Source organism: Drosophila elegans, unplaced genomic scaffold (genome assembly GCF_018152505.1).
Source record: "Drosophila elegans isolate 14027-0461.03 unplaced genomic scaffold, ASM1815250v1 contig_183, whole genome shotgun sequence".
In the NCBI taxonomy this organism is placed as follows: domain Eukaryota; kingdom Metazoa; phylum Arthropoda; class Insecta; order Diptera; family Drosophilidae; genus Drosophila; species Drosophila elegans.
Genome location: NW_024545550.1, coordinates 366225 through 626232, shown reverse-complemented (window position 1 = coordinate 626232; position 260008 = coordinate 366225). Strand labels below are relative to the sequence as shown.

Below are 260008 nucleotides of genomic sequence, written 5' to 3'. Positions count from 1 at the left end.
TTCGGTACCTTGACTGAATTTTATTTGGTTTTGTTTTAGTTTTACTTTATTTTTTACTTTATGAATTAGGTTTTAGGTTTACGGTTTGATCTCGCTTTACCACTCTGCGTGTGCCTTTGTCTAGTTTTATGTGATCTGTGTTTCGAGGTCGGATCAGATCAGATCGGATCGTATCGTATAGGATCGGATTCAACTTCCTAGACTGACTGGTTCCGCACGATTTCTAGATGGCTACTGCAGTGACCGACGCTTGGAACTCAACTGGGCCATGCTCGTCCGAAAAGCACTATCGATGCCTGGACGCCGCTGTCCGCGTAGCGCCGACTTCGACGTCGGCACTATCAATATCAACTATATACATATATAGCTATGGCCATGCCTGCGGCCAGGTTTTCGTTTTGTTGTGCGTGTTCAGGTTGTTGCGCTCGTATGTTAATCGCCAGCGGGTCTCGCGGGTCGCCAAGCCAATTGTTGTTGCTGGCGCTGAGTGACCAGAAGGAACATACAAGTGAGCCCCACTAATTCGAACAGAAAAACGGTCGAATTAAACAGGGAAACAGGGAAATCTCTGGACATAAAAATATTTTTTTATTAAGGTAACAAAATATGACGACAAGTATTGTACGTCAGGCTTTAGTGATATTTCTGTTAAGTGAGTATGCTCATTACATATAGAGAATAAGTTTTTCTGTTTACTTTTTTTTTTCTGAACACTGGACTTTGTCACAAAAATTTTATGTGACACAGTATAAATATTTTCCCATGGCTAAACTTTTTTTTATTAAAGCAGCTCTAATGACGGAATTAATTGCATTTGTAATATAAAATAATTCAAATAGAAATTTTAAATACTTCTACCCTTGCTACAAGGCCTTTGGATTGTTTAAAATATTTGGCAAGGTTATCTGATTTCTTAAACTATTTTAAAATGTTTTTGTCACAAATTTTAAGAGATCTGTTCCCACAAGCAAAGTGGGTTTAATTTAGGGTCATTAATGGTAGCATCCATCTTAGGAAAGTTCCACTGTTAAGTTGTTGTTCCTAACGGTCTGCAGTTGATAAACCGAGATAAGAGCGTTATGTCGATATCGATCAGCTGTTGGCAACAAGTTGTATTTTCTTCTCGCTCTCTCTCTCTCTCTCTCTTAACTGTATCTGTGGAATGGTGGGCGTTGTTTTCAATGTCAAGGTCGCTGGTGTTATTTTTACTATTGTTGCTTTTGCTGCGCCAAATGGATTTAATCTGAAAGTTGACCCATCCGCTGACGGTAATGCACTTTTACGTAGGAAACAACAAAAACGGCACAACAACCATAATTTCTCAATTTGCTGCCGTAAGTGGGAAGCGATGCTGATTAGGGTTAAATGAGCGAAAACGCCAGAAATTGATTAGCGCGATGCACTTGAATACGAATTATTAACGAATTCAGTCCGCTGCCACGAGCAGAACACGCGAATCCCGCTGATTTGTTTTCATTTTTTCCTGTACCGTTTACACCCGGCATCAGCAGAGGTTTTTTAAAAGTCATAAAAGAAATTCCCGACGCGTCGCCAGCTTTAATCTCAGATAGGCGAGCGCCTGAAAAATCTTCCGATTTTGGCATTGGCCTTGGCGACCGATTATGATTAATACTTAACGGTCCCGAATTCTTGAATCTTTCACGGGATCTTATCGCACGGAAATTTTTTTTTGTATTTTTGTATTTTGGTTTTTGGTTTTCGATTTTTGTTTGAATTATTCATGTTTGGCGCTTGACCAGAGAAAACCCGTCTACTGATATCACCTCCAAATAATAATAGAACCGAAAGTCGGTCTCGTGTGAAACGCCTGATTTCGATAGGCTTATCTTTGGGATTTGTACACAGAACTACAATAACTTTGTGCGTGATGGAATTAATATGTAAACATTCGTTTATATTAAAAAAAAAAAATTATTTGTGTATATTTAAAAAAATAAATTCTTTATTTTAATTTTAACTACCCCTGATATGAATAAAAATCTATTTAATTTTAAAACTTTTTATAAATACGTTCCACAACGGTGTTTTACTGTCCGTGTATAGTTCCGAGTTTTATTTAGATTTCTCAGCGAAATACTGCGAGATTTGTGACCGCCCCGAATTTTACTCTTCTGTTTTCTAATCAGTTTTCTCAAGAGATTCAGATTCCTTCAATAATTATCCTCAGTGTAGAGATGCATAATCTCCAATTTGATTCTTATTAGGTAATTGAAGCCGGCTGACACACACTGACAAAATATGCTGCTCGCTCGCCCACACTCATACACATACACACGTCACGGGCATCGCGCGATGTGTAAAATCCAATAGGAATCAAGGTCAGTAACGAGTGAGAGAGAGGCACAGCGAGAAAGAGAGCAAAAAAAGGGGCGAGCATATTGCAGATGAAAGAAATGGAAATTATGCTGCCCAATTGCACTTTGATTGAAATCCGCACTTTAGCCAGCGAATTCAAATGATAAACAAACGCGGGTCCCGATCTATGGCTATGCTGCGGGGTTATTCACCTCGCGCTCATTTGCATATGCGCATACATTTCCGAAATCGAAATCGGGCTGTAATTACCCGTTTAGCGCTTAGATTACCGCACTTACTCTTCTCCATCGCACTGCGCTTCGCACGTTTCTTTCTGTTGGCAATTTTGTTGTGTGTAACTGTTCTTTTCCGGGTGCAAAACTGTCTCCTCTCGGATTTTGGGGCTTTGACTCCCCGACTTGTGAATTATTCGCGATTCCCAGACGGACGTGTGGCACCACTGATAAGTTATCAAGTTGTGATCGACCGCCTCTGCTGTGTTTTGTTATTTTTTGCCTGGTTTTTTATTCGTATTTCACGCGTAACTCGGACCACTCGACCAGTGAGACCGTTTCCCCTGAAATACTAGAAAAAATACCGGCCAGGTAATGAACAGCTGTTCGGCGCGTGATGACCAACCCTCGTCGGCCAGGGCTGCAAAAGCAGAACAGATTTTTCGGCGCGTGCATTTTATAAACAACATTTTCGGCAAATAACCAGATTTTGCAGAATGTTTGACGTGGAACCCATAATTGCCGACCACAAGGATGTGATACATGATGTGGTATTTGACTACTACGGCCGCCGGATGGCCACCTGCTCCAGCGATCAGACTGTGAAGGTATACATTGACGAATTCTTTGGCGATAAACAACCTTTGTGATCCGGAATTTCTTCGTTTTGCAGATCTGGGACGAGGACGGGCAGGGAAAGTGGAACGTCACCAGCAGCTGGAAGGCCCACTCCGGCTCCATTTGGCGCGTGTCCTGGGCGCATCCGGAATTTGGCCAGGTTGTGGCCACCTGCTCGTTCGATCGCACCGCCTCCGTTTGGGAGGAGGTCATTGGTGAGAAGGTATCATCTACCAATGCACCCACACGGCGCTGGACTCGTCGCACCACCCTGGTGGATTCGCGGACCAGCGTCACGGATGTGGAGTTCGCGCCCAAATATCTGGGCCTCCTGCTGGCCACCGCCTCCGCCGACGGCATCATCCGCATCTACGAGGCACCCGACATCATGAACCTCTCGCAGTGGCCCGTGCAGCACGAGATCGCCAACAAGCTTCCGCTGAGCTGTCTCTCCTGGAACACATCCACCTACATGGTCACCCAATTGCTGGCGGTGAGTTAACGTATGCCTCCCAGAGGTCACTACAGAATTATCATTAAATCGATAGAGTTCTATGAATAAATGATAAATTTAAATTCGTAACCTTGCAGATAACATAAAAAATCTCAAAAATTAATGTGTATTGCTTAAAAAATGTTTCACACTTAAGAGAATTTAAAAATAATATCGCCAAAATGAAGATCAAATAGTACTTTACTTTATAGTACAACTTTTTAAGATATGTTTTGGGATACAATTGTTTTTATGATCTCAAAAAAGAAAGCTATATAAAATTCTATATATTTCTGATTTTTAATATGATTTATTTTTCAGGCGGGCAGTGATGAGGCGGCCACGCCCACAGGCAAGGTGTTTTTGTTCGCCTACAGCGAAAATGCCCGAAAGTGCGTGAAAATCGAGACTGTTAATGACATAACCGACCCGGTCACGGATGTGGCCTTCGCGCCCAACGCTGGCCGCACTTTCCACATGCTGGCCGTGGCCAGTAAGGATCTCTACATCGTTAACCTGCGAGGAGTGACGTAAGATCAGCGAGCATTGAAGAAAAGAGCCCATAATCATTTTACTTATTTTAGGGACGCTACTGGCATCTCGAAGCTGGACATTCAGACCATCAAATTCAGCGAGCACAATTGCCCCGTGTGGCGCGTCTGCTGGAACATGCTGGCCACCATGCTGATCTCCACGGGCGACGACGGCTGCGTGCGTCTGTGGCGGATGAACTACAACAGGCAGTGGCGCTGTGCCGCCGTGCTGAAGGCGGAGGGCAGTGGACCCACATATGAGCCTGCCCCGCCCACCCCGACGCTGGCCACCACCGCCTCGGCCACGGCCAAGTTTTACAAGAAGGGCACCATCGGCAACCAGGTGCCGTGGCACTGATCTTGTACTTAATCTTTAGAGTCCCGAATAAATTCCTAAGCTGAAACTCATTTGGTTTCTTTCAATATGGGTAGGCACTCTCGAGATTTTTTTGCCCGATTCTAGCCATTTAATAAGAATTACTTACAATTTAATTCATAATCTTAGTTTAATCATGTTTGTTTTTAAATAGTTTGCTTCGAAAATAATAGTGAAATAAAATTGTTCAGATTTTAAAATTGATAAAGAAGGATTTTGTAAACGTTGTGCACCTTCGATTGAAGCTCTTTTTAGATAATTTTGTTTTTGTGTGTCGACAAGATTCTACTTATTAAGTAATTCACTTTATTTTTTTTGAAAACTCGATATTTAAACTACCGTAGTAGGCATGAAATACCTGTCAATCAATTGAATCTATTTAAAAGGTATTTCTACCGATATTTCTGTTGAATTTGGTGGAGGATAAAACTTGTTATTAGAACAGTGTTTGAACACCTCGGTGTTTTTCTAAATTACTTAATAAAGAACATGTGTTGGCGGTAATGTTTGCTTTGATGCCACTTACGCCTCGGAATTAGAGCCGGCATTCTGATAAATCCGATGAGAAGCCTTTTAGTCCACATTGTTCTATAGATCGCGCTCCCTTGGGGCATTTTCACATTACATCACAGAAATATGAGAATCTCTCAGTGCTCCAAATTTAGCAGAGACTAACAGAAAAACGAGGGCTATTGCTTAAACTTAAACGTTTGCCGGCAAACTGAATCAATTATTGATTTGGGACAACTTCCCCGCTCGGCGGCAAATCAAAACAAAATTTAAGTTCACATGACAAACAAGAGCGAGCACTAAAATAATAATAGTAAGAAATGCTCTATCTAGCGACAAATGTGTGTGTGTGTAAATGAGAACGACAGATCTGATGTGCTAGCTATTTTTAAAGTAGGTGAGATAGTGAGTTGGAAACCCAGGGAAAATAAGAAAAACGCATTTTCAAGTTCAGTGGTTGCATTCAAATCAAATGCTTTTATTAACTCTTATTTATGGGTTATGTATGTATGTTCGATTAACCCCTCACACGGGCGAATCAATGGAACATAAAATCCTTTTTAAGTGCTTTTCTATTCCATCCACACACATGTGCATAAATTAAATATTACACACAACAAGTGCCCACAGCAAGGTTTTTATTATGTTTAACACGAAAAACCATTCAGAAATGTCGCGAAATATTCCACTTAATTGACTCGAACCGCAATAAAAATAGGAATCATTTCACTTTCGATGACACCACAAACAATTATAATGATATGCAACCACCCCACGACGGGTATTTGGGTATTCGGGCATTTGGGTATTCGGGTACTCCTGATCCTGTTGCTCTGCTGGTAATCCAAGGAATAAAATCCCGCCCGACCAGCTCGATGGTTTTTGTAGTCACTGTCACTGTCGGTGGATAGAATATAGAACCACCCCGCATCGATATCAGAAATGCGAAGTACCCCCTCCTGTCCCAGATCCGAATGATTGTCTCTAATTGGAAGTTTTGACGTGTGTATTATGTTAAAGGCGATGGTGTTGACGCCGATCTCGGTCGTCGAACCACCCTTATAGCGTACATACCATACATACAAACGTATGCGTATAGGAATAGGAATAGTAAGCCCTGGTGGGTGGTGGTTTGCCCATCGCGTGGGAAGTCAAAGCTCAGGGGTCTCTCACATAGCTTGGCAAACATTTATATGTGTTTAACCGGCAAAAATAAATTAATGCGCAAAAGATTGTTTCTTGTGTTTTATTTCGGGGGTGATTCAGTTTATTCCCACATTCGAAAGACAGCAATTTCGGTTGCCCGGTTTCAATGTAATTTTGGTTTCAAGTGTTTTTTTTTTTTTTTTTGGTGTGGGCTAGTGGATTTAATTGAAAATAGGGAAATTATATTAAATTAAATTAAATTGTTCGTTTCGCAGTCCTATGGGATCTAAGGCATATTGCTATACAATTTTCATTAACTGTGGGAATTTTATTGCTAGGACATAGATTTTCAATCCTTAAAATATAGAACATGAGAACAAAAAGTTTGTATATAGAAAGGGTTTTTAGTGCTAACTTCAATTTGTGATTATTAAGAACTATAAGTAATCAATAATCAATAAATATTAGTAAACGATTCTTACAAGAAAGTAAAAATCATATCAAGTATTAAAAAACAAAGGCCAAATATTTCAAATTGTATTTTAACAAGCAATTTTTGATTTCCTTTATTGAAATTTCATATTATCATATCCAACATTAAAAAACCTGAGCCAAATATATAAAATCGTATTTTAACAAGCAATTTTTGATTTCCTTTATTGAAATTTCTTTGCCATCTTAACAATTTGAACTTGATTACAATTTGTCTTTAAATTAATATTGAGCAAGAATAAATACCAAACACGTTTAAAAGCCTTGCAAATGATCTGGCTCTGGATCAAACCCAAACTCAACAACATGTTGAGTCCCTAGATACATATTTGGCCTACAAAAGCACCCCAAACTAAACTAATATGACAGCGGATATTATAATATTTTAACCCTGCTACCTTAACGAAGCAGTTTCCCTTTCGAGGCTTATTTTCTGGTGTGCTTAAAAGATCCTTTCCTGTTTTTCTCGAAAATTTCCCGTTTATCGTGCGGTTGTCGGGTTCAGTGTTCGGTGTTCGGGGTTGCGACCCCCAGCACCTTGCTAAAACCGCTTTCTAATTACGGGCGGCGAATGTGCAGCCGGCTTAACTAACCGCCGCGGATTGGGCGCTCACGTGCTAAGTAGTTAGTTGCTCAGACATTCATTCATATGCGTATGCAAATTTTATGAACCGTTGACCCCTCGTTACAAACAGGCTGACCAGCGGTCAGCGGTCCGCGATCTAACGAGCACAGTGGCAGCTTATTGGGTGCGGATTATATACAGTTCAATGGGTTTATTTTTTTTTTTTTAAATACTCAAACTATTGACAATTTTTGGACATACAGTACAAAAAAAATATGAATTGAATTTCAAAAAATGGTCCTTGAATGTTTTTGGAAGTGGGGCCATCACTTATCGTCCGGTCGAAGGTATCCGAAGCGCAGACGGGCCTGTTCGTACAAAACAAAGGTGATGATGGTGTTGGGACTGACTCGCATCAGGGCCGGAATGAAGCCGCGATAGAAGGCCAGCGGCCCCTGTCTGGCAATGCTCATAAAGGCCGCCCCAATCCCGGAGAACTCGCCCGGCTTGGCGTTCATAAAGGTGGTCTTTAGCACATCCAGTGGCTGCGTTATCAGCGTGGCAATGCAGCCAGCTATCGTCGAGGTGGCAAAGTGCAGCGGCACGCCATCGGCTGCTCCTGTCGCCGACTTGAGCACCTGCTTCACCTGGTCGTAGGTCGCATTCGTACCGATCGTCAGCACGACGGACCTCGAAACGGCTGGCACTGTGCCTCGGAATAGACTGGACAAGCCCTCCTCTTTGTAAATGCGGTAGAGGCCATCAAAGACGTGCTTGTAGCTGAGGAATTAGTTCGGATGCAAAGTGATCGCCATTTTTGTTTAAAAACATGTTGTCTACCTAAATGGAGTGAGTGCAATTTTTTAAAGCCTTCTTTAAATTATTGTTGAAAACTAGGTTGCTAATTTAAGCCAATACTAACTAAACAGACTGAAAACCGGACTGATAATCGGATGATAATCGGACAATTAAAAGGACGATTAAACGGACGCATAAACGGACGCATAAACGGACGCATAAACGGACGCATAAACGGACGCATAAACGGACGCATAAACGGACGCATAAGCTTACCGATATTGCTCACTTTATATAAAAACAAACCTTATAAAATACTCACTTACGTCTGCTCTCCGGCGGCAACTTGCTATCGTTCTGCAGTCGCACGGTGACCACATCCCCGGGAACGCCCACAATCCCGCCGATGATTCCGGCATAGACGGCTAGGACCATCTTGGCACCCAAGTTTCCGGCGTCGACGTAATTCTTACCAGCTTCGTACAGGGCAAAGCGGGTGCTGGTGTAGGTGAGCTGACGGAACCAGGAAGCCGTGATGCCATTGTAAAAGCCCAAAACGCCATTCTGTTTGTAGATGTTTCCGACGATCTCGGCCACCGACTTCTTTTCCTTCACCAGCTGCGTCTGCAGCTGCACCTTGACCAGATCCAGCGGATGGGTGGTGGTTACTGCGATCGCCGCGCAAACGCCGCCGGACCACCAGCGCGGCAGGCGTCTCGAGTCTCCCATGATTTTTTTTGTTTTTTTTTATTAAAATTTTTATTTTAATTTACAGCAAATTAAATTTTAACGAATTTAAAATTTTTAACAAAATGATAAGCTGGGAACTGACAAGTAACACAAATATATACTCGAAATGACCTTTGATTTTCACCTTTAAAAAAACTTCTCAAGTAGCAAGGTTTTTAAAATTTACTATTTGATTGAATTGCAATAATTTAGTAGTTGGAATTATTAACTCGAGTCATGTTAGAAAAGCCATCGAGAGACATTTTGGATATTTAATTTTATAATTATAACTCAAAAATCTGTAGCATAGTGAAATCATAAATAATCTCTTCTTTATTCACTTGTGTATGACCGTGAATTCTTCAGCTTAAAGAGTTCTTTTCAAGCTCTAGCTCGAACTAATTTTAAACACAGTTCTATACATTATAGGCACAAGCAGTTATCAACCTGACTTCTAAACATTTTATGATACCTTTTACTCTTGTTAACCCTGTTTAATAAAATTGCTCGATGTATTATTACTTATACAGAAATGCGTTTATTTACAATAGACTCACAAAAGGTTCATAAAACTAATGTTAAAGAATAAATTAAATGCAAATGCTTAGGGTAGGTAATCTCACTGCATGGTTTGCGAAACTTAAGACTATCACACTTGTTTTCCTCTGACTAGAGATCCTGTCCTGATTTCCCATCTCACTGTTCACGGCATATCCGACTAGTAGGCCATCTCGGCGCCCCAGGGTCGATAGGGTTTGGCTCCGTTGGGCGTGGCATATTGCAGGACGCTGGAATTGTTGTAGTCCTGACCCCCGCTCCCTGGATACTGAGGAGCGGCACTGTAGCTGAGACCCTCGGAACCCACGGCCGCTGGACGATTGCTGTTGGTCAGCTCGATATAGGTGGGTATCTGCTGTTGCTCGGGATGCACAACGCTGTGATCGTGGGTATAGTGTTGCTGTTGTGGCGATTGAGGTGTTGTTTGGCTCCTTTGCTGTTGCTGTTGGTGTTGTTGTTGCTGCTGGTGCTGCTGTTGTTGCTGCTGTTGTTGCTGTTGCTGCTGCTGCTGTTGCTGCTGTTGCTGTTGCTGCTGTTGGTTGCTGCTTTCGGAGTGAAGATCATGGGTGGGCAGAGATTCACCTCCACTTGTCCGGGAGACACTGGTCCTTCCGCCAAGTTGCTGTGCCTGCTGCGAGGGTGAAGCACTCAGTGTGGGATAACTGGAGACATAAGCACCCGGATTCGCACCCGCCGCATAGCTCTGATAGGGAGTCGCTGCACAGTTCGGCTGATAGCCAGAGGAACTCGGAGTGGCTGTTGGCCAGCCGGCGGGACTAGCGCAACTCTTGGCCGACAACTCGCGCTGCTGCACAAAGTACTGCAGGTGGGACATGAGGCGCAGGCGCAGCGGATCCTGGATGTCCATGCCCTCGATGGTGACCAGGTAGCGGGCCACCTCGGCGGCGCACTCGCGGAACCCGATGATGTGGTAGTCCATGGCCACGCGCTGCGGGTCATAGCTCAGCGAGTCGAGAGCTGCAAGGAGACGGAGAAAGTCAATAAGCTGTCTAATCCTTACTCGAGGAAACAATTAAAATAGCTGTTCCCACGCAACATGCACGAGGAACAGAGCAACCCCCGTGTCCTCGTACGGGATGACTGGTGAGGTGGCCATCAGGGGGTGGTAGCTTTGCCACTAGCAGCGTGGGAAGCCCCGAGAATCGAGATTCACTTGGGCGTTAGGGTGGTAATAGTGGTGGTGGTGGTGGTGGTAGTGGTGGTGCTGCTTTGTTTACGGCAATCATAACTTTCCCACAACACGACTCTGTTCGGGACAACAGGTCAGGATTGTTTACCCAGATTTGTGATAATTTGCCGCATATTGTATTTAATCTTGTGACTCAATTGCTTCCCACAGCGAGTATTTCGCTTAGGGATTTTAGTTGCACTTTGGACTTTCCCATGGTACTGTTTATTCTAATAACTCATTATGATAAAACGATTAAATTGGCAAAAATGATTTAAAATGGTCTAAGTAAGTATTCTTTATACTTTTCATATTCTGGTATTTTTAATCTGTCCTAATGTAGTACTGTAATGTATATTTAATCCCATATTTAAACCCAACTAGGAAATTGAAACTTACTTTTCGATTGCAAGTTCTTCAGATGTTCCACGGTCAGCTGAAGGATCTCTGCCTTCTCCAGCTTGGCGGATCCCTGCTTCTCGTAGGCGGAGGGCACCAGGCGTTTCAGCTCCGTCAACGAGGAGTTGATTCGATCCCTGCGCTTCTTCTCGATCACTCCGCGACGCTTCTTGCGGCTCATCAGTTGGCAGCTGCCCGGTTCACTGGGCGATATTCTAAGAGGTAAATGAAGTAAAGGTTTCGGATTTAGTATGTGGATTTTAAGGAAATTATTTGTCCTAGCACCCTAAACTTTAACCCTATCTTTGGAATTGTTTAAACTTATTTAAGCACACTCCTCTTAACAGTAGATTTGAATTTCTCAAACTCGATTTTATCATTAAACTGTCTGTCTTAAAGATGCAAGCGAATTATACATGTTATTAATATTATGTTTTATAGTTCATTACTTTTTATAATGCTAGAAAGCCTCATAGTTTGGCTAATAAGGAATTTAAGTTAATAATTTACCAGTCAAGGAAACTGATCAGAACATGTCGTTTCATAAAACAAAGTACAGATACGTTTTACAAGAACAAGAATTATTTTTTAAAAATAGTTTGCATCAATTTCTTTTTATTAGTTTAGTTTGCGATAGATTAGTTTGTTTATTCTGATTCACCAAATGTATTATATTTGTATATGATGTAGCACACACACGAAACACTCTTTTTTATCAAGACTTAAAGCACATTTTAAGATGTTGATCTTTCACAAAACTGTGTAACTAAGAGATAACCCCTTTTTTAGCAAATCACGTATACGCACTGTTCTTTGGAGGACTCCTCGGAGTAGAGATCGTCGCAGTCGCTCTCGGAGAGCGTCCGCTTGAGGCTGCCGTGTCCGTGGCTATGACTCTGGCCGTGTCCGTGACTGTGGTTGCTGTGGGCGCTGTGGTGGCTCTGCGGCGGCGGCACCCAGTGGCTCTGGCTGGGCGTGCCACCCACGGTGGTGGTGCCGCCAACCGGCATGACCACTCCGGGTCCGGCGGCATAGCCCCAATGATGCAGCGACGGCGCGTTCACGTGCATGTTGTGATCCATTGTGTGCTCGTTTGTTTGCTACTGTTTATTTGCTGCTCCTGCGCACTTGACACTGTAGCTGTAGTGCTGATGTTGCTGGGCGAGTGTTGCGTGTTGCTAGTTGAACTGGCAGCAAGTTGCAAGTTGCTAGAGACAAAGTGCTGGACCGGGCTAGCGGAGCTAGTTTGAGCACGTGACTTATCGTGTGCGCGAACGGCGTTCGACTGATTCTGCAGCACACGTCGAGCGGACGACCTGCCCTCCGCTGCCGCCGCTCAACCCCTTTTTACCGCCGGCGGCAGCCGTCCAATAAGATGCAGCAGCAACCACCCCCTTGGCAACGCGTGCTGGCCGGGATTGCCTGCCTGCCTGCCTGCCTGCCAGGATTGGGGTAGGAAATGTGTGCCGAGCCGGGCGGCGATCACTGCCAAGTGAGCAAGTGAGTAAGTGTGAGTAAGAGAGCAAGGGAGTGTATGTGTGTGTGTGCGACAGGGAGCGGCAATCCAAATAAGCAAGCCCTGTTGTCTGTCATCGATTTCGATTGTATCGCCGCCTTGCATCTGATACAGCGACTCCAGCAGCATCTGTAACATGGCCACTAATCGTCGGCGCCGTGGGCGACAAACTGGCGACGTCCGCCGCCCACTTGTTCGCCGACTGGAGCGGCTGCAGCGGGCCATGGAGAACGAGAACGGGAACGAGAACGGGAACGGGAACTCAAACTGGAGCACGCGCCGGTCGTGTGGCATCGCGTGGCGCCGGAAAAGCCCCAACAAGTGCAACGGACGCCGTTGACCTTTATCTTGGCATTGGGCCGTATGCCGGTTGGCCCACACATTTCTAGGTCAGTGTTGGCTCAAGGTTGCGGCATCAGGAATCCGGAACGGGAACAGCGGCAGGAGCACGAGCGGGAGCCGAGATAACAGCGACTGCGGCAGCAGGTGACAGAAGTTGACCTAGAAATTGCCTGAGGTAAAATCGATTTGTTGGCCGATTAGCCTTTTTGGAGCTCAAATTTGGGCATCTTATCAGCTTGTCTTTCTTTTCTAGACGAAAAAATTTTAGTTTTAGAAAAATTGATTATAAATTTTAAGTTTGTTAAAAAAATTAAATTTTAAACATAGTACTAAAAAGTTTAACGTGGACTAGTGAATAAGTCGGAGTATGTATTTTGTTAAAAGGAAAATGGTGAATTTAAACGTTAGATTCTTAAATAAATTCCATAGTTTTTCACATTGTTATTAATCGTTTATCTCAAAAAGTATTTCTCTCTGGTTTTATTTAACGAAGCTGTTCTTGTACGTTTCAAAGGTTCGGACTTTGAGTTCATTTTGAAAAACTTAGATATAATCTGCGCTTTGTTGCTTTATTTTGTTGCATCATAAAGGACTCTCCAAGAAGTAAAGGCATTGCTAAATAGGTTCGGCGACGACAGAACCCAAGGTATGCAGTCCATTAAACATATGATCCAAACTGATTTTAAACTTGATATCCGATTGGGAAAGATTAATATTAAAAGCTTATACCAACTGATGCTGAACAGAATTGTATTATATTCTATAAATACATTGCAGGGTCTCCTTAACTGCACTACAAATTTCATGTCAAAATAAGTAAGTCTAGCTTAGAAAAAAACCATTGTAGCTTTGGTAAAAAATCATAGATGATAACTTTTTATATAGTCTCCTAAAATCAATATATATATATATATATATATATATATATATATATATTGTAAACACAGCTCTCTAAAGACTCTGTTCTGCAAGATATTGATAAAAAATAGTTTCATGTTGGTACCGTTGGTAGAAAAAAAATAAAAGTAACTTAGATTTGGTGTAGAGTCCTTGTTTTTATCGTTGAGATCTCCTATTTATATGATCAAGAGAATTGAGATTTAACAAGTGAGATGAAGATTTTTTTATAAGTAACTATTAAAATGATCTAACTTTTGTAGATCTCCACAAAACATTTTTAAAGGTTATATTAATTTTTTTTTAAATATTTTTACTTCCTGCCTACCTACACGCCAACGTGGAATACATTTAGAGCTTTGAGATAGATATTTTCAGTTTATGTTTATAACTGAAATTGTGTTTTCTTTTTAAGATATTATACCCTTGCAGAGGGTATTATAATTTCAGTCAGAAGTTTGCAACGCAGTGAAGGAGACATCTCCGACCCTATAAAGTATATATATTCTTGATCAGCATCACTAGGCGAGTCGATCTAGCCATGTCCGTCTGTCCGTCTGTCCGTCTGTCCGTCTGTCCGTCTGTCCGTCTGTCCGTCCGTTTATATGCAAACTAGTCTCTCAGTTTTAAAGCTATCTGCATGAAACTTTCCCAAAAGTTGTCTTTCTATTGCAGGTAGTATATAAGTCGGAACGAGCCGGATCGGACGACTATAGCATATAGCTCCCATAGGAACAATCAGAGAAATAAATGAAAAAAAATTATAACTTTTCTGTTTTTTAATTTTTTGTTTAGTTCTTTCACATATAGCAATGGTTATATATTTCAGAATTATGGTTTAAATTTCATCAAAATCGGACGACTATAGCATATAGCCCCCATAGGAACAATCGGAAAAATAATTGAAAAAAAATTATAACTTTGCTGTTTTTTAATTTTTGTTTTGTTCTTCGACATAAAGCAATGGTTAAATATTTCAGAATTATGGTAAAAATTTCATCAAAATCGGACGACTATAGCATATAGCTCCCATAGGAACAATCGGAAAAATAAATGAAAAAAAATTATAACTTTTCCGTTTTTAAATTTTTTGTTTAGTTCTTCGACATTTAGTAATGGTTAAATATTTTCGATTTACGGTTTAAATTTCATCAAAATCGGACGACTATATCATACAGCTCCCATACAAATAATAAAAATATATAAAAGAACAATCAAATAAGTAAGCTGCAAATCGTCATAGCTTCAATGTTTTTAAACATATACGCAAGTAAATCATAATTTTAATGTTTTCAAAAATATTTAATTCTTGCGATAGCTGCAAGGGTATATGAACTTCGGCTTGCCGAAGTTTGCTTTCTTTCTTGTTTATAATCTAAAACAGGTCCACAACCTTAAGAATCATATATTTAATTTCATAGCAATAAAGCTATTCGCCGAAACCGAAAGTTTTACATTAGATTTGTCATGGATCTTAATTATTATTATAACATTATTATCTTACAACCTGATAAATATAATATATAACAAAATAAACTTATTTTTCTTTCCCTTTAATTCCAAGAAACAAATTGCAACATTTTTTCCATTTTCTCGATTAACTTTGATTGTTGCGGCGTAAGCTTTATAATAATGGCATGCCATATCAGTTTCAAAAATGAACACAAAAATCGAAAATTATAAAAAGTGCTTTTAATATGATTCGGCATGCTGTCGCTCAGGTTTCAACTGTGGCAAACAGCAAAGTGGAAATGCCTAATGGCCAATGCCAGTGCCAATGCCAGTGGTAGTGGTAGTGCCAGCGTGGGACAAACTCTGGAACTCGGAAATCGCCGGAACCCACCCCTAATCAAGTGGATGGATAGTGCAGGGCAATAGCCATGGAGCAATACATATAGCCGCATTGCCACACCACCGACGGACTGAAATCGCGACCGTGGCTCGTGGGAAAGCCAAAGGTCTACGGATTCTCACGAGCGGCCAGCACGTGCGGGTCGTGCGCCGGCATGGATCGATGGAGAGGGGGTGGCGTCAAACTGACTCCCTTCCTTGAACAAAACAAAAGGCCATTCTGGAGTGCATTACTCAAGGTATGGAGCCAAAGGAGCGCCGCACACACATACACACTTTATTGTTAATGGTTATTCTCAAAAGCAACTTTCTATAATGAAAATTGCGGTCTACCGACTCAACTACTCAAATACTCGAATACATATTATGTATATATATATGTAGGTAATTCTCACAAGACTGGTTAACATGCTCAATCGCTGGACGCAAAGTGGAGGTCACGGAGCCGTTGAATTCCCACGTATTCCCGCGAGGATTCAGAAGCTCCTAAGGCAAAGATTACAGTTGTTCCCGGCTGCGGCCGCCGAGTCGTGTCGGTGCAGCTCCAGGCTCAGGGGTTCCGTGTCGTCCACCCAGGTCTCCAGGGTGCAGGAGCTGGACTGGTGGCTGGACTTTTGCGACTGCGACAGGGATCTGGTGACGGCCGCCGCCTGACGCCACCTGGCATCGAAGTCCTCCCAACGATCGCAGGTGTCGTCGTCGAGGGAGTTGCCATTGATGTCCCACTTGACGATGGGAAAGTCATCGTGCGGCGGCTCCATAATGACCACGTTGTGGTAGTTGCCCTCGAACTTGGAGCCCAGACTAATGCTGCAGGGATGATAGCGACTAGCCGGGGCAATCCTCTGCTGCTGCAATTGTTTCCTAGGTGTTGCTATAGTCTGCTGCTGCTGCTGTTGCTGCTGTTGTTGCTTCTGCTGCTGCTCCTCCAGCTGTTGCCGTTGCTGCTCCTGCTGCTCCTCCAGCTGCAAGTCCAGACTTGAGTTGGAGGGTGTGTGCCGTAGGTAGCGAACATTCTCCTTGTAGTTCACCCGCTCGAACTCAATGCTGGGCAGGGTGGCCAACACCTCGTAGCTGCCGTAGCTCATCAAGTACTTGGTCCGCAGATCGTGCTTGCCATCCTGCGGCGGCTCCTCCACTTCCCTGGCCAAATCCAAGGACGGATTTGTGCATTCACTCAGCTGCAACTCCTCGTAGATGGCCTCTGTGGCCGGGGGACAATTACTGTTCACATCCAGTTCGAGATGCCGCTGCAGGTTCACCTCCACCTCCACCTCATCGTCCCCATCCCCATCCTCCTCGTCCAGGCGCTGAACGAATAGTTGCTTTGAAGTCGATATCTTGCGCAGGAACTGCAAACAACACAAATCGATAATGGGGATAAACTTAGCGCGAACGGTCAACGCGGCGTATGATTAACGTGCCAAAAGCACGGGTTTGTGAACTTTACTGTTTGTGTTTATTCGCGGTGGGCGGCATCGATTTTTTATTGATTACCCAGTGGCCACAGCCAACCACCCACACCCACCCAGCCAGACTAACCTTCAGACAGGACTTCTTGGTGCGCCTCAGCAAATGCGACATGCTGACTTGGTGTCTTTGTGTCGCCGCCGATTATTCCTCCCAAATTGAACGGTGCAATTACAGTGGCTATTGTTGCCCTTCCATCGGAGTTGTGGCACTGAGCCGGGGCATGTGCCTCATCGCTGCTGCTGCTGCTGCTACTGCCGCCCGTTGGCCTATCCAAACAAAACTGAACAAGGAAGCGCCGTCTCGAACACTCGCAGGTGGCGCAAGGACTTCCCATGCCGCACGAGTTGCCACATGACTCATGGCAGCGGCACGAGTGCACCGAAAAAAAACCAAATGGATCTTGATGCTGGGCACCAAAACTAACGCAATTTGTCACTTTTATTTTTAAGTGTCTGCTGTCTTTTTTTCACCGCTTTGTTGCCAACTAAGTGGGCAAAAGTAAAAAGACGATTAAGAGTAATTTGAGACATTTTTAAAAACAAATCTCAGTAGTTCTATTTTTTGTCCGTCCTTGGTGCGGATATTTTCAAAATTAAATTCTTAAATACTTAACAATACTATTTTGTAATCTTTTCTCAAACTTGGGCTTACTTCAATAAAAAGTAGTCTAAATATGTAGATACAAGTTCACCATGACTATTAATATATATTTAAATGAAGTAAATTTGTATTTTTAAATCAGCTAATTAGAGTGGTTATGTTTATAAAAATAAATCCAATATTTAAATTAACTTCCAATTGTGGATCGGTGTTTCAATAAAATAGAATTGCATCAAGAATATGTAAAATTATTTAGAACTCAGAGATTTAAATTAATTATTTTGAAATATTTACAATGTTTAAATTATTTTACAAAAGCTTCAATCGTTCGATATTGACATTTTAAAACTAAAAAAATAATATTTTTGAATCACACTGTTTTTTTCGTTAGCACAAATAAATATAATATGTAACAAAGTTGCGTTACACATTATGAGAAACAATTAATGCATATTTGTTGGCAAAGTGGTATGCCATTTCTTACTGTGTACTGGGGAGCAGTGCAAGTGCCAGTGAGAGCCTCTGTTGGCACAGGCGCAGTTTAATCCAGGCGCACAGATTGGGAATCTCAAGTGGGTAGCCCCTAATGCGGTAATGGCCCGGCATTCGAGTCCACTCCCCACTTCCCCCTCCCCCCTTCCCTTATCCCTTACCCCCCGCAGATCCCATGAAACGAAGGCCCTCGAATCACCGGTCAAGTGCCTGGGGCGCTAAGCGCTACTGTGGGGCAAAGGTGAGTCCTGCTCCCTGATTATTATTGTTCGTGTGGCTGTGGAGGGCGCCAACTTGGCGCTGACATCCATGGCAAGTTTATTATGAAACTATTTCTGGAGAGGGTTGCCGCTAAACTTGCGGGAGGTGGTCATACAACTATGGCACAATATATAGTATTTACCACGCAATTTATGTTATAAATAGTGTGTCAATGCCATGAATATTCATGTGGAAGCAATTTGTTCTATAATTCCTTTCAATAGAAATTAAACGCATGTTGATAATAACACTTTTTTAGTATTTAGAACTTGGCAAGTAACGTGTAATTTTTGGCTTTATAGTTAAATCATTAGTTCAATAATTTTTACAAGCAAATTGGCAAATTATTTTAACAATTATTTAACTAAAGAAATATTTAAGAAAAAACATTACAGTATTAATGTTATACAACCACCAAATAATTGATTTTTTTGTTACTTGCCAATTTTTTTGTTTAATTATATTTATTTACTTTCAGTTGAAAAGGGGTAATATGTGTATTGGAATGTTATCGTTTAATATAATAAAACACTCTTAGTTTAGTATTTAAATCTCAAAATTAAACTAACTCAAGTTGCTTTATATTTCATTCTAAAAGAGAGCGAGTGAGATTTTGACTTATCAGCAGTCTGGTTTGAATTTATATTCAAAACAAAGTCGTCCAGACTTAAAATGATAACGAAACGTATTAAAAAGACAGACACAACGTGGAAAAAACTGATTGATAATATAAATTTCCTCTTTACGTTTGCTGAAATGTGACTCTGATTTGATGTAACGATTTCTAACGGGCTTAATATTTAGAAAACCTTAGTTTTTCAAAAATAATTAGATAGATTTGAGTTTATTTTCCCCCTAAGCCATAATATATCTTGATTTCAAATCAAATGCTTTGGGAACTCCTGGGTCTGACGACTGAACTAATGACATTTACATGTAAATTTCCAGCAAATTAACCAAATGATTTAAATGCATTTAGTTGTACGGAAATAGGGCGAAACCAGTTTTACAATTCAGCATGCTTAAAAGTGTCGGGGTTTTCGTATTCAGTATTTTTTGTGGGCACTTTTCAGCCTGTCGTCGATTTGTCACATCACTCAAAGTGAGGAGTGCTCGCTGCGGCTTCGGGTTAGCTTTGAAATCGAATTCGAAACTGAAAAACTGAAGGCGAGTGAATGATGACACTCGCAGCAAATTGCAATCAAATCACAATGATTCGGATATATTCGATTCCTTGCATTTTCGAGCATGACAAGATCCTTTTTTCGGCCATCGCTCAATACGCTTGTCTGTGGTTTTTGACAGTTATCATTCTGCGGATTCCAACTCTTATTTTTTTTTGTTGGTTATAACATCTTCGCCGAAGGCCAAAGGGTGTGCGATAAAAATATTGATGAGCCTAACCAATTAAAGGTTGATTGATAGCAGGACACTACATCGCAGGCTGTCGATGAAGAGCGGCAATTGCCAATATCGATTACAAAAGTTTGATTTTAATTTTTAATTGCCCGTTTGGACGCAGTCGAGGGGTGGCAGCTAAATTGGCCAGGACAACAGACCACAGCAACCCTCCCTGCCGACACGCACACTTCTATTATTATTACTTTTATTATTGTCATTGCCGTGCAATTTTCTAGGGGTGTGTGTAGGGGTTTGATGCGATTACGATTTCAAAGGCGGTGTGAAGTGCGGCATGTCCGCGGGGCAAGTGTCGATTATGCACGACTTGATGGCCACTCCGGCAATTGCTCCGGTTCAAAATTTACATTTTATTAGTTTTACATGCTCGTGCAGCCGCACAAGGGCATTAAAATTATTTACGATGCCAAATATTGTTGGTTGTAAATTACGCATACTGGCAAATATTCATTCGATTCAAGGGGCGACGGGGTAACGGCTCAGTCTCAATCGCTTGACCTTTTGCCGCTAATTAGAGCCTCATTGTTGTTGCCAGCTGAGGAACACTTTCGGTGCGTGCTCTCCTAAATGTTTCGCAAGTCTGTTGCGATTCGGACACAAGTCGTTGACTGATAACAATTGTATACAATATATATATATTGAGGGATTAGCTGGAGGGACTGGAGTGCCATAGTCAGTTGCGAGTAGTGCGAGATGCCGAGCGGTACCCCAGAAATTCAATACTACGACGGGGACGAGCTCAACATCCGCCGGGTGATCGAGCAGTCCGATCTGCAGGCTCTGGACCAGGCCCTCAACATCTGCGACCTGTCCAGTGTGGAGCGGAAGCACCGCCTTTGGCAGCAGCTCCTGCCCCGGATAAAGCCCTACTACGCCGTCAAGTGCAATGACGATCCCGTGGTGGTCCAGCTGCTGGCCGAGTTAGGAGCTGGATTCGACTGCGCCTCTAAAAATGAACTCAAACTGGTGGGTCGTCTCCTATAGAAAGATGTCACATTACACAGAGTCTTTTGCCATCTCAAAAAAAAAATTTTTACAAGTTTCAAGGTTTAGTAGAAAGAGTACATAGAAAGGTTGAATGAATTCAGTGATTGAGCATATGTGATTAAAGTGAGAGACGAGATAATGTATTAGCACTACAACTTTTTGTTACTTAAGAGCAGAAATTGTAATCACTTATAGTAATAAAATAAGCTATTGATTGTACAGAGACCGTAGACTTACCTAGCAACAGACAGTCTTGTGTCATTAAATCGAAAACGGAACCTTACTTTGTCAAGCCGAAGTTTAATACCATTATAGTTACCCTCTGTTCTTGTCATCTACTAAAATTGTATAACCAGCCAAGAATGAAAATGAACAACAGATAATATTAAAGTATTAGTAATAATTCAATACTAAATAATATTACTCATATATTTCTTAAGGCCTTATTTTTAAACCGCATAAGATTTATTTTGATACTTTTGTGGTATTAGTTAAATACCCATCTTATTGAAATATTTGTCATACCCAATAGTTTAAAATTCACTATGACCATTTATTTTAAGTGCTGTCAAGTAACCTCATTCTTAAAACATTATACTTATTCCTTATTCTGTGGATGCGTAAATTAACAATAATAATATAATTTGTAACTTTAAAGGTCTTAGGCTTTGATGTGTCACCAGAGCGCATTATCTTTGCCAATCCCTGTCGACCCGTCAGCCATTTGGAGTACGCCAGGGACAACCAAGTGGCCAATGGCACCGTCGACAATGAGTTTGAGGTGTACAAGCTGCACAAGCACTATGCCAACTCCAAGTAAGTTTTGGCCAATCTAAGCTTTTAGTAGTACACATGCTGATCTACTTCTCAATGCCAGCCTAATTGTGAGATTCAAAAGCGAGGCCAAGGAGGCGCAGTGTCCGCTGGGCGACAAGTTTGGCTGCGATGCGGATGTGGATGCCGCTGCCCTAATGCTGCTGGCCAAATCCTTGGATCTGAAGGTGACCGGCACCAGTTTCCATGTGGGTTCCGGTTGCAGCGAGCTGGAGGCCTACGACCGGGCCATCAAGAAGGCAAAAAATCTCTTCAAATACGGCGGCCTGCTGGGCTATGACATGGACTTTTTGGACATTGGAGGCGGTTTTCCCGGCAGCGATGACGAAAAGTTTGCAAGGGTAAGTGGAGAAAAACTCAGTTGTCAACGCAATGGTACAAAGAAAACTCTTTGACAGATAGCCGAAAGTGTCAAAACCTCGGTGAAGCGACACTTCCCCGATGAACGTGTCCAAATAATTGCCGAACCAGGACGTTTCTTTGTGGCGGCTGCTTACACATTGGTCTGCAAGATTCATGCCAAGCGGGAGGTTCGCAATGAGTCTGGAAAACTGGACACCGTGATGTACTACCTTAATGACGGCGTCTATGGATCTTTCAACTGCATTCTGTACGACCATCAAGTGGTGACTGCTGAGCACTATCTAGTAAGTATTATTATAAACATTATTTTTCAGAAGGTGTTTTAAACTTACATTCGGTACATTTAATGAGATAGTTGTTCAATTATGTTTTTAAATGGAAAGCAGTATTGTAGCACTGCTAGTTAAATACCTACATCCAAAAAAGAATTTTCATAGAAAATAAAATATTGTTACAAGAATTTTAAACTATTCATATTTCTTAATAAGATGAGTATTAAACTGATACCTTAAAAGTACTGAAACAACACTTAGGCGGCTTAAAATAAGGCTTTACTCTAAAGTTTTCGTCTCGACGGTTTAGAAAAAAACTTAGAAGAATAGAGGTTATATTTATTTGTATTGAATTAAAACCTATACTTTAATACTGTCTGTTTTTAATTATCATATATCAAAACTAAATTTTTGTTTTTTTTTTTTGGGTGTTCAATAGATTTTATTTCTTTGGAAAATCAGTGTTTAGCCGGTTATTTAAAAATACACCACTAAGCATTAACACTACTAAAGTAAACACTAAAATAAATTTTTAACTCCAAAACACTTGCGTTTAGGGCATTATTTAACAAAAAATAAATAAACTTAAAACTATCTTTCAGGATGAAGCGGATGCCTTGCCCCATTTGAAGTCATTAATTTGGGGACCCAGTTGTGACGCTTTTGATAAGGTGGGCAAACATTTGGTCTTTGTTCCAGCTATATTAAGACACGTTTTTCTTACCCCTTAGATATCAGAGAATTTGTTCTTGCCCAACATGAACCGAGGCGATCTTTTGGGATTTCGCAACATGGGAGCCTACACAATGCCCATTGCCAGTCCATTCAATGGATTTGAGGTCCCCAAGACTCTGTACTTCCGGGCAATATGACTAAACCATTTGTTAAAAGCTATCAAATCAACACTGGCTTGCACTTGTTATCAACAAAAATTATTTTCTTGTTTGATTTTAAGTTTTTTCATATTAAAATGTGTGCTAGAGATTTTTTTGCTACAAAACCAGGAAGTAAAAATAAATATTATTTACAAATCAAAATTGACAACACTTGAAATATTTTTTAAAATTTATTTTAGGGGGTGGTGCAAAACTTTAAATCAACTTTCCCGAAAACGTCGCCTTTAAAACCCTTTTACGTCTGAATCTTTACGAAGTTGTTAGATCCCAGGATACGAAGTCCGTTTGTATAGGCTGTTGAAGAAATATAAATATTATAACCAAACATTACCTCGAGTTAGTAGGCAAATAAACTATACCATTAAAAATATATGTTTTGATTTAAGCGTAAAATTCAACTCGCAATTTGTGTGTACTTTAAAGCTAATTAATTTATCTAACATTTACAATTATTTCACTCAACAAACCTAGCGGAGTAGATGAGTATCCGACCTATTTAAAGATACTATACATTTAGGATCTTGCACAAAACACAACGTAAAAGTATGCAATATGTTGTGATGAATACAGTTTGACTATAATAGAGGATGACCTTTTATTTTGTTTGTGTGCCAAACCATGACTTTGTAAATTTCGAACTGATAAGAATTATGAGTTGAAGATCACTCTATCTCAAAGCGGTCAGTTGCAATCTGTGCGAGATGGCGAGCAGTGTCCCCGAAATCCACTTCTACGAGAACGAGCTCAACATCCGTCGGGTGATTGAGCAGTTTGATTTGCAGAACTTGGACCCGGCCCTCAACATCTGCGATCTTTCCAGCTTGGAGCGAAAACTTCGCCTCTGGCAGAAACTGCTGCCCAGGATTAAGCCCCACTACGCCGTCAAGTGCAATGACGACCCGGTTGTGGTCAAGTTTCTGGCGGATCTTGGTACTGGATTTGACTGCGCCTCCAAAAACGAACTCAAATTGGTGGGTTTTCTTCGAGAGTTGTATTTTAACGTTAGCAAATAGAGAAAGCTGCCATAAGTTTTTGTAAATTAAAATATACATTAAAATCTTTTCTTAGAGATCATAAAAAACTATCATGGAATACATAATCATTTGAGTTTCATCAAATCATCATCAAAAAGCTTTAGAAAGCAAATTAATTTTTTAAAACATAATCCTAGCAATTTTCTTATATTGTCATTTTTTTATAATAATTTTGAAATATTAATTTATTTATTTGTCCTGTAACTTCTTTGAGATATAAAGATCATTGAGAATTATTATAAACTCTTTTACTTTTAAAGGTCCTTGGCTTAGGCGTTTCACCTGAGCGTATTATCTTCGCACATCCTTGTCGTCCAGTCAGCCACTTGAAGTACGCCAAGGAGCAGATGGTGGTCAATGGCACGGTGGACAATGAGTACGAGGTTTACAAGCTCCATAAGCACTATCCCAACTCCAAGTAAGTCTCAAGTAAGTCAATCTAAGCTTTGGTAGTAAGATGATGTGTTTCTCGGTTTTAGTCTGATTTTAAGATTCAAAAGCGCGGCCAAGGAGGCACTGTGCCCCTTGACTGACAAGTATGGATGCGATGCGGAGACGGATGCCGCTGCCCTACTGCTCCTGGCCAAGGCCTTGGATCTGAAGGTTACTGGCACTAGTTTCCATGTGGGTTCCGGATGCAGCGAGGTGGAGGCCTACGACCGGGCCATCGAAAGGGCCGAGAACATCTTCAAGTGCGGCGAGCTTATTGGTCATGACATGGATTTAATGGACATTGGCGGTGGCTTTCCCGGCACCGATGATGCACTGTTCGAGAATGTGAGTTGCAAAACTCCGACTTTTAATAGATTCCTTAAATATTCATATATTTGTATATTTTTTATAGATTGCTGACGCTGTAAACACCTCGGTGCAGCTCCGTTTCCCCGATGAACGTGTCCAAATAATTGCCGAACCAGGACGTTTCTTTGTGGAGACTGCTTACACATTGATCTGTAAGATCCATGCCAAGCGGGAGGTCCGAAATAGAGCTGGGAAATCTGATACATTAATGTATTATATAAATGCTGGCATTTTCGGAGCCTTTGCCGACTATTTTTACTACCCTGAGGAGGTGAACCCAGAAATTTACCTGGTAAGATATGGATTTACTTTCTATTGCAGTTTAAAGATATATTTTTCCATCAGTTCTCTTTATGAACTGCATAATATTATTTTGTTGAATTTCTTAATTCTTTATTAACAAAACAGATGCATTAAGCATGTATTTTTAAAATCTTAAATAGTTATTTATTTTCCGATGGGTCCCGTAATATATACTTCCTTCAATACAAAGAAGAATTTTGGTAAAGTATACAAAATCACAAATATTTTTCTTCAGGATGAACTAAACAATAATATACAAAAGAACCATTTACATCTTAAAACAAGAGAGAACGCTATAGTCTAGCCAACAAACTTCAAACTAAGTATTTTCCCTACAAAACAATTAAAGCTTAGGTGGCGCCATCTGTCGAACTGCATAGACAACACTAGAAGCTACCCCTACCCCCCGCATACAGCGCCTGAGCAGCGGCAGAGGGGCGACAGAGGCGCGGCAAAGGGGCGGCAGAGGCTCGGCAGTGGGCTTCAAAACAGAACAACTCGTTTTGAAAATTTTTATGTCTACCGATAGAGTGGGCGTGGCTCCTTTTTGAAAAAAGTGTTGCGCTGCGTAGCAACTACTTTCTAATAGTTTATGAGATTTCGGAGTTCATACAGGCGGACAGACAGACCAACAAGGCTAGATGGACTCGGCTTCTGAACTGATCAAGAATATATATATCTTTTATGGTCGGAAACGCTACCTGTTACATGCTTTTCAACGAATAGAATATACTCTTTTAATCTACGAGTAATGGGTATAATAAACAATAAAAAACAATCGACGTAGATTATTGTACGGATTTAGTAAGAATCAATAAGTGTGCGCAATTGTCAGTAACTGAGGTCGTATGTTAATCTGTTCATGTTCTTATATGATTTTAATTTGAAATTGAGGTTCCTAATACACTATTGTACCTTTCATTAGTCACGCCATTGAAGGGTATTTTATAAACTACATGTTTTCTGGGAAAGAATTTATATTTATTTTGTTTATGTTCTTTAAATTATGGTTTGCAAAGTCTCTTTTTGGATTATGTGTAATTTAAATCTCGTTGTTGTTGTTTTAATATTATTTAATTTGAATAAAACAAATTGTAACTTTTACAGGAAGACGCTGAAACCTTGCCAAAGTTTAAGTCTGTACTTTGGGGGCCCAGCTGCGATTCCCTGGATAAGGTGAATTATTTATTTAAGCTAATCAATATCATGCAATGTTCTACGTATTCCTTAGATATCCGGGGAATTTCTTTTGCCCAATTTGAACTGTGGCGATCTTTTAGGATTTCGCAATATGGGAGCCTACAAAATGCCCATTGCCAGTCCTTTCAATGGATTTGAAGTACCTGAGACCAAGTTCTTTCGGAAAAAGTGAATTAACCACATTTCAGCGAAAAAAAAAGTTTGCTGTTACCAATTAAATTAAATTTTCAAATTTATATATGTGTTTATATATCAATTTTATATATCAAGAGAATAAAAAATGCTACTTATTTTATAATTTTATCCGAATGTTTGAATAAAAAAGACTTTTAAGTGGATTTTTAGAAAACTGTTGGTTGTTTAACACATGTTAAATAATTATCAATGGTTTTTTTTTAACTTAAGCTAGATAGTTACGATTAACCATGTCCTGAAGCACGGTTCATAAATGTTGTGTCAGCAGATAAATGCACCCTTGTGTGTTTTGGGCATTTTAAAAAATAAACGCCAAGGCAAATTCATGTTGAGCTTCATTTAAAGACTAAAATATTTTTGATAGACGAGGCACTCGACTATTATGATCCTTCTTGTCTTTCACTAAATTACTATTTACGTTATTTATTCTGCCAAATATAGCTGCTTACCTGTTCAATGTGCCCCAACCATGTCAAAAATAGTAATAATCATTTAGTTAGATCACACAATTAATAATTTTAAATTAATTAGAATGATTCAGCCGCTCTGTCAAATATGGTTTTACCGATAAGAACTATAAGTAGGGCTAGACGGGGCAAGATCTTCTCCAATCAGTTGCAAACTGTGTGAGATGGCGAGCGGTGTCCCAGAAATCCACTTCTACGAGCACGGGCTCAACATCCGCCGAGTGATCGAGCAGTCCAATTTGCAGGATCTGGACCAGGCCCTCAACATCTGCGATCTGTCCAGTCTGGAGCAAAAATTCAGCCTCTGGCAGAAACTGCTGCCCAGGATTAAGCCACACTACGCCGTCAAGTGCAACGACGATCCTGTGGTGGTCAAATTTCTGGCGGATCTTGGTACTGGATTCGACTGCGCCTCCAAAAACGAACTTAGGCTGGTGAGAATGTGTGAACGTTTGAACAAAAAGAGATATTTTCACTGCAATTAACCCTGGTTATTTGTTTAATTGATTAATTGATTTTACAATCAAGAAAATAAAAATATATCTTATTTCGATGTATTAATTTGTTTTTTTTTTTAACGATGTTGCTTTTGTAGGTTCTTGGCTTAGGCGTTTCACCTGAGCGTATTATCTTTGCACATCCTTGTCGTCCAGTCAGCCACTTGGAGTACGCCAAGGAGCAGATGGTGGTCAATGGCACGGTGGACAATGAGTACGAGGTTTACAAGCTCCATAAGCACTATCCAAACTCCAAGTAAGTCCCACCCAATATAAGCTTTGGTAGTACGATGATGTGTTTCTCGATTTTAGTCTAATTGTAAGATTCAAAAGCGAGGCCAAGGAGGCACTGCATTTTTTGGGCGAAAAGTTTGGATGCAATGTGAAGGCGGATGCCGCTGCCCTACTGCTCCTGGCCAAGGCCTTGGATCTGAAGGTTACTGGCACTAGTTTCCATGTAGGTTCCGGATGCAGCGAGGTGGAGGCCTACGACCGGGCCATCGAAAAAGCCGAGAACATCTTCAAGTTCGGCGAGCTTATTGGTCATGACATGGACTTATTGGACATTGGCGGTGGCTTTCCCGGCACCGATGATGCACTGTTCGAGAATGTGAGTTGCAAGATGTTGGCTTTTAAGGAATTTATTCAAATATTTGTATATTTTTATAGATTGCTGACGCTGTAAACACCTCGCTGCAGCTCCGTTTCCCCGATGAGCGGGTCCAAATAATTGCCGAACCAGGACGTTTCTTTGTGGAGGCTGCTTACACTTTGATCTGTAAGATCCATGCCAAGCGGGAGGTCCGAAATAAAGCTGGGAAGTTGGACACATTAATGTATTTCATAAATGACGGCATCTACGGGTTCCTGGCCTGCACTTTCTACACCTCCGTAGTTGTGACTCCTGAAGTTTTCCTGGTAAGAATTAGCATCGATACCCAGTATTTTGCAATTTTTCAAGCAGTATTGAAATCATTTATCCAGGTTGGAGCCAATACCATGCCAAAGTTCAAGTCTGTGATTTGGGGACCCAGTTGCGATGCCCAGGATAGGGTGAGCTTGTTATTTGATTGTAGTTGCGATGAACATCAGTTAATGTTTCCCTTTAGATTTCGGAGGAGCAGCACTTGCCCAACATGAATCGAGGTGATCTCATAGTGTTTCGCAACATGGGTGCCTACGCAAAGACCATGGCCAAGCCCTTCAATGGATTTGAAGTTCCGGTAACACTGTTTTTTCGGGCCAAATAGTAATAAAAGACAAACTTGCTTGCATTTGTAACCAACATGGATTCTTTATTACTTAGATTCTCAGAGTGTTTCCCGTTTGGGAAACTGTTGCTCACATGGAGAGCATTATGCAGGCCCAGCTTTCGATGGGTTTTCTTGTTAGCAATATTTTGAAAAGAACAGCTCTAGCCAAAGGAAACTGACCCGAATCGGTGGTGTGGCGTATTCTTTTGAAAATATTTCCGTTACCGGTACCGGTTCTGCAACCGCAACCGCTCAAGTTGCACCACCGCCCACCAGTGGGCGGCTACTGACCCAAGCCACCGGTCGGCTGGGCGGTGGGTACGAGAGGCGGGATCGGGGGCGGGGGCGGCCGGATTTGGGTGTCTGTCTGTGTTAATTGCTAATCGAATTACAACTTAGTTTGCATAGACATAATTGAAAAGGTACGTATGTATGTGTGTATAAAAGTATATGTATAAAAAATTTCAAAAATTCCACTCTGCATATATGGTACATACATTTGCATAATTCACTTCCTGCATAAATATCAAACTTGTTCAGATGCCTCAAAAATGTATGTAAATTCTATAAAATGTCACTATCTTAGCAATGTAGAGCCATCCGAGTGTTTTACTACTGGGAGCTCTTGATATGTCACGATATAATAACAATATAACGATATGCATTCTCGATTTTAGTGAGGGTTTCTCATTGGGTTCTGGATATGGGTTTTGGGATTTTGGTAATTTGGTAATTTTAATAATTTGGTATTTTGGGATTGGGAGTACTTGCCCCTTGTTAATGGCAAATAAAGAGTACAAACTACTTATTCCATAATCAGTTCTTGGTGATTGATGCAAATGATTTTCCTTATTTTCTCTTGTGTTTTTTTCCCTCAGTTTCGCCTTGCCTCTGGCACCCAAAGTGGAGCCATACTTAGAGTTCATACATAGACTCGAAGAATTTCGACTTGGCTAGATTGCTCAGTTGGGTTAATTGGGTGGTTGGTTGGATGTTTGGTTGGTTGGTTGGGTGCAGAAGGTAGGACTGGAAACAGGTGAGGGGGCTACGAAAAGCGTTAGTAATGATTGTATCTCACAACACCGACGACAAGACGACGATAGACGATAGACTACACATAATAAATGGGTATCCGTAGGGATCCTTATCCTGCACTCAATACAGATTGTGCAGATTAACGCGTGTAACAACGAAATCCCTGGCTTAAACGTAACAATATTCTGATATGTTTGAGTTTCGCTTTGGTTTACCACAGCAGGTGCACTGGTACCTAAATCAAGCCTTACATCTAAGCTATGTCCGTTAACAATTAAATTGAATTGAATCCTCATGCCGTGCCGACCCATCTCAATCAGCATTCCCCTGTGAGTCGAGCTACTGTGCAAGTCGAGCTACTTGCTACAGGGTCGCTACTGGGATTGGAGTTGAGTGGAGTTGAGTGGAGTGGATTGGATGGTGGTGTTGCCGTTGCAGGTGCGTCAATTCAACAAGGTGGATTGGGAGACATATTCTTGCTGCGCTGCCGGCTGGCTGGCTGGTTGGCTGGCTGGCTGGCTGGCGTGCTTTCTGAGTCTAATTATTGGCAGAGTTGCATAATTCACGGATTCTCTATAATCTATAAGAAAACATACAATACAACAACACAGAAATGGTTTGTAGACGTACAAAAGGGTCTGTGACTGGACTGTGGGTCTGGTCTTCGTTTTTGGGGGACATTATCAAACCGAATCAAACTGGGGGGACCGCACTATTTTCTATCACTGATCTGGGCGGGGGGAGTGCAACTGAAACTGAAACTGAAGCTGAAACTGAAACTGACCCGCATAGAACATCGCGTCTAGCTGGACAGATGCGGCTTTAGACGCTAGTCAGAAAGGCCACGCTACACACGGCAATCTGGGCCAGGATGTTCACTTGCAGGATCCGCATCAGACCGCCGCTGGTGGGCGAGGGACTCACATTGAGGCCGGCGCAGTGCATCTTCTCGGTGGGCATGGCCTGCACAAAGTACTCGCGGTTGTCCAGCGACATGTGGCACAGCGGCTTCTTCTTCTGCGACATTTCGTCGTCCTTGTTCTTCAGGTCCTCGAGCAGCTTGGGGAACCAGGTCAGCTCGCAGGAACAGTTCAACGGGTTATCTGCATTGGGAGTTTCGATTGCATGTATTGTATTGATTTTGTGTGGTCTTAAAATGTTATGACTTGCCTGTGATATCGATGATGCGCAGGGTGTCGATGACCGGCTCCATTATGTCCTGCGGAATGCGCTGCAACTTGTTGTTCTGCAGGTTCAACGTCTCCAGCGAGTTGAGATTCTCGAACAGAAGGCTGGGAAGAACCTTGATACTAAACAGAGTGAAATATAATTATTATGAGTAAATAGTAAAATTTTTATCTTGAAATCGGACAGATTTAAGAGAGCATATGATACAAAAATCCTTAGGAAAAGTTCTTCCATCAAAGACTGCATATTTAAAAAATAGATGCCTAGAAATCGAACTTAATTGTATCGTTTAACGATGGAAAATTAACTAAGCCAACAAGCTAATAAAATCTAAAATTAGCCGTTAACTCTATTTATTTTTTCAGCAAAGTTTAAGCTATTTCCAGGCTATCGAAAACCGAAATCGTTTAGGCAGAACTAGAGATAAATATGTAATGGTCTTTAAATAAGGCGAAAATGTTCATTACACTTAAAAAAAAAAGTCCACAGGCACCGTTAAATGAAGGTTTTGTTTCTGGAGGATTTTGTGGGATTAATTTCTTTTAAATATTCCTGTTTGTAGTTATAAAAAAGGTCCGCCAACTTATCTCTTTTTCAAAAAAAAGTTAGGACATGTTAAATCAACGCAAAAATCTTACTCATTTTTCTGCAGATTAATGAATGTGAGGGAATCTCCGAATCCAGTGAAGGCATCTTCGGCCAAAACATTGATATTATTATTACGCAGATCCAAGTGACGAAGGCGATGCAAGGGACGCAGTGCCTCGCTGGGAATAGTATGGACTTGGTTGTCGCCCAGCCGCAGATATTGCAGGTTCTCTGTTGAGTCAGATTGTAAATTAAATGAATAACAGAGAAATTGAAGGAGAAACGCACCCTCCAGGCCCTTGAAGGCATCCTTGTCAATCGCACTGATCTTATTGCCCTCCAGCTCCAGGGAGTTCAGCTGGGTGAGGTGGGAAAAGACATTGCCAGGCACGGTGGTGATCATGTTGTGGGCCAATATCAACGAGTCCAAGCTCTGCATGCCTGCCAAAAATCAAAACATTTCATCGATTGGCATCTCTTTGGGTCACAACAATAGTCACCTTCAAAGTCGCCTTCACTGATGGTGCGTATCTTGTTCTCCTGGATCTCCAGCTTCTTCAGAGTGGACAGTATGGAAAGCGCTTTCTGTGGGACACTGCTCAGATCGTTGCCACCCAGATTTAGACGCTTTAAATGACTGAAACAAAAGGTGTTTTCGTTAGAAACAAGAGCTGTCAATCGAGGGACTTTCTGGCATACTCCTCAAGTCCCCGGAAAGCCTCGGGATCGATCTGTGTGATCTTGTTCTCGTAGAGCGTCAGTATCTCCAGCGTTTCCAGACCCTCGAATGCATTGTTGTGGACCACGGTGATTTTGTTGTGGTTCAGATTGAGAATCAACAGGTGGAACAGATTCTTCAGCGCCTGCGAGGGCACCGTCTTCATTTGGTTAAGGGACACATCCAGCTGGGTGAGTCCCGTACCTGCGGTAAATAAGGGAAGATGTGTGTGACAACCAAACAAACAAACTCAAACTGGCGTCCATCTCGTTACCCAGCGAACTGAGGGCGTTCTCCTCGATGGCCGCCAAACTGCTGTTGTGAATGGTCAGGTGGCGAATGTCCAGGGCCAGAAAGACGAAGCCCTGCAGCTTGGGCAGATTGTTGTGGCGCAGCTTCAGGTAGAAGATGATCGGACTCTTGCCCTTCAGAGTGCCCATCGATTTGGTGATGTGCGCCAGATCGGTGGTCTCGCACAGGATGTCCAGCCCGTTCTTCTTCACCGTGCAGATGCAGGGCGCGATCTCGCTCTGCTCCGGGCACACCTGTGACGGCGGTGGCCCCTGTCCCACCACCTGACCCATCATCGTCATCATCGTCATCATCAGCACCTGCAGCAGCAACACCAATGACGCCGTCTGTCCCCATTCCAGCTGAAGTCTCGCCATGCTGAACACCTTGCTGCTGGTGGTTTTGCGATTCCTTTTTTGGACTTTGTGGAGTGGATTGGAGTAGGGTGGAGTGGTGTGGTATATCCTATGAAGGCGCGATATTCGCAATGAGTGTAACTCGTGGCTGGCTGCGATTTGTGATGCTGATGAATGCTATCTACAATGGCTATTGCCGTAGCCCTGTGTGCGAAATGAGAAGAGGTTAGGGGGGATTTCAATTGGGCGCACAATGCGCGATTTTATTTGGGTTGTGTGTGCCAGCCCGCGGATTAAATATAAATTGCCCGCAATTGAGCTGTCCGTCCGTATACTGTTGCTAGTGTTGCTACTACTACTGCTACTACTGTTGCTCCTCTCCAATCTGCGGCACTCTCACCTAAATGGTTTGTCCGTCCGCGGCTAGTGAGTGCCAAATGAAACATGCCTCCAGTGCCTTCGAGATGCAACAAATCCCAGCCAGCTTCTCTCTCTCTCTCTCTCTTTTGGTTTTAGTTTTTGTGGGGCAGCTGGCAGTTGGCAGCTGGAGTCGCTCTCTTTTTTGGGGTGGCTATGGGGCGTATGCGTAATGGCTGTGTGCCAACTGGGTTAGTGTGTGTGTATAACGATGTAACGGAAAATCGATACGGCGACGTCGAGAGGTTGTTGAATGGGGCCCCCGTTTGTTTGTATTTGTGGTTGTTGCTTCGCTTCTAACTAATTCAACAGTCCTCGAACGCTCCGTTGCTCCGTTGCTCCTTTTTGTTCTTTTGAAACGCTGCCCAGTATCGATATGCTGGCTGGCACTTGGCTTTCCCCAGTGCTTAACCACTGAATTCCGTTACATCCACAGAAAAAAGGCGAGCCAGGATCCGTCTAGTGGCTACTATCGCTTTGCCAGGCTCTTCTTGGCCCTCTGGTATATCAATCCCGTTGCATTCTCTGCGGAATCCCACTGGCAAGCCCCCCGAATCCTGAATCCCAGAATCGGAAAATATTGAAAACGTTTCGAAGCGTCAATTGATGGAAAATGAAGCACGTTTGGTTGGCAAAACCGACGGTTGCGGACTGAGAGCGCTCGGCGTGAAATTAAATATAAAACCTCAGTTGACTCTCGGGGTGGCTCAAGCTTTTCGAAGCTCTGCAAAAGCTGCAGCAAACGCTCAAAACAATCTTTTAGTTATCAAACGTTAGGCTCAGTCAAAGTTTAAAATACGAATTTCTAGACGAGCAAAGATGCATTTGTAATAAAAAGGTTACGCTGATAAGGGGTAATCATTGATTAAACATCTAGAACCGTTATTCTAATGACCTACTTTTTAATGCAAATTTATTAATCATGGTCAACACATAAAAACTAGAAGAAAACAATTCACGCAGAAGGCGAATAAATTCAGCAGAAGCGCCTTTTTCTCAAAAACAAAACTACATGCGTTTATAAAGAGACAGAACAGTTACAAGAAGTGGCTAAAATCCCGACAAATTCTGGATACCAATTCGATGTTATCAAAGATTGGTTTTTATTAAGGAGCGCGAAATGGCACTGTTACTTTTATGAAATAACGGATCAAAACAAAGCGGACACCAGGCTGACACAGGTGAACTGTATTGGGTTCTCGGAAGCGATGTTGGTTCTTAGATCTTTTACGGTTTGGGCTTTAATTCGCACTTCACATTTTCTATGTCTTGTCCTCGCAATTTTGTTCCTTATGCTCGCTAGCAATGACTGCCCACTTTGCATTTGGTTTCTTAAAAAAAATGAGTTTTAATGAATTTATTTACTTGTTCTGTAACTATTTAAGAAATCTACAAATAAATTGTGGCGGATACATAATTTTATGAATAATAATTTTATGATTTTTAATACCTTATTTTGCACTTGTGTTGGGATGCTTAAACCACAAAACCACCTTCTTCAGTGGCTACAAAAATCTTTTCCACCCAAGGTTAAACCAAATGTTCATTTAAAAGTAACGGCTATATGGTTCGTTCCTCTATTGGAATTTTTAGATACTACGCTGCCTTCTGGACCGCGTAGCGACACCTGGCGGAAGCGTTCTTAAACATTAAATTGCTGCCTAGTTAACTGCTTACTAAACTGCTTGAATTCCTGCTGTTATGACAACTGTTGTGCCTGCTGTTATGACTGATGTTATGATTGCTGTTCTGACTGTTGTTATGACTGGTATTATGACGGCTGTTATGACTGCTGTTATGGCTGCTGTTATGGCTGATGTTTATATCTCTGCTATTATCGCTTCTGTTATCTTTTTGAAACGACTGCTTCATAAACTGCTTGCTTATAGTTCAGAAGACCAACGTGCTTTTTTCAAAACTAATTTATTGAAGTTGCAGAAGTTAAAGAAGAAAATAAAAGAAAATATTTATTTATTTATTTAGGAAAATGTAGTTGGTAGCTTTAAATATTTTGTATTAATTACAATTATTTTCAAAATCTGTTTTCAAGAATAAATGTAGTAAGCACCAACTATATATTACAATTTTAAAAACATCAGCAATCTAAAGTGCCACAATCTTCTATACAGTCAGCAATTTCATGTTCTTGTACCATGTGAATGGGTCATGCTATTGAACCCAACTTTCACTGCGTCAGCTGACTGCTCCAGCAACATATCCTTTGATGACAATCCTGATCGGGTTACAGCAGCACGTGGGCGTAATTTTCTCGCAATTAGGATGCGATTATCATAATATGAACGAGCGTCGTCGAAAGGGTAATTGAAGGCGAACCAGCTCAACCCATTCCCCATAGCAGTTTGGGATCCTTTTCGCCTGCCACACGGGCACGTGCCTGCAAGACGCCTTCAGCCAAGGTACAAAGTTTCAATTTGATATTCCTTTGGCCAGACGAGCATCTTGGGGTTGTTTCAGGCCAAGTCCCTGGATTAAGTTCCAGGCGGCCCAAGACCGATTGCGATTCTGCGGCCCTGTGGCTTATGACACCGACAAGACAAGGTTGAGCGGGTGGCATCCGCATCCGCATCCGCATTAGTATCAGCATCAGCATAAGCATAAGGTCGGACTTTGAATTTGACAAAGTGCAAAATCCTTTACACTTTGAAGACTGATTGACTTCTTATCCTTGAATGGATTTGAATGGAAATTGTGTTTCACTTGCCTGCTCGGCTAATGGTGGGGTGGAGTGTGCGAGCTGTGCGAGTGTGAGTCCTATATAAACAAACGGAAGATAATCAAGATGTAAAACACAATCCAGAGGGGGGAACGGCGACGGCTGTAATTCAAAACCAAACAAAACCGTTGAAGAATCAAAAGGCAAAGCGATGGCAAATTATAGCGTTACAGTTGCAGTTGCCTCACAAAAATCGGACGATGGTGGGGTATGAGTATGGGCATGGGCATGGGCATGGGGTGGCGTTGGGAAAGCGTCGCTGAAAAATTGTAAAGCGGAATTTCGCAATTTCACTTTGTACTTGGAAAACTGTTATTAACTTAATGAAGGAGTGTTGTGCGCCACATTTACCTGACACGTGATTCGGAGTGAACCGGAAGCCAAGGGTCCCACAAAGGAGCTGCTGCTCTTAACGTTTCCTTATTTACACTTTTTTTTCGGTATTTTCCTGAATTGTAAGCGCGTTAAGTACTCCACTGCGAAAGCGTATTTAATGTGCCGTAAATGGTGTCAACTTGAGATATTACTACCTTACCATTCATTCTCATAATTGACTGAACGCCAATCGGGCGATATTAAAGAACAATTTCGACTCAAACAATTATGCAACGTATTTTATTTAAAAAATAATTTTAAATAGTTTTAATTTATTTCAATAACATAAACACTCAATTTGGTATCATGTTACTTAACCATAAGTTATTTCAAAAGTAAGTTATTTCAAAAATATTTTGTGACTTGTTTATTTGGAATATTTTTGTATTCATCATCCATTTTTCTCACTCAATCCAATGGCTGCAAATCAATAAATGATTACGTAGTTACTTTGTCATTAAATGGCGTAATTCTACTTACACCAGAAATAAGCATTCATTAATACTTTAAGTAGAAACCATTAATGTTAATAAATATTAGCAGCTGTTCTGATGCACATATACGTAGATGCCTAATTGGGTTATACGAGTATCTATTTGGCAAATTTCGAACTAGCTTCCTGCAGATTTAACAGCAGCTAACAAACCGAAAACGTCGGCAGCTGTAATTAAAACAAAGAGTGCGATGGCACACAGAGTCCCCCTCTCATCTCCTCCGCAACCGACACATATGTGGCGGAGGGGCGTTGGATACCCACTATACCTATACTATATAGCCATGTAACCGTATCTTCGCATTGGCGCTCAGATGAAGCTCATCTGGCAAAGTGGCAGGTTAAGTAAACAGTTTCATTGTGCGAATTCAATTAAAATTTATTCAAAATACGTCAACGGCAGCTACTCAAAGCTGCTACTTCTGCCGCGTTTTGCTGCTGCTGCGCTGTTGTGCTGTTGTGCTGCTGCAACAAAGTGTCAAAGTATCTGTGAGATACATTCTATGTATCGCTCTCTCCTTGTCTCCCTCACCCCCGTGCGGCTGCCATTGGCAAAGGGGGCGTGGCAAGGCCCCGTACACGCCCCAGTTAAAGAGGAAGCGAGACAACCATATGGCGGCGTGCCGAAGTAAATGTATATAATACGCTTACAAAGTATCTGTGTGAGCAGCGGCTGGGGATGTTTGAGTGTGTGTGTGTGTGGTGTGCCACTTGTTTTGTTGCCTTTCCCCACAGCTGCGACTGCTGTCTTGGCAAGTGGTGTAAATGGCAATTTGTCGGGCGTCGACGGTCGACGGTCGCCCCCGCACACGGTAGCTGTTGCCGTAGATACAGCGTCGCGCTGACAGCCGCTCTTTTCCGCTGGCATTGGCATTCGGCTTTTGGCCTGGCCCGCTCATTTCTGCCATATCATCGTCGTCATCATCGCCACGATCATCGTTCTACCCTACCTCTAACCTCGCCCCCCGCCTCATCGCCGCACTCAAAAAGTATCTTAGTATCCCTTTGTGCGAGGAAACCACTGGTGCCAACACCACCTACCCACTTGGAACTCAAGCCCATCATCCACCCAATGAAATAAAATTTTTTTAATGTTGCCTTTGTTAAATAATTCCTAACACTTAATAAATTTAGATTTACATTTAGTAATTCTTTTAAGCTGACATTTTATGTATCCAATATTATCTAGAGCTAATAAATATGTTAAAACTATAAAAAACAAAATTATTTATTTATCGTTCAATTGTATTCATTTTAGTTTCAACACTTGGAAATATTTTTGTAAGAATATTTGTTTAAATATTTATTTCAGTAAGTATATTAAACCTGAATATAAACCCCTTTATATATGCACGTAATCATTTATTTCGATAGTTTCATTTTTAGTTTGATGGGGTATAACTTTTTTTGTAGTTTACCTAATGAAACTTAATATAATAAATAAAGTTTAAAACAAATATGTGCGTATCCAAAATTTTAAAAGCATTAAATGTAAAACTATAGCTTTTAAACGGAATTTGACAAAATTCTCTTCAATCGACCCATCGATTTTTTTGGTGTTGTTGGACTCCCAGATTAAAAAATTACATTCACCTAAAGATAAGCCTTGAAGTTTATTTTGTTTAAATCTTAAATTTAAATTTGTATATTTTAAAAACTTATTTTCAATACATTGAAAGGTTTCTAGTTTTACAATGGAAACGGGTTAGATAACACAAAATTTGTTCTAAATTTCCCTCTACTTCGAAAAACAAACGGAAACTATTGGAGCGTGTTTAAAGCTCTCTTCAAAAAAGGCATCCTTCCGATATGATTTGGCCGACCCAAAGGACATTGCCTGTGACAAGACCAACAATGGCGAGTCCAGCCCTCTCTATGACATTGATGGGCATTAACGATGATGCTGATGCTGATGGTGATCATCATCATCATCGCCGGGAATGTGGCAGGGAATGACGATGAAGTAACAAGGAGGAACGACATTTCCAGCTAACGAATTCAATTGAGTTGAATTTTTCATTTAAGGTTTATTTAACTTTTTTATTCCATTTCCAGGCAGCGAGCAGGAAGAGCCGGCCGCAGGGATTCACACACAGCGCTTGAGATCCGAATCCGATGCCATGGGATGATGAGCGATGAGCGATGAGGATGAGACGCTGTGATGTGAGATGAAATGAGATGGGATGAGGCGAGAAGGGGGCCCATGGATATGGATGGATGTGCAATTGTGCCAATGGCGGCAGCTGGGCCGCACACTCGAATATACACACAGTATATACAGACAAACGCAAATGAATTTATGCCTAATGGCGGGATTGTTGTACTACTTTTTGCCTCCTGCCCCTGTTGTAGTCGTTGCCACATCGCATTGTTGTACTGTGTCGCTGTCAATATTGAGCTTGATTATTAAATGACACATTATGTGATTTCCAACATGTTCACTGGCCACCGAGGACCGGGGAGTACGACTTCGTAAGGGAAAGGAGAATGTGAATGGGAATGGGAATGAGAAGAGCATGTGGAGGGCAGGAACGAACCCAGTTCCCAGTTCCACTTCAAGCTCGATTCAAAAGGAAACCCGAATGGGCGTCATCCCGGTCCATCTGTTCGACCCATCCGCAGAGCAGCCAGTTACATGGCATGGAAGTCATTTTGTAGCACATCAAGTACGTGAGCTGATTGCAATTGTGAAAAGGAGGCGGCGGTGGGGGTTGAGCACCGGCGGGTACGAGTGCGAGTACCAGGGAGCAGAACAGCTGTCAAGGGGGTCACATTTTGCGCAACAATCAGGCTTCAGCTGAAGTACAACATTTTCAGCCCGAACATTTTGTATAAAAGACGAAAGGCTAAAATTGAATTCAATTGAAATCAAATGGCAGAAAGTGTATGAATTAATGAGCAATATCTGCCTCATACATCTCAAAATGATAAAAATTAATATTTCCATATTAAAATAAATATCCACTTTAAAACATAATGTATTCTTAGGTAACATTTGTTTAAGATCTTAGTTAGAAAAGCTTAAAAGCATTTTAACACAGCGGAATTGTTGATAATAAAAATATTCTTTTAAAACTAACATGTGTGTCTAACACTATCACGTTTTACACGTTTGATTGATAAACATTCCAGTTGAACAAAAAATATATCCTTTAGTATTTTTTAATTTATGTAATAATTGGTACAAAGAGAGAAAAACCACGAAGTAAAATTAAATTTTAAAATATTTGAATTATAAACTTACTTAAAATAAACTAGTGGTATTAAAAACATATTCAATTGGGTTAGCCAAAAGAAAATTGTAGATTTCCATTTTTTGTTAATTTAAAACTAAATTATTCCATACTAAAAAGTAAAATGAAAAACAAAACACTCATCGGGGCTAAAACAGTACCAAAAATATTTAATTCAAAGTGAAAATATTTGGATACAATACAATCAATATCCCTTCTTGGAAAACCAACTACGTCTCTGGCCAGTGAATTTGTAATATTTTCTTTTGGAAATGGCGTTGCCAGGGCGTTAGAAACCACTCCCACTCCTCACCACCCACCGCCCACTTTGGGCAGGAAACCACCCCGAGTGGCAACAGAATCAGAAATGCCACAAAAGCCGTGTTAGCGTAACACTCCGCAAGAGGCCCTGCCCAGAAGCAGAATCAGAAGCAGAACCAGAGCCCAGTTCAAACTTTGCAATACAAATAAATTGAAATTGCGCACATTATATGCATGTTCCTGGGGACAGGATCACGCCCTTGCGAAGGCAATGCAATGGCAGCCAGCCCGGCCAGCCACATTAAATGGCAACAATTTGCCTGCCTCCCGCCCAGATCCCTGCCAGCCTGCCATTCAGATCCTGCCCAACGGGTCACAGGCGAATCGCCTATTGTGCGCCATAATGAAATTAAAAAATCAGTTACTGTTGTGCCCAATTCTGGGTAAGGCAATGTGAGGCGGAAGGGGAAGGTACATTATGCCATTAGCAGAGCCATGCCTGCCATACAAAACACAATACAATACAATATATTCCATTCACTGCCAAGAAATCGGGAAAAAATATAAATAAGGTGGCGAGTGAATTGCCCTTCGGAGGCGGTTGGTTCCATTTTGAGTTCGAATTACAGCATTTGGCATAATCTGAAACCCAGTCGGATCCCACCGACTACAACGGATGAGTCAATTTACATAGTCCACGCTGCCGGGGTAAGTTGCACGATTTCATATTAGTTAGGGGTTAGTTTTTCGGGAAGGAATTATGTTACCATATTTGTGAGAATTAACAAAGCTAATTATGATAATCCACAAGTTTATTAATAGGTGACGGAAAAAGATTTCGTTAAACATATAAGATGGGATTTGGGTCGCGATTTCGAGCAGCTGTTTGGTTAGGATCCTAGTCGTAGATGCTGTCTTATACTTTTGAATATTATGTTTAAATTTTTAGCAGATTAGATTATAATTCGTTATAATTGAAATCATTCTAAAGTCATTCTGTAACAAAGCTTTAACACTTACTGAAGATCTTTAAATTCATCTGATAATGTTATATATTTTTTTTTATTAAATAATATTCAAAATTGTTGATATTTGAAATAGATTCATATGTCAAAAGATTGCTGTTAAATGTATGGCTTTCCACAATATAACTAGTCTTCTTCAATCTTTTAAAGTATTTTAAATCTCAACCTAAATTTCCATAGAGTCTTGGATATGAGTATTTTCTCAAAACTGTTTAAAATCCAAAACAGCTGCTTTAAAAAACAGTTTCTGTTTCGATTCCCAACCAAATCTCTCAAGGAATTTTATACCTCATCTCGAGTTGCAAAAAGATTTTGTGACTTTGATAGTGGACTTCTCTGTTTCCTCTCGTTTCAGTGCCATTTGGCCACATCCTTCTTCGTGATTAGTTTACGGCTTTGCAATTTGATTTGTTTTTCCTTGTCCATGTTTTCAAATTTCATTTTTTTCCCTATTTTCAGCAGGACGATGTTATCGATCGATTGACTTGGTCTCCTTTCCATCTGTGGCTTTGGCCCATTTCCGTTTTGGGCTTGGAGTCAATAAGGAAACCAACTTGGTCTGGGCAGAGCCGGGGATCCAATTGCCATAGTCCCGGGCCGGCGGGGAGAAAGTTTCTGGCCACAGCGGCGACAACTGCAAATGCAATCAAATGCGTTTAATTTCATTGCTGGCCCAATGTTAATTACAATATTATGACAGTTCTGCGGCTCGCGATGAATAATTATCACCTCATAAATTGCGACAAACCGCAAGGCGGCATTTACACATGGCCAGTAGCCTCTGCCCGAACTCGAGCTCAAGACCCAAGACTGGAGACTTGAGAGTCGGACCCGGGTCGGGCGATGATTAATCGTCCAAGTTAGTTGAGTCGCTGCCGCCAAATGCAATCAACGGGCCACAGACCCGTGGGCACTAGAGGTGGCCGCGTGATCGCTCATGGGCTCATGCTAATCGTTACACTCATTACATTTGATCAAAATTTGTGGTTTAATATTGTTGGGTTAAGGTATCTCCTGGTTTTTCCAAAATGTTGTAGTAGTAAATGTCTTATCTTTAAGAATTTTCGATCAAACTTTTGTTAATTAAAATTTTTATTTAAATCTTTGTCTTACAAAAATAAGTATCTTAAATAGAAAGTTTATGTCTTAAAATGTATAAAACTTGGCTTCTGGATTTTTAAAGTAGAAGTCATTTGATTATAAAAGATTCATAATGATACAGAATATTCCATTTGAACTAAAATTATATGCCCAATTAATTTAATTAATTAATTTGCCTAATTTAAAATTAATTTAATTAACTTTTGCTTTTGATCGATTATGACTCCTTAAACATTTTAAACATTTTGCTAATTTAAAAAATCAAAGTGATTGTTGGGGTTCAATGTACTTTATTATTGCGTAAAATATTAGATTCAATTTTAATTTAAGATAGAAATATTGTAGTCAACTTCAGTTAATAAGCTTAGAGTCTCCAAGCTGCCTCTGGTAAACAAGGCTAAGTGATGCAATGACCGTGAGGAAATAAAAAGGTTTTAAGTTGAAAATGGCTAAACTTCTAATATCTAAAAATATACTCACGCGACCATCTCTTGTCCATCTGTTTTGACCTGGCCAACACTTGGCTCCGCAATGCCCACCTCCACTCAACTTGAATCCACGCCGTCCACTCGAGTTGGCCGCGCCCAACGTAAATGTTGTGAAAAGCAAATCTAATTACGCGAATGCTCGCCGACTATTTGAAAATGGGCAATTCCTCAAGATACTTATCTAATTAATAGCCCGGCAGCGGCCGTGTGGCTGGTTCAGTTCCATTTTCGATTCCATTCACAAGTCAACGCCGCGTCCGCAGAGCACTCCTAATGAGCATGGTGGCCAAGAACAATGGACCTCGGCTATTACCGAGGTGATCGCTCCCTCTTGCCAAAAAAAAACAAAGGCGGCTCCGTTGGGTGGGCGTTTCGACAATTTATAATTCCCCGTCGAAACGGGGTACAAAGTACGGTAATGTCAACAAAGCGTTCCCGTTCAATTAAGCGGAGCGAGAGAGTCAAGAGACCCGCTATCTCCATCTCTGGTCCCCCAAAGGGAGGGGAATGGGGAATTGCCCGAGAAACAAAGGCAATCAACGGCAATTGACGGAGCGAGATGGCAGCAGTGCGCATGGGAACGGGATGGAGAGAGTGAGTGGAGTGGTAAGTGGTGCGCAGGCGCATCGAATTAAGCTCATTGCGCATTTGACGCGCTGTTTGACGTTTCCTTTGTGCGAGAGCAGAGAAGGAGGGCAAAGAGTAGAAGACGAAGGAAAGGGATCATTAATTGACACTCCACCTCTAGCTCGTCAACAGATAGTTTATAATTGTGTGCTCTTCTTTTCCACGTACAGTCAAGTCCCGCTTGGGATGACATTTCAGATGGACTCGGTTTCCGTCAACTATTTGTTCAACAAGTAGCCATCAGTTTCTTGTACTGTTTTCAAGCCATTCAATGCAAAAAAGTTGTTGGGACTTATAAGCAATTATAAACCAGTCTTAATAAGATATATTTATAGTTGTGCAATATATTTTTTGACTAACAATTAATATTATTTTTATAGAGTACAAAATTGTTAAAGAAAATCCAAAGAAAAAGTTTGGTATCCTCGCTAGTAAATAACTTCATTAACTGTGGTGCGAAATCATTACTCTATTATGAGTAATACATTCAATGTATGGGAGTGTTAATAAGGCAGAATATTAATAAATTTGGTCATAACAGAATTTTGAGTTACAAATCTTATTTAGCTGGTCAAGCGCCCAACGTAGATTTTACTGTACTCTTTTGTCTTTTTTCACAAACGATCGACGGGCACATGCAAATCGAGAGCATCGATCATTAGTGGTGATTACTTGGAATATGCACGGTATAATGATGCTTTTTAGCACCGATTAAGACAATCCGAGCTGGCAGGCAGCTATCGCAGTAATTATCCACTTAGCGCTTGTTAGACAACGCGATTCCGATTCTCATGGCAGCGAAATGTCAAACGCATTGATGAATGTGCTACCATGATGTGATGGAGCCCCCGCAACCCGATCTTTGATTTTCTCCCATAACCGAAACTCGCATGCATAATTTATATATTTATGGTCAGCAGTATCGCTTCCACAGACCATTTTGGGTCCGATTATTTTGACCAAATATGGCAAATTCGATATTGTCCGCAAGGACAAAGAGCGAATGAGGTTGAGGAGTGGTGAGAAGACAAGAGAAAGGGGGGTAGGCAGAGTTCCCCGCTGACAGACCCTGGTGTTAATGACTTAATTAAACCACCAGGCAAACGGTCCGATCTGGAGTCGTACTCCAAGTCCCAATTTGTGGCTGCTCCTCCAGTAGTCCGACAATTTCACACTTTTTGCGTGGCAATGGCAATATCAGAAGTGGCACGACTGTTCAAACTGTCGCAAAAAAGGCCAACATACACAGGTACACAAAGGCAGGGCCAAAAAAGGCGTTGTCAAAGGGGGGTTTTAATTAAAAATCGATTTATTTGAAAGCTGCAAGCTTAAATAATTGAACACATTTGTTTTGGGCAAAAGCTAAGAGGGAACTTTTAAAGATTTAATAAAAATTTTCAATTTTTATGGGTCAGTTATTATAAAGATTTATATTCGTTCAGCTTAAAATTTATAAGATACAGAATTGTGAGTTCCTTAGCTTGTAGGAAAGCAAAAATTTCCATATTAAAGTTAAGCCGACTTTTACATATAATTTCAATGGTTCATTACCGCTTACATTAATAACCGTTTTCTTTATCTTATTTTTAAATATTTTTTTCAGATAATCTATGTCTGTATTAATGTTAGTATAAATATTGACATTTAAATATATTGGTTCTTTGTTCAGAACTAGCCCCTTTCAGTACCGCCTCTGACCTGTCTTAATCTTGTTCTGGCCAGAAGATTTCACGCATGTTCCGTGCCGCGTATCACTTGACGATGGGATGACGATGGGGATGACGATGATGAGGAGGATGCTCGTTCTTCTGCCGGTTCCTCGCCCCCGTCAGTCTGCGCTGCTCACCTGAGCGGTGCGTTGATTAATATGCGCAGTGATGGCCAAACAGTAGCCGCGTCCAAGTCCTCCTGCTCAAGCTCAAGCTCCTGATTCCGATTCCGATGGGCGAGCAGATGACACTGAGCCGCTCGCAAGTCACCGTCGAAGTCGCCGTCGCCGTCGCCGCTTGACATATCCATTAGGCGAAACAGAACAGAACAGCCGAAAAGTAAAGTCACAGAGTTCGTTTGGGTTCTGCGACCACGTCCCCATCATAATTATTAAATGCAGCTCAATACATTTGCCTCGAATCGCTGACATTCCTGCGCAACCTAATGCCCAAAGATATTTCTTGGGCCGCCGCAGCCGCCGTCGGCCTTATGACTATGGAATGCAGTCCAGTCGCACCAGGAGCGAGCTGACTTTGAGGGTTATAGTCGAGTGTAAGGACAATGGCTTACCCTGTACACCATTTTGTTAAATTATTTGTAGTCTACTTCAAGGGGTTGCATGGGATTCTTTTGAAGGCACTACTTTTTAAACCATATAATAAAAACCAAAGACAAAAAATATAAACAAGTCTCCCCAATATATGTAATGTAAGAAAACTTTAAAAACCTTTGAACATCTTTAGGGGATTTTAATATTATTTGTATGTATAAAAAATATCCTCTGTATATTTTTTTTGTTTTCTCACAGATTTTCTACAATATTACTTAATATATTTAGGAAAATTTAAGTTATAAGGCGCGTATATATTAAAAGATCAACCACACCCAAACAAATTTCTTGCTGACTGTTACATGAATTTTAAACTATTGGGTATAAAAATTTTCTCAATAAGGTAAGTATTATGTTAACACAACCATAAAATACTCATGTGGCCCAGACTAAAGTTTTAAACTCTTCGGTGAAAAAATAATTGAAAAAGTATTTGGGTCATATATTATTAGTATTATTAGTATTATCTAATAAGAACCCCTTATTAAAACAAAATTTTCAGTTTTTTTTGGATGTACCAAAACTTTAATAAATACAATATACCCCCGATATCTTCAAATAGGGGTACTAAATATGTGACTGGGACTTTTACTTTGACTGGGACTTGGGACTCCTCTAGGCTCCCCGAAAAACTCCACTCTAAACGCCGGCGCGTCTGCAGGAACAGGAACCGAAGCTGGAGCTGGAGCTGGAGCTGGAGCTGGAGCAGAGCAACAAGAACGATGTAAATTAAACGAATACCTTGCCACAGCGCCGATCTTTCATCATCGATGCCACGTCCGCACCCCTTCCCCCGTCGGTCACCACTTGCTTATAAAGTTATTTCATCTTCGTTTTCAATCACTGAGCCAGCGATTTCAGCTCTTTCATTTCATTTCTCGATTTATTGAATTTTGTATAAATTAAAATATTAAATATTTGCAGCGACAAAACCTTTTAATTACCCAGTTTGTTGTTATTCCTGTGCTTGGTATTTTTGCCAAATATTTCATAACCTTCGGGCTGGGTTAACGAACTCTTAGCCAAAAGTCACAAAAGGAAAGCGTTTAAATTGAATTTGGGTCCCTTTTTTGAGGACCTCTTGTGGGGTCCTCGTAATAGTATTACAATATATATTATTCCTTGTGGGATACGCTTGGGTCAGTTATAGCGAAAAATAAACGACACCTTGGGAACGCCTATAAAAAATGAAATACAATAAAACATGATTGACATCGAGGTGTTATTTTCGCTTAATGTCCTTTGAATATTCCACACAACAACCCTCGTCGTCTCCACTGTCAGGCATATAAATATAAATATTCAGGTACATGGAATCAGATTAAATTATCTTAAACAAATTGAGACGCAGACAAAGGGCAACCAAACTTGCTTGCGCCCGAGGGTGGAAAACCCGAAACTAAAAAAACCGAGTACATTTAAATTATATATTTTTGGGGAAGACGGCAATAACCCCACCATATGTAGCCAGGGCACACTAGACTGCAATAATAGAGATTTACTTTCTGGCCGCGGGCTCCCCAACGAAAGCCAGCCAAGTGCGGTGGTCCCTTTGTTGTTTGCGGTTGCCTTTTGTGTGGCGAGTGGAAAAGCCTTTAAAGCCTGGCCAAGCGAGCATCAAAAATGGCTTTTAATTGCCTTTTAATTGTTTTCGCAAAACGAATTCGAGCGGGCCCTAACGTTATGCGTATTTGGCCTAATTACACAGCTCATAACAGCGCTCTCCTCGCAAGTAAAAAGGGGTGAGGTGAGTGTGACCGCCTTGAAGCGCAAATTTTGTCATTTAATGGACCACTGGGCGTATGATTTGATTGAGCCAGTGACACAGTTAGCCGGAGTCACTCACTACGGGGGAAGTTCGACATCAACTCGGAGTTGGATATTTTGATTAGCACCGCAAGCGCAATTGTCAACAATATGATATTATACGGTGTACTTCGAGAACGAGTATGCCCCAAACGAAAGTCCATGGTTCGTTAGGCAATTCAAATGCGACTGCGATTGCTTTTTGACGTTCATTAAGCTAAAAAGCGAGTTAGGCAGCCAGGATAGAACAGCTGATGTACATTGAGTCGTTGATGTTTGTTTAACTAATTGATCTTCAAACTGTAGAAACTAGACATTAAATTCCCTTTCTAACCCTTTTTTGGGTGAACAAGAAAATAGATTTCAAGCTAAATTGGTTTGGTAAATTACAGGTTGCGTATAATTGGAAACGGGCCAGATCGGTCGACTATATCATATAGCTTCCATAATTACAATTATATCTTGTTTTTATACCATTGAAGAGGGTATTTTAATTTCAGTTAGAAGTTTGCAACTTATTCTTGGTCAGCATCACTAGGAGAATCGATCTAGCCATGTCTGTCTGTCCGTCTGTCCGTCCGTTTCTTCGCAAAGAAAAAATCTATCTGCATGAAACTTTTCCAAAAGTTGTCTTTCTATTGCAGGTAGTATATAATTCGGATCGAGACGGATCGGACGACTATAGCATATACATAGGTCGCAACTATGCAAAACAGTCACTCTTATGGCTATACGTCTAATTTAGTCCAAGTTTCTACAAAAGGACTCTTTCGGATTTTGTTTTTTGACAAGTCTCCAAAACCTAAAAAAAACACCTAAAAAATCCGTTTTTCTATCAAAACGCTGAGAACTAATAGTCAAATGATGGAATGCCAAAATTGCCTAAATATTTAATTAAATTGCCTATCAAATGGCATTCGCAGTAAATATTTTTCCAGATTTTCAAATTTGGAAAAAAATGATGACCCCCACCCTTATAAAAAATGGAAAAATTGGTCATAAAATTAATTTCTTTAAAAAATCGATTTTTAAAAATCTGTTTTTGCACCCAAACAAAATTCATTTTTCTAAACCGATTGTGGTTGGCTAGTATAGGTTGCCAATTATACAACGTAGCGCCGAAGTTTGCTTCCTTTCTTGTTTTTTTTTTAATTTAATTGTTAACTATTTTATAATTTCGGTTTTAATTTTATTTATATCTGACAACGACGTCAAGTTTTATATTTATTGTTATAGTTGTTTGTGACAGCTGCTGCTTTGAGTTTCCGATGTTTTCATTAAAAATGGATTTCCAAATTAAGCCTTGTATATATTTATTCCCCTTTATTTTATCGTAGACAGCTGTAATCCTTCGTATTTCTTTTCTTTGAACTCAGTGTCTCTGCTCGAAACGAATGCCTCGCGGCTTTAGCAGTATTACATTTGCATTTCAGCTTGTATCTGCAGCGGTGTGGCCATGATTCGATTGTATCTCTTACTCCATCCTCAATTGTGGCGCATGAAAGGTGATCGATACCATAATGAGCGTATTCAGAGGACACAGGGACACAGGGACATCGACGGGGGCAGCACATAATGTGGCTGAGTGGGAGCTGGCGCAATGCGTGTGCTATCAGCCCGTTCGGTCTGTATCTCGTAGTAAATGTATCTGTATCTATGTGGCTGATGCCCGCACACACACACACACACACACACACACGCGCGCAGCGTTTGTCGCTCACGTAATGCAATTGTCGAAAATGTTCAACCAACTACTCAAAAAGTCATCGTTCAGATTTAACAAGTGTAGGAAGGGGGCTGTGGGGGGATGGGTGGTGGGAGGGCAGAGCTGTCAGGGCGATGGAAAGAGACAGAAAGCCAGGCAGCAATGGCGATGGTCGTGTACTTGTATGTGTACGCTGTACATGCATATATGTACTTTTACATTGATTGTATAGGTAAAAGTAAGAGTGGGTGGTAGAGGGTGGCAGAGAGGATAGGGAGGGGGTGTGAGGGGCAACCTCTGCCCGGCGGCTACACTTTTTGAAAACTCATTTACTTGTGGCATGTAAACAACTAATCTGTTAACACTACGGACAAAGGCGCGAACGATACATTAGCGTGTTCTTTGCCCCCGCAGCCCGCCCTTACACCTCCCCCTACCCCCCACTGGGTATTTCCGGCCCCTGTCAAACCAGGAGAATGATGAAGCACCAAAAACCGACAGCCACACCATTGCTAAAACCCACACCACTGACAGCGCCACAATAAAAACTTTTGCTCGTGAATATTTCCCTTATTCGGCGGGCATAATCAAAAGTTCCCTTTCTTGCCAAAATGAAAACTTGATTTTCTCTTCGGTTATATGTTTATATATATATATATATGGATCTTAAGGGAAGAGGGTTGGAGGGATAAGATGGCTTACAGAAGGCAGGAGTAGGGAAAGGAAGGTAAGGGAAAAAGTCAGGAGAGAAGGTGTGGAGGGAAGGGGCGGCAGTAGAGGTTGCCAGACCACATGGTGTCAAACATTTTGCTACACTTACACAATATGCTTCAGTTACTCTGACGCGAACTAAGTGGAAAGGGGTACCCAACTACCCTGACTACACTTTAGTTTTTGGTTTTGTTTTTTATTGGTTTTTTTTATTAAGCCACATATCTTACCACATTGTGTTTTAATTTTTTTAAGCACTTTAATATTTACTTGATTTATAAGCTATGTAATTAGTACAAAGCTTATTTTCAATATACATACATATACAAACATCAAAATTTTCGTGTAAACATAAATGTAATTTTAAGTATTACATCAGTTCGAAATGTTTACTTGTTTTAGATCTAACCAATAAAATACCATTGGCTGATTCAAATGGATATCGATTCTTCTAACTCGTTTGTTTATCAAATATCGATGTAAATATGAATATGAACACATAAATTTAAAATAATTTATTGGATGAAAAATGGGATAATTATTAACTTAAGAACGTAGGGGCTCTGTTTTTTTAACCAAAAACTTGAAAATTATAGATATCAGTTTTTTCTCTTTCCTCACTAAAGCATGACTTGACGAAATTGCCTCTGATAATAAATCCCATCTAATTTGATATGGAAAATAAACATAATCCGCCCGATCCTAGCCCACTGTGCGGCTGCACGGGTGCCTGACGAGCTGTGCTGGGTTGTTTTATTTGATTTCTTTATCAATATCTGAGCTGCCTTTCCTGCCCCTCACCCTCTTTGGTGCCCTACCACTCCCTCCTCAATTGGTAACCCCTATTGTACGGCCCGTTGTTGTCCTGAAACTGCAATTGTATTAGTTGCCGCCAGCGTGTGTGCGTGTGGCTCTTATGTACGATTCATTTAAACGAGACCCATGAAGGCGATGCCACCACCGCAGTGGCGGAAAAGAGATGGCAGTGCGAGTAGCCCTGCTGCAAAAACGAGTGCCAGAGGGAGACGCCCATAGGGGTTGCGAGCACGACGAACGAACCACGCCCACCCCGTAGAGGAACCACCATGGTGTATGGTGGTGCTTTGGCTCGGCAGTATCCGTATCCGCATCTGTTCGCGTATCTGTGTGTGTGGCAAACTGGTTGTGGCCTGGTATTGGTGCCAACTCGTTTCTGTTTCCATATCTTTGGCCGTATCTGTGTCTGCCCGTATTTGTATCTGTATCTGTAACCGAGTCTGCTGCAGCTGTATCTGTATCTGTATCTTTAGCTGTATCTGTATCTGTGTCTGTGTCTGCAGCTGGCAGGCGGTAGCAAGCTGAAGCGGCCTGCCAGAGTATCTGTATCTGTGGCGCGTCATTGTTGTGCTGCTACTGCCGCTACTGCCGCTGCTGCTACCTCTGCCGATATACGTAGCTCTATAGCTTCATAGCATAGCTTCTATAGCTTCTGTGCCGTTCCCGTCGCCTAGTGGGCAGCTCAGTTACAAGACCATTATTTGACGTATTTTTTGCGCGCTCGGTTGGTCGTTTGGTTGGTTGGTCGCTCTCTCGCTCGCTGGATCGTTTCGTATCGTATCGCACCGCATCGCATCGGTTATATCCATAGCTATAGCTATAGCTATAGCTATAGCCCAAGCCCAAGCCCAAGCACAGGCCCAGCGCCCAGGCCCTCCCCCTCTTATTCGCTTCAATGTGGAGCAGCAGTTGCGCTCCGTTCATGGACCGGGCACGGGTATCGCATTCATGAGCTGGCTCATTGGCAATCATTTGGATTCGTACGCCAGTCGGACCGGTGGCCACCTCACTCATCCAGGCGGCCAGATGCCATCGATCGCGCGTGCAATGTGCTAACCCGCAATCAAAATCGAATCGCGCAAATGCCCAAGTGCTAGTGATCAATAAAAACAACAACAACAACAACAGAGGGGAATTAAAAAAAAAAAACAGAGCCAAGGAATTGAATTAGTGACTAAAACCAGTGTAGTGCCCAGCAAGATTGCTTCGTTTCGGTGGAGAATAGTATGCCAATTTGTTCACAGTGGATTCAACGAATAAAATGGCCGTTGGACCGACGGAGGGCAAACACCCGCCCTCAGAGAGCTTCTCGCCCACGCACCACCAGATTATAGCACCCAGCCCCATCCTGGCCGTGCCCACGCTGGCCTTCTCCGCCGCCCAGGTGGAGATCGTGTGCAAGACGCTCGAGGACTCCGGCGACATCGAGCGCTTGGCCCGCTTCCTGTGGAGCCTGCCGGTGGCCCTGCCCAACATGCACGAGATCCTCAACTGCGAGGCGGTGCTCCGGGCCCGCGCAGTGGTCGCCTACCATGTGGGCAACTTCAGGTAGGATTCCTCGATTCCTTCTCATTCGCGCGGACACATAGACAGACAAGTCAGACAAGACAGACGGAAAGACGGAAAGACGGAAAGACTCCCGGCTCGAATGTCAGGCTCGCAGACTAACAAACTCCTGATTAACCCCGACAAAACGCTCCATCTCGGTCGTCATTCGATAGTTTTGCACAGCGACAGCTTAATGAGGGCACAATGAGCCGCTAAATTAATAAACAAAGGAATTAATTTACTAATTAAAGAACTCGCTGCTACCCAAAGCCAAGTGGAGCAGGCTTGATTAATAAAACACCGACCGAACAATAGGTTCCACGTCAGGATCGGGGTTTCGGCTTCCGTCGCCACGGCAGAATATATATATTCTCACATTACACTTGAGCTTCTAAGACAACCGGAAACAATTCATTTGTTTGCGAATTTCGCAATAAGCCCACAGCCCTCACAAAAGGATGGCGAAAGATTAGCTTTTTTTGGGGGGTGACAAGGGGCAAAACTTAGCCTTGTGATCTTCGGCTAGACAAGGCAGTTATTTAGCTTGTCTGAAATTGATGTGGGCAAACAGGTCCCCGGCAATCGATATCGACAATTATCCGATCGGTACGAGCAATCACAACTATAAACGGTTGCATCAGGTTTTTGCATCTCATCTGTGTCACATCACATAAAGCTGACTGCAACTCGCATGGCTATGTAATTCGAGTATAATCAATCAATGTCCAGACTCGTAAATGTATATATATATGGCCTGAACATGCATATACGGATCTGCCGATGCAAGTGATTTGATTGCTTTGACTTGGTAAATAAACGACTTCCAATTAAAATCATTTGACGTACTCAACCGAGCTGTCAGCGCCAGTGACGACAATAAATGCTTATGAAATTGTTTCAAAATACATATGGCTGGCTTAGGACGCCCGTCGTGCGAGGGGTGTAAGAATGGGTGGATGGACGGGGGGGTTGGCTTTCCCAGCGGGATACTAGCAAATCCCAGAGGGTTAATGGGGTTGAAATCAGCACGACAAATTCCCGGCATTAACTTTAAGCACGACATCGGATACTCACATCGGACCACCTCGATCTGGCTCTCTTTTTTCAGGGAACTTTATGCAATAATAGAGAATCATAAGTTTACTAAGGCGTCCTACGGCAAACTGCAGGCCATGTGGCTGGAGGCCCACTACATTGAGGCCGAAAAGCTGCGCGGTCGATCACTGGGTAAGTAAAGCTATAGCCTACATATAACAATAACGAAATATCCTAAGAGGGGAGCCACTCAATTTTTAGTTGAGGCCATCACAAATCAATAACTTTGAGTGGTTTAAAGAAATTCTGTCCGATTGAAAGCCACAACAAATTTCTGTAACACCGCAAACAGTTCACATTATCGATATGGATTACATGACAATAAACCAAAATATATTTACACAATTATTTTAAATTGTCAAAGCTCAATTTCTTCATAAAACGTTTTGATCTAAGTCTAAACCAAAATATATTCACAAAACAATTTTAAATTGTCAGAACCCAATTTCTTAATAGAAAACCGTTTTGAGCTAAGTTTAAAATACCTTAAACAAAAGTGGTTCAATATTCTTCTATCACATAAATTTGAATAGTTTCCAGTGCCAACACTAAACCAAAATATATTTACACAATAATTTTAAATTGTCAGAACTTAATTTCTTAATGGATAGGGTAGTATCACAAAACATTTGGAGCTAAGTATAAAATACCTGAAACAAAAATGGTTTAAATATTTTTAAATCACATACATTTTAATAGTTTCCAGTGCCTACACGTGTAAACAGGTCGTATACGTATTATTCAAAGGTTTTAAATAAACTTGTTATTGTTATTTTATGGTTTTTATAACTAGTTTTTTTATAGTAAGTGCTACAAACTTAGCGTATGGAGGTAATCAAAAGCGTTTAATTGGGATTTACATAAATGGTTATAATTATAACATTTTCTTTAAAACTTATCCGACACTTGACCTCGAATGGTCTAAATTTCTAGCAACCTAGTGAGTAGGTCTTAAAGACAATACAATGCTTAGCCATTCTTTAAGGTTTGTGATAAACTTAATTGCTCAATTGAAATTTATAAATAAAATTCCCATGATTTTGACAGAATCAGTTCAATGACTAGGGTTAACTTATTTAAATTAAAATCTTTAAACAAAGAAGAATTACTTTAAATGACACATTTTGCAGGCCCCGTGGACAAGTATCGGGTGCGAAAGAAGTTCCCCCTGCCGCCGACGATCTGGGATGGCGAGCAGAAGACGCACTGCTTCAAGGAGCGCACGCGGAGCCTACTGCGCGAATGGTACCTACAGGATCCCTATCCGAATCCCACCAAGAAGCGGGAGCTGGCCAAGGCCACCGGCCTGAATCCCACGCAAGTGGGCAACTGGTTCAAGAATCGACGCCAGCGGGATCGGGCTGCTGCGGCCAAGAATCGGTAAGTTGGCGACCGCCTCAATTAGCCATTAGAGTTGGAGACGGGTCTAGAAGAGTTGGTAACTTGGTTGGTAACTCGATCCGGTCTGTGTAAGCCGATATCATCCTCCGGAGCAGTGGGAGCAGCCATTTGGGGGTGGCTTTGGTGTGGGTTTGTCGAGGGGGGATCACACAGGAGCGTTTCCATTTCATTGATCCGTGCCGATCTGCGGCAGCGGTGGCGGCACCCAGTGAAGCGTTCTCGATTTCTGCTGTTTGTTGCGGTCGTCGCTTTTTGGCCACATTAAACTGACCGCCGACGATGACGATGACGATGGGTCTTGGGTCTTGGGTCTTGGGTCTTGGCCAGGCTATAACCGATGAAGGAGACAAGCAACGATTGAACGAACAAACGATCATGATGATCTTGATGATGATAATGATGATGATGATGATGACAGTGTAAACGCAGCTCATGCTTCAGCTGGAAAGGTGCAACCGCTTGCAAAATATTACCAGGAGAAGTTAAAACTCGACCAATTCGCGCGAAGTTGAAATGAAGAAGATCCGCTCGAACTGAAAGAAGGCAAGTTAAGTGGAATGACACTGCAAGAAATCCGCAGTCGCAGTTCTGGCGTCGAAATCGTAGTCCACTCAAGTGTTTGCCTGCTCCTGCAGATGCGCAAATATTTCAAGTTCTACCTGCTCACAAAAAAAGCAAGAGAGATAAAAAAAGGAAAACGAAAAGGACAAGGAAAAGTAAAAGAAATCGAGACAACATTTGGCATTCCTCGGAAACCTGGCAAACCGAGAGATCTCATCCAAAAGGCCCGTGTTTATTAAGTTAGGAGCCGTTGCTGCGGCCTCGTCTCAAATTGAATGAATCTGCACAAAGCGCCAACCAATGCCCAAAACAAAAAAAAACACAAGTAAGCTACAAATAAAATATATATATAAAAAAAAAGAACAAGAAAAATGAAAAACCAGATGCGAACGGGTCATTAGTTAAAATGATGGCGATTATTTCGCTTGTAAAGCAGCAGCAGCCACGGATACGCGGCCATTACAACTCCATCCGCACTCGATCCGCGGATCCCAGGTCGAATTCGAGTTTTTCGAGGTTTCGTGTAGTCATCGTGTTATTAAGCAGTGCGGCAAAAGCCCCCAGAGATGAGACAAAAAGGTGCACTGGCGGTACATACATGTCTGTGCCCATATAAAAAATATGAAATTAAAAGCCGTTCATATGCGACGACGGCCAGACAACTTCGACAGCGCCAGGCGGCAGTCAGGGGCGGCGTAGTAGGGGGTGCCCAGAGGGGGCGGAGGGGGGCACAAGACCATTCTAACCGACGACGACGAAAACCAGACCCCAACAGGCGCTGACTGTTCAAGCATTGTGCGCTGAAAAATTGTTAACATTTTTGCTACTGCACTTGTGCGAACGGAGAGCGACAGACGGACAAGTCTCACAAACAACAACAACGGAGGGCTAAGTTTGCAGACCGAAACTAAAAATACCCTTAAATAGCAACTTTTGCAAAGGGTTCTGCTAGTGCCATTTTAAAGAAATCCAACACATATCTGTGTGTGCTCTATAAGATTGTATATACAAAGCTAGATGAAAGCCTTAATAAAGAAGGTATAATAGTTTTGTAGCTTTGGTTAGATTCGAAATACGTTATATTCTTTTAATATTGAATTACATACATGAAAGAAAGAAAGCTAAAGAAATGGGACTGCCATAGAACAAATCTGTATACATTTAGTGACCTTAAGTTGGTTTTAAGCTAGATGAAATTTTTCAGATTAAAACCTACTTTAAACTTAGCAATCAGAATAAAAACAAATCTTAGGAAAATTGTATCTGTGTTTTCAAGAAGGGAATTGGATGTTTTATGATAAAATGATTATACATTCTTTTCTGTTGATAATCCCTCACTAGTTACTTTTTAATACATCCAGAAAACTCTTAGATCGAAGTGAAACTATATTTTTTTATAAAAATCTCCTTTATGGCCTTGCAAGCTCCTGGTCAGAGTAGTAGCACCTCCAGGAAGGGCATTAAAAAAGGCAGCTGGTGCTGGGAAACGAGATCGTGAAGGCAGAAGGAGCCGCGATGTCAAACGGCCGCGATGTGGCCCCGGCCGAGATGGTAAATCAATCAAATACACAGCTCCAATCCACTCTATTAGAAAGGCTGCGGCAGAGAAAGGCAGCGGCGCGTTTCCCGCTCCCGAATTGAGTAATTAAGACATCGGAGATTGATCGACTCGAGTCAGCTCAACTCGACTTCAGTCGTTACGGCGGAAACTTGGCGCTGCAAGCTTGTCATGCTCTGATGCCTCCAACCGCCAAGTGGCCATTGCAAGTGGAGTGCAGATGCAGTTGCAGTTGCAGTTGCTGTTGCAGTTGCAAGATATTCAAAATCAAGATTGCCGCACATTATACAGGAATTCGGAGGAGGCATATGAATGGGCTGCCGTATCTTGCAGATGCCCCAGTCATCACCATTTGTCTGATTCAGCGAAACCCTCGAGGCATGCAAAGCCCATTGAGGAGCGGATGGGAATGTTATTAATCCAGCATTGCTATATCTTGGATATTGATTCGGTTATTACGACTTAAAGCAGCTGACAGAGAGCTTCCAAATGTTCCGAAAAATTATCTTAGCAATGATATTTTACCCCAAATATTTCTAAAATTTAAAAACTAATCCCAATCTTAGTTGTTATTAAAAGCAATGGGTTTTTGAGAGACTTCGAATTTAATTAAGCAACAAAAATTACAAATATTTCTAAGACAGTAGCCAAATGGATAAAAGATACAAGAGAAAACCTCATCATTTTCGACTTCTCGTCACAAAACATTTCACAAATCATTCGAGAAAAACAAAACTGCTTGGCGCAGAAGCTTCTATTGTGCAAATTCATTAAGCCGAAACCCCGGCTCGAGACTTGATTTTGATCAATTACAATTGCCACTCGACGATGCACGACAGCGATACGAAACTCTTGGCCAAACGGAGCCACCGAATCAGACGAATCCACTGAATCCGCCTCGCGCCGATGGTTTTATTGCGTGAATTACCCGCCAAGCAAAATGCGTGGCTCGTGGACAGCCACTGAAGATGGAGATGAAATGAGATGAGATGAGATTCGCCCACATCCCAGCATCCCAGCAGCCATCCATCTCGAGCAGAAGCGATGGCCAAATTAGGGGCACAGTGGGCGTCGGGTGATTTGTGAGGGAACCAGAACACGAAATGGGCCACCAGAAATCGAATCAACGAACTTTTTGGGCTTGCGAGTGAAGTGTAATATTGTTGAGGGCCCCGCAAATATGTTGTAAATGTCAATTATCAATCAAATCAACAAACACGCACTTGCGGACAGGAATATATGTATAGAGATACAAGCCCATGACCAGGGACTAAATTTGAAGAGGTTTTGCCCATCGATTCCCAGCCTCTCGTTCGCCACTCTCGAATTCTAATGAAGAAAGGAAGATGCAGAAGCAGTAATTCCCATCCCCATCCCCATTTCCAACCGAACATTCAACCATCCCCCCCGGCCATTGTCAATATCCGAGTCGGGGGCCCACTTGTCCGAGCGCTCGGACAGGGCACTCGAGCCCCATAAGTACCCATACCCATGCCCATACCAATGCCCATACCCAAGTCCATGCCCATGCGATCCGAGGGAGCTGAGCCCGGACCACTCAACGCTGTTTGCACAACACCAACTACCGTTTTCGGTGGCTTGTGAGAAAAATATACAACCATCTCTCCAATGGGAGCAGAAGCTGGAGTTACACACAGAAAATACATTAGGGGATCGTTAAAAGATTTTAAAACCATAATTGGGGGTGTACAAGAAACAAAGAAATAGGGTTTTTTCCTGATCCTGCATAGTAACTTTCAAAAAGTATTAAAGTATTAAAGTATTAAAAAAATCGAAAAGATAAAGCCATCAAATTATTTTCGAAATATTTTTCATAAGCTAATATTTCGTTAGGCATTGAAGTGAAAAATTATAATCAATAAGTATTGATTTAACAACCCGAAGATTTTAATCTAAAATTTTCCTAACAACTATAAAAACTAAAGCTTGGTTAACAAAATTGTGAGTTGTGATATTCAAGTGCATAGTATAATTTTTTTCCGGTGTAAGTGTATCTGAACTCCAAGAAAGAACTGAATGGATGTGAAGCTTCAATGTCGGACACTTCAATGCCGCATAGAAAGTGTATTAAAGAAATTAATAAGAAGTCAGGTTCGAGTCATCATCATCGGCAGTCGGATGACTCTTCATCGACGGTTGGCTGTTGGATGGATTGGATTGCTGGATGGATTGGATTGCTGGATGGCCGAAGCACCGGATGTGGCCTTTGTTCAATTGACAAGTGAAAGAGGCTCGGCAAATAAGCGGACAGGCGGCGGAACAGAGTATTCCGCCCCAAGGGTTGGAAATATTCAAATGCGAGCAAATTTAAATCCCGTTTGTCAACAGATCTCTCAGAGAAAAGGAATAAATATAAAATAAATGTTGATTGCATTTAGGGACCCGAACCCTTGGGACGGCGGATTGCTCTTACTGCTGCCGCTACCGCTGCTAACTGCTCACGCCTGTCCAAATATTTACACAATTTACGGCATTCAATTTGAGTTGACACAATTATTGAGAGAGAGAGAGAGACAGAGACAGAGCACTGCAATTTTCCGGCTGATTTTGTAGCGCTATTGACTCTGTATTACCTGCAGGTTCATTGATTTCCCCATCTAGCTGATTTTTCGGTCTTTAAGCCATCTTTAAGGCGGGCATCCTTCGTTGGTCTAGCGGATCGTGTTACCGCCTTGGCATTCTTTGCAGCCTGAATGGATTTCAGTTCGCTTTTGGCTCAGTTCGATTCGCTGCGATTCCCTGCGATTCGATTCGATTCGTTTCGTTTCGATTCGAATCGGAATCCCCATCTTCTGACATGAGCCGATTAAGGAACATTTCAATGCATCTCGGGTTACTCTCCGCACAGCCAGCCCTTTCGGCTGGCCATGTCCAGGCGGGTAATTACATACGTGTCACTTCGGTTAGGTTTGGTTTAGGTGCCACAGGGTATCCGATTTCAGTAAACCCTTTGCCCTTGTCCTCGTCCCTGTCCTTGTCCTTGTCCTTGTACCTATACTTCGCCGTAAACCTCTCGCTGCCAAGTCAATTGTGTGGAAAATGTATATCATATTCGTGCATCCAAGTTTTCGATTTCTGGGCTCAAGCCGAGCGTGCCAAGTCGCTCCAGTCGTGCGTGAAAATGGCCTTGACTCGCACTCGCCCGTGCCAAAAAATCCGGCTAACAGAAGCTATCACATGGACTTTCAGCACCAGCACAGGATTCTGCGCCAAAAGATTGCTTATCCTTGCTACTGCCAAGGGTTAAAGTTTCTCCATGTCGACCCACCGCACTCAGATTGCTTCGATCTAAAATCAGATTAGACATTTTCCAAAAACCTTTCTTGGAAGTGCATAATACCTGTCTCAAATTCGGTAGTATTATTTTGGTAGCACACTTGGAAAAACTAAAATAGAAATATTAGCGATTGATTCTTAGCTGTATATTTCATTTCACTGGCACAGTGCTGAGGCTTTTAGTTTTACTCCAGTCAGCATTGTAGTCAAAAAGTTCAAAGAATGTAATTCAATATCCAAAGGTACCTTTTTAGGGATATTTTTGACTTGGCTATCATGTCAAGCGTAATTCAGCGATCTAACAACGTTTTTGCATTTTTAAAAAATTAAACAAATAAAAATTCAGCCCACCAAAACACTTAAAAGATTATTGAGTAATAAATACTAAATTTGTTGACTGTGAACTACGATCACTTTATTACCAAGTTAATACTACAACTTTTTTTCCCCAAAATGTGTTCCAACCGATTGTCAAGAGATGATCGGTCGTAGTTTATCTGGAACGTTTTAACCACCTATATCCATTACTCTAATCGCAAGGTTATGTTTCGAGGAAATTTTTACAAAAAGCTACGAGAACCTATCGTAAAGTTTTTCTTTTTTTTCTTAATACACTTGAGCCGTCGGACCAAGTTACACTGTATCGACCCACCACACACAGATAGTGTGTTTAGTTTCCCATAGTTTGGTTCCAATTACCCAAATCCAATAAGCGAGAATCAAAAAAATGAGCCGAAAAACCTTTCTAATCGGAAGGCCCTTTTCGGGAGTATCCCAGCAGCGGGCAGTCCCCGATCGCTTGGCTAACAATTCATCAGGCTGTGAGAGTGATCCATCAAGTTGGCACATTAGGCGGCTAAACGATTTAGTGTGCTCCCTCTCGCAGGCGAAAGACAAAGGGCCCAGCAAGGTAGCCGCAGATACATTTCGCAGCTCCAACTGTGCCGAGCTGGTGGTGTCTCTGGTGTCTTTGGTGTCTTTGGTCCTGCTCCCGCGTCCACTGTGCTGGTGGAGCACCATTAATCACACAACACGAGCCGCTCCAGGATCCCCACTCGGGGAGGGGGCGGCAGTCAGAAGGGGGAACAAATTGCAGCAAGTTGAGCGAATCCTAACCGATAATTATGACATTGCAGGAGTCGTGGGGTGATGGCAAATGATGATGTATATGAGAATGCTCCTCCGCCCTCCTGCGTCCTCATTCCACGCAGAGGTCTCCTTCGCGCTGCTGGTGTTAAATCCATGGCGGCTAATCAAGTCATCCAGTGGTCAGATGGCGCGTCTTTTGTTTTGGCCACAGACGATTTATCTTAAGCATGTGTGAAAGTTGTGTCAGATTTATGAGCTGTTCCCCTTCCCCCCCCTCCTCCTTTTGACCCCATGCCGCCATGGGGCAGCCACAAATGGGCCGCCTTAATGGGCGTTTAGCCGCAGCCACTGCAACTGTCCAGCATCGACTAATTAACGATGCCGACGCCGATTCCGATGCCTATTCCGATGCCTTGATGTCTTCATCGGGCAGGGCGGAAAATCGCCATGAAGCTGTAAAGTGAATGTGAGACAGGAAAAGTCTTGAGAACTCTTAAATTCCATCAGCATTTCGATCCGTTACGGCTTGTATTTGGAGTGAAAAATCTTTATCCGATAAAGAGAAGGGCTCAATACAGTAAACAAAAAAACTGGCGACGGATAAAAAGCATGCGAAAATGTATATTCTTGAAGTTAAAAACGTAATCGTTGATTTGATGAAAGTAGTTTTAATAAATTTTTTTCTTACAATTTGTATAACTCCTGAAAAAAGTAAGTTTAACTGCTCTTATTAGCTCTCAAAGAGTCTCTTATATATTTGTAACAATTAAAATCCCTTTTCTTTTTAATCTTTGATTCACATTTGCTTGATATTCCTCCAATGTTTAATTTGGCTACCATTTACATAGATTAAATTAAAGATTTGGAAACCTGTTATAATTTAGGAATTGCTTCAGTTATCCGCTCTGGCATTCCAAAACAAAAAAAATAAATAAATGATTGTATGTCTGTCCAAATGCTATCAGTTATGATCAAATAATGAAAGATAAGAAACTTAAAACTGGATATTTTAAAGCTTAAATATTATATGTTAATTAATTAATTAATTAAACTAACATATTCTCTTTCCTTTCCTTTTTTCCAGTATCCAGCACAGCCAGAACAACTCGGGGATGGGCTGTCGCAGCCGGCGGGCGGACGGAGCGGCCTCACCGACTCCCTCAGACAGCTCCGACTCGGACATCTCGCTGGGCACCCACTCGCCGGTGCCCAGCAGCCTGCAGTTGCAGCACAGTCCGGGCAGCACCTCCAATGGGGCCAACGACCGCGAGGAGAGTCTGAGCGTGGACGACGACAAGCCGCGGGATCTGAGCGGTGCACTGCCGTTGCCACTAGCGCTGCCCCTGCCGCTGGCCTCGCCCAACCACACGCCGCCCCAGCTTCCGGGAGCGGGCTATGGGGGCGGACCGGGCGGTGGTGGAGGTGGAGGACCGCTGACTGCGCCCGGCTGCCTGCCGCCCTTTAAGCTGGACGCGGCCACCAGCCTGTTCAGCGCCGGCTGTTACCTGCAGAGCTTCAGCAACCTGAAGGAGATGACCCAGCAGTTCCCCATCCAGCCGATCGTCCTGCGTCCGCATCCGCAGCTGCCGCAGCCATTGGCCCTGAACGGGGGCTCCGGCGGACCACCGCTGCACCATCCGGCCTACGCGGCCGCCTACAGCGTGGAGTGTGTGCCGGGCCATGGACCGCCGCATCCGCCGCCCAAGCTGAGGATCAACTCACCGGAGAAGCTCAACTCCACGGCGGTAGCGGCGGTGGCGGCGGCAGCGGTATCCGGTGCACCCGGTGGTGGCGGCCATCATCATGAGCCCACCACAACGGGTTACCATCACAGTGGCCAGCTGCTGTTGCACCGACCCTTCTCCACGTCGCCGGAACTCAAGCACAGTGCGCCCGAGATCACATGATATCAGCGGGTCTGAGGTGTCCACCTATAAGCCCACCCATCCACCCAGCCACCATCCTTCATCCTGATCCTCATCCTCAACCGCATTATCCCCGAAGCACTAAGGCCCAGCTATTCAGATTGTTTCAATTGTAATTCTAAGTTAGCCCGTAGTCAAGCTGAGTTCGAGCAATATTCGATTTCGGAACTGTTTCCTATATCATGACCCATAAATTACCTATACCATACCGTTATCCAGCAGCAGCAAATCGCAAGCGTCGCACACTCACTCTTCAAAGATAGCCATTTAAGCCGGATGGAAAATGAGATACGGATACAAAAATCTAAATCTAGATCTAGATCTAGATCAAGATCTAGATTTCTAGAGGTAATTCAGATGGCGGGAACCCCCAAAACTGAACTTGAATTCGAAACGTTTTCATTCTAATTTTGTGTGTGTGTACGTATTTGTAAATAGAGTTTAAGTATGCAAATCATAGAGCTTACGTATACATTTAGATTGCAATAAAAAACCGAATGAACAGTTAAGAATTTGAATCATTATACAAAATTGCGTTGTTTTTTTTGTGCGATCTGATTATGATATCGGATCTGACGGGTGGGTAATTATGGAAAAATTTTGGGAATGTGAAGTCAGGCTTGAAAATGTCGTCAAATAATTAAGCTGGAAAAACACAAGCAACAACAAAAACTTGTTTGGCTATCAAGGTGTGCATTTTTAAAATTATCTATCGAATTCAAAACATATTTGATTTCCAATATACGCCACAAAGAGCAAAGTATAGTTTTCTATGAATGGCTCATTTTTACGGCAAAAGTTGCACATAAAAACTTAAAAATAAATAAATAAATCCACATACAAAAGAACTAATCATAAAAGTAATGATAAAGCTTATAAGTTAGTAGATATATATTACTTTGATACAAAAATCATTGTGGATTTTGTAAATTAAAAGGTTTAAACTCTAATAGTATTTAGACGAAATAGGGATATTTTTCACCATATCCTGCACATTCCCAACGGATCTTACTTTGTTGGCTATCATGTGCAGCTTTCCCTTGGACAAACACAGACTCCTAAGTAAATAGTCTGGTAAAACTGAAAAACTGCAAAAGGATAGGGAAATTTCACTTTCTCCATGTTGATATTCCCAACTATTCATCTGCTGCTAATGTTGCTCCCACTGTTGCTATTGTCTGTTGATATTTTGAAATAAAATATCAATTTCTGAGTAAACATCAACAAGAATCGGAGTCAGGCAAAAGCCAAGTCAAGTCCGAAGGGAAAGAACAACATCCACGATCGGTGGCAGTGGCTGTGGCAGTTGCAGTCTCCCACTCCAGCCAGCTGAACTCAACTGGGAACTAAAAAGACGGAGGACCGAGATCCGAGAACTAAGATGATGGCGTCGGCGGATGGCGCCAACGATGACATGTCCGGCCTTGCCATGTCCTACTTGAGTGGTTTACTTAGCTGCCTTATGAAAATATCCAATGCTGTGGGCAAACACACGAATGCATCCCATCCACATTCACATTCACATCCATAACCACCGCTTGGGCCGCTTCATAACCGAAACCACAACCTCTCACCAAAAAAGCCGGGAGATGAAAAACTGACGCGTCACTGTCACTCACAAACACAAATGCACCACATCATCGTCATTATGGGCTCAAAAGTCTCCGATCTTCCCTGGGAACAGACTGCGTTTATATATATATATACTTATATCGAATATAGAATCGTTCCACCAACACGGAGCAAAATTTTGTAAACTGAATTATTGTATAAATTTGAAACGGCTTAGCACTTTGCTGCTCATATCCTTGTCATGGTTTAGTTTGTGGTGATCAAAATTTAGCAAATATATTCGGGATTACATTTTTACACTTTTTTGATGATGCACTTTGACGCACTTTTACCTATGTAAAAAAAATGCATATAGCCATAGACGCAACAACGCAATACAGCAACCCAAGTGTAACTAGGCCCTTAGTATTTATAATTTGATCAACAACAAAAACTTTGACGCCTTAAAATGTTTATTAATAACTATTTGCCAAGTTTGTAAGTATATCTTTAATTAAATTGTGTCTCTCAATCATTCTTAAATAAAATAATGTTTGAGTGGCACAAGATATGGATACCCTAAGGTCTTACTTCTGAAAAATTTTTATTAGTTTATATGAACTTACTAAATACTTAGTGCCCTGTTTGTTAGTAGCGATATTAGAGCAAGCCAAAATATATGTATATATGATTTCAGTATTATTAGTTTTAAAGAACTGATGAAGATATTTCTCGCAGTGCCCGAACATGCGATCTAATCTGATGGCAGCTAGCGCCACAGACTCGACTCACTTGCCCAGATTGATGGGCCGAACGTGGATGGATGACTGACTGACTAGTTGGATATAAGTGCTTCCTTTTTCCAACAAATTTTCGGCTCAAATTACAAGGTGAGACCAAGGGGGCCCAAGGTACTATCCAAATGAGGAGTGCGGGCAAGAAGGGGATCGACATCGCCATCGCCATTCCCATCGCCATCGCCATCGACCACGAGAGCATGTGCAAGTTGTCAGACCATCCGACAGTCAGCGAAAAAACACTTGAGAGCGCAATTATCAGTAGCTGGGCACAGGGCGCATTAAGTATACGCCGCTTTGTCAGTTAATTTTCACTGCAGGCATTTTCGGCCATTTCATGTTTTATTTTTAGGTGAGGTGAGTAGCGTCTCGTCGCGTCGCGTTGCGTCGCCTCATCACCGTCATCATTATGCATGATGTGACACTTTTGACCCTGTTTCCTGCAACCCTCCAATTTTCGGCGTCGTCTGGAGTTGGTATTTGGATTTGGCATCGATGTTTGGTGTTTGGTGTTGGTTTGAGGTACTCGGCATCAATAGGCGCAAGACGAACGCCATATGTCTCCAATTAGCTGGGCCGACCAAGTAATTGATTTTACACTTGGCCAGCCTGGGGTATGCGTCATTCGAGGGGCATTTACCAATTACAGGAGCACAAATGCATTGACTGACTGACTGACTACTGACTGATTGACTGTCGTCTGGCCAAAGCTCCCGTTGTTGTTCTATCAAATTAATGCGTTGTCGCCAAATTTCGAGCGACGGGGGTTGCTGCTCGTAATTATTAACGCCATGGAGCAGTCAAACAAACTCGGACTGTTGTGGCTGCATTTACATATTTTACAAGACGACTCAATTAGGTTAACCGCAAAATAAAAAGCCTCAGTGCAAAGGTTTACGTATTTCAAATTGAATTTATGCACCCTCCGGCCGAATTTGTTCCTCCTTCTATCTATCCCTCCTTTTTTTTTATTTTGTCAATTTGTCCTCATCTCCATCCATGGGTCGTCTCGCCCGACGACTGCCATCCAAAACTCCCCAGAACAAAGAACGCGCACCGTGGAGTGCCAACTCATTGTGGGTACACAAAATATTTGGACATGCGACAGGGTGTATTTGCCTTTTTCAAAGGAGGTTATTAGTTTGTGTTGGTTTGCATAAGTTATGAAAATAGATAACAATTAGTACTTATAATTTGTTGACATTTCTGTTTTGAGGCATTTTGAAGTTTGATCATGAATAGAAGTAGAGGTGCGTTCAATTTTAAGAATTTTTTTCAGAAGAAATGTATTAAGTAAGTTAGTAAGACAGTATTTTATCCCCTATCAAAAGTTTATCTTATTCATTGCCATGACTATCACTGAAATGCCAAAATGTCCACATATTGAAGTACCTGGCAGGTAATTTATTTCTTCTTACTAACTAAATTTATTTATTTTATAATTTAAGGAAATATTAGCAACCTGCCCCACTGTATCTAAAGCTCATTGACAAAGGGACACCAAACACACACAGACAGCGAGCGTTTACCACAATATAAAACATTTAACGTGCACATCTTTAAATCTTTTGACTGACATTTGCTCACTTTTTCAAGGAGGGTTGAACAGGGGCGAGGGATTTGAGAAGGGGGGGTGGGGACCACGGAGCCGGGGACAAACGAACCCCATCATTAAGTGCGTAAATGTACTGTAAATAGACAAACGCGCTTTGAATAAAATTCAGCCAAAAGAGTTGCATTGTTGCCAGCCTTTCGAGTGGGTGGAGATGGTATAGAATGGGTGGTGAGCTGGGTGGGTGAAGGGAGTGGGGTTAGCAATGCAAATTCCCTGAACAAACAGCAGCCAAAACCGAGAAATGCCCATCTGTGCCCATCTGCTCAGACAATTGTGAACAGTCAACAAGGCGAATCAATAAATTTAACTTTATTATGATAATTTGTAAAAGGAAATGTACAAGCGAAAAAAGGACAAGTATACTTAAACTAAAAATGATATTATGAATGTATAAAATATAATATGGTTACTTTTTTACACTCAAGGTTTGATGTCTATATTATAACATTTTTATTTGTATCACAAAGATTTATAAATTTCTACTAAGTAAATCAGCGATTCTTAGTGAAATGTAAACGATATTATTATTAATTATTTATTATTAATTTATTATTTAATTTTTAATAATGGAAAAGACAAAAGACTTTAATTTTTAAAGATTTAATCACAAATTAGTATATATTTTTGGCTGTGTAACTGATGGGAGTTAAAGGGTGACAACTTGGTGGTTGTGGGTAAACTTTGTCAAAATATTTGCAGCATTAAATGAGCAAGACAAACACTTCACACATGCTCAGACCTTAACCCTTCTCATTGTGAAGAGAAATCCACTAGCAACTCCTACATCTCCGCCACCGCCCCCCTCAATGCCCCAGGGGGCGTGGCTGTGGCTTTGGGGCACCTGAGGACTCTTCACAGCTTCATTAATGAAATCCATTGCCTTCGGTTACAGAACACAGAATAACTTGACACTCGCACTAATTGTCAGCCAGGAATCCCAATGAAAGGTGAGTCGCTGTCTCAGTCGCTTTCCCTTTTGTCCTCTAATGAGATTTGTCCTCCATAAAGCCATCGATTTATACATACCTACCTTTTTATACCAGTCTCTAAATGACGGACTCAGATTCGTATTCGGAGTCGGATTGGGAATGGGTATGAGAATGGGAATCGTATTCCTGCGAAAGGTGCACATTGGACAAAAGAAGGCGTCGATGCGTAATTCGTAAGAGCATTGAAAAGGCATCAGCTACAGTAACGAAGTACCCGAAGTACCCGGGTCTCTATCGCGATGATGTCTTCATCTTCAGCTTCAGCTTCATCCTGGGCGTGGCCATATTGTGGTTGTGTCTCGGTGCTAAGGAGACTCGCCTCCACTGCGGTTTGGAGTTCCATACCCATTCCCATTCCCAGTAACAGTCCCAGTCCCTTAGACTCGAACTCGGATTCGAGTTCGGGATTAACAAAAGCACTCAGCCAACTGATTCTGATTCTGAAAACATTTCCGCTGCCATTGTTATTGTTGCCCTAGCCCACAGACCGCATGGATTTGGAGATTTGGAAACGGATTAGAGAAGCGGGGACCGCATTAAATGCTCTGCCCATAATATTCATGAGCCCAGGGACGGCTGCAGATTTTCCGGGCGATTACTGGAACCCCGTGTAAACGGTTTTCGCCCCGATAGCATCGCTGCAATGATGACAGTAGAATGTGCTCAATTTTAACTTGGATGCTGTTTCGCTGAAGTGATGACTTGGTTACGGAGATAGGGATAGAAACAAGATCTTGCTTTGAGACAGGCTTTAATTTGTTAAAAAGTAAAATTAAACATAATGACCGACTTGGGCTGCCCTACTGTACCGAACATTAGAATCAGCCTCTTTAACCATTGTCCTAAAAATAAATTTAGTTTAAGCTTAAGCAAGTCATAATTCTTTTTTTTAAATATTAAATATTTTACCAAGAATTTGTTGTATGTTGAATTATATGTTTTTCAAATTTAGATCATGTTGTTTTAAGAAAATTAAAAATGTAATGAAATAAGTGATCAATAACGTTATTTAGCAATCTGAAAACCTCACTGGCTGCTTCAATTGGAAAACTTAATTTGAAATGCATTAACTTAATCGGCCAGTGGCTGCCTTCATTTGAGCTAATTAAACTGAATTGCTATTCCAATTTTCCACTTGCATTCTGAGATTCACCCTGGGACCATCATCATCATCTCATCAGAGGCAGCTGGAAAATTGGGGCTGACTGGCCAAGCTTTTCCATTGAAATCATCTGGGCTGGCTCACGATGCATTGTGTGTGTGGAGATTGAAAAATCGTATTGAATTACTGAAACAACTGTGAAATGGGCAAACCCAGAACGAACTAGGAAAATTGAAGTTAAATCAAAATCCATAATGCTGGCAAATGTGTTGTTTCCATTGTCTTCCCCAGCGAATCCCGATTGGATTATGAATTAATAAAGATGTTTGCCCGCAGGCTAGATTTCGAATACGCCGGCCAAAAGACAAAAAGGGCAAGTCGGAGCAAGTCAACCCCTATGGCAAAGTGAGTTTTGGCTTTTCGGATTTTGGCAAACACGCAACCCAGCTTACAAATCCGTTACAACAACAATGGCAAGTATGTTTTCGTAACTTGAGGATGCACTTTTTGCCGTTGCCCCCTTTATTGAAAGATAATTGGGTTCGGGCGATGAGCAGGGCAGTATCTGAGCGACCAGACAAGCGTAAAGTTCACCCAAACTCGCAATTCAATTGAGATTCAAATTCACTTACCCCAACTCACCGGAATCAGGTTCTAATATTTCAGCTGGCCGACCTAACACATCACCACACCACCACCACCACCGTCGTCATCATCTCCGCTCGTAACGCCCTCATCCAATGCCAATCCCTCGTCGTAGTCCCATTTGCAACCATGTTTAACGCTTTTGACGTGTAAATGTTATCTCTTTTACAAATTAAGCCCAGCTTCCCATTCCTCTACTTCCCGGATTTTTAGTCCCAACTCCGGCCTTGTGGCGGATTTTCATCTACATGCCCACCATCAGTATACACCCTCGCCAGCTCCCGCTCCATGAAACCAAAAAATGTCCAACAATTAAATGTAATTTGAACTCACTGACATGAGCTTGTGTGATTCTTGATTGTGTGTGGCAGGGCAGGGGCTGAAAAATACTATTTTCGGGGGAGATCAACAAGAAGTGGATAGATAGTAGTTGATAATCACTTCTCGTACAATTATTTTCCTACAGATTGACGCTTTAAATTGGTGTATAAACAAGATAATTGTTCGGGAACATGAATCCAATTGTAAATAATATTTGACTATTTTTATGAATTATAAATTAGAGCTTTTAAAACTATTATCTGTTTGAAGGAAATCGTCGCTAAGAAAATCAGATATAATCCAAGTTTGAACTTAATTTTTAAAGTTTTATGTATATGCCAAATAATATTTAAAAAACAAATCATTCAAATCGAAAATAATAATATTTTGTTGTATGGTATTCTTTTACAACTGATTGTTTAAAAACCATAAATATTCGATTTTAAAAATATTTTATGTTTGAAGGACTACGATCTCCTATAAGCAAATCAAAGTTCAAACTGATTTGTTGAAGTTTTTGTATTAATCAAATATACATATCTATTGTTTTATATTGAAGTATAGTATTGATAAATATTGATTGTTGATTTATAATAATACATGTTGCAGTACAAATAGTTATAAAATCGTGATTTGATAATCCATGATTAAAATTTTCACAGAGTCAACCTTAAACCTTTATTTTACAAATAAAGAAAACATAAATGTATTACACTACTGCAAAAAAATAGTATTTAATCCTGACTAAAAATATACTTTTTAAGGAATAAACCTTTTTGTATATTCATAATTACTTTATTCCATCAGATATGCGCTTTATTAAAGATTAATAGCCGCTGTTCTTTCAAAGTATCGAATGTCATCGAAAGCCTCATTGAGATTTTTAATAATTTGTTAAGCAAATCTCCCTTGAATTGACCTTCCTCTTGGCCGTGTCAGCTTTAAATCGGTTTAGGTTCGGGCCGCACACACTCGCCCACACATATACCGTGGATATATCGGACAGCCGGGAGCGATGGAGATGCCAATGGAAAACATGATCCCAGCAGCGATGACCACAACGGGGTCAGGGAATTGTGTGAGTGACTTGGTAAGCTCTACACTGCACAAAGTGCCTCTAAAAAAGTATTCATATAAATAAAGCCTAATTCAAGTTTGACCGACGACCATAACGTGCTAACTAATCTGGTTTTAAATACATTAAAAAATTGAATTTATAAACTTTTCTGATCTAATTTTGCATAACTTTCACACCAGTGTATCATCAGAACCTTTTGCACTTTTTTTGGGAGGTCTCCATTTGACACGCCATTGATCGTTTTGGCTTGCTCAAACATCTTTTCTTTTGTATCGCCGACCTCAAGCCCCATTTTAAAATCCATCTGCATTCTGCATATATGTGTCTGTGGGCTTATATGACACGTATGCCAAATCGGCTTAAGGGCAAGTTATCGGCATTTGAAAATAAAAACACGCGCATTATCGACACCAAGCAGAACAGAAGGTTGATATGTGAAATTGCACTGAGCGAAGCGCTAAAGTACTGCGTTCTTAGATTTAAAGTTAATAGATATGGTAAATCATAATTCTACCGGAATCTGTGTTTACAAGTTGAGCAAAGAAAATGTATTAGATTTTAAAAATTAAGTTTAAGGAATTTCATTTATACTTTTAAGAATTTTTAACATTAACAAATAAAAAATTATATTTGATTATTACATTTTTTTAGTTATTTCATCTAATGGATATATTATGGATAAAGAAAACATACTTTAAAAGTGTTTTGGAGTAAAAATGGAACAATTTTTAGAAACAAATTTTTTCAAAGCAAATAGGGTATGCTTTTAGTTCATTTAATATCGTTTAGTCAAAAGATGTGCACAAAATCTTGGCCAACGCATAACCACCGGTTTCTCGCTGTGTATGCCGTCGGCTGCAGCATTCTGTATGAATCGAGGATGAGGATGTCAAAGCCATCGTCTGTCTGGCTGTCAATACGTTTTCCATTTGTCGCCTCTAATGACACACATATTTAGGTGTTAATCGCCTCATTGGAACGCTGGCAGCGGATTTGCTCGCATTGTTGTCCGGCGGTCGGGTTCGGAGTCGGGGTTCGGGGATCGGGGATCGGGGCTTGCAGCTCCGGAGGAATCCAGAGTCGGTCGCAGGGTAAATATTGATGCTGCGATTATAACTATTGATGCGTTCACAATGGACTTGCCGGGCATTATCCTTAGCCGATCAGCCAGCTAGCCAGATCTCCTCTCTTTCCACTCCGCTCGTCGGGCGATTAGTTGTGACCGGGGTTTCAGTCAATCGTGTTTTGGCTTTAAGGCGCATTATCCCCTAAATCGCAAACAAAACTGCAAACAAATTGCCGCAAAGCGGGAACCGAAACACGAAAAAAAACATTCCGTTTCGAGGCAAGCGGAGCATATGCCCGGAATCCGGATCGGCATCCGAAACGGGAGGGTATTAGGAAAATTGCCAAATGGCTTCGGCGGCTGAAGAAGTGAGCTGCCAATGATACGATATATCCCAAAGCCGCGTCTCTGTATAACCATCTCTTTTCCCTCCGATCTGCAATCATGGAGTTGTTTAATCTGATCGTGTTAGGGGTGTTTGTTAAACTAGTTCGGAATTTGATAGGTCTTCTTCCTTAAAAAACAACTAAAAGAACAAACAAAAAATGAAAGCAAGCACCTTTTACTTGTTTCATTTTGACCATCTGTCTTACTATTACTGGCAAATCAAACAAATTCAAATATTGAAATCTTGAAATTAGTAACCATGCGAGCAATTAAATGTTTCTTTTTATTTATATTGTTTTTCATATTGTAAAAAATAAATAACAAAATTATAAGTATTTTAGATTTATACAAATATGAGTTCCTTTAACATTCTGTTTCATTTCAACTAATGAATAAAAATTCCTCGTCTGTGTTCCAATGCATGATTTTCATTTCAGAAACCATAAAGTTGTAATTATTTAAAAATTTGAATTGCCTTTTGAATAAATTGATTTTCATGGTGTAAATAAAAATAAAGAAAAAATTAAAAGGAAGTATTTTAAATTCATAAAAATGAGTTTTATGAGTTTTTTACACTTTTATATTCACCAAAAATGTGAAGTAGAATTGGCCGTCGGAGTTCCATTGCATCATTTATAATTCAGAAACAATAAATTTTAGTTTTATTTTAATTCCGCATTGGCCTTAAAAAAAATAACCAAATAGTCTCTCTATGTTGACTATAATTAAATAAGTCAATATATTTTCTTGGTTCCTAAAAAATCAATTACTATACCCAAACGCAGCATTGAAAAACATTGTATCGATGGCCTGAGTCTAGCGCTTAATGCAAAAAAATTAATTCTTTATTCAAAAGCATGGCAACAGGGGTTTGACAATTATTATAAGGACGTTAGCTCTTCCCTTAATTGGAATGTATGTTAAGCTGCTATATATACGTACAACTAGTGTGACATCACATATTTTCCTTCTCAAAAAAAATGTTTTTCATTCATATTTGGTAATCAACCCCTGTCATCCAGACAAATGTATCCATTGTGGTATATACAAAACAGAATGCGCCGGCGTCGACAATTTTGTTGAGGGTACACAACCTTTTTAACCACTGTGCTGCTAAGGAGTTTTGATTGGTCAATTACCAGTCAACCAATTGCGTTATCGCCGGTTGATATATGAAACACTGGTTCAGGGTCGAGGGCAGAAGGAAATGAAAGAAATTAATAAAGTAACTTTAATTTTAGAACACCTATACCCACATGTTTAGAAACTTTATTTCGCATAACACAATCTTTAAAATGTCTGATTCGTTAAAAATATTTCTTACACAAATTTTCTGTGTTTATTATTTACTCATAGATTTTTTATTCCTCTGTAGACTTGTAGAGCGCAGAGAAGGAGACATTATAAGCATTGTTCAGCTCAACTTAAACTTTTGCAATCGTCTTTTCATATTTTAACGCAGATCAAGTTTGAAAACTCCGCCGATCGGACGTGTATATCCTATAGAAGCTATATGGCAAATAGGCTTATTTGGTTGTTTTTTAATTGTGCCTTAATCCCGTTGTCTTTCCTATTTTTGCCTCTTCAGACCAACTCGTGAAGTTAAGTATTTCCATACTGTCACATACTTTGTATGTTGTATGCATTATATTCGAGCAGCTGATCAATAGAATTATTTAGCTAAACTAACTCATCATCGAGCAAGAATAGCTAATTAGTTTTCTTTCCCGTTTTAAATTTATTTGAATTAAAATATTATTATTCATTACAGCTTAATAATACGCCTTGTTAGAAGTGTTAAATAAAGTTGGTCACTCCAAATATGAACATGGGCTATTGCCGTAAGAAATTAATCAATACAAAATCAAGCACGAGCTAAGAAAGAAGCTAACTGGCTTTAATTCGTTTAAATATATACTTTTAAGGCCAGAAATCAAATTTTTGAAAAAACAGACATAAATATAACCGCGGCAAGCAGTGCATCGTCGAGTCCTCTTGCAACAGAAGATTTACACAGCGGATATCTTAACAGTTCGGTGCTCTGTTAAAACAGAAGCTGTTAAGTTATCAAGACTAACTGCTTTATTTGCACTGCTTTCAGTTCAAGCTGTTCTTAAACGCCGTTATGTTAATTGTATAGTTTTCAATTTTAAGAGAAAAACCGTTTATACTGTTTGTTTTAAACCATTTTTATTTCTAAAAAATTAACATGCCTTTTTTGTTTGTAGCTAGAATTATAATCACTAATTAAGTAAATGTTTTGTTTCTGTTCTTAATCCATTTGGTGTTTTCCATTTTGTTTTAAATGTTCCGTTATCGTTTTAATTCTATTAAAATTTAACATGAAAGATCGCTAAAAATTGCTCAATTGTTACATTCAACGTTATACGCTTTTTGATTTTGCAATGGATTGATTTGTGTAACAACTTGATGCTAGTTTATTAACAAAGTTAAAAACAAAAACAAAATTACGCCCTATGTGGTAAATTACCGAGTAGTAAGTAGTAAATATTAACTGAACACAACAAACCATTTTTACAAGTATGAATTGGCTAGAGAAGAGCAAAATAAAGGGTTGATTACCATATATTGCTATAAGAAGAAGTTGGGAAGAACGTAATGTACATAATGTGCAATGTGCTGCAGGTGTCTTCTAATGTGCTAACGGATGATGAACAACAAAAATTATTAACAAAAACCTTCGACTAATAATTAACGCTAGCTAAAAGTACAGATCAAATAACAGAAGAATATGGAAACTAAACAATTGTGATTGGCTTCGAATCCCGTTTTTTGTTTTGATTTTACATACATAAGCATTATGGATAAGTGTGTTATTTTCGCTAGAATTTGTGAACATCATGGACGGATGTTATTTTGAAGTAAAATTTAGCGCACAGTGGCGCCTTGCTGGCTGCATACAACCCGTGACGTCAGCAAAGGGGGGGTTGGAATGGGATGGGGCAGGAATTAGGGAAGGGGAAGGGGAGGGGAGTCGAGGGCAGGGATTTCATTTTCAAATTTTGATTTACACTAAAGTTAACTATACTAATCAACAGTTTCTTGTCCAGTTGGTTGTTTGTACAGTGATCGCTCGTATCGTAGATGTAGATATCAGTATATCAGTATATGTATGTAATGCTATATCATAGGCATCTAAGGCATAGTTTTGTCTAAACGATAAAGTTCATGTTACTCATATTTCGATTTACCAATTATTTACAACAATTTCGTATCACAATTGTAATTTTTGCATGTTTTTGTCTTGCTTGTTTAAAAAATGTTCTTACGCTCCAGTTGTATGCAAACTTACGAGCAGCACTGTGCGAATATTCGAAATGTTTTTCCACAATCGAAGAATCCTCGATCGTTGCTGTTATTGTGTTAGATTAGTTATTCAAACTAGGAGCTATGTAAAAGGTACGAGTATAATAATTGAATTCATAATTCGTTAACCCTCTGCTAAGCTAAAATAATCTTTATCTGAATCTGAATCTGAATCCGGATCTATATCTGTAACTGTATCTGTATCTGTGTGTATGTCTGCTTTCTGTATCTGTGTGACAGTGGTGTATATAACCTGGCTATGTACGTATATATCCTGTTGTTTATATGTAAATATATGTAGGTATAGCTTCTCGTTTATATCCGCGTAATTAAACTTGCTGCCGTCGCATTAAACTCTGAAAACATAACAAATTTAAAGCCCTTCGCTGCAACTGTATAGGCATATATATATCAGATGTATCTATGTGTGGTGTCAAGTGTGAAGTGTGGATGTCTAAAACCATAAACTGCCGCCTTTGAGGCGAGCCTTAGCTATGTATATATAATGCACTAAAACCGACTTAAGCGGACCCGCGTTGACGCAAGTGTTTGCTGGCCAGTTGAACCGGCTGGAAATTATTGCCAAAGTACTTAAGGACTAAACTACAAAACCTAATGCATAATAAGACTACATAACAGGGTTGGTTTCCGGGAAGGTATATATGTATGTATGCATATCCATCGCATTCCGTTTTTGATTCTGCAATCTCGACTGTTCGTCGTACGACTTTTCGATATTTTGACATTTCGACTCTTTAAGGGATTAGGTAACTACGTAGCTCTCATTTGATTTTCATACTCTCTGCATGCAGATCATAAAAATATGATGAGTTATCTCTAACTAACTATATATGTAACGTAGACGTAAGTGTAAACGTAGAACTAGATGGTAAGTGTATAATTTGCTCTGAGCTTAACTGTGTGCCTGGTTGTGGAAAATCTCTCAAAATTGAGCTAAGTAAATATTCTGAATCTGGTTTGATTCGGGGGACCGTCCAGATCCCGAGCCGGCAAGCCATTTGTGGGTCCACGACCTACTTGCCGGCCCACTGTGGCTGCTATTGATGGCTCTTGCTGAGCAGGTGCGAGTTGAACTCGTAGACGTTGTTCAGCTGCTCGCCGCAGATGTTGCACCGCCACGGATTGCTCTCGCAGTGGCAGCCCTTGTGCAGGAAGTAGAGCGTCTCGTCGGGGAACTCGATGCCGCAGAAGTGGCAGGTGAGGATCAGCTTGCGGTTGAGCAGCAGGTCTCCGTCCTGGCCGGTCGACGTGATCGTTCCGTTGCAGATGGGCGTCGAGTTGGCGCCATTCGCGCCATTGGGTGTCGCCGGTGTGGGCGGTCCGGCAGCTCCTCCGCCACCGCTGCCGCCATTGACGCCGGGTGATCCTCGACCCGATCCATTGCTCAGGCTGTTGGACAACACGGAATTGTTGTTATTACTCTCCAGCGGTGTGGCATTCCGGGTGATCCGGTTGTTGGCCTTCGCGCAGATGCGCCGCTTGAGATCCTCGCGCAGGAGCGATTTCAATGGTGAGACCTTTTCGAAAATCAAAATTATTAATATGGGTTTAGATCTATGTATTAAGACTTGAACAACTCACCTTGATCAATGAGGTGATTCTGTTGTTGTTGTTGTTGCTGCTGCTGTTATTGTTATTGTTATTGGAAGCCTGCTCTGTATCGCTGTTTGGATCACTGCCGTTCATCAAGTCTTTCTTATCCACATCCTCTAGCATGGGCTCCTAAGGGTAAAGATAAAATAAAGATATGTTAAGTATGTGTTAAAACACGAGCAATTTTTTCCTACTAATTTCCTATTAAAATGTTAATACAAACATTGTTGGAATTTGAAGACCAATCAAATTTGTACAAATGTTTTACACTAGTTTGGTTAAAAGTGATTTTAGGATCAATCTCGATTGATTTTAATTAATTCAACAAATGTTTGTACACTAATACTAAAAAGCATTCTTATGGAATCACAGCCTGCTAGACAGTTTTTGTTTTTAATTTTAATTAAATAATAGTATTAATAAATAGTATACATAATTTATGTCATTTAATCGCAAATTTTTTTACAGGTCAAGATCAAACGCTGAATCAAACACCAATATTTAAGCCCTGGATCTCAAATAAGCTAAAAAAGCTAGTTCAACCAAATTAGGTATGCAGTCTTTTGTGATGCACAACAGGTTTTCAAAAAATAATGTTCCGCCTTCGCATGCAGACGAAGTGTGGAGTCGATCGTCTGACTCGTCTGACTCCATATCTTGTATACCGCAGCTCCTAGTCTTGCTTTTGTAATAAGAAATTAAAATTTATAAACATATCTAAGGAGACATTTGAAGGTTGACTACTTTTTGGACATATGGTGTTTGAAATTTATGATATTCGACTTCTGTCCCATATCTACACATGTAACTTCTATGCTGTACGTAAACGATTTCATAACATATGCCCCACCAAATGCCAAGCTTTGATCTTTATTTATCAGAAGATCTAGCGTCTCACCTGTTTGATGGGTATCAGACTGATCGACGGCGTTATGTGGTTCTCGTGGTGGTGATGATGATGATGGTGGTGCTGATGGTGCGGATGCTGATGGTGGCTCTTGAGACCGCCACTCAGACTGCTGGCTGTGGTGCTGGATGTGATGGGCGTGGCCTTTGTATTGCAATCCATGGGCAACTCCACCGGCGATTGCATGATGTGGGCTCGATCTTTCACCTTATCGCCATTGGACTCGGCATTTCCATTGCTAATGGAGTTGCTCCCGCTGTTGTTGTTGTTATTGTTGGTAACGCAGTTGTTGTTGTTGTTGTTGTTGTTGTTGTTGTTGTTGTTGTTGTTGATGCTATTGTTATTGTTGTTGCCCTGCAATGCAGATTCACGCCAAACGCAAATCAGCTAGTTTATTGTTTGTAAGCGAGGGGGTTTCGAAAAGGGGTTTGTTTGCCATATAGCAATTGACTTACATTGAACAGCTCCGTATTGCCGCTCTCGCCCAGCGTCGAGATCTCCACGTGCGGCGTGAGGAAGTGCATCGGGGGCGTGGCATTCTCGAGGGACCGCATGGACTCCCCACTGTCGCTGGCCGGCGGAGCAACCTGTTGTTGCTGCTGCTGCTGCTGCTGCTGTTGTTGCTGTTGCTGCTGGGACTGAGATTGCACAGGCACCGGACTTAGGCCAGGTGGCACGTAGCTAGCTGCCGCTGCTGCTGCCGCCGCCGAAGCCTGCGATTCGAGGGCCAAGAGCAGCGAGGAGGTACCTCCCGGTCCCGGATTATCCAGATCGATGCCGTGCCGGTTGAAGAAGTGAATCCTTAGCGATTTCATCGAACCCGCACGGTAACTGCAGAGCGGACATGTCTTCACCAAATCGTGCTGGCCCACATGCTCGTTCTGGAAGTGGGCACGCATCGCTATCTGGCGCTGGAAGCCCCGATTGCAGATGGGACAGTGATAGGGCAGCGTTTTGGTGTGCGTTGTAAAGTGCTCCGCCAGGTGATCCTTGCGGAAGAACCTCTTCTGGCACACCCGGCACTCGTAGGGCTTGACGCCCGTGTGTCGCATCTTGTGGCGCCGCATATTGGCGCCATTGGAGAACTTCATGTTGCACACATCGCACTCGAAGACCTTGCGGGAACTGCTGCTGCTGCTGCCGCCGCCACCGCCTCCGCCGCTATTTCCCGCCGGCGAGGAGCTGGCCGAAGAGCTGGAGTGGTTGCCCGCCTGGCCATCGCCCTTGCCGCCCTCCATGTGGCCCAGGCTCATGTTCTCCGGCTCCTGAAGATCCTCGCTCTTCAGCCTCGCCGATGCAGCCGCCGCAGCTGCCGCCGCCGCCGCCTGACCTGCCAGACACTGGACCACATGGAGCAGCAGGGAGGCCCGCGAGCTGGTCTCGAAACTGTCGCAACGCTCACACCGAAAAGTCATGGGCGGCGAGTGGGGACCGGTGCTGAGATTCGTGGGCGTGGGCGTCGGCGATCGCGGCTCCTGCAGCTCCGATTCGGAGGCGGATGAGGCGGCCTCTTTGAGACTGCGCAGCGCCATCGCATTGTGGTGCAGCAGGGCCGCCGTGGTGGGCGTCATGTCCACAATGATGCCGCCGCCCACCGTCGGACTGGGATCCTTTAGGGCCAACTCCATGCCGCTGGCCGCCGTACTGATCGTTTCGGCCATCTGAAATTGCAAAATGTCGTTTAGTTCTAACTATATACACTCGAGAATAATAAATAGTTCGTTTTTATTATATATCACATTTCTAAAAAAATATACAAAATGGTATATTGCTTAAAAATACGAGCATAAAAATTATTTGTATTTATAAAATTAAGGAGCTTTAACAAGATTTGTACTTCTTAATCTCAAAATTCTTTTATACCATATGTGTTCAAGAAAGTATGAAAGTCAATAAAAAAAAAAATAATAAAATATAAATTAAATAATTGACTATATATTTTTACTCATTTACAATTTTAAATATAGTAATTTGGCAAAAATAGCTAAATAAAAAAATTATAATTGAAAAATTTAGGTCAAACAAAAGAAAATAGTCTCTGAAATCGAGGTTTGATATATTAATATTTATGATACTATTTCTCGATGTTAACCCCTGATTTTGGTTCAGTGCGAATAAGATTAGTCCAGGCCACGCCCGAAAATCGATGACAAGTTGTGGTTGATATTTTTTGTTGTTGTTGTACTTTGCAGTCGGCATTTTGGCATTTCAAGTGCTTCCAACCCAAAGACCCAAGCCCAAACTCAGACTTCGACTCTAATAAGCCAAATTGGTGTCAGCGTCGAAGCTTCGTGGGATGAGAGGGGGACGTTGGGGGGATAGGGGTAAGGGGAACCTGCGGCGAATTCGCCAAGAACCAAATCACCAACAACCACACCACCGCACCGACCATTTTTGGGCGGCCTTGTTGTTGTAGTTGTTGTAGCTGTTGCCGGCGTTGACGTTGACTTCGTGCTATGAAAATACCAAAGTTATTGGGGCCAATTACTGGTCTTGCAGGTGGGCAATCATTTGGACACCCAAACACACAGAGAAACGCTGCCCGAACCAGAGATGGAGACCACACCAACAAACATCAAGCAAATCATTCAAAAGTTTGCAGCAAACACAATGGCAACTAAATGGCAGTTGGCCCCAAATTTTAGCGTTGTTTAGGCCAGACTTTAAAAAGACATTCTTGTTTCAAAGAAACAACTTCAGACCCAGCTTGCCCTTAATAAATTCGTTTGTTGAACTTTTTTAATAGATCGTATAATATAAAAAATATATAAATATTTTAATTGCAAATTCTTTCTATAGCAATAAAATTATATATTGTGAATAAAAGTATTTGATAGGGTTTTTCAGAATTAAACAATAAGTGCTTGAAATAAGTATGCGTGTTTTAGGAAAAATTAAAAAATTATTTTTTTAAAACCGTATTAATAAGATTAGTTTATCAATTGAGATCGGCTGGACCGAATTTATCTAAATTTTTTTGTCAGTTGTGGACGGGTATTACAAATTGTAAATACAAAATTTGTTTTTATACTTAATTGGTTCGATTTGCTGAACATTTATACTTCAAACAACCTTTAGGATATAGATTTCAAAAAAATTATTGCTACCTCCCGAAAAAATGCCTATTATTAAAATTTCGAGTTCCGTCCCATTGTGCAACTTTGGCTTAGTGACGCATCTCACCCGTCGTCTGGCCAGGGTTTTGGCAATAGGTCAAACGTGGATGGATACCCATAGATAGTTATGGGTACCTCCACATATGCACAGGTGCCAATGTGTGGGGTGTGAGTGTATATCGGGCAGCGTATAAATCATCATCCATAATCATTCGACAGAGCTGGCCAAGCTCTTCTCGCAGCTAATTTAATTCAACCTTGAATGCTTTTGCATTAGCATTAGCCAGATCACAAAAGCCAAGAGCCATGGGGGACGACCTCAGCCCCGACCAGCTTCCCTATGCCCACATGCGGCCAAAGAGATATATGCGAGTGGTTGTGCATTTCTGGCCAGGTCAGCACTCTGAAAAATGAAAAGTGTGTCGTAGGCCTATTTGAAGGCATCAACATAATTACAAATTCACTTTTTCACTCGATGCTCCATCGCGCAGACGAACGGGTTTTTTTTCGGGGTACGAAACTTCTTTTTTCGGGCCAGGCCACTTAAATGTTGTAAACTTGTAAGCATTAGCGGCGCGGGCACAAAAAGCCAAAAGACTAAAGACTAAAACGCTGAAAAACGCACAAAAAGTCGGTTTGCATTTTCAGTAATTATGAGGCGCTGTTGGCTTTGGCATTATAAATGCCATAGTTGCCAACTCAATGGAGTCATTGGGTCAAGTTTTAGAGTGCAACTGGGTCAGGCTTTATCATTATTATCATTATCGCCACCACCTTGCCATCATCATCATCATCATCATCATCATCATCATCATCATCACTATAATCTCTGGCCAAGCGATGGCTAACATACGACCCAACCAAGGGTTTCGGGTCTCGAGACTCGGGTCTTTGGGGTGTCCCGCATTTTCACTTGTCCGCCGTGCTGTTCCCAATTCGTTGCCCCAAAAGCCGAAAGCAAAAGAAAATATAAAGCGACGCTTGGGCTTTGAGCCGCTCTGGAAATGAGAAATGGTAGGAGAAACGCGAAATGGGAGCACACTCACACAAGTGAGCGACATAATTGGAGCGCCCTGAGAGCCCTTAATGATGTCGCACACTGTCCGCCGGTCGGGGATAAAGGTGCGCCACGTGGGCGGCTAATTTTCAGGAGCAGAGTGGCCGTACACGTGTCGGGCCGCGGAATCGAACAAGCACGGAGTTTCACTGTGGGCTAAAAATTGAATTTGGAAAGAAATCTTAAAATAAGAAAGATTATAATAATCATAGTAGAATTTACTTTATAGAGAATGTTTAAAGTACAAACTTTAAAATTATTATAGTTTTTCATTAAAGAAATTTACAATTATCATTCAATTTAATTATATTTGCATTTAAAAATGTTCTTTTTTTGGTTGTTATAAACCACTTGCGTTACATTTTCTTTAATAAGTCTATAAGCCATAGCAAAGGTAGTAAAAAATTAGCAATCAAAAATGAATAATGTATTAATACTTTACCAAGAATTTCTTAAATTATCTTCTTATATCCATGTTCGTTTAAAATAAATTTAAAAAGTTAATATATTGCCGGTAAATACTCTAAAATGGTTAAGCATAAATATTCTACAAACCTGCAACCTACATTGCGGATGAGCAATTTTCACTTTACGTATAAGTAACTTTTGTGCTAACTTTAAAATGGGATTATATTTTGTTGAACTTATTTGCAAATTCTTTTTATTGCACAAGTTGTAAGAATAAACGGAAAATCATTAAATTTACAGCATGTAAATTGTGTTTGGCTCAAAGCGCCCAATAAAAAAGGCTTTTGGGAAAACCTAAAGCTGTTATTTATAAAACTTAAAACATCGGTAAGTCGTTTTGTACATTTCAAGACCAAAATACCGTTGTTAAAATTTTAAAACCCCGCAGTTACTATAATTAGAAATACATTTTTAAAATAATTAAGTTTTAAATGATTAATTTAGGTAGGCTTAATCTTTTTAGCTGACTTTAAGCCACTGTGCGTTGGCTTGTAGGCCACATGAATCTTTTGCATAGCCTGAGGCCGCGGCGCACGATTCCCATTCAAATTCAAATCAAAAGCTAGTTTATTAGCATTGCATTGACCATTGGGGATTTCGAGCTGCTGTTGTTATTGGAAGTTGTGAATCCAAAACGGAATGGGAGTCGGAATCGGATTTGGGTTTGGAAGCGAAGTGGAAGTGGAGTTGAAATCGAAGGCGGACGCATCTTTTCGAGGGCGAATGACTTTCGAAGGCTGGATCTTCATGCAAAATAGACCATATAACAGATTTGACCTTAGCAGCGATTTTTTACCGGTTTTCCAGGGAGCGAGGACGGGGGGTTCAGGGGGATCGCTTTTCGTCACGCAACAAAATGAGTCAGTCGGTCGATGAAGTTGTTTTTGTTGCTTCCTTTTCCTTTGGCAAATCAATGGAGCATTCCCAAAAAACACAAAAAAAAAAAAACGAAATAACAACAACAAGCGGATAACATGTGCGTCGAAATGAGAACAAGAACAGAGCGAAAAAGAGAGAAGCGGGAGAGAGAAAACCACTTTCCATGGTGACACACTTTTATGCTACGTGCTGTTTTGCTACTTTTGCCGCTGCTACTGCTTGCTACAGCAGCAACAACAACGACCCGACTCCCATAATAGAAAGTGGAACAGGAATTTCCCCCCTCTATCATATCAATGCCAGAGAGTACGGCGATGATTTCATTTTGGCTGGCCTGCACTCATTGCGAAACACTTGCCACGGCCAACAAGCAACGGGCAGCAGCAGCAAAAACAACGTAAGAAAATCAAGAAACGGGCGAGAAAAAAGTGGGGAAAAAAATAGTTCAGTGGGAGCCGAAAAGCAGCTGAGCGAATGTTGCTGTTGGAGCTCTCTGTGTACAAGCGCTCTCTCTCACACTGGAAAAAAAAGTATACAAAAGGAAAACTTACATTGCGAATGAGTAATTTTTTACATTGCGTATGAGTAATTTTTTTAGGTTTAAATTTTGCTTACAATATTTTTACAGCTAAAATTTGATTAAAATCATCAGATTCATATTCAATATCATAACAATTTTTTCTTTCTGTATAGAAGCCGAAAAGCAGCTGAGAGAATGTTGCATCTCTCTGTGTACAACCACTCTCTCCCACGCTCTTTCTCCCACACTCTCAAACGTTCGGCAAGTGCAGCGCATGTCCCGTTTTTTGTTTATGCTTTTTCTCACACCCGCTCTCCCTGGGTGCTTTTGTTGTTGCAGGTGCATGCTTTTTGCTCTCACTGCAATTGCAATTTTGTAGCATTAGGCGCGTGAATTAATTTCTAATTGATGGGACCAACAAACATGCTTTGCCCCACTTCCGATTCCCAGAGAGAGTCTGCCGCTCTGCTCTCTTTGGTAAGTGGCTAGCGTATAATTTTTGTTGTGTTGACCTAATTATACGCTCATTTTGATTCACTTGATTTTCTCTGCACACAAACACACACACTGGCATACACGTTTCGTCACTGCGACAAGTGGAGCAGGCAGCTACGCTGGCAGCGACGTCGGCAGCATTTTGTGGCAGCGACCGTAATTTCTTGTGGTTACTGGGACGCAAAAACAAATACAAAATATAAATAAGGTGGGATACACCCCCAAAAACTCACACTATAATGCGTGTTTTTAGTAACTGCATCCGCTCTGATATTTGCCGAAAAATTCCGAAATTCCCAAATACCAAACCGAAATAGTAAAGCGAACTAAATCCAAACAGCAATAGTTGGTGGAAATGAATGTGGAAGTCCCACCAAATGCATCTGTATTCCGAACTTGTATCTGTATTCGTATCTGTATCTGTCTCCGTTTTGTTTGGGACGGAAATGCCAGGGCTGGCGGCCGAGAGGGGTTACCACTTCAGGTGAGTCAGAGTTCAAAGGGGTGGGCGATCCGATAGACATTAGCTACATTTATTTCTGCACTGAAGAAAAATATTATCCCATTATTTTTGTATTTTATAATTTGCACATACTTATATACAAAAAAAAGAAATATTTCAGTCAAACTTTCATAGCTACAACTTCCTTTTCCAAAAAAGGTCATTATCCAAATAAGAAGAATGCTAGATTAAGAACTAAGTTTATCTTTAAGATGTTTAAGTTTACCAATGTTTTATGATCCAATTTATTAAACCCATTATAATCAATACCAAATGTTTAATACTACCTTTTTTAAAATATTAAAGACAAAATAAAACTTAAATATTTGTAAGCAATAATATCATTTACAAAATTTATATCAAACTATAGGCCGGTTAATAGTAAAAAAAAGTTAAAATAATAAAAAAAACTTAAATTAAATATTTGCGAATGAGTTTCTGTGAACAACCTCTTACAAAATAGATCCAAACAATAATGCATGTGAAATCTTCTGGACTTATGAAAACATTCAAATATGAAGGTTCTCCTGTATTCTTAAACTGCAATGAAGCATGGGAAATTGTTAGTTTTTTATGGATATATTAATGTTTCTGACAATGCTTTCGACAGACTTATATGTGGGAGATACAAAATTCCACTACAAATTAGTTAAGCATATTAACACACAAATCTCTAGAAGTTGTAAGATCTTTGGGTTTGGTATTTTGGTATGTTGGTATAAACAAAAATTTCCAGTTCAAATTTTGAGTTGCTTATAGACCAGTCAACTAATGTTTTAAGATCTTCATTTGGGGGAATGCTTGAGTTTGAAGGCCTTTTTTTCTGTTGGGTTATTCTCCCATGAAGAGTGGATGTGGATGTAGATCCCCCTTGGCGCCAAACACCACTGGCGAAGATTTGCCAATCGTTTGGCTCTCCCGCACACCAATACTGAGATACCAAGAGAGCGGCCACTCACTCACACTCACACACAACCGATGGCACAGAGGCACAGATCAGCCGCAGCAGCAACAACAACAACAACAACAAGACGCAGCAGAATTTGAAATTAGGTCAACAGGTTTGGCTGCTTGTAGTGGTGTGGGCTGAGCCAGTTACTCGAGCGTATGCCGTCGTCTTTGCCTACGACCTCGGCTGTCATCATCAAGGGGGGGAGGGAATGGGGGTGGGGAAGCTATGGGGGAGCTGTGGAGGAGCAGAGGGAGCAGCAGCAGCACCAACAACATCCAAAGCTATCGCCGCCAACGCAATATGCGTTCCGTTCCGTTCGCCGTTCGTCGTTTATTGCACCACAGTTCGTGCAGTCTGCAGTTTGCAGTGCAGTTTTTCAGTTCGCATTTGTTGTGGGGGAGATGCACTCGCACACACACACACACACATACACCAGCACATCCGAATTGAGCACACTGCAGTGCGGCTGTGTGGGTGAGGGAGCGGATGGGTGGAAAGGGTGAAGGGGTGTAGATGGTGGTGGTGGTTGGAGGGTGGCGGGAAAGAGGGTTGCGTGTGCTGCTTTTGGGGAATGAGCCAGGGATGCAGAGCATCATTCTAGCATCCCAATGCAAGCGACAAATTGGGGATCGATAAAGGATGGAAGATAAGAAAGGGGACAAAAATCGAATTCAAGCCACCACAGTGCAGCCTCTCTATATTGCAATTATACCATTAAACATGTCAAATATAAATGGTAAATTTTCTTGGATTCTAACAAATTCCATGTTGTGGAGTTCTCCCAAAACTAGATTAAATTTAAACTAAATGTCAAGCGATTTGTCTTGGAAACAAATACATTATATTCCATCAAATATATATAACATTTTATTAATAACAGAATATATGCTATGTATATAAATTCGAATAACAAAAAAGAAAAGAATTCCAGGGTGTCAAGGGTTGATTTCCCCACACTTTGTAAGGCCTTCATTAAATAAGAAATGATACATACGGCTAGAACCCAAAATATTCTCATAACTATAGTTCAGTCGAATTCCTTTGTCTCGATAGAACGTGACTAAGAAAAAATGAGCCCAAATCTACAAAACAAAAATTAAGTGATACTTTCCTTATTAGGTTTTTAATGGTTGGGCAACATTTTTTCATTCGAAGTTTTGTATATTAAACCATTTTAAAATTTTTTTATAACGTTTTATGAATTAAAATCAGGATTGGTAGACCACTGATTTAAGAAAAATGTTGTTACAAGATTAAGCTGGCTTGATAACTTTTAAAAACTAAGCTTTAAACAAAATATATTTATGGGAAAAGCGCTGTTACATGGGCTCCGATTCCGATTTACTTGATCAGAATCGGATATAGGAACAGGTGTGACTGGCATTTCGAAATGCCTAAGCCCCTTCTTGAATGGGCAGGTAGCAATCTTCTGGTTGGAAACGGTTGCGAAAACGCGCATATGTTCTGAAATGGAAACTCAACGCGGAGCCGACTGGCGAGACCAACTCGAGTTTCTGATTTGATTTCGATGCAGCCAAGAGATTTCAACATACTTCTTAGTTGGTTTCTGTGTCACAATCGAGCACACAGACGACTGACTAGGTGGATGTGAATGTGGATGAGGACGGGGACGGGCCAAGTAATGAGCTCCCAGAGAGCTGCAGTCATCGGCATCGCCATCCACATCGCCACCTGCAGCTGCGACGGAGGCGTCGCAGCCACCGAAGCCGGAGCAGATAATCCCAGTAGAAATTGAAACTAGCTGCGGCAGGTTTAGAAACTGGTATAGAAAAACGCCAGCCACAGCCGCAAAGGCAGAAACAGCAACAGAAACTGAAACAGCAGCACACATAGGCAATCGACCTTGTAGGAGTGTATTTTGTCTTGGAGCAAGCCCGTAAACTGGGCCAACGCGATTGCACTGAAATCAGGTGGGCGTGACGTAGGTAAATACAGTGCAACTCCCTGAAGTTGAATTCGCTGTAACTCTATCTCTATTTGTGTCAATAAGGGCAATGAAATTGGAATATTCCTTGGTTGGTTTATTATTGGCTTGGAATTTTTAAGAGTGACTCTCGTCGAAAAAAGTAGTTTTGCGTCAAATAGGTGTTTAGAAGTATTAAGACCTGACCTATTCCAAGTTTTTTTTTAAATGTTAAAATTGACCATTAACCTTTTCCAACGTTAAATTAAAAGTTTTTAAATTGATGTTTTTAAAAAGGAATGACAAACTTGCATCTTTAAGAGTTTTTAAACTGTCAAGTAAAATATTTGACAAACACTTTTATTTATTAAGAAAAAAAAAACTATTGACTTCTTAAAATTTGTTAAAAACCTTCGATGGTATTACGACAATAAATTAAATTTGTGTCTGAAAATAAATACAAATCCTCAAAACTCCAGTAAGTCAAGTGACAGATGGTTGGCCACTTATGGACAGTTGACTGTAGGTTGGCCAATAAAAGCGTTTGTGTATACGTGTGTGTATGGGAAAGCTGGCTGTACCCTTGGCGCCCATTAATCCATGGCGGAAAATCCACGAAAATCTGTCGCAATCCGACAGATATCCGAAATAGCCAGGCGCTCGCAGGAGTTTCGTAATTACATACCCGCTAAAACGAAAGAGCGGCAGCCTTGGCTTCTGATTTTCAGTTTCTTTTTCTCGATTTTTTAGTTTTTCAGTTCTTTGGTTCTTCGGTTTTTTTTGTTCATTTTTTTCTTATATTTATTTTCGTTTTAACTTAGCATTAGCACAGCTGGAGTCTTTTGCAATGCTCTCGAAAAAAAGAAACGCGCTGGGTGTTTGGCAATTTTAGATTTCAAAATACCACAAGGTGCATTCTAACACACACACATACACACACACGGACACTAGGGGGGCGCTCTCTTTCGCTCTCTCAAACACACACACACACACACACTAGGGCATTATTGCAGTTCTTGGATCTATGTTTCTCAATGGATTTCATGGAGCGGTGGGGAGGGGGCATTACTTTTGCAATTTGCGATTTGCGTACACTGCGGAGTGGAGTCGAGTCGCGGATTATTCAACCAACTAACCTCCCACAAAACGGCAACTGGAACACAACAACAATCGCAGTGCTATGGATGTCGATGTCGATGTGGTTGTGGATGCACTCGAAAACAACGCGAACGCGAGATGCCGAATGGATATTATTCGAAACCAAAACCGAAATTACGCGCAGCTCAAAAGGGCAAGAGTTAGCTTTGGGCCCCAAATAATAATAATAATAATAACAACAATAATAATAATAAAACTGTCAGTGGACAACGCGCGCACGGAGGCCACATCCGAATGGGCCAAGAGACGAATCCACTCTGAGCGGAATCGGTATCTCTCGCTCCGCCAACGCTCTGCCTCTGCCCGGCCTCTGCCGGCGTCGCAGTCGTGGCGCTCGGCAAAACAAAAACAACTCAAGCGATTCCGATTCCTCAAGGCCTACTATTTAGGCCAAAAAATAATGTACCACAGCAACTACAGCAGCAGCAGCAGCAGCGGCACCAACTCGTTTCTTACAGAAATGTAAACGTTCTAATTGAGTTCTCATTTATGGCCCGCTACACCGACTGTGCAACTGAGTATTTGTTGTTGCAATGCCTAAAACCATCGGAAAATGTTTTTATCCGGCTGGCATAACCATTTTCAAATTGGAAACAAGTTTACTGAACCCTGCTAACTTGGCTTTTCAACCAAGACCAGCGATACTCGTCGTTTTCATTAAAAATCACTTGTCGTTCTGGGACTGGTGATCAAGTATCCATTAGCGAAATATGCGAAAATGGATCTTTAAAATCTTGCAATTCCTGAGGCTAGAAGATTTAAAAAAAAAACTTTGGCCAAACGTATAAAGGATGTACTGTCCAAAACTCAAAGAAACTTTTTGGGAAAGAATATCTTTATGCTTTTGCTCAAGATTATTTTCATTAAATTATTAAAAAAACCGTAAGCTTTATTAAAGTTTGACTTAGATTTCTTTCTTAACCACAAACAGTTTCTTAAGGTGAAAAACAAAAACTAACAATTTAAATATCATTTTCCTCAAGATAAATAAGAAAAAAGGGTAAAATTGGAACATTAAATAACCGTTAAAGAAGAGTTTCTTTTTAATATTGTAATATAGAGTCTTTGGTAATACTTAATTTTTTACAAGAGATCTTATTGGTATGCTAAGTTAAATATATATTTTCGAAATACAGATTATATATGTTTTAAAAAAATTTTGATTATATATTTTTAAGTTAAATAGCTTTCTTAAAGCTTTTTCACAGCTATAATTTGTTTTTTTATATTTACATTTATTGGGAATGTTTTATACAGAAATCTTTAAAACTGAGAAACTAATTTGACCAACAAATGGAAAACAAAAAAACAAATAAATAACTAACTATAATTCTAAAAGTCAGGCTGAGCCATATCGAGTGGTGAAATCATTGATCCATTTTTTTTAAGGGGATGTCGACCATAACGTTACGGTTTGAAAGGCTGGCGTTTTGAGGTGCTTTGTAAACCAAAAATAACCTAATTAAAGTGAAAAGAACAGAACTTGAAAAAAGAGCCAAAAACCAGTTTAGCTTTTTACTCCTTTCGTTGAGATAAGCATTGCAAATATATGAACTGTTTGCGCGCCTAATATAAAAAACTTTAAAGCTTTTACAAAAAGTATCAGTTATTTCCAGTCAGAGTTCGGCTGGCTTTCCTGAGTCCTTTTAATTTTTCTCCTTAAATCATGGTTTCTTTTGTGATAACGACGCTTTAACGTGTGAAAGGCAGTTCTGGTATCGGTGACATAATCCGTTTGGGTGTATGCATCTGTTTTTAGGATTCCTACAGATAGGGATTTAAGTTTAAATATAACTGAATTTCTTTTCCTCATATGTATGTATGTTAAGGGGTGCATTTCAACTATTCGTACAATATAAATTTATGATTTTTAAATCGTTTTTGAATTTAAATTTTTTTAACAAAAGGCTTATAAGGTTATTGGTACTGAAATACATAGTTGTATTAAATTTAACATAAAAGATAGTTGGTGTGGATTGCCTAGAAGTAATATAAACAAAAGGGAAGTTAACTTATGATTGCCGAAGCTATGCATATCAACAAATAGCAATTTTTTCCAAGGTTCATTTAAATTGACCAAATATCCTATGGCAGCTAGACAACTAAAAAATTACAATTTGTGTATGTATATAAGCAAGCCGAATATGTTCAACAACTAAGGTTTGGCGCATTATCTAATTAAATTACTTACCAAAAATGGTTTTATTATGTTTATTATGTTTTTGTACTGCTTAAAGGACTGTTTAGTGCTCACACCATCGTAGTTGTACGCCATGAGAACATCTTCAGAGGTTCTACTCGTCCTTCAGGTCTTTTCAGACCAATCTGAAAATGGTTAAAATTGCAATTACCCCATAAATCAACCTAGTCCGCAACTCACGTATTTATTGTTCGGTTTGGAAAGATTGGCATCCAGATTTGACAGTTCTTCAGGGTCAGTCACCGAAAAGAAGTCCTGATTGACTTTAAAGAGTTCAGTGGTCGGCCTGTTGTGAGCCACCTGACAAAGGCGGGCTAGGATTTCATTCTGATTGTCCAGGATTTTATCCAGATTATGTTGCAGCTCCGCAATTCCTACCTCAAGCAACTCATCTTTAGCCAACAGCGGTTCGTCATTTCGCGAAAACTCCGTATACATGTTCTTACTCATTGTTAACTAAGGGCAAACGATGAATATTATGATCGACCTTAAGTCAGCAAGAAGCTTAACTTGCCCGTTGTTTAAGGCAGCATAGTATTTAATTGTCTTCGAAAAAAAACAATGTTTTGTTGACGATAGGGATGGGCAAAGTGACAGACTGAATGGTCAATCGATATGTTATCGAACTTAGTCGCCGGTCAATTTTGATTAAAAGCTTTTTCACACGGCGGCGTTTACGCAACAGTAAGCAATTTACGCAGCAGAACCTTTTCTTTAAAATTAAATGAAATTTTAGACAAGTCAGCTGACAAGCCAAAGGCAATGGCAATAAACGTAAATAAATGAAAAATTAATTATGGATTGATCATGAATTTTTTATTAATTATCTCATAAATAAATAATATTTTGACTTTTATGGCTTCCTTTTAATATAACTTCATTTTTAGAATAAAAAAAACATTTTGGCTATTTAATTGCATATATTTGGTGATTACTTTCATTTTGGGACCAGTGTTGCCTTTTAGTAGGAAGGGGCGACTATTCTGGCTTTTTCAGCAATTCACCAACGTTTTCATCAGCTGTTGCTGAAATTCTAAAATTTGTATGGCACAGCTGACCGAATTTCAACTAAAAAATTAAGTGGTGTTTAATAATGAGTGCGTTTAGGAAGAAATTAAGAATTTTGAAAGAGTGTTTGCAAGAAATGGAGTGGAACCGGGCTAAGTGTGCAAGAACTGGAGTAGAATATCGATAGAGATGGACAAACATCGATTATCCTCGCCAAACATCGAGAGTCCCGATATTTTGAAAACATCGACTACGCCGATATCAGTGTCGATTAAAAGTGCGTTTCTCGGCGCATTTGCAGGTATTGTGTGAGGCTCCGTTTTGAAAATTTGTTTACCCGAGTTTAAGCCGTGACCGAAAGCCTGCCGAGGTGTTAAAGTGTAGTTTAAGTGACCCACCACCTGTGTGCCGTGTTTTTGTCTTGTTTTCCGGCGCCCCGACAGCGCAATAGTTGATTGAAAATTCAATAGTGTCCGCTGTCTGGAGCGGCTGTATCGGTTTAGCCGTCAATTACTGGGTCCCTTGGTTTACATAAGAGCGAAAGAGTCAGCTAGTGTGACATTGCAGAAATGGCGTCGAAGTATGTGCACATGGCTGGGGCTGACTTGGTAATATTTAAACGATATTCCCAGTTGGCCCGATTAAAGTCTTTGGAAATGCATTTACTGTCGGGAAATGGTTGAAATTGGATAATATTTACTTCCGGCGAGGCGTACATTTCGTTTTCGGCGCAGTGTACGCCACTTTGTCCGGTTTTGCATTCCTCTTTGTGCGCTTCATTCGGTTTCAATGCCCTCGCATTCAGTGTTGCCAAGTGTCGGGTGTGTGCCTAGTGATGTGTGTGCCTGTCGAATTTTGACTGAAATCGGTCATTTTGTGCAGATTTCCCAATTTATATTGATTGTCCTTTGTAGTCTATCTGAGCAGGAATATTTAGCCTGCTGCGTGCTCCAATTAATGGTTAATTTACCAGCCTTGCCAACAGCTGCAATCGCACCTGGCAACACTGGTGGGCCCGCGCTGGTGCGGGTGGAAGGGAGATGGCGATAGGGGCAGATGCAGAAAAGCAAGCACAAAAGCGAAAGCGGAAAAACCGAAGCAAGGAGGCCAAGGAGTTTATAAATCAATTTTTGTGTATGTCAGTCCCGCGATTCCCGTTTCAAATTATATTGAGCTGTTTCCGGGTCGCGGGAAACTAGTATTACCATCAGCAGAAATCTTCATATCTTGGCGGACGTGCGAAATGCGAAACTTAATAGAATAGTGAAGGCGGCAGCGGTCTTTTGATTGTGTGCGCTAATTCTCGCGTGTGTGTGTGTATGAATAATGCATGGAAAGGCGTTATTCACGGCTAACGTTGATAAAACTGTTTTGACAACAAAAATTGAGTGATTCAGATATGCACTTAGTATCGGGGTCGCCTCCGCAGCTCCCGCTCTCTCTTTCCCATGAACCACCCTCCTTGGAAAAGCGGCTGACGTTTCGGCTTGGATGCGTCGCGGTCACTTACCCCGCAACCCCCTCTCGTCCACCCCTGTTACCTGTTTTGCCAATACATTTTCCCCTTGACACCCCCTTTTCATTAATTTTTGTTATTTCTGAATGCTCGCTTTGTTTGTGCGTACGCTCTTCCCTCCCTCTCTCTAACTTCCATCAGTGTATATGTGTGTGTGTGTTTGTTCACGTTCTTTCATTCTCTTTTATTAAATGTACATTGAACTCTCATCTTGCCAGCTTTTCTTTTGCGGCTATCTTTCGGCCACTTGTTTTGCAATTTCGCACATCCGTAGATAATATCTGTCTGGATTGTGATATTCTCTCATTCATTTTTTTCCCAAACCCAACTTATTGCTGAAAAATATACAAGTCCTGACGGTTTGTTTGGCTTTTGGATAGTTTGTATAGGGTAAAATGGGTATCAAGGTTTTTGAAGAATTCAAGACAATGACCTGTTTTTATATTATTTTTGGTATGATTATCCTATCAGTATAGAAACCATAGCCAGAATTGCAGAATAAAAACGAAATTTCTGCATGTTATTTTCGGAAAATGTAATTCAGGCCATACAATTTAGGAGAATTTTTGATTTTTGTAAAGAATTACCACTTAAAATAGGATTATATTCAGGACTCGTATATTACATGTACCCCTTTTAAATTTATTTGCTCTAGTACTTAAACATATTCTAATGTTTTGAGTCAGCAATGATCTTATTGTTCATTGTAAGTTATATCCCAGATTTTCCTATGTCCAAATCCAGTCGTCAAAGATTTTAAATTATATCAGTCAGAAGTTTGATCCCCTGGTGTTAATATCGTATCTTTTATCTTTTGATCATCGCAGCTAATTTGTATATACAGTGTACATAGAGATGAGCACACAAACTCGTTCAGGCGGCGGCGGAGGAGGCGGCGGCCACACCCGCAACCAGAAAAAGTCAAATGCCAGCAACTCCGGCGGCGGAGGATCCGGAGCCGGCCACCACGATGGAGGAGTCTCACACGCTGCGGCCGCCGGCAAGAAGGGCGGCCAGGATGCCAGCAAGACAGACAAGCCAGAGAAAGCCCAGCCCAAGGCCACTACCGAACAGTTGCGCATTGCCCAGATCACCAATAGCACCACAGAGGACCCGCAGATCAACGAGAAGGTCACCCTCCTGTTGACCATGACCCAACGTTCCGAGGAGGAGGTCTGCTGTGCCCTCAACGAGTGCGATTACGACCTGGAGGCAGCGGCCAACTTTTTGATCGAAGAGCTACCGCAGGTTAGTTTTTATATTTTGATTTACACTGTCCTCCAGTCATTCAATTGGATTCCATTGCAGGGCGCCTTTGCCAAGTACGAGAAGAAGCGCAAGAACAAGGCTGCAAGTACCGCGGCCGATGGCGCAGCCGGCGACGGCGATTGGGCCGATGGCAATGCGAATGCGGACAGGCGGGAAAAGTCGCGGAACCGCAGCTCAAATCGCGGTGGCACCCGCGGCTCCACCGACAGTCGTGGATGTAAGCCCAAAACGCCAAATAACGCTCATTTACTAAAAGACTGCCTTTGGTTTTTAAGTGATCCCCATAAAAGTTTAGCTGAAAATTTTCCCTTTTCGTATTTAATGACTGCAAATTATAATTTATGATTCAGAACATTTTTGAAGTGCAAGTCATTTTAGTAAATGAGCTTTTGTATTACTTTCGCTGTACTCAAACTAAGACTTCTATTTTCCCAACTTAAAGGGCGCGGAAGAGAGACACGTGAGAACGAGCGCAACCAGCGCGAATCTCGTGAACCTCGTTCTGGCGGCGACCGCGGTGAGGAGCGGGCCAACGACAACTATCGCGGGCAGCGCAACGGAGGCGTACGCAGTGGACCCGGTGGCGGTGGACGAGGCGGTGGCTTCGTCTCACGCTCGGGCCGTGGTGGCGGTCGCATGGGCGGACGCACCGGAGGACCACGTGGCGATCGCGGCAGCGGAGGCACTGGCGGTGGCTATGGACCTGGTCGCAGTGGCAACGCTGAGGATCACCACGAGGTGGAGCTGTGGGACAACACCATTGCCCAAAACGCCGAGAAACAGCAGCAGGCTCACGACGATGCATGGGGCGATTGGAACAACGAGGAGTACGAAGGTTCGCTCAAGGACAGCAAGGTATTCACGACCAGCAACCTGGCAACGCAAACCGCGGCCAGCGTGGTGAGTGGAACGGGAGCGAGTGTTGCAGGTGCCTCTACGGCGACCGGAAGCGAGTTGTCAGCGCCACCGGGTCTCGAACACCATGTCGTGCAGCAGGGATCTCATCATGTGGAGGAGAACTCCAGCAGCGGACCAGCGGCAGTGACACCGCCAGCAACGCTGACGGGCTCGGCGACCACGCCGCTGCTGCAGTACAGCGCAGCAGTCAGCAATCCACCGCCCCAGTTGCAGTCACAGGGCACGCAGTCGGGAGCGGGTGCGGGAACGGGAGCGAACGCAGCGGCCGGCGGAGGAGCGGGCAGCACACCGTCCTCCTTTGTCTCCGCCTCACCAGACACATTCTCAAGCGCCGCCTCGGCTGCAGCCACGCTGGTGCACCAGGCCCAACAGCAGCAGCAACTGCAGCAGCAGCAGCAAACGACGCCCATCAAGCCGTCGGCCACGCTGTCGGTCGAGCAATCTCAGTATTTCAACTCGCTGGCCAGCCAGGGTGTCAGTCCAGGCTCTGCACCGGGACAACCAGCGCCAGCTGGCTATGCGCAGAATCCCGTGGCTGGCTACTCGCAAACTGGCACCAGTGTGGGTGTGAGCCCGTATCCCAACACGTACGCCAACGTGTTTGCCTCGGGCGCAGGATCAGGAGCTGGCACTGGCGAGCAGTCGCAGCAGCAACCGCAGGTGCGGAGGGCGCGTGTTAAGCTGCCACCGCCCTCGAAGATTCCGGCTAGTGCCGTCGAAATGCCAGGAGACAATGCACTGAACAACATTGGCTACCTGGACGTGCAGTTCGGCGCTCTGGACTTTGGCACGGACGATGGCTTCGAGCCCCTGCCGGAAAAGGTTGCGTCGGGCTTTAGCATTGACGGTCAACAGCAGCAACAGCAGCCGGATGACTACCAAAGCAAATCCCAGCAACAGCAGCAGCAACAACAACAACAGCAGGCAACGCTGGCGGCGAGTCTGCAAAGTTCCCAGATCGTGAGTATACATTCGATTGCTGAAATATAATATTAAATATATATTATATATTATTCAAATTAATTTGTTGTTTCCCCTTAACAGAGCGATGCCTTAAGTGCAGCGGGCTATGCGACCCGTTCGACGGCGCAGCAGCAGCAGCAGCAGGGTGTTAGTTCGGCGGTAAATGCCACCACGGCGCTCGACCAGCTGGCCAAGAGCGATCCTTATGGCCAGACGGGCGGCAGTGGTAATGCTTACCAGAATGCCTACCAGAGCAGTGGGGCAGGCAAGGCGACTGGTGGCTACCCGACGACGGCGCCCGGTGGCTATAGCAGCTCCACCTACGCGAATGTGCAGAGCTCGGTGGCCAGCAGTTACCAGCAGCAGGGATACGGCTCGTACCAGCCCAATTCCTACCAGCAGCAGGCGGGCGCCGGGGCACAGAGCGGATCCGGTGCGGTAGCGGGCGGCGGAGGAGCGGCGACGCAAAACATTCCGGTCGGAGGCAGCAGCAGCCAAAACAGCACAAGGTATGATGGAATCTCTAGCACTGTTTGATTGTTTTTCATTCGCCAAATTACCCTTGCAGAGGGTTTTAATTTACTCTATAAACTCAAATGAGAATTTGAATTTTATGAAATGTTTTACTGCTGTTTTTATACGGAATTCGTTCCTAGAATTGTCACAAAAATTGCACTATATATTAATCACTCTGTGAGGGTACAAGCTTCTACGTTCCATTTACGTTTTTTTTCTCTATGTTTTTTCGTATGCAAGTTTTGCCTAACAATCTGCACCATCCGAAAGGAAGCTAATCTTCATTTTGTTTACTGTTTCTCTATTCTCCTAACACGTTCAATGCTCGCTCATGTCCCAAACTGAACCCAAATCCAAACGCAACCCGCAATCGCACTCCGCACCTAACAGCGGCAATGCGAGCTCTGCCTACCTCACATCCGGATACTCGACACCACAAAGTGCTTACCAGTCCAGCCAGAGCGTTTATGGCAACACTGGACTGTCCAACAGCAGCGGGTAAGTAGCAAAAAAGCGATGATGATGATGATGATGATGATGATCCCCCTCCATATCCCGATTTCCCCTGACCTCTAATTGCTTCATTTGCATTCCATTTGCGTTCCATTGTGGTTAATTGCGGATTTTCGTTCAGGTTCGCTGGCAGTGCGAGCAACGCGTCCTCGCAGTACGCCAATTTCAGTGCCAGCGCCAAGCTTAAGGATGCGACCACGGCCAGCAGTGCCGCGCATTACGACAGGTAAGAGATAGAGAGCTAAACTCCCCGCTCTGCATGCCCGCTTCTCCCCAGTACGCGACTAATCCAAGTACCCAGTGCATGTCCATTTCGGAGGCGGATCCTCCCCCTCCTCCTCCTCCTCCAAGTAGCATTAAACATTGACCTTATTGACCTTTCAGTGTCTCCACCAGCAGCGGCGTGAGCAGCAGCAGCGGAAGCACAGGCAACGGCGGTGCGGTGAGCGGTCAGGCAGGTGCTAACCAGGCGGTCGTTTCCAACAGTAAGTAATCGTGGATTTAGCACAAGCCCAAAAGAGTAAACACCGTGGTCACACCTTTGTAATTGGTTTAGTTGAATATTATTTCAGAATAACTAGATTTTCTAGTTATCAACAATTGTTTAGGGTTTTAAAAAGTTAAATTTGTAGTTAAACATTCCGAAACCTTTTTTTGTTTTAATTAAAATAATCTAGCTAGCTTTAAAATTATCTTAGAGATTAGGAAATCAACAAATTGACCAGGAATTAAGACTATAGTTAAGAAAATGAACCCTAAACTATGTAGAATGAAGTTAGAAACAGCTTTTAATTTATATTTTCTTGAATATAACTTTGAAAAAAATTGATAATATATATATACATTATATTGTATTCAAATCCACTAGCTAGCATAGCTATATATTTTACATTTTACCAGATCAACAAAATAATTGATTTTAAAACATTCTCTGCTTTATATGTATAATGTATGCCAACGACTCTGTAGACATTGTTCAATCACCCATCATCTTTAGTGTTTACTCTTGTACCTGTCCTCCTGGTTATCCATACCATAATCTCTTTATTTCCGATCTCCGCCAGATAACAACGTGAGCGGCAGCAGCTCGGTCAGCAATGTGACGGCTGGTGTTGCGAGCGGCAACGTGGCCGGCGTGGGCGGAGGCGTCGGCGTCAGCCAAAGTGGCGTAAGTAGTGGAGTCGGCGTGGCCGGTGGCAGCGCGGCCAGCGTCGGTGTGAATGTGAACAACAACAACAACAGCAGCAGCAACAGCTCGGTAGGAGCGTCGGCCGTTGCCCAGACGGCGACGGGAAGCACCGCTGCGGTGCTGGCCTCGCTGACCAACAAGAACAACAGCAGCAGCAATAGCAGCGGAAGCGGTGGCAGCGTTGCCACGACGGCGGGCAGCGCCGGCGGCCCTGGTGCGGGAGCGAGCGCCGGCGGTGGCGGCGTGGGCGGCGCATCGGGTGCTGGTGGTGCTGGTAGTGGTGGTGGCAGCGGCAGCGGCTTGGTGCCCACCAACATCCAAATGGTTAGTCAATATATTCAGACTGGATTGCCATACTATCAGCAACCAGTGTATTCCTACGAGGAATTGCAAATGATGCAACAGAGATTGCCACATGTGGTGAGTTCATGGAGAAAAGCAAAAGCAAATACCAAAAACCAACAAACTACAAAAATGCAACTGACAACTACAATCAATCGAACCGTCTTTAATCAATCAATCAATCAATCAAACAATCAGTAATCGTATCAATATCCACCCATAATAATGTTCGCAACAACGTTTTCGCATTAGCCAAGTCCTAAATCTCAATTCCATTAAGACAAAATGAAACGAAACGCATACGACAACTGTTTAGCGCATCCCAGCTCGCCTCCCGCTGCTGATTGAGATCGTTGTCCCGGATCCGGGCTCGTTGACGTTGCGGCCTCCCACTTCTAACCGTTTCTCAGCGTGCATTGTACATACATAATAACATTACCGCGATTGTCTGTGATCAAGTCCTTAAATCCACCTCCTTCATGTCTGTGTCTGTTTATTTGTGTGTATGTGTGTGTGATTGTGTAAATAAGCTAACACTTTCTTTCGCCACCTTGCACTTTAATTTCGTTAAACCATCCGCTTCCGTTTCCATCCACCTTCCACATTCCTGGCATTATCATAATCATCATCAGAAAAAACAAAATAAAACAAAAACATTCATATGTATTGCTTATCCTCCAGGCTCTGCTTTACACTCCAAATAAACCATAAACTAATCCTTCTATCCCTCCTGCTCTACTCTTTATTTATTTTATTTTAGTTTTTTGTTCAAATTAGGGATGCAAAGCAAATTCAAATCGTGCTAAAACGTTTTGCTTGTTAAATAAATCCGCAAATAGCTCAAAAATATTTGTCTCTGCAAAAATTATTAATAAATTTGCATCCCTAATTAGTATTATATATTATTTTCCATCTATGTTCCTGACTCACATATTTTTGTTTGATTTCCTAACCACATAATTTTTTGTTTTTTTTATCTGACTTGTGTATACAATCATTGCATTTAATTGAACACATTAAACACGTTTCATTTCGTTTGGCAACGGCACACAGCTTCGCCCGACTGGATAGAAAGCTCGCAGACTGGCAAAGCTGCGTCCGATATCTTCACAGTCACAGTCATTGTTAACACACACACAATCCACTTCCTAAATGGCAACTTAATGTGATTCCTTTCGATTACAGCAGGGATACTACGACCTGAACTATCCGCCAGCCAGTTTGGGAGCTGGACGTGACAACCTCGGCTCGGTGACCTATTCCGCAATGAACGACGGCCGCTTTGCTCGCACTGACAATAACTCCAGTCCCGTTGGCAATGTAAGTTCGAGCGCGTAGAATTTCATTGTTGAGCGGTGGGTTTAACATGTAAACTTTAAACGTACACAGGTCTCTAGCACAATGTCGCAACAGGCTGGCTCGAGTGCGCCCATGCTGAATGTTCCTTATGCCTACTTTTATGGCGGTAATGTGATGCCCGGTAGTTTCCAATATGGCACGCCTGCCATCTATCCAGTAAGTTTGTGCATGCTTCTCTCGAACAGTGAACACTTAATAATTTCAATGATTCATATCAGCAAATACCGGCAGCCAATACTGCCTCCGGTCAACAGTTCCCGAAGCCTTCGTACAGCGCCGGCTACGGCTCGACCAGCTATGACACCCTGTCGCAGAGCACGCAGGATTACAGCAAGGGCGGCTACTCGTCGAGCGTCAATCAGCAGAGCAAAACGCAGGCGGTGTCCAATCAATCGCAGCCGGGCACTGGCTCCGATCTGACCTCGTCCATGTACGGAAAGGGACATGTGGCGCTGAACAAGGTTAATGTACGTAGTGGTTATAACCAGGGCTGTGGCTAATAAGATACATTCTGTCATTTTCATTTATTTAGTATTGTAACAGGCATTCATTTATAAGAGCCAATATACACATTGAAGCACACACGCAGCCCTAGTTAACAACCTGGCCTGACTCGTCTACAAATTGTAATTGTAATTTATATTGTTTCCACAGTCGTACGAGAAGCAGAGTTTCCACTCTGGCACTCCGCCGCCGTTCAACATGCCCAACACCCAGACGGCTGGCGGCACCTCGGCCCAGCCGTACGGCATGTACTTGCCGATGCCAGCGGCTGGACATCATAATATGATCCATCAGCCCATCCATCAGGTACATTCCGAATTACCAATGCAGGTTATTATAGGCGGAGGGGCGGAGAATGGTCCGCAAATTGCTTACCAGCAGATCTGGCAATTGAGCTCTGTGCAATGCCTGGATCAGGATGATACCGACTCCTCCGACGATGACTATGGCCAAGATATTGAAAGCTACGTTCAGGACGATGTCGGCGGCATTACCTTCTTTGCCGACTGATTGATGGCGTGCCTAGGGAAATTCACTCACACACTCAAATTTCAGTTTGCACCATTCGTAGTTAAACATCACCACCACCGCCACTGCCACAACATTTTACTTTCTTTGGCTACGTTAAATATTGGGTTTTGGTCTTTGAATGCTCCCTACATGCACACTTAGATAAATCCGTAATGCTTGACCCGGACTCCCCCATTAACTTTGGTTTTTTCTTTGCAGCTTGAAACTGATTTTGTTGATCTACAGCATGAATTTGTCACCTTTTTGCGTTACTCATTGTTAAAGTATCTAATTACACGTGGACACTAACTATGCATATTTTGTACAACACTTTATCACATTAATCACGCACACCTCCTGTAGAACACACACTAAAAGTCTTGCCATTATTTATGTTCTTTCATTAAAACTTTTTTACCTTTCACCTGTGATGATCGTTACTAACAACCTACATTTCATGCATTTTTCGAAATTTTTTGATATTGTTTCGGACCATCAGTGCATCAGTGGGAGAATATCGTCTCCTTGAGAAGTTGTGGTGGCTGAATTTCGAAATTTTTATAGTTACAAAACTCGTCGGTAGTGAGAGATTGAGAGATAGAGAGAGAATTGTGAAATGCATGAAATTGTTCTATTGTTTGACTTTTCTTTATAATTTCTTTTGATTTTTTTATGGGACAACAATTAGATGGACGGCAGGATTCATAGCTCATCCCGCCGGGTAAGTTCCTTTGTTGTAATCACGTGTAAAAGTTGCTTAACAAGTTCTTGTTGAACCTCACAACGTTAACCTACCCACGCATGCCTCACCCTCACGTAATCTCTCTCATCACATCTTGTTTTGTATCATCTAGTCTCTAGTTGCATGATTCCCACAGAAGCGGCGCCGAAAAAGAAGGAATCGTTTGTCCAAAGGGGTCGTGCTGCTATCAGAAGCATATCCATTCATGTGCCTATATACTATATACGATAAACTATAATTTAAATCTGCCGTGTATATAATCAGCGAATATGTGTGTTTATAAACTGATAACTGCGTGTGCTCTATATATATGTTAATCCACATTTTGTGTATGGATGGATGGATGGATGGCCGAGTGGAGACCGAAATAAGCTGAATGTGTTCTGCTTGCAAAGGCGGCAGCATCAACAACCAGTCCATGATTTCTTTGACCCACTTACTGATCCCCCCAATCCATGTCTGTTGCAGGACTCAAACAGTGCCGGACAGCGTCAACAGTCGACCAGCCAGTCGAAGTCTGCTGGCAAGCAAGGCTACTCGCCCTCGTACTGGACCGGACAGAACTAGCTTCCGGAGAACACGATCTGGCGGCCCCTGCAGATCGCCCGAGCGAGCGACTTCTATAGCCTTCGCAGCAGTAGCATCAGCAGCAGCACCACCACCACCACAACAACAACAACAACAAACACCACCACCACGCCCATTCACCACATCAACAGCAAGAGCAGCGGCAGCAATTTGCGAGCGCTGCCCATCACACTAGCCGCCGCCGCCGCCACCACCACGACAGTGACCACAATAGCAGCCGGCAGCGCCACAACGATCATAGATGCCACCACCAAGCCATCAGCAGCAATAGTAACGACAACAACAGCAACGCCGTCGGGTATTCCCGGCCAGTTATTGATGCTTGTCAAGGAGCAAACACAACCACAACAACAACAACAGCAGCAGCAGCAGCAATCACAGCCGCCACCACAACACCAACAACAACAACCACAACAAATAAAAACACTCGCCGATGCGGCGGGGAGCGATAAATCCTCGCCAGCGTCGGAGGAGGATTATCTAATATACGAAGATAAGCGATCATACTTTACTTAATAAGAAACGTTTTTACTACGAACGCGCACTGTAAAGGCGCCGCCCAGCAGCGTCCTGGCCACGCCTACTTCCTCTCCCTCAGCCACAAAACAAACACCCACACACCACACTCGCATAGAACGAACACACAGCATGAAGGTGTTTCAGGTTGCAGGAGGCGACTCCTAAAACCACCCAGAAACTTCTCCTCCCTCACACAACAAAGAATGAAAATGAAACAAATAAAACAAAACAAAACAAAACATACAGCAACATCCGCATAAATATACCAAGTACCATTTTCACATTGCATACAAATAAATTTACAAAGATAAAGAGTAACAATTATTAATTATTAAAGGCGTAAAACGATTTAACAGATTTAAGAGAGTAAGAAAGAAACCGGAATGAGCAGAACAGTAAATTAAAAAATACAAGTATATATATTAAAGCAAAACAAAACCACAAACATAACGTGAATGAGAAAAAACAAAACAAACAAAAATTAATTATTGTAATCGGTTTAAACTTATATGTATAATTATAACCTTAATATTTAAACTAAATACAAAAAAGAAGATACGATTAAATCCAAACAAAATGCAAAAAAAAGGAAACTCCTAAGCGGTTTTACTTAAATCTGTTGGAATGTTTGATTTTAGTGGGCGAAACTTAAAGATCTACTGGATTATTCAATATAGGATACATTTCCCTATAAATATTCTTGACAAGTTGATAAAGTTGGCATGTCATAATTTTTTTTTAAATTTTGATTAAAATGTTTATTTTTTCGAATTGGTTGGAAATTGTTAGAAAATTGGAAAATATAAATAATTAAAATAAAAATACAGGCTTACAAATTTAAATCAACAAAATCCTCTAGAGATCAAACCTGGATTTTCCGGTATAATCCCTGATTCAGATAATTACACTCAAAACTTTTTGTATGGTACCAAAGTTTGTAACGTTTACACCATATATGTATGTACATTGGTAAGTATTAAAAAAATATATATTTAATTATTTCGCCATACCTTTTGATTTTAGGCCCAATTTAAGTTCTTTTTCTTAGGAAAATTAATGGTTCTAGAGTTACAAATTTTTTTTTATCTTGACCTTTATTTTCCTTTTCTGTCCTATTTACTAAACACAGGATTTGTTATGCTTATTTAAATAGCATACATATGTCGTTTTTTGACTTTAGAAGACAATTTTGCAGAGCCGGGAAAAATGATTCGACATCGGCTACGGTTATTGCGGTTGCCATCTATTTCGGTCCCGGTTAAGGTAACTGTTTTGGTTATTCGGTTATACCAGTTAAGAATAATGATTACAAAACCGGTTGGATATCCTGATTTGCAGAAATTAACCTCTTCTAAAATCTGAATGTTTTATTGGGTCCATCCAATTTCAACCCATCCTAACATATTTATATTTAATTAAACTTATAATAACTTGAGTTTTATTTAAACTTATAATAATTAAAGATGACGATTTTATTCACATTATTTACATTTTAGTTTTGCTATTGCGAGTGCTTTTATAAATTATAAATAATTACCAGTGGCTGGGTGCACAATTGTAGCAATAAAAAGGCCTTAGCCTTAATTGACTCTTCAAATCCAGGTGTAGACCAATATCTTCGCTAACAATCATTAGGTTGTGGTGGGTCTGGAACCATAAAGATCGGTTATCGTTAAAGGCGTGTGAAACTGCTTGAGACATTACGATTAAGTTCACTTTTGAATCTTGCAAGAGGGGTACGATTTGTTCTAATGACTTTTTTAATATTATTAATTAAATACCTTTATAATTAAGATATTGACAGAGACTTTAATTGCAATTTTCATTTATTTGCAATTAAATTTGAAGTTTTCTTGTTTTAAAAAAAATTCGCTTATATTTTAAAGGAACCTATTCTTCAAATAAAAAAAATTATTTTAATTCGGATTAGTAGAAGTTATTCTTATTCCACCCTCGATTTTATTACATCAAATAGGTAATAAGCCATAATCTAAATTACCAGACGTATGTACGATAACTAAAATGCTAATTCATTTTCAAGGGCTAGTTAAAGTCCGCCCGCTTTGGAATATAAAAACCTTCCATTTTCACTCAGTTCCATTGTGAAGGGGTTAACGTTCCGGGCCGCAGCCACAGATCAGCAGAATGGGTGATAAGGACCTACTTGTAATATAATATACTAAAGTTAAAAAATTCTTTGATACCATAAGTGATATATTCTTTCAGTTGTCGGACGATTCCATTGAGTCGGCCACTGTGAAGAAAAATGTGGGAAAAAAGGTGCAGAACCCCAAAATTCCTTGGTACATGGCCGGTGGATTCGTCCTTTTCTGGGCCTCTCTTTTCCTGGCAGTCGTCGTGCCACTCTTCCACCGCCTGCCCCAGGGAAATACCATCGAAGACGCCTCCAAGGGTGTCTTCATTGCCGAACGGGCCCAGGATAATCTATATGACTTCGCAAAGATTGGCATCAAATTGGTCGGAAGCGATGGAAATGAGCATAAAACAGTTCAATTTATACTGCGGGAACTGGCACTTATTAAGGCAAATGTTCGGGAAGACTATTTTGACATGGAGACTGACCACCAGATTGCCTATGGATCGTATTTGAGGAACGGTGCGCAGTATCAGTACCAGGGTGTGCAAAATATTGTGGTTAAAATAACGCCAAAGGGCAGCACGAGCCAAAATTACCTACTGGTCAACTCGCACTTTGACTCAAAGCCCACAAGTCCGTCTGCCGGTGATGCGGGTCACATGATTGTGACCATGTTGGAGGTGATCAGAATAATCACAACCTCCAGTGAAAAGTTGACGCACACCATTATCTTTCTCTTCAACGGTTCCGAGGAGAATTCCCTGCAGGGATCGCACGGTTTCATCAGCTCACACAAATGGGCACCATTCTGCAAGTTAGTTAAAATCGCTTTTATTTTCTTGACTTTACTTTAATTTATATTTTTTAAGGATTGTCATAAATTTGGATGCAGCTGGCAGTGGCTGTCGGGAGCTTTTATTCCAGACAGGACCCAACAACCCCTGGCTTGTCAAGGTAATAGCTTTGGTGCAGTCTTTATAGAGGGGTACTCCAATCAATCGATCTATTTCCTTGCAGTACTACAAACAGAACGCTGAGCATCCGTTTGCAACCACAATGGCTGAGGAAATTTTCCAAACTGGCATCATACCGTCGGACACTGATTTCAGCATCTTCTCCGACTATGGTAACCTCGTTGGTAAGCAACCAAACCGAAAGACACTCACATGCGGAAATGCTGATTAAATCATTCGTAATCGCAGGTTATGATATTGGTCTGGTTTGCAACGGTTTCGTCTATCACACAAAGTACGATCGATATGATGTTATACCAAGGGGATCCATTCAAAACACGGGCGATAACCTTTTGGGTTTGGTACGCGCTCTGGCAAATGCACCAGAATTGGCTGACAACACTGTACGTTCTTGTTGAGCACAGAAAAAATGTTTTCTCTAATCATTTGCGATATTTTAGGAAACCGGAAAAGCAGTGTTCTTTGATGTCCTGGGACTGTTCTTCGTTAGTTACTCGGCAGATGATGGCAAAACGCTTAACTATGCCGTGGCCGGCATCGCAATCGTACTGGTTTATGTATCCCTCTTGCGCATTGCAGACGTTTCGAATGTTACCTCCGCCCAGGTACTGAGCTGGTTTGTCCTCATCCTTGTCCTCCAAGTGGTTGCCTTTGTCTTGGGCCTGGCCCTGCCAATAGTGATCGCCTACATGTTCGACAAGAACGGACTGTCCCTCACCTACTTCAGCACTCCGGCACTTTCACTTGGCCTCTATGTGAGTCCGAGTCTTTTGGGACTTGCCCTACCCAGTGTCATCTACCTCAAGCTGCAGAAGAATGTGAGTTATATAAACTAAATTTTATGTGGTAAACTTGTAATGTAAGCTTTCATTTTATTAACAGGAAAAACTAACTTATGCCCACCAATTGCAAATGGCTCTTCATGGACATGCAGTTGTCTTGTCAGTGCTTGGGATTGCCATAAATTACTATGGCCTGCGTACCACCTATGTCATCACATGGACCCTTGTGTTCTACGTCATACCCATGGCTCTCAATTTGGTGACCACACTCCAGGATCGAGGATTCTCGTGGACGGGAATCGTCAAGATAATTCAGGTGTGCCCTTTCCTGTACAACAGCTATCTGTTCTACACATTCATCGTTATACTTACCCCCATGATGGGTCGCTTTGGACAGTGAGTGTGACAAGACTAGGTTTTTGGGAGGGAATGGCTACTGATCTCTATTTTTTTAATTTGTTTTTCAGGACCACCAATCCTGACTTGATCATTTCAGCTTTGGCTGCTTTGGGAACCATTTTTTCAATGGGCTTTTTGGTATGTTTTCCCATTGCTTTTGATTTATCAAGTGGTTTAACTTATATCCCTAGATTTTGCTGATAAATGTGTCACGTCGATCGGGCTTTATTCTTGTGGTCTTGTTGGCCATAAGTGCTGCCACTATCTACATTGCTAGCTCCACGGAAATCGGTTTCCCATATCGTCCCAAAACTAATGTCGAAAGGGTTTACTATTTGGTAAGTGATATAATTGAAGCGGTCACTTGAGGTCACTTTTATTAACTGATCTGTGCGCATACACATTTCACAGCATGTGCGTCGAACCTTTTACGAATACGATGGCACCGTCAGCAAGGATGAGTCTGGATATCTGTTCAATTTCCAGGATCGTCGTGGCAGTGCTCCTTTGGTGGAGGCCAACGTGGATCTAGCTGGTATGGTGAGCATGGCATCTGATTGTGCAAAGTACATGATGTGCGGTGTACCATATCCCGATGCTCGCTATGTGAAGAGTCGTCTGAATGGCACTTGGCTGGCCAGGGATGTACCCATAGAACCCTCAACTGATAGCCCCTTGGAGCTCCTGAGCAAAACCGTTTTGGCAGATGGCCAGACCGTGCGTCTCGAGTTCAAGATCAATTTCACAGACCATTCGACTCTGTATATCCAGCCCTTCGAGGACGTGACCATCAGCAGTTGGTCGTTACTCGATAGCTTACTGGCCAGTACCCCGCCCTATTATCTGTTTTTTACCTATGGCGTGGATGGATCGCCCGTAAACCTTACACTTGAGATAAAAGTAAGCTATTGCTGATTCTTATTCCTAGAAATGAGTATCAAATGGTATTCGTTTTTATTTTCTAGAAATCCAATGGGGACTTCAACGTACCACTCACACAAATTGGTATTGGTCGACAGTTTATGCATACTAAAGGCGATTTAACTGCTCAGAAGTTTGCCGAAACCTTCCCCGACACGGCGGTCCTTATTGAATGGCCGGCGGACTACCATCGATACATATTCTAATTTGACTTTATAGTGTATTGTATACGAATAAAAACTTAATTATACTTCAAATCGAAGCCCCTCTACTTTTTACAAACTAAAACTAGGCAGTAATCTTTCGGTTGCAAAGATCTGACATCATAAAAATCACTTATCAATTATAACGCATAAGTGGTAAGATTAGTTTTATATTGCTGAAATTCATGGCTCTTAACTATTATGGACAACGTGCCACATATTTTATTATGTGGACCCTGAATGGAACAGATATAAAATTCAATACTTACCATGGATTTAACATTTTAAAATATTTTTTAAACGATTAATAGAAAATATGTTTAAAAATTGTGTATATATGAAATAGGTCATATATAAAAAATATATATTATTTTTTTAAACAAAGTGCAGATTTATGGTTATTTTTTAAATTGGTAAAAAACCATTTGCTACTGATGTTTTTTTTTTTGGAAATTTTACGTTTTTAATTTCCTTGGAAAAATACAAACAAATTCGCAGGACATTAAAGTCTCACTTTTTGTGTTAGTAAGTAAGCATTATAATAAGCTAAAAGCAATCAAGGAAACATCAGCAAAAAATGTATAATTGCAAAGATGTTTATTAGTTTGCTATTTTATTTTTGTTTTGATAAAAAAAATGTTGCATTGTTTTCAATAAAATTAAACTATTTTCTTTTTAACAGGAGAACAAATCATAGTTACAAGATTTAATGTTTATTTTTAAACTGAACCGCCATGAACCGGTATACTAGTTCATTCTTCCGCCGTCACTGGTACATGGAACCAATCGGTAAAACAGCTGTTTTCTGTGTTACCGTTTTGCCCATGACCAAACAGCTTGTTGATTTTTGCAGTTAACGCTTCTCAGGACTGATAATGTCCGATTCATCACTCAAACCGCCCGCCAGTAACCAACCGATGAGGCCTCCGCAGCTAGTGGCTCCAGGAAGATCCACCGGTGGCCTCCAGTTACCCGTCACTGCGCCCCAGAAGCTGAACGCCAGCTGCAATGGAAGCGCATCCTCCTCCGCTTCTGGCTCGGCCACCGGCAATCCCCGGAACAAGTGTGCCCTGAAGCCGGGCTACTCCCTGATGAGCTGGATACGACTGTGCAATTCCGGAGCCGATCTATCCGGAACCGGAGGACGTGTGGTGCCCGTTTCTAAGACTGAATTGGCCCTTCATAACAAAGTGGACGACGCCTGGATGGCCATTCGTGGTCGTGTCTTCAATGTCACCCGCTACATGGACTTTCATCCGGGCGGAGTGGATGAACTGATGCGAGGAGTTGGTCGCGATGCCACCAAATTGTTCGATGAGGTGCACGCCTGGGTCAACTATCCGCAATTGTTGGGCAAGTGCTATGTGGGACCACTTAAGGAGAATGAGACAAAGCCCTCCAAAGATGCTCCTCAAATTGCCAATGCGGTTTTGAAGCCTCCGGAGATTGTGCCCCGCTTCGATTGGATTCAGCAGAGGAGCGAACTAACCCTAATCTTCTACACCCGCAGCTTGGCCAATCCTGGCTTGCTAATCCGGCGCAAGGACTCCCAGCAGCTGGCTGTTAGGGTTTTGGTCCAGCACATCTGGCATTCTTTCGACTTTCAGCTAACCGACCCGGTGGAATGGCCTCCAAAGGTGGCGAAAATCGGAACAGAGACGGGGAAAATTGAGTTGGTGCTGGGCAAGATGGAGCCAGCACCTTGGCCAATTTATGGCACACATGTGTCCAGCAAATTGGACTCCATCAGCATGCAAGAAGAAGCCTACGACTGTGAAGTAACTCACCGCAAGGATTTCAATCACGACTCCTTTGAGCTGAGCCTGCAGAGCGTTCAGCATGAAGTGCTGATGATCCCGCCAGTGGGTTACCACGTGGACATAGAAGTCCCACTGGCGGATGGTGCGGCAATGCAACGCAGCTACACACCTGTGGATCATTCCTATCTCCAGTTGGATAAGATCGCGCCATCGAATTCCGAATGCCTTAACTTTGTAATCAAAAGATATGCGAATGGACCCGTTTCCAGTCATCTGCATGCGCTACAAGTTGGATCTCGCGTCCAGCTGAGTCCGCCACGTGGAACCTTCCAGCTCTCGGAGCTCACTGCACATAGAAACATTCTTCTCCTGGCCGCAGGAAGCGGCCTAACGCCTATTTTAAGTTTAATTCAGCCCATGCTGAAGAGGAGTACAAATCGAATGTGAGTTCTTAAAGATAAAAAACTAGAAAAACTCTACAAATTTGTAACTATATCTCTTCCACAGTGAAAGCCTGCAGCTTTTTTACTTTAACAAAACTGCAGAGGACATCTGGTTGAAGGAGAAACTAGAGGAAATTCACACGCAGGACGAGAGATTCAGCTGCACAAATGTGCTTTCCCAAGCGGAGGATAATCCGCAGAGGATTTCTTTGGAGCTACTGACTCCTTTGTTCCAGAAAAAACAACCGGAGAGATGTACTTATGTGGCCATATGTGGACCAAGTGGCTTCAACGCCGCTGCCGTCGATATCTTGACCCAGCTGGACATTAAGTTCAATCAAATACACGTTTTCCGTGGCTAAATGGAGAAATGAATGGCTTTGCCTTCGTAATCTTCATCACTTTTATTAACTGTATCGCAAATGTTTTCGACTTTTGTTGTTTTTTTTATTGTTTTTACATGTTTTCGTTTTTAATAATTTAATAAGTTTAACAAATACTAGAAAATTGTAGTTGGATTTGTTATCATTTGCTTGCTGACCTTCTATTCTCTATTGTCGAAATCGCCTCAATGCAACATTTTTCGCTTATGTAGAATTGTAAATAACCGACAACCGAACAGTAACCAGATGGAGGGCAGCGTACAAAAACAAATAGAAACATCAGAGTTTGATATTTATATAAAGAATATATAGGATGTTTAGAATAGCTGGTTTTACATTTCATCGCAAAACGCCAAGAGGAACCGCTGCCGAGTTCTCAGTTACGTGTTACGAGTTTCGAATTGTAAGCACATTGCAGCACATTGGCGACATTGACATAATATTTAAGTGGCGCCCACAAGGACGTTTAAGTAGACATCCGTACGTGTGATTGTGTGATGGTATGTGTTGTGTATGCGGGTGTCCGTGCAACTCCAGATCCACACTTAGTACGAGCGAATCGCCGGTGGCACCGTGGAGACCTCGCCATCGAGCGTCGAATCGATCACGTTTCTGTAGTCCAGCGTAATGTCACCATTGTCATTGCACACCCACGAAAGGGTGTGTTTGCGCCAATGCTGATCCATGGGCTTCTTTTGCTGTCCTTCGAGGGGTTTGCTGAAATCCTGCAAGCAACACAAGCTTCCATTTATAACCACTTTTCAAATGCTTCGAGGGCATTTAAAAACTTACATATTCATCCTCGCGAACCTTGAAATCCTCACGAGCATGGGCACCACGCGATTCCTTGCGCGCCTCAGCGCTCACAATGGTCATCTGGGCATTGGCCAGCAGGTTCTGCAGTTCGAGGGTCTCTATCAGATCGGAGTTCCAGATGAGTGACCTTTACAAGGCCAAGAAGTGTTAGCGAAAGCCAAAAGTAGGGAATTTCATATTACCCACCTATCGACAACCTTGACATCCTTGAATTGCTTGTAGATCTCCTTCATCTTGTTAACGCCGTCCTGGAGGATGGGGCCATCGCGGAACACAGCAGCATGGTGCTGCATGGTCTTCTGCATCTTGAGACGCAGATCGGCGGTGGTGATCGAGCCGTTGGCATGGCGCAGCTTGTCCAGATTGGCCACCGAGGCCTCGCCAGCGTTCTCCTTGAGGGTGGGGGCCGGGGCACCGGGCTTGTTCAGCTCGGCGATGGTCTTGGCGCAGGCACGTCCAAAGACGACCAGATCCAGCAGCGAATTGGCACCCAAACGATTGGCACCGTGCACCGAACTGGAGGCAGCCTCACCGGCGGCATACAATCCCGGCACAATCACATCCTTGCCATCCTTGTCGATGGTGATCACCTGGCCGCGATAATTGGTCGGCACACCGCCCATGTTGTAGTGCACCGTCGGCAGCACGGGGATGGGCTCACGGGTCACATCCACACCGGCAAAGATCATGGCGGTCTCCGAGATGCCGGGCAGACGTTCGGCCAGCTGCTTGGGCGGCAGATGATGCAGCTGCAGGTAGACGTGATCCTTGTCGGGACCAGCGCCGCGACCCTCCATAATCTCGATGGTCATCGAGCGTGAGACAACGTCACGGGAGGCCAGATCCTTGGCCACCGGAGCGTAGCGCTCCATGAAGCGCTCACCATTGCCGTTGATCAGGTAGCCACCCTCGCCGCGGCAGCCCTCGGTGATGAGGCAGCCGGCGCCATAGATGCCGGTCGGATGGAACTGCACGAACTCCAGATCCTGGGAGGGTAGACCCTGGCGGGCCACCATGGCGGTGCCGTCACCGGTGCACGTGTGCGCCGAGGTGCACGAGAAGAAGGCACGTCCATAGCCGCCGGTGGCAATGACCGTGTTCTTGGCCCGGAACCTGTGCAGTGTGCCATCCTCCAGATTGAGCGCCAACACGCCACGGCACTCGCCCTCCTCGAAGATCAGATCCAGGGCAAAGTACTCCACAAAGTAGTTGCAGTCATAGCTCAGCGATTGGCCGTACAGTGTGTGCAGCAGCGAGTGACCCGTGCGATCGGCCACGGCGCAACAGCGATGGGCCTGACCGCCCTTGCCGAACTTCAGACTCTGACCGCCGAAGGCGCGCTGGTAGATCTTACCGTCCTGGGTGCGCGAGAAGGGCATGCCATAGTTCTCCAGCTCAATGACGGCCTTGGGCGCCTCGCGGGTCATATAGTGGATGGCGTCCTGGTCGCCCAGCCAATCGGAGCCCTTGACCGTGTCGTACATGTGCCACTTCCAGTCGTCCTCCTCCATGTTGCCCAGCGCCGCATTGATTCCGCCCTGGGCGGCGATCGTGTGCGAGCGGGTGGGGAATAGTTTGGTGATCACCGCCGTGCGGAATCCCTCGGCCACCAGACCGAAGGCAGCCCGCAAGCCGGCACCTCCTGCTCCCACGACGATCGCATCGTAGGCGTGATCCACCACCGGGTACTGCTTCGAAATCAGGTCCGGATTGGCCGCCGAGGCCTGCTGGCGGCCGTGTGTGATGTGGTAGCTGCGCTGCACTCCGATCGCGGCGGCACGTTGCTGTAAAAAAAAAGGGGAATGGCAATATAAAGATCAGAAATGGGACTATACATATATATTTCATATTTACACTCCCTCGCAGAGGGTATAATAAAGTTTGCAACGCATTGAAGGTATATATATTCTTGATCAGCATCACTAAAAGAGTCGATCTCGCCTTGTGTTCATGTCCATGTTTCTAAGCTTAAAACTGTCTAGTTTGTATATATTTAAGTCGACAATACAGCTCCCAAACGTACAATCAAAATACAAATTTTTTTATTTATAACTTTACTGTTTTTTATTTTTGCAAATATGCTTTAAAAAAAACGTTTAATGTTTTAATACCTGGGTATATAATTTTGCCAACGTTTGGTTTCTTTCTTGATTGACTGATAAAAAAAAGGTCTTCTTAGATGCTAATAATAAAAAAGAGGATTTTAAAAATATGGTGTTCCAGATGACCATATTATTATATTATCATATTAAGGATTTAGTAATGTTTTAATTTAAAAAAAAAAACAAAGCAGTTAAAAAAAAATTGTTCATCCTCAGTCGCTATAAGTCATTTCTATTCAAAACCTATTTTACCTATAATTGTCCAAAAGGTCAAAAAGAGTCGCGTATTGATCAATACATAGATAGAAACGTATAAAACTATTAATTTTCGTTGTGTATAGCTGTGATTACTTTAATGGCCCATACGCTGCAGTTTGTAAGTGGGATAGAACAATTTACTGATTTAAAATCCCGGCTTGCCTATAAAGTCATCAAAGCATTGCTTGTTTTAGTCATTCAACCATAATTCGCAACCATTCGTGAAAAAAAAATTACGTAAACTTAAGAGATAACTGCTGCCTTTTCCTGCTTATTTTTAATAACAGGGGAGTGGAGATTTCATGTGAATAATAAATGTTTACTTGTTACTACATTTATTTAGTAAGGTGAGGTGTACAATATTTAAGTACATATTTAAAATTATTTTTATAGGCGTTCCCTTTTTGTTTTATTTTTTGACAACTGTTCTATTATAGAACCAAAAATGTCACTTAGCTTCTGAAGGAGTACTTTAATGTTTTATTATTATACTTAATGTTTTGTTAAGTCTCTATTTGGACTTAGTATAACGTTAAAACATAATAACAAATAAATAGGTTTTTTGACAACAAAGGTTAGGTTCTATACCTATACTAATTATGAATTTGGAACAACTAATTATTGTTATCTTATCAAAAGATTACAAAAACAAGTTGTCAAAGTGCACTAAAAGTAATTGCAATTAAGAAGCCGAAAAAGAACTAAAGCAAAATAAAAACAAGATGGGTAACTAAAGGTAATACTGAGAGGGGAACATTAGAACTCTTCTACAAAGATTTGCTGATGACGTCTACAATTTGAGAGAAGTAGAAAGAGAGACTTGCAGTGATAACTGCTTATGTAATGAACAAATTAAATAATTTTACTGGATTACATCGGGGGGTCTACTATTTGAAGGGGGGCGGTGGGGGTGGATCAGCTCAATTGTATAATCAGCTGTTAGTTTTGTTAGCTGACCGACGTGCCTCCATATCTCTCTCCCCCTCTCTTACGCTCTCACTCTCTGGATTAATATATTTTATTCTCTTTCCTGCCGATTTCAACGATTGAGCGTAACTTGTAGAGGTTTTCAAGGCGTGTCGTCGATCCAAAATTAAATGTTATTAAGTGAATTTGTTGCACGCATAGCGAAATCCACAATAACAGAGTAGTTTTCAGGGGTGTAGAGGGGAAGGGGGGCGCGGGGCGGCAACATAACATAACCTCCCTGGTGCACACCTTACATTTCACTTTAAAATCATGAAAATCACAAAACACAGTTGGATAACGTTATAGTTTCTATATATCCATGAAAGTACAGTAGACGGAGGGCCAATATCAAACACTAAGTCCCCGAATTCTAAGCAAATTACATAACACAACCCACGAGCGGCGCGTTTTTGGCCAATTTCTTGGCCTTTTACGTTGTCACATCACGAGCGTTTGGGGTTCCTCACAGACCCTCGGTTGTATAACCACAATTACTATAGATTTCTATAGGTTTTCTCGAAGACGCGATGCAATTTTTCTCCCCGGGAGACAACTTACCATGGAGGCGACTGCATTTTTGGCCAAAATCGATGGCACACGCATGATTCCGGACATGGTTGGCTGGGCTGCGAGGTTCTGCTACTTCTGCTGTTGCAAAATTCTGCAAGAGATTGGGCCAAGACAAAAGGTGTTTGTAAAAAACAAATAACTACGTGTGTGGGGGTGTCTATGTGATCGAAAGTGAAAAGTTTACAAACTTTCAAATGTTGTGTGTGAACTGCCGCTCGTCGGCACTGCAGTTCGGTTCACTAATGGCTCCAGGTGGAAGGAACCGGAACTGGTTCAATCTGATAAAGCATACGCAAATTTTTCGCTGCTCCAAATACACATATACATGTGTATGCTATATATGCAATTTTACCTTCATGTTTTTTAATGGAAATTTAGCACCTCTGCTATACGTATTTTGCTGCATATTTGCGTTTTTAAAATTAAACCTCGGTTCACTGAACTAAAAACTCAATGAACTGTTGGCCCCGGGCAAGTGTGACCAGAACACAAGAAGTCAAAAACCTTTTAAATGTACAAAACAGCTGATTTATTGTTTATTTGGGGGTGGGTAAAAAACATTCAAAACATATAAATGCGTATTTATAGAAATACAGAGATTCTGTCTTTTAAAAATCACTGTTTAAAATAAGAAATAGTGGAGATTCTGGAATTTAATTTGGCGGCTTTTTACCGCCACAACGCTGGGCAAATTCTTCCGGGGTAAGGTCGGCTAAATGGTTAATTCCCATTTTCCAAGTCACTTCTCCCTTCTCGAACTTGCGATTGTGCTCATCAATCCGGGCCTTGGCCTTTGCATACAATTCCCGACGCAGCTGATCCTCCTCCGCTTCGTAGCTCTTGTCGAACTTGGACTATAGGGATAACGTTTGTTGGGATATCGCTTTATGGGCCAAGAAATTAAGGATCCTCACCTTGTACTCCACCCATTCTTCATCCGTAACCAGAGACATGTTGATACTTGTAATTTCGGTGGCAGACTAAATTTTGTTTCAATTCTGAGGTTTTATCACGGTTTCCAAATGACTCACAACATATAAACACAACAAAGAAACGATAATACAGCTGACCTGAGTTGCCATATCGCTGAAAAAGAAACACACACACATACAACAGTAAGGCACTGCTTTAATGAACAGTTGCAATGCAGTAAACGCTCTATTTTGATTTTTGACTATTGCAAATTTAATCCAATTCTTCAGATATCATGGCATAATATCGGATTTTACTGAAAATGTTTCCAGCAATTCTTTTGTTAACTTAATTTTGTAAATTTTAGAATGATATCGGAAAAAACGTTTACTACTTTACCAATTAAAACAACATTTTGTGAACAAAACCAAAATTAATATTTCCGTTTGTTTAACTATATAAATACTTGTTTTTTTTAACGTTTATTGTTCACTATTGAAATAGTCCAATAAATAATATAAATTACGGTCGACCCCTGATTAAATTTACCTTTTAATGATCAGATTTACCAACAGTATTAAAAAAAAATAACATTTGATTTTGAATTTTGTACAATTTTCAAGTTTTTATTTATTATGTGTTTGCTCCTTCGTGTGTGTCGTGTGTTTTTTTGTATAATACGAATTTAAATATATATATATTTATATGCATTTTCTTACACTCTAAAAGAATTTTACGAAAAAACTTTCCTCCTTTTCGTTAGCTTTTTTCCAAAAAGTTTTTTTGTTTTGTTATTTGCACAGAGTGAGAATATTGACAAATTTCTAAGGTTAATCTACGGACAAATTATACAGACTTTTTCGCTAGATGATGCAAAAAAGTTGCTAGAAATAAGCTTCTGTCGTTGCGCAAATAATCAGTTGAATTATACTTTATATAATTATCGTAAGTGTTTATTTTGATGTTTTCTTTTTTTTTTGTCTAAGGCTCAGCAATGCATGAAATACGTTGTATATAGAGTGAATTTGTGTGTGAGTGGGTGGGTTTTGGGCTGGAAAAGCAGAAACATTCGATTTATCTGGCTTTTATGATCGGGGTTTGAAGTTTAATATAGTTAATTTGAAATTTAAATGCGATTAAGTTGTGCCTTAAGATTTTACATGCTATGGCAGTCATATATAGTTAGTTGCAGTACTTGTTAATTTTATTTTTGAAACGGTCAAATGTGGGCAGCGATTTTAAAGCACATCTACTTACAAAAGAAATGCTGGAATTTGATTCTTGGGTATATTTTATGGGGTTTTCCACATTCTTCTCTGTGATTGTGTTTCTGCTTTCCCCTAATTAATCGCATTGATTTAATGCGTTGTGTTTTTTTGAATTTTCGTTTTCTTCATAATTTATTGGTTTTTATAAATATATATATGTATATGTATGTATAAACAGTTTTACGTACATAAAAATATATAATTATTTATATAAAAAACTAATACAATAGCTGCTTGTTGTATACATATTTATTATTCATTCGTTTGTGTGCAAAGTGTGGCTGCCCGGAATTTAAAACAAAACAAAAGAACACTAAAAACATAAAAAGCGAATTGACAGGAGACACACACACATGCAAAGAATATCAAATTGTGGTTGTTGTCATCGATCGATTTTATTGCATTTATAAAAAATATTGCATTTAAGTATTATGTGTACATACGCATGTACCACGCTTGTATGTGTGTCAAAAGACAACAAATCTGCCTTTGTTTTAAACAAATCCTTGCATTCTCCAGAGTAGCACACACAGCTGCCTGGGAATTTTGTCCCTTTTCTTCTGTTCATTTGTTGTGTTTACTATGTATTGTGTTTTTACGTAGTTTGTTTTTAAAAGCTAATACATTTAGAAGATTTTTGCATGCTACTTGTATAAGAACAAAGTGGCGTATCGGATATTCTCGTTATCATACAAATTGTGGGGATTGCGTTGCTGTTGGGTGGAGGGGGAGGGGGAGGGTGGTGGTGCCGTGGCCATTGTATTATTAATTAAAAATTAGAATTATATTATAATAGATATAAGCTGTGAATGCGAATTGGGGCGAGGGCGGATGCCTTCGGGGTATGATCCTCTTGGATCCTTGCATCTTAATCAATTTTAGCTGCTCATTTGTTGCTTATTTTTAGGCCTCTCTCTCTCTTTCTCTCTTACATAATGCTTCTTTTGCTGATCTGGCTACAGTTTACTTAATTTTTGTCGTAGTTTCATTGTCGTTAGTTGCCTCGTTTCCGGTTCCCGCTGATGGTGGGAGGGTGTGTCAAGATTTCTACTCCTTGCTAACTGATCCCGCGCTGCTCAGCTTTTAGGCTTAAGGCTTAGGCTTTAGCTTTAGCTTAGGCTTTAACTTAGGCCTCGGCCTTCTTCTTCTCCTTCTTCTTTTTCAAAAACGACGGTGTGCGCAGGCCCTTCTTCTTCTTCTTGTCTTTCTTGGGTGATCCGTCCGTGGAGACATCCTGGAACCGTAATAGAAATTTGCAGTGAGAATATCGGTTGCGCTTCGGTTAGTAAACATAATGGGGGTTAGCTAAATGCATGATGTTTTAAAAGCTGATTGTAAACGATGTAAAATGAGCCGCTGCATCGTTTACAACCAGCTCACCGCTTGCTTGTGAGGGCGAAAAGTGATCGTTGGCTGATCCTCCGATCTGATCAGATATACTTACCTCTTTACTGCTCTGGGAGAAGGTGCTCAAGTGTGCCTCCGAATGATCGCCATTTTGTACGTTTTCACCTGGGGTAAAGGAATCGAACAAACAAACAAAAAACACAATTAATAAAGTTTATTGTAGCTTAAAATGATTTGGGCTTCCTACAAATGTAACTCAGTGGACGCACACATAGTATTCGATATTATTTTCGTCATTACTTTCACCTTCTGAGACACGCACAAATTAGAATCTAACTAAACATGTAAATGTTTTAAATGTTTCGGATGATGAGGGCGTATTATTACATAAATGGATTTATTCAGGATTGGGAAATCAAACACAAGGACATGCAGCAGTGCGATTAACTAATATTAATAAGCAAGCATACACATGCACAAAACACAAAACATAAACAAATAAATGAAAATATGTTACCTGGACACAGAGTAAACTTATCTGAATTAATGACGGGCGCTTATGAACTCTTAAAGGCAGTTTCATAATGAAAACAATTTATATTGTATTTAATTTATAAAAATTTTAAACAAAAATGAAGATTCGACAAAGATTAAAATTAAAGTTAACAAATTCTTAGAGGATTTAACTGTTTTAGTTATTTAACATGTTGCATTTCCACTTGGTGCTTTAGTTACGCTCTTAACATTTCCATTAAGAGAACAAAGATGTATAAAATGCAGCTGCTACTTAGTTTACTATACATATTTAAGGTATTATGGTTATCTTTTCATTGTAGGTTATTTCGAAATAATGTAACAAGAGAAAAGTTTTAAGAAAATTCAGAAAACAAATTTAGGATTTTGCCAATCCATCGGCCAACTGTGAGATGCGAGCCCGGCACTCGTGAATGATGGCCTTGTTGTGCAGCATGTGCGCCTTCACCACGCTGTTCAGCAGTCGCTCCAGTTCCTTCTCCAGGCTGCAGAGTATATCGTTCAGCGGCTCACCCTCCGTTGGCAATTGTGGCGAGGTTGTTTCATCATGTTTGCTCGACACATCGGATGCGGCCATGGCCACAGCCACATAGCTATAGGTGTGACAAAGCTCCGGCGCCGAATTGCTGCGCTGCACCATGGAGGACGATGATGGCGGCGCCGGAGGAGGCGGCCTGGCCAGTGGTGCCCGCTGTGTCGCCTGCTGTTGGATCAAATCCGCCTGCCGCTGCTTATATGCAAGATGCTGCGAGATGTAGTGGATCTCCTCGTCGATCACCCTCTCCAGTTTGGCCCGAAACTCCTGCTCGTGCGTCTGCACCGTTTCCACGCACTCGGCATTGCGCAGCGACACATTGATCAAAATCTCAATGGTTGCCGGCGATTGTCTGGTCGTGGGCGTGGGCGGGCTGCTGCTCAGGGTCAACTTGACGTGTTTGCCCTGGGTGTAGGCCTCGGCCTCCTGGGTGGAGGAATCATTGCTGGTGGTTGGCAGCCGCGGACGACGGCCAGTCGAATCGCCCAGGCCACTGTCGCCAGGGCGACGGAAAATCATCTCCTCTTGCTCCGCCTCGGGACGCTCCCGATCGGCCTGTTCGCCGTCATTGGCATCCGCATCCTGGGGCAGATCATGATTGCTGGGCAAGAAGGTGTAGCTGCGATACAGACCGCTATCCTGTTCCCGCCTGCGTGGCGAAGAGATGCTTAGGGCATTCATCAGGGAGTCCAGCTCGTCTAGACTGTCATCCAAGCTGTGTCCACTGCTCGTCGTGGTCGCACTGTAGACCCGCTGTTTTCGTTTCGGCGGCGTTACTTCCAACTGAATGTGCTTCTCAGAGACAAAGGATTGAGATTGTGATTCGGATTGTGTGGGCTGCTGCTGCTGCTGCTGCCGAGCTGTGACCACATTAAGCAGCTTGCGGTTATCCAAACTCAATGCGGTGAGATCGATGAATGACACCACCTTTTCGCGATGCTCGGAAACTTTTTGCCAAATGGATTGGTGTTCCGGATGCAGCAGAATGGTTGGCGACGTCATCAGGGGACAATTGAAGCCAAAGTGGGAGATGGTGCGATAGGGAGTTAGGCCTGATCCTCCCGATCCGGATTGATTCCTCTCTTCAGTCAACGAAACTGATGCCACAACAGTTCGAATGGGCGTGCTGTTGACCACGCCCGATGCATTGCCCACAAATCCGGAAAAGCTTTCACCATCGTGGACTGGCGGATAGTAGTGCTTGCTGACGGGTTCGACCTTGTGGATGACATACACCTGCTGCTCAAATTGTCCCCTTTTTAGGTAATCGTAAATGTATTGCTCAGGTGCATATAGGAATGCATATTTTAGGGCCAGGTAAGTGAGAAGCGCTATAAACGATAATGGAATCAAAAGGCAGGAGGTTGTGCATTGTGATAAAATTGTAAGTACGATTCTGGGCACCAGTTGCATGTCCAAGTAATGTTCACGATCGACGGGATGTACGTACAGCTAACACAAAACATTGGGATGGGATAATTACTGCTAACACTTAATAGAATAAATTACTTTCCAACTGGAAAGATTACAATATAAATTATAAAACATTTATTTTCTCTTCCGTTTGAAATAATTAACCCTTAACCGTCAAAAGTTAGTACAAATTTACAAACTATATATTTTAAGTAGATCATCTACTGGCTTAAAGTAAAAGGTTACAAATATAATATATATTTCATTTTCTCTGTCCGTTCAACCACTTAACATTATAAAAGATGAGTTGTAAATCAATAAAGGCGAATAATATTACATTCAAAGGTAACAAATGAAATGTCAATGTTCATGGCAAACTGTGTTAAAATCACAAGCAAATATAACATGTAAACAAACAAAAATTCTTCAGTTCTTTTTTTCAAAGCTAAGGCTGCTATTGTTTTCTTCTTCAATCTGTTTCAGTAGATTCTTGACCTATTTCTGGTTTTAGAGCTTCCTCATCTTCCTCAAACGACTTGTCTAAGAAAGCATCAAATGACAAATTCGCTTGAAGTTTTGGCTCCGCCTCCCGCACAAACAACTCCGAACCATGCACAGTGCAAATTGTGTCCAAGATAACCACATCCTCATCTTCAGTGGAGGAATTTCGGTTGGTTTCCGCTCCGCCGCTCTGTCGATTTTTAGTCGCAGCCGCTTTTGAGGTCGTCGGCTCATCGTCATTAATCACCTGGATATGGTTATCCATATCCATATTCTCATCAGTGGCCTTAACCACCCGAATAAGTTTCTCACCGTCGTAATCACTGCTACTGTCATAATCATCGTTCGTTTTGGTCATTCTATTTAGCTCGTTAGCTGAGGAAAGGACATTTTCGGAACTGCTACTGTTGTTCTTTATCTTCTGTTCTGATGGAGATTCCCCTTCTTCGCGATGTTCACTCTCTATTGTGCTTATAGAAAGTTGTTGACGCTCTGATCCACCTTCTAGTCGTGTGAATTCTGCCAAAGATCCTGTATCTACAAGTGGGCTGGATACTTCCGGATCGGTTATATCCTGGGAATCCCTGTTCAATTCCATTTTGTTTTTCGGAGAGCACAAGACTTCTGTTTGATAGTTAGTTTTTATCGGAATATCCAAAGAAGTAGAAGTAGAGCTCTCTGGCAAAAAAGGTGTTTTAGTAAGTTTGACACATCCGGGATCCTCCTCCGTTGCCTCTGCGCTTGTCTGTAAAGATTCCGTCTCCTCTCGCGTGTTGTCGTTCGCACTGTAGTACATGGAGCTATTGGTGGCATTTGCTGGATCATGCACTGCCGGGGATTCCTTTGGACTTCCATTGTCCCGCTCCCCCTCCTGTTCCTCCTGACTTCCATCCATCTGAAAGGTGCTCGTTGATAGGTTATCCGATTCCCCACTTTCTTCGCCCCGCACAAAGAACGTGCTGCTGGAAAGAGTGCGATGTAGCGATAGAAAAGACGAGTTGAGATTGGGACTCTGCAAACGGTTGCCTCCACGTAGAGGCGGAAGAATAACCATGGGTTTGCGACGTTTGGCGAACGGCGAGGACAGGCCACCCCGAACGGAGTACAAAGCGTGTGCAGGAGTCGTCGTGTTGCCTCGCTTTTGACCAGAGGCTCGCCGAGGAGGCGTTGGCATGGACACCCACAGACGGGCGCCACTATCCCGCTGGCCACACTGAAATGCACACACCGACGAGGGACTCGAATTGGTTCTAGGACTTGTTAGTGGTGTGCTCCTGTGCTTTGTAACCGCACCGACGTTACTTCTTGGTCTGCTAGCATTGCGAATGTTCTCCTGAATAAAATTGCGCTTTCTGCGCGGACTGCTTCGGCACACAAAGGTTGTCGAGGATATGATCCGGTCCAGAGGAGTAGTCTCCTCTTCAGTTATAACCTGCTCCTCCTCATCGTTGTTCTCCTCGTCCCTTTGCCCATCCGCCGACCATGAACGCGACATGCGAGGCGTGGGTCGGGTAGTAAGGTGTGTGTGGGCCATCGAACTGCAGGGAGCACTGATATTATGGGCAGACAGAGAAGAGCCACTCGGTGTCAAAGTGGTCTCGGCTAGAGCCACTTTCGGCAGCGGTGTGCTTGGATTAGATGGATAGATGAGCGTGCGAGTGGAGAAGATCTCCTCGCTGACCAAGTCTTGCAGCTTCTTGGGCGTCATCTTGTTACGAATACTTTGATCAATTTTCCCAAAAATGGGCTCCCGCTCGTCAAGTCGGTCGTCCTCGATGCGCTGCAGTACCTCACGCTCTAGTGGAGTGAAAAACTGATTATCGGGATCGGGCTCAACGTTGGGGACTTCTGGGGTTTCGCCCGTAATCTCTTGGATCTCTGCCTCCACCTTAAGATCATTTTCATCTATGTCTTTCTCGTCATCAGGCTCCTTTTCTTTGTCAGTGGACTCCTCTGGTTCCGTTGAACTGGGAGTCACGGGCTTCTCGTCGTCGCGTTTCTCCTCCTGCTCCAAACCATGGACAATCTCCACTTCGCTGTGATTGCTGTTACTGGAGTCGATGGACCCAACAACTTCTGGTTCCTGTATGCACACAGTATCATCGGCGTTGGGAATGTTCTCCAAACTAATCGAGCGAAACAGATAACTACCTTCGACTGGATCTCTTTCAACAGGGGAACTGCTGGTAGTCACGGCTGAAGTATCGGTGGTGTCCAGTGCCTGTAGTTTCTTGGCGGTGACAACTAGCTTCTCTAGGTTTTCACCGGCTAGCGTGAGACTTTCCTCGAACTTCTGCAAAACTTTTGGGAGCTCATAGCTCGACTCTGTCAGGGTTTCATCTTGGCTATCTTTAGAGTGTTCATTATAGGCCTCGACATCTAACTCAGGATCTTTTGGATCGCCTTGCACCAACTCCAGATCCTGGTCCATCCAATCATGGGCTCTTATAGACTGCTCTTCTTGCTCATCTAGTGTCAAAATTTCAAGTGTTTGCTGCTCCTGCTGCATCTGTTCCTTGGCCCCAAAGTATTCAACGTGATCTTGCCACAGCTCCTGAAACTCAGACTTGCGACGCTGACGCTCTTCGCGAGTCATTAATTGGCGGTCGATCTGACCAGTTGGATAATGCTGCTTTACCTCCAAAGTAATGCGATGCTCGGTAAGCGGCTGTTGGACAAACTCATATGCATTGCTCACCATCATCTTGTCCTGCGGCTCCAACCAACGACCAAAGCTCCAAACTTCGGTAATATCTGCTTGTTCCGCATGGTAAATCCTTGGGGGAGCAACACTCGTGGCACTTGCTCCAGCACTTGAAGTTGCCGGCTCTACAATCAAACCCGTAACACTAATATCGCTGTTCATTAGACTTGGTGAATAATTCACATTCGTTGATTCTTCCGAGAAGTTGAACTTTTCGATTTGACTGAGAAAATTGGTGGTGGACGAGGAGACGGAGCACCCTTGTGTCTGGGTGCAGGCATTCCGTTGCATCCTCGGACGTTCTGGCAGCATTAACATATTTGCGAAATTATCGGATAACTCAGGAAGTGTTGTCAATTGACGTTGCTGCATGGGAGTGCTTCCATTACTGGTCAGCTGCTCCTCGGCGCAACTACTGGCGGCCTTCTGGAGCTCCGGCTTGAGACGCAGCAGCTTGTCGAAGCAAGCCTGACACAACTGATCGTAGCGTGGTGTGGCAAAGATCTCCTCGTAGCTGATGCCTCGCTGCATTGGACGATAGCCCAAGGCCGGCTGCTCCCGTTCCCGGGGAATATGCTTGTGCTCAGTGCGTGGTGGCTGGCGTGGTGAATTGAATCCGAAATGGGAACCGGTACGATAGGGTGTATGTTGGAGCACATTAGTCTGCCGCAGGGGGCGACGGGAGGCGTTGGAAGAACCCGTGGCGCTAGTTATAGTGCATGTACTCGAGGTGGTGGCATTCGAGTGTCCTGCTGCGCCACGATAGCAATTGGCCAAATAGCCCAGCTGTTCGCAATGGAGAGCACGCAGCAAAGCGGAGCACACCTGCGGTTGGACACACTGTCCCAAGGCAGCAGCAGTCGCATAAACATAGGAATATAACTGCTCCGACGGCAGAACAGGATCCTCGACCAGAGATGGAAACAAGTCGCGGCGGCATCTGCTGTTTACGGACAAGTTTCTATCCCGCCCTTGCCGCTGGTTCTCCTTGTCCTCTTCATCTATTTGAGATTCGTTATTGTTATGATCTCCTAGTCAACGCGATAGCAAGGTAGAAAGGAGGAAAAAGCCAAAAATGGTCAGTAAGTATTTGTCACAAGCTAGAGAAAAGTCCGGAGCCAGCATCTTGAACAGTGCGGCACTCGAAATACATACATAATGGCAATGCGTACTGAAATACATATCCATAAATCTGAAAAACAATCATTACAATCTTCCAATTGTAAAAGTCAGAGACCTAAGAGAATCACTAGCAAATGGTTTGGAATATTTAAATCATTATTTTGTACCTGAAAATGGAAACGTTCTATTAAATCCAGAAGCGGTTTGGATTTAAAATAAAATATCATTTTTCGCAGACCAATGGAATGAACTGTAAGCCGCAGTGAATTATTTCTAGAGTGATATTATCAACCATTAGTTTAAGTGCAACCGTTATTTGCCATGAATTTGTGGATTATATTGTGGGTTATATAATAAAATAATACGCCATTAACAACGAACTTCCAGGGGCTATTGGATTATATGGGGGTTATATAGTAAATATACACCGAATAACGAGTATTATATCGGAGATTATATACAGGTGGCGTTTAGCCTGAGTACATTGAAGGGCGCAAGAAGTAAGAAAGGGTAAGTAAGGGGTGTATTTCTTTCAATCGGGTCTTGTTTTCGTTACCTCGGCCAGTTGGCGGCTTGCGATTTGTGGCTGTGTGAGAGCGTTCGCCGTTTATAAAACTATTTGTGGCTAAAATAGTATTGAGAAATTAAATTATAAAAAATCATATTCAGCGTCAAATATCCGCAACTAATATGCTAAACAAATGTGAAACAGACGTAAATGTAAATGTGTGTCTTAAACTAGAAATACGTAGTGATGCATGTGTTTTAGAGTTTAGTATCGATTAAGCATGCTTGAAAAGTTTAGACAGGTATTAGTTTTCAACTAATGTAGCTGGCTAGGCAACTAAGGAAGCAATCAACAGAAAACAGCTGCAGTTAAAACTAAAAACATGTCAACACGGAGAAATCCCAACGAAAATCGGCTAACAGCGAATAAAGTAAATCAGCTAATAGCATTCGGCAATAATTAACATGACATGTTGAATGGGGTTTAGTGTGCAGGTGGTTTATGTTTATGTTTATGTTATACTGAACATTTTTTTCTATAAACTATTGGCTTGATTTTTTATTTTGATTGATTTTTTTTTTTTTGACTACACACTAAACCTTTGGGGCTGCACTCACCTCCAACTCAAAAAGGGGGTTCTTTTTAAACTGCTTATTATTTATTTGGTTTATTTTTGTGTTATAGAGCGCAGCAGCCGCAGAAGTAGTAGTAGAAAATGTAGGATGTAGTAGTAGTGGTAGTAGTAGTAGTAGTAGTAGTAGTAGAATTTTGTGTTCTGTTGAGAGCTTCGGTTGCTTCTTGTTGTTGGTTGCTGGTCTTTCGTTTTATTATACATTTCTGGTTTATTTTATAGTGAACCTACACACACACACTTCGCTTTTCAATGAATGCTAACTAAATAAGCTGCCAATTTACTTGGTTTTGGGCTTTCTTCCTATTTGAAACAATAGAAAGTGAAAATTTTGATTTACAACTTGCCAAATTCGGGAAATAAAAGAAGAATTTTAGAAACCAAGGAATAACTACAACTGCAGCCTTTCTACAATAATAAAATGTGTTTTGTTGTAGCAGTATTTGTTGCTGTACTGTCATGTGTGTTGTTGAAATTAAAAATCATTTGATACACGCCGTACAACAGTTGGTTCCTTGGAAGTATTGGATAAGGATGAATTGTATTGCACAATAATAAACTAATTTAAAATAACTGAATACAAAATTAAAACTGTGACATGACAATATAAAAAGGGAAATGATTAGCAAATAGAAAGTTTAACAATGTTGTAGTTTTTACAGAAATGAAGTTGTCACCGCATCAATTGCTACAAGTATTTTTTTGTTGACTACAATATGTAATTGTTGTGTTGTTATCAATTGAAATGTGTGTAGTTTTTTAAGTGTGTGTATTGGTAATTTTAGTACAGCAAATAAAATAAACGAAAAAAGGAAAAATAGTATAAAAAGAATGTTATTACTAAACGTTAGGAATCCAATTAAATGGGTTTACCAAAAATTCAACATAGGAAATAATACTACAAGGTAATTAAAATAAGTATAAATCTACTTAAAATACCTAATAAAAATAATAGAATATTCAAGACCTAAATAACCAATAAAATAATAATTCAGATATAAACAAAAACTAAGTAAACCAAAAAGAAAAATGCATCAAAAGGGATAACAATGGGGTAAAACAAAATAACAAAATAAATTTGGTCCACAGGATGACTGGGAAAAGACATAATTCTTGGACAAGTGTACTTGAAATGTTTTAGAGTGTGCGTGATTTAAATAATCTTAACCGTAGATATAAACATTGTAAAGTACACTGCGCAGCGCACAAATGGACTTACCATCGCTCAGCACGACTTCTGCCTGCCTTGGCACTGGCGCCTGTTGTGTTTGGATCTCAATGACCTGGTGCTCTAAAATCGAAGATGCATATTAGTTGCTGGCATTGCGAATAGTTTGTAAATAGTGGACATACCGGTCTCTGGTTCGCTTTGAGGGTATTTCTTTGTCCCCGCCTGCAGGACCGCCTCTGATTCCGAAAAATCTGTGTCAGTGTCTGCATAACGAAGTTAAACATGTTATAAAACATTTGATACAGATACATATGTTATTTTGCCGAGATGATAACTTACATTCGCCATGCACCGATTTCTTTTTGCGCTCCACCGTGCGCTTGTACTCGTTGAGTTCATCGTCCGTCACATTGTCGAATGGATTTTTGGCATACGGGGCCTTGTACACCGTGGCATTGTGCTGGAATCCACGCTGAATGATTCCCTTGGAAGCGGCACCCATCATGACGACATGGTCGCCGGCCTGCGAGACCGTTGCATCCTTGAGTCGGCTCGCCTCGTCCCATGTGACGCCCTCCAGAATATGCGACTGGGGTCCGGCCGAAATCTTATCCGCCCGACGATTGTCCTTGATCTGTTTTTTGGTAAATTGGTAAATGATTTCTTATGGGTTTAAGTGTATTAAATACTGACTAGTTGCTGGACTCGCTTGAACTCTCTCGGATTAGTTCCTGCAGGCACAAACTGGAGTGGATCTTCTATCCTCACTGGCGTTGAGTGGGTGGGAGAACCCTCAGCCACCCACTAAGTTTTTTTTAATTGTAAATTATGTTGAGGGAGGAGGTTGGGATCAATGCAAATAGAAAAGAAAGAGAAAGAAATTCGTTTTTAATGTGGGATACTCAGATTCTTACTCAAGATTCTTATTAAAATGAAAATTTCTTAAGAATAGACATTCTCATTCAACATGTTGAAAAAGTTTTAACACATTTGTTTACATTTGCTTTTATCTTAAAATTAGGGTTAGTTTTTAAACATTCCATTGCAAGCTGGTTCTTCTTCATAACTATTTATCAAGTTTTACCCACAGATATATTTGTCCCTCAGATATTATTTATATATGCAATGATCAAATAAACATAAATCAACTGAGAAATCAAGCATAAATGATTTTGTGCCTTGAAAAACAATGAAAACAATTACAAAGAAAATAAAGAAAAACACCATAACACATGCAAAGAAAAACTTTATGAATGAAAGAAAAAAATGGTTAATTATGAAATCAATGATATTGAGTGAAACAAAATATGCTGTTTTTATTATTTAAGTAATGATTAGTATTTATAGCAAATTTCTTTCTCTTTCTTTGCATTGTTTTACAGTTTTAGACTTGTTTTTGAGGCAGTAATTTCCCTTTAAAGAGGCACAAAATCATCTATGCAAAAGTTTTTGGTTTTGTTTGCTTTATTTATTTGATTAATGCACATTACAGTATTTGTTTGCTGGCTAGCAAAGCATGTAAAATAAATTTGGTTTAGCACGAGTTTAATTTCTATGTCCAAAGTATATAAATATATAGGTTTTGTGTATTGATTACTTAAATTTTCTTAAACTCTAAGAAATTTTATGCGTGAATATAGTTTTGCAGCTTAGTAGCAAAGTTGGAACTAAAACTGAGTCTAACGAAATGTAAATAATATATAGGTAGGGATAGCAATTGGAATGTCAGAAAAGAGCTGAGGGATGCGTTATCCAACAATTTCAACTATTTCCCCTCAATCTCCTTAAGGCTGGTGGTTTTGCTTTGCTTCATATCTTCGAAAGTAATGATTTCTACCTTTGTTATCTTCTTGGGATCCGGAGTGCCGGTCTCCAGAACCTCGACCTTTTGGTAAACGTTGGGCGAGTTGAGCCACCGACTGCGGTCGCCGCCCTTACGTAGATCTCCCTTCTTCCAGATCCTAATATGAAATGAATTTATTAGTGCGTTTCTAAGGTAAGCAAAGAAGTTAACAAAACAAGCGTACCCTTGACGGAAGAGCTCCTCCTCCTCAAGAAGATAGCCCAAAGATGAAACAGCTGGCGGTAGTTCCACATCGTTCTTGGGCTTGGGAGGATCCGATTTGATCAGCGGATGGCGGTAGATGTAGCCAGTGCGATAGCCAGCATTGTCCAGCATGCGCATTAAGGCCTCAAACTCGGCACCACCCACCCGCCACTTGGGCGGACTGCCCACCTTGGGCACGGCAGCTTCGGCTTCCTTCTCAGCAGCGGCAGCACCACCCTCGTCTGCCGTCACAGCGGCAAACTTCTTCTCCAGATCCTCGGGCGGTCGGCGCGACTGATCGTAGATGGCCTTTCGCGACTCCTCCGGAATCAGCACCAAGTTATCCAAACCGACGGGCAGCAGCTTGAGTTGGGTCTCGCACGCCTGCACAATGTGACAGGCGGCGAAGAAGGCCTCCTCGATGGTCTCGCCACAGCACAGGGCACCATGGTTGGCCAGCAGAATCACCTTGGAGTTGGGACCGAGGCTTCGGACCAATCGGTTGCGCTCCTCCTCGTCGAACAGGCCGGTGTAGGCGTGTGTGGTGATCTCGCCCAGCACACAGGCATCCTTCGTTAGCGGCAGCAGACCGGATTTCAGCGAGGAAATGGCCACAACCGGACTGCAGCCGATGTAGATGGCGCAGCGGATATCTGGACGGGCAGCATGTACCACCGAGTGAAGGACAAAGTCTGCAGGTAAACAATCAAAAAAAAGTTATACATTAGAAAACTCAAATAGTAGGCTTTCAAAGTAAAGAAACTATTTTAGATTTAATATTCTTTCAATGTTTCCATTCAAATGAGGTAATTATTTGAAACATTCCAACTTACGACTCTTGTTTCCGCCAAAGTTTGTGGTACCCTGCTCCACGATCTGGCCCTGCATGTCCACCTTGTTCAGCGCCGAGGCAGTGATCTCGTGGTAGAGCAGGCCGTACGGATTGACCAGGAAGTACTCCTGGTCGACCTTGAGTCGGGCAGTGATCTGTGCTCCCAGACCCTGGGTCCAGCCGTACAGATCGAGCAGACGGAATGTGGCGGCCAGCTTGCACCGGAGTATCTTCTCGCCCTTGGCATATCCCATCGACTCAACGCCGCGTATATCGTTGATGGGCACCATGCAGTTGCTGCTCTTGAAGACACTGCCCACCCGCGACACCGGCACGCCCACAATGTCCGACAGCTGCTGCAGGATGCCACTGGCGCCAGTTCCACCCTCGCGGGCCGAGTCTACGATCCGCTCCAGCTCCTCGCGGAACAGCTTCGAGCCCATTATGGCCTCGACCCGCTTGCGACGCTCCATTTCGCGCATATCCTTAAAAGTGAAAGAAAAAAGGAGTAAGGGGTGGTTTGTCCAAATGAGGCTTCCATGCCTAAACTTACCTGTTCAATATCCGCAGGACGTGCTTTGTTGTCATCCTCCTCGCGGGCAGTGGGATCTATGCCATTCTGTGGCGGTTGCTCAACATCAGTCATGATTTATTTCCCTTTTATTTCAGTAAAAATGCTGGAATTAAATGAAGGGTATGGTTTTTTTTATTTAGGCAAAGTGCTTCTTCAACTTAACGCTCAGCTGGAAAATTTTCGACTGACCTTAAAAACTGCAGGGCAGTTCGGAAAAGGGGGTGGCAAAAAAGAGAGCGAGAGAGCAAGAGAGAAAGAGTGCAGTGCAACCACCCAAGTAAGAGAGTCTCTCAGAGAGTGGAAAACTGACAGAATTCCCTGTGAATGTCAAAATTTAAAGTGTTTTTGGGGGGGGGAAAGCAGAGAAAGTGGAGGGGTGACAGAATGGCCTGCCGCATATTTCCACTTTAGTTAATGTCTAATTTTGGCCAAAATAAATTCTCAATTTTAGGGGGAAAAGTCTGGGGAAAATGCATACTCACATCCGTATTTTTTCAAATACCCACGTGCGTGAAGCGACAGCAAAAACGGAATCGGTGAAAACTATTTTAAGATCCATTTGGCTTTTTAGGAAACCTAAATTGATGCCTCGAAAACCAAAACGAATAGAAGGAGCTGGCTATCTCGATCCCAAACGAAGAAGAGAGCAACAAAATACAATAAATAAACAAAAAAAATGTGTTTTGCTCTCTAGATCTTAAGGCGTGGTGCGTTTGAATACCACGAATTTTAACCTTCAAATTCTCGTAAACAATTAGCATGCGAATAAACATTCAAGAAATAATGTCATCGACGAATCGCGCGGCTGAGATAACAAAATGGGAAACAATTTCTTGGCTCAGCCGAAATTGCAACCCGAAACAGCTTAAAACGACCCGACTTTATTCGATTCCAGCATGACACACTTAAAGAAACAATAAACCATAATTAATGTGCATTATGCTGACCCGATTTGGTACAACTACACCCACAAGCATTTCTATAGTTCTTCCCCCAATTAAAAGCACAAATTTCTACATAAATATGCCAATTTAGAGAGGAAATTGCAATAAGCAATGGAAAGGAAAGGGGAATCAAAATATGTGAGAGGTAAAGTGCACATGAAAAAATGTTTTTTTTTTTAATTTGGTTTCAAAAAATAAATTTTAAATTAAACAACGTTAAAAGTCAACTACTTTTAAAATTTTTTTAAAGTACTACTATGTTAATTTTTTAACAAAAGTATTTTTCTATGTAAGGTTTAGCCCCTTTCGTGGGCGGCGCCTTTTGTAGTCGGCTTATGAGCTCAGGGAAGAAACATGCCCACAAAATGAGGAAGGCACAAAGCGATTGCATTGCAAAAGTGCATTGCCAAAGGCTTTATTTGCTGCTGATTTAGCCGTTTGCTAATTATGACGTATTGCAACGCGTGCCGCATATTTTAGTTTACTCTTAACAACAATATCGTGATGTGAGGTAATTGAACTTTGCTGCCAACAGTACCTCACCTCCATGTGCGTGGGCGGTGGCTGTGGAAGTTTTAGTTTTGCTTTAAATAAAACCAAATAATGCTGAATAAACGGTTTTTAAATGACTACAAAAAAGATGCAGACGAGCTAGGGAGTTGTGTACTCGTGGGCGTTGAATAAACTTAACGAGCTAAAGAGTTTTTCAGCGTGGGTTGAATCAGACTCCTCCAAAAGAAGTTAAAAGTTACGTAGGTGGCAGAAGGTTGATTGAAGTAAAGAAAAAGAAGAGTTCTTATGGAAAAAAATGTAGTTTCTCACGTATTCCAATCATCCTATGTGAATCCTTTTATATTGTTTAAAATACCTTAAATAAAGTATTTGTCTCCCAACCCAATAAATAAGAGTTTTTCGCTCCGTGAGACATTACGAAAATGTAGCGAGACTTAATTTTATAACAAAGTATTCAAACCGTCGCTTTGCGCAAACACCCAAATAAAATAGCAACTGGTTACCGAATATAGTCAAGAGTGTCAATGGTCTAAAGACAACAATAAACTCTATTTAAGCATGATTAGCAATTGGTTTATTGAACTTTGGCAATGTTAGGACGACTTGTCCATATCACTCTCTTGGCTCTTTCTCTCTGACCTTTTTATGCGGAAGACAACAATTAAATTTAGGAGCAGCTAACGACACAGCGACGCCATCATCGTCGCCACCGTCGCTTCAGCGTCAGACAATTGTTGTTGACATTATGCAATTACATCACACTTGTTTGGCGCGGGACACACCCATGTCTTTCAATGGTTAAAGTGTGCCGGTTCCAAAGCCGGCAAACCGAGAATTTATACATACATATATGAACATTTAGAATGCTGAGAATGTTATGAAGGCAAGGCCGATAACAGTTGTCTGATTGCAAAATATCAAACTTAACAGCATGATAATTAGGCAAGTTCTGGCCAAGATAACACAAGTTTACAAATTATCATTATAAAATACCAAGTATTTTTTTATATATATATATATTTAGATATATTTATTTATATATATTTATTTATTTATATATATTTATTTATTTATATATATTTATTTATTTATATATATTTATTTATTTATATATATTTATTTATTTATATATATTTATTTATATTATATTTAATTTAAAGTAAATTGTAGTGAACATAAATTCTTGATCAGCATCAAAACCCAAAGAAACTTTAAGAAAGATTAAATCTAAATTTAAAATTTTACTCAAAGTTTCTTTACTTTAATTAAACACAAAGGTCAATTGTTTATAATTTATAATGTGTAAATTCTAAACCAAAGAATATTTGGTACCCCAATTAGCAGCTCAGCCAATTGACCCAGAGAACCGAACACCCTCTATGTATGATGGTTTTCACACATATGCTGGCGTTAATTAAATTTCCCAAGTATTCAATTATCGCGCAACGGAAGAGATCTTACGTAATCTTCCACTCCATCGAGTCCAGAGCAGACAGCTGTCCCACCGCCTCAAGTGCGAGATGTAAGAGCGGCAGGCAATAAGGTCGCTCGCAAATGAATCCATTCAGTTTTAATAATGCACCAAGTCACTCAGTCACTCATTGGGGCATATAGACAGATCCAATGATGATGATGATCATGTGGAAAGATTTTTCAAGCCTCAAAAAAACATATTGCGACGACGGCAATAAAAGTGAGAATAGTAACAAAAACGACTGCAATAAACCAGCGACAAGTGTAACTAATAACAATTTGTGGCCTGACACTGTAAGATGCAAACGTAAAGTACGAGAGGTTTATTTCGCCTGCCATTACGTTTTGCATATTTAAAAAAAAAAAATCTAAATAAGGTCATGAAAAGTACATAATTTTTATAAACTCAAACAAATTATATACCTGTTGCGAGGTTGAGCTAATAATTTTTCACAAGCTTGGTGTGAAATAGTTTTAAATAAATCATAAACCACCGAGGTAATATCTATAATACTGTTAGTATAAAATTGACGTTGTGGATCACTGGGACGACGCGCACACCGTGAAAATATATACGTTTTAATCTGCGAAAAGTCGTCAAAGAGAACTGGCAATGATTGCTAGTCCCGCAGTAGAACGTTCCGCACCAGACCATCCCCAGTATTACTAACAACACGCACCAGATCAGGAATGAGTAAGAGAGCGCTGCGCTGCTGCTGCCCCGATGCCAGCTGCTATGTTTCACTTTGGACGCGCTCGCTCCACAAGCAGTCGTGGCCGAGTGGTTAAGGCGTCTGACTCGAAATCAGATTCCCTCTGGGAGCGTAGGTTCGAATCCTACCGGCTGCGATAGAAATTTATTTTTTATTTTTCATTTTTGACAACACACAAATTAAGTAATAAGTAACTTAGTTCTTTTTCTTTTTTTGGCTAACAAAAGAAAATGTACGGATTTATATATATAAAACAAAAATAAGTTATTCTGCATGTAATTCCGTATGAAGCCAGAAGTTTTTACTGTCAGTAAATTTTCTATGCAGCTTGTCAAAATATGTATGTTTATGGATTTAAATTTAAGTTTTCTTTCTCGTGGTTTGAATTAATTAATACAATATATTAATTCATAATTTATTCATATGTCATATTAATCTTTTCATATGTCTTACAAAAACTGTTCGGTATTTGGCTGCCTGGCTTTCAGCTGTTTCCGTGGTGTAGCGGTTATCACATCTGCCTAACACGCAGAAGGCCCCCGGTTCGATCCCGGGCGGAAACATGTTGTACTTTTTTATTCTTATTTTTTGTTTACCAAGAATGACAAAACTCACGGAAATGACAAAATATAGAAATAAACTAAGAAAGTTCGATTTTTGGAGTCTTGCATAGCTATATACGCTCAATTTAAGAACAATGAAAACTGATAAATGCTATGTAAATTATTCTTCTGTATAAATGCTGATAAAAATTAATATTTAATATAGTAAACTTTAAATTGGTATGTTTCACTTTTCCCATTCATTCCACATCGCTTCGATGCCCTCACCATGAAAAGTAGTATTGCTCTTTTGGCTGGCACGACTTCAACTGTTTCCGTGGTGTAGCGGTTATCACATCTGCCTAACACGCAGAAGGCCCCCGGTTCGATCCCGGGCGGAAACATGTTGATTTTTTTTTCTTTTTTAAACGATCTTAATTATTGACTTTTTTTCTCCCTTTTTTGCTCTTTAGCTTTTAAATGTAATTATAACCGTCTAAACATAGAAAAGCTAATGACGGGGTGTATGTAGCTGTAGTATTTGTGAGCAGTCATCGCCGAAATGTCTTTATCTTCTCACTCTTAGACTTCGGGCCGTGTGTAGAATTTCTTAATACGGCGGTAGCATGTCTAGCCGTTGGGTTTTCTGTCTGCCCCTGACTCTTCATCTGCACTTGGCTAATTTTGTTTGTTTTGCTAACAAGCTGCCAGTTTGTCTGGTTCGTACGCTTTCGTTCTTCTTTACACTTCTCTTCTCACTTAAATTTATTATATTTTATTTTACTTTACTTCTCTGGGTCCAGACCCCCACTACTATCCGGCTACCGAAAGTCGCGTGTGAGTCGCGTGGCTTGAATTACAAAATCCGCACATAAATCTCATCAAAGTTGGCGCCAACGCCCATTGTGTATGAAAAAAGACTTGAGAAAAGTGCATAAATAAAACAATTGCTGCTGCTTGGGGAAAACAAAAGTTATATGACAACAACAAGTGGTCAAGTTGAACGAAAGGAAAATGTTTTGTTTGCTTTGCTTTCGACTTTCTGCTTTTTCTGCCCTTGATGTAAGCTAAAAGCCTTTTGTAGAGTCCAACAAAAAATGTATTCCTCCTCTTGCTGCTTCGGTGTCTTTGACTCACTTGGCCAGAGGCCAGAAAAAAGCTTGCCCAATTTTCGTATTTTTAATTCACATAAATTTAGTTTGTAAAATTGCCAAATAAACTTGAAATCTCACAGTTGTTGAGTTTGGTTGACGTCCATGGTGAAAAATAAATGAATTAACGCTTAGTGAATGGTGAAATATGAAAGGCAATAAAATCGGAATACATTTTTAATCATGTGCATAGAAACCATGAACTCTTATTTTATTTAATGACATTAAGATTAGTGAAATAAATGAAATAATTATTTTTTTCTAAAAAAAAAAAAAAAGTCTTTAGGTTTGCTATTTTCTTCAACCTATTCATTACTTGAGAACTCGATTGGGGGCTGAAATAATCTTATTTGTGAAGTATGACATCACCCAGGACATTGTCGCACCCAAAACCTCCCCTCCTCAACCCCACACAACACACTTAAAATCGAGCAAATAAAACTTCATCCCTCGGAATATGACGTCACTTCCTGTCAAAACGAAACTCAAACAAAAACAGCCGAACAAGCCAAGCCACCCAAGTCCGCCCACTCCAAGGATATTTTTACGAGTCGCGCGGAAAAATTCCCCGGCCGGCAAGCTGAATTGGTGGCGCCACTATTCTGGCATTCTGTGGCGCCATAGACTTTCGAAATTGCATGGCAACACGACGGTCATGAAAATACCGGCCACAAAACCCAAAAAACAAAGCAGAACAAAAAAGGAATCAACACTGTAAGGACAATAAGGAAACCCCAATAAAAACTCGGGCGTGCCACGGGACAGGTATTTTCCGTAAGGAATCGCTCCTCATTTCACTTGTCCTGGGGTTTGAGGTGGTGCGTTGTTGGTTGAACTCTGGTGACCCCCAACACGCGACCGGCATCGTGTGGCGGTGGAAAACTCAGGGTCTGCTGCGTGTTTACGGTTAATTTCAATTTCCAGAATAATCGATGGAAAACCCAACGACACACACATGTCCTTAGCGACAGTAACTTAATCTTGATACGAACACATATTTGAAGCACTAAATGGGCTTTTAATTGCACTGCAGGTACAGTCTGCATCCGGTTTGCTTGGCAATTGTTGAAGGGATATTAAAGGGTTGAAGGCTGTCGACAGGGCAGCAATTTAAAAATATGAAGAGTATTTAGAATATTAAGGGCCCTAACTAACATATTTTGTCTCTTAAGAAAAATTTTGAAACAATTTTAAACAAATTTCTAAAAGTACAGAAAGAGTCTGAGTGTAAATGCAAAAACGACATAAAATTACAATAACAAAAAGTTAGAATTATTAAACAAGTACACATTTTGCTTTTCAAAACTTATAGTTAGAAAGGGGGAATTCCTATTAAACACCCTCCGGCACAAAAGCTCATTAAAATTAACCGTGCAATATTTTCAACTTCTTTTAGTATGTTTTCTTGTTTATTGGCTTCGCCAAAAGCCAGTAAATGAAACGAATAGAAAACGGTTAAACCCGATTGCCAAGAAAAAAAAGCACAATAATGAAAACCGAAGTTGGTCTTCAGTCAGTCTGGTTCAATGACCCATTTATAAATGTGCTAGATGAACGCAAAGCAATCCAATTTTCTCCGCTGTCTCTCTGTTTATTGCTCCCCTTATTGCCGGCACTGACTGGCAGTGTACCATGCCCGAAGGGTAAATCAAAATTTTTGCATTACATAGAGAGATGTAGCATTGCGCACATACACAGATGGACGTAAATGAAACAGTCGGTATATAAAAAAAAGCCAAACAGACTCAACGCTTAAGTGGCTTTTAATTCAATTTCAAGCGAAGCAGAAAGAGAGCATAAAGAATGTATGATGTACGAAACATTCCAGTAAAACAAAGGTCATCCTTAATTGAATTAGAGGTGAAGTTATGCGTGGCACGTAAAGATATCTGAGTGAAAAAAGCAAACATTTGTGATTACATGTAACCTTCATGTGTATCAGCTGAAAATCAGATATACTTTTTCATTCAGCTTATCGCAAAAAGACAACAAGCCTCGCCCTATGACATCATCATTAGTTGTTGATTATAAAATTATGAATTCTACATCCATGCAAAGAGCGATGGCAGAAATTTTCGCTTGAGTGCCGCAAATACAATTCATTTATTTCCCTTTGACGGTCACGGCCTCGATTAGTTCTCAATTAGTTTGGCAAACAAAACAGAAACTATAAGAAAAAACCCGGAATATAATTATATACCGCTCAAGTATGGCGTAAGCAAAAAGTTCAAAGTTGAGAGAGGTGTGGTTTCCTTTACTCCCCATAAATTTTTTTCGAACCTCTCCTCGGCAAACAAGAGTTGATAAACACGAAAGAGAGACCTCCATCACAATCATTGCAAAAACTTTAAGCAAATATTTGCAGGCAGATAAAACATAAAATATGTGTAGCTCGAGTTTGTTTGCTCCGTTTTGTTATTGTTTGCTTGCTTAGCACCTGACTTATGGTCGTGTGTAAATCCAAAACTCACCTTAAAATTGAATTTGATGCGTGAGTATAATACTTTTGTATTGATGTGCCTGCAAAGAAAAATTAAAAAATTTTCGAAATAAGTAAAAGAGTTAAACGGAGGAAAATATTTCTTAATTAATTACATTTTTCATTATTCTATAAAATATTAAAAATAATTCAGGAAAATAAAATATGTATTGGATCTTCTTAAAACACAAAACTTCTGATAAATTTCATTTGCGCAAATTTTGTGAACACTTTTTACAATGTGGAACTCTTCAATGACTTAATTTACGAAGTACAGCTCTAAAAGGATTTATTTTACTAAACAAATATTTTAACAAAATTCACAAGAGAGCAGTTTCCCTTTTCTCGGCAATCAGATTTTCTTGTCTTTCAACACAAACAGAGAATTATTGAGATGCTGTGTCTGTTGCTCTGCGGTCAGCGCCTCAGTTCGATGATGTCATGTGCATATTTTTAGTTAGCGCGCGTTAAAATATTTTCGTACTACTCGGTATTTTATATTGCGCTTTGCCCAGACACACACACGCACACACAATAGTACACAGATCGTAGACGCTCCCACCAAACAGAATAATAATTAAATTACTGAGGAGGAGGTAAGCTAATTGAAATTATTCCGAAAAGGAAAAACACCGCCTTGAAAAAGTTAGAGACCAACAAATTTTTGCAAACAAATTACCGCAAAATGAGCTGACAACCATATGTATGTAAAGATTACCCGAAAATATTTTAATTTAATTACACCTTTCTCCGATGCGCTCAGGTGATCTTGCACATTTCACTTGCCATGCACAATTGCAGACTGAAATTGGCCAATAAACGCGCTCTAAATGTTTCTGCGTGAAAGCCCAGACACGAAACATTGGTAATGCAATGATGCCGCTTCTGGTTTTGATTTACAAACTCGGAGGATATAAACAATTATGTAAGCCGCCTCTTTCGTGTGCCACACAATCGCTTTTTCGCCCTCCCCCTTTTTCTGTTTTTTTTTTTGTAATCTTTTTTTTTTGCATTATGAATTTATTTATGCAGCAACACGTTTGCCTTATTGTTGCTCCAGCTCAGCTCTATTGTTATATGACGATGATAATGATGATGGTCTTTTTATAGAGCTTTATTGTTGCCCTCGTGGTTTGGCAATGCTTCAATGCAGAAGTTGTTTGAAAACCAGATTTTTTATTGACATTTGTGCCCAGTAAAGTGGGTTAGCCAGCCATTAGAAGAGGAAAGATCACCGGGCAAGAGAATTTCCTATTGGAAGTGGCCGGAAGAGCAATTGCAATGCTATTTATTGTATTAGGCTCAGGTTGTCACGTTTGCAAGCCGCAAAGCTAAATTACATTTAATTCCATAGTATTTACATTAATTACAACAAATTGTAGCAATTTGAAGCGATGAAAAAAAAAAGAATGAAACAAAAACTCGTTCCCATTTCCCACGCCCGCACAACGGGAGAGAACCAAATTAGCCTAAATTCCAGTTTAAAATTTAGTTCAGTCAGAACAGACCGCTATAATAACAGGCTTTCAATCACTTTCAGATGAAAGAGAGGAATATATCTAAAGAGAAAGAGATAAGTAAAACAAAGCCAACGAGAATATACAATTCAATTGAAGTTCAAGCGCAGCAGAATAAATACAAGCAAGAAATGTTAAAGAAGGCAAGAAATGCAGACACACATCTACATCATCATCATCGCCGCTGCCTGCTGCCTTCCCATCTTTATAGAAAATTTCTACATTTTTTTCTCCTTCGCTCCCCAACATTTTTGGTATAATTAGCCACATTGTTTTCCTTTCCTTCTGCGGGTTCCGAGCTTTAAAAGCGGCAACAACAACAGAAAACAGTGACAACCACATTCACGGTAACTGCACTTCACAAATTATGTTCTTGTAATCTGGCTATCCAAATATTTTTTCAAAAAACAACTGTGATGTTTTCAAAAGGTTTACATAAACCCAGAAAATGTATTAACTATTACCTTTTGCATATAATATTTGATTTAATTTGGAAAAAATTTGGCGCAAATTTTAATGCAAAACAAGTGTTAAAAAAAAAACAGTAAAAAAATGAAAATCCATATAAAGGGTGTTAAAAGCTCCGACTTGCAGTCAACTCTTTTTTCTTATTTTCTTCCAAGATTTATGTTGTGTTGCAGCAGCATTTTGTTGTTGGCTGATGCGGTTGTGCTTCTTCTGCAACTGTACATTTGTTATTGCTTGTCCATCCCTGTCTCTATCTATCTCTTTTGCCTGGTTTATTGTTGTTCTTGCTGTTTTATTGATGAGCTGCAGTTGTTTAGCCAGCAGCAACATCTCTCTTTTTTTAATCTCGCTTATGTGTCTCTGTTTTGAAGCTTGGCACGTACGCCTCTTTTATTTATTTATGTGTGGGTCTCTGGCTGTCTCTCTCCCTTGCTTTACCCGTCTCACTCTGTTGCATCTTCACGTCGATTTGCTTTGGGGCAGAAACAGAGTACATTTTTTTGTATTTGCTTTTTAGGGAGCCATAAATTTAAAACGGTTGCCCTGGGACAAATTTGTTGTTGGTCTTAGCCAGGGTTGCCAGGTTCGTATCGTAAGGAAACCCCTAGCTCTATTAATCAAAATTATACAGTTAATCCTCCTTAACATTTTTGAATTAATTAATCACCAGTGATGTGATAGTGATAGCATTACGCTTGAGTTAACAATTTTCAATTCCCAATCAAAAGTCATTAGGGCTCGTTGGCCCCTCAAATGCATTTGCATTGATGGACACGCCTCAATAAAGGTTAGAAAGTTGGAAATTTCGTCTACTTGAAGCGCATTTCTTATCTCTTTTTTTTTTGAATAGTTTTAGGGTCCGACGGATTTGAATTTCCGTCTCATTTCCATACAAACATTTGTTTTTAGTAAGGCACCTCAACAATTGTTTGTTTACAGTTTTAACTATGCACTTCCTCCCGTCAGAATGAGACAACACAGACAAAAAAAGTAGTTCAAACGCATTTAAAATATAAAAACGTGATCTGAATCTACCTATGCTACTTATGCCATACTAGTTTTAATACTTTGTTAGCTTAATAAATATTGTTTAGATATTTAAAAAATAAATTTACAGGTGGGATTTTTGGCTTGGGTATTTTAACATAACAAATAAAAGTTGTAGAGCTTATAATACGTAAAATAATCAAAGGAATCGAGTCCAATTTTATTTTTGTGCATACAGTGAGACATCCGCTGCCACTCACACACACTGATTTGTCACTTGTATAATTCATAGCGGAAATAACGGTTTTTGTCATTTTTTTTTGCTCTTTTACACTCACTTTCTGGTCTTTTCAATATGTGTAATGCAAGTTCAATTTAATTTCAGCTTATATAGATACAAATAATGCCTTAACGATTTTCGTAAATTCTCGCCATGCAAATTGTGGTGAGCAAAAAAAAAACCAATTGAAACCCTCAACGAACGAGTCACGTCTAATTTGCGATTTGAAAACGTACAACAGACCAAGAGGAACAAATGAAAAATACACGGGCAAGTGGAAGTGATAAGGGGTGATAAAGGGGGAGGCAGCATAAAGCATTGAATTATAAAGTGTGTGTTCGTGTGTGTGTATGAGCGAATTCGAATTAGCAACAAAAGCCAGCAAACAAAAAGAGCAATTTTCATTTTTTTTTTTTATAAGTATTGTGTGCGAAATGACGTCATGTAGTATCCCACAAAAGGTAGCTGAAGCAATGGAATGCTAAATTTTGATATCATGAGCAGGAAATAGTAAAAATTAAATGTAGGTTAGAAAGCTACTAGCAATGTAAACATTCAATCCTTAAAATTTATAGATGAGTGTACCCTCTTTACAGGTACTTTTATCGGAACAGCAATCTAACCAGAAAACGTAACAAGAGCGAAGGTTTCTGATAAGATTGCCCCAGAGCAGAAATACAGTCCAACTTGTGTTTCTTGCACTATTTGTATATTTTGTTCTTCCCATTAGTATTATATTCACAAGTAAATTTTTTTTAGATTATTTTTTTAGTGTTTTTAGTTTTAAGTGTTTGATTATTTTAAGGCTAGAATTGTGTGGAAGTGGAACAAATTAGTATTAAACCAGTATCATTGTCCGATACTTGCAAAAATAATAAAACCAACAGCAAGAATTCTTATTGCGAACTATAAAATCAGGTCTGCAGGCATTGGGTTGCACTGACAAATGGCATAAACAAGTTTTCAATATTTACAAATCTGTTTATCACTTGTTGCTTCTTTTCGCTATTTACTTTGCTGAAAGACGAGAGACCGAGGAGGAAAAGTGGGTCACGAAACTTGCCAACAGATGCGCGCCAGCAGGCGATTTGTTTTAGCGACAAGGCGGCAGCCAAGTGCATTAGACACACTCCCAAGATTGGCGAGTGGCAACAAATTGTCGTAAAAAAAACTAAAACTTAAAATATTTTTAAATCGGCGGCGAAAATCGAAAAGGCGTGTGACGTGCAGATGTATTTCTATTTTTTTATAATCTGACAAGCGCATAGAAAGTCGGAGGGAGAAAGAAGCGTGAATCATAAGGAAAGGAAAAGCACACGAACATACAATCACACCCACCCGAAAAGAGAGAGAAGAAAAGTGGCTAGAACATTAAGCTCAAGCATGGGTGGAATGGGAGTTGCAACTGAAAATAGTATCCCCAAAACACATACACCTAAATTAAAAAAAACGCGTTTAATTTTTTATAATGTGTAAACTTAAAAATAAAAGTTCCCAAAATTCTACACAAGATCCGGACCTGTGCTTAAAGCAGCAAAATAGACACACTCTCACTCACACCGAGTTGCGTGTGCTTGACCAAACCCAAAAAACAAAAACAACATCTATTAGAAAAGCACAAAAGATGGCGTCACCGGGCAATTGCGGCTCATCATTATAACAATAAAAGCGAATGCAGGGCACTAGTGGATCATCAATACTAAGCGGGATTATTTAACATTTACATGTGAAATATGGGGACACTCACCGTTATTTTTCGTATTCTTCGTAAATCGTCGATCCTCCAGTGAGCACAAACACAGGCACAGGTAACAAATACAACGGTCACAGTCACTGTAAGTTAGAGGAGGAACGCACGCGTTTTTTTGTATGTACTCTCGCTCTCGCACCTCGGTTTTCGGCTGCTATTTTGAACAAACACTCATAGGCCACAGAGAGAGACTAACGAAAAGGGGGAGGGAAAGGGGAAAAAGATTAAAAATTGTACTTTTAATCGCCTTGAATAAAATTTGATTATTATAATTTTTGTAGTTTTTTGGGTTTCTTTCACTACACCAAATAACTGTAAATACTATTTTAAAGATGGCCGCTGCTAACGGCACTTTGCACTGTTAACTCTTTTTAAAGAATGCACCGCGCACCGCTGCAAATAAATAAATAATTGAATTGCCTACGAGAACTTAATCCAAAAACGTACGGACACGTCCGACGACCAGAGCACGAATGAAGCGCAAAAGAGAACGGCGCAAGAGAATCGAACTGGAAGGCGGGTGAACAGTGTTGGGCAACGCAAAGAGGAGACGTTAAAAACCATTTCGACTTGAGCAAATCCCAGACATACTGGCTTCCAAATCGGGTTTAATTTAAATTTGGTAAACAATCAAAAGTATCCGTTTGCGGTACCAATTTGTCAAATTGCGCAAAAAATTCAGGAGTTTTGAAAAAGAGAGAGCGAGAGAGAGAGGTACATCATCCTGCAACGCCCAAATATACGCGCTTAAGTGTGAGTGTGTGTGCGAAAGAGAGAGTGTGTGGGGAGGAACGAATTGTTGGAGCAAAGAGTCGGGGAAAAGATAGCGGTGCAAGTCCTTTTCGCCACTTTCTGACTACAAGAGACGCCTCTTTCGGCTGTCTCGCCGCACTTTTAGGTATTCTTCGCACAAAAACTATGTCAATTAAGCCGCACACGTCGATTATGTCATATTATTTATACAAATATACGTTCACACACAAGCGCCGCGTCATATACACACATTCGTGTCTGCGCGTGTGTGTATCAACGGCGTCCCATCACCGGCAATGCCGTGAAAAAATCGATGGGCACTCGGCGGCTTCGTTTGCGGGTTTATTCAGATTTCCTTCATTCAATACTATCACTATTTAAAAACACTAACTAATTGGTTAACAAAACCACTGCTTACAATTTGTAAATGCTGAATTCACGAAATTTCGCCCGCGTGATGTGTTTCGTTTTCGATATTCGCTTCGAGTATGACCGTGCCGTGAACCCGGAAATATACTTGAACAAATATCATTAAAAATACCATCAGCTCAGGCGCAATCCGTTGAGATATATCCAAGACTTAAACCGTATTGCTGGTCCTATTAATGAGATTAAGGCCTCGTTACACATTTGCTGAAATAGTTGACACTTAAAAAAATGATGAAGGCTTAACTACAGTGCCTTCCCTAAAAATATTTTTGAATAATCCTTGTCTTAAAAAAAAGGTCTCTCACAAAATATATCAAAATGTTTTTATTCCATTTTACTAGCTTTTACTAGTCCCAAATTTGAGTGCTTATTTTAAACCACAGTTTAAACAGTCTAAAAAAATGAAATAAAAAAACTTATATCTTAAACTTAAATGAATTTAAGTGACGGATATTTTTTATATAATTGAAAATAAGATTTATTTAATTGATGAGTTTTTTAATATTAAACACAGCATAACAGCAATGTTAAGTTTCATATTTTTACTAACAGTGGCGCGTTGTTCAGTAAAAAATACTTAAACAAAACAAGTGTTGGTTAAGGAAAGAAGTGCGCTTCACTGGTGTGACCGCAGCTGCGCGCAAATACCATTTAAATTAAAATATACTGACAGAGTGACATATTTGTTCGATATATATCGATTCACCATATCGATATATGTATATATATCTTTATTTCCAGCTCTACCGAAAATCATTCGAAAAATTTGTACGGTAATGAGTGGGCACGTCCGGATTTTTGAGCGATTTCGTGAATGTTTGGTCGCCACTCGAGTGTAAAGATATTTGTACAAATCAAATGAAATCGCGAGTGCAAATTTTGTAAATACCTAAAAAGAAAAGGTGCGCAAAAAATGGAAAAATAATGCAACGAAAATAAACACAGCAAAACAACGGGCCGAAAGATACGAAAAGAAGAAGCAGGCGAAGCAAAAGAGAAAAAGACACATAAAGAAGCCGCCAAGCGGCATGAGTGGGAAAGAGAGGGCAGAGGAGACAGAGAGCGAATAGTGTGGTTGTAGTGGTGGGCGGTCGTGTTTTTTTTCGTTGAAAAATCACAGAATTTTAGGGGAAATATACAAAAACAGAAGAAAACAAAGTGTTTAAAGGCAACTTTTGATGCATTTGATTTAAATATAGAAATAAATTGTAAATAATCGTATATAAAAAAAAATAAAACACCCACACACAGAAGTTGCGCTCTTGTCTCTTCTTTTTTTAGTGTCATTCTCTCTGCGTAAACGTTTTGTTTATTACCCCCGCTCTTCTATTTCCTTTCTTTGATTTTAGCCGCGCGCGCATACGATAAATTGTTGTTAATTTTACAGTGTGTAATGTTTAATTAATACCCTGTCTCTCTATCTTTATCTCTTTTGTTTTGAAATTTAATTGATAACACCTCGGAAATAGTGTCTAGCAAATAAATAATCTCAATAACGCATGTGTGCATTTTAACAGCATTTTTCTAGTGTCTAACCAGTTTGAAAAGTTCGAAAAAAAATATATATATATATAAATATATATATAAGTATATGTGCTGTCGCCAGTTCTAATCGTTAAATCAATAAACAAAACTGGAAGTCATTAGCTGAAATCACAAGAACCAGGAACGACAGAAAAAAATCAACTGGAAAAATGAAACCTAAGCAGAAGATTTCCGTAGAGCCGCTTTTGCTCATCGCCCTGCTCCTCGGAATTTTAGTGGCCGCCACCCACGCTCAAGATCAGGTAAGACCGCTGAGAAAGTTATATATCTTAAAACCCAATTCGTTGGAAAAACTGGGATTTTATTTGAATATTTTTCAAAAACAGTCGGTTAATTTTTATCAGCAGTTTGTTATAAGAATCATGGGACACAGACAACATATAATAATAAATTTTTTTTATTGTAAAAAAAACATAACTTAGAATAACCACAATATTTTAAATACATACGTACGGTTTACAGAATCATGTTAATTTATTGCCAAGTCTGATACATTTTAAGTACAACACTCATTAGCAAAAATCTTTGCCATAATTTTGTAGATGAACAAACATGTTTAGAAATTGGCAACTAAGAGTAACTTCAACTGAGTTGCAAAAGCATCCAATTGACCCTTTCATGAGGCATAATTGTTCAGTCACTTCTCCTTTTAATTTTCCAATTTAATGGAGGCAGATTCAATCTGCCTTTACCCAATATTCCCACCTTGAGGGCTTTTCCTACACTTAAGTTGTTTTTGCGGTTTGTGGTTGTCCATGTTGCTGTTGCACTTATTATGCAAAATTCGGCAACCGAGAGGCCAAAGATTACAGAGAGATATGTTGGATATGTTGGGCAGCCATGAAATCTCCAAGGCATTGCACTGGATGCAATTTGTGGCTGCAGATAATGAAGAGGAGAGGAGGCCTTCATGTCTCGACGAGTAGGCTGGCTCCAGCCGGCTCTGTTGCTCCTTCTGTTCTTGTAGAAAAGACATTAAAAACGTCTGCATTGCGAACGCATAAATATGGCAGCAAACTAAACGCACACACACCAGCACTGTGAAATAGACGAGCCTGCTGCGGTCTGGTCAAATAAGGCTGCAAATCTGAAATTGGTCATCGGGTCCAACTCGGATCGATGTTGTCAGTCGTTATCCATTAGCGATGAGAGATGAGTGCCGCCAGAGAAACAGATACAATACGTTCATATAGAGAGAATGCGGTTCGGAGCTATAGAGATGATTCAATTTCCGACGAATTCCTTTCCTTTACACATGCTTTCGTTAATCACCTGCCGAATGAGTTCATTTAGTGCTTGAAAATTGTTTACAGACAAATCAGAAAATCACCTCTTCAGACTACTTTAAAAGAAATTACCACTTTAAAGAAAATTGTTTTCGGAATCAATTCTAAATCATATAACTGTCAATCGTTGCGAGCCATAAATTTATATATAATAAAAAATATCGTATTTAGTCATAAGATTCGCACCTCTTTCTGGATTTGATCTGAGGACTACAAAACCTTCATTTTAATAATGATAATATTTATCAGAGATAACACCCACTACTTTAAAGTCATTTATAAAGACTAAAACTTGATTATCAAGCTAGAGTTAGCTATTAAACCTTAATCAATAAGTTGTTCCAAGATTTACATTATCTAGTTTTCCTTAACAGTACCATTATTTAAGGTCAATTTAGTAAATGAGAAATGATTGCCAATGTTGCAGACTTAAAATTATCGGTTATCATAGCTTTACGCACTGAAAGTTACAATTAAGGTTGAAAAAAACAATATGTTTTTTTTTTTAATTTCTTTAGACAGCTTACAGTTGCATTTTCAGAAGCTCATCACTGTTAACGCGTCTGTTTTTGGGTCTGGGTTCTGGGCCAGTTTTTGATACAACTTCTGCTTCTGTCAGGATGATCTTTGCCATCGATGGTGGCCAACAAAAGCATCCGGCTGTTGCCAATTTCGATGACTATGTTTGCCTCTTTCTCTGTTTATTTGTTTGTTTGTTTGTTTGTTCGTTCGTTTCTGGTATTTTGTTTGCTTTTATTGGTGTGTGACTTATTGGCCCGAAAAATTTCTACACACACTACAGCTCTCACACATAAATAGTGCGATGGCCTTTTGCCCCTTCACAATGCCCCCCCAAACACCCAGTAATCTTGTTTTTGCCATTCCGTCCATCTTGTGTCCTGTTTTTGGTGTTTGTCACTTGTTTTTGCCAAAATTGGAATTCGTGGTTATCCCCCCCTTTGGCTCCTTCGTAACTTCATCTCTTCTCCTGACGCCAAAAACATTTTGAGAACGTGCTCGGAAAATTGATGAGTTGCACGGAAGGAGATGGATATAGATTGAGCGAAAGAGAGGGTTTAATGTTTGTGACAGTTGCAAGTGCCACACTATTCGTTTTACATTTTCTCCCTAGGTCATTTACAAATTATTCCCATTACTAGCATTAATTTTTCATATAACATTTTAGATTGCTGTAGTACTTTTTAGTTTGAGGTTTGCAACGTGACATGATCTTTTAGAAACTTGACTCTGCAGTCGTATTGGTGTTCTAAGTTGCTTAAGTACGGTTTACTCACTCTTGAAAAAAAAATCTTTCATTTTCAAAACAAAATTCAAAATATTTGCCATTCTTGCCTTGATGTATAAAGTTCTTATAATAAATGAAATTCCAAGAACTTTAATTGTATACAATTTTTTCTAATGAAGCAATGATTGAGATTCGCTGGTAAAAGGTGTCAAACCCTATATGCCACGCCTCCTTTAATATTCCTGCACATTTTCCACCCCCTACATCTCTTCCTTCTTTCTTCTCTCTCCCTCTTGTTTGCTCGCCTGCTGGTTGTGTTTATTTTCCTGAATTTCTTGGAACATCGATTCACTTCCAGACGGCGACAGACAGCGATAAGGTACATACATATAAGGTTCCGATATTGGTTTTTCCTTTCGATCGATTCTTTGGTTTTAGCTACCTAAACAATATTCTATTCCTTGAATTGGGAATCATATTCCAATTTATGGCTACTGCTAATGGCAAGGAAATTTGAATAAAATGGTTTGATGTTTTTATTGGTTTAAGTTGCAGATTCAAACAATGCAAAAGAAAAAAAAACACGTACAATTCAGATAAACTATTCGTGCAATTGCATTTCCTTATGGGGTAATTAATTAAAATTACATTTTGCACTTTGTTTTCTTCAACCATTCTCATTCTTTTAAGCCAATCCCATTGACAATATTTTTTCTATTAATTAGGTTTCCATACACATTTCAGGTTTCGTCTCCTCCGCTTATTCATTTCATTCAATCTCTCTTTATAGCCTTACCCATATGCTCATTATCTCCTCCTCTCACTTCCCCTTATTTCCGCCATATGCGGCTTACATTGTTTTCAATTATTTTTCACGTGTGTCTCTTTTCATTTGCCTTTGCATCAGTATTAATATATTATGTTCTTATTGCTGTTGTTATGCACTTGCTCTCTCTGCTTCTTTCTCTCCCCCTCCTCCACCATTTTTGCCTTTTGTCTGGTCGCACCTTCTATGAATTTTACTTACACAAAAAAAAAAATAACTGAAGTCGATGTCTTATTACCCTAGACGAAAATTGACTTAATAGCTGTCAAGGAAAAGCATGGCACACTTGATATTATAGAACGCGTTATATCTTTTTAAAGATTAAATACTTTAAATTTAATAAACATGCATTTTGTACATGTTATGAAACTTCTGGATATTTTTCTGAAAAAGAAATTAACCGAAAAATATTTTTTACTGTACAGTTCTTAAATGGTGACTCGGTGAAAATGTTAAATGTTATCATAAAATGTGTGCGATTTTCAATATATTTTTTAATGTCACTCAATTACACACACAAACGCAGGGATGCACATATGTATGCGACAGATTAATTGCGGTAATCTAAGTTCAATTGAAAATCCCCACAAGTAATCTGCGTCATTTGCTAATTAAGCCAGTGCAAACAAGATCAAGAGAAAGAGAGGTTGAAAAAATAGACTGAAAGAGCGGGCGGAGGGCAAACTTCGCTAAACACGTGTAATTTGGCTGAAAGTTATATACATATGTATGTACATATAAAAAATTTTTATAAATTAATGCATATTTCCATTTGCACCTGACAAAAAGTACAATACAATTAAAATAATCGCTTACCGCTAATAAATCATATACCAAAACATTTTCTACATAATTGAGTGTAAGAGCAAGAACAGAGAAAAACCAAAGAGAGTCACCAAATGAGACAAGCAGAAAGAGAGAAAAAGAGAGGGCATTGTAAATTGTAAATGAAGCGAACGAAGCGAAGAAGAAGCAGAAACCAGCATTAAAAAATGTTTGTGCGCTGGCGGCGTGTTAATGCATGTGTGTGTTTGTGTGTAGGAGCAGACAACTTTGGAGAAAAAGAAGAGGCAGAGTTCGAAACTCCGGCAGAGATGTTGGCTGTACACTGGGCAACAAAAGTGGGGGATTTTTGGGTGTTAGAGGTCTTATCTTATCTCGGGATATTATGAGTAATTGTCTGGGGAATTCGGTTAAACGTCAACTGTTGTCAAACCTTCATCAGATTGTAAACATTTCAGCAGTTGTAATTCTGTTAACATGTATTAAGAAAACGGGAAGATCTTTTCTTGAACAAGATATGTTAATGTATTAAGTTGTTATTTTCAATGGAAGCTTTTTAAAAATGGAAGCTAAAACAAATAAAATTTTTTTTCTTTACATTCCAAGTTTAAGAAGTTTATGTTTGTAGCTATTAAAGGAAAAGGTGGTTCTATTTTTTTTCCGATAATTGTTCTTGATTGTAGTTTATGTAGGCATATGGGTTTAAGACAGATTAAGGAGGGTGACTGATGGGTCCTTAGTTACAAGTATTATTCGATGGGACTTTTACCCCGAAACGGACACCCTGTAGGACAGTGTTTCGGGTGGGACTCTCGCGACCTCGTCTTGAGTCTTTTGGGCTGGGTCTTTAGTCTCTGTGTCTCGGTTTCCGTCTCTTTGGGCCCGTATAATTTCTAGATTTCAGTTTCTGCTCAGGCGGCTTGTGCATTTGCGTGTATGTGTGCCTGCTGAGGTAAACAGCGCTAACACACAAACACTGTCTCATAAATAAATACGTATGTACATACATACATGCATAGGCCGGCAGCGTCGCGACCCAAAGACAGACAAACAAAAACAACAACCGCCCCCTGTTTGCGGGAGAAAGAGGGGGCGATTGAGAGACAGAAAGAGACGGGTAGAGTAAGGCAATGTCAATAAACATGCGTTGTTGCCGCTTTTCATTGTTATTGTTGTTGTTGTTTCATATGTTCGACTTGGTCTTGTTTCATTTTGCGGTTTACTGACGGACATGTTGTGTTTGTGTTTGCGATGAATTCTTCTTCCATCTACTCCCACTCTTTGCCCAACTCTTCCTCTTTGTCTCCTCCCCATCCCACACACCTCTTCCGCTGTAATGTGCATTTGTGTGCGCTTTTTTTTATTGGATTTACAATTTTGTTTTCATTTTTATTGGCCTCTTCGTGTGTCCCACTGTCGCTGATTTAGTTGCTCTGCCTCTTCCTTGTTGCCCTCCTGTCTTTTGTACTGTTACTTAAAGGTATTACGATTTTGGGTTCAATTACCCAATCTTTATACCAAAAAAACATTAATATTTAAATAGTGCACGTAATTAATTCACAGGTAGCAAAACACAGTCTTGTATAAACCAACGTCGATACTATGTACATTAGATAATAAATAACCATTAAATAAGTTCGCTATGAATCATTAGAATTAAACTTTTTGTTTTTTATGAACATAAAACACAGAATAATTTTCATTATAATACAATTTTTTACAATCCTTACTGATGTTTTTTTTTAGGAATAAGTATTAATCTCGGTATTAAACAAATTAGTGGTCAAATTCCAGCCAGGAGTTCAAAATCTATTCTGTTTGAAAATTGTGTTTGTGTGAATCGACTGGCAAGGGTATTTTCAGATGTGATTTCTAAAGATAGATTTCTGTTTTTTTTCTGATAGGGTCATGTGGCGCGCTCTTCGTTCTGATAATTCGCAGTTGATTTGTTTACCCCGTTTTCGTTTATTTGACGCTCCACCCCCTACGGAATTTTTCAGATTTTAATTGCGAAAAATAACATGGGAGACGTGCCAATCTCGATTGCGCCTACTCCCGTACTTTATCCCCACTTCTTCTTTCCCCCGGTTTTTTGCCATTTCATTTTTCATTGACGCAAATCGCGCGCAAAATATTCTGTTGATTTCTTTAGCATCCTCTCGGATTCTCCTTTTTTCCCTCCACTATGTTTTTGTATATGGCGCGTATTTCCTGTCTGGTTTTTTGCTGTTGTTATTGTGACATTTCACTGTTGCGTTGTTCAGTTTCTTTTTGGCTTTGCGTTTTTGTGTTTGTTTGCATATCATTAACACGGAAAAGCCGGCCAGAAAAGTGCTTGAAAAAGAGTTAAGCGCCCCCGCGAAAAAGTCAAATGACAACTGAGCCAAGTTAGTAGCCGCCCCGGCTCCTTCCCTTTCTTCTCTTTCGCCTCTTCACAACTTCTCCTCTGCTCTCCTCTCTTCCGCTGCTTTATCACCCTGTTCGCCCACGCGCCTTGCATACTTTCATAATTATGCGTTTTGCGTTGGGCTTTTCCGCTTTTGTTGTTGTTCGTTTGATGTTGTCGATGAGTTTTCAATAGGTTTGTACACATTCCTGACGACTTTTTGTTACTAGTTCCCTTTCGAAAATAAAACTCTCACCTTTCCCGTATTTTATTCCCTTACCATATAATTAAGCTTATACGAAACTCTTTCACACAATTTCGGTTGGAATTTTTATTTACATCAGTACAAATTCCAACCGGGTATCGATGGAGGAGATCTCTTTCACTGCAATTTAATTTTTATAATAATAAATATAAAAAATAACATTTTCTAAGGATTTTTAAAATTCACATGTTGATTCCTTGAATTCAAAAAAAAAAAAAGAAAATTTTTAGATTACATTTTTAAAGGTATTTCTACAAACTCCTATTTTTTTATGTCTTCTAAACTTAAAATACGATACCTGGGAAATGTGATTTTCTGTTCGTTTTGAGTCGTCGATGATCATAGGGTATCCAGGTGTTCCAATATACATAGTTTTTCTTTTCAGTTCGGATGTTTGTGGAACAATTTTACAGCATTATTGTGTGTTTTGGAAAGCCCACGCATTTGCCCACAAAAACCGACGCAAATTCTTGCACACACACCGCAGCACCATAAACGAGCCATGGAGGAAAGGAAAAGCGGTCCAAACAAACACAAATACCGATTTGTTTATACACCCTGGTCATGGAAATATTTCACGAATATTAATAATTTTTCAAGTGAACTTTATACAAAATTCCACACTTAAAGCTTTAGTCAGTTCCTTTGGAATATTTCAAAAATGTCTAGCTAGTTTTTGAAAAATTATTTCGCACTAGCAGCTATAAGTTTAATGATCTTATATTGGGCATCATCTCCTTTCGCTGTAAATCTGTTATTTCCAATTTGATAAGAAAATTATATTATTACGATTTGTTCTTTGTTCGCCAGAATCAATACGACTCTTGGTAATCCCAATGAGAGCGCCTACGATAATCCCCGAGCTAAGGTCACTTTTATTAGTACTCGCCTAGAGATTAGCGCAAATATTTTTCTTGCCAAATTAATATAAGATTTATTTAATTAAAATGAGATCATTGCTATTTGTACGACAGAATCAATAAATCTGAACTCGACCCCGTTTCGAAATCGGAGAAAAAAACAAAGAAAAAATATGTATGATCCTTCTACCAACGAAGATTTTTCTTTTTTATTGGGGTAATTCGATTGTTTTATACTGCTTTTGTGATGTTGTTATTGACTTGTATAACCATACTTTAAAGATATAGATATAGATACCCTTGCAATGTCTTAGAATAAATTTAAGTGAAGGCTCCAATATAATATTTACATATAGTGACAGATTTTAAACACAATTAATGATTCATCACTGAAAAATACGTATGAAAAAAGTTTTTTATTCCCTTAATGAGGGTTTGAACTTATGATAATATAAAATTTAAGACCAATATGATTTATTACCCACATATGTATAATACCCAACCATTGCTGACGCTATAACTTTGTATTACTTCCTGCTGATAAGATTTGTGTTTGTTCGCTGTTTTTTGGCTTCGGGCCTGGCTTCATTTAAATTCTGGGGGATTCCAGTCAAAAAGAGCCCCCTAAAGTTTTGTCATAGTCTCTACTGATACTAGAGCTGGACCTGCCAGCACACACAGAACATTGAAAGCCAAAACTCATTAAACCCCGATAAATCTGGAAAGTTGCAGTTGAAGTTGCGGTAAAAGATTGCAGCTTCCCCAAAAACGTTGAGAAAAAGCCCCTGAACTTCAATCTCTGCCAGCTGCTGTGTTGCTGCTGTGTTGCTGCTGTGTTGCCTGCTCTTTGATTTTTGGCTTTTGCAGTTTATTGACACGACTCAAGTTTCAAGTGTTGAGATGTTGCGAACCGCAGCTATTTAGCAGCGATAGCCGGCAAATGATTCGCCTTTCGAGTCATTGAACAGAAACAGAAAAACACAGCTATAATAACAAGCTTTAAAGGGAGGGAAAAGTTTCTACATATTTAAAAAAACGATTTTTTGTAATCTACAAAGTTTTGAGCTCTTTGTCTAGATTTCAAAAAAACTTTTAATCGATTTTGTAATGAATGCCATTTTTGGAGTAAATATCTTTGGAGTACATATTCCTGATATATTAAGTAAAATAATATTCAAATGTAATAGAAGTCTATTTTAATTAGTATGTGAAAACTATATTGTAAGCTAATTGAAACGGTCAATGTGAGAACATTTTTTTTAAATTAAATGAAATGCATTTTAATAATAATCTATAAATATGTCATAATTCATTTGCAAACCAATTACAATGTGAATAACCATAAAACTAAATTAATCATTCATTTGCCAAGTTATTTTTATAGAACAATATTTTTAACACAGATTGCCTTACTCTATATATTTTTTTAATAGCAAAAATTTGTTACTGCCAGCACTATAAATTTAAATAATGTTTCATTAATATTATAAAATAATATACACTTAGTTTAGTTTTGGCCCAACCCCACTAATTTAGCACCGATTTTCTAAATATTTTATGACACTGTTTCTGTGGCACTAAAATGCTAGAAAATCTGTTGAAAAACTACATGCATAATTCATGACTTTGACTTTTGGCCGCTGGTTTTGTTGGCAAATTTTAGTTGTGTTGTTTTTGCCCTCGACATTGACGCTTTAATTGTTATCAGCGTATGGGCAACGAAAATATCAGCAGTGTACGGGCCATTAAATTATGCTTATTTGTCATATTTTAATTTAAGTATAATCGCATTGGTTTAGCCTGCCTTCTCTGTCTCTTCCGTTTTGGTTCTCTTTATTCACGTGTCACGTATATTGCAAATGTTGGCATTTAGGTCTCGTCTCTCCAATTGCTGCTGACTCACAAAAACCGATCGTAGATGGGAAATCGACAATGTCTCTGGCATTGATTGCACATCCAGTGCCCAGCGATAGATCAGTGAGTTGTGCATGGAAAAATATGACTAATCCGTTGAGAACTCAGCAAATCGATTGTTGATTTACTTGGAACTCGGAAATGCTGCTGAGATTGCAAAGATTTTCTATGCTTGCAAGATTCTTAGGTTGTGCAAAAAATTAGCAAAAAGATTCGAAAATTCTTAGATTTTATAAAACTAAGTAGTGGGTCGATACAAAAAAAAATGTATTTTTAAATGAAAGATATTTATAAATACTAAATAACGGAAATTTCTATAATCATTATTCATTCTATATCATTTAACCTTGAACTTTATACGTAAACATAAAGATTAAAGTGAAATTCTGTTTTTTAGATGATGAGCATTTTTAAATCACTCGAACGACGATGATTAGTATTTTAAGTACTTTTTCTTCGAAATCATTGTTGTCTTTTATTTGCTTTTCTTTCAGCTTCTGTTGTTTTGGTTTGGATTGACTATAAATAGCTTTTAGGTAGTATTCTGGAAATAAGCAAAATTAAAATTCTTTTTAATAATGTAGAATTTTTTGTACTGTTTGGTATTGACTTGCTCGATCAACTTTTGTACCCTCATTATTTACAATGGCTGGCGCCAACCGCTTAAAGCGAATTTACATTTTTATTTACGCCTCAAATGAGAGCAAGATTTTGTGTTTTCTTATTTTTTCTTGCTGGAGTTTCCTCGCTTTGGATTTTTTCGCTGGCTGCTTGGCCAAAAAGAGTTGTTGGTAGTAAGTGGGTGGCGAATGGTTGGATGGGTGGGTGGTAAGGTGGAGTCGCTGGAGTTTGGTATTTTGCTTTGGCTTTGCCACACGATGAGTTGCGTGGATCGCGTTAGCTTCCTATACCGTATTCCCCTACTTTTCATCTTCCTACACGGAGAGAAAAAACAAGTATAAAAAACTCCGAACATGAACGAATATTTAATTGAAAAATTAAATAAGTTTACGATATTATATAAAATCAACGTAATGTATTATTTTAACTTTGGAATTTAAAAAAGAAGACCAATGATTTTAACAACTTAAAGCTTCTGTTGTTATCTGTTTTCATTCGGCAAAAATTGTTTGAATACTTAAAGAAAAAATAAGAAATAACTAGAGTTTCTTTTGAAAATTTCGCATTTCAACCAAAAATGTAACTTTTTGCTATGTGTATTGGTCCCTTTGGAAAGCCTGCGGCGTTTTTTTTTCTGCCTTCTCAACCCGCCTGCTGTTTCATATGCAAATACTCGTAATATTTTTCAAATGTTGTTTGCTTTTGCCCTGGCTCCCACAATTTTCTCATTCTTTTTCCTTTTTTTTCTGCTGAGCACCCTGCTAGGGCTGCCTTTTCACATTTTTCAATTTTCCACGTTCGCTTTGTTGTCGCTGCTGATAGTCGGTGTGTGTATATCCCTATATAGCGTGTATTTGCAGTGTTGCTAACATTTTCATTACTTCTTTTTATTTTTTTTTTTTGCATATTTTTTTTCTCTTCAACAACCAACAATTCTCACTTTGCAGCAGCTGTGCGGCAGGCCAAACCAAAAGGAAGTTGTCCAATGCTGGCCAAGAGAGGAGCAAAATGTTTGCATTTCAAATTACCCATGGGCCAATGACTGTTGACTGATTTTTTTTTTTTTTACCTTTTGTTGCTACTTGACTTCCGTTGGGGCTGAAAAAAAAAGGAAGAACCATCAGCAGTTTTCCATTTGACGCACTTGAACTTAAATTGATTTGAGATTTCTCAAAATTAATCAACTAACTGTACGGGAAAACTCACACAGACATGTTGCTTGCCGCAAATAAATTACTCTGTTGCCTTGTTTTTATCTCTGGCTTAGAACACCCTTACGGAGAGTGTTTTAGCTAATACAATCTTAGCTTAACTCGACAACTTTAAGTATACTTTGTTAAGCCCTAATCCTATGATTTATGACTGCGATGGAACTTGCCTTATTTAAAAGCATGTACTAAATTCTGAATTTGCCAAAATGTAGTTACATTTTAAATCTTTACACAGCAAAATGCGATTATTTATATTATTTTATGTAACTATTTTTTTTAAGTATAAATATAGATTTAATTGATTGTTGCTGGGTAGATCAGGAGGTATGGATCATTGTGGTTAACAAACGTTTACAGATAATAGGTTTGGAACAGCTTGCTGTTATGTGATTTAAGTATTAATTAAATAAGTTATTTTAACATGATTTTGGGAAGTTGTTTTCAAATTGAATTTCAAATAATTTAGTTTTAAAGAGTATTTTTTTCCAGCTTCGGTCAAGACCACTATAATTTATGCAAATTTTTCATCAGCCCTCTCTCTCGTTTTTTTTTTTATCTGGGGTTTACGGAAGTTCCAGGACCGCAAAGTACGCAAACATAAACCAAAAGTATGTGTATGTGTGGGTGTGTAAGAGAGTGAGAAAAACATATACAGAGAGAGAGAGACAGATGTACTCACATTTGTTATGCACTTTGAAAGGAAAGAACATTCCGTGTTGTTTTTATTTTGGTGCCTGAATAAATTTAAATTCGTAATTAGTTGGAGAGTAAATGGGGATTTAAGGTTTTTTCTCGTGTCGTTTCGTTTTTCACCGAGCAGGCTAAACATGTAATAAATCTACATTTTGTATACTTAGATCCGGGTGTGATCTAAATCTGCCGGAATGAGCTACGAAAACAATGAACAGGGTGGTCAGGTATTAGTGGGAGATGCAAATGGTGAAATGGGGTACCTGCAATCAATCAGGCTGCCCAAGTGGCCCAGATATCCGAATTTAGTGGCTGAAATAACAATTGAAAGGCTGATTGGAAATCGGGATTTGCTTTATATTCACTTTGCTGACAGCTGGAGAGGGAGATTTGAGGGCTATCAAATTCAAAGAAAATTTTAAATGTTTGTCTCGGATGTAAGTTAAAATTCTTTCAGTGGTCATAAATTGATTTAGTCTTTCTAAATGGACATTTTGATAAAAGTGTTTATTTTATCGTTGCGTTATTAATAGTCAATTTATTGCACTGAAAGTCAATATATTGATTGATTGCTGATTTATTTTTATGCCTCCTTAATGGGGGAATAGAAATATATAATAAAATTTAGTTTATGACACATTAAAAGGCTGCATTAGCTAAAAGCTCGAACATAACTCATTTCTCAAAAATCATGTTTTGACAAAAATGCCATACACAATAACTCATAATGTTATGCATAAATATAAATTGCAAATTTAAATTTCATTAAAACGGACGACTATATCATAAGCTCCCATGAAAACAATCGGAATATTAAAAAAGTAAACTTTAGCTTCTCTAGCTTAGAATTTTTGGTTGAATTTTAACTTAATTCAAATCAAAAAACAGTATCATATAGCTGAAAAGCTATATAATGCTTTGATTGCATGAAATCCGAGGTCTATAAGTTTTCCATTTCACTTATAAACAAAATAGCTTAAAAGTTTATTAATTGAGTTTTAATCAAACATTCCGTTTGAAGTTATGTGATGATTGCCATTATCCAAATTCCATGGGCGAGGCAATCGGATTTTCGATTAAAGACATTAGATAGAAAGCAGGGGATCAATTACATTTTTTTAGACTAAGTAAACTGCGAATTTCGATAAGCTCCATTTTGGGTGTGGGGTTCCATTCCTCTGGCTTCTCGAAGGTTCGATTTCGCTTTGTGTTGGGGTTCTCGTGGGCTTTGAGAAGGGTTTAATGACCAAAGGGGCCATGTTTCATGTTCTCTTCTTTACATTTTTTTCTTTTTGCTTTCTGGACACTGGAATGTGTGTCTGTGTGCATTTTTAATCATGTGCTTGCCTACTTAGGTTTATTTGCCAACGGCAATAACCCACCGGCAACAAAAGTGGCGACAATGTTGTGGGGCAGTCCCAATTGGGAAATGGAGCTATGTGCCACGTACTTGGCTTGCTAATTCCTTATGTGCACGAACATTTCTTCTTGTTTTTATTCCATCTCGATTGGCATGCACAGTAGCACACACAGGAAGTACAGTGAAAGCTCGTTGGAATGGGTCATAATAGTCTATTTTCGTATTTCAATGCCAATTGTTTGATAGACTATAAATCGATTTTCGTTGGAATCGTTTCAATTAAATGCAATTCATATGGGTGCCGAATGTTAAGGGTGTTGAGGGGATAGAAGGGTTGTAGAATTACTGAACAACATTTTTACATATTCATTTCACAGTCATACGTGACAGTGCATTTCACTGCTGTAAGGCTTATAAAAGAAACGGACTTATTACGAACATCTTTCGTTATAAACCCATACAAAAAAACATATTGATTTTAGGAAAATGGATTTGTTCTTTATTCTGTGTATTTTTAATGCGGCTTAAAACCATAGTTTCTGTTTTAATTAAAAAAAAAAAAAAAAAGTTATCAGTGGTCAACTGTTTTAATTTAAACACAGGCTATAATTAATATAATGGAAACATGTTTTAAAAGTATATACAATGTTAGAACAGATTCAGCAAACTTCAAGTTTTAGTTATGAAACATAGTGTAAGTTCCCAACTCCATAAATCTATATAAAATGTTTGCATGTCCTGTATGTTTTTCCTCGTTCATCTGTTCCGCTCTTACCCTCTTCGGAGCCTTTTTTTGTTTGTTCGTTTGAATGAATGTATTTCACTTTTAGCACGTTTTGTGCCATTTTTCCCGTTTGGCCGAGTTACATATTTACTTTAAGTTTGTCCATAGCTGGAAATTCCAATTTTCTAAAATGTCACTGCATAGTTTCAGGCGTGGATGGTTTATACCACATACGTTTGCAAACGTGAATAAATGTGTGTCATCTCCTCTTACCAAAATGGTAAATATTCATTTGTTCATTCCCAATGTTTTTTAACAAACTGATCGAAATGTTTAACCCTCGTCACCCTTAAAGTTTTAATACCTTTGTCTTTTATCGGCAACGCATTTTCACTATGCTCTCAAAGTAAATCGCAAGTTTTCCTTTGAGCGAAAAGTTCAAAGGGATTTCCGCGTGCCTTTTGAGGTGCAGTTTTCTGTAAAGGAAAAGCGTTAAGCTGGAGCCCTCAGATGGATCAAATTATGGAAGCAAAATGAGTGCAAAAAGATGTAAATGGAGGCGGACTGATTGGGGGATTGAGAGACTGCCCACATGCCAGAAGTCGGAACAAAATGAAAGTCCGAAAAGGCAAAACGGGCTGAGAGGAAGACGTCAAGGGAGAAGGATAGTTAATTCCGCTGCTTATCAGCTGGGAGTCCTGTTGAACCAACTTTGCATTGAGAGAGTGTCGCTGGCAGAAGTTGAAGTGAAAATCTCCTCCAGATAAGACATCTATGGATACCCTGGAAAAAATGAGTACGATTTAAGTAATATTCTTGCTATCAATATAAACACACACACACCACATTTTTAACACGTAACAAGTTTATACGTTTTTGTTAGTATCATTAACCTAAGGTAGTATGGATAGTATTACTTTAAATCGGTAACGTTAAAAGTATCAGTTAAATTAGGTATTTTTTTTATTTAGGTATAAGAAATTTATTTAATTCGATAGTGAATAATTATTGATGATAGATAATTGGGTAAAAATACAAATTTGTTGACCAATTCTATCATAATTATTTAACTGTATAGCCTAACTAAATTGAAGCACAGTTTTAAACCTGTTGAGTTGGTTGGTATAGCCCCAAATCTTTAGCTACACCCAACTAAAATATGAAAGTTTAGTTTAATAAGTGTGTACAGAAAAAAAATACTGAAAGTATTTATTCAATACTAAATAACGTTACCCCAATACTTTGTAGTTTCATTTCTATACCGAAGAGTTTAAACTGTAGTCTAAGGACTTATTTTTAAAACACACGTATAATCTTATTTACAAATTTTTCAAACCCAATAGTTTAAAATTCTTGTAAAAACATTTTAAATTCTATGACATTTTTTTTTTGTGTGTAGGGTAGAAAATCCCTGGCCTTCCTCATTCGCAGACCTATGGATGCTGGCCATGTCTGCTTATCCTGGCCTGATCCGCCCTCGTCTGGTGTTTTCTGGTATGGCTTGGTCTCTCTGCTCTTGGCGCACTGCCGCTGACATCATTGTCTTGCTATGCGAGTGGCGCTCGGGCTCATTTGGCGCTCCTCTACGCTCGCTGGCTGCTGTTGAATGCACCCATCTCCATCACCGACTCCAACTGCGGCTCGCAATTCGCAACCACAAACACCTCCCATCTGCCCTTTTTGACAAGAATGCACAGAAAACCACATTTTTGAAAAGTAATTTGCTGGAAAATCAAATTTAAAACATTAATGCATTTTTCAAAATATCAACCGCAATTATATTATTATTGTTGCATTTTAGTTATTGTATTCATGATTATCCACCTATTTGTTTAACAGTATTTAAACTTGAAATTTAGTAAGTTTTATACAAAAATTAAATTTTAAATACAGTTTTCTCTCTGTGCACCTGTATGCCATGTGCTTTGCCTCTGAATGTTCCCATTTCTGCACTTTTACTCCTGCTTCTTTGCCTACCTTTTTTTTTTTTCTTTCGTTCTATGGGCCCTTTTTTTATTTTTTGTTGCGACAGCTTTTGTGCTTGCGTTTAATTGAAGATTTTTTGACAGCAAACGTCGTTGGCATAGAAAGTCATGAGAACGAGAGGACCACAAAAAAACGAAGGAGGTGTAGTAGGAGAGGGGGGTGGCGTTAGAAGATGTAGGACGAAGAGTTCGTAGAACTTTTGCACACAAATGGCAGCGATAACACAGCACCGGCTGACTGACTGCGGGCAGCCTGGCAACCCTGCACCCAGGAATCTGCTGCATGACGACCCATTTCACTATCGACAGCCGAGTCTTTGTTTCAACTTTATTACGTTGCTGTTTGGCGGTGCAATCAAAATGTCCCCTGAAAGTGGTGAAAAGCAAAACTTTAAGAGCTCCCTTGAATAGTGGAAAGTATGCATGCGATTGGTTAGAAAGTTTTAGGGGTAAATGAACAAACTTTTGACTATTAAATATGAATAATGGAAGGACTGAATTGTTGATATTTTGATTAAAAATTTGACACTTCTTTGAAATCAAAAGTCAAACCGTTTCCTGATAATCCTGATTATATTTTATTTACAATAGTATAGTATAGTATAACCAATAGTATAGGTTTAGTATTCGATTTATAGTTTGCAAAGGTTTTAAAGAGGTTTTCTAAAAGAGTTATAATCAGTAAAAATTTATCTATATATCCGTTAATTCCCTTTAAAGCAAGTCAAATTACATGTTAATGCTGTCTCACTTTCAAATATACACACGCTTTGCGAGTTTCCTTCGCCATTTGTCTTTTGGAGCTGTGGATTCCGATTGCACATTTCAATTTTCACGGTTTGGGAAAGCGCATGGGACATGGTACCGAGGAATGAAGGGAAAATTACAAGAATCCATTTACAATTTGGCACGTGCATGAGAGAGGAGGACACAAAGGGGAGTGCCACATATCAGGTGCAAATGGCGACAGATACCTTTGGTTTTTCCGATTCGAAACTTTTCCACTAATGTGCATTTGGCCAAGTGCATTTTCCAACAATTTATTACTTTATTCAACATTGTTGCTAGTGATTCGCTTTTGCAAATCACATTTGGTTGCTACCCATTTATTTCATATTCATGGTCATTCGATAGGAGGCAATACGTTCATGAATATTGATAAAGCAAATTGCTTTTGTTTATGTTTGCATTTTCCCTTAATTAAAAACTGCCAAGTTTGAATAAACCCAGTAAATACAACAAGAAAAAAATGTGGCTAAATTTTTGCTGAAATATTAAACAGCTTATGCATTCGTTTTTAATTACTGCTCAGGAGGTGGGGCAAAAAAACAAAAAAAAAAAAAAAATTGGATAATGGATAAGGTGTGACCTCGTGGGGAAAATGCGAGCTTAGCATGTCAAATCGAGGCTTTTCCGAGGGTTTTTCCACGCCAATCGATTGTCAAGCAGCTGACTCGCGTTTAACTTTTGTTGTATACCCGATGATTCAATTACGGTTTCTTGCGCCCCGGAAAACCCGTGGCAAATCACACAAATAAACAAGCAGTTGTTGTAAGGGAAAATCAATGATTCGCGGTATTTCGCAGGTATTTCATGAGGAAAACAGTGCCCATATTAAATTGTGGAATAATAAACCAAAATACCAATGCAGAATTGACCTAGTTCGCGGTTTATGTTCAACATGAATTGTTTGAATTCGTTTTTGATTAGTTTGGAATTTTGCCACGGAACCCCCCTCCCAATTTTAGTTTTGTAAACCAAGTGGTTTTGATTTTTTCCACAGCTCTTTGAAGATGTTTGTTCCAATTTAAGTTTTGTTTACTTTGCCAAACTGGGTAAATTTCCTTTGGATTTTGTAGAAGACAATGTTCTTGTTTGGTTTTGATTAATCTTTTATGATAATGCGAGTGCTCGACTCGTTGCAATATTTTCAAAGATGTATTTACATGTATTGATTAACTCCCCTAGGATGGTAATATGTATGAAAAAATAATTCTATTTTTTCCCCAATTGTTTTTTCACTTTTTGTTCAATATTTACCTACGTTTTTGTGCATTTTGCAAATCGGAGCCACACGACCAACAATGCAATGGACAAAATCAACGCAAATATGCATGTTTTCCAATCCAGGCTGTTGCTTTTATTGCAGTGTTAATACCGTAGGGGGATGCATTTTATGCCATATTTGGTTGCATCTGCATATGCTGCATACTTTTCAGATTTCAGCAAATAGAAAGCAAAGAAAAAATGGATAAAAGTTAAAATAAATATTTGCTGTATTTTACGTTTTTGGTTTTGATTTTCGCTCTATACTCTATTTTGTTTGTTTGATTAAGTGCTGCGTTAGTCTCTTTTGCTCAACATTTATTTCGCAATTTAATTGCACGCCCAATTAATCGCCAATAATTTACAGCAGCTGCTCAGTGGGAATTATTTATTTGCTTTTCGACTGATTCCTGTGTTTATGTTCATTTCACCCAATTTCGTGCCTTAAAATATAATTGTCTGTTCTATGTTTTTTGCGTGATGTAAACAAATTCAAACATTTTAATTGTCTAGGTATTTTAAATGTAAGGGAAGGGAAACGGCAACAAGTTTGTCAGAGCAGTACAAATTATTCTGCAGATGCCAAAGAAATGTACATAGTTCTGTCGGCTCATTCTGTTTTTCCTTCCATCTTTGCATCCCTATCTCGTCGGTAATAAAAAAAAAACAATCCCAGACTGACTTGTGGCATATGCTAATGAGAGCTATGGGCCACACTCTGGCCTGTTCCCGCCCACTAATGCAATTGTATGGGCATGTGGGGAAATAAAAAAATATGCACTAAGGAGTACACTTAAACAAAAAATTAGCTGCAAAAACAACAAATTTATTATCCTTAAAAAAAATATATATAAAAGGAAATTATCGTTTTGGTTAAATCTTTTCCAGCTAAATAAAAAATGGATTTTTACAATTATATATTTTTATAACTTAAATTATTTTAAAAACCAAAGGAATTGAACAAAAAACTTTTAACTTATTTAATAATTTATTTGATTTTATAATTTTCAGATTATTGGTTTTACAATTTTTTTGTTTCCATGTAGAAAAAGAAGAGAAAAGAGGTAGTATGTGACATTTTAAGCTGCTTGTAAGCGTCGTCCCTTCTTTTAATTCTGTTTAACTATTCCATGTGTCATAATATCTGGTCCACCTTTCTCCCTCCCTCTTTCGCCCCAACTATCCTCTTATTTTTATTTTTTTTTTTGTTTTTTTTTTTTTGCTTTATGGCTCCTTGTGGCCATGAAAAAGTACAACTTAGAGCAGAAGAGGCAAGGGCAAAGCTCAGAGAATTGCACTCAGTCAAGCTTGAACCAAGTCGGAAAGTAAGAGGGAAGAGCCAGAAACCGAGAGTAATATTACAAAAGGGACATCTCCAGGGGAGATGTGATGGGTGGGGGGGAAACCGGAGAAGAACGAAGAAGAACGGAACACCCACACATCCAAGAGTTAATGAGGAAATAAGCTTAGATAATGTGCCTCACATAATGCCCAGCACTGGGACTCGAATCGCAGAAGGGAAATGGACGGGAGTCTTCGTCTCATATTCTCATGTTTGCGGTTGTGTCACTTAAGCATTTTGTAAATGGTTTGTTTTGTCTTGCAATTAGTTTGAAAGGGTTTGTGCTCTGGGCACTGGGCACCACCAAACCAAAACCAAAACCAATCCGAACATAACGGAACTGAACTGAAGTGGACTGAACAATGACCATCCATTGTCTTTAAACGATGTTAAGAAGGGGTGGAAAACGGCTTTGGGCTTAGGACCTTATGTTGTCTGAGGCCTCTAGCTGCTTTGTTGTCAATTTATGGCTAATTGATAAGCAATTCCCCAGCTCATGAGGAGTTTACATATATGCTATCAGTTTGGCCGATCGGTTCAACGAGATTTAAGCCTATCTTGTGTATTGTTTTCTCACTTAAACCTTAAATATTAAAGGAACGCTATGAAGTTTGTATTTAATTTTGTAAGCTTAGTACATGTCTAGAAAAGCAGTAACCCAAATTTAATTTCATATTACTGGTATATGTATTTTTATTAAGCTAACTCTTCTTCTAAATGATTTTTGATTTTTTTTTTATCAACTTTGATTACAATCGATTTTGATTTTATCAGAAAGGGGAAAACCAAAAAAAAAAATAAATAAAAAATAAATTGCTTTCCCTTACCAAATATTAGAAACACTCAATCACAGCACACAAACACTTATGGCAAATATTCCAAAACCAGATGCCAAAACAAACTCATTAATTTTAAATGCCTTGTGTACACAAAAATGTATATTTTTCAAACCACATCAAGATGGAGGGAAAACAAAGCATTGCAAAAAAAATGACATTAATTATGCAATAAATAACGCATTTTATACAGTAGCAGAAAAAGAGTGTGTTATGGGAATGGAAACACAATAAATAGCTCCCAATGTGCCGCATCAAGCCATGGGCGAAGAATTTAATTAAAATGCCAAATACATCATAAATACTGCAAACAACATTTTTCGCCCCATGAAGACTTTTTTCCCATTTCTCGCAGAAAAGTGCAACTGAATTTGTATAAATCAAGTATTTAAAGTTCTTAATCTGCCTCCATTTATCTCTCAATGTTTGTGCAAAACTTCGAAGAAGACCGAAAATGAACAAATTGTTAGGTTTTTGTTTTGCATTTGCCAGTTCAAAAGGGATCAACACTGTCTGTATTTGCTGATGTCCTTTGTTGGCTAAAATGTAAATTTAGTCTAACAACAATGTTCGTCTGGTATTTTCTCATCCCCCTACACTTTCCAATACAAACATATTGAAAAACTTGTTCGAATTGTGTGTTGATTAGTTGGCCAGACAAAACATTGTTTACATTTGCAATGCATAAATAATTATTTACACTCCGATTCTCACTCTATATATTTTTTTTCTGTTTGTTTTTTCAGGTACGTTTGCCATTCTCAAATGATTGATTCAACTGAAAACCTTTACCACTCCACCACTGGGTAAGTTATTCCCTTAGTTATCAAATGGAAATCATCTTTCTGGCTGGTTATAAATTCACAAAAATCCCACGACGCCAATGTCAATATTTATGAACGCTCCAGGGGAATTTTTGAAGTCAAGGGTAACATTTTGTCAAAACCCTCCATACTCTGGCGGTTTCAGGGGGCGTTTAAAAAATTGCAAACATTTGCCAGATGATGTTTTGCCATTTATTTCTGTTTTTTTTATGCATTCGCCTCGTCAAAAGTTGTCAACGAGACGTAATTTTAGCTGGCAACCGTATGAGCGCATGCTAAATAAATATGCTAAGGGAATAAGATTGAAAGTTGGGTAAATACTTAGTTTACCGTGGTTTGTCTTTATAAATCAAAGTTAAATATTTCAAACATTTTAGTAAAGGAAGATGGAAAAAACTTCTTACATATTAATGAATTTAATTAACTTATGTCATTTTTTTAAGACTTAAAATTAATTAGGTACGTTTTGTTTATCTTACACAAAAAACCATCTGCAAAACCCACGGTGCCATTGTGGCACACTCTATGAAATGCAAATCCGAATGACGGTAAACTCATGATAAATGTGCGAAAGGGATGCGAAAAGAGCAGCTGACAGAGATGGAAAGACTGTCGGCCGGATATACTCGTGTTTTCCATATCTCACTCACATCTACCCCAAATTTCCAGAGCGAAATAAAGCTCATATATATTTTTATAGCCTCAACAAACATACGGAAAAAATTAAATTTCGTTTTTACTGTGCAAACATTAGATAATAATCATCATCATCATCATCTGCATCTGAGTGGGTGTATCTGTGTGAGTGAACTGAGCTCTGGCATAAATATAATTTTGTAATTCAAAACTTTCCGTTTTTATCATTTGTTTATTATTCTGCTTAAATTTCTTACATTTCTTTTGTGGCCTTAAAGTCTGCGTTTTTGTCAGTCATAATATCAAACATCAAATTGGACTTTATTTGTGTTTGCATTGACGCCTGCTAGGTATATCAGGTGTCTGACCGTATTTAGGACAACTGTAATATCGTTCTCAAGCGCTTAACTGATTTCTTTAAAATATAATGAAGAAATTTAAATAAAAATGCTTCAAAAAGGGTATCTTCTTACTTGATTTTAACGCTCGCACTTACGTCGATTTCCTCGCTGCAAGTGTGTGCTCAAAATCTTTTCTTTTCTTCTTTTCTTTTTTTTTTTTTGTTCTGTTGTCTTGAATTGCTTTCCTCTTTTTGCAGCTATAAACTTCCAACTGGCTGCCTTGGCTCTCCCTTTTTCCTCACCATTTTCCTCCGCAATTTTCCATTCGCTGGTGGTGCTCACTTTTGCCATCTTTTACTTTGTTAATGAATCCCTTTTGTTGGCAATCGCTAGCCATGTTCTTTATTTCGCTGTCGAGTATTCTGGCCCCATAAACACCTCCCTCACATTGCGTTCCGATTGCAATCGGAGGAAAAGCGTGGAAACTCGAGCAGCGTTGAATGCCATTTTCGCCATCAAATATTTAGTTAGCCATCCGCGCTTGCTGGCTGCGAACAGTGAATCCCCAATCCCACAACGGCAGCACTAGTTGTTCTAAACGCAGAAAGTTGGTCGCCAGCGAATTTCGGTTGGCAATGCAAATTTGTCTTGATCTCTTTTTGGAGGCCGCAAAATTTGAAATTCGAAGTCTGGAATCCGCTATCCGCAATCCTTTAAGCAGTAACAACACCCAATTATTCTGGACCCCAAACATAATAAATCTCAACGAGTGTCTGTCATTTATAGCTGGCCGGCACATCTCGAGAAAATTCCCCTCCCAAGTAATTTTACATCCCCACGTTTGGTTTCTTGGCCCCAGGGCCAGTACACACATTTAGCCATCCATTTATATATCTATTTTATGTTGGCCACAAACATTCTGCCATGATTTCGCATCGCAACAAATTTCTCTACGGCTTGAGTTACTTTCTGCTCCAGCTGGAGGGTAACACATGTTGCTAATGTGCCCGCTGAGAGTTGTATCGGAATTACAGAGGTCGTCGCCTTGCTGCCTCACTCTCGTCGACCATCTCCCTCTCGCTTGCTCCTTTTGGGGGTCGCAAAAGTTTTATTGATTTTGTGACAGTCGGGGCGGTCTGCTCTTCTTTGCTATTTGTGCTGTTGTTTTAGTTTAGGCCTTGTTTCGAATTCAATTCAATCAAGCGAAAACAGTTTGCCAAAATGTCTCCAGTGGCATGTACTTGATTATCGTTCTGACGTTGTCCTTGTATCTGTCTCTATCTCCTGGTCACTTGCCATCTCTTTCCCTTTTTTCCGTCAATCCTGATACGTACATGTCCGATCTACTTTCCCTTTTCCCTTTCTGGTCTGTTATTCACATGAATTTAACATTAGGGTTAAATTTGTTAAGCAAAAAAAATAACATTTAATCTATTTAAAAAAAAAAGCGCAATTGCCACATTTTTTATAATCTAAACAAAATGTTAGCAAAACATTGTTATTTCATAGTTAACACGTAGTTTGATAAAAATTTGATAAAAATGCAAACGTTTTCTTTTCGAATTTTAAAATTAATTTTAGTAAAATCTTTCAAAATAATGAAAGCAAACAACAGTAATGCATAAAAATGTTCTCCTTAAAGCTATTTGGAATACTTTTTGGAAGTTAAACTGAGGATTCTTACCAATAAATAAATTTATCGTTCATCCCCAAAGTTGACCATCAAAATTGCGTAGCAGAGCAGCAGCTGCTAAAGAAGCTTCAGCTGAGTAAAGTAATGTGCAAAGTTTAAGTTGACAAACGCGGGCGGAATGATGATGAGTGGGTGGGCCTCAGGTGATCACTTCACCTGACCTTCCACTCAATCCCCCCTTCATTCCCTTAGTTAGCAGCTGTCTTTGAGCGTTTGTCCTGCTGTCTTTCATTCTGCTCATCAGCATCATCGTCATCATCATCATCATTTTGCTTCACAGCCGGAAAGTGAAGAAAAACGTGAGCGTGTCATTTTAGATTTTTTTTTTTTTTTGCGTGGTAAAATGTCTAAAGAAAGAGAAATGAATAGTTAGGGCGAGTGAAAAGGAATGAGAACCTGACGCACGTGCAACTGACATGAAAATAAATAAGAGGAGCAACTCTAAATGACAGTTTTTGCATTAGATTTGCTTTCTTTTCCTTATTTTTTTTTCCTTTTTCTACTTTTTTCTTTTCTGTTTTTTTAGTACCATTTTTTTTCTTTTCTTCTTCTTGATCTTTTTGAATTTTTTTTTGGGAAAAACTTAGTTCCGAAAATTTTCAGTCTGACAGTTTTGCATTGAGCTGCGTTGGCACTGATTTACTCTTTTTTACTATCTTTATTCCTTCTTCTCGGCTTTTTAAGTTTGTTGTTGTTTTCGTTTTCGTTTGCGTTTGGTTTTTTTTTTACACTTTGTTATTTTATGCATTTTTTTTTTTTTTTGCTTATTGATATCAAAAGTTTAAGTGCAGCTTTGGCAGGAGCTTACATTATGCTTTGGTCAGGCTCAGTGCGCTTATCCTGCTCACGAAACTTACAAAAGATGTGAAGGGACCAAATGGAAAGCGGGGGAAAGTAGAGTGGAAATCTTTTGCAAACAGCTTGAGATGAGCGAAAAATGCGAGTGAAGCTGAAAAACCCCAAAAAGTGTGCTAAAAAAAAGAAAAGGAAGAAAAGTACGCACTTATGATACGAGTGTGTTTGTGTGTGTGTGTGTGTGTGCGTGGCCTTTCCTTTTTCGCTTTCCTTATTCACTTGAAACTAAATTGAGCTAAAAGAGGAAAAAGGAAACAAATCAATTTCATTTGATTCTGTTTTTGGCGGCCCTGATTGTATTGAGTGCAAGTCTTTTCCGCTTTGCCACCTATACATTTACATACACATCAATTTCATCACGTTTTTGGGGGGGAAAAGTGGAGGCTACCAGCATTTTAGGGTCTTTCAAGTTCCCTAAATTGATTTCCCAGCTACAAATTCCTCCTTCTTCTCTCACATACGTGTTTGGATGATTCTTGTATTCTGATTGTTCGGGATACGCGTTCAGCATAGAAAACAATCTTTTTTAATTCCAAGCCAATGTTCGAACAAGCGATAGGCTCGTAAAAAACTTTTGTTCTCCGCATTAGTATGGGGCTATTACGCTGAATTGTCCGAGGAAAACTTTTCCAAGTTGCAGCAGTGGAAAATCTAGAGCAAACTGAGATACAAGATGGGAAAACAAGACTACACGCCACACAAAAGGCAAAAGCTCATTTCAAGTTTGCTTTTGGCCTCCACGAATTTGGCAGTTTATGCCTGGTTTTAGCCAGTTTCAACTTTCTGTGTCTTGCGCCCGCATATAAATATTTGATTTGATTGTTCTTTTGTTTTTTTTTGTACCCCCTTAGCTCTCGAAGCTTATTTTAAATTGAAAGTGCACACAGCAGACCAGCAGATTTAGCTTAACACTGGAGAAAATCATACAAATTTGAGGGCGTCACTGGTTTTGGTCCTTCTAAATGAATTTAGTAGAGTGGTTACACATTGTGGTTGAAATCTTAAAGAGAATTTCGAGCAGCTGGTACTGGTTTGTATTTTAAATAAGCAATGCAAATTGTTAAAATTTATTATTCTTAATGTTTATTCAGCTAAAGGTAGATTTTGCGTATTTAGATATAGAATATTAAACTAGGATTGAATTTCAGTTGATGGCAAATATGTAGTTCACCATTTTTACGAAATTGATGTTGTATTTTTTCTGCTTTGTCAACACATATTGTGTTGGCTGTTCTACTCTTTTGTCCATTAGAAAGTCGTTAGATGGCTCTGCTGTTGTTGGTCTAGTGACCGTTTGGCATTTGCATTGTTGCAACTGCTGACAACAGTCAGTTATGGGCCATCTCGTTCGCTCACCCCTCGACCCCTGAAGGCCTGACCCTCGACAACATGCGACAAAGTGGGCCAGCCAAAGGGGGCGGAATGGGAGGAATACAGTTCAAGTATTTCGTATTGTTATTGCATGGCTGTTGTCAACGTAAAATGTACCACAAAATGTGTGCAAAACAAAATGTATATTGTTGTTGCGAGTGCAGTAGTGCTCCGACTATTTCTCCTTCTCTACATGACACAAAATTTTAGTACTAGAAATTTAGTTTTAGTAAATATAGAAAAAACGAAGCATCATAAAAATACTAAAAATTTAGTTTTTACAAGTGTGTCTTTAAAATAAACTATAGACAGTATTAAAGTATAAGTATTAATTCAATACTAAATAATATATAGCCTATACTTTTTAGTCTTAATTCTATAACAAAGAGTCTTGGTCCTATGCTTAAAAAAAAAAAAACAAAACGCCCACAGCTTTAATTTAAACCAGAAAAGGTTATCTTAAATTTGAATTAAATTATGGTTAGAAATATGATACAAAAATAAAACAAAATTCTTAGAACTTAAATAAAAATTATAAGAATGCACATAGTTGGGAAATGAAATGAATAAAAGGATTGCAATGACGATGACGTACAGGATTTTTCTGCCCGTGCATGGCTTTTCCATTCAGTGTTCGACACAGGTCAAAGAACATGAAGAGCGGCCGAACAATGGCGCAACAAATGGACTTGACTGTATGCGTAATTATAATTTATATATAATCTATAAGCTAATCTCTGTGATCCGCAGTGCAGACAGCAACAGAAGTGGCAGTCGCCGGTCTACCAGCTGTTAATGAAATTTATGGTTCAGAGTTCATGACCCCCGGTGGTGGCCGCCGCCCCAAGAGGTCGTCGGGAAGGCAGTTGCAGTTGACAATGCCAGAATCCGGGCAACCTGGATGGCAAATTTGCCACCTGGGCGCGTCAACACAGCCACAGGCACAAGCGCAGGCACAAGCACAGGCTCTCAACTTTCCACTTTCCATGTGCTGCTCTGCTCCTCCATGGCGACAATGACAATGTCTGGCTGAATAAATTCTCATTTATGACACTTGAAACCCGGCAGCGGGAGGTGAAGTGCCAACTGTGGGTGGCGGGTGGTTCGGTTCTTCACAGCCTCCTGCTGTTAGTACTGCTCCAGTCTCGTTAGTTTGCCAGCTAGATGCTGTTACTGCCGTCCTCGTGGCATTCGCTTTTCCAGCCAAACTTGCGGTCGAGTCTCATGCCTGTGGCTGTGGAATGTTACAACCAGATGAAAAACGGAAGTGAACCCAGCGGCAGATGAGAGCAAAGGAGGCAAGATAGCTGAGGGCAGAGGTCGCTTGCATTGGAATAATTGATAAGAAAATGCGTTACAAATGATCAAATGTCTGCCGGAGGCAACCACGTGCTGGTTGCCAGGACCCACACACTGGGAAAAAGAAGTAAATAATGAACGGAGGCAAATTGTAGGTCAGAATAGGAAGGTCCTTTGTCGTGCGGTTTGTTAGAAAGTAGATGGGCACAGTAGGAACAGTAATCTCAACCACAATTATTCAACTCAATATCGAGTGGAGTTAAGTGTATAAATGAAGCGAACTTTCGGGGCTTTCCAATTTTAAAAGAAAACCTGAATATGCAATTATATGTTATATTTTCCTGTGAAATTTTCACAGTGCTGCCCTGGGCACATTCTGCCTGGCTTACAGGTGATTAAACGTGCAATTTCGATTCCTTGGAGCGCAAATGTTGAATTGACTTTTTCCAACAATCTGAATTACGGTTCTTGTTGTCATGTGTACACGTACACGTACACGTATGTATGTGCTTTTGGTCCGCATCTTTCTCCTTCTCCTTCTCCGACTGAGTTGCTCGATTATTATTCATATTTATTGCGTTTCATTTAATTTTGCTGCTGGCCAAGAAGTCGAGGCTGCTGTCACTGCTTATGTGTACAGATATTTTTTTTATATACACGCTTATATACGAACACTTGATGAATAATAAATTTAATTGGTTTTCATGCGGCCGCATCCTATTTGCTTTCTTCGTGACGTGGTGTGTGTAAGTGGAGCGTCAAATCAATTAAAGATTGCCAGCCGCCAATAATACTCGTTCCCGTTCTTTAATATCATTATATGTATATGTTCATTGCACAAAATCAGTTTGAGTGTGAAATGTTGTGGCCCAATTTGTGAATGCCTTATTTATCAGTTTTTTATTTTTCCCCAATTGAGGGTTTTATGATTTTATTAACTTGAGTTGAATTACAAAAATTTGAATGATTTATACAGAAATTATTGCAACAATTTTGCCTTAGTGTTGGACTCCCTGTTTCATACTTTTCCATTGCTCCTTTAACCAACAGCTTAAGTAATTGTAAACTGTTGGAAACCATTTTTAGTTGCAAAAGTCAAAATGGAGGCAGAGGGCATAGAAGTTGCCATACGAGGCCAATTCAAACGGAATTCATTTGCATGCTACAAGCTTTTTTCATTCATCCTCTTCCCTTCTGTTTGATTTTTCATCTAATCCGTGCGTTTTACACATTTTCCAAGCCCAAGTCTCAACCCTCGCAATTCATTCGACGTCTGTGTGAGTATATAACGATGTATTCTCTCTCTTTCCGGTTTTTCTATCAAAATGGCCACGCATGCAGCTCGTTTGGCGTGTGTGTGTGTGGTAGAACGATGCCATCAACAGCTTAGATTCTCAAAATGGGCGAAAGCCAATTTTCACACTCAAATAAATTGGGTTAGTTACACATACATATAGTATATCAGTGTGTGTGTGATCTGCAGGTGCTGCACATAACACGTGAAACGAAATGGCGCTGAAATAAAGTTACCAACACGGTTTGCCTTTTTTTTCTCTTCTTCAATTTCTCCTTTATTCCATCTTTTGTTGCTCTGGACCCGATCCCTGGTTTTGTGTATTCCAATATTATTTATGACGAAGCAAATTGCGCGCAAAGCGATTCAAATTCACTTATACTTCTTTTTTTCTCCACTTACATGTCACAAAAGACTGCAAAATATTTCAGTGAATAGATTTTTAGTTGGGTCTTACGCAATCCTTTGAATTTTGTCTTAAAACATTTGTTTTGTGAGACTGCTTATTGATACATTTGAAAAATATAAAATACCCTAAATGGTTCACACCGAAAAAAAGTTACAAAACCTTAAAAAAGAATAAATAATTTGTTGTATTGTTTACACACTTTAGGAAAGTCTAATTCAATTTGGGTGGTGATTTTATTTTATTTAACGAGTAAGATTTTTAACGAACGATTTAATAAAATGCAAATTCATATTTTTCTTGTGTGCAGTTGCTTTAGGCGGTATAAAAGAACCTTGTGGTTCAATTAACTCTTTTGCAAACTATGGCAACCATTTATGACTATCTTAGGTCCTTTCACGGCAGCTTAAAGGTCCAAGAATAAAGGAAAATGATGGCAAACCCATTAGGGCCCATCCCGTAGCGGTTTGAAAAGGGTCTTTTTTCTTTTTACGAGGAGCAGGAGAAACGAGCAGCGGCTAGTCGCTGGCAATTTCGCTGGCTACAAGTTCAAGCGCAGTTGGCGCTACAAAATTGCCAATGGTCAGGTCAACTAACCGAATCGTTAGGACGACGCGTAATGAAAATTAATGCTGACGAGATCCCCGTAAATTGCCAGGAACACTGCAACAAGCCCAGGAGGAACAAGCCGAACAGTGAGTGAAAGTCGGAATTAGTTGGGAAGGCTGGGAAACACAAGGAAAAAGTTTTGGACCAAAAATGTAACGAACCGTAAAGTGATTCAACCTTGAGGCTTCAACAAGGATAAAGAGATGTGGTGTCCGTGTTATGTGTGTGTATAGTATCTCTCTTTCGCACTTGTTACCATCTATCTTGATGAATAAATTAAAAGGAAATGAATTAAAAATTAAATAAGATACTCGTAGAGCACTTGGGTATATACAGTTTCTGGAATTTAGAATGGAGAACAGAAAAAGAAGGAAGCAGTATCGATATACAGGATATATCTATTTTTTTGCATCAAAAAAAAAAGTATTAATTACTTTATAATCGAACTGCCCAAATTAATTGATTTCAGCACCAAAAAATATCAATTTTTCTAGGTATCCTATGGTCGACTCTAATGTTCCTACTTGTTTTTTCCTTTAGCTAATTTCCCGGCGGCTCCGCAGTTTTGTATTATTATTATAAGCTTGGGGTTTTCGCTCACGCTTATCTTTTGGAAATAAGGATAAAGGGAAGAAACACTGCAGCTCATAAAAAATCAAGTCCAAATACACTTCCGCCTATCGCCGACATCTCTATAGCACCTCTCTCCTTTGTATCTTCTAAACTTTTTACAATCTTAGGACAGACATTCTGCACCCCCGGCACTGGTTGATTTAACTTGAAACCGCCTCATTTGTATTAAGTTCCACCCACTAGACTGCGGTTTTAGGCCGCCTAAAAGCAAATGAATGCCAGTCCCGAAAAAAGTTTTATTTTACAGCCAAGAAAAAAATATTTGGAGATAAAGCCACTTGATCAAATAATCTTATTTGATGATGAGTTTGTGCCCCCCACTTACAATCCTCGACACTCAAACCCACACACGCAGACTTTTAGACAGGGAAAATTTTCAAAGTTTTCATTCTATTTCCCACTTTGAGGATTTGTGTTACATTTTGTTAGAGCAAAAAGTTTGAACTCCCATTTGATGTTAACTCCACCCTCCCTCTTTAACTCACGTTCTGTTTTGATTTTGATATTTTGTTGTACTTGAAATTGGTTTGCCATTCCATTTGATTTCATTTTTTTCCCTTGGAGGCTGGCGATATCAAAAGTTTCGCAACTTCCCTAAGGAAGTTATAAAACAAATTAAAATTACATTTAAAATGTTTAGCGTGCACACAATTGTGGCTGGCACTGTAAGCCAGCCAGACAGTAAAACAAAAATGGTTCGCCCGAAACCCTATGCATTTCCCCTGTTCAACTTTATTATGGAAATTTCATTTTAATTGTGCTAAAGCCGGGGAAAATTGTTGTTTTGCTCTTGGCCTGTTCACGTTTTGTTTTTCTTTGTATCGTTTGTACTGCCCCTCTGTTTACTTTGTTTTTAGTGCATCCGTTTGCATTATGCATTATGTTTAACTGCGCTACATCGTGCCACATGCAACATGCAACATGCAACTGACATCAAAATGGCAGATACAATTAATTAATATTATTTTTTGCGTTTGTTTGCTTTTTTGGCAGTGGCCTAAAAGTGGGTTTAGCCTTGCTTTTTGTCACGAAACCAGAATATTTAATCATCGTTTATATGTTGTCTTTTTAATTGCTACCTCCTGTTTTAATGCGCCATTTTGCAATCAATATTCAATAAAGTTAATTATAAATACCAGTAAATACTTTTTACAAAGTATTTTTGTGTAGCAAAAAGAACATAATATAAATTTTTAGTTTTTAATATTTATAATAGTTATTAGAGTTATAAAAATATGCATGTGAAAAGTTTTGTTAAGCTTGATTTTGCTTATTAAATTCATGGATTTTTATCAGCAATTTGATATATTCGTTTGCTTATTATTGCGTATCAATTTAAATTTTTCTGGCTGACCCAGAACAGATGTTTGCCATTTCTGCTTTTGGGCTTCAATTGTGCGTAACAATCGGATAGATGCACTTTATGCATTTGAAAGAGGAATCCAGCTTATTGATGCTTCCCGGGCTTTGTTGCATAGATAAACAAATCGACAAACAAACGGATTGAGAGCATTTTCAAATGCCACTTGACACCATATGGTGGGGATTGCTTCTTGGCACTAGCACCCTCTCTTTCCAACAACAACTGCCCGTCTCTTTCTCTAGCCTTGCTGATGCTGTCAGTTTCACACATTAAAATGCAATGATAACAAGAGGCTGCAAACAACAAATAAAACTTTCTGGAACTGAACAACAAGAATATTAGGCCAGAGTGGCTTTGAATGTTAAAGCCACAAAACTCGGATAGCTCAAGTGGTGTAGAAAGGGACAGAAGTAGTTGAGAAAACAAGGTTGAAAGAGATAGAGAGGGCCACTCATGATGTCAACGCCATCTGCAGAAAGCCAGAGAGTTGCATATTTCATTAATTTTGCATAAAATTGTACTCCAGAAATTTCTTTTCAGATTTTCTGCGTGCACAAGTGGCAAAAATTTCGCCATTGAGTGTGTTTTGGGGTATGACCAAAAATTGCCTTAACTTTCTGGCTGAGACTCGAATTGCATACCACAATATGCAGCAAAAGATTGGGCTAAACAAATTGCTTTGCAACTGGAAACATTTGCTCGAGTACCAAATAATATTTTTCACTTGCTTTGAAATTTAGTTTGCGGTGAATATATGTACAAGTATATGGCAAAAGTTAAATCGGCAGCAAACTAATCAATTGAATTAATGGAACATTTGACAGTGTCGCCAGCAATCAACGCCAGTAAATTGAAATGAATGCCGACGGCACTTAGGCACGAACTCTGGGATTCATATTTCTATTCGGCTTCAATGTGGGTTTGGTCATGTTTATGCGGTGAGCTAAGACGTGAGCTCACGTCATTAAATACCTTATGAGGTTAAAGTGCATTAAATATGTAATATTAATGGGGCTAAAGTGCATTAAACATGTAATATTTATGGGACTAAAGTTTTTTTTTTTTTTTTTGTAAAAACTGTGCAGATACAAAATGATTCATTAAAAAACACGTAAATTTCTAAAAGCTTAGTAGTGGAAAATGTCACAAACAACATACCAATTTTAATTAAATATTGCCCACGTTTTTACACTTAGTAAAATTTTCAATTCGTTCTCATATTTATAAAGCTAAGCTTCGCATACACAAATGTTTCTATCAAATTAAAGCTTGTTTATCAGAATGCTGTCATCGTGATTAAAATTTTTTACTCAAATTTTTTTTATAGCTTTTTCTTTTAGCCTTTTGTGGATACATAATTTTTTTTAAGGGATTATGGACCAGCATTACTTACACATATGTATCTATTTAATTAAAGTTTGTTTATCATAATGCTGCCATCGTCATACATATTTTATGAAACCCCAAAATAACCCAAATGTTAATTGATTCTTTGAATAGTTTTTTGTTTTTCTGCAAAAGTGTTTAATTAAAATAAATTAAACTTTGATTTGCCAGCTTAAAAAAAGTCAGGGCAGGAATTGTATATGTTTGTGTGTATATAAGTGATGGTATCTGGGTAAATCCAAGCAACGAGAATTGCGACGGAAAAAAATGGGGAAAAAAATGGAAGGGCAAACTCTGGGCTGACTGGCAGTCAAGTGCCAAAGTTGAAGCATGAAAAGGAGGTAACCAGCAATTGCCTCGAGGTGGTGGCGTCCACTCCACACACCTTGCCCCTTGTCAAATCGATAACAAGCGGAAACGGGGTCACTGCACCCGAAACGGGTCCCGGCCGAAAGCAATCAAAACTCATTGCCAAAACGGACAAAAAAGGAAAAGCTGTACAAAAAACGCAGGAGAAAAAGGCTGCCACGCTGGCAGGCAGGCAGCTGCCGCCCCGCTTACATTTTCAATGTTGTTTTTCATGCAACAGCAGCAAAAGCAAAAGCAGCAGCACCAGTAGCAGTAGCAGCAGCAGTAGCAAAAGCGGGTAGGACAAAGGCACAGGGCCCGGTCCTGTTCCGGGCAAGTGCTTCAATTTTCCGGCCTGCCAACTCGGAACAGAGTGTTCCAGCAGCCACAGGCCAGATCTCCGGCCCGGTTGCATTATCAACGTTTAACTGCAGTATCATCGTACCAAATATGTATATGTATGTATGTGGTACCCTGAATTCCGGCCAGGTTCTAACTGCACTTAATCAATATTCGATTACAGCGTTTTGTGCGCACCTCAAAGATTGTCGGTAGATCCGGCCTTTGTTGAGGGGCAGTGCGCTCAGATTGCAGGGCTGAATGGCAATGGCCGGCAAGTGCATTCAATGGCAACAAACATATGTATCTACAGATTGCCAATTGAATCATGTTTGCCACACTCACACGCACACACACTCACACAAAATCTCTCGAATTCAGTTCTCCCTTTTGACCATTAGCCCTGCACTTTTCGCATTGCCGATTTAACTCCTCTGATCCGCTACCCAGATGGCAATTACAATCTCTCCTTCTCTGCTTCTCCTTCTCTCTCGCTTTCCCTTGGAGACTTGCGGAAAAGTCAAATAACGAGCAGTTTATTGGCCACAGTCAGTCATCGTTGCTTTCTGTTGTCCCACACTGCGTATGAGTGCAAACTGGCTCTTGTCCCACACGGCGTATGAGTGCTGTCCACTTTATTGACGGCTTGTCTTCTCAGGGATTTTTTGACCTAAGCCCATCGATTTTTATTGAAGAAAACTTACATAACCACATTAAAGACGATTTAATTGAAAATAAGTCATTTCGAAAAATGTTCCTTTTTTTTTGACTTGTAAGCTTCATAACCTTTGATGCAACCTCTTATTAATAGCTTGTTTAAAATTAAAAAATAAATCGCAGCCCAATTAAAGGTATTGTGATAAGCCAACAAACATGATCCTTGCTCATTAACTTTAAACGACTCTACTTATTAGCCATAACCAAAGACTAACCAAATTGGACCAATCAAGGCAATAGCAATCATTTTGTTTGTTCGACCAGACCAATATCAATAGTTTCGTTAATTTATATCAACTGAATTATCGGCCATATTTGCTGTTCATTAAATTGCATTTGTCAGCCAATCCAATCGAATGCAAGTGGCTCTAATCTCTGGCCAATGTTTTGTGGTTCGACAAGTATTTGCGTGTGGGCGTCGTGTGTGCTGCGTGGGTGATAATAAATCACGTAAAGTTTCAAAATGCTGTCATGTATAGTTGCCCCAGGGACAGATATAACCACGGACAGACGGTAAAGACATATGGCTTTGGCCTAGGCAGGACCTTGTTGTTGCGACGTCTCCGCATGTCTTGCATGAAATTTAAATGAAATTGTCAGCTTGCAAATGTGTAACATGCGGCCAGGCCACAAATTACGTTCCACACAATAGCTGACACATTCAGGGATGTATGTATGTAAATATATATTTATATATACATTGTACACACACAACTTGCATACATATGAAACATAATTCCTGGCCAAACCATGACACGAACATTTGCAGTTCATCCTAATTCGGGATTACTTTACAATTTCATTTTATCACTTGTTTATGGTTTACATATTGCGAATTTCTTACGGTCGGCCGGTCAAAGGTGAGTTTTAATATCCAAATGTGCAAATTCATTTGAATTTTGCGCAAGCAATTTAGTTTGTAGAAATATTTATGTTGTTCATGACTTTGTCAAAGCGCAAATATTTGGTGCATGTCAATCAGTGCATGATTTGTGTTTATTTTTATACCCTTGCAGAGGGTATTATAATTTCAGTCAGAAGTTTGCAACGCAGTGAAGGAGACATCTCCGACCCTATAAAGTATATATATTCTTGATCAGCATTACTAGGCGAGTCGATCTAGCCATGTCCGTCTGTCCGTCCGTCTGTCCGTCTGTCCGTCTGTCCGTCCGTCTGTCCGTCTGTCCGTCCGTTTATATGCAAACTAGTCTCTCAGTTTTAAAGCTATCTGCATGAAACTTTCCCAAAAGTTGTCTTTCTATTGCAGGTAGTATATAAGTCGGAACGAGCCGGATCGGACGACTATAGCATATAGCTCCCATAGGAACAATCGGAAAAATAAATGAAAAAAAAATTATAACTTTGCTGTTTTTTAATTTTTTGTTTAGTTCTTCGACATTTAGTAATGGTTAAACATTTCCGATTTACGGTTTAAATTTCATCAAAATCGGACGACTATAGCATATAGCTCCCATAGGAACAATCGGAAAAATAATTGAAAAAAATTATAACTTTACTGTTTTTCAATTTTTTGTTTAGTTCTTCGACATTTAGTAATAGTTACATATTTCCGATTTACAGTTTAAATTTCATCAAAGTCGGACGACTATATAATATAGCTCCCATAGGAACAATCGGAAAAATAAATGAAAAAAAATTATAACTTTTCTGTTTTTTATTTTTTTGTTTAGTTCTTCGACATTTAGTAATGGTTAAATATTTCCGATTTACGGTTTAAATTTCATCAAAGTCGGACGACTATATCATATAGCTCTCATAGGAACAATCGGAAAAATAAATGAAAAAAATTATAACTTTTCTGTTTTTTAATTTTTTGTGTAGTTCTTCGACATATAGCAATGGTTAAATATTTCAGAATTATGGTTTAAATTTTATCAAAATCGGACGTCTATATCATATAGCTCCCTCAGAAATAATAAAAATATATAAAATAACTATCAAATAATTGAGCTGCAAATCATCATAGCTTCAATGTTTTTAAACATATACGAAAGTAAATCATAATTTTAATGTTTTCAAAAATGTTTAATTCTTGCAATAGCTGCAAGGGTATATGAACTTCGGCTTGCCGAAGTTTGCTTTCTTTCTTGTTCATTATTGTTTGGCCACTGCAATTTAATTAATTATGTGAAATTATGGCACACTAGTCGACATCGCTTACACAAAACAATATTTGACTACTTGGTGGTTGTGTTATATATTATTTTTACATATCTAAAGGGCTACGTTATACTAAATCATGTTATGTCTCAAAATCTCAACATTTTAAAGTAGGGATTTTTAAAAATGTTTATTTTTTCTATAGAAAGCCGGTGCTCCTGATTCGCTGTTTTAGACTTTCGAGAGTTTCTGGTTCTTAGACACCGTAAATATATCAACACAAATTTATTTCTAATATAAAAATATTTTTTTCTAGTGCCACCCTTAAGAAAGTCAATTATTATGTGCTACATTATTATTATTATTATTATTTTTTTTTTTTTTTAGCTATTCTACGTTTGCTGCTAATTAAGCGGTTGAACGCCTCGAAATATTTCAGTCAACCCATGATTACTCAAAGCAGAAAAGATAAAGCACGAAAAAAATGCTTCCCTCCTGTCTTGGCCATCTCTCTCTCCATCTCTACTGCCTCCTCTCTCACTCCTCTTTCAATGGCCGTGTAATTAAACTTTGATTACGGTACTTAGCCAGCGCACCAAGCGATTTTTGCAACTTCTATGCGAGAAAGAGAAGGAGAGTCGCGTATAGAAAGAGATGGACAAGGTTCAATTAGGAGAGGTAGCCAAATGCTTGGGCTAATGACACTTTCTCAAGAAGAGAGAGAACGAAAAATGAAAAATATTACCACCTACCTGACTTACCTTTCGATCCCAAAAATGTATGCTATAGAAAAGTTTTTAATCAAATTAATACGATATATAATATCTTTTTTTTTGTTTCTCGAGATGTTTTGTTTTTAATAGACTTAAAAACCGAACGAAGTTTCGCTTTACTTCAAAACATCCAGAAGGCAATAAATAAAGTTCCATTGTTTTTTTTTTTTTTTTTTTTATAAAATATCCTTTTTTTGGCTAAATTCTTTATGGTTTTTTTTTATTGCATTTTTTTCCGCGCACAATTATGTTTATGACATTTTTATTCGATTTCTTAAAGATTTTTTGCGTTTAGCATATGAGAGCAAAGCATACCATTTATCACGATTTGCTGTGGCCAAATTGCCCGTCGCCATAAAACATGCATGAGGCACATATTTAGGCATACAATACATACATTACATAAACATAGATTCCTTGGATATCGTATCCAAAGCTAAAACTGATGCTGAAGCTGGAGCTGTAGCTGTAGCCGAAGCTAAAGTAAGCCCACAAGCCATATAATGTGCCATAAATATTAAAACGTTTTTGACTTTACGCGCTTGCGTCTTTTTTGCCGCGGGCCACGTGGGTGGCTATATGGTAACAGTAAGATGGAAAAAGGACAGAGGGCTAGGATAAGGACGAGGACGAGGACAAGGACTCGGGGATTCGTGCTTCGCTGCCTTGTCGCGCTGTAAAGCGCTAGCAAATTATTTGCATTTTTTATATGACCCAGCCAGAATTGTCAACAAAAAAAAAAAAAAAACAGCAGCAACAGAAAAAGGAGGAAAACAGCACCAGACGAGAGTATAAAATGTAAAGTGCAAAGGGGCCGCATCAGATCGGAAATCTTATAAAAAATATATATAAACCGGGTTTTCATTGGCAAGCAGCTATCAACGAAGGGCTTTGCGCTGTCACACACCGCACTGGAAAATTGCGGCCGGATAAGAAGGCGGATAAGACCCTTAAGGGTAGGCGTGGTAGCCACAAAATGAGCAAACGACAAGACCCCCCTGCGCAATTGAATAAATAAGACACAACAAATCGCATTTATTTTGCAATAATTTCCATTGATATTTTCCTAACCACATGTTCATTATTTTCGCAAAGTTTATTATACACTTTTGTCAACCAAAACGTTAATAGAAATTTTAAAATTTTAAATGCTTGAAAAACATTTTAAATAAACCCTTATAATAAAACAATGTAAAATCAGTCTTCAAGCCCCTTAAAAAAGTTTTTATAATACAAATAAGCAAAGCTTTTGTTCAAATGTTAGTTTCAGCATACCCTTACATATACGTATAGTTTTTTTATTTTACATATATAACTACTGAATATTAACTTTGAAAATCACTGGTGCATAAGGGCACTATAAACTCTTTGGAAAAAATCGCCTGAGGGCAATTTCAATGCCTGCGCATAAGCACATAATTTTATGGTCCATCTGTATTTGATCTTGAGTAAGTATTTAGTTTCTTGTGCACAGCACTGGCAAAAATACGAATTAATTCATTTAAACCGGTGTACTTCGGGGCTTGTCTTATTTCCTGTTGCGGCTTCATCATCATATTCGGGCTCAACTTTTTAATCAACATTCTAAACCACAAAATGTATCAAATTTGGGCAACGCGCTTCTCTCTTTTCCTCTGTACGATTTGAACTTTTTAATTAAATATAAAGTTTGGCAACTTGGCAACAACTGCCTCGCACAAAGTTTGTTTGCGGAAAATAATGAAAATATTTCACAATTAGATGCCTAGCAGGCAGCTATGAATGTCATGGATATGTGGCATAATGAAAACACAGACCACAAGGCAACCCGAATAGGCATTAGGTGGGGGGCTGGGTTAGATGACTAATGGCTAAAATGCGGTCGGCCAATCACTGGACGATTTGCCTTGTGGCCAATTTCGACTTGGCCTACTTGACTTGCCATCTCCGTTTTGCTTTCCTCCTCCAGCAGCTGTCATAATTTGAGTTTCCAACGGCCTCCGGAAGTGGCAGTCAGCTAATGAAGAGCAACATTCTCTGCCTGCCACGTTTCACATATGATGTGGTGTTAAAAATGCAAATCCTGCATGGCCTAATGCCTCTTGCCTGTTGGTCAACAGCTGCTGCCACCGATAATGAATGCTTCAACCAATTTTGCATGTGAATTATTGGGGATTTAATAATGGCCTTTTTAAATTTCAATTTATTGTGGCCACTAAAAAGTGTGACTCTTTAAGCCGAGTGCACCAGAAATGGTTATTATTTGTAAATGCTGCTTCTGTTGCTGTCAGTATTGCATAATTTTCCACCAATTTAACTTGTGATGATGTTGCTTGCTTGTCGGGACTGAAAATTAATTATTAGCGGCCTGAAAAAAAGAGTTATTTTGTGCGGACGCCAAAATCATGAAATAAAATGGTGAAAATGATTTGTTATTTCTACAGTATTTATTTTGTTTCTAAATTTACCACAAATACAATACATTATCTTCATGGTAAAATACAAAGTTGTTGTTTATTTTTTAAAGAAAAAATGCAATTCAAATGTGAAACTTGAAAATCAGATATGTTTAAATAATATTATAGTCCATATTATATTATGGATTTTTCTTAAGGAAAATTATAACATTATTTTAAAGTGTTTTAAAAGTATATATATTTTAAACTTTATTTCACTTAAAACTGAACTTACTTTACAAATAGTTAACATTATAAGAAATTGCCTACAATCAAATTGCCTACAATCAATTTATTATACCCTTGCAGAGGGTATTATAATTTCAGTCAGAAGTTTGCAACGCAGTGAAGGAGACGTTTCCGACCCTATAAAGTATATATATTCTTGATCAGCATCACTAGTAGAGTCGATCTAGCCATGTCCGTCTGTCCGTCCGTCTGTCCGTCTGTCCGTCCGTCTGTCCGTCTGTCCGTCCGTTTATATGCAAACTAGTCTCTCAGTTTTAAAGCTATCTGCATGAAACTTTCCCAAAAGTTGTCTTTCTATTGCAGGTAGTATATAAGTCGGAACGAGCCGGATCGGACGACTTTAGCATATAGCTCCCATAGGAACAATCGGAAAAATAATTGAAAAAAAATTATAACTTTGCTGTTTTTTAATTTTTATACCCTTGCAGAGGGTATTATAATTTCAGTCAGAAGTTTGCAACGCAGTGAAGGAGACATCTCCGACCCTATAAAGTATATATATTCTTGATCAGCATCACTAGTAGAGTCGATCTAGCCATGTCCGTCTGTCCGTCCGTCTGTCCGTCTGTCCGTCTGTCCGTCCGTCTGTCCGTCTGTCCGTCCGTTTATATGCAAACTAGTCTCTCAGTTTTAAAGCTATCTGCATGAAACTTTCCCAAAAGTTGTCTTTCTATTGCAGGTAGTATATAAGTCGGAACGAGCCGGATCGGACGACTATAGCATATAGCTCCCATAGGAACAATCGGAAAAATAAATGAAAAAAAATTATAACTTTGCTGTTTTTAAATTTTTTTTTAGTTCTTCGACATATGGCAATGGTTAAATATTTCAGAATTATGGTTTAAATTTCATCAAAATCGGACGACTATAGCATATAGCTCCCATAGGAACAATCGGAAAAATAATTGAAAAAAAATTATAACTTTGCTGTTTTTTAATTTTTTGTTTTGTTCTTCGACATAAAGCAATGGTTAAATATTTCAGAATTATGGTAAAAATTTCATCAAAATCGGACGACAATAGCATATAGCTCCCATAGGAACAATCGGAAAAGTAAATGAAAAAAAATTATAACTTTTCTGTTTTTTAATTTTTTGTTTAGTTCTTCGACATTTAGTAATGGTTAAATATTTCCAATTTACGGTTTAAGTTTCATCAAAGTCGGACGACTATATCATATAGCTCCCATAGGAACAATAAAAATATATAAAATAACTATCAAATAATTGAGCTGCAAATCATCACAGCTTCAATGTTTTTAAACGTATACGCAAGTAAATTATAATTTTAATGTTTTCAAAAATGTTTAATTCTTGCAATAGCTGCAAGGGTATATGAACTTCGGCTTGCCGAAGTTTGCTTTCTTTCTTGTTTGTTTAGTTCTTCGTCATATAGCAATGGTTAAATAATTCAGAATTATGGTTTAAATTTCATCAAAATCGGACGACTATAGCATATAGCTCCCATAGGAACAATCGGAAAAATAATTGAAAAAAAATTATAACTTTGCTGTTTTTTAATTTTTTGTTTTGTTCTTCGACATAAAGCAATGGTTAAATATTTCAGAGTTATGGTTAAAATTTCATCAAAATCGGACGACTATAGCATATAGCTCCCATAGGAACAATCGGAAAAATAATTGAAAAAAAATTATAACTTTGCTGTTTTTTAATTTTTTGTTTAGTTCTTCGACATATAGCAATGGTTAAATATTTCAGAATTATGGTTTAAATTTCATCAAAATCGGACGACTATATCATATAGCTCCCATACAAATAATAAAAATATATAAAAGAAAAATCAAATAATTAAGCTGCAAATCTTCATAGCTTCAATGTTTTTAAACATATACGCAAGTAAATCATAATTTTAATGTTTTCAAAAATATTTAATTCTTGCGATAGTTGCAAGGGTATATGAACTTCGGCTTGCCGAAGTTTGCTTTCTTTCTTGTTTTTTATAAAATATACAAATGGAAAAATCAAAAAAATTATAATGCCCAAGCTTCCTCAATTTTAAACACACATCAATGTATAATTTTCGGATGCAATTTAAGTGCCCTCCCTTTTTATCCAAAGATAAATCTCATCTGCAAAAGAAATCCCCCTGTTCAACAGCTTGGCTTGCTGAAAATGTTTCCTTCACTCCGATGTGGGGATAAATGCCAGCCATTGTCAGCCAAAATCCAGAAAGTGGCAACAGGAGGATAAAACCAAAATATTTGACATTAGGACCTCGTCGCTGCTACCACGAAAACTTTTGATATTGGCACTCATATGCAACTTGGTTGGTGTGTAAAATTGTGCCGCCCCCTAATAGATGCCTCATCTTGCGCAGTGTACGTGACATTTCGGGCGAATGTCTTGCAAAATGGCGCCATTTTGGTAAAAATCAAAAAAAAAAAAAAAAAAAAAAAAACTATTTCAACAGCTGCGTTTTGTCAAAAAGTCAAAGTTGCTTGCGGTCGAGAGTGTAGCAATATGTATCCCTAAAATATACCAATTCCTTAGCTCTCCCCAAATGGAATTTCACATGCAACAGTGGTGGCATTTTTAATTTGCTCTTGCTGAATTGATTTGCTGCTGTTGTTTTTGTTGTGCGTGTTTCCCTTTCCGCTGTCAACTTCTCCCCCCCTTGCTCACCCACTTCTTGTATTTAGTTTCGATTTTTTTTTCTTTATTCCGTTCCAAATAAATAACAAAAATGTATCGCTTACACACACACACGTAGTCATCAAACAATGTGGCATGGAGAATACCCATTGAAAATGGCGGCTAGCGCGATAACAAAAATGGCCGCTTGTCCGTTTCCGCTTTGTTTGCGTTGGTTTAGCTTGGTTTGAACCAATTTCAGCTCTTTTGTATGGCCTGCAGTGGGGGTGGCACAGTAACTGTAACTGCCTAACTTTGTTAACATGTGTAGCAGTTTATCGTCAGCCATTGTTGCCCTCTCTCCCCTCCTCCCTTTCGCATTTTCCCGCATTTTCTCTTATCCCGGCACCCGCATACAAAATATTTTTGATGTGCTCAGTGAAATATGCAAATATTTGTGCATATCCATTCCAATCGCCATTCCACTTCCACTTCCTCATTCCATTTCATTTCGTTGGCCATTCTCCGTTTGAGCGGCTAATTAAATGCTGACTTGCCACAATGCCACATTTCTCCTTTGTGATGCAAATTGAATTCATATTGTGCAACTTCTGACACACAATTATCAAGCGGCTAACCAAAGTGAGCAACATTTTAGTTTTCATTTAATGATCCAATTTCCCAGTTGAAAGGAACAATTTTTGTTTGTTAGCTCTTAGCTTGAAAAGCAAACGAACGGAATGAAATCGGAAGCAAAAATCGAAAGAGTTGCTGGGGAAATAAGCTACAAAGAACAAATTTGATGGGTGAAATTCAGTAGACTAATTTTCATTCTTGTCACGTCTTCCTTAGGAGCTAAAAAATATATTTTTAATAACGCTTAGTTTTTGTGCGTTTATCTGCATATTTTGGACCAAGACCTCAAAACACGTAAGCACCTCTTATAAAATCCTTTACAGATTTGGACTTACAAAGAATGAAGTAAATGACAATGTGGAAACAAGAAAACATGCATTGTCATTTACCAACCTTGATTTTGGCCCAGTATTAGTTCTAGTCATACTAATTGCCCATTAGCCAGTGCTAATTGCACTTGCCGAGATGACAATTATAAATGGCTCTCTGCGATTCAAATGGACTTAAAAATGTAATTTTGCCATTGACCGAGTCTCAGTTCTAAATTGGCCTCACCTGCAGGCCATCCTCTTTCGAGAAAAGTGCAAATTACCAGCGAACTCGATCTCGAACTGAATTAGGAACTGCCGCCTGCGCGGTCATTTGTGGACCAAATTGACAGCCATTTGGAAACGATTTGTTGCGTTAATTGCTGTCAGTGCTTAATGCGATCACTTGATTACCTTAAATCGGTTTACATTTTAGCGTTTTGGCGTCAGAAAAACCAAAACTGATTATGCAAATATATATATGGATATGCTTTTGGGCCGCCGCACAACGCGTTTCGAGGCCAAACTTTAATTGCAACCGCAACTGAGCTGCACTGGCCTGAAAAGCTGCACTCCAGCGTTACCATTTAAATGGGTTCAAGTGATGGATAAATATAAATAAAATGTTGAAATAAATTCGCTGGGGTTTGTGGTTTTGAGGTGCGCCCATATGTAAATATTTCTCTCTTTCAGTGGATGCAATTAAGGAACTTTAAGCGGCACTTGAAAGCCATTTTCGTTAGAATGGCAAAGCAAAACCCCATTTACCACACCAAATTCTCCCGGCTAATTTGCATTGAGTTAGCTATGCAGTATTTAAGTCAAATGTATTGAAATGTTTACTTTGAAACACAGTTTTCAATACAATTTTCAGTGGCTGGAGGCGTTAAGTCTATGGAGTCTATGAAGTTATACAACATTCCGATGTCTGCCACCTGAACTCTCCTGCCATTTGGCGAACCAAAACAGCGGAAACTATGAAAATTCCAGGCATTCCCTCCCATTCCTTCGTAGTAGTTGTCGTGATTTATAAACTTCTTAATGAACAAAAGAATTATCGATTGCGGCGGTGGCATGAAAAATTGCCTGCGATTGGCTCCCTTTCTCTGCCTCCCTCAATACCCATTTTCTTCTTTTCTCCTTTGCTTATTGCCTTTTTACCGTCGTTTTCGCTGGCTACCTTTTGTGGTACAATGAGGCGTATGAGCAATGCTGTGGTCGGATACTTACTTTGATATATGCGGCAGCATTAAAAGGACTCTCTCTCTCTCTGTCTGTGTGTGAGTGTGTGAGTGTGTGTCTGGGCCTGTCATAAAAGTTGACATTTTATTTATACATTTTGGTTTTAAAATTGCTGACCCCAAAAACCTTTTTAATGGCAACTGTGGCTGTCTCTGTTGCTCGTTTACCCCTCACTCTCGACTTTTTATGCGCTTTTCATGAGCTTTTACCGACTGAGCGCATGTATATGTGTGTGTTTATTTGTGGCTCATTTCATAAACCTCTTACCGCAATGACATGTTCATAATTAAATGTTAAAATTTACTCAACATGTTCGGTACTTAACAGAAGAGTGGGGGAGAAAGATAGCTTCAAGTGCCTGGTCATAAGGACCTTTTAACAAACGACGGAACGAGAAAAAAGTGCAACTATTTTTCATAACGTGGATAGACAAAAGACAAACAAGTATATACTAAATTAAAGAGAACCGAGGAAAAAACAGTGGCCTAGGGTTAAAATATTTCGATTAAAAAAGTTTCAAAATTCGACCTTATAAAAGAATGTAAATAAAATTAAATTTATTGGAAATGCAGCTTTTATACTTAACTGGTGCAGAAAAATATATATGTTAGTATTTTAAATTTTTATTAAAATTTAAAAATCATAAAATAAAATCTAGTATATAAACCACTATCCACTATAACCCATAAATAATGTGTGTACTTGTAGTTTGTCGGGATTGTCACGCTCCGCAAACGGTCTCCAAAGTGTGGAAATGGCTAAGGAGAAAGGATGAGCTTAGGATTCGCGACAACTTCACATCTATCACATTGATGTGCATTTTTGTGGCCCTCGAGTTGGCAATTGACCCGTTTCTGGTTTTCGGCCAGTGGCAATGGTCACTTCTCTGGCTTTGGTATGGCTTTGGCTTTGGCTTTGGCTATGACTCCCTCAAAAGCTTTACACTTTCATTATGTTTTATTGTTTGCTTTTTAAAGCACTGCCCTCGCACACTCACACACTCAGCAAATGGCTGCATGAAAGCCACTTACACAGATACATAGGGAGCAGCTGCTACTGTTGTTGTGGTCATTTGAAAAGGCTTAAACATAATACTTAGAGCAAGGCATTCAATGTCCTTAGGAGTCGGGAACAAACCAAATTGAGTAGCGGTAAACTGCTCAGTAAGCTCGCAACCCCAAAAAGTGTGTGCGGAAATCAAAGCCTTAAAAGCATTTTGTGCAAAAATACATGAAAAGCGATTTTAGGACGTAGGAAAAAGATGTTATTTCATGGTTTTAGGGCTTAGTTTAGTGCTTTTCCGCCAAACGGCTTTAAATTCTGTCTCTGAACACCTATTTTTTTTTTTGTAGCGAAAAAACAGTAGTTTGCAGTCATTTGCTCACAGTTACGTAGATTTCCCCCTCCTAACTTTTTACTGAAAATTGAAGTCGAATCGTTGCCATAAATCAAAAAATATTCATACAGTCCTGCTTTTCTCTCTCTTTTACTCGCTCTATTCGCCTCTCCCTCTATTCGAGCATTACTTTAGTGTGTTTTGGCTTTTTACGTGCACTTCTCCTTCTGCGAGCATTAAAATTGATTTATGTCGTCGGCAGCGTCGAAAAACTAAAATTATGAAACCGAGCGAGAGCGAGGCTTTTCATGCTGAGTTATGTCTGAGTGCGGGTGACTACTAAAATGTTACAAAATGCTCGGCCATAGATACTCATGTTGCAATCAAATATATCACGAGTGGAGCAAAGAAAACTGGAGAATTGGAGAAAATAGAAAAATAAAACCAAAAATCGAACCATTTTATGTTTCACTTTAGATCTAGTTCTTAAAGCTTTACTTCATTTTCTGTGACATTTGCTTGTTAACATTACTTAGTTGCTTATACTAGTTAAGCACTAATTTTTTTAACCAAAAAATCTTGAAGATCTTGTTCCATTATTTATTTTACTCACTTAACTTTCAGACGATTCCATAGTTTCCCTCCCTTGTTTACCTCGCCATCTGTTTTTCATACCAGCAAGTGACGGCGACGCCTGAAAGTATGCAGCATTTTCTAGCCTCCTTCGTTGGCTTCTGGTATCTCAACTTTTGTTTCTGCTGCCATTCCGCTGCATCAACATTTGTCATGTTATTGTGGAAATTATTGTTGTCTGCTTTTATTGTTTGACTTCTGTCTGCCGCCCCAGACATGCCTACGGCCCCCGGGCTGAATCTTGTTTAAGTTTTTTTCCCCTTTGTTTTTGCATTTTTAATTATAAATGCCTGGAAGCGTTTGGCTTGCCTTCGAGTCGACTCGTTTTATTTGCGTGTTTTCATGCTTTTGTGTTCGTTTTAAGGGTTTTCTTGAAGGTGTGTTGTCCTTTTTTTGTTTTCTCGTTTCTTTTTTTTGGGAGCCTGTTTATTAGCCACGTCGTGCGTACAGTTTTAAACCCTTTTCCAGTGTCGGTTTTAGCTCTCTTTTCTCTGCCCTAAGCAGCTTTGCAGCTGTTTGTGTCTCACCTTTTGATGTTGGACGCTTGAAACTTTACTTTGCATTGCAAAGTTTTCTCTGACAGCACAAAAGAAAAAAAGGGTTAAAAACTTCTGTATAATTGACAAATGCTAAATAGGAAGTCCGACAAGTGCAGGATCCTTTGCTGCCAATTGTTTGTTCCAATATTTAACCAAACACTCATCGGCCAAGTTGGGTGATTCTTCAAAGCAAAAGCGGCAGGGATTATGTGAAAAAGTAACTGAAATTTTGAAATATTCAAATCATCAGCTGGGAACTTTTCATCGTGCTGCAGGTCGTATGCGTGATGTGCTGCCGGTCTGTCTTACAGGCAATTTCAATTATGAAAATGCGATTAAACCGAAAATACGATGTAAGCCCTGGACAGACCGACCAGCATGTGCAGCAACTTTCTCCTGCTAACTCGATTATGTACCCAATTGCTTGGTATAAAGTCCCCTTTCCGCTTCTTATCTTAGGGAGTCGTAAAATGTTTTCAATTATAAAAAGCTTTTAGGTAAATCAGACCTGAAATGTGTTTCAATTGTCTTGCATTTTGTGAGTGAACAATTCAATTTGTGCGAGGGTAAAACACAAAAGCAGTAAGAAACAAAACAAGAATCGAAATCAAATCGAAGTAGTAAGTAAGAAGAAAAAGAAAGGAAATGAATTAAATCGAATTGAAAAAAGTAGCAGGGTTTCCATTTCTCTATTTTCAACATCTTGGCAATTTATTGTTTTTTTTTTCTTCTCAGTTCTGGTACTTCAAACGGAAATGGGTAAGATCTGTTCGGGGAACCAGAAAAAAAGCAAAAACGAGAAACTCATGTTGTTTTAGTTTTTTGTTCCCGGCATTGAAAGTGCTTCTGTATTAGGCACTCTGATAATCAAGTATGCAGGGGATTCCTTACCCAATCCAGCTTAGATTGAGAATCGTTGTTGTCATTTCCGTTACCCCTGACTCAAACAATTTGCAAATCAAACAGGGGAAAATTAAGGGGCAACAGGATGAAGAAAATCCTTGCTAATGACTGTCCAAAAGAAATGTTTCACTTTGTTTTTTTTTTCTCATTGTTGGTGTCTCTATTTTACTTTTGTAGTAGGCTCATACACACACTAACACACTTATATTATTATACCGATACTTACACAATACAAATAATTATAAAACACCAATATACGATATTTATGTTAAGAGTTATGTTTTCAAGCTTTAAATGAAATTAAATTATTATACCCTTGCAGAGGGTATTATAATTTCAGTCAGAAGTTTGCAACGCAATGAAGGAGACATCTCCGACCCTATAAAGTATATATATTCTTGATCAGCATGACTAGGCGAGTCGATCTAGCCATGTCCGTCTGTCCGTCTGTCCGTCCGTTTATATGCAAACTAGTCTCTCAGTTTTAAAGCTATCTGCATGAAACTTTCCCAAAAGTTGTCTTTCTATTGCAGGTAGTATATAAGTCGGAACGAGCCGGATCGGACGACTATAGCATATAGCTCCCATAGGAACAATCGGAAAAATAAATGAAAAAAAATTATAACTTTGCTGTTTTTTAATTTTTTGTTTAGTTCTTCGACATATAGCAATGGTTAAATATTTCAGAATTATGGTTTAAATTTCATCAAAATCGGACGACTATAGCATATAGCTCCCATAGGAACAATCGGAAAAATAATTGAAAAAAAATTATAACTTTGCTGTTTTTAAATTTTTGGTTTGTTCTTCGACATAAAGCAATGGTTAAATATTTCAGAATTATGGTAAAAATTTCATCAAAATCGGACGACTATAGCATATAGCTCCCATAGGAACAATCGGAAAAATAAATGAAAAAAAATTATAACTTTTCTGTTTTTTAATTTTTTGTTTAGTTCTTCGACATTTAGTAATGGTTAAATATTTTCGATTTACGGTTTAAATTTCATCAAAGTCGGACGACTATATCATATAGCTCCCATAGGAACAATCGGAGAAATAAATGAAAAAAAATTATAATTTTTCTGTTTTTTAATTTTTTGTTTAGTTCTTCGACATTTAGTAATGGTTAAATATTTCCAATTTACGGTTTAAGTTTCATCAAAGTCGGACGACTATATCATATAGCTCCCATAGGAACAATAAAAATATATAAAATAACTATCAAATAATTGAGCTGCAAATCATCATAGCTTCAATGTTTTTAAACTTATACGCAAGTAAATTATAATTTTAATGTTTTCAAAAATGTTTAATTCTTGCAATAGCTGCAAGGGTATATAAACTTCGGCTTGCCGAAGTTTGCTTTCTTTCTTGTTTCTAATTGAATTCAGTTCAATATAAAGTCAATTATAGTTTTGAGTGACAATTAAAAATGAATAAATACTTCATATTTACAAAATTTGTGATTTTTTTTAGTATCTACAAATAAACAAAAAATTTTACTTCTAAATTACATTTAAACAAAATTTAAATATGGTTAATTTAAAAATTCTTGTCAACTAAAAAATATTCCAACAAAGATTTTATGGTTTAATAACATTAAATATAAAGCATATAAAAAGATAGTAGGTATATTGCTGGCTTAAAAGCTTAAAAATCATGGAAATTATGAAAGATGAATGGCAAATTAAAGTTTAGTCAATAACACTAAAATGCATTGTATTAAAATAAAGTATTTTGTCGGCCCATAAAGCTCTGGCTCAGCTGGAAACATTTTATCTCCTGTGGCTGGTAAACTTATTCCTTGGCAATCCTGATTTGATTGCTTGGCAAAAAGTTTCTGCTCTTAAAATGGTCGGCTCACCTGGCGCTTTAATATTCAATTGTCTCTGAATGTTTAAGTGTTTGAAAATGCTATTTATTTTATGCCTTGTTATGCAATCAAAATGTTTGCACTTGCTGGCAACGTGACGTGCGCGTTTACTTCTTGTGCACGTGAAAAGCGCAAACGTAGCAGAAATTAATGAGAAATTATACGCGGCACACAGACAGGGCTAAATAAAAGGGCGACGGTGGCACGATAACACTTGAAATTGTGTAAAAGTGAAAAGGGAAACTTTTGCATCAGAAAATTGTAAATACGGCACTTGGCTGCCAAAAACTTTAGATAGTAACTTGATAGAGTCAATGCTGATAGCTTTTTGTGGTGTGGTGGCAAAAGGTTTCGAGTGAACTTAAGTTAGTTGCGTAGCAAAAATTCCCCCACTCAAGTTTTGTATTAAAAAACTTTCTCTCTTCATCTCTACTTGCAGGTAAATGACGTAAATTTTTAATTACTGGCAAAAACTTGTCATCATCCCCATCACGGTCGCCGTCTTCAAAAGTTTTTCATCATTCAGTTGGCTGTCAAGTGTCAAGTGTGTCCTGGCTGGGTTTTCAGGTTCGAGGATTGAGGATTGCAAGCGAACGAACTGCAGCTAACAAATAGCAAGCACAATGCAATTTGCCATGGGCTGCAGGTTATGGCAGAGCCACAAATCTTTGGACACACTGACTGGCAGGTTGAATGGGTGACTGACTGTTGCCAGTTGCAGTGGCAGTGGCAGTGGCAGTGGCAGTGGCAGTGGCAGTTGCTCTTGGCAGCAATAATCAAAACTTGGGCAATCATAGAAGCAAAATTTGCAATGCGCTCAAAGGATGTGATTATAAAATGCATGCACCTACAGAAAAAAGGATTAATTTTGAATTAAATATATAGCTACATCATATATTAGAAATATGAATTCGATTTAAAGATATTAACTTATCTGGGTATTAGGGCCTATACACATACTTTTAAAATGGTAAAATAAACCTAACTGTGCTAGATAAAATTGCAGCGAACACCAACTTATTAATTTTTTATTTGTTGGTATTTGAATAAATTGCGAAGCACACATGAGTATATCGTTTAACAACAGTTTATAAATTGCCATTTCTTAGTTATGTAACCCCAATAATTTTTTTTGTGTGCGATTATGGGTCAGTTGCTTTAGGCAACGGATAGATATGCATTTGACCGTTCATTCGGCTCGGAAAGAGAAATTTCTGCATCAAATTAGCATGTTCTCTTCAACTGGCTCACTCTCCATCTCCATCACCGGCTGGAGGGAAAGCCCTGAAGGAAACGGAAATGGAAATTTTTACTTGGCAGGCGAAATTATCATGGGAACCAACGCCAACCAACTGAAAAGGAAGTTTGTTCTACTGCAGCAAAGGAGGGCAAAATGGGAGAGCCGCATGGAGAACGGAAGATGTAATTAGGGGAAAAGCAAAATGGGAAAATAATTAACACTCGGGCATAATTAATTGCACGCCACACAAATGACAAGTATCTCGGGGGTTAAGCTCGACCAGTAAAGCAGAAAGAGAGAGCCAGGCCAAGACCGAAACAATTTGAAAGTGCATCCCCCCAGACCACAATTAATTTGATTTTAGATGTGGCAAGGATTGGTTTGGTTTTCTAATCACATTACGAGCAGCGAATTAAACTCTTCCAAGTGAAGAAATCCGGTGAAATTGAGCTGCCTTCTTAATAAGCTGCAAACGTGATTGTTTGAAGCATATTGAATTTCACAATAAATAAATAAATAAACTGTTGCCATCGTCAGTTGTGTTTGATGTTCGCACTTCAGCGAATCTTTACGACCACCTCTTTGCAAACGAATCAAAAGTACTGGGCAACATTCCAAACATATTTTGGCTTCGCATTGTTGAGCATTGAGCAATGAAAGGGTGGATCCAGAAGAAGAAGTAGCCATGCAAACTATTTAGAGTGCACTTTTCCTGGCATTCGGCCCACATTTCATTGAATTTTTGCCAAGTGAAAAGATTTCTCCATAAATAGATTTCTCATAAATCAACATTTCACTGGATGCATGTCCAAGTCGAAAGTTTTAATTGCCCAAATTTGCCCCGACGCCCAAATGTGCGCTATAAATTTAACGTGCTCCCTCAACAGTTTACTTCGTCGGCTATCCACTTAAACCATAAGGAAAATATTTATTTTCTGTGTGTGTTTTGTACATTGGCGCCTGTCTATGGAGTTGTTTTTTAATTAAGAACACAAACACACGCAGGGATGAACAAGCGATGGGTCGGGTAGTTTATTTTGATTATTTTCGTATTGTCATTCGCTGTTTACTTTGGGCATTTTAATCAGCGAAAGTACGAAAATAAAAGAATTAAAAATTGCGACACAAAGGCTTGTACACAGTAATTAAAATCAAAATGTTGCATTATTAAACTGTTAGCATTAAACATTATTTTACTTGTGGGAAAAAAGCTTAAATTGATTTAATTAAAAAAAAAAACCCCCTTTTTTATAAATATCAAATAAAATCTAAAAAATGTATTAATAGTTAGCCTATTTCTGTGAGCTTTAAAATAGACCTTACTATGAATGTACTCTTAGCCTGCCTGTTAGTTCCCAATTAATTAGCTGCAGTAACTTTAATTTATATTAAGAGCCATTGCATTTAACTTTTGGTGTTGTTAAGCTGCATTTATACCATTCGCCGGCACAACAATAACAAAGGTTGCATCGTTTAAGTGATTTCCACAACGAATTTCGTCATTTTGCATACAAATATGGCGAATTCGATGCAATCAATATCCGTGTATCCGATGGCAAGTGTATCGACTGCTTATTGCTCAATGAACGACGTTTTCCATGGCCCTTTTTAATGGTCATGTCGAGGCATTCGGCGTTACAATTATGTATGTAAGTGGAATTAATGCCGAGTATGCTGCGTTGCGTGTTGCGAAGCGAAAGGGAACACGTTAAATTAATGCGAATAAATTGGCCAATAAATATCGGATGGAAAATGTTTTTTAAGATGTGCATAATTTATTAATCTATTAAGTGGGACTTCTTCGCTTGGGGCTTACCTTTAATGGGTGGCAAAAGTACATACATGCAGACGTATGTTTTTCTTAATTAAAGAAGAGTAGGCACAGTTGAAGCTTCGAAAAATGCCTTGTAATCTGAAAACCCTGTTTCCTAAAAGACAATCTTCCAATTATTTTTCGTTCTTTGTGTAACCCGGTAAACTCAGTTTGTAACACACTCATCCATTCTTGGTGTTTGAAATTAATTTTGAATATGTTAAAATCTTTTTAAAACTGATTGAAAGTCTTTGCCAAACAACAAGGTGAAACAAATTGTTAAATGTTTTCCAGGGAAAGGAAAACACACATACACACACACACGTGCACACATGCAATCATGTAACCTTATATATACTGAATGACATTTTGCCCGGCAGGAGAAATAAAATAACAAAAACTTGCATAATTTGTGCTGTTGGTCGACTCAGACAAAAACAGCAAAAGCGAGCGAGGAAAATTTGTGTGCTGCAGACAGCTGAAAAACTAAACTTTTGATGCAAGGCTAGAGGTCGGGAAAATGGAGAGAGTTAAGGCCAGACCAGGCAAAGTCCAATAGCTTTTGTGAGTGTGTTCTGGCATTTTATTACAAAAGTTTACACGACTCTGTTGCTAATGCTGGACCTGTTGTTGTTGCTGCTGCCGCTGTTGTTTATTTTGTGGCTAGCTGCTTTTGTCATTTTATAAGCTTTTTAGTAGAGGATTTTCCCCGAAATGTAAAAACCCCTGCCGAGCTATTAAAGGATGGAAACACTTTTAAGGTGATTAACTTGCCTTCCGAATGTCAAACATCAGTTTATAGGCTATAATTTAACCGAATATTCTATCAAGTTTTGACTTCCTTGCCACAATCGTTTAGCAAAACTTATTGATAAAGATATAAACTGTCATACTTAAAATTTCGATTGATTCGATTTAGATTTCTTAAAATTCAGTGACCATAACTTAATTAACTGATTTATTTATTTTCATATTTTATTCATAGTTCTAGTCACAGTAGTTTCGTTGATAAAATTGAAATATCGAAAATTTCCTACAAATATATTGCGTTGAAATTTAATTAAGTTTCAGCTTCTTTGCTGCAATTGTTTGGCAGCACTTGGGCAAAAGCTACATAACTGTGGACATTTTTCGCAATAACTTTCCCAGCTAAGAACTAAACAAGCTGCGACTGCAACTCGACTCAGCTGATGAAACCACGTACGGACAAGCAAAATGCATTAGAGCTCGGCCAAACTCGGGGTACAAAAAATTGAAAAACTATACCAACTCAAATTGAGTTAAAGCGAAAAAGTTACCTACTCTTGCCACACTCTTTTCCCACTTTCTCGCCCACTTCCTCTTGTTCTTCTTTTGGCCATGCTGTCGCGGCTTAAGCTGACCACGAGTAATGCATTACAAAAATGCTCGAATAGGATACTATTGCGTTGAGTTGGGGTGGACTGGGTTTTAGTCCTCTGCCCAATGTAATTAAGCAACTTACAAGCAGTAAACTCAGACACACACTCGTACAGCATACATGAGCAAACAATATTAGCGAGGCCCAGGCAGGCAACACATACAATATTTAATATGCGATTTCTGACACCATTCGCCCGCGGCATGAAAACCCATAAAATGCCGAACAGGATAAAAGAACGACGGCCATTTATTTGACTTACGCAAATGCCTCTGGATGTATGTGTATACGTGTGGGTGTTGGACCGGGTCAAATAAATGACAGGCCATAAGGCAGTGTCTTTACAGAAAAAAGATACACTTCAAAATTTGACATGTTGTCGAATGGTATTTTCATAATTGCATTCACATCGAAAATTTTTTTCGGGGCTTGAAAACTTTTATGAAATTTCTTAAAAAAATAATATATTACTTTTTCATAACTTCAACGTATACTTTGTTCAGAAATTTCATTAAAAATATTTTAGTAAACATTTTTGTCTGGTTATATAAAAAGGGAAACAAATTTTTTGCTGGTTACAATTTATAATTGTATCTATAAAATGTTTTTTGTTTTGTATTTTTTCTTTCTTTTTGTTTGTTTCTAGCCGGTTAAATTTTTTAGAAATAAGAGAATTCTTTTTTCGACTACGGATTTTTTACGCTTTACTTATCACTGACTGCTCATTAACGAACCCGAATCGACATTTCATGTTACAGTTTTTTGGCATTGCGGTCTGTGGCCAGTTGAAAACAGAGGGAGCCAACAACAGAAACGAAAGGGCCATGGCCAACTGTCATTAATGAGAGCGAGACTTTTTCCATGTTAATTTGCAGGAAAAAACTTACAGATTCGAATCAATAATTACATCAATTCCGGTAAATGCAAGCATCGCTGTGCATTTTATAATTGGCCCTTCAGACGAAAAGACGGACGAATTGCGGATAATGGTCTGCCAGAGTCCCTGCCCAACTGCAATGATCAATAATCTGACTAATGTGGTTTCGTCGGTCTGGTTTTCGACTGCGGTGCTGCTGTAAAATACTTGTATAAAGAATGCTGCCAGTGGCGCACATGTGATTGATGCCAGTCACGGAGAAAGTGTAACGCTAAAAGTCAAACTAAATCTACTGCCAGTCGTCCTTCGGCAGTTTCCTGCTCAACGAGAACAGGAAATACCCAGGCATCTGCGACGACAACAACACTTGTGAGTGTGTGTGTGTGTGGCTCACGTTGCCAACTATTTTGCGGTGATTTTTAGCTCGTTTATTTGGAAACCGAAGGATCCGGACCGGGATCCACACAACTACTATACAATAATGCCGCAATGGCAATGCCAATGGCAAGTCTTGTTGCGCCGCGGAACACATGAAATTTACGTGATGCTCCTAAACGTCAAATATTTTGTCATTCCCCCAGCTGAAGGCAAAGTTCCTTTGCTCCCGCCATGGTTTAGCTGACAGTTTGATGAATGGCGGAAGATTGAAAAATGCAAATAACTAAAGAAATAACTGCGGAAGATATTGAAAGCTTTGTGGCTTCTGCGTTTGGCAGGAAGGAAATGAGGAGAATTTGTAGGAGTCAACCCGTAAATCTCGTTAGATTTTTATTTCACTCCGTGGAAGTGTCCCTTCTGATTAAATATGCAGGATTAATGTACCTCTAAATTAAGACTTAATCACAAGTGTGTGTGGTTACAACTAATTAAATATTAAAGCTCATAGCTTCTTTAAAGTTAAAGCTTATGTTAACTGAATTAGCCACAATAAACTAAAACCAATAGACCTGCTTATATATTAATACTTTTTTCTCTGTGTAGGTAGGGAAATTAAAATTCAAATGACATTAAATGAGAACCAACCCACTTACCTGATTTTTTCAAACCTGAATATCCCAGCTTTTTCCGATCCAACCTGACCTGTCCACTCAAATCGTTTGTTATAAATTTTCCGCTTCCGTTTCCGTATGTTTTTTTCGGGTTGCTTTGCTGGTGACAAGATAAAAGTATAAAAGTATCCCCTTGGCACGTGGAGTCAATTTAACGTGTTGTTGTGTGGACATAAATAACGAATTCACTGGCGCCACTCGAAAGGACCTATAAACAGCAGACAGAAAAAAATACTGCACTGTTAAATGTTAAATAATATGGCAACATAAAGCTCTCTCAAATCGGAAATTTCTTTGGGGTTTCCCACTCGAAAGTTGCAATTTTGCTGGCTGATTGCTTTTGGCGTTCGCAATTAGAAACTTCATGATTAGTTGGTTGAGCCGCGTTAAAAGTTTTGGACAGCGTTTTGCAACTTGTTTTTGCCTCAGGCCCTCCTCGACCAGTAGAACCCTATACTCACTCTCCCTTTTTGCAGTAGTTTTGCCTGTATATTCGTTACAGGTATGCGGCTGAGTTGGCCAGCTATTTGTGGGGCTTAAAACTTTGTTATCAACAAATGTGTAAATCTGCCCAACCAGCAGAAAGCACAAAAAATGTTGTAAACTTTTACCCCAGAAACTATATACATGTGCAGTGGGGTTGTCTAACTTTTAGGCAAAATATTTATGATCGTTTTAGCGAAATCCAAAACTTTAGAGTACCGATAACACTGTTAAGTCGGTCGTGTATTGACTTGGAGATTTTCGTATTTGGTTTGAATTAGCAGCGGAAATTTAACTAAACTTGGTTAGCTTAAAGTTTCCCCATCCCCCCAAAAAGAAACTTAATGAAAACTCGTGTCTACAGCCATTCACCCTCTCCAAAAACCGATTTACTACCCCCTGCCACAGCCCCAGTCCCACTCGACTCTAAAGGGGCGACAGACAATATTGAGGTAAAATGCAGCCGCAGAGGGGGCGGACGACATTTTCCCGTCACGCCCACTTAACATTCGCCTCGCCCCCAGGCTCAGTGTCAGCTATCTAAAACCCAAATGGAGCCTGCAGCTCGGGGGGTGGAAAATTATCCTTTATTATTTTTCAGTGGAAAGTTTTCACTCTCATCGCCGCCGGATGCTGCTGGGGTTGCTTGGGCAACTTTATAATATAACATTATATGGATGCGCGCTGTGTGTCGCACTTGTTATCGATTACCCATCACCAGGTGAGAGCGTTGCTTTTCAATATGCTCCGCCCACTTTCCCTGGCATCGGCTCTGAAAAGTTTGTCAATCGAAGTAACAAAAAAAATACAAGAAAAATAACTCCCACCTCTCGGGGAATCTTTCCCGCTGTTTGCCATTCTTCGGGTGTGCCATAAAACTTTATCTAAATGCTCACATCGAGCAAAAGGCGCTCATTACTTTCATTATCCAGTCGGGAGCGAATACAACGAATTTCGGTTGAGCCATTTTTGCTGAAATTGAAAAGCATTTAATGGGATTTTCACTCGGTTTCGTGTGCATCAACGCTGGTGTAAAGTAATCGCCTTATGTAGTTACCCAATTCAAAAGCGTTTGACTAAATAAAATTCGATTAACAAATGGTGCTTTTGAAAATCTTAAAATGAAATTCTTTAAGCGTGTATTGGATAATTTAAAGATAACATCTAAAAAAAAAAACCGGAGAAAAATGTTGTTGAGATTATAATCAGCTTTGCTTGCCATTTTCTACGAAAAACCCACATAAGTTTATAATGAAATAGAGATTATAAAATTTAAACGAATGCCCCAAAAAATAGGCAACCACTTTACACTAATTGAAGTAAAAAGACCAAAGCAAATGCAAATGAATGTGAATAACTCATCGAGCGATGTCAAATGATAAATTGTTAGGGCGTGTTGAAAAAGGCAGAACAAAAAAGTTGACGGGGCAGGCAAACTGAGAAGCTGTCTATTTTGACGCGTTTTCTCGGCACTTTCTGTTTGTCTTTTTAATTGTTTTCGCCACGGCTGCTGCTGTTGCTCCTTTTAATTATAAATTGTTGTCCTAATGTTTTCTTTTCTGCTTTCCGCTCGCCTTCTAATGAGTTCTGCGACCCTTTTGTTTGACTGATACAACTGTGCAAGAAGTTTGCCAAATTTTCCATTAGCCCTTGCCTTGACCAACTCGTTTTTGTTACATTTTGCTGCTGTTTTTAGTAAGTTTAACAATAAACAAATATGCCAACAGGCAGAGTGGCCAACTTTTGTCATAAATTTATGCTTTTTCTGCAGATTATTGTTGTTTGCCTGCAGTTGGCGCACGTTAAATACACTTAAAGTTTTACTGAATAATGGAAACAACTTTTTTTTTGTTGTGCTTCAGGGCGCCATGCTGGGCGACTTTAATTAGTGGACATTTTCCAGGCTCATAGCTGGCGGCAAGCGAAATGATAAACGATTCGATACCCGATTCTTCTTTCCATCTTCATTTTCAATGCAAAAAAGAAAGCAGAGACAAATAAAGCGTTAAGCAAACGACAACTGCAAATGGAATTTTAATTCAATTTGAATGTGCGCGAAGTGGGCAAACGGAAATGGGCGACTCTATTAACATCCTGTGGAGTGTTTTCACCACCACCCTCATTCTGTTTCTGTCAGCTTTCTTCTGTCTCTTATTTGCTAATGTAATTTCATTAAGCAGGAAAGGAAACCTCGGAATAGACATAGGAAAAGTTCTCCGTCGTCCTGTCAACTTAATTAAGACATTTTTGGCCGTCTAGTCTAGTATAGTGAAACCATTGCCCGTCATCCACCTGTTGCCCAGCGCCATTGCATAATGCATGTCTCAGCCAAGTACCGTCGAAATCCCGCAGGTACAATTGTGTTAGACTCTGCTTGCAGGTGTAAAATACAAGACACTTGTCATATGTACATGTGTGTGCTGGCCCCGAGGGGAAAACTGTCAATTGTGCGGACGCAGCTTGTTGCTGCAGCTCCGACTGCACGGTTCTGTGTCAGTCGAGAACTTAAACTCATTAGCCGCCGCCGCCAGGTTAGTTATGCACATCAGGTCAGACCAGGCCAGGTACTTTATGAATTTTTCATCATGACTGAGCTCTGAGCGATGAGGGAGTTGGAGGAAAAGTGACTGCACTGGGAAATGAGTCTTCCTGTTTTCAATTTAAAAAAAAATCGTACGTACTAAAAACTATTTTTTTTGTTGTTGTTGCTTGGATCTATATTTTTTTTGTTTATCGTTGATGTTTGTGTATTGAATTTAGTCTTCCTCAGTACTGCTAAAAATTAAAGTTAACATTCAAATTAAGACTTAAAAATATATAAGTAAGAATAAATGAAAATAATTATATAGTGTTTAGACGCGATACATTTAGCATATTATTAATAATTGACATTCTTTCGTCCCATAATAAGCGTAAAATTCTGTTGTTCTACTTTTAATGGTTTAATTTTAAACCAAAAAGTCCTAAACTATTATTTGTAAGTTTTTTCTCTGTAGAGAAAAACAGGCAGTTCAGCTGGAGTCAAGTAGCCAGCCACGAAATTTGGGTCACCCACCGGCAGTGGAATTATACATATATACTTTTTTTTTGTCGCACAGTGTTCAGTGCAGCGAAAAATTGCCTTGTTTCCCTAGCACACATACGCGGAAAGTGAAAAAACACGCATACGTATTACGTACAACTAAACCAAGTCAAAAGGTGAGCAGCAAAGCGTTAAAAGAAAATCGTTTTAGTTGCAAGTGAGAGCACAAACACACGCAAATTGCTTACCATTTAATGCTGCATACTTTTTAGACTCGCCCGAAAAAATATTTAAAGAGTTGACAAACCAAATGTAATAATACGTTAATACGTTTTCTTCCTTCATAAAAATTGCCTTCTCACGTACCACAATTTTTATTAAATATTAGGAGGGATAAATTGCTGACCTAGCTCTGCTTGCATGCAAAGGAGTGCTGTATTTTCTTGCACATTTAAATATGTGCACACGAAAAGTGCAAAAGTCGGCGCAAATTAATGGAAAATTATAAAATTCATGCAAGTGTAAGGGAGAGGGATTTCGGAAAGTAAAGCAACAAAATCCCCTCGAGCTCTAAATGGAAATTTGTACTGGCAGACTGGGCAGGTAAACAGCAACAAGCGAAATTATATAAGTGGCAGGTTGAGTTACCTGGTAACCTCCAACAAACTTAAGCTCAAAATTAATGGAAATTTAATAAGCTAGTTCTAGCTAATATTTGTTGATAATTAGGGAAATTGGGCTTAAGCTATTAATCCGAATTTTATGGTTTTTGTGTTTAAGTTTCTTTATAGTGTAGAGAGTTTAAAAGAGTTATTTAATTTGGCATGTATTAAAAATAATCTCTATTTCCAGTAAGATTGCTACATATGTATGTAAAAATTCTTCTTGAAAACATTTAATCAACTGTGATGAGTTTTGAGACAATTTTATTAGGCCTGGCTCCCTTTTCTACCGACTTTTAGTGAGACAATAGAAACGAAGCCTAGATCACATTTGCATGCCCGCAGACAAGTAACTTTTAAATTATCCGATGGCAAAACACAAAGGGCGGCACGGAAATGAAAACTTGTGCCCCTTTGCCTTATTTCAATATGCAAACATTGGCAAAATCGCAGGCAAATAAGCAGCTCACATGTGCCCACATATATAGGAACTATATAGGAGCTGTGCTGTGCTCTGCTCCAGCAGATGTATAAATCGAGCAAATCAAATGTAAACAGACACAAGGAGCAACGACAAACAAGGCGAGGCAACAAAGGCTTCTAATGGCAGGCAGACATTTCCCTTCTCGATCCTGTTGCTCTTGCTATTGCTCTTGCTCCTTCTGATGCGAAAGAGGGAATGACAGTTTGTATTTTATTTGCATATATTGTAACAGTTTTTCACTCCACTCCGATATACGCCGTAAATGTATGTGTATATACGGTACAGAACGATTCTGGTGCACAGATGAGCGCTTACATTAGTGCAATGCCAAGCGTTGCGATGGATGCTGCAGGAAATGCAAAATAAATATATGTATATGTATATCTAAATATGTGAAAAGAGTACCCCTAGTCTCCGTTGACAACATGCACTCTTGGCGTATCATTTTTTTACCCAGGCTCAATTTAAGCTGCACCATTTGTTGAGAGACAGCAGAGTAGAATATTATCCTGCCTGCATTTCCATGTCAATTAGTTGCAATTTCCAACTGACTGTTGGCTGATAAGAACTTTATTGACAAGTTGCGAAACAACTTGAGGCAGGTGGCAGGTGTCAGCTGACAGTAGGGCTCTTTTCACCACCAGCACAGCACAGCACAGCACATCACAGCACAGCACCACTCATCTCGCTGTTGGCAAACAAATAGCTTGGCGTACTTTTCATGGGGGACGGGACTGCAGCGCGAGTTTTAAGCACACATCGGTCGGGTCCGCAGGCGTGTCCAATTGCCTTGTGTGCTGGGAAATATTTCAGGTAGCCAACATGCCAGCATGCCTGCCTGGCAGCCAGCAGCTTGTCATAACCAGCTTTGGTACTCGGGTGGCCGCCCTGCCTGTTCGCAATCAATTTTATTCATTGCATCGCTCATACGCAACGTATGCCATCCGCCTGCAGGCCAAAGCTGAAAACACTCTTGCTGTAACGTCTTTTGTTACGCAAGTATGAAAAATATTTGCCAGCCAGCCCTTGAAGAAAATTCACATGAGAATTCTTTTTTCATCTTTACATTTTTGCAGAAGAGCAGGTGAAAGTTTATCCTTGCCCTTGCCAGTTGATCTGATCGTGAGGAATATCAGCTCTAGTCCTTGCTTTGATTAATATCCTCGTTTAGCAAACAGAACCAACGCATTCACATAGACAAATGAAATTGCAAATGGCTTCCAGGCGCAACATGGCGTATGCGTAATGTGGCCGGGGGGTCAGTAGTTAGCAGCATCAGCAGCATCCAAAGCCAAAGCAAAGCTGTTTATTTATGCTGGCCCTGCTCTGACTGTGACTTTGGGCCATTGCTGTTTGATTACACGTGTAATTCAATGCACTTGTCCCCACAACAACATTCATTGATTTTTTTTCTTTCCTTCTAGGCCGTAATGTTAGCAGTTTTAATTGAATTTCAACTGACTGACATGGCATGGCTTGCCAAATGGTTAGTTTGTAATTTATGTCTCTGTCGTGTTTTGCGGCCGAATCGTTGGGCAATTTTAGCATCCGCTCAAAGGCCAAAGGCCCTTTGTTTTTGCCATTTTGCGGATAAAGCCATTTTTAATGAAATTTTCAGCTTTGTTGGCCTGCTCAGACAGGCGAGAAGGCTTATGAGAACCGACAGCGAAAACTTTTGCATAAGTAGCCAGGGAAATGGAGCCGGGTTGTGAGGGGGAGATTGCAAGTACCTAGGAGATGGAATATTTTAAAGTTTGTCTAAGGAGGGAGAAGACTGAGAAGATTGACCTCTGACAAGGGGGAATTAAATTGAGAAATTAAGCAGGAAGCTACTTGCGAGTACAGATTTCTGCGGCTGGCAACAGATCTAAATAGTTAATGCTACTGACAGTTCGATTAGCAAAGCTGTCTTTAATTTGAGCTCTTGTAGCAAGCACCACAAAATAACTAAACAAAGTTTTTATTTAGCGTTTAAATATTTTACCTTTTTTTTTTATCAAATTTATTATTATTTAAAAATAGTATTAGAGGGAACGCTCTGATGTAATGATAAATAAAAAAATATAAAACTACATTTGTAGTACATTCGTTCAGAAAACTTCAAAGACCATTTTTAATTTCGTTTTTGAGATAATTTCATTTAAAGTAACATAATTAAATTTAATACGTTAAATCCTGTATATATATGCGTTGTATTAATATTAGATCTCAAAGATTCATATATGATAATATTATTTCTGCAAGTGCATTTTGTATTCTCCTGCATCCTTTCTAGTTCCGGTTTAAAAACAAAGCCAATGATTGCCATGTTTTCTATACATTATATTATCGCAGCTCGATGGTTGCACTTAGTGCCTCGATAGTTTCTGACATATAGCAGTGGTAACTTGATTATGACCACCAGAGAAACGAGCTTCGCCACCGGTTCTCCATAGCTTTGAGGGGTGCGCGAAATGGTTGGGAGCAGAACTGGAACTCTTGTGCGCGTTTTCCGCATCCGCGTTGCTCAATGATCCGTGTAAGCACGGAAAACTCAAACGGGAAACCGAGAGAAGGAGCGAGTGATGTATGTGCAGTTATAGAAGGGCCTTGTAGAAAGCCACCAGAGGGCCACAGAATCCGCATTGATTGTGATAAATGGACATTTTGTCTGGGGGCCTCAACTGAAGAGGGCAACTCATTAAGTATTAAGTTTGTTGTTTATCGTTGGGGCGTAAATTTACACTTGATATTTAATTAATTGTTATATACGTTCTTGGCTTGGCTGTTTATTGTCATATGCTATGTATTTGAGTGTTAATGGCTTATGTACGTCTACACAAGTACAGATGAACGCATCGACGCGTCGATAAACAACAAAAACACATTTTAATTAATGAAATCCAACAAGGTTCTCACATACACACAAACAGGGATTATAGGCGCTAAGCTAGCTGATGGGTAAAAGGACACACACGCACCCACACACACATAAAGCATAAAAATGAGAAGCATAAACTTTTCGCATAATTAATGCAGAAATATTTTGTAATGCAAGCAAGCGTTAAGCCCCAATTCCCGCCCTCAAACACCTGCCTTCCGTAAACTCACATCCGTTTCGTGTTCCCGTTCCCTTTGGTTCGACTTAATGCTCGACATATTAATTAGTTTTCATATGATGAACTCGCCTGCCAGAGGAAGTCCACAAAGTTTTGGCGCTTAATGAGGAAAGTTTGGCCGCAAACAAAAAAAAAAGTGACAGAAAAAAATGGCCGAACTGTCAAATGGGAATGTTGTCCGATTTTCCCAATTGGCCGAGAGTCGAGGCCAAAAGGCCCAAACTCAAAAGCAAACGCAGCTGTCAACATGTCAAATAAAAATCAAATTTCAAATGGATATATATCTATCTGCTGGCACTGAGATCCCCAAAGGAAACTCAAGCGAACGCAATGAAAATAAATTATCAAAAAATAAGAATGGAAACCAAGGCAGAGAGAAAGAACTTTTGTAATATAAACTAGAGTATTGAACCGCATGAACCGTTGATGATGATGATTTCTTTTTTGAGGCAAAATCTCCTGCACAATTCCCAAAACTTCAAGGAAGATGACAGACGCAGACCAACAATCGTAGTCGCGTCGGCATTGTTCCCACTTATCCTGCTGCCCTACTCTGTTTATTCGGGTCTGTTTGTGTTCAGCGTTACCTCATTTTCCGCCCAGCCACCCATTTGCTGCCAGACCCCCAAAGACACTTGGTTGTTATCGCTTTCAGCTTCTCTTCACTGTGTTTTGGCTGTTATTGTTGGCAGAGCGCTGAAAAATATATTTTCCATAAATCAACATCAAAATGTTTGATGATGCGATAAATAGCGCGAAAAGAGAATAACAGAAGAGCCGTGAAGAATCGCAAGTGGAATTGTCGAGCAGAGAAAGGGAAACTGCTGAATTGGTCAAGGATAAGGTAAATACGCAAAAGAAATCATCGAGAAATCCCCTGAAGGAATCCTCGCACTGGATTTGCCAAATATTAAGCTTCGCTTATGGCTCTTTCTTCGCTTCGCTTCTTCAAGTTTAAGTTCATTTAGTTGGTGTGTCATAATTTAAAAGCTATTTATTGCACCTGACGAATCCAAGAATTGTTTACTTTTCAGTTTTAAGTTTTAATTAAATTCCAACTTGTTTAATTTGCCCGTACACGTGAGAAAAAGTTTCTTTGGAGTTTATGCGCTCGAGAGAATCGGAGATGTAGAAGGGAAATATTGTAGTTTTTAATTTTAAGTAGGTTTTTGGTTTTTTTTTTTAAGTTTTAGCTCTAAAATTAATAAGGGATTTAAGGGATTTCAAATCACAAGAGTAGCGATATGTTTATTTTGGACATCTTAACATAATTCTTTCTTGTTTATATTTATTTTCTTATAAAATTTCGCAGACAAGTTAAAATTTTTTTTTCTTATTCTAAGCCAACGTAGCCAAAATAAATGACTTTCCTTGAATCAAGTAATTGTCACGCATGAACACCCGGTTCTTTCGTTTGCTCCCCGGCATTCGGAAAGTTGCGTCCGCCGTCGCTCGAGGTGTTCATTGTCGACTTGCCGCTCTCTAATTAAAATGTTATCCATTCCCGCACAACACAGATACACACACACACACACGCGTGGCGGGGCAAGTGATATGTGGAGACACACTCACACAGGCAAATCAACCTCCTTGTGGCTGCACACACACACACACACACAGAGACAAACGGCACCTGACTTTGACATTGCCAGGCTATTAATTAGTTAAACTCAAATTGACACTCGAGATAATCAAAATAGAAACATTGGGTTAGACGAGCCAACCAAATATACGAGTTTCGTATATGCTAGACGAGCCAACCAAATATACGAGAGTATATATACGTGCACAACGTATAGGATAATGAAAGTCAAGCCATATTAATCAGTCGCTTTCTTTCTGTTTGCTCACATTTTGCGGTAATTCTAGGCAGCCAAAGCCTTGACTTGTGAGCTGCTTAATTCTGGGGACAAGACAAACATTTGCTGACCTTTTTCGTTTCGTTTATTTTTCGCCTTAGCTACCAAATATTCAAGTAAACTAGACCAAGAGACAGAAGACAACAAGCTGAGAGGTGTAAACTTTCGTAATAAAAATCCGACTTTGGACTGAGGCTAGTTGTAATTTTGCATTTGTTTACTGTATTTCAGCTATAGTTTTTAAGCATGTCGAGTACCTTCTTCTTTTGCTTCCCAACCGAGTGTGTAAACAATAACAAATTTTTGCATAAAACGTTTATGTCGACGTGGTTGCTTGGTGGGTTTGGTTTTTCAGTTGAGTTTGGGTTTTGTTAGGGGTTTTGGGGACTAGAGGATGGTACTGGTGGTGCTGCTTACAAGTGCAAAAGTTTTGAGGTTAAGACGCTTGAAAATAAAACTGCACACACGCACACTTTCAAAGAACTTTCACAGACTCACACGCACGCACACTTGAGAACAGCAAAAGTTGCTGCTTGGCTGCATTTGTCGCTTGGGTTTTTGGGTAACTTTTATTACACAGAGGAAAGATGTACCTTGAATTCATTATTTACGGTTTTACTTGGCTATTAAAAACGTCACAAAATTAATTCAGATTTGAAAAAAATTTATTACCATTTTGTCGTCTCAGTCTTATAAAAAAAAATAAAATGTTCTTAAATTTAAAGTTCCTCTAAAGCGCCAGATATCCCAGATGACGTTATTATCAGTCAGTAGTATTGTTGTTTAATTTTATTCTCTGTGTAGAGAACCTAGGAAACGTTTAAAATTGTTAGTAGTTGTAGAGTTTTGCTTTTACTTCCAAAAAAAGGAGTAAAAAACTGTAAAAATGCATGAAAGGAACAAACAATCGTTTCAAAATATTTGGGCTCGAAGTATGTGCAAACACACACTGCCGTAAGTGTCAGTGTGTGAGTGATATGCTAATTGCCAACTCATTAAAACAGTTTCGTCTTTATGCTGGAAACCAACGAATGTTTTCTATGTCCTTGCGTTGTACTGGAGAATTCCCATGAAAATACTTCAAGTGCCTCTCTTCTTTACTCACTCCCTTGCTCACTCCCTGCATTCTAATTTAATCAGTTTTCTAAATAATGAGACAAGGATCTCTCGTCGCTCTGCATTTGGTAGAATTTTCCACAGACTGCAATTCATTCTTAATTAAATGCACTTTGTTGTGGAACAAATATTATTTTTACTAAAGACTCGACAAACTGGCTAACTAATCCCGAATAACCTCTTTCTTTCTTGCCCCCTCCCCCCCCCTGCACAATATTCAGGTAATCCTTGAAAGTTTGCCAACAACAAAAGCGTAAATACCCAAAGGACTTAGCAGTCACATTATGTATTCCAGAGCCTCAACCGAAATACGTATACGCACTGGTTGCCACTTCTCTTCGCCTAGTCTTCCATAATCGTTTTGGAAATTTATGCGTCAAGGGCCACAGCAAAATGGGTTGAGCACATGTTTTTGTGTTGCTCTTTATATACCTACCTACTTTTTCTTTTCTTTGTGTGGCTTCAAGTTCAAGAATCCTTGAAAAGCATTAGGCTATGTCTCTGTGCGTCTGTGTATGTTGGGAATATTAGGACCCCAATAAAAAGTAAATTATGATTATCTAAGCCGGCCCTTTCAACTTGTCTCATCGATTCCTGATTTAATACAAAGCAAACATTTTAAGGCTACTAAAATTGTACATATATACAAAATGTTTATGTCAAGCTTATGTCAATTTTACTACAAACATTAAATGTTTTATAACTTGTTTATAAATTATTATTTTAATTTAATGTTCCTTTATTTTAAATCCCAAACAAAAGCTAAACAAAATCTATTTTTTCTGTACTTAAAAAACTTTTTAGTGTTTGACAATGTACCTAAAAACAACCAGTTGTAAACCAAATACGTATTGCAGAAAGATTTAAAATTTTTTCAATGTTTAAAACGCTTGTTCTCTTGCCATAAGAGAAGGGAAAAATAAAATTTAGCCATATAATTTTGGCTTGTTTGGCTTTCGGCCAACGGCGGCTTTTGTGGGCAGGAGCGGGGCGTGCATAATCGCTGATTAGTGTCTACGTGTGAAACGGGAGAATCTTCCTGCCCGCAGGACCCCCAACACGCTCCGCTCTTTTACCACAACAGAATCCGCAGGGCCTTGTGGGTCATAAATTCGCATTAGAAGCAGCACGCGGATGTGAATTGGACGCTATTGCATCGCATCCACTAATAAGCAGGACTCATGTTATCCACTGTGGGCGTGGCTGGCACACTCGCACACCCTCACGCATAATGAACTCGAGCTGAGCTCAACGCAAGCGCTTAACTTAATTAAAAAGTGCATTCTATACCAACGGACGCGTTGGTTCGCTTTATTTTCGAAAACGTTAAACGGCCAAAACAGGCACGAAATATGTAACCAAGAACAAGCAAAGTGGGCAGATGGAGTGGTTGCGTGGGTTGGGTTTTTCGCATATTTTGCCGTGAAAATACATTTTCCAACGCAATGCGGTTGAAATTCTTCTAAAATTCCACCAAGCGCTCTATCTCCATCTAATTTATGACGACTCCCGGAGCTGACTGCAAATGGTAAGGGTAAGGTGTAGTAAAATCAATTAAAATTTCATTTTAATTTGAAACCATTGGGTCTCTTTCGGCACCCAATTTTGATATACCACCGCATATATTTAATTAAATAAGTTATTATAATTTAATTGGATTTTTGTTACGCAAATTGTTCACTTTTCATATTACGTTTATTCACTGTTTTTATTTTTGTATAATATTGTTGTGTTTTTGTTATGATAAACAGGTCCAATTAAGAGTCCAGCCAATAATGAAACGCATAATAACAGTTAAATGACCTTTGACCTGTGAACTGAAGCAGTAATTTGCTGTAATGCGACACTTTAATTGATTTTTATTCGCGTCAAATTAACGTTCATTTATTGAAATATAATAATTGAAAAAAGTCAGACAGATTGCAGGAAAAATAACGGAGTGTAAAGGCAAAAAAAAAAAAATAAAATAAATAATAACAGTAATTAAAAGACTGGTACCAAAGAATAATATTTGAGATATATATACATTTTACTTTGAAACTTACCATGCGAAGGAGCGTGTGTGCATTTAGTGCATTCATATTTAAGGATTCTTTTTGTGGCTTAAAATATAGCCGTCTATGGTCCATTTACCAGGTTGGTGAAAAATGTATGAGTTCCTGTCTAAACCACATTCCCACTGCCATTTACAAATTAGTTTTGCTGACGCTGCACTCGCTCTATCTAAATCATTGTCAATTGCATAATTTATGAAAACTCGCGTTGATTGAATTTAAGCTGACGGTGGTAGGACAAGGGGGATGAAGGATGATATTGAAGTTGGGTTGCCAGTTGGAGTTCGACAATTGAATTTTGGGGGCTCATTAATTTTGCCTTGTTTGTCATTGACTCATCATCGGCTGTGAATATGAGTTAACTGGTTGAGTGGCTCCTGTGTGTCTGTGGCCTTCGTTTGGCTATTGATAAACTGTCCGTCTGCGGTTTCCAGCGAAATCCTACAGCCCACCGCGCTTTTTGTTTGTTAAATTTTTCCCACTTTGCACATTTTCAGAGCAATTAAAATTGATTTATGATGTCGAGACAGCTCGCAGCTCGCAGCTCCAGTCAAATGCACTGTGGGCCATATATATCCTGGTTTTGGCGTTGGAGCTGGAGAAAATGCCTCTGTGTCTTTCAGACCTTATTTTTGCCGGACAAGTTTTTGGCACACGCGTACCAGTTTTGTCTCTTATTTTTTCTTTGTGTAATTAGACAGAGTAATTTATTTTTATTACTCTTCATTTTCAGTTGGCTCTTCTTCGCTGACCACTCGGAATAAGAGGCAACAAATTTGTCAGGCTGCAAATTATGTTGGTCCCTTGTTCTCTAAATTAGCTAAGGAAAGCTGCGTAGAGGGTTTTTAATGTAAATGCTTTGGACTTGGCCACAGAAGTTTGTGAAGCACCTGAGAAGGGAAGGTGGTCTTAGCCTTATTTCTTCGGTGAACCTTTTGTGGTTTGCCTGATTTGCTTGGTCCATTTAATTGGCTTGAATTTAAGCTTTGTTGGTAGTCCAACCTCCTTTATTTTTCCCGCTTACTTTCGTTAATGTACTACACAAGAAATTCACGCTCTGACGCCTACGACACTCATAAATGATATATTGCCAGGCGGGTAGTTGGAAAAGTTTATGAAATTCAAGGCGCACAAAGTCACAAGATATAAAATTCGTTCAACGGAATCATTAAAAAGTATTAAGGAGGTGACCAAGGCAAACAAGACGTAAAAGAACAGCCAACAAAAAGCGTAATTTATGGCCAAATTAAACGAAACTAATAGGAAAAAGTGGGTCTAGATCGTCCTGGGCATGTCCTTTCTGACAGCACCTTCCGCTGACTGGTTTTATGAAGATGGACACTTGTAATTCATTATGCGCTCGGTGCCACAGCTCCTAAATCAACGGAAATGAGTCCAGGACAACTTTGCTGTTGCTGTTTTGGTTTCCCTAAGCGCTGCTGCTGCTGCTGCTGCTGCTGCTACCGCCGTTTTTGCCATGTTAATTTTTCTTCATTTTTAAAGTCTCGCCTCTCTTTTGGCCCTTGTTACTTGTCAAGTTGCAGACTCGTTAGTTAGTTTTGGTAGAATGCCTCGGTAATTGCTTGCCATCATTTCTGTTCACCAATTCGAACGTTCATAATCAGCGACATCTATCGGAGTTTTAGGAGAAGCTTTGTAAGGATATTCTACACTTTTGGGAAGAAAAATTGCTACCAGAATTGAAATTTGTAAAATGCTCAGATGTGGTGAAAGCTTTTTGTAAAAACTTAAAAGCTACTTCTTGGACAACCTTTCTGAAACATTTTAAGCTATTGTGAACTTTATATACTGCAAAATATTAAATACCGCAAAACGATTTTTTTGGTTCAAACCAAAATTACCGAAAGTGTCTGAAAAGTTGTTACAAGTTTTGCAAATTAACTTATTCACATCTTAAAGCTTTGATACGAATTTGAGCTTTTCTTATAGCTAGTGCTCTAGAAATTTCTATGGCTGTTCGGTGAAACCTTTATTTGGTCACAAACGAAATCTTAATTTCAAAATGTTATAACAGTTTAATACTAATGTATTCAAAAACGGTTTAATAACTTTGACTTAATTTTATTTAAAGAATTTTTATTGATGTTTTGTCATTGTCTTAATCGTTGTGAGTTTAAGCTAAGAATGTTTTTCAAATATTTTTTTGTAAATGCTTGTCAGTTTATTATCCATAAAACTAAGTGAAAAGCTTTGCGTTTCCGTTTCCGCTCAAAGCTTTAACACAGCTTTATAGCTCTCTAGAAAGCTCCACATGCGCAGTAAGAATAGACAGCCTCCCAAACTCAATCTGAAAACGCTGGACCAGAGGTCCTTTCTGCACATGTGTGAGTGAGAGTTTCATCACAACATTTAATTTGAGGTTTTCAGCTTGTTTTGGTGTCAGTTTGAAACTTTCTGGTGAAGTGTTCGGTTGGTTTATTTGGCACGAGCGGGCACTTTGGCTCGCTCCTTCGTAAGCTACGTCTCTGGTTGTCTTCCTCTCACAGTGACAAGTGTGCTGTGCTAAACCTCTTGCCACTGTTACTGTTGCTTTCGGCTTGTTTTAAGGACATCCCCTGGGAGGCAAGGGTGCGTATACTTGTTGTTTTGGAGAACAATGCGAAAATCCCCAGTCGCGCGAACCTTTCATTTCCTCGCAGCACTGACACCATCGATTCGAATGGCAAGAAAATCGGGGGGGATACACCTGGGTGGCTTCTGTAGGTCAGTGTTATAACAATTCGCAGTCTGAATGCTTTTCTGTGCTTGTGGCATACTTTTTTAGCGCCACGATTTTGCATGAATGTCTGACGGCATTCAGGACTCAGGCTCACAACCAGAAGTAGAATCGTGTCAGTGTGTGGGTGGGGGGGCTTGCAATTTCCGCCATTGGCTTAATGTCAAGTCACTCGGCAAATTCAACCACACTCACGCAATCAGAGAGAAAAATAATGGTCATACATTTTATTAATAGAATTAAGAGGGCTTAGTAATGAAAAAATGGTTTTTTAAATTCGCTTAATTTGATTAAAATATAAGTGATTTTAAACCATGTAAATGTATTTGTACTTTGGTACATTATACATCTTGTATTTATATTAAAGTAAAAAAACATTGAAAACAAATGTTACGAGAATAAACAATCAAGAGAATGTCGTTTACAATACTCACTTCTTCACCAAAATAAATAAAGCTTTTTTTTTGTTCATGATTCTTCAAAAATACTTTTTTCTCTGTATACCTTTTAGCCCTATTTACATTTGAGTGCGTTCTTGATGTTTCTAGGACTTTTGCTGGCTACACAAAATTCACAAATACTCAGACTGTCAGGCTGTCAGACTAATTGCATTTTTAGGGCTTTTTGTTACTTTGCATGTGAAACAAATTCGTGTGGTGCATAATTTAAATATTTGGCCAGGCCAAATGAAAATTTAATGCCAGAGGCTGTCGGACCAGTGAATTGCTATTGTTGTTTTGGCTATTTTAGGCCGAGTTGAATGTTTGTTATTTGCCCCCAAGGAAGGGCAATAATTTTGCTGTTCAATTAGGTTTTAGGCAGCAACAAATGCGAAAAGTCAAGTTTCCTTTTTTTATTTTCTTTTACGACTACTATAAACATAAAAGTTCTCCCCAAAGATACACAACACATGCCTGGCAATAAAATACAATCTCCACAGCCTCACCATGTGCATATGTGTGTGTGTTTGGCATAATAAGTTTGGATTTGCTGTTATTCGCTCTTTTGGACGAGGGCTTTCATATTTACCTTCTTGACACCTCAATGGACAAAGGGCACGCAGAGAGAGGGCGAGTGGAAATGCCGGAAAACGAAATGAAAACGTTCAATTCACCTAAGCCCCAACGCATTTGGTTTATTTATCATTTAGTTTCTGGGCCAGAAGACACGAAAACAACAACAAATTGGTCCGTGCTATCTAAATATTAAATACCCTTTTATTGATTGATTAAATACAACAGAAATAAGTTAACTAAATGTTATTAATAGGCGTTGCTTGACAAAAACATATAATTTAAAATGTTTTGTATAATGTTCAAACAATTTTGGTGACCAAACTAAACTTAGTTAATTTTTTTTTTTTTTTTTTTTTTTTTTTTTTTTTACCATATTTGACACTGTACAATATGATGTTTGTTCAATGTTACGAACCTCTTGGCAAATCTTTGTAAGGCATTTTCCTGCAAGAGTATCAAAAGGAAATGGGTAAATGCCATTGGTTGACATTGGTTTGGCATTGGCTGGGTTTTAGCTTTGGTTTTTTGGGTGCCAACCGAAAATACGCATGCTGGCAGGAGCAGACGGAACTGAAAAGGATGGTGTACCCAACAAGAAACCGAACGGAGCGGAGGCAAGAAAAAGCTGCGTTGTCATCAACATAATGACAGTGCAGACAACTTGAATATGTTTCGTGTGGGCTGCCGTTTTTGTTGCTGACCTGCCCTTGGCTGATTTGCTGTGTGGGTACCACGGCGCGTATACTTGTTCTGGCATTGATCGAATTGTATTGCCTACTTTTTGGGGCCGACATCCCTGATAAAACTCTGGTGCTGTCAGCTCCGCTTCTCTTGCCGCTTCGTTGCTCACTTTAGCTTCTGTCATTTGCCGTCAGCTCAACTCCTTTTCATTCCTCGCATTAACAGCCATCCATTCCGGCTTTTTGCGATTGCAACTGTTCGAGCAAAGACTGTTTGCGTAATGCAATTGACACATTAAATGAGCCTGCCACAATTGAATCAGTAGTTGATCCTCTATCAGTCGCTTTTTATCTGTCCGCTCTTCCGCATTAAATATTCCCTTCGTTTGACCGATTTGAAATGTAGTTTTTTTTTTTCTGCAGATCAACCAACTGTGAATAGTTATTTGAATCTGTCGAAGCGGGCAAAAAGGGCATTAAGTGCCCGGCAAATTCTACAATTCAATAACATTAAAATATGAATGTGCGCATTTTATAGATTTCCCACCAGCGAAAATATTTGCAAACCATAAATATTGACAGATGAAAGCCCAAAGGAATATATTTTCTTTGTCATAAAAACAAAATGGTTTATTTTTTTACTCTCCCGATAACAACGCGAGTTCAGTCATGCATATATATATATATGTATATTGATTTATGGCAAGCGTTTGGCCTGTTTTTGTCATCGTCCCGAAAAAGCGCACAACTGTTTTGAATGCCACAATTTGTCACCGAAAAAAGAGGTGACAGTATTTTTGTCCACTTCAATTCAATTTTACGTTTTTGGCAAATTGTTGCAATTTTAAAATATGAAACAAGCCAAGCATGGCTGGCAAAATAAAAACCCGTTGGCCCAAAAAATAGCAAAGAGATAATATTATGGAAGAACCAAAGCTGGCAAAACATTTCCCTATGGAATATTTTGCACGCTTTCCAGCCGGAAAGTCGTTTCATGTCCGAGAAGCAGGAAAACTTTTGCTTCCTGCCAAAAGAGGAATTTTTCAATTATGAAAACAGTGGGAAAGGAAGACAAGGAGACCAAGCAAAATGTTGAGTAAAAAACAACAAAACCTATCAATAGTGGAGGCAGAGTTCCGTCGAAAAGTGAAGGAGGTTATTCATTCCATTGAAAACTCAAAGCCATAAGCCTCAGACTTTTCATATAAATAAGCCATAAGGCGGAAAGCCTGAATGAGAAACTGTTGCCTCATATTTCTTATTTCCCTGCTGCCTTCACGAAAACTTTCGAGTTTATCTCTAGCGGTTATTCACACCTATGGCTGGAGAAACTTGCCAGCTAAATTGTTTAGAGAAGAGCTGTAGCACTCGCAGCCACAGCTCAACTCCGACCTGAATGAACGACAGCCTCAGGCTGGCTTGACAGCTCGCCAAAAACTTAAGTTAATGCCAGCATCCCTCAAAACAGACTGTGAACTGAACTCCCCTTGACAACTTTGACTCGCAAGTTGGCGCATTCACGGTTTTCTACTAATCTGCAAAAAAAACAAAAAAACAGCAACGCCTGAACAAAGATAACTTAATTCGTTTTGCTGTTTGACTTGCGAAAAGTGCAGCAAAATGAAAATGTTATGCCAAACTTTTTGACTTGCTTAGCTTATGGACGGGAAAGATTTTGCCGCGATGAACGGGAAAGTAAATGAATAAAAAGCTTAAGAACTATATATATCAGAGAGTTGGCACGGACTTGTGCATATTTTTCAGTAAAAAAATTAAAAGAATGGAGTAGTAAACCTTTTTTGGAGCTATGACACAACTTGCTAGGAATCAGACAAAACATATTCTTACAAAATAAGAATACAGAATTTTAACAAAGTATTTATATAAAGAAACAGCTTTTGTGATAATAAAAAATTGTAAAACGAAAGTTAAAAAATTACAATTAGGGGTGATTTAACCCTAATAAATGTATGCAAATGTATAAAAAGTATTAATTATATTTGGGTATGTGTACACTTCATGTCCACTCCATGAAACAGGAAAACCTCCAATGGAGTTTTTCAGTTCCTCGTAAAGTCTTCATCAATTCGCATTTAAGGGAAGCATAAAAACGAGGAAAGTCGCCCGATTTCCCCTGGCTTAATGAGGCAACACGGGACATGGTCAGGCGACCTCCCACTCAGTTCCCCATTCCCATTCCCAGGCCTTCTACTTTTTATGCTTGCCCATAAAATGCGGACAGCTCCTAGAGCTGAATGGGCAAGTGGATGTGGACGGAAGGGGAATACATTAATTATGCAATGTCCGACTTGGCCGAAAAAGCCTCAGAAAGTCGACGAGTTTCCTGCTAGAAGTAAGGGAAACATGGGGCTGCTAGCCACACATAATTTGCATCTCTCATTGATTTTCCAGTGCATCATTAAAAATGCATTTAACGCGGACCGAAATACACTTTAAGCATTGTTCTTAATTAATTGCTTCATGCGGCAAGAGTCGCGGAAGGCCTGCAAATTTTTGCGGTCATGCGAATCACTGATGGCAATATAAATGTATTTTCAGCCTCTACTTTTTGATTGCGAATTCCTCCACTCATAACTTTGGTGACTCTGACTCCAACTTTTCAAAACTTTTGTCTGTGTCCCCTCTCTAATTAATGAAATGAAAATATTTTCATTTCAACGCAAACCAAAAAAAAAAAAAAAACTTGTTGTCCTGGCTAAAATTAAAAAAGTTTTCGCTCTCTCCAAACGCATTTGTTTTATAATATTGTTTGCACTATTCTGATTTTATTTGAATATCTTCTTTCTTTTCAGAAATCCGTGAAACCATCGGCGGCAGAGCCATCACCAGCAGCATCTCGCTCCCGGGATGAAATCTATATTGATGATGATAGCATTGAGGGCTCAGGCGGACGTGGCGGGGTAAGTTTCTCTACCCCATATTAATTAATTAATTAAAATTTCGTCATGCTCCAAAAGTTTGCCATGCTAATTCAGTAATCTGATCGGGGAAGTGTTGCTGTTTTTTTTTTTTTTTTTGTAACCATTTGCACAGCAGAAGAGTGTTCACTCTTATTAAAATCAACGCAGATAACCCTTTTTTGTATTTTTTGTGCACATTTTTTCAGCTTCAACGAGTACATACAGAAATTTCGATTGGTTTTTCCGGAGAACAAAAAAAGAAAAACTAATTAGGTTTTTTGTGTGAAGCCAGATATTTTTACGACCATTTTGACTCAATGCATTTTTTATTAAATCACTTTTAAAAGCATTTGCTAAAACAAACAAACATTTGGTTTAACAAAAATTACTATTGAGCAACAATCTAAACTTATGGTGCAGTTTTATTTCCAACAATATATATTTTTATTACACAGTTACAATAGGAATATGTAATACCTTTTTTATTCTGTACCCATTATTTATTTTGTATTTAAAATATCTACTTGCTACAAAAAGGAGCCTAATAAACCAGTCCTATTAATTTATTATTTATGAGACTGAAAATCTTGATGACTTTTTAGAGCATTAATATAAGCCATTAATGGATTTTTTAATATTACACAACCCTACCTTAACAGCACATTTACATTAAAACAATACAATTGGTTAACGTTTCATTTAAATAGCCATTATTTCTTTTTAAGTAATTCAAATATGCAAAAAAAAAACCATACTATTTCAGTATGCTAAAAAAAGATTGCAAACCTTGTATGCAAAAATTGTGGGCCAGATGCTTGTAACGCAATCAAAACTCGACGCGGGAAAAACTCATTTGTTTATGCGCATGAAATGTTAATGCTTAACACGTTTTTTGTGCTATTAGTGTGAATTTTTCTGTGTGTGTGCGTTTGGCATGTGAGCGACATTTGTTTGAAAGTTTTTTGACAGCATTGCGCTTGTTCCGCCCAGGACGCGTCAATTGTTGGATCACACTTGTGATTCCCTTTCAGCACATTCACACACACACACACGCAAACTTCCGCTCACTCATACTTGGGAGTAAAAAAAAAACTAATTAAAATGCGTGGCTGACATTGCGGCAAAAAAAAAAAAAAAAGACGAGAACTTCAGCGAATAAAAATAAAAAAAGTTTAATTAAATTCTTTGGCTTTTTCGTTTATTTTCTTTGACTCGTTTTGGTTTCCGATTTCTTTCCTATTGCCGGGTGAATTTAATTAAACATTTTGTGCTCTTTTGACGGCGAAAAAAGGGGCGAAGGACCAACATAAATAGAAAATTGAGAAAAACTTTTTCGCGGAATTCAATCAGTGAGCAGAGCCACGTTGCATATTTTAACGAGTAACTCTGACTAGATCAACAAACGCTCAAAAGCTATTGACTTGGCTATTAATGTCGCATGGTAACGAAGGGATCCCAGAAGCGTGCTGGATATTTAAATGGTATTTTCGGCGGCCTTGCCTTAAAATGTGTATATAAAATCTCTCGAAGTGGATTTCAATGTTCTATCCTTTTTGTTTTTGTTTCGGCACAAACTGGTTTATAAGTCCCAGTATATATATGTTCCATTAAAATTGTAGGTAATTCATTACAGGTTTGAAAATTTAAATCGAACTAAAGCAAAACTAAGCAAAATGTAGCTATATAGCAAAAGGGTTTGCTTTATTTCTTAACCCACTTTTAATCAAATGATTATTTACAGGATACAGGAAGTACGCCAAAGTGATTTCACAAAAATAAAAATTAGAATAAATATCAAATAATATCGAACGTCAGCTCATTGGGTACAAAAAAACTCGCCTACAGTACCTAAGTTTCCTGGGCATAATAATATTTCTATTTAAAATATAGCCTTTCAGGTAGGAATAAAATGAATTTAGTCGGCTTAAACATGAATAATTTGACTGCAAGGGTATTTTAAGGTTCGGAGCCCTAAGCTATACATTCTCTGTGCTTTTTTCGAGACTCCGTATCTCCTTCGCACTATGGCTTTTTTAATTTCCCCCCAAAGCCCCGCACTTCGCCAGCCGTTCCCGTTCCGCTTTTTGCACCATTTCCGCTGCGGTGGTCCTGTAGCCTGCTGCCTCCTGCCTGCTGGCTGCTGACTGCTTTTGGCATGTGCTGCCAACGTGGCTCTTGTCCGTCCGAATGTGTTGGCATTTTTATGTTTTATGCAACTGACAATCGTTAAAACGTCCCTCATGTGCTGCCTGTTCTTTTTTCAACGTTCCTAATTCTATCTCTCTTCTCTTTGGTTACATACAAAAAAAAAAAAAAAAAGAAAAGGAAAACTAAATGCTATTTATTATGCGCTCTGTTGATCTTTTGGGCCAACTACCACAGTTGGATCTTTAAAGTGATTAGGCCAGTGGTTTGATGGATTCGCATGGTTTCTTCTTTCCGCTGTTGAGTCATCCCTACTGGGGGATTCATTATTGTGTTATTAATGGTTTGTTTCTGCTCTTCCTGAATTATGATAGATTCGCAGATTATTCAGACCGAGTTCTTATATGTCATACTACTTGGCTCGAGTTAATCAACGCTGCATGTGATTAATGATTCCCATTTTTCGACAACGAATTGGGGCGAATCTTTAATATTTAAAGTTGTTCAGGCTAAGCGCCTGTTTAAGCCAATTTTTGTGGGACGTGTCAACAAGATAATGAACTTTTGTTGTGCACTTTTCGGAGGCATACATATGCAAACATATGCATATGCATATGTGATGCTATTGGGTGCCCATGCGTTTGCGTTTGTTTGTATGTACTAAGCTGCATGCAATGCACGCAGCCAACAGCTCAGCGTCACTAAGCACACACATCTACACGGAAAAAAGCATTGTAGACTTAGGGCTTTCTTCTTTGAAAGGCTTTCAACGTATTTTTTCAGCAAACGACATTTTTAAAAATACAAATTTTATCCTGAAGGAGCTTTGACCTCCAAAATTCCTACATCTCTTCCCATTACTCCGTTTACAGAAATTAAGATGGCCGACCTTAATAGAATTAAGAGTATCTCAAAACAAGTGCTTTGAAACGTTAATCTACCATATTTCTTAAACTCATTGTGATATGATATATGTCCTATGATTTATCCTGAAAGAGGAAGAAAGGTATTCTATAAGGTAGTTACATTTTGGAAAGAGTTCTTGATTTCAGAATGTTTTTCTTAAATATAAACCCAATTTTAATCGCTGTGTACTAACGCACACACACACACACTCACACACTGAACCATCTCGTTGCATTTTCCGAAATGGACAAACCCCGAGTGAGAGGGGGAAAACGAGCTTGTCGTAGGTCCTTGTTGATTAATAACGTGCACATGGCGCACGTGTTTTTGTGGATGGCCAAGAGGAAAAGCCTTTTTGCATAACATACACACGCAAACGGGTAAGCCGCTGCATCGGTATTCGTGTCGCATAGAGGGAGACCGAAAGAGAGAAATGCGCATTGACAATAAATTAACATCGATTGACAAGGCTAGAATGGAATAATGGGAAGGGGGTCCCACCCCCACCCAAAAAAGTGTGCCACTGAATGTTGTGTTGTGTAAACAGCACTTGGCACTCCCACTTCGCCGCCCCCTCTTTGCCATTTTGATGATGTGGTTAGGTGTTGCGAAATATGCTGCCCATTATCCTGTATCCCTGTATCCCTATATCCCGAATCCTGCACTCAGGACTCAGGACTCGGTTCTCTTCCATACAGATGCCTGTGCCTAAGTACGTGCATATAATTTCCAGCGCTACGCTGTCGTACTCAAGCTGTCAATATCAGTTGCTTACATGGGAATTTATTGGTGACAGCTCACATAATACATAATGCATGCCACCCACATAGCTGTCAACTGTTAGAAAATGGGGGTTCTTAACCGATAGACATTGAAATATATTGAGATTGTGTGTGCTGGCCAACACTCGCAAATGAGTTTATGGCATGGGTTTCATTTCCAGCTAGCAACTGCAGAAAAAACCGACTTTTAAATGTCAAAGAAAGGGTAGAGAAGACAGAGGGGACGACATCCTCTTGTGCCTTGCATTCATTACTCAATGTCGTTCTGCTTTTGGCCAGCATACGAGCATACAAATGATGCTGCATTATTTCACATAACATAATTTCCAGAGTAAGTCAAATAAGTCCCAGAGATCTCTTGGGGAGGGGGGATGGAATTTCCGAAACCAAAACACCACCCAAAACAACATTAGTAATCCGAGGCCACTGGGGCCAAACTGTTTTGTGGAGGGGCAGGATAGCTCCTTTTTATGAGACATCTGCAGCTGTCTGTTTTGTGGGTTATTGCGCATACGCCACGTTGACGCAGGCAAGCCTGAATGTCTATTGAATTAAACGCCCAAAGCACGAGCCAGTGGAGGTGGCCTTTTTAGCTCTCTCTCAGTTAGTAATGGGATACTCTGTAAAGGACTGTGTGAAATGGCAAATGAGTCGTTTTAATAAAAAGCTCGTTTCCTGAAAATCATAATTGCGGTATGATAACTTGATTTAAAACCATTTTAAATAAATACTACCTTGTATGGAGTTTGTGATCTAGCTAGAAGAGTGTTAATGCTTAATAATTTAGTCGCTAACATGTTTTTAAAACAAATTTCTGTTGAGTTATTAAATTTACTTGCTGGCCAGAATACTGCTTGTTTATGCGGTAGGTAAAATATAAAATATTCCAATAATTATTTAAAAGATGTTCATTTAAAATGCATTGCATTTGCTCTCCCTGAAATTAGTTATATTTTTGCATCTAAATTCTTATTCTATTTATGATAGATTAAATACTAACAATTTTTTTTTCTGTCATATTTTTAATCCCCACATCACTTAGTTGCGCAATCAAGGGATTTTATTTTGCTTCTATTTACATAGCAATGCAAACTTCAAGCTAAAGTTGCCATATCACCTTGCACAACAAAGGAATCCAGCTATTTGCAGCAACAATAACAGATTCGAGAACATCAGAATAGAAGGTTTCCCGTCGCATACAAATGCGTTAACACGAACATGGGACATGGGACTTGGGGGAAAATGAAGGGAAAATGGGTGGGAAAACTGAGACTGCTGCCATAACATTTGGAAGCCTGACGAAAAGTCATTGTCAAAGTTGACGACGACGACGGCGCGAAATGTGAGCGAGGGGAAAATGGCGACGATGATGATGGGGGCGTTGTCGCCATTTTGTTTTCTCTGTTTGTCTCTAACGCTATGCGCATTGTATTGTATTGTGCCTGAAGTAAGAACGTAGGACTCCCCTCATGCATTATGTATGCCAATAAATTCGCTTAACTTTACGACAATTTGTAGCTGCAAACCCAGCCATAAAATTCACTCGCTTAAAACTCAGATTAGGAGCAGGCTCGAAATGGGTAAGGGTCCTCCCATTCGAACCATAATTTGATTTAAGTCCTGGCCCAAATTGGGTTTGCTCCTAAGTATCTTTGATGTGGCTGGGCTGCATACATTTCGGCGATTATCCCGGAATTTGATTAGACCTCCAGCGCACTAACTCTCTACCTCTTTGAATGTTATTGTTACCGGATGCTCTTCAATTAGAACGCAGTTTTGTGCACCACAACTGCACTCGAAGCACCTCAAAACTCAAATTGCAAACCGTCAGAGGAGCCAGGAATGATGGGGTTGGGTGGGTGGACTCCCTCTTCAAAAGGCCGCCAGCATTTTGAATTGCAAATCCTGGCCAAAGGAATGTAGAATGGGAGTCGTCTCTACTTTCTGCTGAGTACACAGGCCAGGTGGAGGGGTCTCCTCAATTATGTTGCTCTCGCTGGACCCCGAAACTGACTGAATGTCTGACTGACAGACTGACAGACAGACAGACAGACAAACAGTCGAATAAAGAGATGGATAGAACTGACAGTGGAATGAGATGGATGGAAGCGACTAGGGCAGGTCCTGTTTAAGAAACTGTTGCCTGGTTGAAAGAAAACGTTGAAATGTCTACGTATCTGCGGACGAGCAGCGTCTTTCTGTGCTCAGAAAATAAATTAAAAGTATCAAGTATTCTGTACACAGAAAAAAATTTACTTCATATTACTAATTTACTTCTGATTATTTTAGAATTTGACATGAAAACAATTTTTCTAAAATATATTTTTATAATTTGTAAATAGAACAACAGCCAACAATATAATTTTAAATTTGTATAGAATTGCTAATAAATTTGTATTCCTTCAGTGGTAAAAAAAATATCTGTCATTGATCTTAAAATAACAAAGAAAGCTTAGAAAACTAAGAACTAAACGTGTCGTCTAGCCCTTCAAACAATTAAATCTCTATGGGAACTGCCTTCGCAACTGCCAAAAATATCTGCTATAAGTGTTTTTTTTTTTTTAGTAAGATATCCTGTGCCTTACTTACGTTACATAAATTATTATCTCAAAAATTTCAAAAGATTTCTTGGAAATTTTCTTGCCATATACTAGAAAAAGCCTCCCTTCGTGGAGTCTCTTTTAACTGCCATTTGTCGTTTGTCAGGACTCTTGAGGCGGGGGAAAAAAGGGATGAGGATGCGGCTCTTCCTGCCAGCAATTTGACTTGTAACCGCACTCTTGAGTGTTGCATGCTTTTAGGCGCAACGTGAGGCGAGTTTGTTGAACCTGACAGGAGTTCTTCATGTTCTTTTCCTTTTGCCCTTCTTGGCCTGGGTCAAGCAACTGCCACTGCCATGAATAATTCAGCACTGGCATTCCTTCCCTGCTCCTTTCTTGCTTACTTACGTTTTTTAGGGCGTGGCACAGCTGCCAAGTTAATTACATTTGCAGCTACGTGCTGCTGGCGATGATTGCATTCCCGAGCAGCTGCATCCGCTTTTGTTGCCTCAATACAAATGTGGTCACACGGGGGTGGTGCTGTGCGGTGTCATGTGGTGTGGAGCCAACGGCTGCATGAATATTTATTTTGATTGCAATGTTTACAATGCATGTTGCAAGGTTAAGAGGTCGTGTCATGGGCTTGCGGTTTCTCAATCAATCAGTGCCACAATATGAGCTTGATTAAATGGAAAATTTTATGTCAAGCGTAAGTACCAATGAGCAAACCAACCGAATGACCAACCTTTCAATTTCGATTTTAATTGCGTTTTCCAGCAAGCCAAGAATGAAATCTGCTATAAAATGTATTGGTTCAGGTGTTTTACAACGCATAGTGATTCTACATTTCTACCACTAATGAGTAGCACTTGCTTGCCCCCTTTTACATTCATTTGAAGGATAGCCTTGGCCTTAGAAATAAAGGAGCTTTAAAATAAAAATGATGTTTAAATTCCCTCAACGTAAAAAAGAATATTTCTGTGCAGTATGAATAAAACCAAAACAATAACTTATATCATTGTCTACGCATGGGAAATTAAATTGTTAAATGTAATCAAAAATGTATATATGCGTACTCATCTATTTTGAACAATTTAAAATTATACTTAGGGATGCACAATGATATATTTATATATATAGCAAATGAAAGAGCATTAAAATGTTTTTCTCATTTTTTTTTTGTGTTTTGTTTAATCTTTAGAAAGTTTGTTTTAGCGTTCACTGAACAGATTCCGTAGCAATCAGCTTAGGTAACAATTATGTGCAGCTCATCGCACAGTCGATCACACTTTGGTACCGCGCTCCAACCCACTTTTAGTCCATTTTCAGCAACCTCCGTTGGTTTCCGTTCCACATTTTGCGACGCTTTGCCTCGCATTTCTTGCCGTTTTCTAAGCTTTCGCAATTGACTGAGCAAGAACTGTTTGGACCACGCCCACAAGCATTGTCGCTGGCTAAAAGGGCTAAAGCCCATGAGTTGCATTAAAATTTTAATGATGTGCAACGGTAACAGGGGGCGGGCAGGGCCATTGGAAGGAGGAGTGGCAGCTGAATAAGTCGCAGCCGAGCAGATGCAGTCAGTCAAGTTTCCAAAGTTCCTTGTAACCCAGCCCATGTAGTCGTAGCCCATCCTCCCCAGGACTATATATGTATGCGTGTGCTTGAGCATCACATCCTTTACTTCCCCCGGTGGCTCTTAAACCTCTTCTGGCATCAGCACACATTAATCCCGATGCGGATGCAGCGGCTTCTCTTGCTGAATATTCTTCCCAAACCCTTCTGTTCGTGCAATTAAAATGCAGAAACTTTACTCAAGATCCTCTAGTATGTCCTGCAGTAAGAAAATTGGTTTTCAAAATTGTAACTATTTCATCATGTTTTCAAATACCTTATTAAAAACTCCGTATTTGACTAACCACAAAAATAAAATAATTTAAACAAGAAGCTTACAAAAAATTAAATATTAAAAATGTTTTTACCTTCCATTTTTAATAAATATTTCTTAAATATATAAGTTTTGAGAGGTTTCACTCTTATATTATAAAATCAAATCATTTTTAAATCAATAATTTTCTCTTAGAAACTTGATCCTTATTTTCTTCCAGTGCCGGTGCACCTTTTAGTGGCAGTTTATTGCTTGGATACGGCTCAGCTCTTCGGGGTCCTGCCAAGTGGCTGTAATGAAAATGTTGCCTTATTAGCCGCCAAATGTCTCTCAGAAACAGCGACTTCATATGCAAATTACTTCGGGTACTGAAGTAGACAAACAGGCCCTTCTAATGCCTGCATATCTTCCTAATTTAACCCATATTTCCCCTTTTGGCCTTGCTGATCAATTTCGATTATGCCAAAAAGGACCTGGAAAAAGGATTAATTATGCCGTAAGCTGCAGGCGGAGCAGCTTTCGCAATTAGCATAAGTAACAAGTAATCCGGAAACTGGAGTAAATGTTGCAAGCGCTTTTCTTCTCCTCCTCCCAAATGAATTGCAGGTTTCGTATTTTGAGCTTGGGCCCTAAGCTCATTTATTAATTGCCGCCCGGAGAAGTAGGCTTAAAAAAAAAAAGGAAATTATTATTTATGGAGGCAAATGGCTGGGTTGTACTACAGCTAACACAGATTTACTTTCCTGTCGGCTAATGCTGATGATGCGGCTTTTAATTTATATTTGTGCGAGAACTGCGCAGAAAAAAAATCATAAAAAATGCGGAGATAGGAGAGAAAAAGAGCGAGCCGAAAAAAACAGAGGAATGGAATGGAAAGGAAAGCCTGGGTGCGGTTATTGATTTTTCCGTCTGCTGATGAGCTGGGAGTTTTGCCATGATAATGATGACGATGGCAGCGGTTGCGTTGTCCACGGCGAACGACTCGCTGCGCTTTGTCGCGTTGGCAAATTTTTGTAACTTGTTCGCGAGTCGAAAATTTGTGTCACTTGAACACGGAAAAATCATTAAAGTCCTGCCTTGCCCGACAAAAAAAAATGTTCGTACATAAATCTCTGCCAGCTGATAAAATGGCAAAAAAAAAACACCACAGGGAAATACAAATTGGCGTGTGTCCGGATCCGCATTCGCATCCTTTAAAGGTAAAATGATAAAGAGCTGAAAACAGTCAGGAATTAAGCAAAAGTCGCGGTCACAACGCTGACAGACTTGAGCTTGATAAATGTGCAGTTTTCGCCGGATTTTCCCGCTTTTCCCTCTGCAATGCAGCTGCCAATTAAGTGTCAAATTATGGCAATGGCTTTCGGGCGGGCGTGGCCTTGCACAATAGGATGCAACAAAAGGCTTTTCTTCGTTGAAGAGTTGTGCAGATAGAAACAAACTAAATGGAGAGGGGAAAACTTAACAACAATAACAACAATTGTTAGCCCCAGCAAGGCCACGACACAATTTTCATTGTTATGTAAGTGTGTTCGTGTGCGTTTGCTTGCTAGTGAAAGTTGTGAAACCCTTGAGAGGCATTCAAAAGCAAAAACATCGCGCTATTTTGCCAAAAACTTTTTCAATTTGCTGCAGAGAAAAGAGCCAGAGATGAGGAAAGTCCTGTGTTGCTCATTTGTTGCATTTAAAAAGCAATTATTTGCTATCAATTATTATTAGACTATGAATAACTTTTTATATTTTCTAAGCTTAACAGAGTAATTTTGTTACGACAGACCCAAATTTTTCCTTAATATGTGCACAATGAACATGCATAATGCATAAGTATGGGTGCTAACGAGTTTTGGTGTAGTTTACGAAACCCTTTTAGGCAGTTCATTGGATTATATGCCTTTGCCCCCATCTAAATGTAAATGGGCAATTGCAAAATAATAAGCGAGTAGAGAAGAAAATAGAATATAAAATACAAGTAGCTTAAAACTTGTCTATCTATATATATTTAGAAAAAGTTCGTGTCGAGCGGGAAAGGAATGAGATAAAAGTGGGGAGGAAAAGCGAAGCGAAACGAAATTTCAATTTCGTTGTCTAAATAAAGCCGTAAGTTATCTCCCAGCTGGAAAATTGAGTTTCCCGAGTTGAGCTGAGTCGGCTTTTCTTTTTCTCTCTCGACCCATCCCCGTAGGCCAAAGTTGCAAGTGCATGTAAATAAATTAGGACTCCCCCAGAGATTCCTCCAAGCAATTATTGAGCAATGCCAATGCTGGGAAAAACAAAGCCGGAGAACTCGGGGATTGGCTGGAGCTATCAATTTTCCTGGGATTGTGGTTTGCTTTCCATACCCTTTTCCATCCCCCTGGCCTTTCCTTTTGGCCAGACAAACTTTGGCCATTTCCTGCAGAAATATCCATGCAAATGTTTAGCAGGCCACTTGGATACCCCAATGTAGCCATTCACTATGCAAAATTTTGTGTTAAGGGGTAAAGGGAACACTCAGGGTCAAAGTGGTTACGTAAAAATTTAGGGGATAAAGTGGGGCAAAGGGGATAACTCAAACCAGCACTAAAAACCAAAACTTGCCCTGGCCAAGGATTTTTCCAAATGTTTCCAGCAACTCGGTCAACTCAAGTCACGCACTTTGCGAACATTGTCAAATCGACAATTTACTCGTTAGCAAAACTTTTTCTCTGGAATACAAACTTGGTCCAAACAGCTTCTTATGTTGCTTGGTAAATTGAAAGCTCCTTGTATTTAGTTTCGAGATATTTATTTGCAAAATAAAGTCGTACAGGATTTGGCCAGGATTTGTTCGAGATAAAGGATGATGTGGGTAGATTGTTCTTGAGTCTGTTTTATGTTGGCATTACACTTGAATCGAAATTTGTAGCATTAATTATGCTGAATGGGGGGTAGAGATGGGGGTAAAAAAAAACTTTTTGCCTCCGGGCCAACCATGTGTGATGTTTGTGAAAAGTCGAAAAGAAAAAAACAATTGCATTGCACTCAGCTTGTTTTTTATGCATGAAACGTGCCTTGCAGCCATTCTTAAATCTACTTCTCGGTTCTCAATTTTTTCGCTCCTTTAAATGTAGTTTTTTCTTCCTATTCTTTTAATTGACTGACACAATTTTCGCTCATTACGGAAGTCTTATTTTCGCATTTTGCTTGCAAAGTTTTTTTTTTTTTTTTTTGGCTCGACCCGAGAAGTTTTTAAACGCTTTATTGAAACAATTTCCGTTTTATGGAAATGCTCGCCAAGCTGGCTGGAATATTTCATTTTCGCTGTCATATATCAAATTGGTGTCAAGCATACGCCATGTTGGCCAGCCAAAGAAGCAGCAGCAGCAGCATCAGCTGCCTGCAAATGCAAATTTAATGCGGCATGCAGTGGAGAAGCATATCCCATTCCATTTTCGGTGCCTGGCAGCAGGTGGTCCCGATGAAATGACATCATTTAAATTCATGCATGACCCACATTGCACCTCAGGATGGCGATGGTGCAGCATCTGCTTTCTGGCTTTTGCACCACCACCACCAGCCGCTTCTTGGCATTCGCTTCGTGTTTTATTAACAAAGCAATTTATAGCATAAATTCACATTGCACTTGCTCGTTTGGTTGGCCACAGTTGCCGCAGGACCTATCGATCCTGTCCCCTTGCAAGGAAAAAGTTTGCGCCCATAAACCGTTTAAATGGAGGAAGGGGAAAACTCATGAAACTGCAAGTTTTGCAGGACTTCATTTAAGACCCGAAAGTATGCAACATGGAGGCACCCCGTGCTAAGTCATGTGAAATGCTGCCTGCCATTCGCCACTTTCTGCTTACTGCCTTGCCCCATTTTGCTGACTGCTAATTGCTGCATAAATCAAGCGGCAAAACAGCGGGCAGTGGCTGAAAAGAGAGGAGAGCGCATAAAACGCTTTAAATAAACTCGGTCGGAACGAAAGTGTTGCGAGCACTGGGACAAACACTCTTTTATTTTTGTTTGGTGTTGTTTTGTTTTTGCGGCATGCTTTATGGCCACTTGGGGTGCTCCTATCCTCCCAATCCTCCAGCCGCGACCCACGTTCGTTCGCTGGAGGGATATTTATGAGTGCTTTTGGTCAAGCGTTTGCTTGCCAACTGTCCTGCACAGGATGATGTATGCTGCGGTGTGGGTTTACGTTTGCAACGCTGCGTATACGCAATGCACAAATATTTTAATTAAATTTCAAACGAAACGTTAAGATATGAAACGAAAGCAAACAACAGAAACAACAGCGAAAATGAATATGTTTTTGCAAGGATAATGTTTGGTGGTTTTTTTTTTTTTGTTTGCTGGCTTGGGGATATTTGTGGAAAAGATGTAAGCCCGATTTATATTGAAATTGTATTCGGGGCTCGCAACATCAGCCAGATAGGTGGTTTATTGATTTTGTATTATAGATTTTAAAAATATTATATAAAGCTTGAGACTTACTTATTTCCAAATATCTTTTAATAAATTTTTATAAAGTTTTAACCAAGATGCGAATTTAAATTTTTACTCATATAAAGCGGATTTGGAATAAGTTATTGGATAGTTATATAAACCATTCTTTAGGTATATTTGAGGAATAAGAGGAATCTTCGCAGTCCTAACCACTTTTACGTTTGTTTTTAAATTCTCTTATTTGTTGAAAATCCGGCCCCCGGCTTGTGTGCTTTCAATTTTCGGTTATGAATGCCGTGCACTGTTTGTAAATCCTCGACTGAATGAATTGAATGCTCCAAGCTGTATTGGGAAATTTAATTTAAGCTCGAATAAAAACAAATTTCAATTCTCTGTCATTGAAAAATTAATTGCTTCCTCTCGGCCACAATCACTCAATTTAAGCTCATTCCCATTACTCACGCTCGTTGTCGGCCTTGTCTATATAATATATATGGTATGTGGGCTGAAATGATGGGGTCGGGGGTCAACAAGTGTCGCTGGCTGGCTGGCTGGTTGGCTGGCCAACTGCCAAGTCTTGGGACACGACTTTTATAGGGCATTTCATAACGCGTGAAGAAATTCAATTAAGTTGGCCGACTCCCTCTGCGCCTCTGTTTCTATTTTGGCCACTGTTTTTATGGCCCGAACAAGCGGCAAACGAAATTAAAGTCAATAAACAAGAGCTGGCGTCTGCGGCCGGGAATTGTCTCTGTCATTCAGTTGGCCCACGGCTGTCTCTGGCCAATTGGTTCTGGTCACAGTTGTTATGGCCCTCTGGTCGGGACCGTTTTCCCCCTCGCCTCCTCCTCCCCCTTCTTTGAGGTTTTTGTACTTGTTTTGGTGCGAATAAACCGCAAAAAGCCGTCAGAGTCGAAGCTCAGTCAGACAATGGGCCGCATGAAATGTGTTCCCCGAAGGCCGGAGGACATGACCCAAGGGTCTCGATCCCTCTTAGCATCTCCAACGCGAATGTGGAACGACTCAAGGACACGTACCGTGCATAATTTTCAATGGAAAACAGCTGCTATTTGTTGCGCACAAAAGTGGTCTTTGTTGAGAGCAAATTTCCTTTATTCGAATCATGTGCCACTTGGGAAAGTATTTGCCAAAAACCTTTGATTTAAAATTGTTCTTTTTCCTGTTCTTAAAGTCCCCCAGGTAAAATATGAAAATGCTTAGAAAATACTTTTAGTGTTTTTGTATACCATTTTAAAAACGTACCCCTTATTAAAAAGTTCATATTTGAATATTTCGAACCTTAATAAAAAGTTTTTTTACCATTTAAATTTTTTTACCATTTTAAAAACATGTTTATATAATTTATTTATATTTATATTACCTTATTAAGCACTCAGAACCCAAAACTTTATTAAAACTGACCTCTACTTTCCTGCTCAATTTTATTGCAGATACACGAAGATCTAGAGAAAGAACCGGACTATTCTGGCTCCGGCTTTGGACCCGATGACGAGGACGCCGAACCCGACCAACACTCGCACAGTTCGCACAACACGCGCATTTCGCAGAACGGCGGCGCCGGCATAAACAGTAAGCATAACTCGAACGAGAACTTCGGCAAGAACAGCAAGAACAGCAACAGCGACCTCATCTCGAGTAGATTCAACAACAATAATAATCACAATCAGATCGACAACAGCCAGAATATCAATCTCAATCCCAATAATAACCATCAAACGAATAGTGGCACAATCATTGGTAGTAGCACCACAGCGAACAATAATAACCACAATATCAACATCAACAGCCAGAACGGCATCATCAGTGGCAGTGGTAGTGAGATCGGTGGCCATAGCACTGGCATTAACGCAATCGGTAAAGATCAAGCTAGTCATGTAAATGCAACACTCGTTGGTGTACCTTTCACACCCGCAACCACTTCTTCTACTTCTACCTCAATTTCAACAAACACACCACTTCCAACAACAGATACAGCTACAGCTACAGCTACAGATACAGTAACAGTTATAGATACAGATAGAGTACCAGCTAAAGATCGATCGAATTTAGTTATTAGTTACATTAGCATTAACGACAATTCAGCACCCTTTCCCCCAAATCATACACAACAACAACACCAACAATCGCATCTCTATATCCAGCAGCTCATACACCAACACAAACCTCATCCACAACCTCAACAACTTCGAGTTCGACACCAACGCCAGCAACCACCCCAACAACGACAACTGTCGCATCCACCACAACGGCAGCAACAAGTACCACATCGTCATCCTCGACAACCCAGCGTACTGCCAATTATAGTACCACAACGACCACGACCGCACCCACGATTCCCTTGCCCCCCAATCAGCCCATATTCCCGCCCTTCGATAAGGATCTGGACCTGGAGGCCAGCGGCGATAGCATCGACTCTGACGATGAGGACGATGAGGACGACACTGAATATAGTGAATCTCTGGACAAAGAAATCGACATCGATGATCCCGAATCGGCAACTCAGACGCCAATTGTTCCCAAAATCTCAGACGACGAAATCATCCATGATACCAAAACGGTGCCAGAAAATCCAATTTTTAAGGACGAAATCGATGTGGATGGAGGCGATGAGGATGAGAATGTGGATGGCGATGTTGATGGTCATAGAATCGGTGGCAACGATGGAGATATTACAGAGCGCGGACGTCAGTGGTTTTTATTTTTACCATTTTCTTTCTTACTTCTCATTATTTTATTTGGTTTTGTTTATATATATTTATATATTTATTTATGTAGTTTTGTGTTTTGTTGTGCCTTTTGCTTACCACCATATTTGTTTTACTGTCTTTATTGCACATCATTTATGTTGTCTTTGAGTCCTGGCACTGAGCTATATCTTTACTTATTTTGATTTTCTAGCTATGCTTTGGTTTTAAGATTTACTACAAAAAATACCTGAACAGTAATGTTGGTTTTTATATATACACAGAAAAATGGCAACATTTTATAGTTTTAAACTACACAAATACAGAATCAATCAATTTCTGAGTATATATAATACGTGCTTAACTTATTTTAAGTTGTTGCTTTTTGGCTTTTATGTAGACTGATTTGCTTTTGTTTAAGTAGTTTGCGTGTGTGCACTTTATGTACTTTAAATTACAAGTATCTTTTAGTCAATTTAAGTTTCACATTTGGTGTGTGTTCATGTATGATTTACTTTTTTTTTATCGCGCTCTGAAAAGTCTACGGTCAACGCTGCGGGTGTCCTGCAAATCCTCTCGTTCTCAGTCTCAGTCTGTCCTATGTCCCTGTCTCTGTCTCTGTCGAAGGATTGACCAATTTATCACTTAACAATTCCCACACATTCATTCGTTCATAAACCAATTCATTGAATCATTTCCGTTTACATTCTGTTCGTGACGTTCATTCGATTGGAAAAACTCCCGCAGAGCCAAACACACTTTCATTCGACCCTCATCGTTTAAGAGTTTAGTTTTAACCTTAAGCTAGCGCTAGATTAAGGCGAATATTTTAAGAATAGTTGAAATGCTTTTATCGTGACGGTAAAACGGTGAACAAACAAAGGGCAAAGACAATGCCAAAGCCAAACAATCGATTAGGCTGCAACAGTGAAAGCACTCCATCATGGAGTCGAGGTTTGGGGGGAAATACATTCTGCAATTCTTGCCCTAGGCATAAAGTTCCATTAACACTGTGCCGAGTGCTCCACCTCCTGCAGTTTGGTGAATGAAAATCGCCCGGAAAATCGCACTAAGCCGCGCAGTGATTTTGTGCTTTGTTGGTGGGGAAAAACACTTGGCGTGCTTCGCAGGCACTTCAAATGAAAAATCACTGATTCCTGGCAATGGCAAAAGGCTCCTGTTTCTGTTACCCACTCCCTTTTGTATTCTACGCGTAACTGTAGCCGCTTACTTGAGGCATTGATGCTCTTACTAACGCTTTGTGGGTGGTTGCACTGGGAGAAAAAAAAGATTACTACCATAAAAAACATTGTTCAAATAATGTAAGTCTCTCAAAGTTGCAGTTTTACTTTCCAAGTTTATATATATTGCTTAAATATTTTGGAAAAGTCAAAACATTATTAAACTATTTCCCCCAGGACATTGGAAATTGAAATCATATTTTAGCTCTACTGTTTATAGATTTCTGTGGCAGCTCAGTGATTCTTTCTTAAAGATACTCTTGGGTATGACAGTGAATTTTCTAGGGATTACAATCCCTAACAATCACAGTGTATGGTCCTAGGGAAAAGCGCCGAGCACCGCCAGAATCTGAAACATGGCCTAATGGCAATCGACTGTGTGGGTTCTGTGGGCTTATGGCTTCGATGTTTGCTTTGCAATCGCCACGCCACGCAATGCCTCGACCGAAAACACAAACACAAACACAATCAATATGGTCGGCTGACGCGGGTGACACACAGCACTGGCAATAATTTTGCCATAATTGCGCACAGTTGACCACACGAAACATCGTAGCACAAAGTGTGTGTTGCCTACCCAAAATCTCCAATCTGGGCAACAAAGTGCATTTTCCCATCAAATCCAGACACTCACACATACATACACACACACATGATGGCACCTTTATTGGTTGTGCACAAATAGAAAGATTTAAGGGCAGACAGACGAGCAGGAAATCAATGTGATGGCAAGTCAGCGAAGCTATCTCAAAGCTAGGAGCTGAGAAATCCATTTGCTCTTGGAAATCGCATTGAAAGGCAAATATTTATAACTCCAGAGCGACTCAAAGAACACTCTTTCTCGGTGATTGCCCCGAGTTTGCAAAGCGCATATAAAATCAATTCGAGGAGTTTGTTCGCGAGGGCCAATTCAAGGAGTCCTCGTGGGCATTACCTAATTAATATGCCTCCCCTCAAGGGAGCATCCATCCATGTGTGTGCTTTAGCGGCCCAGAAGTGAGGGTACAAGGGGGCTAAACAAGCAATTTGTTTGTCTTAAGCCGTTTGGAGAGCTTAATGGGGAGCGTGGGGATCAAACAATAGCTGCGTAAAGAATAAGGAGCAAACACATATGCCGTAATGAGGGGGAACGATGAACACAGGCCATGCCAATTAAATTAAATGTAAACTCGCGTTATTCGACAGCGCCAAATTGGGCTTTGAATTTTCGCAATTTCCCTCGTTTGTCAATTTTAAGCAAGCAGCATAATTGCATACTTTTGAGGGCATTGACTCGTGAGTCTAAGTCAACAGATGAAATTTTCCAGCAAAATGTGTCACAATTTGCATTCGCCTAGCTGGCAAACTTTTATCATTTCGCACAAAACTTTGCTGGAAATCCCTGCTCATTACCGTGAAATGAGCTGTCGGCTCTAGATATATTTATTTTGGCAAGTTTCTTAAAGGTAATCTAGCAGTCTTTGCACAATCTTTGGCTTTGTACCTGTTAAACCAAATAAAATCAAACAATATTTAAAATTAAAGTCAGACCCCCTACCGTAGTTCCCTAAAATAGATGCTCTAAAAACCTCTAGTGATATGATTTAGAGACTTAAATAATAATGTCAGAAAGTATAGTAAATGTTTTAGGACTTCTTTTTAGAGACATTTTTTTTTTTGGCATCCTTATATATTTAAAGAAACTTTGGGGACATACCACTTAAGACCTAGCTTTTGGAGTAAGTTTCCCTATGTAGTAAACGCAGCTCGACTAACATTAAGCCTTGTAAATACCGCATAACAGCTCATTAACACACGCACACACACACACACAAACACACACAAACACATACACATACACACATGTTTACCCAATCGTATACTCTCACTAAAACCAATATTGACACTCAAATCAATTTAATTGAATTGAATTGAATACCACCCACACAACACAAAACGAAACAAAACAACAATTCTATGTCTCACTCTCTGTTTTGTTTGATTTTGCTTGCACGTCATGGGCATAAATGGACTTTTTCGCACACTGCATCTCTTTCTCATCGCTACAATGCCTTCTCTTTCTCCGGAACAGCGGGCGCAGGTGGCAGCAACGTGCACGAATTGGACCCCAATACGAACGTGAATAGCCAGCCCTCCGACACGAAGGGCATCGATCACAGGCCCAACGGCAACGAAGTGGTCATCATGAGCGAGGACGATCGCACGTCGAGCTTCTTCTCGCAGCCCGGCATTCTGGCTGGTAAGTATATCTATATCTATAGGGTGGATTCTATAAACCTTGGGAAATTCCAAAACTTTATTACTAAGGCTTTAAATATTCAAAATTGTTTGTCAGATGATATTTTTTTAATTTAAACCAAATCAGTTACTACAGCAATACTATTTAGTGAATATCACTAATACGCCATGTTAGACACCATTATTATTAAAATATTAATAAAGACCGAATTTTTTCGTATCTACCACAAAATATTGCAAGCTTTCAGCTTTACTTATTTGTCAATAACCTAATGTTAAAAATAAAATACAAAATTTGTAATCGAGCCGTAATTTTCGTACTTTTATCATCACTGCGTATGAGTGATATATCTTAAAACTTAAACATATATCTTAAAACTTAACATATAATGCAATTCAAATAATAATGTTAAGTGAAAGAGAAGAGAAAAACCCAGAAAATACTCAACATGTAAAAGGCTTTAGAGTTCAACTTCTATGTTAAGATTCCCCTGATAAACCTTTATGTATGAAAAATCAGAATACTTAACTATTTCCCCTTTCCACAGCTGTTATTGGCGGCGCCGTTGTTGGCCTGCTCTGCGCCATACTCGTGGTGATGTTTATTGTGTACCGCATGAGGAAAAAGGACGAGGGATCCTATGCGCTGGACGAGCCCAAGCGATCGCCGGCCAACAATTCGTATGCGAAAAACGCGAATAATCGCGAGTTCTACGCCTGAGATAATGGTACGGCGCGCAGGTATTAAGTTGACCCATAGTGCAGGCAAAAAACTGTGAGGACGAGGGTGCGGAAAAATGGACGCAGGCGGAGCGACTGGGAATGGTTAGGCTCAACTGAATACACTGTGCGAAGTGGAAGTGCACCATCATCAGCGATCCACTAAAACAAGGATAGTTCATCCGCAGCAGCAGCTACAAAACTAACACAAAAAACAATTGAAAATTTCTACCGTTTTCAAAAAAAAACACACAATTTTTCGTGAGGGGTAAATAAAACTAAAATAAACAAAAAACAAATCGACAAAATAATAACGAAACAAAAACAAAAAAAAAAAAAAGGAAAACTTACCTGTAAGTTAATGCAATACACACACACACACAGACAAACAATCGACTCTCTGCGTGTGTGAGTGTGTGTATGCGACTTTTCTAATTAAGTAAGTTTTAAGAGACAAAAACAAACAAAAATATCAAATATAATTGCAAATAAATCATGCAAAATTTAATATATAAATAATATATTATATATAAATAGTGAAACCAATATAAGGGCGGGCAAAATTAAGAAAATTAATTATGAATTACGAGTATGTAGAGCAAAAGCTGAAAAAGCGGGAGAAAATTGAATAATAATAACTATAATAATACACACACACACACACGCGCATCCAACTACATAGATGTAAAAGGCAACTTTCGTGCATATTGAATATAGATGTATGCATTATATATGTTAGCTGAATAACGAAAGCGAATTGGATACATCACGATTATCTCTCAACTCTCGGTAGACCCCTCGTCGAACCACACACTCTTAACTCTTTATTTTAACAACCAATTGTCAAACGAAGTCCAATGAAAATAATTATAATTATAAATTGTGCGGCACATAACAAACGGAAATCGATGCATAAATGTTTTTAAGTTATACATAAGCAAAACTATGTAATTATTAGTGTAATTCCTAAAACAAACAAAACAAAAAGAAAACAAAAAATGAAAAATACTAAATCAAGCAAAACACAGATTTATGGACACTGTGAACCTTCCTGGAACCTAAAAAAAAAAACAAACAGAATTGAAATTGGAAGAACTATTTCTACTTTTTTCTAGAAAACACAAAACCATGAATATTTATTGAAAAGAATTTGAAATTGAAATTGGAAAACGAAATCGAAAAGTAATGGAAAATCGTCAATAAGAAAGCAATTGTACATTAATTTAGATTTCCACTTGGGTTTTAGAGTTATTCGAGATTTCCTTCGCTTGAATTAACTGCTTCTTCCATGGCTAAGAATCAAAATCGGATTAACGCATTAATTATTGTGCATTTATTTAGTTTTTACGTTCGCTGTCAATGACAATTGTTTAGTTTTGCAAGCAAAATACAAACGCGAATTAGAACGAAAACAACAACAGCAACAACAGCCACAGATAATAACCACATGCAATAGTGAAAATTAATTGTTAAGTTTACATGGCAAAATCATTTGAAACGAAAGCAGTCCAGCAACAAAATGTTATACTCACCCCCACACCCACGCCCTCACATAACCAATCAATTAGCTGCAATACTTGTTTAATTGTTAGTCAACCAATATTCTCTCTCCAACTCTCATGCCATATTTTCATTGCGAAAAGAAAGTTATGAAAAAACGAAAACTAATATATAACATATAAGTATATAATTAGCAACATAAATCAATTGTGTGTGTAACTGTGTATAATGCATAAATAATGAATTAAACATACTACTACTTTGACAGCAGAGCATATAACAATGGGAAATTTCGAACATCATCAGAACAGAAAACTATTTTCCCCCTTCCAAAATCCAAAAAGAAACTTACACACAAAAACACACACACACGATGCAAACAAACACGAGAACATGAACAACAGCCGCAGTAGCAGCAGCAGCAGCAACAGCAACAGGAACTAAAACATTTTTCTGAACACAACATTTTCTACACTGTAAAAAACGCAACCGCAACTTTTTTGATATGTACACGTACTATGTTTGTTCTACTCTCGACCCATAGTACGTTTTGTCAAATTTTACATCAACTTTTTTTGCTACTTTGTAAGCGTTTAGTTTGTTAGTTTTTTAAAATGCGCTGAATGTACTGAGAAATTGGTTTTGATTTGCTAAATAAAACTGGTATAAAACTAATTTAAACAAAACATCTCGATTTCTTTTCTGTATTAGTTTTATATCCACATGACTTGGTCGTGTTTGCTTTACAGATTAGCTTTCATTAGGGGCTTCAGGTAAGTCTCAAAGGATTTTTGAACGGGCTTTTGGTTCATGGTGCTGCGCTTGGCCGAATCGAAGAGTCTTGGATAAACATTGCCATCGTAGCTGCCCAAAACAGAGTTGAGAACACGGTCGTGGAACCCAAAGCCATCGCATATGGCCACCGCGTTAGGTCGGAACTTCTCCAACGAAATCTCCAGGCGTTTTTGCAGCGACCTCAAATCCTCATCGCTGAGGCTAATGAACTGGTTGCAAACAAAAAAATTAATAAAAAATTAATTTATAGGAATAGAGCAGAAAACTTACTCTCAAAATATCGTTGAGGTTATTGAGCACAGTCTGGACCAGGAACAGTTCGAGGACATTCTCCAAAACTTTGTTGAGAGCCGGGGAACGCTTTTGGGCCTTGGCACCTGTGATTTGCTCTAGGAATGTCTGGCACACAAACTGTCGGCCATGAAGCTAAAAAATTGGTTGATAAAGTCTGATTAATTAATATCTTTACACACTTTTAATAAAATGTCTTTTAAATTGACTATAATCGAATCACTATTTAAATCTTTTTCTTGACTTTTATTTGATTTAACTAACCTCAGCAGCACGAACAAGCTCAATGCCCGTGTTATTAGCCGCCACACCCTGAGATTGACCGCTGGCCATGCGTTCCGCCAAGTTCTCGAAGGCAATGCGGGTTTTCCTATAGGAAATTATATTTAAATTTTCTTTAAAATTGCATTTTAAAGCCAAACTTACTGTGCTGCCGTGTACTGCAACGCCTTGATAATGCACTGCCAGGAGTTGTCCCACTTGGGGAACTCTTTTAGCTGCATGGAGCTGGCAAAGTAGCTGTACGATGCGGACACCGGTTTCTTTTCCACAAAAGAGGCCCAGGCCTTGACCAAAGCACGTCCAATCTGGAGAAGTAGCACTGTGTTCTCGCCCTCGTAGGTGTATGCAGCCACAGCGTTTCCATAGATATTGCTCAAGTTTGCTGCCGTGAGGTAACCATGTCCTCCAGTTGAGAGCCGCAGTCGCTCAATGCCGGCACAGCCGTCTGTGGTGCAAAGAACCTTCAGGGCGCAGGACAGGATGTGCATGTCGGGCAGACGATCGAACTTGCCATTGTTGGCCTCCTGCACCGTCTGGGCATATATCTCCCACATATACTCGGCGGCCAGGTGATAGGCCATTCCGCTAGCGATCTCGGGGAAGAGCTTCAGACGCTGGGTAACATGATCCATGATCTGCGGCTCGGGTTGGCTGCACATTAAATGGTTTTAGGGAATTTCTGTAATAATAAAATAAACTACTGAGATACTCACTTGGGTTCGATGGGACTCTGCCGCCGAACAGCCGAGTACCGGGTGGCAATGGTGGCCGCCTCCAAAAGCAGCGTGGAGTTCAGATTGACAATCAGGCAGCGGGTGAAGACCATGGTCAGGTAGTTAAGTCTCGATGCCGGACTGGCTTTGAAGGTGCCATCTCGCTCCACCTTGGCGAACTTCATCAGCATGTTGGTGCGCGGAATGCGAACTTGGTTCAGTCCCAGGAAGCCCTGATTCACGGACACCATGCCGAGTTTCTTGCCAACCTCACCAATATCGATTCCCGGCAGTGGCATATGCGTCTCGGCATCTCGCACCGGCACAATGAACATTTGTACACCATGATGAGCATCAGCAATATACAACTGAGCCACCACCATGGCATGATTGGCAGTATGTCCCACTATTGGAGTAAAACAGGAGAATTAAGTAAGGAGAATGGTGGTTTCTAAATTTGAATCACTTACAGCCGCCAGGCCACCACTTGTAAGCCTCCAAGTTCGGCGTATTCAGCACAAACTCATCCGTTTGGGGATCAAAGTCCGCCCGTGTGGCAATCCCACGGACATTGGTTCCATGGGCCAGCTCCGTCTGGGCATAGGTGCCAATAATGTTGCAGTTCTCCGCCGCCTTGCCCCACTTCTCCACCTGTTCGGGGGTTCCCTGTCCCTTGATCACATCCACGAACATGGTGATGTGAGTGGACACCGGATGATTGGCCGGAAAGAGTCCATGGCTCTGTACACTGAACAGCACTCCGCTGCCAGCACATAGAGATAAGAAGTTGGGGCAATCCAATTTTACACTTTGGCCGTTTATACTCACGGCCAGATATCGTTGCCTCCGGGATTTAGTTTGTTCTGCAGTGCCTTCAGTTTGGTAGCAGCCTCAGCCACCTTCTTCACACTCGAATTGTAGACTTCCTCGTGGGACATGTACTCATGGTCCAGGCCATAGCCATCCTCCAGATCACTGAAGATGGCCTTCTCTTTTTATAAAAATATAGAAGTTCAATAAAATAATAATATTTGCTAATTTAAAAGAATTAAGAAAAGGAAACTATTTAACTAGTTTGCATAATTATTGAACACTGATAAAAAGTGTTTATATATAGATTGGAACTGTTGTTATCACCTGGGGGTTTGGATGAGCCCCTTTGAGCTGATAAGAAACCTAATCATTGCAACTTCAAATTTTAATTCAGCCGTCCAACAGTGTTTAATTATTCTTGGACTTTGCGGCCATTAGCTAAACTCTTTGGACCCTGACTATCTTATTGGCCAATAAGGGCCAAAACCGTTGCCATATCACGTACATATGCCGGTGTGGGTCTCTTCTGATAAGTGATATACTTTGATATTTACCAATTTCGCGTTTGGTCTTTAGCTTGTCCTGACCACCCTGCCACCAGGCTGCAAACTCCTCCACATCGAACTCGGCTCCCGTGCGTTCTTTCTGAAGATCTGGATTCACTGTGTTTGGTATTAATTTCTTGATGTGCGACATTGTAATAACAAATTAATTTGTAAACTTAATAGCTTTCCAAGACCAGATCCAACCAACAGCTGTGAGCTCAACACTACCTCTGAGCGAAAATGAATTCAACGGCGAAAAGGAAAGCTTTTGGAGGGGCAAAGTGCACATGAAAGCTTTTTTAAGAGAGAAAGCTGATCGTCACAACTTAACCAAGAGTAAACTTTCATGTTTAGCGAAAGAATTTAGATTATGAAGATTATATTACTCGAGAACACAATTTATAAAATAATAACAAAACAAGCTGTATTCAGTTAAAGAGGAGAATATATTATAAACAGTTTTATTTACAAAATCATAACAAAAAAGACTGGGCATGTACAAAATCAATACATACCGGGTATAAACATTAACATAACCCAAAATCTAGTTCAACACTAGATAATGGATTTACAAATGACTTAAAATTGGTGCTAGGCACTACATATTGGACTTCATGAAAGGTTTCAGGAGTTCATGGAAGGACTTTGGCACTGACTTCTGGTTCACCGGGTTTTTGAGAGCCGCATCGAAGATACGCTCATAGGCATTGCCATCGTAGGAGCCCAAAGTGGAGTTTAGTTGGAGGTCACTAAAGTCGAAGCCATCCACAATAGCCACAGCATCGGGTCGCAGTTTGGTGAGCACCGTTTCCAAACGATCCTGCAGCCGCGTGAGATCCGTATCGGTCAGTTCAACAAACTGGAAAGCGGAAAATTTTGTATTTGAACATACTTCAATAATCTCTAGCTTACCCTAAGTAGATGGCCCATTTGATTAAGTGTCTCCTTGACCAGGTACAGCTCCAGAAGGTTTTCCAAAACTCGATTGAGCGCCGCTGAGCGGGTTTTGGATTTGGGTCCAGTCACTTCAGCGGTGAAAGAGCCGAAAACAAAGGCGCGTCCATGGAGCTAAAGGGCAACAAAATGTTGAGATTTTTGAAAAACAGAGTTCAAAGTCCAAGATATGTTAGCCAACCAACCTCGGCTGCTTGGGTGAACTCAATGCCCGTATGATTAGCCGCATTCCCTTCGGTCTCGCCCTTAGATAGTCGGTTGGAAAGGCTCTCAAAGGCCACACGTGTCTTACTGCAATTGAAGACAAGTTAACAAAGGTTGAAATTGGTAAAAAGTTAGCAGCACTTACTTAGCAGCTGCATACTGCATGGCCTTCACCATGTTTTCCCAGCTGCCTGTCCATTTGCCAAACTCCGGATTTTTTTGCACCTCGGCCAGATAGCGAACGGTGGGCGCCAACGGAGCTCCACTCAACGCCGACCGCCAGGTCTTCATCAAAAAGCGACCAATCTGCAGCAGCAGTACTGTGTTCTCGCCCTCGTAGGTGCAGGCTGCGCTGGCATTTACGTAAATATTGCTCATGTTGGACGAGATGAGGTACCCGTGGCCGCCACATGCCAAACGCAATCTTTCCACGCCAGCGGCAGAGTCCATTGAGCAGGTTACTTTTAGAGCGCAGGACAGGGAATGCAGCTCCGGCAGGCGCTCATACTTTCCGTGTTCTATATCCTCAATGGTCACATCGTAGAGGTTCCATAAGTAGTCACTGGCCAGCCAATGGGCCAAACTGGTGGCAATCTCCGGGAAAAGCTTCATTTGCTGAGTGACGTGATCCATGATCTGGGGCTCACGTTCCCTGAAAATGAATTAAGGGCTCGTTCATTCGCATTATATATACCTTGGCAAAAACTCACTTGGGATTTATGGGACTTTGGCGTCTGACAGCCGAGTATCTAGTGGCAATGGTGGAAGCGGCCGCCAACATCAACGAATTATTTTTGGCAACTAGACAGCGCGTGCGCACCATGGCAAAATAGGTAAGCACATTCGTGGGACTGCTAACATAGGATCCATCGGCATTGACCTGGGCATGTCGCATTAGCATGCGAGTCCTTGGTATCCGCACATTCTTAAGGCCCAGAAAGCCATTGTTAACCCCCCAAAAGCCCATCTTCTTGCCAATGTCACCGATGTGAACGCCAGGCAGTGGCTCGTGGGTCTCCTCATCACGCACCTGTATGAAGAACATATGCGGGCCCTTGGACTTGTTGTCGATATACAGCTGAGCCATTACCAAACAATAGTTGGAACTGTGACCCACTGAAAATAGTGAGATAAGATTGGTTATATGTTAGATAAAGGTAGGCCAAAAAGCTTACATCCGCCAGGCCACCACTTGTAGGAGGAAATCGACGGTGTGTTGAGCACAAATTCATCTGTCTTGGGATCGAAATCAGCCCGGGTTTCCAGTCCGCGCAGATAGGTTCCATGGCCCAGTTCCGTTTGAGCGTAGGTGCCGCATATCTCGAAGCGTTCCAGTCGCTTGCCAAAGTCCTCGTACTGCTCCGGAGTGCATTGAGCCTGCAGAGCTTTCACCAGCATCACATACATTACGCCAAAGGGATTGCCGCCGGGCACAAGACCCCACATCACTTGGTGATCGTACAGTTTCCTGGATAATTATCGTATTAAGCCAATAAGAATGGTTTATAATGCATATGAAGAAGGAACACTAACGGCCAGTAATCATCGCCGCCAGGATTACGCTCTTCCTGCAGACGTCGCAGCTTTTTGGCCACCTCAATGCCTCCCTTCACGGAGAATTCGACGATCTCCTCGTGCGATTTGTTCTGCAATTGCAACATCTCCAGCACATCCACATCCTGCTGCATATATGCACCTATTCGAGATGAAAAACAGCAAAGTCAGCATGACCCACTGAAGTTGTTTTTCGCTGATTAGAGCGACTATTAGATTTATGGACTTACGAACGCCGCGGATGAACTTTAGAGTCTCCTCGCTTCCGGCCCAAAAGGCCGCGAATTCTTCGCTGCTAAAACTCGCTCCATCGCGTTCCTTTTGCAGATCGGGATTAACGGAAGTGGGAATAACGGAATTGGCCATTATTATGTGATATGTAGAAACCAAACTGCGGACTTCGGACTGCGCGCCAAGAGAACCGATCGCGAAATGAGCTCCCAACCGCCAATACCACTCAATAAGTAAAAGTGAAAACGGTCATCAAACTTTGTAAACTTCGCTCTTCCGTTTCGACGAGAGCTTTAGCTTCAGTGGTAACTGGGTTTTTATGGCATTGGTGCCACCCTTATCTCGGTAGTCGCTTGATCATAGTTCAAATCTTCATGGTTTATTTGCTTAGCGCGATTAGTAACTTGTTGAAAAAGATTAATAACTTTTTAAGATTTCACAGATTTTAGAACTAGAACCAGATTAGTAAACTGATAACATGTTTTAGATCACTTTTGATCGTCCCTAACATAGAATATCGATAAAAAGAGTTGTTAAACCTTAAAGCTTCGAAAAACGTATATTTTCTACTTTTCAATTTAATAATAGAACTGTTTTCTTCGTTTTTATTTTATTTAATTTTGAATCTCTAATTTTAATTTAATAATGACCCAGGTTTCTTATTTTTTTTAGTTTTGAATATCTAATAATCTTTAAAAGTATTTAACTGTTAACTATCAGCACTGTTAAGTCTTAAGTAACGTATCTGTTAATTAACATAATGCTATCGGTTTCCTGACTATCGAAAGTCTACCACCTCAATTGATTTGTTTTGTTTTGGTAGGACTTTACAGTTTATTTTAATGACTTTTGCTGCCCAAAAATGCCCATAAACTTTAATATTGGTCTGCTTGGACATGTGGATAGCGGAAAGACCACTTTGGCCAAGGCTTTGAGTTCGATTTCCAGCACGGCAGCCTTCGACAAAAATCCCCAGTCACAAGAGCGCGGAATCACATTGGATTTGGGCTTCAGTGGACTTTTGGTGGGTGATTCTACGAGTTTTCCTGAAGGCGAGCAACTCCAGTTCACCTTCGTTGACTGTCCCGGCCATGCAAGTCTCATACGCACTATTATAGGAGGTGCTTACATTAATCTGCTTTAATCTGTTTATTAATCATCTCCAATTGTAGGAGCCCAGATCATTGATCTCATGCTTCTCGTGGTCGACGCCCAGAAAGGAATCCAAACACAGACGGCAGAGTGCCTGATTATCGGCGAGTTGCTGCAGAAAAAATTGATTGTGGTAATCAATAAAATAGATGCTTATCCAAAGGATCAGAGGGACTCAAAGCTGGTGAAGCTCCGTTTGCGTCTTTCAAAGACTTTGGCAGACACCAGGTTTGGTGGCAAAGTGCCTATCTATGCAGTGTCTGCTCTAGAAGGAACCGGCATCTCTGAGTTGCGAAACGGATTGAAAGAGACCTTTTTCCAGCCGGAAAGAAACGTTACTGATCCATTGCTGATGTACGTTGATCACTGTTTTGGAATAAAAGGTCAGGGAACCGTCTGCACGGGCACCATCCTCCAGGGAAAAGTTCAGGTGAACGATGTGATAGAGCTGCCAGCCCTTGGCGAGCAAAGGAAAGTGAAGTCAATGCAGATGTTCCGCCAGAACGTGTGCAGCGCCTCAATGGGAGATCGAATTGGCCTCTGTGTGACCCAGTTCAATGCCAAGCTGATGGAACGCGGTGTAATTGCCCAGCCAGGATACCTGAAACCCATATACGTTGTGTGCCTGCAGCTCAAACCGATACGCTACTACAAACAGGCCATCAAATCCAAGAGCAAACTACACATCTCAGTGGGACATGACACTGTAATGGCAAGTGTGACTTTGTTTAGGGATGAGGACAACTTATCACCCAAGTTTCAACTAGACAAAGAGTACGAGTATGTGGAGGAAGTTCAGCCTGCCGAGATGCAATCCACTGAAGTGATCTTCGTCCTGCTACAGTTTGAAACCCCTGTACTGATGCCTCCAAATGTAACACTAATTGCCTCCAAACTGGACATGGATGTCCATAGTAGTAGCTGCCGTTTGGCCTTTTGGGGACGCGTCGCGTGGCAGACGCAGAGCTCCAACTTCATCCAGGAGGAGCTGCCAAAACTCCACATCTTCAAGCGGAAACAGAAAGTTGGGAGTATTCAGCGAGTGGTGAATGCCAAAGAAGTGATTGTTCAAAATCTTTTCAAGAAAGAGGCCAAACGTGAGCTGTACGTGGGCAAGTTGGTGGAGCTGTCGTCCGGACAAAAAGGTCGCATTGATCGTACATTTGGACAGACCTCAAAAGTGTCAATTACTTTGCAGGATGCTCTGTCGCCCGAAACAGTAACCAATGTCAAGAATGTACAGGTTTTACTTAACTGTAAGAAGTATGTATTCAATAAACAGGCGGGTCTGTTTCAATAACTGGAGTGGTACTTTAAATTGCGCAAAAAAACGCAAAGAGTATTAAAGTTAACAGTGCGGAAGAAATGGAGTGTTATTTTTTAGGGTGAACATTTGTCTAAGTTTGAATGGCGTTAGAGATGAAACATCATCGATGATTCCTGCCAAACATCGATACTACCGAAGTTTTTAAAAATATTGATGGCATCGATGCCATCGATGTTTTTCCACCTCTATTGCCAATGAGTCCAAACAACAATTTTGTTGCAGCAAACAAAAACATCGAATCGGAAACGAAAACGAATAGTCCCCGTGTCGAAGAGCCACCGCCAAATCCCGCACCTCCACTCCAGCCAACCGAAGAGGCCAAAAACCACCAATGTTCCCAGTGCTGCCGCCGTTGCTGCTGCTCCTCCTCCTCCTCTTCTTTGCCAAGGGAACCCACCAAATCAATGTCGATTGCAACGAGCTGCAGATGATGGGCCAGTTCATGTGCCCGGATCCGGCGAGAGGTCAAATCGATCCAAAGACGCAGCAGCTGGCCGGATGCACCAAGGAGGGCCGCGCCCGCGTCTGGTGCATTGCCGCCAACGAGATCAATTGCACGGAGACGGGCAACGCCACCTTCAGTCGGGAGATACCCTGCAAGTGGACGTGGGTAAAGCTGGACTATCTTGTTTATCTTATCTTCAAAAGAATCTTCTTTCATACAGAAATGGCTATCACCTGGACACCACGCTGCTGCTCTCCGTCTTCCTGGGCATGTTCGGCGTGGATAGGTTCTACCTGGGCTACCCGGGCATCGGACTCCTTAAGTTCTGCACCCTCGGCGGCATGTTCCTGGGCCAGCTGATCGACATCGTGCTAATTGCCCTGCAGGTTGTGGGTCCGGCAGATGGATCCGCCTACGTGATACCCTACTACGGGGCCGGCATTCATATCGTGCGTAGCGATAATATGACCTACCGGCTGCCCAGGGACGACTGGTGATGGTTAAGGCGGCACAGTGCCTGGTGTACAGTAGATCACGTTAAGTCCTTGTTATACCTTAAGTACGGCTTATGACACTAACGATAAGCAACGACTGCGGAACTCCGATTCGGATCGAGACTCTGATTAGTGCATTACGTACCCTAGTTGATAAGTGTAAAGATTGTTGCCACCCTCCTTTGCGTAGCCTAAGTTGCATTGTTTAGTCTTAGTTACCACTGTACATGGTCCCTCATACAACTCTACAACTGTGTAATTGTATAGGCCGCATAGACAAATTGTTTGCCAATATAACTAACGATTTTAATCAGACTGCCGTGATCACCGTTCATATCCACAGCGGGCAGCGGGATTGCCTCTGCCAGTCACTCTTCTTGGCAATATAATTGGCCCACTTGTACATTGATCTCGCTAACATTTTCGGCGTGACAGAGATTGGGGAACAAAAGAACAGAAAAAACGACAACGCCGGCGACATCCCGCCTTGTTGACGTTGTTGACTCACCGGCGAAACGCCCAGACGCCAGAGCAAATCGACGGAGAACGCACAGACCGGGCAGTCCGAGGGCGAGATGGAAGGAGGATCTGTTCGGCAAACATTTGCTCTGCTGGCCCTTTCATCTGATTGGCATTTCCGAAATTATCAGCGGCGACGCATCAGCCGGCGAGTTGTTCGATTTTAATTGCATGGCCGGGGTCGCCTGTAATTCGATGCGTTTTAATTAGGCTCTCAATTAAGATCAAGTTGAGTTTTATCTTGAAATGGGTGAGTGTTGCGAGTAGCATGCAAATGGGATGATTGGTCGCTAAGGTTTTATGTCATGCTATGCCGTTTTTATTTTATTATAAGATCTGGTCTCGTTTTTCCTTAATTAATGGGGTACTTATATTTTCAAATTTATTTTATCCTTACGTTAAGGCTTTCGAGAAATGGGAAATGTTTTATGTTTTTTTTTAAACTTCCTTAAAATTCATATATAAATAAGGTAGTAAGTAATATATTTCTACATATTTGGAAACAAATTAATATTTTCTGTTTCTATATCCGTGTCTTATAGGTTCCGAGTAACTATTTTCAGAAAGATTTTTAAATTTGGGCTTGCAAAAGTAATTTTAAATCTCGGCAATTTAAAAGTTTACAAAATATTTTATTTTTATTTTATTTAAATGATTACCTAATACAAATAATGAACAATATTATTCCAAATCAGCGCCAAAATTTCAATAGGACGGTATTATTGTTGCAAATAAATTAAAATTTTGAAATATTTAATTAAATCATTAAAATCATTAGAAAATCGGTCAAGTTTCAAAGGAAGTTTTTGGTATTTGATAAGCCAGTGCTGCTCCAACTGCTTACAAAACAGTTTGAAAGCCACTCAGCTCCCGTAAAACTGTATAGAAATGCGGTATTGTTGAGCGTTGGCCCAGGCAACAGAAAGTAATACTACACAATTGCCACGCCCACATCCCAACCCCTCTTTAATTGGCAATGCACTGACCCCGGCCACACCCACCGCCCACTTTATTGTTATGTAGACTGGTGGACATGTCGAGAAGAGCTTTTCAATTAGCCCGGCCAGAAGTTAACAATGTGTTGTTGATATGTCGCAGTGGAATCCGTCCACTGGATACACCTAATTACAGAGTGAGAGTCGTGCCGCCTGTGTAAACATCAAGGGGGAGGGGGTCGCACAGGCGGCTGGGAGGGGCAGCACACAGACAAAAAATAAGATCACCTTGAACCCTATAATATACGATATAGCATATTTGTATATTTAATAACACTTTTTAAAGATCACTGATTTGATTTTTTTGGATACTTAATTTATTTCTCTATAAATAATTCGAAATTGTTTACATTAAAATAAAAAATAAATTAATTTTTCGATTTGAGTTATCACTATATTGTTATTTTTTCAGCCAATTTACAGGATATAAGGTTGGAGTTCAGAGTTTTTATAAGGGTTACAGGGACTAAAACTTAATAATTTGTATTAGTGATGATTAGTATAATTTAAAGTTTTAGTCATTCGGAATAACAGATTGATTTATATATTTTTATGTTTCAAAGAATTTATTTTTTGAAATTTTTATTTTTTCGGAGGCTAAGTACTATAACTAAGAGTAAAATAAGTTTACGTGTATGGTGTTTTTCTGTGCAGCACTTGATCTTTGTTCGCTTTTGGCTCCTTGATGCCATTCTTCGAGTGTTTTGGACATCGGGTACATCTGTACATATCGCTTACTGTTTCGCTTTCTTGGGGCAAATGAGCTCTGTGCCATTAGGGAAATTTGAGCAGCTTGTTTGTAAGCCGCCTGTTTGTTTTTGTTGTGCGCGTGGTAACCTTATGGAAAATGCCCAGATCGCCCAGATCCCCCAGGGATTGTTGACTCTCTGACTGGCCGCAAACTATTTCACAACTCCGACCGAGCCGGGGTTATTTAGATTTGGATTATCTCCACCTGACTCGCCTCCAGAAATAGCCACCAAAATAGCGACCGAGTCATTTATTGGCCAATAGCAAATATTTGCCAGTATCAAAATAGCATCGATTCTATAGGCAAACTGCTCCGTATCGCTCCGTAAAGTATATATAGCATATAGACTGTGGATAATCGGCCAAAAGGGGGTGGTGCTGGAGTGGAGACGCTCGACGGCTTTTTTTTATTTGCTCAGAGCTTAGAAGCTCAACGCTTAATTACGCTCAAGTGGCGTGGAAAATTGTGGGGCGGGATTCTCAGATTTCCACCACCGCCCACTCGACCCGACCCGCTGACGTTTATGCCAAATTGCTTTGCACTTTGTTTACAAGAGTGGAGAACCTATGCAAATAGCAAACGGCATTTAATGAAACGCAATTATTTAATTTTACAGACTGCGTCACGGTTCCCACCTGGCTGCATATTGCACCGCTCGCCTCATAAATAATGACTGGGCAACCTCTAGTGACAAAATCCATGGCCTGGGAAACCGCAGTCAGCCAGAGCTAAGCCCAAAGCCGAAAGCCCAAAGCCGAAACCAAACCATAATCCAAGCCGCGTTTCGTTCGTGATAACTGCAATTTTCCAGCCACAACTACAGATACAATGAGTGCATAAATCATCTCCAGCTCAGCTGCAACTCCGTGGCATTTTCCTAGCGTGCCGCGGCAGCTTTTCCAAAAAAAAACCACCGCATAAATGTCAAATGCCTGGCAGTTTGATTTGGCCGCGGGTTAAGTGTGAATTATCCCAGGGCCTCGGATCTCTCAGCACCATTTGTATGCTGTCTCATCTGCTGAATGCATTTAAGAGCTTTAAGTGCTATTATCGCATTCGAGACAAATGCCATAAGACACATTTCGGATTGCGAATGCAAGTTGCAGTCACGGC

At 39.9% G+C, this 260008-nt stretch overlaps 21 protein-coding genes, 1 long non-coding RNA gene and 3 other non-coding genes across 54 annotated transcripts; 14 read left to right on the top strand and 11 right to left on the bottom strand.

Moving 5' to 3' along the window:
- The first annotated feature begins 2929 nt into the window (after window positions 1-2929).
- Window positions 2930-4601, top strand: LOC108147039 (nucleoporin seh1). The gene is made up of 4 exons (XM_017273302.2): window positions 2930-3157; window positions 3223-3660; window positions 3982-4190; window positions 4245-4601. Exons 1-4 carry the CDS (start codon window positions 3047-3049, stop codon window positions 4549-4551), a joined length of 1065 nt encoding a protein of 354 aa, XP_017128791.1. The 5' UTR covers window positions 2930-3046; the 3' UTR covers window positions 4552-4601.
- Window positions 4602-7478: 2877 nt separating this feature from the next.
- Window positions 7479-8906, bottom strand: LOC108147034 (mitochondrial dicarboxylate carrier). Of its 2 annotated transcripts, none has more exons than XM_017273291.2 (2): window positions 8403-8906; window positions 7479-8062 (listed from the first exon to the last, which is right to left on the bottom strand). In XM_017273291.2, the coding sequence occupies exons 1-2, from the start codon at window positions 8807-8809 to the stop codon at window positions 7609-7611; spliced, it is 861 nt and encodes a 286-aa protein (XP_017128780.1). In that variant the 5' UTR covers window positions 8810-8906; the 3' UTR covers window positions 7479-7608. The 2 variants fall into 2 exon arrangements, with proteins under 2 accessions (XP_017128780.1, XP_017128781.1); XM_017273292.2 differs by having other exon boundaries at window positions 7846-8062; window positions 8407-8906.
- Window positions 8907-9324: 418 nt separating this feature from the next.
- LOC108147033 (hairy/enhancer-of-split related with YRPW motif protein) lies at window positions 9325-12267 on the bottom strand. Its single transcript, XM_017273290.2, has 3 exons — window positions 11763-12267; window positions 10956-11170; window positions 9325-10345 (listed from the first exon to the last, which is right to left on the bottom strand). The coding sequence occupies exons 1-3, from the start codon at window positions 12035-12037 to the stop codon at window positions 9528-9530; spliced, it is 1308 nt and encodes a 435-aa protein (XP_017128779.1). The 5' UTR covers window positions 12038-12267; the 3' UTR covers window positions 9325-9527.
- A 3512-nt stretch (window positions 12268-15779) lies between these two features.
- Window positions 15780-17344, bottom strand: LOC108147032 (probable serine/threonine-protein kinase fhkB). Its single transcript, XM_017273289.2, has 2 exons — window positions 17104-17344; window positions 15780-16913 (listed from the first exon to the last, which is right to left on the bottom strand). Exons 1-2 carry the CDS (start codon window positions 17143-17145, stop codon window positions 16038-16040), a joined length of 918 nt encoding a protein of 305 aa, XP_017128778.1. The 5' UTR covers window positions 17146-17344; the 3' UTR covers window positions 15780-16037.
- Window positions 17345-20480: 3136 nt separating this feature from the next.
- Window positions 20481-23282, top strand: LOC108147064 (ornithine decarboxylase 1). The gene is made up of 6 exons (XM_017273355.2): window positions 20481-20772; window positions 21452-21609; window positions 21671-21968; window positions 22026-22274; window positions 22865-22933; window positions 22994-23282. Exons 1-6 carry the CDS (start codon window positions 20500-20502, stop codon window positions 23132-23134), a joined length of 1188 nt encoding a protein of 395 aa, XP_017128844.1. The 5' UTR covers window positions 20481-20499; the 3' UTR covers window positions 23135-23282.
- A 577-nt stretch (window positions 23283-23859) lies between these two features.
- On the top strand, window positions 23860-26751 carry LOC108147057 (ornithine decarboxylase 2-like). The gene is made up of 6 exons (XM_017273343.2): window positions 23860-24129; window positions 24453-24610; window positions 24672-24969; window positions 25037-25285; window positions 26404-26472; window positions 26528-26751. Exons 1-6 carry the CDS (start codon window positions 23860-23862, stop codon window positions 26666-26668), a joined length of 1185 nt encoding a protein of 394 aa, XP_017128832.1. The 3' UTR covers window positions 26669-26751.
- Window positions 26752-27322: 571 nt separating this feature from the next.
- LOC108147058 (ornithine decarboxylase 2-like) lies at window positions 27323-28936 on the top strand. Of its 2 annotated transcripts, XM_017273344.2 has the most exons (6): window positions 27323-27592; window positions 27754-27911; window positions 27968-28265; window positions 28325-28573; window positions 28640-28708; window positions 28765-28936. In XM_017273344.2, exons 1-6 carry the CDS (start codon window positions 27323-27325, stop codon window positions 28903-28905), a joined length of 1185 nt encoding a protein of 394 aa, XP_017128833.1. In that variant the 3' UTR covers window positions 28906-28936. The 2 variants fall into 2 exon arrangements, with proteins under 2 accessions (XP_017128833.1, XP_041563393.1); XM_041707459.1 differs by having other exon boundaries at window positions 28325-28708.
- Window positions 28925-34155, bottom strand: LOC108147055 (slit homolog 2 protein). Of its 4 annotated transcripts, none has more exons than XR_001774511.1 (9): window positions 33485-34155; window positions 32712-33288; window positions 32419-32641; window positions 32220-32356; window positions 32008-32160; window positions 31770-31950; window positions 31114-31253; window positions 30574-31046; window positions 28925-30523 (listed from the first exon to the last, which is right to left on the bottom strand). XR_001774511.1 is itself a non-coding variant. In XM_017273341.1 (9 exons), exons 2-8 carry the CDS (start codon window positions 33103-33105, stop codon window positions 30766-30768), a joined length of 1509 nt encoding a protein of 502 aa, XP_017128830.1. In that variant the 5' UTR covers window positions 33106-33288; window positions 33485-34155; the 3' UTR covers window positions 28925-30523; window positions 30728-30765. The 4 variants fall into 4 exon arrangements, 3 of the variants coding, with proteins under 3 accessions (XP_017128830.1, XP_017128831.1, XP_017128829.1); XM_017273341.1 differs by having other exon boundaries at window positions 30728-31046; XM_017273342.1 differs by having other exon boundaries at window positions 30868-31046.
- Window positions 34156-51760: 17605 nt separating this feature from the next.
- Window positions 51761-63884, top strand: LOC108147063 (protein Optix). Its single transcript, XM_017273354.2, has 4 exons — window positions 51761-52744; window positions 53853-53971; window positions 54970-55219; window positions 62830-63884. Exons 1-4 carry the CDS (start codon window positions 52458-52460, stop codon window positions 63650-63652), a joined length of 1479 nt encoding a protein of 492 aa, XP_017128843.1. The 5' UTR covers window positions 51761-52457; the 3' UTR covers window positions 63653-63884.
- An 11510-nt stretch (window positions 63885-75394) lies between these two features.
- Window positions 75395-90401, bottom strand: LOC108147025 (putative uncharacterized protein DDB_G0277255). Of its 2 annotated transcripts, XM_041707470.1 has the most exons (5): window positions 90119-90401; window positions 79525-80730; window positions 79061-79456; window positions 78151-78291; window positions 75395-78086 (listed from the first exon to the last, which is right to left on the bottom strand). In XM_041707470.1, the coding sequence occupies exons 2-5, from the start codon at window positions 80728-80730 to the stop codon at window positions 77607-77609; spliced, it is 2223 nt and encodes a 740-aa protein (XP_041563404.1). In that variant the 5' UTR covers window positions 90119-90401; the 3' UTR covers window positions 75395-77606. The 2 variants fall into 2 exon arrangements, with proteins under 2 accessions (XP_041563404.1, XP_041563403.1); XM_041707469.1 differs by lacking the exon at window positions 90119-90401 and having other exon boundaries at window positions 79061-79423.
- A 1011-nt stretch (window positions 90402-91412) lies between these two features.
- Window positions 91413-92411, bottom strand: LOC121466850. Its single transcript, XR_005977015.1, has 2 exons — window positions 92332-92411; window positions 91413-91904 (listed from the first exon to the last, which is right to left on the bottom strand). It is a non-coding gene; the product is annotated as an uncharacterized LOC121466850 (long non-coding RNA).
- A 3280-nt stretch (window positions 92412-95691) lies between these two features.
- LOC108147050 (protein lingerer) lies at window positions 95692-105384 on the top strand. 8 transcript variants are annotated; one of them, XM_017273329.2, is made up of 14 exons: window positions 95692-96112; window positions 96173-96350; window positions 96576-98011; window positions 98096-98523; window positions 98921-99028; window positions 99165-99269; window positions 99428-99528; window positions 100108-100556; window positions 101760-101894; window positions 101964-102089; window positions 102152-102400; window positions 102588-102743; window positions 103636-103668; window positions 104158-105384. In XM_017273329.2, exons 1-14 carry the CDS (start codon window positions 95720-95722, stop codon window positions 104254-104256), a joined length of 3996 nt encoding a protein of 1331 aa, XP_017128818.1. In that variant the 5' UTR covers window positions 95692-95719; the 3' UTR covers window positions 104257-105384. The 8 variants fall into 8 exon arrangements, with proteins under 8 accessions (XP_017128818.1, XP_017128815.1, XP_017128814.1 ...); XM_017273326.2 differs by having other exon boundaries at window positions 100108-100652; window positions 102152-102394; XM_017273325.2 differs by having other exon boundaries at window positions 100108-100652.
- Window positions 105385-106888: 1504 nt separating this feature from the next.
- LOC108147065 (endoplasmic reticulum metallopeptidase 1-like) lies at window positions 106889-110227 on the top strand. The gene is made up of 11 exons (XM_017273356.2): window positions 106889-106962; window positions 107023-107708; window positions 107764-107848; window positions 107912-108032; window positions 108097-108251; window positions 108309-108686; window positions 108751-109046; window positions 109118-109187; window positions 109241-109387; window positions 109461-109949; window positions 110015-110227. The coding sequence occupies exons 1-11, from the start codon at window positions 106942-106944 to the stop codon at window positions 110174-110176; spliced, it is 2610 nt and encodes an 869-aa protein (XP_017128845.1). The 5' UTR covers window positions 106889-106941; the 3' UTR covers window positions 110177-110227.
- A 778-nt stretch (window positions 110228-111005) lies between these two features.
- LOC108147054 (cytochrome b5 reductase 4) lies at window positions 111006-112830 on the top strand. Its single transcript, XM_017273339.2, has 2 exons — window positions 111006-112376; window positions 112441-112830. The coding sequence occupies exons 1-2, from the start codon at window positions 111049-111051 to the stop codon at window positions 112736-112738; spliced, it is 1626 nt and encodes a 541-aa protein (XP_017128828.1). The 5' UTR covers window positions 111006-111048; the 3' UTR covers window positions 112739-112830.
- LOC108147053 (succinate dehydrogenase [ubiquinone] flavoprotein subunit, mitochondrial) lies at window positions 112766-117750 on the bottom strand. 2 transcript variants are annotated; one of them, XM_041707386.1, is made up of 5 exons: window positions 117663-117750; window positions 117463-117565; window positions 113762-115359; window positions 113552-113702; window positions 112766-113484 (listed from the first exon to the last, which is right to left on the bottom strand). In XM_041707386.1, the coding sequence occupies exons 2-5, from the start codon at window positions 117517-117519 to the stop codon at window positions 113305-113307; spliced, it is 1986 nt and encodes a 661-aa protein (XP_041563320.1). In that variant the 5' UTR covers window positions 117520-117565; window positions 117663-117750; the 3' UTR covers window positions 112766-113304. The 2 variants fall into 2 exon arrangements, with proteins under 2 accessions (XP_041563320.1, XP_017128826.1); XM_017273337.2 differs by lacking the exon at window positions 117663-117750 and having other exon boundaries at window positions 117463-117655.
- Window positions 117751-117979: 229 nt separating this feature from the next.
- LOC108147035 (protein CTLA-2-beta) lies at window positions 117980-118522 on the bottom strand. Its single transcript, XM_017273294.2, has 2 exons — window positions 118389-118522; window positions 117980-118328 (listed from the first exon to the last, which is right to left on the bottom strand). The coding sequence occupies exons 1-2, from the start codon at window positions 118425-118427 to the stop codon at window positions 118128-118130; spliced, it is 240 nt and encodes a 79-aa protein (XP_017128783.1). The 5' UTR covers window positions 118428-118522; the 3' UTR covers window positions 117980-118127.
- A 462-nt stretch (window positions 118523-118984) lies between these two features.
- On the bottom strand, window positions 118985-147652 carry LOC108147041 (protein hu-li tai shao). Of its 10 annotated transcripts, none has more exons than XM_041707613.1 (14): window positions 146815-146897; window positions 146388-146581; window positions 141381-141429; window positions 133553-133676; window positions 133001-133484; window positions 132148-132859; window positions 131958-132081; window positions 130814-130924; window positions 130460-130754; window positions 130303-130383; window positions 130169-130240; window positions 128367-128435; window positions 121099-121166; window positions 118985-120894 (listed from the first exon to the last, which is right to left on the bottom strand). In XM_041707613.1, the coding sequence occupies exons 4-14, from the start codon at window positions 133643-133645 to the stop codon at window positions 120781-120783; spliced, it is 2223 nt and encodes a 740-aa protein (XP_041563547.1). In that variant the 5' UTR covers window positions 133646-133676; window positions 141381-141429; window positions 146388-146581; window positions 146815-146897; the 3' UTR covers window positions 118985-120780. The 10 variants fall into 10 exon arrangements, with proteins under 10 accessions (XP_041563547.1, XP_041563548.1, XP_041563549.1 ...); XM_041707614.1 differs by having other exon boundaries at window positions 118985-120888; XM_041707615.1 differs by lacking the exon at window positions 128367-128435.
- On the top strand, window positions 137271-137352 carry Trnas-cga. The gene has a single exon. It is a non-coding gene; the product is annotated as a tRNA-Ser (tRNA).
- Trnav-aac lies at window positions 137707-137779 on the top strand. Its single transcript has one exon. It is a non-coding gene; the product is annotated as a tRNA-Val (tRNA).
- Window positions 138090-138162, top strand: Trnav-aac. The gene has a single exon. It is a non-coding gene; the product is annotated as a tRNA-Val (tRNA).
- A 676-nt stretch (window positions 147653-148328) lies between the features above and the next one.
- LOC108145202 (syndecan) lies at window positions 148329-245609 on the top strand. Of its 7 annotated transcripts, none has more exons than XM_041707733.1 (7): window positions 148329-148474; window positions 149090-149359; window positions 225657-225764; window positions 239878-240301; window positions 240592-241131; window positions 244444-244611; window positions 245159-245609. In XM_041707733.1, the coding sequence occupies exons 2-7, from the start codon at window positions 149267-149269 to the stop codon at window positions 245329-245331; spliced, it is 1506 nt and encodes a 501-aa protein (XP_041563667.1). In that variant the 5' UTR covers window positions 148329-148474; window positions 149090-149266; the 3' UTR covers window positions 245332-245609. The 7 variants fall into 7 exon arrangements, with proteins under 7 accessions (XP_041563667.1, XP_041563665.1, XP_041563670.1 ...); XM_041707731.1 differs by having other exon boundaries at window positions 240589-241131; XM_041707735.1 differs by having other exon boundaries at window positions 148333-148474; window positions 239878-240016; window positions 245159-245608.
- A 1911-nt stretch (window positions 245610-247520) lies between these two features.
- LOC108145237 (probable peroxisomal acyl-coenzyme A oxidase 1) lies at window positions 247521-250515 on the bottom strand. The gene is made up of 8 exons (XM_017270504.2): window positions 250279-250515; window positions 249740-249902; window positions 249382-249674; window positions 248912-249317; window positions 248343-248849; window positions 248181-248286; window positions 247896-248051; window positions 247521-247834 (listed from the first exon to the last, which is right to left on the bottom strand). The coding sequence occupies exons 1-8, from the start codon at window positions 250418-250420 to the stop codon at window positions 247574-247576; spliced, it is 2034 nt and encodes a 677-aa protein (XP_017125993.1). The 5' UTR covers window positions 250421-250515; the 3' UTR covers window positions 247521-247573.
- Window positions 250516-250696: 181 nt separating this feature from the next.
- On the bottom strand, window positions 250697-253672 carry LOC108145238 (probable peroxisomal acyl-coenzyme A oxidase 1). Its single transcript, XM_017270505.2, has 8 exons — window positions 253212-253672; window positions 252961-253123; window positions 252603-252895; window positions 252138-252543; window positions 251573-252079; window positions 251409-251514; window positions 251182-251337; window positions 250697-251128 (listed from the first exon to the last, which is right to left on the bottom strand). The coding sequence occupies exons 1-8, from the start codon at window positions 253345-253347 to the stop codon at window positions 250868-250870; spliced, it is 2028 nt and encodes a 675-aa protein (XP_017125994.1). The 5' UTR covers window positions 253348-253672; the 3' UTR covers window positions 250697-250867.
- Window positions 253673-253943: 271 nt separating this feature from the next.
- On the top strand, window positions 253944-255683 carry LOC108145208 (selenocysteine-specific elongation factor). The gene is made up of 2 exons (XM_017270449.2): window positions 253944-254333; window positions 254385-255683. Exons 1-2 carry the CDS (start codon window positions 254075-254077, stop codon window positions 255662-255664), a joined length of 1539 nt encoding a protein of 512 aa, XP_017125938.1. The 5' UTR covers window positions 253944-254074; the 3' UTR covers window positions 255665-255683.
- Window positions 255684-255897: 214 nt separating this feature from the next.
- On the top strand, window positions 255898-256945 carry LOC108145207 (TM2 domain-containing protein CG10795). Its single transcript, XM_017270448.2, has 2 exons — window positions 255898-256297; window positions 256357-256945. The coding sequence occupies exons 1-2, from the start codon at window positions 256023-256025 to the stop codon at window positions 256631-256633; spliced, it is 552 nt and encodes a 183-aa protein (XP_017125937.1). The 5' UTR covers window positions 255898-256022; the 3' UTR covers window positions 256634-256945.
- Window positions 256946-260008: the final 3063 nt, after the last annotated feature.

Bases quoted from the DNA above. Each gene is read 5' to 3' on its own strand.
- LOC108147039 (XM_017273302.2), top strand. From the start codon at position 3,047: ATGTTTGACGTGGAACCCATAATTGCCGACCACAAGGATGTGATACAT. The intron at 3,158-3,222 runs GTATACATTGAC...TTCGTTTTGCAG, and splicing joins CCAGCGATCAGACTGTGAAG to ATCTGGGACGAGGACGGGCA. The intron at 4,191-4,244 runs GTAAGATCAGCG...TACTTATTTTAG, and splicing joins GTTAACCTGCGAGGAGTGAC to GGACGCTACTGGCATCTCGA.
- LOC108147034 (XM_017273291.2), bottom strand. From the start codon at position 8,809: ATGGGAGACTCGAGACGCCTGCCGCGCTGGTGGTCCGGCGGCGTTTGC. The intron at 8,063-8,402 runs GTGAGTATTTTA...CTAATTCCTCAG, and splicing joins CCGCCGGAGAGCAGACGTAA to CTACAAGCACGTCTTTGATG.
- LOC108147033 (XM_017273290.2), bottom strand. From the start codon at position 12,037: ATGGATCACAACATGCACGTGAACGCGCCGTCGCTGCATCATTGGGGC. The intron at 11,171-11,762 runs GTGCGTATACGT...TTTACCTCTTAG, and splicing joins GAGGAGTCCTCCAAAGAACA to AATATCGCCCAGTGAACCGG. The intron at 10,346-10,955 runs GTAAGTTTCAAT...GTCTCCTTGCAG, and splicing joins GAAGAACTTGCAATCGAAAA to CTCTCGACTCGCTGAGCTAT.
- LOC108147032 (XM_017273289.2), bottom strand. From the start codon at position 17,145: ATGTCGCATTTGCTGAGGCGCACCAAGAAGTCCTGTCTGAAG. The intron at 16,914-17,103 runs GTTAGTCTGGCT...TGTTGTTTGCAG, and splicing joins CCAAGAAGTCCTGTCTGAAG to TTCCTGCGCAAGATATCGAC.
- LOC108147064 (XM_017273355.2), top strand. From the start codon at position 20,500: ATGCCGAGCGGTACCCCAGAAATTCAATACTACGACGGGGACGAGCTC. The intron at 21,610-21,670 runs GTAAGTTTTGGC...TCTCAATGCCAG, and splicing joins AAGCACTATGCCAACTCCAA to CCTAATTGTGAGATTCAAAA. The intron at 22,934-22,993 runs GTGGGCAAACAT...CTTACCCCTTAG, and splicing joins GTTGTGACGCTTTTGATAAG to ATATCAGAGAATTTGTTCTT.
- LOC108147057 (XM_017273343.2), top strand. From the start codon at position 23,860: ATGGCGAGCAGTGTCCCCGAAATCCACTTCTACGAGAACGAGCTCAAC. The intron at 24,130-24,452 runs GTGGGTTTTCTT...TTACTTTTAAAG, and splicing joins CCAAAAACGAACTCAAATTG to GTCCTTGGCTTAGGCGTTTC. The intron at 26,473-26,527 runs GTGAATTATTTA...CGTATTCCTTAG, and splicing joins GCTGCGATTCCCTGGATAAG to ATATCCGGGGAATTTCTTTT.
- LOC108147058 (XM_041707459.1), top strand. From the start codon at position 27,323: ATGGCGAGCGGTGTCCCAGAAATCCACTTCTACGAGCACGGGCTCAAC. The intron at 27,593-27,753 runs GTGAGAATGTGT...TTGCTTTTGTAG, and splicing joins CCAAAAACGAACTTAGGCTG to GTTCTTGGCTTAGGCGTTTC. The intron at 28,709-28,764 runs GTGAGCTTGTTA...GTTTCCCTTTAG, and splicing joins GTTGCGATGCCCAGGATAGG to ATTTCGGAGGAGCAGCACTT.
- LOC108147055 (XM_017273340.1), bottom strand. From the start codon at position 33,105: ATGGCGAGACTTCAGCTGGAATGGGGACAGACGGCGTCATTGGTGTTG. The intron at 32,642-32,711 runs GTAACGAGATGG...TATTTACCGCAG, and splicing joins GAACGCCCTCAGTTCGCTGG to GTACGGGACTCACCCAGCTG. The intron at 32,357-32,418 runs GTATGCCAGAAA...CTTTTGTTTCAG, and splicing joins GCTTTCCGGGGACTTGAGGA to TCATTTAAAGCGTCTAAATC.
- LOC108147063 (XM_017273354.2), top strand. From the start codon at position 52,458: ATGGCCGTTGGACCGACGGAGGGCAAACACCCGCCCTCAGAGAGCTTC. The intron at 52,745-53,852 runs GTAGGATTCCTC...CTCTTTTTTCAG, and splicing joins TACCATGTGGGCAACTTCAG to GGAACTTTATGCAATAATAG. The intron at 53,972-54,969 runs GTAAGTAAAGCT...CACATTTTGCAG, and splicing joins GCTGCGCGGTCGATCACTGG to GCCCCGTGGACAAGTATCGG.
- LOC108147025 (XM_041707470.1), bottom strand. From the start codon at position 80,730: ATGGCCGAAACGATCAGTACGGCGGCCAGCGGCATGGAGTTGGCCCTA. The intron at 79,457-79,524 runs GTAAGTCAATTG...ACAATAAACTAG, and splicing joins GCAATACGGAGCTGTTCAAT to CTGATTTGCGTTTGGCGTGA. The intron at 78,292-79,060 runs GTGAGACGCTAG...CTTTACCCTTAG, and splicing joins GTCTGATACCCATCAAACAG to GAGCCCATGCTAGAGGATGT.
- LOC108147050 (XM_017273325.2), top strand. From the start codon at position 95,720: ATGAGCACACAAACTCGTTCAGGCGGCGGCGGAGGAGGCGGCGGCCAC. The intron at 96,113-96,172 runs GTTAGTTTTTAT...ATTCCATTGCAG, and splicing joins TGATCGAAGAGCTACCGCAG to GGCGCCTTTGCCAAGTACGA. The intron at 98,012-98,095 runs GTGAGTATACAT...TCCCCTTAACAG, and splicing joins GTCTGCAAAGTTCCCAGATC to AGCGATGCCTTAAGTGCAGC.
- LOC108147065 (XM_017273356.2), top strand. From the start codon at position 106,942: ATGGGTGATAAGGACCTACTT. The intron at 106,963-107,022 runs GTAATATAATAT...ATATTCTTTCAG, and splicing joins TGGGTGATAAGGACCTACTT to TTGTCGGACGATTCCATTGA. The intron at 108,033-108,096 runs GTAAGCAACCAA...TCGTAATCGCAG, and splicing joins CGACTATGGTAACCTCGTTG to GTTATGATATTGGTCTGGTT.
- LOC108147054 (XM_017273339.2), top strand. From the start codon at position 111,049: ATGTCCGATTCATCACTCAAACCGCCCGCCAGTAACCAACCGATGAGG. The intron at 112,377-112,440 runs GTGAGTTCTTAA...TCTCTTCCACAG, and splicing joins AAGAGGAGTACAAATCGAAT to TGAAAGCCTGCAGCTTTTTT.
- LOC108147053 (XM_041707386.1), bottom strand. From the start codon at position 117,519: ATGTCCGGAATCATGCGTGTGCCATCGATTTTGGCCAAAAATGCAGTC. The intron at 115,360-117,462 runs GTAAGTTGTCTC...TTTTTTTTACAG, and splicing joins AAAATGCAGTCGCCTCCATG to CAACGTGCCGCCGCGATCGG. The intron at 113,485-113,551 runs GTAAGTTTTTAA...TGTTGCTTGCAG, and splicing joins AGGTTCGCGAGGATGAATAT to GATTTCAGCAAACCCCTCGA.
- LOC108147035 (XM_017273294.2), bottom strand. From the start codon at position 118,427: ATGTCTCTGGTTACGGATGAAGAATGGGTGGAGTACAAG. The intron at 118,329-118,388 runs GTGAGGATCCTT...TTATCCCTATAG, and splicing joins AAGAATGGGTGGAGTACAAG to TCCAAGTTCGACAAGAGCTA.
- LOC108147041 (XM_041707618.1), bottom strand. From the start codon at position 133,645: ATGACTGATGTTGAGCAACCGCCACAGAATGGCATAGATCCCACTGCC. The intron at 133,485-133,552 runs GTAAGTTTAGGC...TTCACTTTTAAG, and splicing joins GTCCTGCGGATATTGAACAG to GATATGCGCGAAATGGAGCG. The intron at 130,241-130,302 runs GTATGTCCACTA...CTTCGATTTTAG, and splicing joins TCAAAGCGAACCAGAGACCG to AGCACCAGGTCATTGAGATC.
- LOC108145202 (XM_041707731.1), top strand. From the start codon at position 149,267: ATGAAACCTAAGCAGAAGATTTCCGTAGAGCCGCTTTTGCTCATCGCC. The intron at 149,360-225,656 runs GTAAGACCGCTG...CTTTCTTTTCAG, and splicing joins CCACCCACGCTCAAGATCAG to AAATCCGTGAAACCATCGGC. The intron at 240,302-240,588 runs GTAAAGATCAAG...CTCTATATCCAG, and splicing joins CACTGGCATTAACGCAATCG to CAGCTCATACACCAACACAA.
- LOC108145237 (XM_017270504.2), bottom strand. From the start codon at position 250,420: ATGTCGCACATCAAGAAATTAATACCAAACACAGTGAATCCAGATCTT. The intron at 249,318-249,381 runs GTAAGTGATTCA...TTACTCCAATAG, and splicing joins CAAGTGGTGGCCTGGCGGCT to TGGGACATACTGCCAATCAT. The intron at 248,052-248,180 runs GTTAGTTAAATC...CCAATTTTTTAG, and splicing joins AGCTTGTTCGTGCTGCTGAG to CTTCATGGCCGACAGTTTGT.
- LOC108145238 (XM_017270505.2), bottom strand. From the start codon at position 253,347: ATGGCCAATTCCGTTATTCCCACTTCCGTTAATCCCGATCTGCAAAAG. The intron at 252,544-252,602 runs GTAAGCTTTTTG...CACTATTTTCAG, and splicing joins CAAGTGGTGGCCTGGCGGAT to TGGGTCACAGTTCCAACTAT. The intron at 251,338-251,408 runs GTTGGTTGGCTA...GTTGCCCTTTAG, and splicing joins AGTTCACCCAAGCAGCCGAG to CTCCATGGACGCGCCTTTGT.
- LOC108145208 (XM_017270449.2), top strand. From the start codon at position 254,075: ATGCCCATAAACTTTAATATTGGTCTGCTTGGACATGTGGATAGCGGA. The intron at 254,334-254,384 runs GTGCTTACATTA...CTCCAATTGTAG, and splicing joins CATACGCACTATTATAGGAG to GAGCCCAGATCATTGATCTC.
- LOC108145207 (XM_017270448.2), top strand. From the start codon at position 256,023: ATGTTCCCAGTGCTGCCGCCGTTGCTGCTGCTCCTCCTCCTCCTCTTC. The intron at 256,298-256,356 runs GTGGGTAAAGCT...TCTTTCATACAG, and splicing joins GAGATACCCTGCAAGTGGAC to AAATGGCTATCACCTGGACA.